At 47.0% G+C, this 288,358-nt stretch overlaps 2 protein-coding genes across 2 annotated transcripts; one reads left to right on the forward strand and one right to left on the reverse strand.

Moving 5' to 3' along the window:
* The first annotated feature begins 7,844 nt into the window (after positions 1-7,844).
* Positions 7,845-10,096, forward strand: LOC125760177 (uncharacterized). The gene is made up of 3 exons (XM_049419937.1): positions 7,845-8,225; positions 8,857-9,043; positions 9,343-10,096. The coding sequence occupies exons 1-3, from the start codon at positions 7,880-7,882 to the stop codon at positions 10,094-10,096; spliced, it is 1,287 nt and encodes a 428-aa protein (XP_049275894.1). The 5' UTR covers positions 7,845-7,879.
* Positions 10,097-66,227: 56,131 nt separating this feature from the next.
* LOC119406685 (uncharacterized) lies at positions 66,228-189,343 on the reverse strand. Its single transcript, XM_037673416.2, has 11 exons — positions 188,224-189,343; positions 131,935-132,426; positions 93,288-93,398; positions 92,264-92,470; positions 85,855-86,307; positions 84,865-85,170; positions 83,467-83,808; positions 80,012-80,359; positions 79,371-79,563; positions 68,958-69,189; positions 66,228-66,557 (listed from the first exon to the last, which is right to left on the reverse strand). The coding sequence occupies exons 1-11, from the start codon at positions 189,341-189,343 to the stop codon at positions 66,228-66,230; spliced, it is 4,134 nt and encodes a 1,377-aa protein (XP_037529344.2).
* Positions 189,344-288,358: the final 99,015 nt, after the last annotated feature.

Consider the following 288,358-nt stretch of genomic DNA (forward strand, 5'->3'; position numbering starts at 1 on the left):
TTGAACTAATGTACTTTGAGCAAGACAGACAAAACGTTTAAGATACTAAAGACATTTCATTCAAATGAAACAAAATCGTTCAGAGTTAGGAACTTCAAGCACATTTTTGTGCACTGGCGTTTGCTACTGCGTCATATGAATATATGTTAACTAACTTGCGAATGTATCGAAGTATCTTAAGATACAATTGGCAAGTATCGTATCGGAAACAATTATCGCGGTAGTATCTTGTATCTGTATCTAAAATACTTCTTGCCTGAGTACCTTGTATCGTATCGCGATACAATTTCAAAATCTCTTTGCCCAGCCCTGACCAAGACTTTCATGACGGATTTCCGTCACGAAAATACGTCAGCAAAATGAACGCCATGAGATGACAAAGAAAAACAACTATAACAAAACGTTCCGTTGACATGAGTCGAACCCATGACCTCTCGCTCCGCGACAATGGCTGGCGGGCGTTAAGCCCACTGAGAGAAAGAAAAAAAAAACTACCGCCAAACACATACCGGAGGCTACATAAACGCCCCTTTTATCTTTCACAGCTTCCTCTGACAGTGCTCTTGGATGGATGGATGGATGGATGGATGGATGGATGGATGGATGGATGGATGGATGGATGGATGCTATGAGCGTCCCCTTGATAACGGGGCGGTGACATGTGTGCCACCAGGCTAAAAAAAATTCGTTGCCGCCACAATTATCTCCTGCAACGCGCCGGTGCTTCGCATTCAGCGCGCTTCCAATAGGAGAGGTGTAATTTTGTCAACGCTTTCACACACCGCGAGGTGGCGGCTTTAGCCCAAGCCTTGTAAAGCCTCGCTCATAGCATCCATCCATATAGAAAAATAGTTCTCCCATACTCACCGGGCCCTGGCTGTCGCACAGCATTCCGCGCTCGCACTGTGTGAACTAACGGCCCGGCTAGAGGGAAAACACGACGCTCATCAGGTTTCTCTTCGCGCTTAAGGACGCTTTGAAGGAGTGCATGTCGAGTACCAGTGTATACTATGTGCTTGTTGATGCCATCTTTGCGTGGGATTCACTATATGCGGTGTCCAGGTATATCTTGACAACTTCCGCTACCGCAAGGGTTAAATGAGGATTATTGGTGTTAGTCTTCGGTACGGAGATGTGCCATTAGGCGTTAACGTTGGTGCGTCCACATCAAGCGGTGCTATATCGGCCAAACAACAATAGACATTACACAAGCTCTCATATGCCAATGCACTATAAACAATCAACTACTTCTGTGACGACGCATTTAACTTTCGTGTTACACCGATTTCTATGACAGAGGGATCAGCCATCTTTTACACGTACTTGCCTAAAAAAGCAGGCAGAATACGTGCGTCTTTCGCATTGCAACTAAACGTATGAAGATTGACTATTGACCTAAGGAGACGAAGGTGAACCTTCACCGATTGACGAACAGGTAGTCTCACGCACAGGTGCTTCGTTGAGAAGTGTGTTGTGCCAAGAAGCTCAGTCGAACATGGTGGTGACCCATGGTGTGCAGTGTCTCGGGCAATTGCATTCAGCAGTACGATGAAACCTGTATCTTTCTTTCTTCTTTTTTTTGATGATACCCATCAACTAAATAATTGCGATAATTATTATTCAAAAGATTGGAGAGTTATAATTCACTTCCACAAAGCACTGCTGCATAAAAATAATTAACTCCAGTGCTTGTCAAATGGGTGCCGCAGTGGTACAGATGCTTCAGAATGGGGCATAGCGCTAACACACATGGACGAGGAAGAGACAACAGGACAGGCGCTCACATTCAACTGATTGTTTATTTTCGAAAGCAACGGTGTAAATAGATCCGTACGCAAAGCACCACTCATCGCCCATGAAAACCTGCAGCGTCAAGAAAGGCCAATTCATTAGCAGTCAGCGCCACCGACGGGCAGCTGACACAGCTATCACCGGCCCTCGCGATCATGGCGGCTTCCACAATCTCTCTGGTAGTCTTATCTGCATTCCTATATACGACTGACACCGACAATCATTACAATGCACAGGCACGTGCCCATCACGATAACGGCCCAACTTGTGCTTATGTTCCCTTAGCCTATCATTCAGGCATCTCCCCGACTGCCCAAAGTAGACCTTGCCGCAAGAAAACGGGAACCGATACGCTACATTATATTTACACATGGCACAAATGGATTCTGATGTTTCTTCACACATTCTGCACGCCTCTTGGCTAATGGGTCCGTGGCCTTGCAAATGCTCATTAGTTTCTGTGGGGCAGAAAAAGGCACATCTACCTTAACCTTCTGGCCAATTTTCTTCAGGGCGTGTGACACGTTGTGAATATACGTGTTGCTAGTGCAGCACCGAACAGTGACGAGGACAGTCTCGTGAATGAATGTGTCAGCGTGGTGTCCCGAAAGAGGCCTGCATCGAACCACCAGCCAGTTCGTCGAGTGCAGCAATTTCTGCGGGACAATTCCCTGTGCGTTCTGCCAGCGGATAAAGATGGTGGATTTCTTGTCCTCACAGAAGGTGAGTTTGAAACAAAAGCCCATGAAGCGGTGAACACTGTAATGAAGAGATGCGTTAATGTTTCGTTGAAAAAAGTGAAAGCGGAGGGGAAAAAGATATGCTCTGACCTCAAATTAGGCAAGCTAACAAAGCGCATAGCCAAAAGTGATGACCTTCATTTGAAGGTAATGTTCTCAATGAAAGCTCACAAACAGGGATGGCCTTTTAGGGTGATAGTTTCGGAGATAGGCACATGGCAGATGGAGCTGAGCGGGTTTCTTCAGGATGCACTCCGCATGTTGCGCGTTGAGGATCCGTTCGTTGCTAAAAGCTCGAATGATGTGGTACAGTTCCTAAGAACGAACACTGACAAAGGTATTCCGCCTGCTCCATTGACGTTAAAGACTTATATTACTCCATGCCACAGAAACCGCTGTTGTCGTGTGTTGAAGATTGTATTGACCGTTTTGGCGTAATCACGTTTCAAACAAAGACGGGCAGGTTCTTAGAACTTCTTACGATTTATTTAAGGTCAACCTATGTTGAATATGACGGACAGGTATATCTTCAAAAAGAAGGGGTTTGTATTGGGTCGTGTCTGGCGCCCATTTTAAGTGATATTCTTTTGGCCCATTATGACAGACGGATTGAAGCATGCATGTCAGCGGTGAAGATCACCAGTGTTCAGATACGTAGACGATTACCTTGTTTTGTTTGACTCCACTCAACATGTTAGTGATGTAGTTAACATTTTCACCCATCATCTTGACAGTCTGGTGATAACACATGAGCTAACCGTTAAGGATGCCATTCAGTTTTTAGACCTAAGAAATTTTCTGTTTGAACATCATGTGTTGGCATTATCACCCTCGCGACAACAAGATGCTGCTTCCATATCAATCATCCCATTCTAAGCTGGTGAAGCCAGCAATTGCCAATCTTTGTTTTGACAACGCGCTTCGCAAATCATGCCCCCATAAGAGATCTAGTAGTTTTGTTAATCAGAAGAAGCGCCTTTTAATGGCAGGTTACCCCGACCATGTACTTATCTCAGTAGCAGAAAGTGGGCTAAGAAAATTAAATAGACAGATTCATACCTGTGTAAACAGTTCTCAAGGAATGAAAAAGGTTGTCGTGCCGTATATTCACAACGTGTCACACGCCCTGAAGAAAACTTGGCCAGAAGGTTAAGGTAGATGTGCCTTTTTCTGCTCCACAGAAACTAATGAGCATTTGCAAGGCCACGGACCCATTAGCCAAGAGGCGTGCAGAATGTGTGAAGAAACATCAGAATCCATTTGTGCCATGTGTAAATATAATGTAGTGTATCGGTTCCCGTTTTCTTGCGGCAAGGTCTACTTTGGGCAGTCGGGGAGATGCCTGAATGATAGGCTAAGGGAACATAAGCACAAATTGGGCCGTTATCGTGATGGGCACGTGTCTGTGCATTGTAATGATTGTCGGTGTCAGTCGTATATAGGAATGCAGATAAGACTACCAGAGAGATTGTGGAAGCCGCCATGATCGCGAGGGCCTGTGATAGCTGTGTCAGCTGCCCGTCGGGGGCGCTGACTGCTAATGAATTGGCCTTTCTTGACGCTGCAGGTTTTCATGGGCGATGAGTGGTGCTTTGCGCACGGGTCTATTTATACCGTTGCTTTCGAAAATAAACAATCAGTTGAAAGTTAGCGCCTGTCCTATTGTCTCTTCCTCGTCCGTGTGTGTTAGCGCTATGCCCCATTCTGAAGCATATAACCAACTAGCCCAAAAATCCACGTTGGTACAGATGACTTGCCGAGGGGTGAACCGAGCCCCTCCTAGAAAATTGGAGTGGGGGCCGGGCCCCCCAGGCCCCTCCTGACATTAAGCCCTGGGCACTACATTGCAGGTCAAGATTCAGTGCCTGTATACTTGTATACGGGGTGGCCGGTGAACGGCTGTGCAGCGCGAGCAGTCGTTTTTTTAAAGACGATAGTCTTTCTTGGGGAACTTAAACGCAGAAATTTTGGGCTGTCTGTCTTTCTGTTTGTCTGTCTGTCACCCGTTTCAGCCACCCGGCAAAAGTTGAACCACTTGCCCGAGGGCCAGCCATCTTGAACCGGTTTGTAGGTTCACACTTGTCTACATTGTCAATCAAAAAGCAAACATTACGCATAATTGAGGCGCAAGATCACTACGTAAGTATTAGGTAGTGTGTTCCTTTACCAGAAAATACCTAGATACGTAATTCTAAAGACCCTAGTTTCTTAAGCTGCGCTTGAAATGGCGGCTACACTGAAATGCGGCTGCGTTGAAAATGCAAGACGGCGACGAACGCCCTCTGCCACGGAAGAAGAAAACCCTCTGTGCAAGCTCATGTTTCCCGACGTATGCCAGATGGCGCTGATATCTCACGTAGCACTCGTCTATCATCTTTCGGCGTGATTTGCAGCGTTTTTTTTTCAATCAAGAAACTGGCAAGTAGACGCTGCCTGTGTCGGCGTTGTCTCTCGCGGGCGAGTGCGCATTCTCGTTCCTTGCGAGCTGGTACTTCATCGCACGTTCATCGCAAAACAGCGCTTCCATTATCAATGCGCGCCGTTTGCTCTCTCTCGGCACACGGCGAGCACTGAGGCGCTGGCGCCCTCTCTTGCGCTCAAGCAAACGGACAGGACACAACGATGCACACAAGCAATTGGACAGGACACGACGATGCACGCCGACACGCCGAGACCCTAAGGTGCTTCACCCCTAAAAGCTGCTATGAGATGGTTCTTGCCCACTATATTGGACAGCTGAAGGAACATGCATTGCAGAAGTAAAACATCTTTAAGTACGCGTATGGGGTATTTTGATATAAATAAAAAAAAGCAAAAAGAAAGCATTATAATAGTCCGTAATTGTAAAGAAGTACATTAGCATTACTATACGGCAATTATGTGATATGCCATCTCATTTTGTTCTGTGGTATTGCCTCGTTTAAAGATGTGAATCATTGTATGAATTTTGCACACACACAAAAAAAACATAAATGCTTTCCCTCTCTCTTTACGCCGGTTATGAGTATCTTGCGTTGCATGACGTGTCCAGGTAAACTTCTTATTTTTACATTTTAGGCATGATTGACGGCAGCGGTTGTGTACTTTGTGCGTGTCGTAGGCTGGAAAAAGTTGAGGAGTCCTTCCCTTATCGGGAAAAGGGGACGATCGAAGCTTTGCGTGGGCGTGCCTTACGTACTACTTTTCTTTCTTTCTTTCTTTCTTTCTTTCTTTCTTTCTTCTTTCTTTCTTTCTTTCTTTCTTTCTTTCTCATTGCGCAATGCCACCTCCCAACTGTTTCCTTCGGGATGTTAGAGACAGAGCGTGCAAACACGGGCACAACGGCGAAGTAAAGGCACCATCACCACAGCGTTTGTGGTGTCATGACTACTCCTTTGTGTCTGTGCTTGCACGCCCTGTCTCTTTAACGTGAATAGCTTCGAAATAGCTCAGCTCTCTGTAATTCTAAGTTTCCTTCCTCCATGCCGGGAATTGGACCTTTATCCATGTGCTTAGCAGCGCAACACTTCTGTTGCTACCGGCAACAACGACGGTCACGCGTTCGTATCCAGGCAACAGTCAAGTGTAGCAACGTGAAATGAAACGTGACCTCGATAACCGATCGTATTAGCACATCCGAAACGGCAGATCGCTAACCAGTCTGTAGCACGGCTGGGTGTGCAGCCGTCACCTAACACCTGTAATCACGTGACATGTTACGTCATTACAGGTGTTAGGTGACGGCTGCACACACAGCCGTGCTTCTTCACCCGACTGCCGGCCTCGCTACATGGTGGCAGCGAAACCCAGCGGATGCGTCGATGGCGTCCGCACTACTACCGCCCCCGAAGCCCATGGAGATGTCACAGGACCCTTGGGTTGCCTGGAAAACTTGGAAAAGTGAGTTTCTGCTCTTTTCCACCGCTACAAGATTGAACGATCAGCCATAGGATGTTCAAGCAGCCACGTTGCTAGTCACCATAGGCGAAGAAGCTCGAAAGGCATACAGTACCTTCAAGTTCGAGGAGGCGGAAGACAGAAATGATGTTGAAGTTCTAATTAAGAAATTTGAGGAGCACTACAGGCCCGCAACCAACTTAACATTTCAAGAATTTCTATTTGGTTCAAGAAACCAAACGGCAGGCGAAACGTTTAACGAGTGGCTAACAGAACTGCGTGTGTTAGCGAAGAACTGTGAATTTGGGAATCTTGAAGACCGCATGTTGCGCAGCCGAATCATTTTGGGCCCAACGGATAAGAGCCTGCAGCAAAGGCTGATAGCCGAAAACCCGACGTACGAAAAGACTGTCGACATATGCCGTGCGCATGAACAAGGCAAAGAGCATTTTCGAGAGATAAGTGGAGCAACAGGATCCAGTGAAGGCACCTTTGTAAACGCAGTCGCAAGAGAAAAAAATGTTTGCTACAAATGTGGGGCTCAAATGCATCGCAGTGACATGTGTCCAGCAAGAGGAAAAACCTGCCGAAAGTGCGGACGGCTGAACCATTTCGCTAGAGTATGCAGGTCACCGCGGAACGTCAGCCAACAAATGCGAGAGCTACGAGCAGAAGACACAGATTTTTTTTTACAAACGTTGACTGTCGGTGCAATAGCTACTGATGACTGGAGCGCAACTGTGTACATTGAGGGCCATCCCATCACATGCAAGCTAGATACTGGCGCCAACTGTTGTGTCATTTCAAGAAGCGATGTTGCAAAACTGCCAGATAAACGTCAGCAAGCTTGCAATGTTAAGCTCACAGCATTTTTTGGGCACACAACAGCCGCGCATGCGCAAGTTCACTTGACACTTTCGGCCAATGCCAGAACCAAAGAACAAATGTTTTTTATTGTCGAAGAAGACGTCCCTGCCACTTTGAGTGGTGCAGCAGCTGAAAGTCTTGGCTTCATCTACCGTATGCGAGACATACAGCAAGAACTGTACCCGCCAGTGCAACCTTTTGCAGACGTCTTCGAAGGACTCGGGCAGCTAAAAGACTTCGAGTACGACATGAAGCTCAAGCCAGGCGCAGTGGGCGTCGTCGTTCCAGCGAGGAGAGTCACCGTGGCTCTTCAGGACAAGGTCAAGGCCGAGCTGCAGCGCATGGAAACCCAAGGCGTCATAACCAAGGTAACGTAGCCAACCGAGTGGTCTAGCCATATGGTTACAGTCGTTAAGAAGGACAAGGTTAGAATTTGCCTGGATCCTACGGCGCTAAACAAAGTGTTGCTGCGGGAACATTACCCAATGCCGACCCTAGAAGACGCAGCCTCACAGATATCTGGTGCCAGGTACTTCTCAACACTCGACGCAGCGTCAGGTCTCTGGCAAATTAAGCTAACAGAATCAAGCTCAAAACTCTGCACGATGAGCACGCCGTATGGGCGCTATCGGTTTCTTCGAATGCCCTTCGGCATCGCGTCAGCTCCAGAAATCTTTCAAGCAGCTATGCATCGCATTCTGGAAGGCTTGCCGTGCGTAGTCGTGATAATGGACGACATACTGCTTTGGGGCCGCACAAAAGAGGAGCACGACCACAACCTGTCACTTTTGTTATTACGCTGTCGCGAAAACAACCTCAAGCTTAATCTAAAGAAATGCACTTTTTTGCAGCCTGAAGTCCGCTACCTCGGGCACATTCTTAGCACTGAAGGCCTCCGCCTGGACCCAGGTCGAGTGAAGGACATACTGGAAATGGAAGAGCCAAAGAATTGTAAGGAACTCCAAGTCTTTTTAGGCATGATGAATTATGTACAACGTTTCATTCCTAACATGTCCGACGTGACTGCCCCCCTAAGAACATTGTTGCACAAAGACATTGCGTGGGTTTGGACTGACGCTCAGCAACGGGGTTATGAAACGTTGCGTGAAAGCTTAGCAAATGCACCAGTTCTTGCTTTCTTCGACGCAAATAAGCCAGTCGTCCTATCAGTTGATGCCAGCCAAATGGGCGTTGGCGCTGTGCTTATTCAAGACGGCCGTCCCGTCGCATTCTCGTCACATTCACTAACAGAGGCACAACAGCAGCTACGCTCAAATTGAAAAGGAAACATTAGCCATTGTGCATGGTTGCGTCAAGTTTCATGATTATATCTTCGGCCAAGAAACTGTGCTTGTTGAGACCGATCACCGCCCGTTGGTGCCGATATTCAGCAAACTACTTCATCAATGTCCACTTCGCCTGCAGCGCATGCGTTTGACTTTGCAGCAATATCCCATTAACTTGATCTACAAGCCAGGGAAAGAGCTTTTTCTAGCTGACGCCTTATCTAGGTTTCCCAGCAAACAGCTCATGCAAGAAGAAACGGAGCAATTTCACGTGAATGTGCTTCAATACATTTCAGCTTCGCAGCAGCGTCTGAGGGACCTTCGTGCGGCAACGAATGACGATCCTGCCCTGGTCAAGCTTCGAGGTTACGCCGAAACAAGCTGGCCTGAAAAGAGCGAGGTGCCCGAAAGTGTTCGTCAGTACTGGTCCTACAAAGAGGAACTGCACACACAGGATGGTCTTGTTTTTCGCAGCAACAAGGTAGTTATACCAACTTCACAGAAACACGGAATTATGTTGCTGCTACATGCTGCGCACCCGGGAGTTGAAAAGATGAAGGCGCGGGCTAGAGACATCATGTACTGGCCAAATATGTCGCGCGAGATAGAGCAATTTTGCAAAACCTGCAGGGTCTGTCAGAAGTATCAACCGCGGAATGCCAAAATGCCTCTTCATAGCCACGACATCCAAAGCTTCCCTGGGAATTTGTTGGCATGGACCTGTTTTTCCATGAGGGCCGGGAATTTGCCATCATAGTAGACTACTATTCTTTCTTTTTTGAAATCCGTGAACTCCGGCAGAGCACTGCTAGTGCTCTGACATTATGGTGCACAGAATTGTTCGCCACACATGGCTTACCGTTGCAGCTCTGCAGTGATAACGGCCCGCAATTCAATAGCCAGCTTTTCAAAGAGTTCCTGCAACAACTAGGCGTTACCCATATTACGACAAGCCCTTATCATCCCCGCTCCAATGGTATGTCTGAAAGAGCCGTACAAGAGGCAAAAAAGCTTCTAAAGAAATGTTCACGCAGCAGGGTTGATTTTTATATGGCGTTGCTAGAATGGCGCAACATCCCCAGAGATGATGTTCTGAGGTCCCCTGTGCAGAGACTCATGGGACGGCAGACCAGGACCCTATTGCCTGTACCAACCAGCCACCTGGAACCAGAGGCAGTTCCAAGCAAAGCCGTTCACAGCAGGCTCCAGGAGATCCGTCAAAGCCAGAAGGTGTATTACAACCGTGGAACAAACGATCTACCGCCCCTTTCTCCAGGCCAGCCAGTGTCCACATACGACACCCTCCAGCGAACGTGGTCGCCTGCGGTACTTCTAAGGCCAGCAAACACGCCCCGGTCAGCAATCATAAGAACAGAAGATGGTCGAGAATTCAGGCGCACAAGAGAACACCTGAGGGAGAGGACGACGCACAGCGACGATGGCCCCAGAGAAGACCACTTTCCTCAAGAGCTACGCCGAAGCACCAGAACTCGCCACCAGCCCTGTCGATACCCGCAGCCGGAAAGGCATAATTAATTTGTTCCCAATTGAAGGAAGATGTAGCACGGCTGGGTGTGCAACCGTCACCTAACACCTGTAATCACGTGACATGTTACGTCACGCTTCTCTTTATATAGCTCTAACCAAACGGCAATAAAGTTGTTCTTCACCCGACTGCCGGCCTCGCTACACAGTCCACGATCCAGAGAGCGAAAGTTATTTAGAAAAAGGCGCATACAGATATACGTGCGACCGGCTTTCCTTCAAAGGTAATTTCTGTTCAGTAGTAATCCTTTTTTTAAAGAGCGAAGCTGTTCTAGCTCGGCGTAAAGTGTGTGACCATGCCCGAAAACTGTCCTCATCATGAACGGGTATGTGGCACAGAATTTGGCCTAATTCCACTACTGACCGCTACGACGTGGCCTGTATTAAGGCTGACGGGTGAGAGAACGAGTACAAAGAGAAAGAAAGAAAGAAAGAAAGAAAGAAAGAAAGAAAGAAAGAAAGAAAGAAAGAAAGAAAGAAAGAAAGAAAGAAAGAAAGAAAGAAAGAAAGAAAGAAAGAAAGAAAGAAAGAAAGAAAGAAAGAAAGAAAGAAATAAAGAAAGAAATGGTCTTTGTGTGCTGTAAAGCCATTCAACCCCACGTAGTCTTAGGTGCATGCTATCGTCCACCTGATTCCGACAGCACCTTTATACATATGTTTCATGACGCGCTACAATCACTAAAAACTCGGTTTCCTAATGCCCCAGTTGTCTTATTCGGTGACTTCAATTTTCCGAACATAGATTGGTCTGACCTCGTCCTCCTCACATCGAAACAAAACATTGAAAGCAACTTCGTCGATACGTGTTTAACATTTGCTTTAACTCAAATTGTTAATGCAGCAACGAGGCAATCTAAACATACCGCCAATATACTTGATCTAGTATTAACAACCCATCCCGATAGAATTACCCCGCTTTCATACCTCGGCGAAATCAGCGACCATAAGGTCATTCATGGCACCTTCCAATGTAGGCTGAACCGCGCAGAAAAAACACGCAAAAAACTTACCCTATACGATAAGGGCGATTACAATAACTTCAATAAAGAACTAACGAAATTTTGGCAGTTTCTAGTTAAAGATTTTAACAAGCGATCTATCACAGAAAATTGGTTAATGTTTAAATCTAAAATGAATGAGCTAATCAGTATTTACATTCCAACAATTACAATTAGTGAACGTAGCACCTCCCGCTGGTTTAGCCCTGAACTCAAGAGGCTGAAAAACAAAAAGAAACGGCAATTTCGCTTCGCAAAAAACCCTAACAATCCTGTGGCGTGGCAAAAATACCAGGCCACCGCGAAACTATTCTGCTCTGCCGTCGATAAAGCGAAGCGGCTGTTTAATAATACCACCTTGCCCAACTTACTCCGCACTAACCCAAAACAATTCTGGAGAATGATTAACCCACAGAACGAAAACAGATGCATATCAATAATGGATCATACCGGACAACCTATCCCGAACAACGCAGTAGCAGAAGCACTAAACCTTACCTTTTCTTCAGTTTTTACCAGAGAGCGCATTGGAAACCTCCCTGATGTCTCCCCCCACAACTACCCCACCATGCCAGACCTAATTTTTTTACCTCAGGGCATCCAGAAAATCATGGAATCGTTAAAACTTACATCATCCTGCGGCATCGATGGTATTAATGCTAAGGTGTTGAAAAACACCAAAGAAATTACCAGTGTTATTCTTTCTCATATTTTTCAACAATCACTCTCATCCGGCATCGTTCCTCACGACTGGAAAGTGGGTAAGATCGTTCCGGTTCCAAAGCCAGGTTCATCTAGTTACAGGCCCATATCCCTAACCAGCATCTGTTCAAAAATAATGGAACATATAATTCATTCGCAAATTGCTAAGTTCCTAACCTCAGTTAAATTTTTTCATCCTAACCAACATGGATTCCAAAAGGGACTTTCATGCGATACTCAGCTTGCACTATTCATCCATGACCTAAGCGCTAGCGTAGACATTAAGATACCAGTTGACGCCCTTTTTATTGACTTTGAGAAAGCCTTTGACAAAGTTCCCCACAACCGCCTACTACTAAAGCTCTCTCAATTAAACCTTAACCAACTTGTCTACAATTGGATCCAAGACTTCCTCACTAACCGTCAGCAATTTGTAGAAGCTAACGACACGCCCTCATCCCTTTCTAACGTAATCTCCGGTGTGCCTCAAGGTACAGTTCTAGGCCCCCTCCTCTTTTTAATTTACATCAATGACTTACCCGATAATATTTCGTCTAACATCCGCCTCTTTGCTGACGACTGTGTAATCTACCGACCTATTACTAACGTTTCAGATACAATTACTCTCCAGCATGACCTACTAAAACTCGACGAGTGGTGTCGCAGATGGCTCATGGTCCTAAATACTAATAAAACTGCACTCGTTTCATTTCACAGACGCCATAACTTACCTGCCGCTAACTATAATATTAATGGCTCCATAGTTTCTTCCCTAAGTTCCATTAAATATCTTGGTGTTAACATCTCACAGAATCTAAACTGGTCTTCTCACGTAAGTAAAATAGTTAACAATGCTAACAGAGCTCTCGGTTACTTTCGTCGTAACTTACACCTTGCGCCTCCATCAGTCAAATTACTAGCCTACAAAACACTCATTCGCCCAAAACTAGAGTACGCATCCGCCATTTGGGACCCACCTCAAATTAACCTATGTAAGTCCATCGAAGTAATTCAAAACCGCGCAGTTAGGTTCATCTACTCAGATTACTCATATCATACCAGTGTTACTAACCTTAAAAGAAAAGCAGGTCTACCTAACCTTGAACTACGCCGTAAGATTTCTAGGCTATCATTGTATCACAAAATGTATCATGCGTTTCATTATAACTCTCCCATTCAATCAGCCCATCGCACTTCAGCCCGCACAAGTCACCTCAAGGCCGTCTACCCACCCCCTGCTTGCACCACAGCCCACCATCACTCCTTTTTCGCCCAAGCAGCCAGGGACTGGAACGATCTTCACCCAAGTGTCATCCATCATTCCAACACGGATAACTTTCAAAATGCCATAGAATCATTGTTTTAATAACCCTACATTGTTTCCCACACCCTCATGTAAAGCCCTCTGTTGGGGGGCTTTTGAGGTATATTAAAAAAAAAGAAAGAAAGAAAGAAAGAAAGAAAGAAAGAACAGACAGATGGAGGGAAAGATATAAGGAAAGGGAAAGGGTAAAATTTTAGTCGAGAAAAAATTATTCACGAGGCAGGATTCCATAGTATAGCATAGTCTTGTATAGTGTAGTGTAGCAAGGGAGTGGGAAAGGAAAGTGAGCATGAGCACGAGGAAATGGAGGAGGGGAGAGAGTAAAGCGTAGCACGGAAATAATGAGAAAGATAGAATTAGAGGGAAAGAAATGCAGATTGAAAAAGAGAGACAGGGAGAACATTAACGAAAGAGAAAGAAGTAGAGAAAGTAAAAAAAATCCCCACCATATCCACGAAGGGAATGATGTTAGAGGAGCTTGCTCGGAGACAATCGGGTAAACGGTGAATGCTCCGTACATTTCCTCTACTGTCATATTAAGACGTGACAGGTTGTTATAGTAGCGACTGTGGTCAGGTTGTTGTCAAACCACAAGCGGTCGCAGACCTTGCAGCTGTGGGCGAACATGTGGTCGAGGAAATCGTGCTTGAAGCGCACGTCGGCGCCACCAACTTCAGGCAGCAACCGCTTTCGGCGCTCTGCCGCTGCATCCCACGCCCGTACTTCTTCAGGTCTGGACTTCGGCAGTCACACGTCCTCAGATACGTGCGCGGCTTCAAAGAGCAGCAACTTTGACAGCTAGGTACTTGTGTAAACAAGGTCTCAGCATATCACCAGAAAAATGCGCACTGGTGGCATTCACTCGGAAAATAATGAAACCTTATGTCATCTCAATCAACGGGCGGCCCATTCCTTATGCCAGAACTCACAGGTTTCTTGGCGTCATCATTGACAGGGACCTCTGTTGGAGCCCGCACGTGGCCTACCTGAAGCAGCGCCTGACAGCAATTTCCCAGTTATTCAAGTTCTTGGCAGGAAAGACGTGGGGGATGTCAGTAGACGCAATGCTGGAACTCTACAGAGCGCTCTTTCTCGGTTTTCTTAGATATAGCCTGCCCGTGCTGAGCAATACTTGTAAGACTAATATTCGTGTTCTGCAGGCAGTACAAGCTCAAGCGCTCAGAGCGTGCCTTGGTTTGCCCAGATGTACGTCAACAGAGGCAACTATTGCGATTGCTCGTGACCATCCAATGCAAACTCACATTACGGTGGAAGTCCTGAGAACGCACATCAGACATTTTGCACGTGCTCCCTGTCATCACCTTGCAACACTGCCTTCAGAGAGGCGCCACGCATCATTTTCTAAAACTATCGTCAAGTACAACGACAAACTTCCCTCGGGCTTCACCACTGCATCTAAACCACCGATGCCCCCTTGGTGTTTTATTCGACCCACAGTTCAACTCAGTGTACCAGGGATCCGGAAAAAATCTGAGCTGTCGTCACCTGTGTTGAAACAACTGTCTCTGCTTCTTTTGTACGAGAAGTATGCGGACAGTGTACATATATATACAGATGGTTCCACAAACATCCAGTGTTCGTCCGGTGCGGTGGTTGTCCCAGCAAGAGCTATTACCATCAGCTTTAGGACCGACCACTCCACGACGTCGACAGCTGAGGAACTAGCTGCTCTGCGCGCTGCACTTTGTTTGGTTAATCGGGAACCACCTCAACATTGGTCTATCTTCAGCGACTCAAAGGCAGCCCTACAATCTGTGCTATCTGCTCTGCGTCGCGGGCCATATGAACAGCTCGTTTTTGAAATTCGAGGTCTTCTCCACACTTCATATGAGAAAGGGCACCACGTGACGTTTCAATGGCTGCCAAGTCACTGCGGCGTCATAGGGAACGAACAGGCCGATAATGCCGCTCGGACAGCTCATGAAAGCACACAGGAAGATACCATCCCACTTTCAAGGTCTGACGCTGCCAGCAGTCTTCGAGGCCTTGCACAGGAGATCACGCTCGCTCTATGGTGCCCACCAAGCAGCCAAACCAACCGGACTAATCGTCAACGCCACCTGTCCTCTTGATGCATATCTGTATGCCAACTGGACTCCGCCGAAGAGAGGCCACACTGCTTTATCGCTTGTGGCTAGGGGTGGCATTTACGAAATCCTATTCCTTTCGAATTGGAATGGCCGACAACGCTCTCTGCGATGCCTGTCGTTGCGAGGAGACGCTACACCACGTCCTGTGCGACTGTCCGGCATATAATGCTCAGAGACAGTCATTGGCGTCCGTTCTAGCGCGCCTTGATAGTAGACTAATGTCTGTTCAAACAATACTTGCATGTTGTCAACAGAAGACATCACAACTGAAGGCGACGAAGGCACTGCTGAGGTTTTTGAGAGCGACGAACTTGGCCAAGCGCCTGTGACAGAAATGTCGCGTACCACGCAGGAGTGACCAACTACCACGCAAGAGTGACCGACTGTTTCTGTGTGTGCTATGCTACCACGCAAGAGTGACCGACTGATTCTATGTGTGCTGTGTCGTGCTATCTTTTTATCTTTCTCTCTCTCTCTCTCTTTCCTCTCCATCTTTAAATCTCCCCCACCCTGTCCCCATGTGTAGGGTAGCAAACCGGTTGTCCTATACTGGTTAACCTCCCTGCCTTTCCTTCTCTACTATTTCTTCTCTTGCCGCCGCTTCCGCTCTGCTTTGGCTTCGCGGGCTTGTATCTCGGTGTCCGCACGACGCTGAGCTCTCTCTTCGGCCTCGCGAGCTCTCACCACAGGGTCTTGGCGGCGAACCCGCACTGCTGCTGCCTTGCGAGCTCTCACCGCCGCTGCCTTGGCTTCTTCTTCATGCTGAGTAGCGGTAGCGAAGTGCACTGAGTGAGCTTCCGGTGAAAAGAAAGGAAGCGCACCAAAAGCGAGTGTTTTATATAGTCGCCATCTACTGGGTACTCTCGAAATCAGAGTCACAGCTGCGCCCCTAGCGGGAGCAATGAGACCTAGCGGCTACGGCGACGGACAAGCCCCGAGCATAAGGAGCAAGCCCCTAAAAGAGAAAGAAAGAGGAAGCAAGCACCGCGTCGTCTGGCGACCAGATACCGCGCCACCTGGCCAAGCCGCACGTGTGCAGTAGCTAAGCCACGTCCACCGACAGGGATATCGCGAGCAACGACCGCTCTATAGTGAATAGCCTGGCGGCTGCCGATTGTGTCCGAGAGTCATGGGACGTTCTAAGAAAAAATCTCTCAGACAGCGCAGAAACGGGACACCAATAATATGCCACACAGCAGAGGCGTTGACTTCCATCAGGGGTTTATTGCGCGAACGCGAAATATATAGTCAGAAAAAAGACAAGAGAAGATAAAAGATAAAAAGAATGACAAAAGATAAAAGAATGATAGAAGATAAAAAGAATGACTAGGCGTTACAGGCTTTTGAAGGTGCTAATCTTGCAGATATGCGATTTCCTTGAGAAGTAACTGGATGGACGGTGAACTAACGCATGACGGGCCTCGCATGATAATGGTAAATGCTTCAACGATCTCGCGCGTGCGCTGGTACGAATGCTTTCTGATGTACGGTGACTTGAATACAATTCGGTATGCAATTGCATGACCTGCAATGCAGCGCCAACTTGCAATGAACGTCTCTGGGAGGACGCCAACTATGTCAAGCAAACGCAAGGCAGCAAGGTGCAAACTGCCCGCAATTTTTTTTAGGAAACTACGATACCTTATATCGAACATGACCAAGTTCGTACGTTAACGAGATGAACGCTAGCATTCAACGCGGGGTGCCAGCAGTACAGGATCTCTATTGGTGGTAATGGCCAGGGGGGCAGAGTTCGCTATGACGCAACAAAAGGCGTAAGAGATGCCAGTCGGCACGCAAGACATGAAAAGCACAAACGTGCGGAAAGGAGAACAATCGTCAAGCCTGGTTGTGAACAAGAATTGAACACCTAAAAGAAAGGACCCGTGCCTGAGGGCTTCGCTTTAAGGTTAGGTCAGCAGAGGTCAAAGAAAGCGTGTAAATATCTGCAGTCACTAAGTGCCTTGAGGAAGCTATCATTGCCAGCTATATATACATCCAAGAAGAATGATTGACGCCATTGTCTTGCCACGGGCTTGTGCCCGGAGGGTCAGGAAACGTAGTAACTAGTGACTGCCCCACAGTATAGTACGGCGAATTTCCGTCAAGCAGGCAAAGACAAAGAAGACAAGCGTCAAGACATTCCATAGGAAAAGCGCAGTGTGGATCTCCGGCTGTATGTTTAAGGGGTTATAGTGGCGCTCGAATCTCACGTGTTTTGTGCTCTCCGTTGCCGGCTGTTTTCACGTCGAAGTTATCTGCAACTGGTTTGAATTCTTTATTACCTCGTCTAAGATATTGGCACGCAACAGTAATTATTATGTATATTGACCGAAGGCACTTCACTCATGACGGAGAGGACGAGGAGAACGGTGTGAGAAGCTGGTAAGAGCTCATAGTTTTATATGCATCCCTGTATAGTCGTTCCAGTGTCTATGTTTACGTAACGCTCTGAAATGCCGTTTCTTTTGCGGTACATCTGGCAGACGTATAGCATTCAGCTGACTCTACAGCTGAGACTATGCTGCTTAAGATTAACATATTTTTACCATATTTAGTTTATATTATTCATCTCCCATCTTCCACGTAAGCTCACGCTTCGGTATTCGAGAACCCGATCATTTTGCCTCAACATCCAGCAAAAAGAATAACCGCTGATATTTTTTTTCCTAGACACACTGTAGCTACGAATACCTAAGCAACCAGAAAAGTGACAGCTTTGCTGTCACATTGTAACATTCGCTCTCTTTTTGAATGGGCACGTGTATTATATCTCAATGCACGTGCCGCTTTGGCCACACGATAAACCATTACCCTGCCAGCGTATGCATTTTGTCTTCCCTTCGTTGTTCTGAATAAAAATAAATAAATCCTATCGGCATAACGGAAGCTCTGTATACAAGGAGTCACACGTCTCACAAACACGAAAATGCTCTATGGTCAGACCGCGTTATTCTAGCTTCGACGAAGCGTAAAGAGGGGCTCGCAACCCACTGTTGTGTATGCGGAAGCCGTTCATTTCCGTGATGTATAAGCGACGAAATAAAGGAAACTCAGTTGCATTGTCTCGGATCGCTTTTTTGCTATCGATCACCCGTATCCCGTCGTATACCCCGCTGGCAGTACGGCGTACGGCGGCACAACCACAACCCTTTCAAGCCCAGTGGCTTCGATCCGCTGTCTCGTTCGGCGCCTATAGCAAAGCTTCGCGATGTATTCAATTCCAGCTGGATCTCTTCCGACAGATTGAATATGGCGTCCGCCGCACGTGCTCTTCTCAAGCAATCAATATTATCTCTTCTGGTTCACTCTTAGACTGAACACAACGCGGCCAAAAATACAGTGTCCCGTACACATTCGCCTAAGAAGACTGGAAGGCGAAAGCCATCATCTTCTTTTTCGTGTATGTCGATGTGTTGATCCTACCCAGCCACTCTGCGAAAGTTTTCTGCACCTAACGTGCTTTTGCACTGCCTCCAGGGTCGGAGTCATTACAAGCTTTCTGCACGTTACCTGATTTTGCACTGCCTCCGTGATCGGCCCACTTTTGACCAAGCAACTATGTCATGCGATGACGTCATTGTGTGACTTCATGGTGATCTCATCGTGGAGGCAAAAAGAGAAAACTCCAACCAGAAGGTTTATTTTAAATAACCCGACGTTTCGAAGCCTGACCGGCTTCTTCTTCAGGGGTGAGATGGCCCGAGGTGCACGGCGCTTATATGCGCTTTCTTGCCGACAGTTGCCGCAAGCCTTGACAATAGAGGGGGGGCAAGGTTCCCGTGGTGCGGTTGATGTTTTCCGCTGTATTCTGTATATGCCACGACTCGAGGAGAAGCCGCCGGCGCCAACAGCTTTCCTGTTCCAGGATCACCGCATCGTCAGGACTAATGCGGTGGTCACATTTTTCGCAGTGTTCCGCTACTGCACTCCTTTCGCTGTTCAGCTGACGCAGATCGTTCTTATGCTGCCGCATCCTTTCGCGGAAGTTCTTTGTTTCCCCGACGTACGCGGCGGGGCAGTCTGAACACGAGATCCTATACACGACGCCCTGCGCTTTCTCCGCGGGCGCGCGGTTTTGGGAAGGGGGAAAAACGGCCGATGGTGGTGGTTGGCTTGTGTGCCACGCCGACCCCGCCTTTCCCAGAATGCGCGCTAATGTTTCGCTGGTTCCCGCGATGTAGGGAATCGGCACACGGCGTCGCTGAGGCGGCGCCGCTGGCTCTCTACCCCCACCGCCCTTATTCCTGCGCAGGGCCTTGCGAATGAACGCCTTTGTGTAGCCGTTGTCGCCGAGGTCCCGGATTATTTTTCCTTTTTCTTCCTTCTGCCGTCGTGGAGACGAGCAGATTCTTTCGGCCCTTTTCACGAGGCTTCGTACAACGGAGAACTTGTGGCAGGCGGGGTGATTTGAGCTGAAGTGGAGGTAGCGTCCTGTGTGTGTTGGCTTCCTGAAGACAGAGAAAGAGAGGCTCTGACGTTGTCTTCTCACCAACACATCCAGGAACGGGAGGGTTGAATGGATCTCCATTTCCGCTGTGAACTGAATGTGGGGATCCACGGAGTTCAAACGGGCGAGCAGGTTGTTGGCCTCGCCGGAATTCACCACGCAGAAGCAATCATCTACGTAGCGAACAAACAGCTTGGGCTTGGGGTCACACACGGCAAGCGCTCGCTTTTCGATGTCCTCCATTACGAGAGCTGCCACTGTTGCCGATATCGAGGCCCCCATGGCTGTCCCACTGGTCTGTCTGTAAACAGGCTGTAAAACACCTCGGGCCATCTCACCCCTGAAGAAGAAGCCGGTCAGGCTTCGAAACGTCGGGTTATTTAAAATAAACCTTCTGGTTGGAATTTTCTCTTTTTGCCTTCAGTCTTTCACCCAACCAGGCAGACTTCTGCCGAATGTTTACCTTTAATTCATTACGTCGAGATTTTGGCCAAGAGACCATGCAGCTTGCCAAGCGATTCACCAGGATCGTCGAAAGGATAGCGGTGTTCAAGTCCCACTTGGATTTCAACCGTACGTGCAAAGAGAACGGCGTCATCCCGCACAGCCTACGTCTGAAACGCCCAGTTTCTTCATCTGAAGGCATCCAGATCATCAGGAAAACTGAACAACGTCTGCTCACCGCACGCATACGTGAGTGCAACGCGACCATCAAGAAGAAAGAATTGGACCTTTTCTTCGCCCGACGCCAGCTGGAACACCGCATCCCCGATGTAATGCCATCTCTGGAGGATTTTGCGAAGAAATCAGCTGCCACCGAGGCCAAGAAACACAAGGTAGCCCAAGACAAGAAGCTGGGCAGCATACTTCGGGACCGGGAATCGGCGACTATTCCCCCAAGCACCTTCGTGACAAACCTCTCATCCCGACATCTCTCAACCCCAGAGTTAGCCGCACTAGCCAAGGGACATGGTTTCAACATCTCGGCCATTCCCCCTATCTCGAAGATAGTCGCTGCAGTCGAGGACGGGATTCAACACCTTGAAGCCGGCGCCCGTCAAGAGACCCGTCTCAAGGTAATAGGAGTTCTTTCCAAGATACCGGCACGGCTAAGCAGCAACCTTCCTGACGAAGAGAGGAAGGCTCTCATAGATTTGAAGAAGGACAAGACCATCGTAGTCCTACCGGCCGACAAAGGTAACAGCACGGTCGTCATGGATCGCGCTGACTATGAGAAGAGGGCAGGAGAACTTCTGAACGGGGAGGCTTACTCCAAGATCAAGAAAGATCCGACTCCTCAAACCCAAACCAATCTGAACAGACTTTTATCGCAAATCTTCACCAATCATCCCGATTTCAAAAACCTCTACCTGAAGTTGATTTGCAGAAACGGATCCGCCCCGAGTTTCTACGGCCTCCCAAAGGTCCATAAATCGGGAATTCCTCTCCGACCCATCGTTGACTTCACCCGCTCCCCCCTACGGGCTCTGTCATCCTATCTTCACAGGGTAATCGTGCCTCTGACCGGGAAGACGGACACATACATCCGCCACTCGGGGCATTTCGTAGAACTGGCGTCCAACGTTGTGCTTGAGGAAACCGATCGCATGGTGTCTTTCGACGTGGTCTCCCTTTTCACCAGCGTGCCCGTGCCCCTCGCACTGACTGTGACGCGCCGGGCCCTCGAAGACGACCCCACCCTGATCGACCGAACTCCACTTTCGGTAGACCAGATATGCCAGCTGTTGGAATTTTGCCTCTCAAGCACTTATTTCTCTTTCAACAACGTGTTTTACAGACAGACCAGTGGGACAGCCATGGGGGCCTCGATATCGGCAACAGTGGCAGCTCTCGTAATGGAGGACATCGAAAAGCGAGCGCTTGCCGTGTGTGACCCCAAGCCCAAGCTGTTTGTTCGCTACGTAGATGATTGCTTCTGCGTGGTGAATTCCGGCGAGGCCAACAACGTGCTCGCCCGTTTGAACTCCGTGGATCCCCACATTCAGTTCACAGCGGAAATGGAGATCCATTCAACCCTCCCGTTCCTGGATGTGTTGGTGAGAAGACAACGTCAGAGCCTCTCTTTCTCTGTCTTCAGGAAGCCAACACACACAGGACGCTACCTCCACTTCAGCTCAAATCACCCCGCCTGCCACAAGTTCTCCGTTGTACGAAGCCTCGTGAAAAGGGCCGAAAGAATCTGCTCGTCTCCACGACGGCAGAAGGAAGAAAAAGGAAAAATAATCCGGGACCTCGGCGACAACGGCTACACAAAGGCGTTCATTCGCAAGGCCCTGCGCAGGAATAAGGGCGGTGGGGGTAGAGAGCCAGCGGCGCCGCCTCAGCGACGCCGTGTGCCGATTCCCTACATCGCGGGAACCAGCGAAACATTAGCGCGCATTCTGGGAAAGGCGGGGTCGGCGTGGCACACAAGCCAACCACCACCATCGGCCGTTTTTCCCCCTTCCCAAAACCGCGCGCCCGCGGAGAAAGCGCAGGGCGTCGTGTATAGGATCTCGTGTTCAGACTGCCCCGCCGCGTACGTCGGGGAAACAAAGAACTTCCGCGAAAGGATGCGGCAGCATAAGAACGATCTGCGTCAGCTGAACAGCGAAAGGAGTGCAGTAGCGGAACACTGCGAAAAATGTGACCACCGCATTAGTCCTGACGATGCGGTGATCCTGGAACAGGAAAGCTGTTGGCGCCGGCGGCTTCTCCTCGAGTCGTGGCATATACAGAATACAGCGGAAAACATCAACCGCACCACGGGAACCTTGCCCCCCCTCTATTGTCAAGGCTTGCGGCAACTGTCGGCAAGAAAGCGCATATAAGCGCCGTGCACCTCGGGCCATCTCACCCCTGAAGAAGAAGCCGGTCAGGCTTCGAAACGTCGGGTTATTTAAAATAAACCTTCTGGTTGGAATTTTCTCTTTTTGCCTTCAGTCTTTCACCCAACCAGGCAGACTTCTGCCGAATGTTTACCTTTGATCTCATCGTGACGTCATCATTACGCCACGATGATGATGTCATCGTGAATTCACATATGTTGGAGAGCTGGACGTCATATGTTGACGTCATCATGAGATGATGATTTTTTGCATCACTCATGTTGACGCCGACGCTGCGGGAAGTTCGTCCTCGATGAGGCATCTAAGGCTTTCGGCTTAAAAGAGAGCGGCGCACATCGTCTTGAGAAGAAATGACGCTGGTCGCCGGTGCCCATAGGAGGTATTGGAGGGCATGCAACGGGTTGCTTTCATAATTGATTACTCGGATTATATCCATCGATTAAAACGAATACAAACATTTCGCTCACTGCAAGTCACGACAAGAAAGTTGTAGTTCGCGTCCTTGGCAGCGACTGACTGGAGTTTTACAGCGTAAGCTGTTATGAGCTCAGAGCCGCAGGCAATTTGGGTGGCCTAGTTGTCCGTCGCTTCTATCACGCTCATGGAGAACCATGGCGCACGCATATGACTTATGTTACGGAACAGAGCGCACTGTCATGTTTCGTTAACAGTGACACTAAATGAAGTGTGCGAAACTTGCGTATACTAGCTGTGATGACTAAATCTCTTAACTCGTTAGCGGCATAAGGGAATTATAGGACGACGTTGTTAGTGTTAATGAAACTTTAGTAAATTTAGTAAAGATATAACGAAACAAGCTCAATATACAATTACGAGGCAGATAATATGTTTGCTTATGTGTCTTGTTTTGCCGCAAGCACAATTGTTATTTACTAATTGCTGAGTTAATTAGCGAAAACAAGTAAAAGCGTACACAAACAACAGCTTGGTTAACGTTAGCTGGCACACCCTTTGTAGCGGGCACCTGTTTTCCGCACTGTCTAATCATAGTCTGCTTACTACAAAATGAGGAGCTATTGCTGGGCTAGGTTAGGTTACGGACGTAACTCATGGGCCACGAAGACGCCATAATAAGTAAAGTACGCGTATAGTCAAAGTTAATGTGCTCTCAAATGGCGTCAAATGAGGGTTCCTCTTCGTAAAATCTTTCTTAGCCTTGGTATAATCACTACGTACGGTGTTTAGCTTTTCTGTACTGTACACACAGAGAGCTACTTATATTTATAAAGCTCGGGCTGGGGTTTCAGTTATGTACTTACACTGCCGCTAATGTTGATAAGGGCCCGTGTACATTGTTTCCTTCTTTGCACGCAGGTATCCACAATTCTCTTTGTCAAGTCAACTGCTTCGCTGTCGTTCTCTCGACTTGAGTTTTAAAGGGAAGACAGAGGAAGATTTCTCATCTCGGCTGAAGCTTCTCTCTCGCAGTATACAGGCGACGTTATTGCTTTAGTTCGCAGTTCACCCAAGCACCTGCATGTTCTAAATGCTGCATATTTCATGCCATATACTTCAAATATTTCAAACACGTTTAGTCTTAGCCAAGAGTGTTTTCTTATTGTATTTACTGAGCAGGCCCTCGAGGCACGCGGGCTAAATTAGTGGCGCAGTGATTCTGGAAGCAAATGTGGCATTTTTTGTCTGTCATTCTCCTACATGGACTCCGTTGTTTTGCCGCGTCAGTGCTTTTTCATTTATTCTAGAACGACCCGGGGCCAATCCTATTGCTGTTTCCGGCCGTCGTCTTCAGGGGCGACGCCAGGGGGTGGGGGAGGGCACGGATATGGGTTGTCGCCCTCCCCCCCCCCCTATCATTATCGTTTGCCCCCACTTGACGGGACTCTCTTGTGGTGGGTGTCCCTGTCTTTCCCCCAAATTAAAATATTCGGACGCCGTCCCTGATGTTGTCGGCATAATGACGCGCCCTCTGTTTCAGCGGAGATGATTCGATAAAGCTTTCCCCACGACGGCTTGACAAACAACACTGTGCTGCACGTAGCCACGAAGATTATGTCCACGTCAAGTACATATGGATCGCTCAATACGAAGAACAAAAGCTTGACCTAGGCTTAATGGGGTGCGGGTCACTGACCTACCGCGAGCATCTCGAGCTTTAGTGAGATGCAAGCACTGAGCCGACGTACGGAATTACTCGCGTTACCGACTATACCAGCCACCGTTACAATAAGCTGCTCTCCTTCTTAAACTCGCTATATTGAATCCTGCCAGGCTAGTTTTCGACCAGGTTTGACCTGCGTTGTCAACGACCGGCGCACAAATACACAGTTAGCAAAGAATCAACGTTAAATGATGCAGTTTCCTTCGTGTTGCTGTCCTTCTATTGCTTCCAACATATAGCTTTCGCTCCGAAGAAACACTGGAATCTTAGTGTTTATTTATTTATTTACAAATATCTCACAGGCCTCACAGATGCATTGTTTAAGGGGAGTCAGATACAAAAGTAAGAACAAAGTGGGTTAACATCGAAAGCAACGCCAAGTGCAGCAAAATAGGGGCAAACACAAAGCTAGTGAAATTAGCCCTAACCCTAAGCAGTAAGATCGATTGGTCTAAGTGAGGTGACGCTAGTTTGGTTATCTAGAAGCACTAGTTAGTTCCAGCGTTGTTCAGCATTGCTAAGTGTCCAATCGCCGATATGCTTCGGCTTTCCTGTGTTAACGTTGGCTTTTATGCGTCTTTCTTTGATGGCACTGCGACGTTCCGTTCTGTGATTGTGGGAGTTCTTGTTCTTGTTCTTGTTCACCTGCAACTTTGGCTCACACCCACTGTGGCGGATTGGCCAAGAGTGGGTGTGAGCCTCTGCGTTGCAACTTCTTCTTCCTCGAAAAGAAAGCCGCGTCCTCCGCGTCTTAGCGTGGGTGAAAGACCAAAATCTGAAAGAGCTTCGCCGTCTGTAAAACCAAAGCAGGTCGCTTTTGATCTGCTGTCAATTTTCGTGTTTTCGATAAAGAGTGCGCATATGTACGCAGTTGTATTTCTTAACGTCCAACAGAGCCGAAACTATTCCTATGAATACACGTTTCAATTTCGTGTCATGATCGATGTGCATCAAAAAGAGTTCAACCTTTGTTTTTTTTGTTTTCTTTTACGCTCAATGGCCATACCACATTTTATTGCTCCTAACGTTATGCCTATCATTGTGTTTTACACCCCTTTTCCCTTTTACGAATAGAGGGCAGCCAACCGGATATTTTTATGGTTGGCTTGCCTGTCTTTCTTAGATATCTCTCTCTCTACACCTACTATTCAAAGAACGCGGACTTGCATCAAACTTCGCGTTTTGCTGGCAATACTAAATAGATCAGGTTTACCGCTTGAACAGACTAACTTGAGAATGCTTATAGAAAAACGAGGCAAAGATGCAGAAAGCATATGCTCCGAAGCACGCGAACGGCCAGTTTTGCAAGTAGGAGAATCCCGAGAATTTCGCGTGCTCTTCTAGAGGTTCTTTGAACCAGAATCCTCTTTCAGACACAACGACGCCAGAATTTCGTGTGTGCTATCTCTTGCGTTACACTTCAGTCAAGCAAATCAACGTTAAAATTTATTTCTATCGGGGAATAAGTGCATGACACATAAAATGTGATGTTCGAAAGCTTTCTACGTGGAATTCCGCGCTGCATGCAAAGTCCTTCAAGAATGTTTGAAGGGATCAACTTCTTCCACCTGTCGTGTGCAGTGCTCACGCATTGAAACCCGAGATCGTTTTTGAGCGCAGCTCTTAGGCGCCCGTTCCTGCGTTGAGCGGTCTCGCCTTCGCCGTTGCCGTCGGTGGCGTAACCGATAGACCATAAGAAAATAAAATGAGAAAAAATACCGAGGATCGAATGGGACTTGAACCCGGGCCCTCTGCCTCATTAACACGCTGTTTTTTTACGTGGTATTTATTACAAATGATCTTAATGTATATACATATTAGACAAAATATTCAAAGCCTCCTCTGTACGGCCACCATAAGTGTTACACAGGTAGAAGTTTCAAAATAACACTCTGTTAAAAGGGTATCTTAGCAATGCATTTCATACCAGTACGCCTGATACTGTAATTTTATTGCGATAGCAATTATATGGAATGCCTCGGCTGGATTTTGCCATCGCCGTCGCCGCCGTCATGCACCGTATATGTATAAGTATGTACATATATATAAAAGCCCCAAAGAAAAATAATTCAGAAAAATGCTTCCGAAGCGCGGAATCGAACCAGGGACCTCTTGCTCCGCACCGAGTGGCGCTAACCACTACGCCACGAAACACAGATCCTCCACGTAGCTAACGGCGAGCGTTATATACACTCCCTTTACCGCTGGACGGACTGCTGTCGCTTGTAAGCGTTTCTTCATTACCAGCGAGATGGCGCTAGGAGCGCGACGGGCGCATTTAAATGTCGTCGGCGAGCTCGCTCGCTTCGTCTTATATTTGCGCAGGGAAACCTTGCCCTTCCGCTATCTGCTCACGCGGTTTTCTCGTGGTGAGGGGAAGAGGAATGTTTCAAGCTTTCACCGTGATGTCCGCGCTCATGTTACGGAGCGTACGAAAGTAACTCGAGCTAAGGGACGCCGCTAAACGAACAAACAGAAGATGAGCGCGTACTATCAAGTGTCACAGCTCGACACTTGAAGCACGCTAGTTTCCTTCGCTGTTTCGGCCGCCTTTGCAACAGGAGCGCTGTTCCAACTGAGAGTATCCATTGGCGACCCTCACTTCGTATAGCATTAGTTTCTTGCTATCGCATTCATTGCTTCGACCTTGCGGCGAAACTGTGACTTTTTTCATAAGTATTTTAGCTGTAGAGACATTTGCATGAAATGTGCCCGCGTACTTTATGACGTGCTCTTATTAATGGGTATAGACAGTCTATGGAAAACTCGAATCTTAGACAGGCATGCGGATACAATGATATCATCGAGAGCCACGCTGGTGCTTGGAACTCATTAGCAAAAAGACCCTACACCGGCGTCATGCCAGGCAAGGAATCGCGTTAGCCTATTTAGGTAATATAGCCTGGTAAAACAGTAAAAAAACTAGTCATCACACAATGCTAATTGCGCAACGAGTGTGTTTTTAATGCTTCCCACCCAATGCAAAGTGCTCAGAGATAATTCTTCATGACCAGCAGCCACATGGAGCATCGACAAAGTGCACGTAATAACTTACAGCTGTGTAACGGGTACCTCGCTTATCCGCAGAAAGACGAATAATGTCGTAGTGGGTTCTGGCCTACTTCACAAAAATTATGATTTATGGCGTAATCGATACCTTGCGGAAAGGCAAAACTTCAAACACAGTTGGCCTTGCCCCAACACGACGCTGTGCTCAGAATTCGTATTAGGCAGTATCGTAATCGTCGGTGAAATTTTAGTACAACGACTGCTGTGAGCAATTGCTCGTCATAAGCGCGTCATGTCGCTCCAAATCTGGCCGCTGAAGTTAATGTTGGCGCTGACGCAAGTGTTCGAGTCAGAAGTTACGCCGATATGACATGAACTTTAGGCGCTGGAAACGATAGTGGGTGCCTTACTTTGCCCTAAATTATGGCGTTTAAGTCCGAGAGTATTGGAAGTGGCCGCACCAGCAGGAGCCGTGACCGTGGTGTGGCTCTAACAGCTCACTGGGGCGGAAGAAAACGATTTCGAAGTGATTTGCCCCGGCTCAAAAATACCGAACACACCAAATACGTACTGTTGTAACCGGCAATACAAGGAACCGGCCTGCAAGGGACGCTCATCAGCGTACCTGCCATACGCTGTCCGCGTTCCACAGGAACGCGGGAAATCACCTGGTGCGCTGCGAGGAACGCGATAAAAGGAGCGCGTTGGGTGTGCACTGGGGGACTCACTGGCCTTCGCTCGCCCTTTCGTCTCGCTCTGGGCCCTTATGATGTAAAGGCGCGTCTCTACGCCTTGGTTGTTAAACCTCCTGTAAATATGTAAATAAACAGGTTTTCTTGTACGTGTGAAGCGTAGCAAGAGTCCTTCTTCGCTGGAGCCTGGGTGGCAGCCTTAACCCCTCCTCGGTCACATCAACTGGTTGGCAGCGGCGGGATCGGTTCGCGTTCTTTCCTGGTACCGATGCTGGTGAGTGCTCACTTTCCGTAGAGATTCTACCAGGTGTTTTGGATAGATGGTGATGTTTATCCAAAAGGGTAGATTAGTTGCTGCTTTGTGAAGGATTGGGTTTATTAGAGGTACCTTCACGGCAGTTTGAGCAACGGAAGTCTGCACGGGGTGACCATGGATTTGAACAAATTGAGGAAACCGGATTTAGTGCTGTTGTGCGAGGAGCTGGGGATTGAGGTGGCGACTATACATAGAAAGCCACATTTAATACAGGCAGTTAAGGATTCTGGCGCGGATGAAGAGGAGCTTGCCGAGTGCTGGGAGCTAATTGAGGAGAGGATAAAAAGGGCACAAGAAGACGAAGAGCGAGAGACCATCAGGCGTAAAGCAGAAGCTGCAAGTCAAGAAAGGGAGCTGGAAAGACTGCGACTTGAGCTTCAGATCGTAAAAGCGAAACGTGCCAGTAGTCAGGATGCAGAAAATGTAGGGATTCAGGATAGACCGTGCGAGAGTAACATTAAATGCGCGGCTGAGCTAGGTGATGAGTACAGCGTCCGTCGCCATTCAGAGAAAGCACGCGTTCGTCCACATAGCAAACTGCCTCACAAAGATGGCCCTGAAGGTCAAAACGATTCCTACAAGGAAGAGGTAGAATTGGCCCTGTATAGCTGCACTGAAGGAGCACAGAAAGGTTTTTTGGCTACTGGTGGCCACATTCGTAAAGAAAGCTTTGAGCTGGTGGCCGCCGATTCTGGTATACCGCCAATTGCGGTAACAGGCGTCACAATCAGGGCCGAAGACCAGGTGAATGACTCGCTGGTAAAGAACGACAAATTGACTTCTCGGTTTAGTGCAGTTGCCATTTTTTCGAGTGAGCTGGAAAAAAGTGCGCAATCACTCGTCAATGGAGAAAGTATACAGTCGGATGTGCTGTCGTCACTATACAGAGATGTTGATGGGCAGGACGGCCAAAATGGAACAGTCAGTTGTAGGGAGCACAATGATAAAGCCGGAGCAAGCGACATAGGAGAGGATACCAGATTGCCAGTGCACAACTTCTTTAGTGGCGAGGAAGGTGATGCATTTTCTGTGGGGTCTGGGGCTTCAGAGGGCACTTCCTCAAAGATATTTTGTCTGTTAGATCTTGAGCCAGAGGAAGGCGTTCGCATGCAGGTAGAGGGCGTTCGGACGCTCCTGTCTCCATGCGACCGGCGACAAATCCTGCGGTTTGGATCCCCTCTTTCCTGCACCGAGGATAGAAATTGTGTGAAGCGTCCGGCTCTTTTCATGCGGATTTGGAGACACGCGTCTCAAAGAGCACACTTCAAAGCGTCTTTCTGTCTCCGGTCTGGTCATCATGCGAAAAGTTCCCCCCCGTCTGGTTTGGGACGCTATCACCTAAGCGTCAGGTTCAGCTGGTCACCACCATGCAGGCTTCTGCTGTGCAACAAATTAAGATAGGAGCCTCGCAGTAACGTAAACCTGGTAGATCTCGGGAGACCTGAGTGTTCTCAGCGTTGGTGTTGGGTTTGAACGTGTCTCTTCCCGCTTAAGCCAGGCAGAAGAGAAGTCCAGCTACGACTACTGGTCCCACAGCGGAACATGGAGGACACGCTGAACTAGGCACTGCGGACTGTGGCCTTTCAACAGCGCTTCCTGCCTTGATCAGTGGATAACCGGGCAGCGGCGACCGGGCCTCTGCAGCTGTGCACAGTCCCATGCTGGGACCAAGCGTGTGTTTGCTGTGGTTCGTTGCGACGTCCAGGTGTGCCTTCCGTTACACGGGCTGTGTGGTGCGCGTCTCTGTGTTGTGGTGGACAATCAGTGTGACGCCTATGGAGATGTGCAACGGCCACTTCAGGGAGCAGTGCCACTGCAGCCCTTACGTGACCTCTTCGGGCGGCGGACGAGCTGTTGTAACCGGCAATACAAGGAACCGGCCTGCAAGGGACGCTCATCAGCGTACCTGCCATACGCTGTCCGCATTCCACAGGAACGCGGGAAATCACCTGGTGCGCTGCGAGGAACGCGATAAAAGGAGCGCGTTGGGTGTGCACTGGGGGACTCACTGGCCTTCGCTCGCCCTTTCGTCTCGCTCTGGGCCCTTATGATGTAAAGGCGCGTCTCTACGCCTTGGTTGTTAAACCTCCTGTAAATATGTAAATAAACAGGTTTTCTTGTACGTGTGAAGCGTAGCAAGAGTCCTTCTTCGCTGGAGCCTGGGTGGCAGCCTTAACCCCTCCTCGGTCACATCAGTACTGAGTACGTCTTGGGTCTCGTAGTAACTCTGCGGAAGTTCGAAGCCTACAGGTGGCTACAGACTGTGGGGAATCGAACTCAGCTTGCTAAAAAAAATCACGTAAAAGGGTGGTGAAGCAAACCGTGAGCTCGTCGCAAATTGCAGCCATAGATTTGATGTCGAAAGCATCGGCCAATCACACACGGAGTCCGATTAATCACGCATCTCTGGTTCTCCGTTTTCGCAACAACCCTGCTACTGTAGACTAAGGAAGAAGGAAAAGAACTCACAGGGTCCCATATGCATTCGCCTACGAAGGCCGGAAGACGAAAGCCATAATTGAATATACGAACAGCGCAACTGACAAGGACAGAGGAAGGTAACAACACACAGTGCTGACTTTCAACAATGATTTAATAGCGGAGCGAAGTACATATATAGTGAATAAATGGGCATGCGTAAAAGGGTGCAGTTAACAGCCACTGCAATACAATGCCAGCAAAACTCTTGTCACTTGCTGATTGAGCTGGAAACCAGTACACATCTCAAAAATGATCGAGATACGTAATCTCTTTTTGCAATAGCGCAACTGATGGTGAACTTACACATGTACCGTCAAGTTTACTTATGTGATAGGCCTCAATTATCTCACGCGTGGCCTGCGAGTGGTGCTTGCCTATTACCGAAAGCCATGTTCTTTTATTAGCAGATCTGTTTAAGCCGGGCGTAAAGTGTATGCTGAATCCGGAAAATATCATCATCATGAAGCGGCACGCGCTCTTTTCGGCCTCTTCTTCATCTTTTGCTTCGCTCCTAGAGAAGTGCGCCCATTTGTTCGGCGGGAAATGCAATAACTCCGAGGGGGCGACAGAACCAGCACAGAGAGAGAGTGAGAGAGAAATAGGAAGAAAGAATAAAAAACATAGCTAAAGATAGAAAGACAGAGAAAGAAATAGACACAGATAAGAAGAGATAGAGAGAAACACACACAGAAAAGATAGAAAGAAAGAGACAGCAATCGTAGCCATACAATAATAACAATTGTTGGGGTTTAACGTCCCAAAACCACGATATGATTATGAGAGACGCCATGGTGCAGGGCTCCGGAAATTTCGACCACCTGGGGTTCTTTAACGTGCATCTAAATCTATGTACACGGGCCTCTAGCATTTTCGCCTCAATCGAAAATGTGGCCGCCGCGGCCCGAATTCGATCCCGCGAAACGCAGGTCAGTAGTCGAGCACCTTAACCCCCGGACCACCGTGGCGGATCAATCGTAGCCCTGTATAGTATAGTATAGCAAGGGCTGGGATAGGGAAGTGAATGTCAGGAGGAGAGAAAAAGGAGGTGAGATGGTAACGTATAGCACAGTCTCGTATACTGTAGTACAGCGGAGGGTGGGACAGGGAAATGAGGGAAGGAAGGAGGGCAACGCAACCACCTCGGCCGCTTCCTCAGTGATCGCACCACCAGTGCGCAGCTGGCCCAATTTCCTTCTTCACAGTCGATGCACTGATCCTCCCCCAACCCTCTCGGTAAGCTTTCTGCACCTAACGTGGTTTTGCACTGCCTCCAGAATGACAGCCTACAGAAATTCGGCCCTCGAAGGCGCGTCGGTCACATCCTGGTTTGTACGCGCCGTTTCCCAACAAGTGACACACTCTCGATCGTGGGCTTGTCGACGACCAGCCGTTCCTGCTATGGCAGTCTGACCTTTTGTCGAGGCCACATTTCATCGATGCCTGGATATGAACGCATGGCCGTGGTTGTTGCCTTTAGCGACTGAACTCTTCCGCTGCTAAGCATATGGATGAATGCCCGATTTCCGGCATGGAGGAAGGAAACAGTTAGGAGTGAAGATTGCGCAATGCGATAGAAAGAAACAAAGAAAGAAAGAAACAAGGAAAGAACGATAGAAAGAAGAAAAGAACGAAATAAGGAAGGAAAGAACGAAAGAAAGAAAGAAAGAAAAAGAAAGGAAAAGAAAGAAAGAAAGACAGAAAGAAAGAAAGAAGGAAGGAAAGAAAGAAACAAAGAAAAAAGAAATGTAGTAGTGCAGGCACGCACACGCCAAGCTCTCGTTTACCCCCATTTTCCCGAAAGGGAAGGGCTTCTGATTTTTTGCCCATTTCTCTTTCTTGACTCGACTTTTCCACCGCGAGAAGCACGTGGGGTTAGAGCCAAGTTCGAGCTTTTCGAGCTGCGAAACGGTTTGTTCCGCGTTAGTACTTATTTTAATATCCCTGTTTCGCAAACAATAAAGGACGAGCGCGAATGTTGGTCTTGATTTTCACTGCAAGTATTGTTCAATGTAAGTCGAAGACAACCTCGCTATGCCTTTGTCTCACCAAATAAAGGGAACCTAGCCAAGATATCGCATCGACGTTCGCGTTTCTCTACATTCTCTCGCAAAGAACTAAAAGTTTTGAAAAATTCTGCAGCTTGGTTTCTTCGCGACAAAGTTAAATATTTAACTCTGAGGTAGCGTATAAGAGTCGCCGCAGGCGAGGTGATATGGACTGTTGGAGAGGAAGAAAGGCAAACTGAACTACGCGAAGTTCTTCCGCAATACGAAGAGGAAAACCACACCTGGAACGTGAGCGAAACAGTTGTTTTTTTCTCGAGCATGGAGAAAAGATTCCCCCTTTTCGATTTGAACACTTTCAAATTTGCCTCTCAATTCTTCGAGGTAGTCGGTTATCGGAACCTGAGAAGAAATATCTACTTTTCTCTGCCGGCTGTCAAAAAATTACAAGTTGCGCATAGAACAACGATTTCGTGATGCTATCGAAAGCGCACCAAACTAGCTTACTGCAAAGGCGTGGCTGTTTTTCTTTTAACTTAAAGTGACTAAGGACATTGTGGACACTTCAGTTCCTTCTCATATTTGCTCCATACATATGTCCGGAACTCCAGCCTTTCTTTTTTTCACTAACAGCGCGTTTACGGTCCTGCTAGCTATAGGTAGCCACAATGCCGCAATAGACGAAATGCATGGGCCCCAGGATTGGGTGGAATCTGTATTACCTAGGCTGCATATCTCATGGCCTTGCGCTGCTGTAGGGCTGGATCTAAACGGCCTTTCAGGGTCTCAGTGTAACTGAGTGGTAGAGCGGAGAAATCCGAGATTTAAACAAAATTTGACTTTTTTTTTTTCAATGCTCATTTACTGAATGATGCTATTAGAATTCTTGCACTCCACCATCAACCGAAGGAATCGAAGCAACAACTTCACGCAGAGCATCTGCGGAACACTGCTGAAACGGAAGCAGCCGTGGCGTGCGAACCCCATGTTTCGAAGCATATTAAATATTTTAAAATGTTCGACACTCATAGAGACATTAAGGATCTCCACTATAAAACGCGACGTGCCAGTGTATGGTGTATATTACTGTAAAAACGGGCTCTGCACAAAAAAAAAGAAGAGAGAGAGGGAGAAAGAATTCCGCCGGCGCCGCTGTTGCCTCTGAGTGACATCCCGTAAGTGATGCTGTATTTTCCTTTTTACTTCCGGTTTCTCATCACAGGTTCCGCTCAGCGTCACGTGTTCTTGAAAGGGTGCCTTGCGCCAACGTTTCGGAAGAATTCCTGCGTAGCTGGGTTATGCGGCACCAGCTTTCCCAAAATATGTGTGAATATTAAGAGGTGACAAGACGTGTGCCAGTAAGCCCTTATTGCTTTCTCCTCTGGCTATGACGTGCGAGTGTGCTTTCAGTCTCAAGAGTTATTCAGCAGAAGTGCGTGTACGCATTGGCGCGTGGGAAGACGGGTAGTCGGGCGGGGCATATTGTTTTGCGAAGACGCCAGCTCTCCCTAAATTTTCGCCTAACATCTGCCGTCATTGTAGTTCGGTCACCTTGCGTCATTGCTGAAAGCGTCTTTCTTGAAGCACTTCAGTGAAGGCTTTATCCTTCTTTTTCGAATCACAGGCAGCCGTCAAGCAACATGGATTTTAGAATGTCGTCCTGGAGAGTGATCGCGCATTTAGGCGGCGAAGGCACCGATATCTATCTATCTATCTATCTATCTATCTATCTATCTATCTATCTATCTATCTATCTATCTATCTATCTATCTATCTATCTATCTATCTATCTATCTATCTATCTATCTGTCTGTCTGTCTGTCTGTCTGTCTATCTATCTATCTATCTATCTATCTATCTATCTATCTATCTATCTATCTATCTATCTATCTATCTATCTATCTATCTATCTATCTATCTGTCTGTCTGTCTGTCTGTCTGTCTGTCTGTCTGTCTGTCTGTCTGTCTCTCTATCTATCTATCTATCTATCTATCTATCTATCTATCTATCTATCTATCTATCTATCTATCTATCTATCTATCTATCTATCTATCTGTCTGTCTGTCATCCATCTGTTGGTCTGTCTGTATATATATATATATATATATATATATATATATATATATATATATATATATATATATATATATATATATATAAAGAGAGAGAGAGGGGGGGTGAGGATCATAGATCCCACATCAAGTGCACACAAAATTCACGACATGGCAATTCATAAACACCTCCTGGAGAAGCATTGAATCATTCCAGTGTTCAATTGTTGAAATAAGTGAAGTGTATTTGAACACGTCTGTTCTTGTTTGAAATGCTACAAGATTTAGTTTGTGAGAGCGACGAGCACGGGGAGGGTCAGTGAACTTAACACATCTCTCTAAAGAATTAAGGCGTGGCGAGTTAATTAGCGAGGGCAGTAACTTTCAACATTCAGTGTGTCGACGTGTTGACAAAGGGGTAAGGTTAGGACTAGAAAGGTTTGAGGAAGGTAAACAATAACTGTCGTATCTACGGCATATAAAACGAACGCCTCTTGACTTTACAAACTCAGTTTTGAGAATATAGTTTCTATGAAAAGGGTTCCATACTACAGACGCGTATTCAAGAATTGGCCGGATTAGTGTTTGATAAGCAAGTAAGTAGTGTATTATCGTGGGGAGTCACGCGAAGAGTCCGTTGAAATTAGCCGAGCTTGTTTAATGATTTATTGCATACTGTTTTAATATCTTCGGATAGTGGTATAGAACAAAACACAGTTCCATCAATCCATTCCCGCTTTTATGGTTCATTTTGACAAATCTTGCAAGTTTCGAAAACTTTCGCGATCCTCAGATTGGTTATTCGTGTGTGATACGCCAAATACACACCCTCATCATTTACTGCGTGTTGAACCCTATAAAATCCGCTCTTCACTCAACAGTCTGCAAAACTAAGCCCACCTGCAACTGATAGCACGACACTTCTTTTTTCACCGAAGTATTCGACGAACGCATTGATGCGTGTGCCACAGTTTTCAAGGCCGGTGCTTCTCTTAATTAAAACGCACGCGGTGCCTTTGAAGAACGCACCGTCACTGGATTAATTCCGCAACGATGTAAACAACCTTTTTTTGTTTATTTCCCTTTACATCGTCACGCTGTGCTTCTAGAGCCCATAGGCAAGTGTGTAAAGTCACCGGAAGCTGTTCGCACACTTACAGTCAAAACCAGACGGCTTCTCGGTTGGCAAGCAAGTGCGCTAGCCAGCTGGGTTTATCTTCAGAAACATCGATCAAACTGAATGCTCCGGATATCGGCATCGCTGCACTTCTTAATGATTTGTTCGTTTCCTTGTTTTTCATTTTCATTTGTTTAGGTTTTTTGCTTCCTTTGACGTTGAACATCATAGAGCATTGCACATCACATGCCTTCACAAAATGAGGATGTAAATGGCCAAACGAGACATAGTTTGCATAAAGAAGAAAGAAGAGAGCCTTTTATTGCGATAGAAATTATATAAACACTCTCAACGGGTTTGCGGCGTCGCCGTCATGTTCCGTATAAAATGCAAATCAATAACATTCCCCCGCGCATCGTATTTTCTACGATCGGGTAAAAGCGCGCGAGCGGGGGCGACGAACGCTTATAATCTATTGAGAAGAAAAAGAAGAAGATGGCTTTCGCTTTCGAGTTGGGACCATGTGACGTTTTCATACGGACCTTGATTAGCTACTATCCGACTCACTTTCACGTAGCCTAAAACCAAAACTTGCATTTTCATACTACAAGGACGCTGCGAATGCCAACGCGCAATGACAGTTATGTGGGGCTTAGTACACCCCAAGCGTCGCACCATTCTTTTGAAGCATACCGCTCTCGCGATGAGTGAGGCAACGTGAATTGAGGGGCTGGAGTGCAATATCAAAGTAGTTGCGGATGCCTTCTCCACACGTCTCCGTGGCACATCTGTGGAACGATGGAACGCTGCTCGGATCTCATCTTCCTCTAATTAAGAGCTCGACGACCAACTCCGAGTAGGCGCAGGATGTAGGCCACTTGCGAAGAACGGGACGGGCTTATTAGTTACGGCTGCGCTCGGGCGCCTTGTTTGCAGCAGGTGTGCCAGTGTTTCCAGCTGGAGGCGGTGCTCCCTGTTGTATAGTCCTTCTCGTCGCTTCGTGTCGCTCTCTTCTTGCCTTGGCTGAACACAAAAAAGCGAGATGCTGCAGGAGTTCATACAAACCTGTGGCCCGTGCAGAGTTAGAGGGTCCAACTCTCCTTCCTAAGTACAGTCAGTGGCTGGTAGAGACGCCACAGCCTTTCGATAGCCACAGAAAAGCAAGAGGAGGTTATCCAGTCGGTGGCTAAAATCAACGCAGGAGTGAAAGTTTAGCCCATCACTACACAGAGTTAGTATTGCATTACACTTTAAAAAAATCGAGTAATACCATTAAACAGTGTATGAGGAGAAGCGTGGTTCTGAAACTTTCTCTAAGAGCGCTGCGAAGTTCGCTATCGTAGCATCGGTGAATGTTTAGATGGACAAGAGAATAAATAAACAAGTTACGTCAATTGTATTCGAGGGAGAAGAGTATGAACGAAAACTTGGATGACGCTTGAGCTTCGCCATCAAGACTAGAACGTGATAGCGTAATCGGGCCCCGTGCGCATCGCCTTCTCGATTGCCAGTCTGGCTTCGGTTCTCGGTGCATGGCTCAATCGTGCCGTAAGGAAACGAACGTCTGTGCGCGTAACATTGCCCGTTTCAAAGCCTCCTAGAATGCCTACTGCAAGTACAGTTGCTGTGTGCCCACTACGGCGTAATTACTCCTTTTGCGAATCAGCGAAGGGCCCACTACGTGTCCGTAAGCCAACGCGCGAACCTACCGAGCTGTTCACTTTGTTGATGCCTTTGCTGCTGATGATGATTACCAAATATGTCTAAGCGCTTTGTAATGGGTGGGCCTTTAAAGCACCCACTCGTTGCGGAATTCATATCTTTTGAGGCCTGGCGCGATTCTTCTCTTCTAACACGCAATAGTGTACATGCGTTAAGGAGACTCCTTCCACTACATGACATTCTTATATAGTGTTTTTTGCCGAAGCAGTTTCAAGACACATTGGCTTCGGTTCAAGAGACATTTCTGTATCGTCTGTTGATTGTCCTCTGTGTAATGTGCCAGAAACAATTGAGCATTGTTTTGTAAGCTGCAGAGGTGCAATCAGTGGGAATGGTAGCACTACAGCCGTCAACATGTTTCAAACACCGTTCCGTTTTTGGGTGCAGATTTTCATCGGATTCGCCGCGTGGGACAGCCTCACTGGTTCTGCGCAAGCGCAAGTGCTGGCAATCTCGGCAGCAAATGACGGAGGCATCAACTCGCCCAACCGGCTGAACAATCACCCGTTCCGCTGTGAGTTTACCGACACATTTCGTGCAAGCTGGCCGCGTCTTACCGCAGCGCTGTCATCCCCGGCTACCAAATCGACCGACGCATCAACATCAGCAGGCCTTAAAAGCAGCTGGAATAGCTTGCGCCACTTCAGTGGGAATGGTAGCCCTACAGCCGTCAACATGTTTCAAACACCGTTCCGTTTTTAGGTGCAGGTGAGTACAGCACCTCAACTTCACTGTAAAAAGTCAAACAATGTTTGGCTGCTAGTGCTTCGAGACCCACAAACATTGTTTCAATTAACATGTGAATGTGTGTTTATCGCTAAGTTGTTATTCATGTCTGGCGACGTAGAGCTAAACCCTGGTCCCCCCAGAGACGATCCTAACAAAGAATTGCTACAGCTCGTTAAATCACTGCACGATAAATTTGATTCTAAACATGAAGAAGTGATGTCTGCCTTGAGTGAAGTCAAAGAGGCTCAGTATTCAACGGAGCAACAAATCGCCGATATCGACAATAGGCTCTCGGCAGTTGAACAAAGCATTCGATCGTCAGATGGGCAACAGGGGGAAAGCCTCGTGCCTCAAATGGCCGTACTGAACCAACGGCTCAATGAATTTGAAGACCGTTCACGTCGAGAAAATTTAATATTTCACGGCATAGTAGATGCCGCTGCTGAAACTTGGGCACAGTCAGAAGAAAAAGTTTGCTCGATATTAAATTCAGCTTTAAGCCCGAACCTCAATAGCAGCGATGATCGCATTTCCCGGGCGCACAGGCTTGGCCGTTTTGTCCCTAATAAGTCCAGACCTATTATTGTCCGGTTTTCATCATGTAAACTAAGAGAATCAATTCTGTCTTCCAAAAACAAGTTAAAAGCAAGTAGTGTCTCCGTGAGTGAAGACTTTTGTAAGGCAACCAGAACTGTCAGAACAAAATTGTACGATTTTGGCAAGAAAAGCGGCGAACTTTTCACTGTGAGGTACAACAAGCTGTATATCAACAAAAATGTTACATTTACTCCCCTGATACCGACAGTGTCTGTGAACTGCAATTGGGCAATGCTGCCAGTACTGTTGAACTGTCGTCTGCCGCTACACACCACCGTCCTGATTCGTCTTTTTCCTAACAGAAGTTAGGCATCAGCAACGCAGCCAGTCTTCTCAAGGCTTATCATTTTTATTGTCAAATGTGCGCAGTTTAATCAACAAACGCGACGCTCTAACACCTATTATTGATTCATGCGCCGCTGACGTGATTGCATTGACGGAGACCTGGTTGACTGATAAAATTTATAGTGAAGAACTGTTTCACTGTGACCAGAATTATGTTGTGTACCGTCGTGACCGCGATATAAAACCAGGTGGTGGTGTTCTAATTGCTGTTGCCGACAAAATAGTGTCTGATAGGATTGCACTTACAACGTCCTTAGAGTTGGTTTGTGTGCGTGCCCTCATAAACCACCAAAACACATTGATCTGTGCTTGTTATCGGCCGCCAAATGCACCAACTACTTTCTGCGATGAGCTGCATGACGTTCTTAATTTTCTCGTCTCAGAATTTCCTCACTCTCCGTTGCTTCTTCTGGGAGATTTTAATTTTCCTAGAATAAGTTGGGCTTCGCAATTTCCCTCCGTTGTTGGTTCGTCCGCCGAAAGTGAATCTTTTATTAACTTGTGCTTAAATTTCAATCTTGCGCAACTTGTTTCTGGGCCTACTAGAACTGGCACTACTTCATCAAACACACTTGACCTAGTCCTTGTCAATAACCCTAATCTAGTGCATTCATTAACTTGTTTACCCGGAATAAGCGATCATTGTTTCTTACATTTTTTTTTGTAAAGGGCCGCGTTACTCGTCAAAAAACCAATCAACAATTTATCAGAGATTATGCGAGAGGCGATTACACAGCAATTAATAATCAGCTTGCATTATTCATAGACGAGTTCATGCCAGAATTTTTTAGCCGTACCGTAGAAGATAATTGGAACCTATTTAAAAACAAAGCCACATCGCTTGCTGCTAAATATATTCCACTGCGCAGGCTTTCCGGCAAGAAACGCTCCCCTTGGTTTTCGACGACACTAAAAGATTATCCAACAAGAAAAAACGCACTTTTCGTCTTGCGAAACGCTGTCAAGCACCTACACGTTGGAATGATTACTCAAACGCACTGCATGCATATCGAATCGCGTTGAGAGAAGCGAAGGTCACCTTCTTTAATACGTATCTACCTTCCCTTCTTTCAACTAATCCATCGAAATTTTGGAGCACTATTCAAATAAAAAAGATAAATAACATATCTCTTACAGATACTGGTGGTTGCACAACGAGCGATGAAGAATGTTGCAGGGTTCTAAATGACACCTTTGCCAAATTATTTTCTGACTGCTGTACTGACACAGTCCCGTACATGTGCAAAAATGATTTTTTTCCCATGGATCCACTTGTTGTCGATTTTGTGGGGATTTTAAAGTTAATTCATAATTTAAAACTATCCTCTTCCTGTGGCGCGGACGAAATTAATTCCAAATTTCTAATAAATACTGCTGTGTACTCCTCTGTGATTTTTATGTACCTTTTCGCCCAGTCTATTGAGTGCTCGACTTTGCCCGCAGATTGGAAGGTGGGGAAGGTGGTGCCTCTGTTGAAATCAGGTAACCCGCATTCTCCTCTCAATTACAGACCCATTTCACTTACCAGCATACCTTGCAAAATCCTTGAACATGTCATATTTTCTAATCTCGTTTCATTTCTTGAATCAAACTCTTTCTTCACTTCATTTCAGCATGGGTTTCGCAAGAACTACTCCTGCGAAACACAACTAATATCGTTTATACATAGCATTTCTTCCTCTTTAGACAAAGGCCAAGTAATTGATTGCATTTTCTTAGATTTTGCTAAAGCTTTTGACAAGGTGTCTCATCGCTTACTACTTCTTAAACACACTACTCTTAATATTGACCCTAACATTTTCAATTGGATAGAATGCTTTCTAACTAACCGTACTCAATTTGTAACTGCTAATAATGCTGCATCCCAGCGCTGTGACGTCAGGTGTTCCCCAAGGCTTCGTCTTGGGCCCATTGCTATTTTTAATTTATATTAATGACTTACCTACTGTTATTAATAGTTCTATAAAACTATTTGCCGACGATTGTGTTCTATACCGTGAAATAACTAATCAGCATGATAACTTTATTCTTCAATCAGACCTAGATAACATATCTAAGTGGTGCTCACAATGGCTTATGTTCCTAAATTCCATTAAATGCAAAATCATGTCTTTTTCGCGTCGCACTGACTCATCCACTTCTTTCGGCTATGCTATCAATAACATCAACCTTGATTACGTAACTTTATATAAATATCTTGGAATACAGCTAACCAATAAACTTTCATGGCATGCGCACATCGAATACATCACTAACAATGCCAACAGATCCCTCGGCTACATACACGGAAATTTTTCTAAAGCCCCCTGCCATTTGAAGTTAATGCTGTACAAAACACTAATTAGACCTAAGCTTGAGTATGCGTCATCTGTGTGGGACCCCGGTCAAAAAACATTATCAGCTATCATCGAGTCAGTTCAAAATCGGTCAGCACGTTTCATTAATTCAAACTATACCCGCACATCTAGCGTTTCACTAATGAAATCAAACCTTGGACTAATTGATTTGCAAACTAGAAGAAAAATTTCTCGCCTATGTCTTTTTCATAAACTCATTTACCAAAATAGTTCACTTAAACAGGAACTCATCTCCGAGCCTTCATACATATCGTCACGTCTTGACCATCAGCATAAAGTTTCTATTCCTTTCTGCCGTACTAACGTTTTTTCAGACTCCTTTCTGCCAAAAACCAGTGCCGAGTGGAACCACCTTCCCCCCTCCATCGCCTCCATTGAGGACGTGTCATCCTTCAAGACTGCACTAACTGATCACATCTTAAGCCTCGAATAACTGAGTATTGTTTGAACATGTATTCTAATTAATTTGTTGTATTATTGTGTTCTGTTTTTTACTACATTTTGTTATATTACCCACCCCCTCTGTAACGCCTTTATGTGCCCTGAGGGTAATGTAAATAAATAAATAATTAAATAAAAAATTGGCCGCGTATCTGCGTGCTTCGCTGCAAATGTCGTGTAAAGACGATAGAAGAGGCGCTGTGTGATATAAGGACGCCATCTGGCAATACGTCGGGAAACATGAGTGCTGTGTTGCGTGCTGGTAGTCCCGGCGCAGCAGCAGGCGAAGACCGGCGGTGACCAACGCAACCGGCGGGGACGCCAGCCAGCCCGAAAACGCGGTTTGGCGCGAAGCGCTGAAGCAGAGAAACGTCCGCACTCAACGAGTACTCTCCACACACTCTTTTATTTACACGTCGCCTGGGTAAAACAGGAACGCCAGAGCGGCGCCCACAACCGGCAGCCTGAAGGCCGCTCACAACGCTGCTTTTTCATTTCTTAAATATTTTTTTTCACCTTCTTGGCCTTCTCAAAACTAAAGTTTTTCAACACCAACCCATGACATTCGTACAGTGCAATACAGAACTGAAACCGAAACACAACAATGAGCTCGTGCGAAGGGCACGGAGGAAGGCAAATTTCAGCGCAGTCACATTTTCAGCTTTGTCGAAACAGCGCTCACTAGACGACGACGAAGTAAAAGAAGGCACAGGACAGGCAGCGCCTGTCCTGTGCCTTCTTTTACTTCGTCGTCGTCTAGTGAGCGCTGTTTCAACAAAGATGAACGCATACCAACTCGCTCAAGCTTCCATTCTTATGCATTTTCAGCGCAGCTTAAGAAACTAGGGTCCTTAAAATTACGTATGTATGCATTTTCTATTAAAGGAACACGCCACCTAATACTTACCTAGTGATGTTGCACCTCAGATATGCATGATATTTACTTTTTGATCGACAACTTTCACAAGTATGAACAGCCGTACCAGTTCAAGACGGCTGGCCCTTGGGCAAGTGGTTCAACTTTGGCCGAGTGGCTGAATCGAGGGACGTGCCGACAAACAGAAAGACATCGGCTGCGAGACATCGACTACATCACTTCAAGCATCGTGGTGGGCCCCTGGATACTACCCCCGGCTGTGTCCAGGCTTTCATCGAGACCCAGCGCCCGGGCACCACAGCGTAAGCCGTGGGAGCCAGGGCCAGGACGGAAAGTGTGATGGCTTTCGCAGCGCCACCGCCCAAGGCGCACTGCTTTACCTTCAGTGCTCCAGAGGGGAGCACCGTCGACGATGTTATCGACGCCCTTGAAGTAGTAACCGGCCCAGCCGGTATCAAGTCCCTCCAACACATGGGAGGCGTAAAGTTCGGCGCCGCTGCCGCAAACGTCCATGCAGCCGCCAAGCTGAAGAGCCGGGGTGCCATTCTTTTGAACGGCGTATCAGTTCCACTCGTCAGCGTCGGTCCTGAAATAGTTCATGTCACAGTCTTCCGGGTACCACTGTGGGTAGGTGACGCAGCCCTAGCGACTGCTCTCTCCGCCTATGGTAACGTCCAACATGTCCATCAACCAGTCTTCAAAGGCCGTCCTGGGGTCGGCACAGGCGTGCGTGTAGCACGAGTTGAAATGAAAAAACCAATCCCGAATTTTCTGACAGTCCAAGGCTACAACGTCATGTGCGACTACCGAGGAGTCCAGAAAGTGTGTTCTAAATGCCGGAACGCTGGTCACATTGCCAAAGATTGTTCCACACCCCGTTGTGCACGATGCAATGTCTTTGGGCACGCTACAGAGGGATGCACAGAACCGTGTCGCAAGTGCTCCGGCAGTCATGCGACAGCGGACTGCATTCGTCCGAAATCTTTCGCAGCGGCTGCAGCAGCGGCGGCCGACGAACAAGAGGGCAACGACCTCACGCCCCCAGCGCCCGCACCGCAAGAAAAATTTCCGGCGCTCGAAACTGAGAGCGATACTGACACACCAGGCACTGAATCCCATGCTGAATCACAAGACACAGGAGACCTGCCTCCTCCGTCTGAGAAAGTGTCGTCAACCCCCGGCGCCCCAGCCGAGACCAGCGACTCCTCGCCGGACGCCTATGAGGACCACAGTGCGTCCAAAGCCGAAGCGCCAGTGTCCGTACCCAGCAGAGACCACGAGAGCTGCAGCTCCGACACAGGTGGTACTACCAGCAGCTCCGAGGCGCCGAGAACTTCGATGGGACGCGGCACTCGAGCAACGGGACGTGCAGAAGCCCCGATCACCTGCCCAGACAAGACCACGACCATGATTATGCCTCCGACGGCGACGAGCACCCGAGCCAGCAAATACTCTGCTCAGACGCGCAAGCTGAGCCTGTCCAACCCACTTCACAAGATCACAGGTTCGGCCGCCGTGATGAGTGACGGTGCCAGTGCCATGGAAATAGAGCGTCAAGCCACCAAACGTGCCCACCCACCGACCACGGACTCTGAGGGCTCGACGGACAGTAGTAAGCCCCAAAAACTTGCTAATGCTCTGACGACGTCAGAGCATCTCTCTTCTTAGTCATGTCAGCTCGTTGAGCGCTCTCCCCACCCTCTCCAAGGGTTTTTCCTGAAATTTCTGCGCATGCTCCCTTTTTAACAATGGCTACGGTGCATTTTCTCTCCTTAAACGTCAGAGGTTTCAGACGCCTAGATAAGCAGAGAGAAGTTATGCACCTTGCAAAGTCACGTCATGTCGACATCCTTTTCCTGCAAGAATGTAACTTTAGAACGCCTTTTGATGTCCAATCCTTTTGTTCACTCTTTGGAGTGGAAGCCTTTTTTTCGTTGACCGACTCAAATATGTGCGGAGTTGGAGTTGTGTTTATGACGCCAGCGTTACGTCAAGGAGCTCACTGTGTTTTTGGCGGTCGCACGTTATCAGTGGATTTTAACCTTCACGGCAGACGAGTAAGGGCGCTTGTAGTATATGCCCCAGCTCAACGTGCAGGCTCTGCCGAATTTTTTTATTCACTCGACACCTTTATGTTCGACAGCTACCCCACTTTCTTAGTAGGTGACTAACTGTGTTGAGGATATCGACAGAGACACGCGCGGACGCAGACAGAGCAGGCAATATAACGGAGCTCGCGCACTGCGACAACTAATTCGCAATTTCAAGCTGAGAGACGCGTGGGTTGACACTCACGGGAATGATTTTGCTGCAACCTGGCAACGGGGTTCCAACATGAGCCGGCCATATCGCTACTATTTTCCTGAAGCGCTAGCCACACATGTCCTTAGTTGCGAAGTCCTAAATTTTCCACCGGACGTACCACGCATCACAGACCACTTTCCAGTGTCTCTGAAACTTTTCTTTCAGCAATCCACTACCTTTAGAAACCATTGGAAAATGGATACAACACTCATTCACGACCCTGAAAGCGTAGCATTACTCCGCATTGCGCTAGAGCAAGTGTGCGATTGCCCGCCTGAACCCCGGAACTGGGATGCATTGAAAAACAGATGGCGCACCGAACTTATCAAAGCAGGGGCGCGAAAGGAAAGCGCGTCTGACGACGGAGATAAACGACACGCTGCGAAAAGCGCGTATTGTACGAAGAGGCGAGACGCTGACGTTCGCAATGCATGACTATCTCGATCAGTTAAAGGCGCGGTACGAACTTTTGCTACGTCTTAGCTCGCGCACGGCTGCGCAGTCTTTCATTAATGGACGACCGGTTTCAGATCCAGCTGTTCTTAGAAGCGTTCGAAACGGTTCCTTGGGCGAACAAATGCATGTTCCTTTCGTCGAGTTGCCGAACGGTGAACAGTCTAAACGAGCAGAAGATATAATGAGGGTCTTTGAAACACATTTTTTTTAATCTTTTCACGGCGGAGTACGCGAGCGACGTGAACCATACCACCACAGTCAACGAGTTTTGCGCGGGAATTTCCCGCATACCGGAGGAGCTTCGCGATGGTCTGTGCGGCCCAGTGACGTTCGAAGAATTACGCTTCGTGCTTCAGCACATGAACACTACCGCCGCAGCTGGCCCTGACGGGTTACCTCTAAGTTTCTACAAAACCTTCTTTGATAAAATACACGTCCATCTTTTGATAATGCTAAATGGGCTTCTTGCCGAAGGGATCAGACCGGATACGTTTCGAGAGAGCCGAGTTATACTCTTGCTTAAAAGCGAGGGAGAGCCGTCCGATCCAAAGGCGTGGAGGCCCATTTCCCTACTTAACTCAGATTATAAGATATTGGCAGCCATCCTTGCACACCGCATAACTACCGTTCTTCCGGAAATAATAAGCGACATACAAACATGTTGTGTTCCAGGCCGTACGATTTATTCTTCGCTTGCGTTGACTCGTGATTTATTGACGTACGCTACAAGAACACAAATATCTGGCATTTTTGTTTCCTTAGACCAGGAAAAAGCTTTTGATCGTGTCGAATGGAACTATCTCTTCGCTGTGCTGGAGTGTTACGGCTTCCCAGCACGTTTAACCGAAGTTCTCCGCTTGCTCTACACTGACTTAGAAGCGTCCTTAGTAGTCAATGGATATACATCTGAACCTATTGCAGTAAGCAGAGGTATTCGACAAGGCTGCCCCTCTCCGCAATACTCTTTGTACTGTGTATAGAGCCATTATTGCAACAAATCCAGAGATGCACATCGATACGCGGTTTTCCTCTCTCAGACCTGGGCGAAGTGAAAGTGGCGGCCTACGCCGATGATATCTCGTTGTTTATTGGGAACCTAGATAGTTATAGAGCCTTCTTGCGAATATTTCACACCTATAGCTACCTGTCGGGGGCACGTCTTAATCCCGGAAAAAGCAAGGCATTGTGCTTTGGAGTGCACATTGAAGAATTCCCTGATGGCGTCCAAATCGTCCAAGGAGTTAAAGTCCTAGGTGTAACCTTCCTTGCGACTGGTGAAGTAGCTCGCACCACATGGAAAGAGATTCAACGTAAAGTAGACAGACGCATTGAAATCGCCAGAACTTTTCACTTACCTTTCACTGAAAGAGCCTATCTTATCAAATCAAGCATAACAGCGCCACTGCTTTATGTAGCCAGAATTGCTCGACCGCCTCGTCGGGTTTTGCTGAGAGTGGCCACTGCGTGTGGCTCCTTTTTTTGGGATGGCCACGCTGAAGCTGTTTCCAGAGCCTTGGTCCGCCTACCAGTAAGATGGGGTGGGCTCAGTATTCCAAACCTTGATGTAATGTGCCGCATGTTGGCTCTAAAAAACACATGGGCACTTTTAGAAAACTCATCGTATCGAGGCAGGCAACTCGTAGTATATCTGCTAGGCACCTCTAGAAGGTTTTTCGGTTTAACAAACGAAACGGGACCAGCTGCTGAACAGCCACCGGCGTATTATACGCATGTGATAAAATCTTTGCAACAATGGCGAAATGATTTTCCAGTTCAAGAACTGATGGAAATGTCTCCCACTGACTTGAGTGAACAAATAGCATTCAAATGTCTAACTGACGAACAGCGCCGGAAATGCCGCGCGAGAAGACGTTGGGCTTTTAGAAACACGTCCCTCCCCGCCGAAGTCCGTGATTTCAACTGGCTTAGGGAATGGGAGGCTCTACCGACGGCCGACCGCCTTGCGGCGTGGGGCGTGGCGCCCTCCGCCACATGTCCACAATGCGGCCGTGTCGAAACGTTGCACCATGTCTTTCATGAATGCATTGTAGCGCGCACTTTTTGGCGCATGGTGACCAGTATGTTTCAAATAAGTATGCAGTGGAAGTCTCGCCACAGGGATATTTTTGTCGAACTTTTAATGGCTATTGGAGCCTTCGTTCTATGGAAGCGGAGGGGATCGGCTCATCTGAGGGGACGCCCTCAGAGAGCCATGTTTCCTCTGCTACATCGGTTAAGAAACGTAATGCTTATGCATCTCAATGAAGAACTAGTTATTTTGGGAGAGGAGGCTTTCCTCCGACGCTGGTCTACGCGATTCATTATTGTTAAAAACAACAGAGTGTCCATGCCTTTCCTCCCCTACTGAGGAGGTGGGCTAGAGTTTATACCACTGTGAAACTACAGTGTGAATACTCCTTTTCTTTACCAGAAACATATCCTTTTTTGTGAAATATTGTTCTTGAGCACGAGAGCAAATTGTCCTCATAGGTGGATGCAAAAACATCACCTTATATTGTGAAAGACTCCTTTGTTTGTACACAGAGCCTTTACTGTTTATATAAGTTTCATCATCTCGAACATTATGAATGTGCCGTTTTTGTTGTACAAATTTTTGCATTGTACATATGAACATCACTGCATACACAAATAAGTTATTTTCGCTGTACATAACAGCTTGCATTGTACATACGCATGAACAACATTGTATACCTTTTGTGTACACAATAAGGTATGTAAGATAGATCTGGAAATAAAATTCTCTTAAAAGATAGACAGAAAGACAGACCAAAATTTCTGCGTTTAAGTTCCTCAAGAAAGACTATCGTCTTTAATAAATCTTATTTCGGGATATGCTCCAGCTAACCCTTCGAAAAGACTTTGCGCTAAATTCACATTCCGTGCGATATCTCTTGCCAGCGAGTTGTAATGACGTACCATTCGACATGCTTCCTCTCATTGGAATGCATAGCCTGTGGGAGACGCGCAAGCTACAGAGAAATACAGAGCCGATAATTTCCTCAACAGCCCACTTCAATAGGATGGTCGCTCAGCTTAGAGATGTATACGAGCAAATGGAAAGTCAGCCAGAATGGTATACGGCATTGGTGAGGTGCTTATCCTTACCACTCTTCTAGCATAAATTGGAAAAGGCCGTTACTTGATGTATTCGCTATAGAGGTGATTGCGAATTCTATAGTGCCGTCTGTTCGTCATTGTGTCGAGATAAGATCATAATAAACATATTAGTTCTTTATCTGTACTGAATTGCGTTCAAGTGCCATATCTATGTTGAATAAATACCATGAGAGAAAAAAAAATGGCGTAGCTCTGTGGTAGAACACCTCCTTGCCACGCAGATGGCCTAAGTTAGATTCTCACTCGCACCCGAAGATTTTCATTATTCATTTTATTTGCATCTTTCACGATTTTTTGGTCGCGGTCAAGATGATGATTTTTCGCTCCCAACCAATGACGCCGACACCGGCGCCGACACTGACGCTGACACCGGAATTTCTGCGCAGTGAGCTCTTTAACACTATCGCGTTGAAAGGGCAACCGCCACGATGGTCCAGTGGTTACGGTGCTCGACTGCTGACAAGAAGGTCGCGGGATCGAATACCGGCCGCGGCGGCCACATTTCAATAGAGGCAAACGCTAGAGGCCCGTGTATCTAGATTTAGGTGCACGTTAAAGAACACCAGGTGGTCGAAATTTTCGAAGGCCTCACCTACGAAGTCCCGCATAAGCATAACGTAGTTTCGGGACGCAAAATCCCAACAATTATATTATTCTGATGAACATCAACATGCTTTCTTTTTTTTATTAGTGAAATGAATTCATATGGCGAATGTGACGTGGCTGCATATTGACCTAAAAGCAGTCGCTGTGGACCGCGTGAACTGCATACATCTTTAACTGACGTCCATGTAGAGTGAGTGCTGTGATCTAAAAGTTCAACGATAAACGATTAGGTCCTATAACCAATTACTAACCAAGAATAAATATAAACTACGCCTTCAGACACCTCCGTTTCATGCAGGAAAATTTGCACAGCTGCCCCATCCAATTGCGTTAGCTCTCTTTCGTGACGTCAGGCACTTCTGGTAGCTTAAGATTGTCGAGTTTTGCCGTGCACGTACACGTATGTATCGCTTGCTTTGCGTAGGAAAATTCAGCATGCCCACAATATTTTATCAGAGATTTTACCACCGGCACTAAAGCAAAAGTAACATTTTATTCACTAAGGCCCGACGTTTCTTTTCTGATACGTCTAGTATTTACATTAGCACAGAGAAAGTACTTGCATTTCAATGAAAAACCAGTTGTTACCGCTCTCTTGCAAGTGAGGGACGGGCACACCATGTCTTTGTTGGTGTAGTTATATTTATTATTATAATGTAACCGACTGTAGGTACAAACTAAGTCGAAGCGGCGAACATTGTCAGGGTGCGATTGCTTGGATGACCTGGTTCAAACCATGGAGATATTTAAGAAAAAAAATGTGACGTTCCAACAAGTTTCCCGCCTTGCCGTTCGATAATCTGGTCTCTGGCGAACATCACCGCCGGAAGCGGCGTACGAGGGTTCAGTCAGGAGCCTCCATTTCCGGCCGACATGTGTCCAGCGCGGTGATTCAATCGCTACTGACAGAGAGGCTTCGCTACCGCTGCAGTATTGCATTGTTCACACCGTGTCCAGGTAATCAGGTTTCATAGCGCCATGCTTCGGCTGCAAGGCTGTAAACAAAGAACTGTCATTTGCAAGTTAGTTTGTTACTACGCAAGCAACACGTGTTTCAGCCGATGAGTGCAACGCGCATGCGTGGAAGAAGCGCCTAACAACAATGAACCATCGCACAACCAGTGAGAGCTCTGCTGCGGGTGTTTTGTTTTGCACTTTTTCCTCTCTCTAGCCATCCCAGGGCCAACACCATACATCCCACGCCAGAAACCGCTTCCTCTCGAACCTTGTAGTCTCACCGGTTGGGTCTTCTCTCGTTCCCATTCAATGCTACCTCGTCATCATCACAGCCTCTTTCTCCAGGTCTAAATACATATGTTACTTCCACCTCACTTAATCTCATCAGCCTCGGCCGCAATCTAAGCCTGGCGGTGGGCACACTAATTCCTCACATATGCGCTTAACGCGAAATCCTTAGATGACTCATCAAACGTGAAACTTGACCGTCGTCGTCAACGCGAGGGATGTAAAAAATCATCATCACGTGATGACGTCACCATATCACGCCATCATGACATTACAGATCACCAAATTTTAAGGCCATGATGTCACATGACGACCTCATCACGTGACATCGTCTCTTGGTCACAGGTGGCACGATCACGCAGGCAGTGCAAAAAAATGTGTGGTGCGGAAAAGCTTGCAACTCTTCCGATCCTGGAGGCAGTGCAAAATTCCCCTATAATAAACCCCGATATTCAAGGCTGTCTCAGTTCTGCCTACTAATTGAGGTATCATCTAAGCCCAGTTTGCCCTTCTTCTGAGAGCTCCCAGTGCGTGCGTTCCGGCCACTTTGCTTCCAAAAGGAAATCGCATCGTTTTGTTGACAAATGAAACCAAGTACGCTGGAGTTTCGTGTTTTTTATTTCTCCTTTTTGATGCTCCATCTTCAAGACTGGCGTATAAATAATGGCTGTTGAGAAAGTTGACGGTGATACTGAACACCGCACGGCGGGTAACTACTACACTGTCTTGTCTTGCTGACGCCTCCGCCGCGTGGTATAGAGTAATCGTGGCTCTCAAAGCAAAATTTATCGCCATGGTTTCGACCGGAGTTCTGAGAAAGGCATAAGCATGGCGCGGCTTTTGGCAGTTAAATGTGACGTACAAAAAGGAGGTGCGCGTCACAAAGGGTGTCAGTTTACAGCTGGAGGCCAAAGTGGGAGTTTCCGAGGTACATTTAGAGGTCTGCAGAAGTGTGGTTCGCTAAGCTAGTTGGCCACAGATATGTAAAAAGGAAAAACAGCGAAAAGGTATACGACGCGCAAGCGAAGGAACACTCGGGACGAGCGCTGGTTAACGGCTCACAGCTGTTTGTCAGCACTCGCCCTGTGTGTTCCTTCGTTTGTGATTTGTCTTCCTTTGCTCTGTACTCCCTTTTACTTTTAGAGGTGTATAGCCGGAGCCAGAAATCTTATCCCAGGGGGGGGGGGGGCGGTTATGACCGCTTTCTATGCACGTTCTTGCATGTGTTAGTACGTGCGCGTGCTGATGCACGCACCAATAAAACAATTAAGAATGACCTGCCCATGTACAAGTCCTCCGCAGTTGCTGTTTTCGATTCTTCGAAAATAATCGGAAATGTTCGCTAATGTTCGCTGTTCGCTAACATGCACGATAATCGAAAAGGTTCGTTTCGAATAAAGCTATTAGTTGAAAGTCAGCGCGTCGTCCTGTCTTGTCTATTTTCCCTGTAATATTTCCATGTGTTGGAATTTCATTATTGATCTGCAACAACGCGCCCAATCGCATACCCTAATAATTTCTTCACCGGAATAAAAATGAAGCAGCTGCACGAAAGCGCATCTGACTGTTCCGCCAAAGAACACCTATCGATTCTGTCGTCCGCGAGGCACAACCTGCCGTCTGCTTCACTAGCCATGATGTATTATCGCAAGGAAACAGAGTGAACCATCGTATGCTGGCCCCGACGCACGTGATATCTCGAAACATCAAATTAGCGAACGACCACCCCTGAAGAGAACACATTTTTGGCCGCGTTTACCGCTATCTATCGAAACGCGAGTGGCTCAGCTAAACACTCGGCTGCAACCGAGGAGTGGTTGCGTATCGCTGATAGCGTTGCGCGTGCACCGTAAAGTGTTCAATATGCGTGGTTGGACGGTATCACCCTTTAAGCAACCGAAGTTATAGGAACACCGTAAAGCCACAAACACTGAAGCAAGTGTGTAATCTAGTCGTCGAGCGGCCGAGATTCGCCGCTTCCGCTCATCCGGTAGATGGCAATGTATCACTGTGTATCTCAAGCGAAACACGCACACCACTTAGCCAGGCGCGGAGCAAGGAATTTTTTTTCAGGGAGGGGGGGGGGGTCACTTGCTGAAAACCTTGACTGTTTGAGAAAAACACATATTTTCATTATTTATTTGTGGTAAAAACTCCTACTTCACCAAAATTTCTGGGGGAGGGGGGGGCCCTAGGGCCCTCCCCCCGGGCTACGGGCCTGCAGTTAGTTATTCTAGTACCAGCTCTAGCATTGCTGTAGGTCTAGTAGCTCGCATTGCGTCTGCATTCGTACGTGTAATGTGAGACTGGACGGTTCTAAATCCGTCGATCAGTTCTCGACGATCGCCCATCCGTTCCTATCTCCTCGGCCAGTTGTGCGTTTCCTGGACGTGTCAAGACCGGCGTTGTGACTTGTCGCTGGGTTGTGCCGAGGTTGTACCGTTGCTACGACCTCTCTCTTTCGCGGTAAGACTGGAGTTCTGCATTATCTCGCCAAACTTGTTCTCCTCATGGGTAATCTTTTATTTCGAAAGCCTGCCCTTGCACTGTGTCTGAATCCCCCTGGTCTAGAGCGGTCAGTGAGCCGCTGTTTTCTTTCTTTCTTTTTTTTTCAAAAATAGGCAGAGAACAATGCTGTAAACACACCAAGGAGGAGGAAAAGAAAAAAAGGGAAGGACAGGCAGCTTAGCCAGTTCTCAGACCGGCTGGCTACCCTGTGCTGGGGAAATGGGTAAGGGAAGTAAAGTAGGATAGAAAAGAGATGTTACAAAAGGAAATACAAAAAAAAGAACATGCGATAAATGACACTGCTTAAAATCTTTCTCTGGATCTATTTGTCCTCAAGAAAGGCAGCAACGCTCTCAAAGCCTTCCGTGCCAAAGACGGTCTCGGCCAGTGTCCTAAGACTTTCCTCCGACAAGGGGCGATTGTCAAGTCTAACACTTATGAAAGTACTTTTCTTGGCGCATCGGAATGGCCAGCAGCCCGACATGTGACAACCGTAGCTGCGAGGAGGCAATCGCCGATCTTCTGTGTGAGTAATCATACCAAACGTAGTCATACAGCCTGTTAAGTCCTTGTTCTATCATTCAAGAATGAAGAAAAACTTGTAACCAATGTGAGATAGCAGTTGTGGACAGCGACAGCGCCGAAAGCCTCGCGCTCGACTTCTGTGTCGACAGTTGTGATTCAGACTGGCTACGCCGTGTCATAAGTACACATACCAATTAGCTTCCCCTGCCGCGACAATCTAGTCGTTATGGTGCTCGACTGCTGACACGGAAGTCGCGGCTTCGAATCCCGGCCGCGGTGGCCGCCATTCGATGGAGGCGAAATGGTAGTCGCACGGATGCATATATTTAGGTGCACCTTAAAGAACCCCAGCTGGTCGAAATTTCCGGAGCCCTCCTCTACGGCGTGCCTCATAATCGTATAGTGGTTAGAGCACGCACGTAAAACCGCGTGGATTATTACTTAACATTTTTATTTTCCCGCCGAAGACGCAATGACAAAGTGAACGTGCGGTCTCGTGACATCCATCGCTTCGTTTCGCTCACGCAGGCTTATTGTTGAAAGTTAGGTTCGCATGAGAAATATAACGTTTTTGCCTTAATGGGCAGCTTTGCCTTAGGGCACGCAAACCCTTGCGTTAGCGTTCGTCGCCACTGCGGACGCGTCATACGGTATCCTCTCGCATACCGCCGTTAAATGACGGAAACAGCGTAGGTATTCAACACGTACCCTATTTTAAAACTGCCTAATAAGAACAACACCATTCCCCTGTGGTCGGCTGTAGGTGTCGCACCGCTTGTGAGCCCGGAGTCAGTTTAGAACGAGCTCACGTGATCCGCAAACTTCTGCGTCAGTATCTACTGACAGCCGTCAAAGGCCTATGACAGCCAATTTACTGCACACGTATGCAGCCCGCATATTCCAAATTACCGTAGGTCTCCTGCTGCTGCTGCTTTTGTGTGCGCAATGGGAGTGCTCGCATATGAAGGGCTACTAATGACTCGAAAGTAATAATTTTCACCATTATCGGCGTACTTGTTATGAACATTTGTTTTGCGCAGGACATCTGTACAACGCATAGACAATCACATTCGTTGAGCAAGGTTTTGGTTTAGTTACAGTAATTTTGATTTTGGTCTTGCGCAAGGGAAAATCCAGAACATCATTACTGCAAAATAATAAGTCAGCGAAGTACACTCATGCATGTTGTTGGTGGTCATTATACTTGAAACCACTCAGAAACCTATTTTGTAGGGCCGTCAGACGGAACTGTATGTTTTGCTGTTCCTAAGTGAAATTCGTCGTCGCATCAGGAATAATGTGCTGTTTTTTTTTTTCAAAAATAAAATTTCTTTTAACAACGGGCCATTTTCTTTTACAAATACTGGAACGCAGATCTGATAAAGGTATAAAAAATAGTCTGAATGCCATTTCTATTCCTTCGAATAGCTGGGCCTTTCATTCTGCGGAATCTTCTCTCTAACGGTGTTGACAATGGAGGCGAAAATGCTTGAGGCCCGTGTACTTAGATTTAGGTGCCCCAGGTGGTCGAAATTTTCGGAGCCCTCCACTACGGCGTCTGTCATAAACATATCATGATTTTGGAACGAGAAAGCCCAGATATTATATTATTATATTATATCTAACGGTATTGAAGTTACATCTGTTCGTGTGCGTACATACTAATATTGGAAGTAAGCTATAAATAATGGTAAACAATCCATGTAGCCTTACGTATAACAGAGGTTAACGTAGCCGAGTGCACTAATGAACATATTTTACAAATAATAATGTTTCTATCCGGGGATCTTTTGAAAAAGAGCCAGACATGATCAAAACAGCGCATTGGTGTCGAAGTCATTAAAGAATGCTAAAAAAATTCAGGAGCCTTCCCTGCCACCTGCTAGAGATACGCGAGTAAAGAGTCAAGCTGTATCAAAAAAGCGCTTTGCGCATGACTTCGGCTAAATGCGATGACTGGGAAGAAAAATATTGCTTTTGCCTCCGAGTCGTCTTAGGCGAATGCATAAGGGACCATTTGTGTTTTCTTATCTCTATTCAGTTGCGACTACATGATTGAACAAGAAGGGAAATCGGGGCTAGTTGGTTATAGTTCATTTTCGATCAGCTTACAGCCCAAAAAAAGACGAGGACGCAGACCAAGGATGTGATGACACGAGCGCTGACTGTCAACTGAGGTTTATTGGAAGGAAAGGCACGAATAAATACATACAGAGGTCAACCGGCTATCAACCGTGCAACTGCGCGTGCGCATCAGAGTCATCCCGGTGATAACCAAATTACTCAGGGCACGTGGAACACCTACGTGCGTCAAAAAATATACATAAACAAGACCCACTTACAAACGAATGTGTGGCGTCACCTAATCCGGCGCCAGTGAGTACAAGTTTCGATTAAGAAATTGCACTTCCACTTATACACCTTTCACCTTCTTTGGCGATGAACGCTCGTGTCGTCACATCCTTGGTCTGCGTCCTCGTCTTTCTTGCTCTGTAAGCTGATGGAAAATGGACTACATGATTGACTAATCTTTGCAACTAAAAACAGTGAGTTGTTGGGCTAGTTGGTTCAGTATCTTGCGTTGGGGAACGCAGAAGCGGTTCGGAAGAAAGTGCGCAGGACAGCGTCTGAGCGTTTTCCTGCCATGCGCCTCTGCGCTCTTTTACCGCCTCGGCGCTCCTTTACGCAACAACTTTGCAACTACTCCGCGGCAGTAGTACAGTGGTTGCAGTGCTCGTCTGCTGATCGAGGGTGCCTGGTTCGATCCCAGCCGTGGCGGTCGCATTTCGATGGGGACAAAATGCTAGAGGCCCGCGTACTTCGATTTAGGTGCACGCTAAGGAATCCCACATGGTCGAAATCTCCGGAGCCCTCCACTACGGCGAGCTTCATAATCACATCGTGGTTTTCACACGTAAATTTGCTGGAACTGGTTCCCTCAATTTTCTTCATGTCTGTATTAGTTTATTACGCATTGTTTTGACAAAGAGCGGGGCCCTCCCCATACAAAAAAAAGTACAATTACGTTCGCAATAAAGCAAGTTAACTGAAGAAGACTGCTAGGGCTCGTTCAGTTTCGTTTATTGTACTCATTCCGTACGTGGCGTTCAGTGCTCGTGTGTTAGTTTTCTTTTCCTTCGCACTGATGACCCCAGCCATATTCGTTTATTAAAAAAATATCAAGCAGGTTTTTAGAGAAAGAAATAGAAAAAGTTTGAGGCGATTACGCTGCTTCCGAATGCGAATTCTGAGCGCAGCTTCGTGTTCGGGCAGGGCCAACTGTGTTTGAAGTTCTGGCTTTCCGCCAGTTACGAACTACGCCTTAAATCATAATTTTTGTGAAGTAGGACGGTACCCACTATGTCATTATTCGTCTTTCTGCGGATAAGCGAGGTACCCGCTACACATCTCTAAGGAGAGAGAGAGAAACAACATTTATTGAAAAAAATAATAATGTGGATCATTGCGGGTGGGGCCCTTCTTCCAAGGCTCCACTGGCTATAGCGGCTCGGCGGGCCTGATTTAGGGTTGCCAGTTGGCTTCTCAGAGTCCGTTCAGCGAGTCGCGCCTCCCACGACCACGTGTGTATCGGGTGTGTATGTCCTGTGTCGACTGTAGCCGGTCGCTCGGCACAGCGGTAGGTTATGTGTGTGAGTGTTGGAACATCTCCGCACCACGGGCATGCGTTGGGATATCTCTCTGGGTGAATGACGTGAAGCCTATGCAGATTCGGAAAGGTATTGGTCTGCAGGCGGCGCCAGTCCCGCGCTTGGTGTCTGTCGAGGTCCTTGTGAGGAGGTGCCCCGATGCGCCGATCTAATCTTTGTTTGTCTAGAATGCCACGCCGTGTCACCACATCATCCGTGTCCTCTTCAGTGGCGTGTGGTCCTGGGGCTGGGCCGCTGAGTACTCGAGCTTGGCAATGAACTAGTTCATTGCCATCCTGGCCCGTATGGGCCGGACACCAGACCGTGATCTAAGAGGAGTTCGCTTCCCAGTAGCTGAATGGCCTTTGTTGGTAATATGCCCTTGAGGTACATTCGACAAGCTGCCTGCGAGTCTGAGACCACGTAGGCAGAGATACCTTGTTGGTCTGCCATTCGAATGGCGAGAGCGATAGCAGTTGCCTCGGCTGCCGCGGAGGATGAAGTAAGTAAGGTCGCGGAGTTGGCAAGTTTGCCCCGGTTGGCTACAGCGAGAGCGTAGGCGGGAGCTTGCCCTTGCTGCTTTGGGTAGGGACAAACGTCTGTATAGTAAACGTCAGGGTGGTCCTTTAGTCGTTGGAGCTTCTGTACTCGAGCTTTGCGGCGTCCTTTATGGTGATATGGATGCATATTGCGGGGGATAGTCTGCGTCACGATGCGTTGTCTGAGATTTTGTGAGAGTAGGCCGGTGACTTCTGACCAATATTGCGGTGAGATTGGAAATCCGAGTCTTTGTAAGAGAAATTTCCCCTGTGCTGTGCCGCAGAACCTTTCTCGCTGGGAGGAGGAATTATGTTCACCTTGTTGATGCTGCATGTGGCTGATGAGGATGAAGAATTATGGCTGAGCCCTTTGCAATGGGTGGGAAACATTAAACCACACATTTGGCGCGCTATTGGCATTGTGCGATGACTGGTTATTATTTTACTCTTCTGCCACGCTATATTGAATAGCGTTGCGACAGAGGTTTAGATCCGTCCTACCGCTGCAACCAGTTGTTGCGACGTTAGGGTTGCGTCGTACCCGGACTCCATTTGGCAGCGTGACAGAGTCTCCGGATTGAGGAACTGATGCTAGCAAGTTGGCAAAAAGAAACGAAAGAGGTTTACTGGTACATTTTTGTACACTTAATTACATAGTGAAAAGGTAAGAGTTAAGCGACGAGCGAACTGGATGAGCCTTTAACTCAGGGCTCAGAGCCCTTTTTCTCACTCAGCACCATCGTTATAACCCCCCAGGCTGGCTACTCCTTCTTGATTGCAACCAACCACACACACCACACCACCATGGCACCAGCAAATAGCACTGTCGCTGAGGGTGTCACTGCAACAGCAAAGTTTTTACGGTCCACAACACGCTTGTGGGGTTAGCCGGGAGAACAGGATACTCGGGCAAGTTCGTCGGCCTCTCCCCAGAAGGGCAGGAAAGGGTTTACGGCGACTGAAGGCTCTCGTCAAAACATACAGGACCGGTCGGCCCCGCAGCATACCAAACCATGTCAAAGTAGCCCATTGTGAAGACGTGGCCAACTTTGACGTCGCTCAGCTAGGTCATTGCATCTCTGCTACCCAACGGAGCTCGTACGAGGCTTTTCCCACTGTGAGGGCGCTTCCCGTCGCGGGGAGTCCGTTTCTGGGATAGATGCAGGTGCCCCAGTAGTGTGAGAACGCATCGTCCGTTCATTCTCATAGTCACTGCGTCTCCAACCACGGTCAGTCGTAACAATAGGTTAACGCGATGCTTTGCCCGACATAACGCCTGTATAGGGTCTGTTTTCAAACTAATTTGAAGCACCAGCGTGACTCTTTTTTTTGTGGTTTTTTCTGTGGTAGAATACTCCACTGCCACTCAGAGGGCCCGAGCCCAAATCAAATCCCATTCGATCCTGGGTATTTTTTGCTCATTTTATTTTTTCATGTCTAACCGGTAATTTTTTGTCTATCGGTTACGCCACCGATAGTGACGGCGCTCTAAAAGCTCAATGTGATAGAATGGAAAGGCGGGGATGGAAGCAGGGGTGACTAAGGAATAGACAGGAAGGCAGGGAGGGGTACCAGGTTTCTGACCTGCTGGCTACACTGTGCGGGACTCCGATATAAATGCCGCAATTTACGCTCGTCTCTGGTGCGCCACTCTACGTTAAGGTCAAGCTTGATCCACGTCAATGGTCCATGCAAGAACGCTGGATTATTTCGACGCCAAAACGTTGTATTGGTCGCGTTAGTCGGTTCGCCGAAAATTAATGTTCTACGCGTCTTATGTTAGCGGACGCGATCCGCCAGAACCTAGGCACACACAGCTACGAAGTAAAAGAAGCTCATTAATAAATGTCTACGTCATTGTAGTATAGCGCAAGTACAAGCCTGTGTTCGTACTCTCACCGGACCTAGTGCTTGAGTGCTTTTTTCAGCTTTATCAGAAGGAAAAAATGCTTTGTTGTAGCCGAATTTGAACGGCACATCCACGCTTCATTTCTTTCTTTTAGAATCCGGGATGTCTTGGAGTGCGGGTGCTATTAAAATTGCATTTTCTGAACTCCGGAACAAAAAATGCCCTCACCTCCCCGAAGGGAATCGTGAGGAAATGCGAATGCATTTCTTGCGCCGAGAGTACACGGCGTAGTAATTTTAATGGCGTAAAGCTGGACACATCGACGCGCTCAAGTGTCTCCCTTTTGGGTGCCTCTTTCAACGAACGCTTCCTACGTGCGTTCGTAATCACCTCAGGGATGTTGCCACCGCCTTCAATGCAGCGCAAACCCGTTTAGAACGCGCTGTTTTCAGGCTGTGCCAAGGCAGCACAAACGCTACAAACGCGTTTCAAACGCACTGCATTGAGGCGGTGGCGCAGGGAGGAGAGAGAGCGAACGGCGAGAGAAGGAGCGGCGAAGCACTGCACCTACCCCCTCCTACACCATCTCCACACACGCGGGAGCTCCGCCGAGCTCCCGCGATGCGAGCGCCCTCACACGCCAGAGCGCGCTCCTCCTCTCCACTCACTCTCCGCTACTCCGCCTGCACCACCTGCTGCGGTTGCTAGGGGCGAGGATAAGCGCGCGCGCCCGCAGCTGTTGCTATGGGACAGGGAGTGAGAGCGGAGAGGCGCGCGGACAATGCCGGATGCCTTACATAGCCCGACTAAGAAATGCATTCGCATTTAAAAAAAGAATGAAATCTCGCTCAGAATGGGTTCAGACATTTGTTCCTCAAAGCATAATTTATGATCCTACAAAACCTTCCGACGTCACCGGCCCCCTTTTGATAACTTTCGAAAAACACTAATCGCCAGGAGCGCCATGCTTGTTACCGAGTCAGTACGCTGAATTTAAAGTGAGTCCTCTTTTATTCTCGACCAAGCTGGCGGCCAGCGCCCGTCTGAAGGGTTCTATCAATTTCACGGCTGAGCGCCAGCAAAGAATTCTGCACACGCTGTTTGAAGAAAGTAGAACACTACGCACACACACGCTTATTATACAGAAATAACATGAAAAGAAAGAAAATCCCGCAGGTAATTATACTTACTATGAAGGAGCGGATCTTTCGCAATCACCGTGAACTTGCGAGGGATGAGTGCATCGCATTAAAAGAAAAACCTTCTCAACTCTATTGCAAGTCCTTTGCCGGTTGGTCTTCTTCTGTAGTGACTTAAAATTCACTGCAAACTCCTAGTGAAGACATCTGAAGCCTGATTGTGCCCGCTATGTCGTACTTCGTCCATAAACTGTGCCCAAACTACACCCTCGTCTTTATTAGAGCCACAAAGCCAGCGTTAAGGCTTTTGAAAGACACGCATCTCAAGAAGGTATAACTTATTAAGAAATAGGATTGGGGTAGTTGGCGCGGTTCGGCTATTGGCTACACTTTTGCAAGAAGGCTGTACAGTCGTAATCATTATGAGAGGGCACACTGAAATTACTTTTGTAATCGTAATAGCGGCTAAACGCAGTTGGCAAGAGCAAATATGTTGATTACACGAAATGTTCAAGCGGCAAGGCATCTGTTTCCACTCAATACATGACATTCATGTTGGTTTTGTACCAGTAAGAATTGATTACATCTGAATTCCGTGATTTCTCTCATATTTCTCATGACGGTACTTTATCGTTATTAATCCTCTCAGACGCCATCTATGAAGAACTATCCGTATTCACGTCATATCAATGCAACGTTATTTGAAGGCACTGGATATTCTATTGCAACAAAGATAATGTCATATTACACTAATTTATTCCTGTTAGAGCAATTAATTCTAATTAAACTATAATCAAATCTATTTATACCGAAGTCGTTAAGATCTGTTTTGCATAAATGGAATGAAATCTAAGGCTAGAAATATAGTGCAAATGCATTTTCGGTTATGTACACTTTGAGCAACGAAAAATTATACTTTTGACGTGGCTTGCGAGAAGCGGCACGTTGAACGACTCGTTTAACGCGGTAGTGCCTTAGGCAAAAGGACCATATGTAACACTACACTGAAAAATGGATTTAAGTGAAGACAAATTTATTATGCAGGAGGTTCAATTCATCCAAAGCTTAATGTATCTTGCTCTATCGTAGCCCCTAGTTGACGCAACTAGCAAAAACAAGTGGTGTACACAACTATGTGCATAGCGTCTCAAAAGGGCTAAGAGGTGCACACGAGACAGATAACAGAGGCTGCCGAAATCAAGGATTACCTTAGATCGCCAATTGCTACGTCCACTTCGCTATTAAACAATCAGCTGAGTTTTTAGAATTCTGTAATAATTATTTCATCACAATCTCGTGCCGTGTCGTCATAATCATCTCTCAATATCAAGAGGTGACTTTCTCTCTGACATATGACCACTGTTGCTCCAAGATAATATGGAGCTCAATACATAACCACTTCGGGAGAAGCACACGTCACAATAAAAAATGACACCTAAATGCTTTTACTTCATGCTCCTCTTAATATTCCAAAACAGAAAAAGTCAGACAGAGAATTCTAAGATTGCGTCGATGCCCTCGCCTCAATGAGATTTGCTTACTGCACATATTGTTTGAAAAGATTGTCAGCCACGAGGTCTAAACACACACACACACACACACACACACACACACACACACACACACACACACACACACACACACACACACACACACACACACACACACACACACACACACACACACACACACACACACACACATACACACACAAGGTGAACGTGATGCCGAACCATGTTATATACGAATAGGATGTTAATATGGGGAAAACGATGTTCGTTTCCAACTCAGGCTATCGATAGAGACGTATAAAAAATTTAAATTGCTCTTATCAGACTACAACAACCAGGCCCACCTTTGAAGCTTTCTTCCCACAATAAAAATCCGCAAATTTCTCCGTCTCAATTTACATTAGACTCTTGAAGTCTCCTTCTAGAAAACAGTATCTTATGAGCGCCTCGAGGACTATGGCGTTTAGCTGCCCCTTCCTTTTTGTTTTTTACGGAACACGAAGTAAGCATGCTTATCAGTGGCGGGGGTACTTCTCGTTCTAATGGACTCATTTGTGCTTCTTAACTGCACCCGCTCTTCAATGTCGCTTCTGTTGTCAGTATTACACTCCTCCATAACGCTGCGCAAGAAATTCTCTGAAACGATGCCTGTCCCTTGGACTTTGTTACAGTTAACGAAAACCGAAATGCCGCCCAAAAGGTTCCGCCTTCCTGCCTATCAGTGTTCACTTTGCTTCCAGCTATCTATAATTCGTGTCAATTTTTTTCTTTAAACGCCCACAGCCCCGTTAAGGCAAGCGAAGCCAGCCGCAGTGCACGTACCAGCCCTGCATGTGCACGAGCTCCGACCGAGGGGCCAGTGCGCGTGACGGAGGAAGTCAGCGAGGTTAGAGGCTCGTGATATCGACAGACTCCACGTTCGCCGTCATTCGTCCTCGCTTGCTCTCTTGTACTGGTTCGCTCTATCGGTTACGCCGACGCCAGCAACGCCAACAGTGACGCCGCTCAAAGCAGGAACGGGCGCCTAAGAGCTGCGCTCTAAAACATGACGTAGGCCTTTTCGCAGGCCTAGGGCGCCTTACACAGGATAACTGAGTTGAAGGCCACAGCACCATAGAGACGAGCGCAAGCATGTAAGCAGCGATGCTGTAACAATAAAAAAAAAGAAAGATGATGTGGTGAACAGCGGCACCCACTCATTATTTTTTACCCAGTTAAAGGGCGACGTCTGCCGTCTCAAACGGATCGAACCGGATGTGTGGGAAAGCGCTTTTTAAAGACGATAGTCTTTCTTGTGGAACTTAAACGCAGAAATTTTGGTCTGTCTTTCTGTCTGTCTTTCTGTTTGTCGGCACGTCCCTCGATTCAGCCACTCGGCCAAAGTTGAACCACTTGCCCAAGGGCCAGCCATCGTGAACGGCTGACTAGGTTCATACTTGTGTACATTGTTGATCAAAAAGCAAACATTACGCATATCTGAGGCGCAACATCACTAGGTAAGTATTAGGCGATGTGTTCCTTTAACAGGAAATACATAGATACGCAATTTTAAAGACCTTGATGGTATGCGTTTAACGTTGAGACAATAACGCGTTTATTAAAAGATTGCCACAGGTGAAGTGATCAGCGGTCCAAGCCGAGCAAGCACGAGCGCCAACAACAACCGTCTTCGTCTTCTTCTTTCGCAGGCGTTCTTGTCTGCGTCCTACCATGTTACAAATCACTCCCCCGCGAAAAAGGAGCCATCCTGGCGACCTATGGAACAGGTACAACTGGTGGGTCATAATGCGGCTTCAGTCGATCGACGTGAACACTCTCGCGGCCGCGACGACGGCGGTCCGTAGATGATTGAACAGGCTCAATCATATAGTTAACTGGGGATGCTTGACGTAGGACGCGGTAGGGGCCTTCGTACTTAGGCAGTAGCTTTGTGGAAAGGCCAGGAGCGGAGGAGGGAACGCGAAACCACACCAACGTTCCAGGCGAATACGACTGAGGAGGCAGGTTTTCGTCGTGACGGTCCTTCTGGCCCTACTCGCCCTACAATGTTACAACCCTAGTTTCTTAAGCTGCGCTGAAAATGCCACTGCGCTGAAACTTGTCTTCCTCCGTGCCCTCTGCACAAGCTCATGTTGTGTTTCGGTTTCGGTTCAGTATTGCATTGTACGAATGACAGGGGGCGCCGCTCTGGCATTCGTTTTACCCAGGCGACGTGGAAGTAAGAGAGTTTGTGGAGAGTACTCGGTGAGTGCGGACGTTTCATCTCCTTCGGCGCATCGCGCCAAACAGCGTGTTCGGGCTGGCCGGTGTCCCCACCGGTCGCGTTGGTCACCGCCGGTCTTCGCCTGCCGCTGCGCCGGGACTACCAGCCCGCAACACAGCACTCGTGTTTCCCGACATATTGCCAGATGGCGTCCATATCTCACGCAGCGCCTCTTCTATCGTCTTTAGACGACATTTGCAGCGAAGCACGCAGATACGCGGCCAATTTTTTTTAGAACTTTGGACAATTTATTTGTACCGACTCGCACCGTTCGTTGCTTTGCTAAATGTTATTTGCCTGTAACCTTTGTCAGGATGGTTCTTTCTGTTGAGGGAGCGACAACGTTCTCGGTCGTTCTTTTCCTCCTTTTCGCGAAAGCTGCGTGTGCTTTTCTCTGTATTCATGGGAAACACTTCACGGCTCCCTAAGCGGGCGATACGGTACTTCATTCCTCAGACACTTCTTATCTAGAAAGAAAAAAAATCGCAGGATGTCTTATGCCTTCGCCTTAGATGACTCGAAGGCGGAAGCCGTAAGGCGGAGATATTTTACTGTGTACTTTATATCGACGTCCAATGTTCGCTAGTTCACACTCGCAAATTAACTGTCGCTAATCAACCTTCACTAATTAACTCAGCACTCACTAAATTTGCTTTAATTATCATCATATATATGCCAGTGTAACGAGCTGTCTATGGCGAGACAGAGCTCTAAACGACGTGCTCGTGTTTGTGGGAAAAGAACCACGATGACTTAACCGTCATCGGGACAATAACGAGGCCGTTTATGCATAAAGAAAAATAATCTATTTACAGAGGATGATGGAACTCTAATGATAGTAAAGAAATAGAACAAGCGCTAAGAGTGCGAACGAAAAGTCAACGATTGAATGAAGCAAAGAGTGAGTTTACCGGGGCATAGCGGAGGTCAAGTCCCGGGAGAGGGCTGACGGCTCAACGACGTAGAGTGAAGGCACTCGATGCCTGGGTAGCGTGGTACTTGCGCTGCCAGCTGCGGTCGGCAACGCTGCTCACCACCGGGGTCGTTGACCTTGAACGCGCATGGCTCCTGCCACGCTGCTCACGAATGCTGGCCGAGGCTCTCATTGGTAGACGCGTGGCTCGCCTGGTGGGAACGTCCTGGCAACGTTTCAACCACGCCAGGCCCGAGGTGGTCCCGGTTCGGCCCCAGGTACGAGGATGGCTGGTTTGGCCACAGGTGTTTGGACGGCTGGTTTGGCCACAGGTGCTTGGACGGCTGGTTTGGCCCCAGGTGGGAACCTGCTGCTACCTCGAGTCCGGAACCCGACAGGTCTCTGTTGCCGCGCCCTGGTCCTTCGATCGCCAGCCACGTCTGCCTATATTCTTCCCCTTCTTTTTCGATCTCGTCCCACCGCGGGCCCGGTTCCACCTGTCGTCTTCCTCGATGGTCTCAGAGGCGCGCAGTTCAAACGCGTTTCCCGCGCTTCACTGTTCACTTGGCCCTTCACACACGGCCACTTATCACATCACACATGCCCCTCCTTCGGGAAAAAAGTTTCTTTTTTCTAAAAAAAAAAACTTGGAAAGTATGTTTTAGCCGCATTGACCACTTGTCCGCGCAAGAACACTGTACTGTCATGGTGAACACACGTCCGCAAGAGGTCCACAAGAAATGCTCGAATACACACAGGAAAAAAAACGTTGTAGCACTTCCGTGCAAGCTTATGTTACAGCCTACTCATGAAGTCGGCTCCTACATTCTCTGAGCCTCTAATATGTTGAATGACAAAAGAATACTCCTGTATAGCCAAACTCCACCTTAGTACTCTGCTGTTCAGGTGTTTCGCCTTAGCTAGATATTGCAACGGTTGATGATCCGTTTGTACGACAAACTGCGTTCCGTACAAGAAGATGTGAAATTTTTCTATTGCCCAGACTAGTGCTAGACATTCTCGTTCAATGGTGGAGTAATTGCGTTCTCGGGGCAAGAGCTGTCGGCTGGCGTATGACACTGGATGTAGTACGCCATCGTGTTCCTGCATGAGAACTGCCCCGATACAAGTATCAGACGCATCCGAACGCAGTACGAAGATGCGTTTCGGATCAGGAGCTCGTACTATTGGTCCCGACGCAAGGGCTTGCTTCAGTGTCTTGAAAGCCGCTTCTCTTTCTGGGGTCCACAAAATCTTGTTGTTCTCTCTTTTCTTGGTCAACTCTGTTAAAGGCTGGGCCTTCTCTGCATATCTGGGCATTAAATCACGGTAATATCCAGCTAATCCTAGGAAGGACCACAACTGCTTCTTTGTCTCAGGTCGAGTTGCGTTCGCTATCTTCGCCACTGTACTTTCCACTGGCCGAATAGTTCCGCCTCCTAATTGATGACCCAAGAATACGATAGATTCCACGGCTATTTCACATTTTTGAGGCTTAATGGTCAGTCCGGCTTCGCGGACGCGCTGCAAAAAGCGCCGCAAACTGTCGACGTGCTCCTCCCAGGTCTCTGTAGCTACAAGAACGTCAGCGATGCAGTGGACTACATTTGCAATGCCCTGAAGAAGGGTCCTCATTAACCTCGTGAACACGGCGGACGCTGTCTTGATGCCGAAAGGCATGTATATGAATTGATAATGTCCAGATTGTGTCGAGAAGGCGGTTATCGGTCTAGAAGCCCGATGGAGTGGGACTTGCCAATATCCTTTGGTCAGATCAAACTTCGAAAAGTATTTCTTGGTGCCGACCTCCGTGAACATGATGTCCATTCGTGGTATACGCTCGGCATCAGATATTAAGATCTCATTTATACGTCGAAAGTCCACACACGTACGATAAGTATTGTCTGGCTTCTTGACAAGAACTAGTGGTGAATTGTAAGGAGAATTAGAGCGCTCGATGACGCCAAGCTTCATCATGTCTTTTGGCCAATCTTGACCGGTAGCAATATTCTCAAATCTCTTGAGGTACGCGTCTAAGTCATCCCGGTTCTCATTGAACCTTGGCATAAAATTGTGAGGATTGACGTTAGACGATGCTCGAACCTGTCGGCCTTCGTCAGCTACCACTGACTCTCTAACGCCTTAAGCCTGAGCAAGTTGCAGACGCAGCTGTAAAGACCTCTGAGCTTCAGCTTCAAGTTTCCGCTCGAGCTCCGTCTGCTCCATATTCTCCTTAATTACTTCGCGTTCTGCCGCCCTATCGTCTCCAGCTTGAGCCTCCCGTTCTTCTACCCAAGCCTTGAGCTCAGCTCCTTCTAGCCCCATGCGCAATGCCAGTTTCACTAGATCCGAACTCATCTTTGATCGGTCTTCTATACTCTTAGCGAAATGCACTAACTCCTGCGAGTAATAATGCAATGAACGGCTTCGTCCTGTCGTCTTGGACGCCAATGTAACGAGCTGTCTATGGCGAGACAGATCTCTAAACGACGTGCTCGTGTTTGTGCGAAAAGAACCACGATGGCTTAACCATCATCGGGACAGTAACGAGGCCGTTTATGCATGAAGAAAAATAATGTATTTACAGAGGATGATGGAACACTAATGATAGTAAAGAATTAGAACAAGCGCTAAGAGTGCGAATGAAAAGTCAACGATTGAATGAAGCAAAGAGTGAGTTCACCGGGGCATAGCGGAGGTCAAGTCCCGGGAGAGGGCTGACGGCTCAACGACGTAGAGTGAAGGCACTCGATGCCTGGGTAGCGTGGTAGTTGCGCTGCCAGCTGCGGTCGGCAACGCTGCTCACCACCGGGGTCGTTGACCTTGAACGCGCATGGCTCCTGCCACGCTGCTCACGAATGCTGGCCGAGGCTCTCATTGGTAGACGCGTGGCTCACCTGGCGGGAACGTCCTGGCGACATCTCAACCGCGCCAGGCCCGAGGTGGTCCCGGTTCGGCCCCAGGTACGAGGACGGCTGCTTTGGCCACAGGTGTTTGGATGGCTGGTTTGGCCAGAGGTGCTTGGACGGCTGGTTTGGCCCCAGGTGGGAACCTGCTGCTACCTCGAGTCCGGAACCCGACAGGTCTCTGTTCCCGCGCCCTGGTCCTTCGATCGCCAGCCACGTCTGCCTATGATGATGATGATGATGATGATCCTCTACACATGGCTCTTACCCACTCTGGGGGATTGGCCAAGAATTGTAGATATGAAGATTTAAAACTACTAAGTTAACACAAAAGACAAGCACACATAAAAAGAACTAGTGCAATAATTATTTCTACATTCAGCACAGACTTCTCATCCTAACTAGAAATTAGAATAATGAAATTACTGTGGTACCGAACGTCTTCTTTTTTATTGATTTTTTTTTCTTATTGATTCATTGCTATTATCGGAACAGGTTTGCATTTAAGAACTTAAAAACACATTCGTTTTGTTTCCTGAAGGAAAGCAATTACGGCATCAAAAACATTCCTGTGGCTGACGCCCAAATCCGAAGCACCGAAGGTGAGAATAGCGTCTATTGTTAAAATTATCCCCAGCTTAGCACAATGAGTTTCAAGAAGTCTTTTTCTTTGTAATATATAGCGGCGACACGATATTCTTCCCCTTCTTTTTCGATATCGTCCCACCGCGTGCCCCGATTCCACCTGTCGTCTTCCTCGATTGTCTCAGAGGCGCGCAGTTCAAACGCGTTTCCCGCGCTTCACTGTTCACTTGGCCCTTCACACACGGTCACTTATCACATCAAAGCCAGTGATTCTTTCGCTCGCGCTTGTATAGCTTTCGCTCCCCTAGATGTCTGTAGGCCGGGTAATGCGAACGCCACTTTTTTAAGTACTCTCCGAGACGCTCTGACGAAGCTTTCTGTGAAGTCTGCTAAGCCAGGGCATCGCCTTCCTTATCGTCTTGGTTTCACGCTTTCGCAAAAACGAAGTGAGAGTGACGCGAACGCTGGCTTTTTATTATTTCTGTCTTTATTCACTTGACTCTTCTCATGAGGCAAGTATGGCTTTCGCCCTAATATCTGCCTCTTACAGCGGCTCTGAAACGTTTTATGGCAAAAGCCCTGGATGCCTCATCAAACGCGAAAAGTGACAGTCGGTGTCAACACAATTGATTAAAAAATCATGTGGTGACGTCAACATATGACGTCATCATTACGTCACAATATTGTGACATCATAGTGACGTCGCAACAAGGTGACGCACCCCGACCTCACTTGATGACGTCATGACATCACAACGCTTGGTGTAAGGTGGAATGATCCCGGATGTACCGCCAAACCACGGGAGGCGCACAAAGCTTTTGGGCGGGGGGGGGGGGGCGGATGAGATTAATACAATTGACTGAGAAGAAAAAAGATAGCTCGCGCCTTCCATTTGCCTTAGGCAAATGCTTAAGGGACCATGTTTAACTCTCGCTTCACTTTCCGAATGCCCCTTAAAAGCGTGCTCTTCCAATAGATGAGTTTATGCGAGGAGAAGCCAACTTGAAAACAGCAGGAGCTTCCCTGAGATCAAGCTCGCACATTTTGAATGCGTAGGAATAGATGGAGTATTCGGAGAAACATGTGTATGTATACGTATGTATACGTTGGTGTTTGTTCTATCTTTGTGGGTTGCTCCGCAGAAATTCAGTCAAGGCACATCTGAACTCAGTTTCTTTTAGTAAAGAACTTGGTTAACTGTGACTGTAAACTGAATCTCGAGTACCAGGCTATCGTGTCCCTTGGCGAGCTTCCCTACCCTAGAAAGCGCAGTAGCGGAACATCCACAGTCACGGGACTTCAGCAGAAAGGTAACGTGTGAAGCCACTGGTACAGCGGCCCGTCATTGGCGACTCTGGCTCTGGAAGTAGACTTGCCGGCAATACATTCGGAGCCGCGTAGCGGCACGACGTAGATTAACCCCTCCCACTCACCTCCCCCCCCCCCCACCCCAGACACGGGCCAACCAATGACACTGGCAAAATAACTATGCCTATGCGGCGCCAGGCCGCACCTTTCCCTTTCATTAACGTTTTGGCGGTGATATGACGTCACACGTAAGGTTTCTGGTCACGTGACGGCGAACGGAATGGCGCTACTGCGCTTTTCAGGGTATGGAAACAAGCAGTCCCGTGATCCGCCGCTGTGGCCTATTGGTTATGGTGATTGACTGCTGACCCGAAGGTTGCGGGATCGAATCCCAGCCGCGGCAGCCGCATTTCTATAGAAGTAAAATGTCAGAGGCCCGTGGGCTTACGCTTAGGTGCACGTTAGAGAACCCCAGGTGGTCGAAATTACGGAGCCCTCCACTACGGCGTCTCTGACATCGTGGATTTTGAACGTAAAATCCATCAATTATTATACCGGCTGTCCCGTGAGCAGTCGATCCCAGACTCCGGGGGGAACGGGATGAGCAGCTGCGCTCAACTTTACAGGCTAGACTATAGTTAAACAATATGTCAGAAAGAAAAGGCGAAGGCTCCTGAATGAATGCGAAAATGTTAGAGTAGGTACCGATTTCAGCACGAGCGGACGTTTGAGTTAAAAATGAGACTTGCAGTAATAATTTGCGTGTACGCACTTTGTGGTGAAGCACTAATACGGCGAAGCACAAGAAAAGTGTGCGGGCAGTGCGGTCCCAGCAAAGCCCACTTTCTCCCCCCGCCCCCTTACACACATAAAGATAGCTTGTTTTGTAACTGCCGAAGAGCGGAAAAATGTGCCCGTTGACGGAAAAAAATTTCCGTCAACGGGCATCGAACCCACGACCGCTCGGTCCGCAATAACAGATGCCGGGCGCGCTATCCACTGCGCCACGGTCACAGACTCTAGAAGCTTTACAAACGCGCCTTTTATATCTACCACTCTCCCGGTCGGCGGGGTGGTGTTGCTCTCTGGGAGCGGCAAAGTAAAGTAATTCATCACTACTGTGGCCTCCGCGATTAGTACCTGCAACGCGTTACACATTAGTCCCATTCGGCTCGTTTTCAATAGAAGTGCAATTTTGTCAGTGCCTTAACACACCGCGATGTGGCGACCTTAACGCAAGCGTCGTAAAAGCGTCCGCCTCGCTCATAGCATCATGCTAATCAAACCAAAAATAGCTCTGCGACGCGCGCCTGCCTCGCCTGGCTGTAACACCGCGTTTCCCCCCCCCCCCCCCTACGCGCTCGCCCAATGCCACCTAGAGGGCGCTGGCTCGCCCCGAGAAAAATTGCGGCCGGGCTAACGGGGCGGCACGACGCGCTTTGCGTTTTCCTCTAGTGCAGCCGTGGTGTTCAATCACATTTTAACATGCCGCAGGATGGCGACCAAGTTCTGCGTCCTATATGCCACGCTATTCTGGCTATCACAAGTCGTTCTCTGATTACGCTTTCACCGTTAACTACTACAGCTACCACAAGGGTTGCTTTATTCGTTGAACATGGACGTTAGTCGTCGGCATGGAGATGTACCACCAAGCATCAAAGTGGGTGCATTCACGTTAAACGGTGCTGTAGCTGCCAGACATCAATATACATTGTGCAAACTCTCTTTTATAAATGTACAGTAAACATTCAGTTACATCAATAAGGGCACGTTTTACTTTCGTGTTATTCCGATTCCTATGACGGAGGGGTCAACCATGCTTTTTTGTCAATATTATGGGTCTTTTGTGCGCCGCTTCATGAAAAACCAGCTCATCAGTACATATTAAGTACGTTGTTTGATAAAGTGCAAGCGCGCAAATGAATGTCAAGATGCGCACCCTCATATTATTTTTTTTAATGTCGCGCGGGCCTTGACGTGATGACATGGCAGCACATAATATAGACGTGAAACTACATGATCTACTTTATGATGCGCAAACGCGCTCATGTGCGAGCGCCATCTGCTGCGGTGTTTACCTAAACGTACACACACTCATCCAGCGCCGTCCACGCGATCGTGTGTTCATAAAACCGGTTCGCAGATGATCGTTGTGTCGCCACATTTCGACGATATTGAACAATACCGTATCCTGATGTCTATGCGTGCGCGTGATATTATAATACGTTGAAAAGTGTGCAGCTCTACGAAAGCTTCGGAAAAAATATTTTGACGTAAGGCCTCATCCTGTATAGCGACCGGTGCCACCTATTCCTGATGATACTGTATTAATCGACTTGTTTTATTTCTGTTTTCACAGGGAAAGCTGTTATCACGTCGCAATGGCAGTGGGGTAGTTGTCCGCCGCCGCTGCCGGTGTCCGTATCCACTATCGCGCGAAAAAAAAAAAAAAACAAATGAAAAAATTCGGTCTCTCTTACTATCATCATCAACCAAGCAATAGCACCTTTAACAGCTGGTAAGGTTCCGTGCCTTCAACCTCGCTTTTCAAGATGAAGCGATGGCCTTAAAGGGCCCCTGACAGCAAAATTTTTGTTGGTGACTTTTTTACTGAAATTTGTAGCTTTGTGTCTGGCAATCCCTAAGTTAAATCGTAAATGCTCTAGCGTATCGTATAACTAATTCTAGCGTAGTTAATTGTGACCATTTTAGCGTCACTTCAAAACGCCCGCCTAAAAACCACAAGAAACTAGCACCCCATGCGGGGGAGCGTCAGAGACCACGGGCACTCAAGCTGTGGTGACGCTGAAAGCGCGGTTTTCAAATCGGGGCCCCGCGCGCGGTAGAGATTTAAAGTATGTGGGTGCCTCGGTATGGGTTAAACCTGTTAAGCGCGTGTCCCCTCACGAAAACTACCTAGAGAGCAGCCCGATAACAAAGCGAGAGGGCTGCGGAACAATAGGCCTCGCCGGGTGCCAGTCGTCGTATTGTGCACGTGCACCCCGCAAACCTTCCGTGACGTCCACAATACTTGCTTTACTCGTGGAACGTTACACGGGGCCTCTATCTACGTCATACCAGGATGTCGCGAGGTGCAGCCAACTCAAATGAGCACTCACGCTTACTTTTAAAACCAAATTAAGATATCTTAAAGGCAACGTTCGTCCTAATAATCAGTCAGATGTGTCCCCGTATACAGGAAAGTCAAACAACAAAAACATCTCGAGGTTTCAATTTTGGTGTCAGGGGTCCTTTAACCTGGGCGACAGATACCACCGGTGGTGTCTGTTATTCTTTGCTTCCACACACCACCTACCTAGCCATTGGTAAGCAGCCACTTTGTGCTCTCGGCCATGGCTCTGGTGACAATGATGGTGTTTGAGGCCCTTGTATATTACAGCGAAAGCTGTTATGAGATCACAAGAGCCGATTTTCACGCGGTCGTTATACGCCGCCGTCGCCACTGGTATCCGTAACCGCTGTCGCGAGAAATAATGAAAAATGAAATCAGAAAATATTTCTAGGAACGGATGAGATTTGAATGTGGGCCCTCTGCGTCGCAGTCGAGTATTCTACCACAGTCACGCTGGTTCTAGAAATTCATTTGCAAAAATACCCTACAGAGGTGCCATGTCGGTCAAGGACTCGTGGTAACATATGTGATATAGCGTTGTAGAAGAGTAAAAGAATAACCAGGCGTCACGCAATTGTAATTGCGCAATGAGTGGGTCGTTGGATGCTTCCAACCCATTATAAAAAGGCTCAGCCATACTTCTTCATCGTCATCAGCCGTAGCACAAACAAAGTACACATAATGCCTTACATATCTGTAGTGATACGTCGCTTATCCGCAGAATGACGAATAATGTCATAGTGGATTCACTGCTTCATGAAAGTTACGGTGCTTTATGGCGTAGTGTGTACCTTGCATATGTACAGTACGGTCCACTGTTAAAGGGAACACTCCAATGAGCACCTTTGAATTGAATTGAATTGAATTGAAGTTTATTTGTCCTGAATTCTTACAGGATCGGGAGCAGAGGCTAAAGGCTATGTAGCCTGACATGGGGCCTCTGCTCCTAAATACAGTTTGGCACGCAGGCCGCTGAACATCTCACTCTGTCGCAGACATTTTCAGAAATAAAACAATAACACAACAATATTTAACATGTTCTTGTTACACAATTTCAGAGAAAACATAACAAAAGAACATCACAAAAGCTTCATCAAAAGAGACTTCATCAATACACAATGTTAAAGAAAGCATAAGAAAAACTACAACACAACTCAAATTGATAGATAGGATGTAACAAATCAAGCATAGGAACTCTAATAAGCATACTCAATATCATGGTTCATTAGGATGGACTTGATAATGGTGTTCGAGGGTATGGAATTGAAATCTATGAGACCGTGTAAACGATTTGACATTGTGGGTATTTGATACTGAACGTGTTGCTTGCCATAATTTGTCCTTAATGCTGGGATTTTCCGGCGTTGCTGACGCATGGTATAATGCGTATTGTCAGGCGGGTTCTGAAGACACTGTGGCTTGTTTTGTTTCACCCATTGCAGAAGTTTGAAATGATACAGTTTTGTTGCCGTTAGTACTACGTATTTTTCAAAGAGTGGCTTAGTTTTCAAGTCCTTGATAATACCATGGTACTGCTCGAATGCTCGCAAAACTCTTTTTTGAAGAACTAGTAATTTTTGATAGTTTTTTTGTGTAGTAGTACCCCATACCAAGATACCGTATGTCATTTTAGAGTAGAAAAGAGCATAATATAATTCTAGTTGTAACCACTTTGGTAAGACTGGGCTGAGCTTATATAAACATCCAACGGTTTTACTGAGTTCTACCGCTAGTTTTTTTATATGTGTGTTCCATGTCAAGCCTTCGGTAAACCATACACCTAGAAACTTCTGGCTGGTGACTTGCTCTATCTCTTTGCCCTCAAATAAAACAGTCGAACTATAGTTACGCGGCTTATTAGGTGGGGCAAACACAATGTATTTCGTTTTACTAACATTTAGTTGCAGTTTATTCAAACTAAGATAAGAGGACAACTTTTGTAGGTAGTTATTAACCTGGTGTTCAAGCTCTAGAATGGATGTGCCGCTGAAGAATATGTTAGTGTCATCAGCATACATTATTAACTTGGGAGAACATGGGATATCACACAGGTCGTTTATATAAATTATGAACAATAGAGGGCCAAGAATTGACCCTTGCGGTACTCCTCTTGTAATGTTTAAGTAAGTGGATGCACTGTTGTTTATACAAACATATTGATGGCGGTTTGTCAGATAGTCTTTCATTAACTCAAGAACCACACCACGTACGCCATATTTGCTAAGTTTACCCGTTAGTACTTCGTGACATACCGAATCAAACGCCTTCCTAAAGTCTATGAACAAACCGAGTGAGTACAGTCTGTGTTCGATGTTTGTGATTAGTTCATGTTTAATATTAAGCAGAGCTGCTTCACAAGATTTATTTTTTTGAAAACCATACTGAGCCTCACTGATCACATTATACTTGTCAAAGAATTTGTACAAGCGTACGTTTATTGCATTCTCGAATACCTTAGATAAAACATGAAGAACGGATATTGGCCTGTAGTTTGTGAATTGCCTTTTATCACCACCCTTGAACACGGGGCATACTCTCGCTATTTTTAGGCGGTCTGGAAAAATGCCAGTTTCAAACATTCTATTTATTATATAAACAATCACTGGAGCTATAATATCAGCTACGTATTTTAGCGGAGTTGCCTTGATCTCATCAAAGCCAGCGGCTACGTTATTCTTAATCTGGTTTATTAATTGTATCACTTCCTCTGATGTCACTGGAGATAGTGACACGGAGTTTTTAAGCCCGTACTCTTTTAATGTAACACAGGGAGCTGTACTGCTATCATTTTTGTATTCTGCACTGGTCACAAAGTAATCATTCATCTTATTCGCTGCGTCACTATCAGATAAGGTGCCTGCACTGGTTCATTTTGCTGGCCCTCTAACAGGAAGCGGAGTGGGAAACATTGTTCATACACTGCACGAGTCTGCCAAAAACAGGCAGAAGTGTCAACCACGAGTAGTTTTATGCAAATCTAAGCCACTATGTTTTCGCAAGAGAGCTAAAATCCAAACTTGCCCTGCACGCAAGTGTTCCCTTTAACAGTGGAGCCGTCTGTACATGTATTAGTTGCCCCAAGCGAGAGTACAACGGCCTCTGCAAAGGCCGCTCTTCCAGCTTTCGCTGTGACTGTAGTGCGTGCTCCGCGCAGACCTGGCGATATTTTTAGTTTGTTGTTTTTTCATTTCGCCCCCATGAAACGTGGTCGCCGTGGCCGGAAATTGAAGCTCGCATCCTTCACCTTAACAGAACAAAACATGACCCACTATGCTACCATGACAGGTAACATAGTGAGGCCTTACTGCTTGACACCATGTTAGTTTTTCCCGAAACGCATGGCACTCGGCTGAACAGCATGTCCCGAGCTTCAATGTTGTAGATGGACCAACTTTATTGTGGTCCCTCGGACTTTATCGTGGTCCGTTATTGTGGTCCCACGTTTGTCGGCCGCTCCCACGTCGGAACAGAAAGTCCGAGTCTCTGTGAAGCGTCGCGGGCCCGTCAGACTGTCCAAAGCTGTTCTTCGAGTCCCGAGCTGGTACTAGCAGTCTCCCGTTTGGACGGCGTTATGACATATATTTTCGCTTCAGAAGTTTACAGTGCTTACAGGAGAGTCACTGCAGATTACAGGAACATACAAATCGCCGACTCCGTGCTGCCAAGCATTCCGACAACGGTTGTTCCGCAATTCAAACAAAATTCAACGCCGAGAAATTCAAAACCACTCAATTAACATCTGTAGCAACGCAACATGTTCGCGCGGTCATGACGACGAGGATATGCATAATCTGTTGTTCGACTGTGCCAAGCACATGACACATCGACAGCGAGTCGAACAGCAACTCCACTTGCTGGACTCGGAGCGAACTTTATCATTAGCGAAAATACTAGGCCTATGGCCATGAGGGATAAATCACAAAGCAGTCGAAGTGCTTCAACGATTTTTTGAAGACACTAATATTTTTGATGAAAGTTGAGTGAACTACATCGAAAGTGTGCACCGTGCTTGTGTCTGTGCTCGTAAAGCGAGAACTTTTGAACTCACCAAATGCATGACTGTATATATTCATATATATACTTCTTGTTTCTTAAGTTTGATTTTTATTCTAGCAACCAAGTGAAAAGGAGCAGCCGTCGTCAAGGAATGCCGAAAATCCGTTCATTTATTTTTATTTCAGTAAAACAAAACCGGACCACAGGAAACAAGGCATTATCGTTTAATGAAACTAGTTTACTCTCGAACTAGCATGTGGAAGCCGAACTTGTTGGTAAATGTGAGCTAATCGAGGTCTCAAAAGTACTACTCGGTCTATGGCGACGGAGTGGAGCTTGTTGCTTGGCTAGTTGATTGAGACTGTACCAACATAACTAAAATTATGGCGATTTAGCGAAAAAAAATTAAACCAATACAGGGATGATGAAGTGGAGTGGAATGAGTTAAAACTCTCCCTGTTGACCACAGCAGGGTTGAAATTTGGGATTGTTGGTGCATTATCATCGACGAAAATAGCGCTGGTTCAGCAAGGACACACGAACACACAGGACACAGACGCTTGTGGCTAGTGTCGAGAAGCTTTTGGCGAGTGTCAGGTCATGTGCCTTCGTGTTCAACCAGCGCTATTTTCTTCAACGATATTGCTCCCTTCACTCGTTATTCTTCGTCTTTTTTTTCCTTACGCGCAAGATGGCAATGGCGTCTGTAAATTTATTTTTCTGATGTCGTCATTTCCTAACACAACAATACACATTTAGCGCACTTCTTACCCTCCTATCTAACATCCTCTTGAATGTCAAACTATAGTTTCAGGCACCGTTAATTTGCAGATATCAACCGTGCAACAGGTGGAACGCAATTCAACCCGAAGGCAACGGATTCACCTGAAACCATCGATAGAAACGAAAACGCCCTGATACTATAACACATAGTAGCAACTGATATTAACGCGAGGGAGTAAGTATTGTGGTAGAGGACGATAGGCGTGCAAATACGGACGCAAGACAGAAGTGAAGACACCGCGAACGCCGTGACGACTTTTGTCCGCGTTTGCACGATAACTGCCAACTAGCTCTGCTTCCTGTCATTCTAAGTATTATCGCCTCTGGCGTGCTCACGGGGAAAACGTTAGGCAGGCACACAGGTGGATTTACTATTGCTCTAGCGATGACGCGAAAGGGCAAAGCCCTCTGCGCAACGCACTTATATGCAAACTGCGCAGAAGGTCTTGCTGTAGCGATGTTCGAACACGCAGAACACACTTGGCAAGGAACCGAAGGTGCGAATACGGCGAAGGCGGCACATCGACGAGGTAGCTAATCGCAACGCGCACTGCACGAGTTCTCGGCGTCAGCTGCACGAAGCGTCCGAAGCGAGGTACCCCTTGTGTTCGGCATGCTTGAGAGCGGCGGCGGCGTGGAGAAGCCGCGATCTCCTCCGATGGTACTTGAACCACAGCGCCATTCCGGTGGCAGCCGCTACGCATAACGCTGCCGCCGCAGCAACGCAGACGATGATGAGGGTCGTGGCGTCCTTGGGTGGAAGCGTGGCGGTGTTCTCTGACGATGCTAGCTCTGCGAAAAGAAAAAGGAGACAAGTAAAGCAAAGTACGACGCGATCGTAAGTTAACGTAACCAAACGCAATGCTTGACGCACGCATCTCTTAAATGTGGTGATAGAAAAATGAAAAGCTACAACAGAATGAACTTCGATAGATCCCAGCTCGTGATACACATCAGGGCCGCATAGGGGAGAGGGTAAAGTATTGCATAGGCATGCATATTATGACTTCGGAAGGGGTGGGAAAGGGAAGTGAGGGTGAGAAGGGAAAGGAGGAGGTTAGAGAGTAAAGCATAGCATAGCCTTGTATAGTTTAGCATAGCAAAGAGGTGGGAAGGAAACGGAGGATGAAGAGGAGGGAAAGAAGCAGCGGTACGCCACCTGCTCCGCTGTTTTCACAGTTTTCGCATCCCTGTAGTGCGCAGCTGCCAATTTTTTTCCTTGCTGAATCAAATCATGTACCTCCGCGTTCCCTGAGGGTCTGTGCCGGCGCCAGGGTCCTGACGTAAGCGGCGAACGCGTTCGCTTCCGTCTCCAGCCTCGCCAGCACCAGGTAGTCCGTAGCCGGTCTGAGACCGGTCAGGGAGAGCGGGTCCCTGCCGGTCACGGTGGCGGTGACCCAGAATCCTCGCACCGACCGGTTTCCCGCCGTCGCGTCGAACAGGTCTAAGCGTAGTCGGGTGTTGGACGCTTTCGCTCCGCTGTCCTCACCCCTCCAGGCGCGACCATGTCGACGCGAAGAACACGTGATCGAGAAAGAAGTGTCCGTGTAGTTCCCGACAACGCAGTCTAGGCTGGATGCTCGCTCACCTGCAACACAGACGGAGCATCTTAAAGGGCGCAGGCGTGCGCATGGGAGGGCGGGCACTGATGCAACACACCCTAATCATCTTAAGGGGCCGCTTATTTGCCTCAAACCTTAACTCAGTGACGCCTTTCGCGCTAAATATATGACAGCAGCGCAACACGGGACAAAGACGTAAACGAGCAAGCATGTACAAAAGCATTTATACAAGTGGTCTTGTACATGTTCTCTCGTCTACGTCATTGCCCCGTGTTTCGTCGTTGTCCTCTAGTTATCTATGGACCAACTAGCCCAGCAACGAAATTTATTAGGCCTTCCACGTCATTTCTTAATGCTGAGCACGTTTTTGAAGCACGTCTTTGAAGACAATGGCGATACAGGACCCTTGTTGTTGCATTGAAAGAGCAGTGTGCAGCATCTACCACATCTAAGGCGAAAACCTCATTTGTATTCAAGCCGGTAAAGCCAGAAAGTTAATTCTACTTCACAAAGGAAATGTCTCTTATAAGGCGTCTAATCATGGTGTCCAGAAAAAAATAGTTTTCCAGAATATGAATTAAACATTAGGGTATTAGGTCTTCATTACAAATGAGGGGTTCACATTACATGCGGACGAACCTGTACTTGCCATCGCTGCGATCAAACTTAGTTCCTCTTAAAGAAGCACACTGCGCGCGCCTATGTTAAAGGGGTCATTAAAACACCCCTCGGGCTTAGTGAGACAACACATCCTGCGGAAAGCCGAGACTGTTGTGAACAGGTCAGCAAAATGCTGCAGTCGTGCGTGGCAAGGAGAGTAAGAAGCAGAGCGTGAAGCTGCCATTTTTTTCACGTGACCTCCTGTTCATACAGATAGATGCTTGCGTTAACTCTCTTCGGAGTTATCGGGGCCTGCTGTTTGACGTCACACAAATGATAGCATGCTATTGGCGAATAGCCGACGTAAATCAACGGCGCCGCTTCATCTGACGCGCTTCCTGCTACGGGATGCCACGAATTACCGGCGTCGTGCTCCATAGTCTGCTAATATTACACAGTAGCTGCACTAGCGCGCGCAGGAATCACCAACGGAAAGAGCGATCGCGTTTCATCACGTGCTCTCAAGGTCATGATGCATTGACGTAACTTCCTTTCCCGCGCCATTCTTCCCTTTGTAGGAAACAGCGTTGGACTAGAAAAGCGGGAAAGCGCCCTAAATCATGCGACCAATTCCTGTAACTCCGCTCGTTCTTGACTGATTTCCGAAGAATTTTTGCGGCAATGGATTCGTGAGGCAATCGACTGCGATACTGATGTCATTCGATGATTACTTGAAAAAAGTGGATCAGGACCCCTTTAACAATTTGGTCGTTGTTACGTTAACCTTCTGCGAGCTACTGTTCAAATATGTTGTCCCGTAATATCACCTAAAGAGCTTAATCGCTTGTTGCAACAAATGTGCAGCGTTGGTGTACAACACAACGATGTCGTTCTCTAAACGGCATGCTTACATTTAAATATTCGCTCTCGGCCGGTCCGCGTAACTCACACAGCCTTCGTTGAATGCTTGCAGGCACAGGCCTAGTCGGCTGGTTCCACCCCCCACACTCATACATTTTTTCAATTTTGCATCTATGTATATACACGCACACACATAAACGCACGCACGAACACACGAGTCGTGACCTTCGTCAAGCCGGTCCTGCGGCCTATAGCTCGTCCCCTTCTTTTTTGACAAAGAAGAAGAATGAATGAATGAATGAATGAATGAATGAATGAATGAATGAATGAATGAATGAATGAATGAATGAATGAATGAATGTGTCACGGACGGCGATTTTTGCGTCCCGGCGTCACGGCGAATTAACGGGCGCCGCTCTTCCCCGCTGACGGGCGGGAGCCGCGTACTCTTGAAAAGAGCTGGGAAGTGCTGAATGGGGTGTCCTTCTTCGAACGTCGCCGCTGACGATTGATCCTTTGTACCTACGGCGGCGGCGGCAGGATCTTGCAAAGGCCGCGAGGTACTCCGAACAAGCTTTTGACTTCAAGACGCTCCGGCTGAGAGCCAAGCAAACTGACCGTTCCCACGGGAAAAACTTCTGGTGGACAAGCCGTATGGCAGCACCCCAACAGATTGTCACCCTCGCTCAGTTGAGGACCCTCTCCTAATTAAAAGGGGGTGTGGTCAGTGTATTTTTAGGGCGGAGTTTCGAACAATGAAAGGCGCATGATTGGACCCAGGTAGAGGTACCTTGTTCCCCCAGGAAAAGGATAAGGGGACACGAGGATGATTTAAGCGCAGGATTTGGCCCTGCTAAGCAGTCTAGTCGCTTACCAACATGGTGTAGAAGCAGATCAACAAGTATCCCTTCTGGAAGTTTTTAGTGTGGCTCTTTATCGGCTGGCCACCTAAACTTAGCCGTTCGTTTAGTTGTGACGAGAAATTAACGTCCGCATCGTAGACATCGGAGCTTCCTCTCGGGTTAGCTCAACCTGCCCGAGATCGCCTTCAAGCACTAGCCTCCCGGAAACACCAGCGTTGCAACACCACCGACATCGCAGTCGTGCCAGAACTCTCTGTGACTTCTCGCATCCGATCGTCGTGGACTCAACGCTGCCGGTCATCACACGTATGCCTTCCCCTGTTTATATCTTCGAACTTTCGCATCAGTAGTTTTAGTGTTTGTTAGTTTTGTGTAGTTTATAATCCTTCTCTCCTGTATCTGATTTATTGAGTTTGTATGTAGTTGTTAGTTTGTAGTAAGTGCTGTATTAGAGTTCTTGTGCCGCAATATCCTTAGAGTAAACTTGTTTTGTTTTGTTTTCCCACGTCTCTGATCTCTTCACTGTCTCTGCTTACGTATGGAACGAACTAACCTGCTGTCATCCCGTCGCCGACTTCGCGCTGGCGTCGCTGGTGGCAGCTTGTAACAGAATGAATGAATGAATGATGGTTATACCTTCACCCTCACCCCAACCGACAAACATTTCTAGCTACGTTTCTGCTTACAGGCATGCAGCGAATAGCCCTGTAGATAGTGTGTCTCCTTCCCGGAGACAGTTTTGCTTGACTGGGAGCGCATCTAGGTGGTCACAAAATGAGGAATCGACTTAAAAATTTGATATTTTTTACGTCTTATCTGAAACCGGTCTCTACAAGGCTCGCGCTGCGTGCCCACGGCGTTTCTCGCCCAGCAGAGCAGCGTTGCATGAAATAAGTGCGCATCGACCAAAACTTCGAGCTGGTTCGATCTCCGGAGTTCTGGAAGTCGTTCTCCTGACTGGGAGTCTCGGGTTCCGGTGGTGGTGCCCTCTGTTTGGGTCACGTGACGTCTCTTGCCGGTGTCATCCTCGACTATCCAAAAGAAGTGCAAGCCTTCGCCGGGATCCGCACTCACGTCGCAGGTCACGTTCAGTTGCTCGTTCGGCCTCACCGCCAGGACCTTGTCTCGACGAACGCCGCAACGTGGCGCGTCTGTAACAAGCGAGGTGGCGGGTTTGGGCTAGTTAGTACTTCGGTATACTTCAGTGTTCACCATGAAGACCATGCGAAAGGCGCGAGGACAGGCAGAGGCAAGCGATTACTTTGCACTAACGTTTATTCAGGCGAAAGCCTTAGATGCCTCATCAAACGCGAAACTTGTGGAAATCGCGCTCATCGCCACCTCATAACTACACGTGCTGCGCATAGGGGTGCGCGCGTCCCACACATGCCCTACAACAGCGCCCGCCAACACGATGCGCAGGGAGTTGGCGACAGACTGGCGGGGTGTGTGGGCGTGTGCGTTGGACGACCGGTGTAGTGAAGGATAATCTGTGAACGGCAAGTGTGGTGGCCGGGAGGACTATGTTGGTCTAATGAGCGTAACCGTTTATTGGTTCCTGTTACTAATAAATGTTTTTTTAGTTGTGAGGCAGCGAGACAACCCGTCGTTTGGTCAGGCGGTGAGAACGTCCCCCACAAACTTTAGCGCCGGCGTCAGCCCAAATGATGCGAAAAATCACCACCAGGTGAAGACGTCCCCGTGTGACATAATGCTTGATCTGTGACGTCTTCGTGACGTCACAGACCGCCAATGTTTCTGACGTCAACATGACGTAACATAAGGCGACGTGACATGATGACGTTGCCACATGACATTGTCGCTTGGTCAAAGGTGGACCGTTTTAAGCTGTGCAATACCACGTTAGGTGTAGAAAGCTTTATGAGTTAGACAGGAGAAGACGGGGAAGCTGTGACGTCATGATGACCTCCCATTGTGACGTCATCACGTCATTTTTTTCATCAGTCGTATGCCGACGCCACCGGAAGCCGACGCTCAATTTTCGAGTTTTATTAGGCGTCTAAGGCTTTCCCTTCAACATTCACAAACACGAAAACATTCTTCATGTGCCAGCATTGAGCCGCCTGTGTTTAACCTGAGCGATGACCACGTCCATTAGCAAACATAACGTGTTGGGCTGGTTACAAAAAATAGGTCCCGCACATACTGGCGCTCGAGATATTTGAAGCAGAACGCAGCGCACTCACGTCTGACTCGAAGTTCTAGCGGAACGCTCTCCACGCTCTCGCCGTCAGCGGTGTTGGCCGTGCAGGTGTAACGCCCGGACTGGTCGGCGGTCACCCCTCGGATGACCAGGTAGCGAGCCGTGACCAAAGCATCGGACGGACCATCATCGCCAGCGAGTCCCTTCATTTGCGTTCCCTCGTGACGCCAGATGACCTCGATGACTTTGGAAGCAGCAAGCACCGAGCACTCCATGTAGACGTCCGCACCTTCTACGATGTGGCTGGAGTTGAGGCCCAAGCCGAGGCGGATGCCAACCTCCGTTTTGTCTACGAGATGTTTTTGGGACAATTGGAATATGTAATAGAAGAAACGAAAAACCTGCTACGGACGCGTTCACAAGAAGAGAAGACAACAGACATACGCTAGACACACGCTTCCAGCGTGTGTCTGTCGTCTTTTCTTCTTGTGTACGCGTCCGTAAACTGGTTTTTCGTTTTTTCAAGTATGTACCAACAGGCCCAGCATAATAGAATAGAGTGTCAGCACGTAATAGTAAGTGCCTCACCAGAAAGGTTCTCATTACAAAAGTAAATGTGGATTTTAGCGTTCATGTATAATCTTCATAAACTGCACATTGGACTAAGAGTGATGCTGTAATTCGCGATCAGACTCTACAGTTATATTGCAAAGGTTGACATCCTGATGGAATCTAACCGCAGAATTCTGAAAGACACTAAAAACAAGAGCAATGCGCGTAGGAACAAAGCACACAAATGCAATGCACGCATGATCAACGCACACAGGTTCAATGCAAACAGGGTCAATGAAAACAGAAGTACGGAAACACAGGGCAGTAAGCTGTCTTAGAACGGAATCCATTATGGTTAAGTGCAAGCATATAACCAAGCATCCTTGTTTTCGGTCAAGCGCCTACGCAGAACGTACTGCGTTCCGGATATTGAGTTCACTACAGTATTTCAGGCCTCATCGACATCATGCCTTTCACTTACGCGACATGTCCACCTTGAGGAAGCGGCTCAGCACTCCTCTGCTCTCGGGTAGGTTTCCGTTGATTGCTCGGCACTCCAAGAGCCGTCCCGACTGCGCCGACGCCGGAAGCAGGAGCATGCTGGTGGTCACGTTGCCCGCGGACACGCTGCGACTGAAAGCCGGGTCTACCGTGACACCGTCCAGGAACCACGTGACGTTTGCCGCCGGTCGGCTTCCGGTGGCTTCGCACTCGAAGCTCTTGGTATTCGAGAATCCAGAGGGCGAACTAAATGATGTCGCAACCGCAATTTCGCGGTCGGACAGAGCAAGAACCGGGCCAAGCGTCGTAGCAATGGTGGCGGACCTGTTTCGTAGCGAATGTTGAGTAGCTGCACTGGACGATTCCACCGAGCCTGGAGGCGTGTCAGTCTGTTGAGCAGGCCAGCTCCAGATGGTTACAGCCGTTGGAGCCACTGGGAAAGAGGTGAAAGTCGACTGTATATTGGGTGAGTTGGTTCGGATTCCCACTTGAAAAAGTGCGGAAGGACAGCCACAAAAGAAAGGCGAAAAAAGAGAACACGTTTCTTCTGTGGCTGCCTTTCCGCGTCTTTTCAAATGTGAAAGTTAAAAGTGGCTGCGGCTATGAAGGTCTCTGAGAAAACTAGCTCATAAATCAAGCGTAAAATCAAGCGCAAAAAAAAAAACACGCCAGGCCTGCACTGAAACCGCAGCATAGTCACAGCGAAAGCTGGAAGAGCGGCGTTTCTATTGCCCGTTGTAAGCTCTCTTGGGGCTACTAATACAAGTAAACTAGCAAGGTACCCACTACACCATAAATCACAATTTTTGTGAAGTTGGGAAGCACCTACTCAGCCATTATTCGTCATTCTGCGGGGAATCGAGGCACCAGCTACACGTCTGTAAGGCATTATGTGCACTTTGTTGACGCGACGACTGATGACGATGAAGAATTATGGCTGAGCCCTTCGTAATGGGTTGGAAGCTTTAAACGGCCCACCAGTTATGTAATTTGCATTGGGTGACCGCTGGTCGCTATTTCCCTCTCCCGTCATGCTGTATTACATACATTGACGTGGGAGAGAGAGGGGGGGGAGGGGCGAAGAACTTTACTGAGACCCCGAGGAAAGGATCATGCGCTTATGGGCTTCCTTAGCAACCAATACAAGTGCACTTGCGAGGAACCCACTACTCTATAAATCATTGTAATTTTTGAGAAGTACGGAAGCAGACACTGTGCCATTTTTCGTCATTCTACGGAGACTCGTGGTACCTGCTAAACGCATGTAAGGCATTCTGCGCAGTTTGTTGATGCTGTGCCTGATGACGATGAAGAATTATGGCGGAGCCCTTTGTAATGGGTTGGAAGCATTCAACAACCTACTCGTTGCGCAATTCGCATTGTGTGACGCCTGGTTACAGAACTTGCGTTGTGCGGCGCTTGGTGCTTATTTTACTCTTCTACCACGCTACATTGCATATGCTAATGTGGTTGCTTCCCGACATGAAGCCTGTATAGGGTCTTTTTGCAAAGCAGTTTCAAGCACCGACGTGGCTCTGAGGTTATCTATTGGGAGAATCCTGATACCATATGGATCTAACGGGAATTTCTTCTTGATTGCCCTCTGTAGTATATCTGCCGTTAGACCTAATAATGTTAACCGGCCTCCACTGTCTATGGCGGGCCCGTATGGCGGGATTTCACCGCGATCTAGATGCAACGCACGCAAGAATGTACTTTCGAGAGTGCATGTCGAAATTTGTTGAATTGCAGAAAACGCTGGAGTTTGTACCTGAGTGGTTATCGAGGGTGGAACCCTTGTCAGTGCTCAAGGAATGTCTCTCCCGTAGGAAGGACACCATTTGTTGTTATTTATTCTATGTGCTTGTGATGTTTTCATGTCTGGAAACACGCAATAAAGCAAAAAAAAACATGGCTCAGAGGTTGAATACTGGGTTCCCACGCAGAGGGCCCAGGTTCGAACCTCGTTCCATCCTGGAAATTTTTTTTTCTGATTTCGTTTTTCTTTTCTTATTTCGAGCGATAGTGGTTACGGACACCGGCGGCGGCGGCTGACAAATACGGCGCCAAAAACGGCCGCTGAAATGATCTCATAAGAGCTTTCGCTGTAAAACTGGACGCTTACGAAACGCTTGTTCAACTAAAATGAGGACGATGCAGCGGGTCATCGAAAGAGAAAAGATAAGTGTAACTTTGAGGACAAGAAGAGAGCAGAGTGGGTCAGCAAACAAACTTGCGTTAAGGCAGTCTTCATCAAAATCTAGACAAAAAAAATGGCAAGGGCGGGGCATGTAATACGATGGCCGGACTGGAGAAGCGCCCGGGCGTTCCCGCCCGGGCGCCTCTCCAGTGCAGCCGCGGTAGTACGAAGGCAATGCAATCGCTGGCGTTAAGAGTAACAGACTAGACTCCAATAAAACGCAAGCGCGAGGGGGACGCAGAATGTTGAGCGGGTAGATGAGATTGCCGCTGGGATAACGTGGCCACAGCAAGCACAGGATCCGGTTAATTGGTGAAACATCGAAGAGGCCTTTTCACTGCAGTGGGTGTAGCCAGGCTGATGATGACGGTGAAATGAGGCGTTTTTCATTATCATCATCATCACTATTAATGTCATAATCATCCTTGTTGTACTGCAGTACGGACGGATCGCCCAATTATTTCCAATTTGCCCTGTAGGAAGGAGAATAGGAAATCGGCAACTGCGGCTTTACGGACTGCTTTTTCCTCCCTTTCTCTGCCTCGAAGCTCGCCTCTACCCTAACCGTTCAATGATACGGCATTGAGTCTACAAATCGTGTCCTTAGATGCATTGATTAAAATTACACAGAAGTAGGGGGGAAGCTTAAGGTATGAAGTGATGAAAAATGATCAAACGAAGATTGCCACTGTAGCCAATCATTCGACACGGCCTATTGTCGTCGTAGGCGTTGTCTCTTACAGAACGTCTCCTGACTGAAAATAAGTAGACAATCAAAGCAAATTGAACAACACAGATGTTGATATCTTTCTGACATTAATAACAAAGTGTCGCGTTCAAATAAACCGCTGACTGGTGCTGCGAACATAGCCGCGAATATCCGACAGCCGCAATCTTAGTAGAAAAGAAAAACAACAAGTAGAATTAGAAGCTGGCGCGATGATTAATCACTGGGGAATCGCCCATACAACATTTACAAAACCCACAAGGCTGCACGGGAGAGCATCATTTATTGATGTGCGAGGGATGCGAGCTTCTTGCAGTTTCTGGAAAAGGGTAAGTCATTCCTGAGATTGCGCCGTGTGGGCCTTCTTTGAGCTCTTCGTCAAATATTTAATTTCGTCAACAGCAACAGGTACATTGCATCCAAGCAGCATCCTGCAGCGTTCATGCCGTTCTTACGTATCACGTACCACGAAACCATGGAAATCGGTGCGTAGTCGGAGCAGCATGGGATACCTGGGAATATGAAAACGCAGGCACCGTACAGAGGTAATATATTCATTTAGCTCGGAAATCAAGAATAAAGCACGGTTTCCTGCGACATTCGCTATAGAAAATGCTGTGACGTTGCCATGATGCAGTGCCACATGCACTCCAAGAAAAAAATAAGTACGTGTTATTCTTTCCGGTGACTCCTCACTTGCCACGTATAAAACTCCTCTTAAAGGGACAAGTGTAGTACTCGACTATTTAAAGGGTCCCTGAAACGGTTTTTTTAACATTTCGTTTTTTGCTAACACCATTACTGGAGCAAATCACTGGCATCATAATTCAGTCGAAACACCCTTTATTAAGGAAGCTACATATAATAACTACCTTCCCTTCTCCTCCACTCCGCCTTTCACCCTCAATCTTTCCTTCGAGTGCTCGGGGCTAAGCTCCGCCTTCAAGAAGCTCTGCGTCACGATGTGACGGGCGATAACGCTTGCGTGCCGTCGCGTCGTCTACTTCCGGTAAGTCGAAGCCAGCGCAGTAGCCACCGGTGGGTCAGGCGCTGGGCCGCTGGCTCGGCTTATCGTCCGTCTCCTGCGAGTGCCATCCTAGCAGCGTGTGTTTTGTTTCACGGCAGTTCAGACAGTTGCTCAGAATGGACCCAGGCCTCGAAGAGCGGTTGCGCCGAAGGGCCCGAGAAATGGGCTTTCACCCATACAGTGACACGCCATTTCGCAATTCGGCGCTTCGTGCTGAGGGCCCGCCACCACCAGACTCGCCGGGCCGTATTATATCAACGTCGTCGCACACGGGTTGCACTATTGTGGGGTTTTATTTGAGCTCATTATATACGAAACCGCATACCGCACACTTGAACCGAGGATTTCCAGCTGGCCCTAAGACGTACACACTTGTGCAGAGGATTCAAATACATTGTTTTCGATTGACATGCACCCTGTCATTTTTTAATCAGCGCTGGAAATCGCATTCCGGCGAGGGGCATTCTGTGTATATATAATTATTGCGAAACTAGCCACATTACATTGAAGAGGCGGAGTCGTTATAGTTATAATTTCCGAGATTACGTGGAATTTTGTGAGTGCCCACGTGCGAACCGCGCACTATGCACACACAGCACATGATCTGGATCGATTGTGAACTTACCTTTCCACCGGTAAGGAACAAATCGGCAGTGCGTCGGCTTTGAGGGGATACCTCTTCAGAGCGAGGCCGAATCTCTGGATAAACACGGAACTGTGCTCGTAGCCTTCTTGCGGCTTGAAGTGGCGACCGCAAATGCGTATATCCTGCCGTCTATCCGATACAGAGAGTCCGATGCGCTGCAGCCACTCGGCGCGCCTGCTGCCTTCGAAAGGAACACGGTGTCGTATTGTCACTTGTCGCCAATCGCTGGACTTGCAGCCCACAACGCAGCAAGGGCGATTCATGATGTCAGACAAAAACCTCGCTATGCACACTGGTCGCGCAGCTCACGTCAACATGGAGCGCGTGGTATCACATGCAGTCGACGTTCGCTGTGCGCCTGAAGTCCTGAAGTCTAGTTGTAAATTGCGATTGTGTTCGCTTTATTAGTGACTCGTCTTAAACCAAAACAAATTATAAAGAGTTTCAAAGATCACAGGTCGGACTAAAGGATTCACAGGCCGGACTTAAGGGAAACGCAACGCGCGTCGTGTCTCCCCTGTTAGCCCGGCCGCGATTTTTCTAGGGGCGAGCGTAATGGAAGAACACGATGTTACAGCCAGGCGAGGCAGGCGCGCGTCGCAAAGCTATTTTTGGAATAGATGGATGCTTTGAGCGAAGCCGAGGTTGGGCTAAGGTCACCACTTTGGGGTGTGTTAAGGTGTTAACAAGATTGCACTTCTACTATTGGAAACGGGCAAATGGGACGGACGCGTAGCAAAGACGCGTTGCAGGAGCTAACCGCGGTGACCACGGTCATGCTGAAATAATTCACTTCACTTTACTGGTCCCGGAGGACGACACCACCTCGCCAACCAATAGCAGTGTGAGAGAAAAGTCTGAGTTATAAAAAGCGCGTTTGTAAAGCCTCCGGGGTGTGTGACCGTGGTGCAGTGGATAACATGCCCGGCATCAGTTGTCATAGGCTGAGAGGCCGTCGTTTCGACTCCCATTGACACAACGTTTTTTCCATATGATCGCGTGCAGTTTTTCGACGTCATTTCCGTGACGGAAATACGGCATGAAAGTCTTGGTGGACCCCGGCATAAAATACTTTCGTGCTAAAAGGAGACGTACTGTCACAGAAGCAGTGTTAGATCTATTTCAATGAAAGTTGTCGAATTTTATAAAGACTTGCACATTTGGGACATTGTAGCACACCGAATTTCGGTTTATGAGTTAAAATAGAATTTAGAAACCTTTAAAAAATATGGCTGCATTATTTAAGAATATTTAACTCGGCACAAATATAAGATATCGCAGTTATGTAAACTCCATCTCTCTCTCTGATAACTCAATCGGGAGAAAGCATCTAAGAAGACAGGATATATATATCTGAGAACAGCTTACGGGAATGCTCTCATGTTTACCGAAGGTTTCGCAAAAAGCCCCACGCTATAAGGAAAATTGCGAATGGTGTAGAACGCATGATTAGTTTTCGCTTCAGACGTCTTAATTAGCATGTTTGTCTCACAAAAATCGATACATAATCTTTGCATGCTGTCGAGTTAGTATGGCGACTTCAGCACTGGAATTTGTTTGATCCTTTGGTATATTGGAGACTGTGCTGACTATCAAAGACAAACGTCTTTGTTTATCAAAGACAAACATATTGCACTTGTAAACGTGCACACTATAGTTGAATTTCTGGTGAAAGGTGGATCTCGCTTTATATGGAGAGTGAGAGAGAGATGTAGACAATTGCGACGAAGGTGGGAGGTTATCTAGAAGAGAACCTTCTGGTTTTCTGCCCTACATTTGGCATACTCACGGTATAAGTCGAGGAGCACTGTAGCGACTCCCGGCAGCGAGACGTTGCTTATCGTCAGACAGGTTACGTTAGAGTGCAGATCACGACGAGTTAATGGACCGAGAGTGACGAGGTTCTTCCAGCCGCCGTCGGAGGTCGCCACTGTTCCGCGCGCCGACCTCAGTTGCGTGCCGTTGTGGAACCACGTGAGCGCCACGTCATGGTCGCCTGAAAAAAAAATCCCCTGATATCGTGATCACACTCGACTATTTTGCTAGACGCCAACAATATCCGTAATTTTTACGACGTGAAGGAGGGTGCGTCTTGAATACATTTTCATAAACAGAACATTACGACAACGGCGGCGTAATGGCTGAACCTGAAGAGCATTTCCCGTAAGTTTTCGATGGAATGAACTTCAGTCAGGGGCTTCGCGAATTTGTATTACAAGTGATCGTTGTAAACTTCTTGACTAGCGTTGAAAACACCCAATGCGCTCCTTGTAGCTTCTCTCCTGGAGTTGTTCATCCATGTGCTGCTGTCGGAATCAATTACCTTCAAAGATATTTTGTCTACGGAATAAAGCGCTATGAAGTAGGCTGCTCTTGTTTCCAAAACTTTCTACGGGCAGCAACGCACACATGACACGATGAATCGCGATAGGGCGAGTCGCCATTATTTAGTGAAGGGGACCAAGGAAGCAGAAGAATGACAATAAACCAGCGCATAGTACTTCAGTATAACTTCTTCGTAGGTGAGTTGGTGATTAGTAAAGATATTTCAGCAGCGCAAAGTTCGTAAAAGAAACTAGACAGAAGAAGGACAGAAAAAAGGCGCTGCACTCACGACTGCAGCTCCTCTCTGCAGCTCCTGCCTTTCTTCCTCTCCCGTTTCTGCTTCCTTTCTTTTACGAAGTTCACGCTAATACAAAATGTTCACCACAGTCCATAGCAGGCGAAGTATAATGGACTCTATATTGCGCCGGTGAATAATTCAAACATGGCAGTTCGTGGTATGAAAATTAGCATTCGTTATGGATACATACACCTTTCTATTTCGCAGGTCAGCCGCACTGTGTCGCCCTCAGCGTAAGGGCCTGCCGTGTCCTTTACTGTGGCGCCCCTGATGTCCTTGATGGTTGGAGGGCATGCCTGCGCTGTTGAGAAGTACAAAGCGCAAAGTCTATGGTAGTTCGGCAACACTCACATTACAAGAACTTCTTGGACCGTGGTCTCAAATGGTACTACAGCAAAAGGTGACCATCTTAGTAAAGGACTTCTTAGTGGACACTGTACTAGAAGAGCGTTTGTGATGAACAGCCAGGTTTAGTTTTCACGAAGGAATGTCTTATTCCGTATACTGTGGGTAGAACTTTTACTTAATTTTGTGCGTGCGAACGTTTTATTGAAAAGTCAGCTCCTCCAAGTAAACTGTTCATTACTATGTTATCCTTTTGGTGTCAGTTTGCTGTAGTGTTTTATCTACTTGAACACTTTTTTTTATGGGGCGGGTTAACCACTTCTTTATTTGCTGCTATGCTTATTGAAATGCAGTAGCCGAAGTGATATTGCCACGCCCGCTTCTTCTTTTATTTTGATGTGTTCGAGTTTGACCAGCAAGGACGGTTATCAACGCTCGACGCTGGCCCCGAAGCAGTGTTCGAGAAGCTTCACGATTTTGGTAGATCGTTTTGTTAAGATTGCGCGCCGCACGCGAATGTTCTAGCTTTGTCGAGAGATAACGCCGCCACCAGCGATATTGCTGGAAAGTTCCATAGCGCCTGTATAAAAGCCGACGCGCTTGACCGCTTGTCAGTTGATCGACGGACGACGCCCTGTTCGCCGCTATCATTGTACAGCGTGTATTGCTGTAGTTCTGGTTCTCATTTTCCCGGCCACAAGTTCGGCCAAATAAACAGTTTCATTCTGCAAACGCCGACTGCTGTCTTCGTCGACGTCACGACCACGTGACATCTGGTGGAGGTGCTGCTTCTTCCATGATCCGGACGCCCCCGCGAAGCGCTGACCCAAGCCCAAGCCGCGACGAGGACGACGGCAAGGAGAACCCGGATCGTCGAACAAGCCGCAGGCAGAAGGGACTGCCGCCAGAGCACGGGCTCCTTCCCGAAAAAGACAGACAGCCGCAGATCCCAACATCGACCGCAGCGACAATGACCGACCCCGTGCAGCCTGCGCCGATCCTTCTTCGGCATCCCAAGGAGCCGCCAACCTTCCGCGGATCGTCGTTTGAAGACCCGGAAACCTGGCTTGAAACATACGACCGTGTCGCCGCCTTTAACAACTGGACCAGTGAAGACAAGCTGCGTCACGTGTACTTCTACCTCGAAGACGCGGCCAGAACCTGGTTTGAGAATCGGGAGTCCTCACTGCAGACCTGGGATCTTTTCCGCAGCGCATTCCTGCACACGTTCACAAGCGTCGTGCGCAGGGAAAGAGCCGCTTCTTTGCTGGAGACTCGGGTGCAGCTGCCAAACGAAAACGTCACCATCTTCACGGAAGAGATGACTCGACTTTTCCGTCAGGCCGACGCTGCGATGGCGGAAGACAAAAAAGTTCGCCTGCTCATGCGGGGTGTCAAACAAGAACTTTTCGCGGGACTTGTCCGCAACCCGCCCACGACGGTCGCCGAATTCCTCACCGAGGCTACGACTATTGAGAAGACACTGGACATGCGGACGAAACAGTACAACCGCTCGCCGCTGTGTGCAACCTATTCCGACGTGCACTCACTAGCCACCGACGACTTGCGCGAAACCATCCGAGCGATCGTGCGGGAGGAGTTGCGCAAGCTGTTACCTTCGCCGCAGCCTCAAGTGGATTCAATCGCAGACATTGTCCGCGAGGAAATCAAAGAGTCACTGGGTGTTTCTCAGCCGGCACCGCCGCATCTTCAAGCAATGAGTTATGCTGCTGCAGCCCGACGCAACGCCCCCCCCTCCTCGCCCATGTCAAGACGCCGCGCCGCCCCAGCAGTTCCGCCGCCAGGCACCACCGCCGCCACCACCGACGTCATACCGCCCGCCAGCCGGTCAGCGATACACGCCGAGGAAGACCGACGTTTGGCGCGCCCCCGACCATCGTCCACTCTGCTACCACTGCGGAGAAGCCGGCCACACCTACCGCCGCTGCCATTATCGACAGATGGGACTGCGTGGGTTCGCCGTCGACGCGCCGCGTCCACAGCAGGGGGAACGACCACGTGACATCGCCGACTACCTGGCAGGAGCGCAGTGGACCCCCCGAGGACCTTCCCGATCGCCGTCGCCAGGCCGCTACGCCTCTCCCCAACGCCGACCATACACTGGCCCAACCCGGGGCCGGTCACCTAGCCCGCATCCGGAAAACTAAGGGCAGCAACCGATGGAGGTGCGGTTGCTGTACGACGAAATACCGAAGACCCTCCGCCGCCGACGCCGCCGCCACGACGAAAGCTTCAGGGCACGACGCGAACCCCTGACGACGAAACCTCGCGGACCGAAGTAGACCTGACGACGCAACGTGGAAGCAGCGGAACAGACCGACGTAGCCGTGACCCGACGCCACGACCTAACTGCAACGCAAGACGACGAACTAGCGACCTCGACGTTCTTATTGACGGCCACAGCGTCACAGCCCTCGTCGACACAGGAGCCGACTATTCTGTCATCAGTGGACCGTTCGCCACGAAGCTGAAGAAAGTTAGGACAGCCTGGGAAGGCCCCGAAATGCGGACAGCTGGAGGTCACCTCGTAACCCCGGAGGGAATGTGCACAGCGAGACTAACCATTAACAACCGGATTTATCCCGCGAACTTCGTAATCCTGCCGCGTTGCTCGAGAGATGTCATCCTTGGTATGGACTTCTTAGGCCCTCATGGTGCAATCATCGACCTGAGGTCTAAGTCAATAACACTGTCCACGGAAAAGGCACTACCGCCGCTCACTTCGCCAAGAAAGCATGCCTTGAATGTGCTGGAAGACCAGGTCACCATTCCCCCTCGCTCCAGCGTCATCATTTCCGTCGGCACTCAGAAATCAGCAGACCTGGAAGGCGTTGTTGAAGGCGACCAGCACCACTTGATTAACCGCAAGATTTGCGTCGCAAGAGGAGTAGCAGAGCTGCGGGCAGGGAAAGCAACAGTTATGCTCACGAATTTCAGCAACGAGTACAAGCACGTGAGCAAAGGCACAACGATCGCTTACATCGAAGAAATCGTAGAAGCCAGCAATGCTTTCGGCCTCACCGATTCTCCCGAGCCTACTCCGACGAATAAAGCACCGCAACCAGCTTTCGACATCAATCCCAGCCTTCAGAAGCACAAACAAGAACAGCTCAAAACCCTGCTCTTGCAATACAACGACTGCTTTTCGTCGTCGTCAAGAATTCGGCAGACTCCCGTGGCAAAACATCGCATCATAACAGAGGAAAGCGCCAGACCACTCCGTCAGAGCCCGTACAGAGTTTCGACGCGAGAACGCGAGGCCGTGAAGAAACAGGTCGACGAAATGCTACGCGACGACATCATCCAGCCGTCGAAGAGTCCGTGGGCATCCCCGGTGGTGCTAGTGAAGAAGAAGGATGGGACTCTACGTTTTTGCGTCGATTATCGTCGCCTGAACAAAGTCACAAAGAAGGACGTGTATCCCCTTCCCCGGATAGACGACACCCTGGATCGATTACACAACGCAAAGTACTTTTCGTCGATGGACCTCAAGACCGGTTACTGGCAAATAGAGGTTGACGAGAGAGACCGAGAAAAGACTGCTTTTATAACACCAGACGGCCTGTTCGAGTTCAAGGTCATGCCCTTTGGTCTTTGCTCGGCACCTGCGACTTTTCAACGGGTTATGGATACAGTACTGGCCGGCTTGAAGTGGCAGACGTGTCTCGTGTACTTGGACGACGTCGTTGTGTTTTCCTCAAACTTCGACGAACACCTTCGGCGCCTTGAAGTTGTACTTCAAGCAATCAAGGCCTCCGGACTCACCTTGAAGCCTGAAAAGTGCCGCTTTGCGTACGAGGAGCTCTTGTTCTTGGGTCACGTGATCAGCGAGGATGGTGTTCGCCCGGACCCGCGGAAAACAGCTGCCATCGCTGACTTCCCGACGCCCACCGACAAGAAGGCCGTACGCCGTTTTCTCGGCTTGTGCGCCTATTACAGACGTTTCGTCAAGGAAGTTTCACGGATCGCCGAGCCGCTGACGCAACTCACGAAGGCCGACGTCGAATTCAGGTGGGAAACGTCGCAAGTTCAAGCATTTCAAGAACTGAAACGACGCCTGCAGACGCCTCCCATACTTGCGCATTTCGACGAATACGCCGATACGGAAATCCACACCGACGCAAGCAGCGTAGGACTCGGCGCCGTCCTTGTGCAAAAGACCGACGGATTCGAAAGGGTCATCAGTTATGCTAGCCGGTCGCTATCAAAGGCAGAAATCAACTACTCCACAACAGAAAAGGAGTGCCTGGCCATCATCTGGGCTACATCGAAGTTTCGCCCCTACCTCTACGGCCGGCCCTTCAAGGGTTGTGAGCGACCACCACGCCTTGTGTTAGCTAGCTAACTTGAAGGACCCTTCAGGTCGCCTCGCACGGTGGAGCCTACGACTTCAAGAATTTGACATAACCGTCGTTTACAAGTCCGGAAGAAAACACTCCGACGCTGACTGCCTGTCCCGCGCCCCCGTCGACCCACCGCCGCAGGACGACATGGAGGATGACTGCTTCTTGGGAACCATAAGTGCCGAAGACTTCGCCGAACGACAGCGAGCGGACCCAGAACTCAGGGGCCTTGTGGAATACCTCGAGGGCAGGACCACCGTTGTTCCCAAGGTATTCACGAGAGGACTGACGTCGGTTTCTTGCGCAACGGTGTTCTCCTTAAGAAGAACTTCTCGCCGCTTCGAGCCGATTCCCTTCTCGTAGTGCCCTCGACATTGCGACCAGAGGTCCTCCAGGCTCTGCATGACGACCCGACGTCTGGACACCTGGGTGTTTCTCGCACGCTCGCAAGAATACAGGAAAAGTACTACTGGCCGCGCCATGTCGCCGACGTAACTCGCTACGTCAAGACCTGCCGGGACTGTCAGCGACGCAAGACACCGCCGACTAGGCCAGTCGGACTTCTGCAGCCTATCGAGCCACCTCGACGGCCGTTCCAGCAAATTGGGATGGACTTACTGGGGCCGTTCCCGACGTCCCATACCGGAAACAAATGGATCGTCGTAGCTACCGACTACCTCACCCGCTACGCCGAGACAAGGGCCCTACCCAGAGGCAGTGCCGCCGAGGTAGCGAAGTTCTTCGTTGAGAACATCCTCCTGCGTCATGGCGCCCCAGAGGTCCTCATCACCGACAGAGGTACGGCGTTTACTGCTGACCTAACTCAGGCAATACTGAGATACAGCCAAACAAGCCACCGCCGGACCACAGCGTACCACCCACAGACCAATGGCCTCACCGAGCGGCTAAACAAGACCATCGCCGACATGCTGGCCATGTATGTCGACGTCGAACACAAGACGTGGGATGCCATCCTTCCGTATGTGACCTTCGCATACAACACGGCCATGCAAGAAACAACCTAAATGACGCCGTACAAGCTGGTCTACGGAAGGAGCCCGGCAACGACGCTCGACGCAATGCTACCAACCGCCACCGACGAAGACGACCTCGACGTTGCCGCCTATTTGCAACGCGCTGAAGAAGCTCGACAGCTCGCCCGCCTGCGCATCAAGAACCAGCAGAGGGTCGACAGCCGTCACTATAATCTTCGACGACGCCACATGGAGTACCAACCCGGTGACCGTGTGTGGGTCTGGACGCCGATACGCCGACGTGGGCTCAGTGAAAAACTTCTTCGGCGATACTTCGGGCCATACAAGGTGCTTCGACGTCACGGCGCTCTTGACTACGAGGTCGTCCCGGACGGCATTACGATCTCCCAGCGACGCCGCGCACGACCTGAAGTCGTCCATGTCGTGCGCCTTAAGCCGTTTTTTGCGCGTTAGCGAACCTGGGGACTCTACTTTTTCCTTTGTTATTGTAATTTGTTTGTGTATGCACTTGTTTTTTTCCTTTCCATGTTCTGTTGCAAGCATCGGGACGATGCTTTTTCAGAGGGGGGCAATGCCACGCCCGCTTCTTCTTTTATTTTGATGTGTTCGAGTTTGACCAGCAAGGACGGTTATCAACGCTCGACGCTGGCCCCGAAGCAGTGTTCGAGAAGCTTCACGATTTTGGTAGATCGTTTTGTTAAGATTGCGCGCCGCACGCGAATGTTCTAGCTTTGTCGAGAGATAACGCCGCCACCAGCGATATTGCTGGAAAGTTCCATAGCGCCTGTATAAAAGCCGACGCGCTTGACCGCTTGTCAGTTGATCGACGGACGACGCCCTGTTCGCCGCTATCATTGTACAGCGTGTATTGCTGTAGTTCTGGTTCTCATTTTCCCGGCCACAAGTTCGGCCAAATAAACAGTTTCATTCTGCAAACGCCGACTGCTGTCTTCGTCGACGTCACGACCACGTGATAATATAAACTTCAGCCTCTCCACAGCAAGCCACTTAGAACCAGAGTAAACTAAACCATGCTATATCTGCTGTTATTGGCAATATTATGTCGTGTGGAGCACATAGCCGTGACTATTCTGCACCTGTCCAAAGACACTACTGTAACGTAGCAGGAAACTTGTGGATGAGGTGGGGGAAAAAGGCCCGGAAAGTGGGCAAGAGAGAGAATACACACGCACGCACGCACGCACGCACGCACGCACACACACACACACACACACACACACACACACACACACACACACACACACACACACGCACGCACGCACGCACACACACGCGCGCACACACACAAGCGAAGGGCGTTCAGAAAGTCCGGTGGATAGCAATAATCGCCGTATTGCTTGCAAGCTCTTCTTCTGCGACGTTGTGTCATGTCGATGGCGTAGAATGCTCTCTTCCTACGAAGTCGGTCGTCTACCTTGTTGACCGCGTTGCAAAGGACACAGCTAGATTTCGATGGCGGCGAAAATGCGACAGGCCCGTGTACGTAAACTCGGGTGCACATTAAAGAACCACAGGTGGTCGAAATTTCCTTAGCCCTACACTGCAGCGTGCCTCGTAATCATGTCGTGGTTTTGGAACGTAAAACTCTAGCAGTCATTAGCACCTAACTCATAAAGACTTCGGCAGGCGGGCCAGGCCCGCCATTCATGCTGTGTTTATTTTAATGCAAGAACCATTATTATTAGTAGTAGTCGTAGTAGTAGTAATAGTAGTCGGATTTGTAATGAAGCGGATCTTTTTGCACTACTCTTTCAATAAGGAAAACAATACGCGACCAATATTTGTATCTTTACGGTTGCAATCGTCTACATTGTAACACGTTTGGGACGGTGAAAAAAGCGATTGCAGCCGATGCGGATCGAACCCTTTATTAGGTGAACTTGTGCCCAGGAAAAGGATTACACTCAAAGTGCAATGATACAGGCGCACAGAGTCGTTGCTTAGCGAATAATCTAATCTGCGGTAAAGCTCGTCAGCATTTATGCATGGGGCGTCGAAGATTCCAGCGTTATCGCTCGTGGCCATGCTAGTTGCCGAATAAGCTCTATTGTTCGCGTTGTGGGCGCAGTCGTACCGGTAGATCCTAAATAATTGGGAAATTTCCTACATTCCGGCGCAAGTAAGTGTGGTTACACGTGTAACGTACCGGTTAAATAGAACTGGAATATGGGGCGCGTGTGGCATTATGTAACGCGCACGCACGCCCACGGGCCACCATCTTTCACCGCCAAGCATGCTGTATATGATGGAAAGCATTAATTCAGGATAATTAGTAGTACACAACACGCCCCCATTCTCGTTATGGGCAGATTAGGAATTAGGAACCGCTGTTGTGCTTTCGGAACAGATTAGCTATATAGCTTGCTAAAAATACCTTTATCTTGGACAATGACATAGTTTATATACTTGCAAATAATAGTTCTAATACACTTTTATTTGTCTATTGGATGGCCAAAGTATGACGCCTCGTCTAAAAAAGAAAAGGACGTCCAACTTTAATCAAATTACGTGCAGAAAGACTGTGCCACTGACGTCAGTGTGACATCACATATTTGGCTGTGTTTTCGAGCTTTCAAAGACAAAATATACAAGTGAATGAACACATAACGTGCATCATAAGAAATGTAATCGTAGCCAATCGCGATGAATTCGCACGTTCACAGGACAGCGCCATGTGCGGCGCAACACGCTCTAATCAATGTTCATTCCGATCTGTAGGGTGCTCTCCTAGCGGTGCTCTCCTTCTTTCATAGACACCGTGGTGGTCTAGTGGTTATAGCGCTCGACTTCTGACCCGAAGGTCATGGGAACGAATCCCGTTCGCTGCGGCTGCATATCAATGGAGACAAAGTGCTAGAGGCCCGTGTACTTAGATTCAGATGCAAGTTAAAGCACCTCAGGTGGTCAACATTTTCGGAGCACTCCACTACAGCGTCTCTCATAATCATATTCTACTTTTGGGACGTAGAACTCCAACAATTATTATTCCTCACTACAATCCGGGTCGAGGGCACGAGAGGTTGGCATACAAAAGTTCTTTGTTCCGATAATGGTCAGGGCTCAATGGACGATAGGACTGTAAAAAGCTAATGTCTCAACACACTGTGTCGATAAGAGGCCAAGTGCGCATGTTCAAAATTGAATGACATTCTATGGACGTTCCTAATGAGAGCCGAGATACTGCCAAACTCAACTTAACTGTGTGGCGGACGTTTGATTACGGACGTTTCGACCCTATTTCTAGTATACGTGGTCCGTATTCGCGAAATGATGTTGAGATACAATTCTTGGTAAGAAAAAAATCCCGCCCGTTCCTAACACTGAACATGCAATTAATGAAGGCGGTCGACCAATGGGAAGCAGCACGTATTAACGGAACGGTTTCTGGATTCGGCCGCTGTGCCTATGCAGTAGGCGAGACCCTGTGGTGTTATTTTCGGAATGGAAGCTTGTTTTTTTTTTTTTTTTTTCTGGAAATGGACTGTTGATGAGCTCATTTTGTTCATTCATTCATTTGGATTTCGCGCGTCGCCAATAAAATACTATTGCGGCGAGGTCATATTCAAGGTGAAATCCAAACATACCAATAAGTACACAATAGCGAGTTCAATAACTAATAAATTTCTGCGGTTATGACGAACAAAGCGACAACTAGACATTAAATGAATGCATCATAGAGGGAAGCGGACAACTAAACAACATACGAAACATAATAAAAAATAACAGCAAGAATTTACACTTTTCAGGACATATAATCAAGAGTGGATAAAAAATGAGAGACGTCAGTCATTTCTTTCAGTGGGCCACTCCATTTTTCAAATGAGCAATGGAAAATGAAAAGAAATTCTGTTATCGCGAGATACTTTACGAACAGCTTAACTCTGTATGCTCAATGCCTTCAAGAGCTAAGAAGTAGCTGGTGCCTTCTTTGTGCGTCGCCTCCTTATATCATATCAATAAATAAAAAGTTGTTCAAGATGGAATAAATGAAACCATGAAGAAACAATGGATGACCGAAAAGATTGCAATATCATCATGCGAACAACTTCTGTTACACAACGGAAATGATGATTGCTATTGAAAAATGCACCATTCTCGAAACGTCAACAAGTGGCCCACTTTGACTCGGGAAATAGGTTCGTTCTCTTGCTTCAATGTGCGACCAGCTTCCTGCATCTCTGTGTTCTGCTGCTGCCATAGCGAACTGGCGCACTACTACCGTGTTGTGCGTTTTATAGAACCGCAGCCGAAGCCACGACGATAAATAACGCTTTGACAGCTTCGATTACTCTGCCGCACAGCGGGCGTTTTCAGCGAACCAACCCGCGACTGTATATACTGGGTGGTTGTAATTGCCTGTCGCCCGCTGTCGATTCTCCCATTATTTGTCGCTGGGAGCTGTCGCTAGCTGTGCTGTCTGAAGGTTCAGCATTTAAAAAAAAAGAGCGATAAGAAAAAGTTTGTGCATAGAGAGGGACTTCATTTGTCATGGTAACGGTGCTATCTTCTTGCTGTGTGAGGAACCTTGCCGGAAGGCTATGTTGGCGGTTATTAACACACACCTATTTGCTTATGCACGTCTCAATAAACGTGCGGTTTTTTGAGACCTGCAGCCTTTCGAAAAATAAAGGATTTTGCATTTATATTGAGCTTATGTTGTCTTCATACTCTTTATATAAACATATATCTGTATTTTACGTTTATTTTTGAGATGACTCACGAATACGATGCGGACCTACATGATCTAATATTCATGTGTATTGTAGTTAAAGCTTTGAATACTCGCCTGAGGTGTATACTGCTCTGTTGTGTGCAGTACAGATGCGAAGTGCTGAACAGAAAGAGCTATAAAAAACGTGCGCGGGGAACATGGTTGCATTTTTTTTCATCGAAGAAGCTTGGTTCAGCGACGTAGTCGGTTACATTAAAAAAGGTAGTACTCAGCACTAAGAGTGTCTTGTTTAGGATCGAAGTGACTGCAACAGACGTATACGTAGCATGAAGTTTTCCGGTGTGTTTCAGCGAAGGCTTCACGTTCGCGCTGAGGTATATGCTGAGAAACTCTGTAGTACCATGCAGTAAACTCGCATTGTGCGTCAGTGAGAGCTACAACGGCGTAGACTTGCTTAGGCTTGCACTTTTTAGTTTTATCTTGTAGGATGCGTTAGGTTCCCGCAGAGGTTCTTCAATTGGGTACTGCAATGACTCGCTTTCAACATTTCTTCATAGTCACTTTAAGCTGCAGTCTTTCAAAAGTAATTTATGGCTGTACTACCATAGATCGCAAAGAATGGCGCCCATTTCAGGCAATAAACTGTATGTGTGTGCTTACTTGCAGAGTGTCGACCTTTGTAAGCGTGCTCATTACTGCGGGAGCCACTCGCTTGTTTACTTCCTCCGAGTACCGGATGACCGCAGTCGAATCAGCTGCCAGAGGATTCGCACCTCTTCGTTAAATCCCTATTGGTCTGTTTGTTTCGTGAGGCTCACTAAGGAGGCAGCTTTGGCAAACGAGAACGGAAGCGGAACTCCTTCAAATAGGGAGGCGCACGTCATTTGAAGTCAGTCGTCGGCATCGTGGAGTGTCTATTGCAGCTTTTCTTGCAGGGCCTATTTTTTAGGACTGTGGCAACGTCGAAATAGATTGCGTCAGCCAAACATACAGAAGTGCTGGGCGTACATTGCTCGCATTTACTTGGTGAGCTCCTAGCGGAGTTATGAAAAAGAAATAACAGGCCGAGGAGTCAGGAAATGGAAGTGAAAAGCAACGTTATAGTTCTTCAGTGTGAAAGGTAAGACCTAATGAAAAAGCCGCGAGCAGCACGGTGAAGACTTCTTTACGAATCACTAGCTCAGAAGAAGTAAACTGTTTCCACCTTGTAATCCTAAACATCTCAAAAGAACTGGATTAAGCAGTTGAACATCATAGTGGATTATCTTCAACATACTTCCGACCCTGGTGAAGGTAAAAACCTCGAGGCACTGCGCCGACCAAAATGAAAGTTAAAACACACAGCAAAGACGTTTCGGCTCCCACACGGGAGCCTTGTTCACAAGTGAAATGAAACATGCGTCAAGCAGTTCGCCTTATGTACGCTTGAATACGTCACGCAGGCAGCGCGCATAAACTGGCGGCAGATTACCATCGCTCCTGTTGAGAGTGCGCGGTGTGGTCTGTGTCACTAGCGACTCAAGATGAAGACGCCGTGACAGTCCTTTTTCGCTAGCGAGAACACGTGCCCTCCCCCAGTCGATTGTGTGTCCACCTGACGCATGCTCAGCCAAAGCACTGGATTTCACATTTCCCTTCTTCACGTCATAATTGTGCTGCTTGAGACGCCGTTCAAAGTCACCAGTCTGACCAATATACACGTCGTCACAATCCGCGCACGGGACCAGCGTACACCACACCGGGGAACTTCACTTTGGGTAGTCTGTCCTTCACATTCACGAGTGATTGTCGCAGTTTCTGGTCTGGAACGTGTGCCACCTGGACGTTGTATGAACGCAGAATACGGCTTAGGGCTTCGCTTATGGAAGGAATATACGGTATCCCCGCGCGCTTTTTACCAGAGGCAGCACAGGGCAATTGTGGACGTGCCATTTGTCGTTCGACAGCGTTCAAGAAGGAATTTGGATAGCCACAGGCTGACAATTCCCGCCGCACCAAGCGTACGTCCGCTGCGTAGTCTTCTTGTCTTGTGCAGATTTTCTGCGCGTGACGTAGAAGCGTAGAAACCACTGCCCTTTTGTGAGCAGCAGGTTGCGTGCTATCAAAATGCAAGTAGCGCCCTGTGTGGGTCGTCTTCCTGAACACGCCAAACGTCACGTGTTCTCGCTAGCGAAAAAGGACTGTCACGGCGTCTTCATCTTGAGTCGCTCGTGACACAGACCACACCGCGCACTCTCAACAGGAGCGATGGTAATCTGCCGCCAGTTTATGCGCGCTGCCTGCGTGACGTATTCAAGCGTACATAAGGCGAACTGCTTGACGCATGTTTCATTTCACTTGTGAACAAGGCTCCCGTGTGGGAGCCGAAACGTCTTTGCTGTGTGTTTTAACTTTCATTTTGGTCGGCGCAGTGCCTCGAGGTTTTACCTTCACCATGTATCATCCCGACCAGACGGGCTTCCGTCAAACATTAAACTTCACTTCCGACCCTTTTTAGACGCTTTGTGCACAATCTTGTACACCACTTGTTTTTGCTAGCTGCGTCGACTAGTGACTGAGACAGAACATTATACACGGAGGTTTGGTTGAATTGAACCAAATTGAAGTATGGAGTGCCTCGAAATAATGTGCTGCTAATTTGACGCATTCACATACACTTCCTGATAGGTGGCGTCTGGAAGGGTTAAGAACGCCACTAGCTTATGTTTTTTGCAGATATTCAAGAGGGTAAGGGAGAAATTGTTTCCCAGGATAAATTGGCCTACATGGGATAAAAAGGCCACCAGTTTTCGTCTATAAGCATATTGTTTTTCCATGACCACCGCACAGTCACCTGGAGATAAGGGTGTCGCGACGACTATAAGCGTTGACGCGTATATAAGTGGTACGCGGGAAAAGTCTTACCACAGTTACCCGCGCTCGCGAAAAGGCGAAGCTCAGCAGTGAACTGCAGCGGTATCAGCGCTCGGTGTGCCTAATGCAAAAAAAGAAAGAGAAAAAGTAAGATTAAGGAGGGGGGAAAGCTACTGCAGCGCCATTCCCTCAAGTTCAACGCATGCGCATACCACGAGCGAGAAAGCGTCGGGACGCTGCGTAATTAGGACGCACGCGCTGATTCTTGCATCTTTAATACGCGCGCACACGAGTAAGTCTAAGCCTAGACTGAAGTGCGACTTGGTGGTGTTCTAATTAAAGAAAAGAAAACCTCCGGACTACGGCTCCTCCTTTTTTTTACCTTTACCTGAAGGGTAAAGGGCACATGCGACGCAGATAGCGGGCTCTTTCATATTACGTGCCCGCGTCTCATTTCGTCTGTGTTTGCCCATTATTTAGGCAGTCGTTCTCTTTAGAACGATGCAACGGCTAGGAAAACGTTAACAGTACAGCAGCCATTGAAGGTTGTCTGTACTTACGGAGCTTTAATTACGCAAAGCGAGTCTTTCTTCTCCATCGACTCGAAGCCAATGGGATAGCATCTATTCACGGTCCGTACCCCTAAAAGTCTCTCTGATGCGTAAGGATATAGTTCTGCTGCGTTTGACAGCGGCCTCGTTAGCTCGGAGCCATGAAAAGACTCTAGCACAAACAAACATATATGTGTTGGAGTAGTTCTGCATAGGCTAGCATAAACGATGCGTTAACGTTTGTATCCGGAAAGCTTCCGTGATGAAGGGTGGGTTCAGGATTGGCTGCCAGCGACGGAAGTCGTGGTGAAGGAGTGAGGTGCACTCCACAAAACGAGTATAGGCAACTCCTTTTTTTAGTGGAACGAGTGCCGATTGACACTCCCGTTTATCTTCCAAGCGCTTCCGGTCGACCGCTCACTTCTCGCCTTCCGTGTATTCATAACGAGTCTTCTAAAAAATAGAAATCGATGGTTAAGTTTCAAGTTGTATTGGGCTCATACAATATCGGAGGATAACATTACTTAAGTTAAAGGCCAGGTACTTAAGCTAAAGGCCAATTACTTAAGGTAATGGCGCGCAATCTCAAATCTGATAAGGTAGATTTTTAGTGATTAAAACATCTACAAGCTTGTTCTACGCTCGCCGTCATAGAAATAGTGGCGCTGACTATATACCCAATAAAGTGGACGGGAGAATGACCACCGCCGTAGCTCAGTGGTGGGGTATCGGACGCGTTATTTGAAGGTCGCAAGTTCGGTCCCTGCCGTCGGCAAGTCATCGTTTCGTCCACTTTACTTTTTTTCACATTTACATCATAATTACTGCAAATAACATCCCCTATATTTTCCTTAGTTTCTTGTGTGTTCGTTCAAATTAACACACAAAAAAAGATAGCACAAAGACAGCTAAGGATAACGACTCACCGTGGACAGTGCATGTAGCTTTCTCCCACTGCGTACAAAGTCACGGGTCCGATTCTCGCCCTTGAAGGCTTTTACTGCGATGCGTATAAAATTAGAGAGCGTCTATGTATGTACCTTTATTTTTTCGCAACCTGCGTTTAACCCCAGGTGGTCTGACATCTATTGCGAGCACCTTGCTTGTGGCGACTATCATTACCCCAGTATCGCTTTGGGGGGTCAAGCAACAAAAATCAATAAATCAATTATGTTATATCAGCAGCGAACCAACCGTTAATATATGAATGATTTACCTCAGCCGGCGCTGCCATTTTTCTGATGGTTCGCGGTTGATAACCGCGGGTTGGCAAATTCGCTTTGCTGTGTTTATGAAGGGAAACCCACTGGCATGTCGGATCAATGGCTCAGGTTGTATATTTTTCACGGATGGCCTGTCGGTTGTGTATCTGGTCGAATGTCATCGTTTCTTACCAGGTAATAAATAGTAGGAGCGCCCGCAACCACGTGCACGGCTACAGAGCTATGCTGGTTCAGTGTCCTATTGTGCAGTGCCTGCAACGCTGCGTAAATATTAGAACATGTGCCCAACCCAAGGAGTCGTCGCCACCGGATGTCGGTGAAGGTAGTTTAGGGGCGATGCACCTTAGTGTCGAGCCTTGTATCCGCCGCGCCTAGCGTAGCTCTGGTTTTCACGGACTTCGCTAGGGGCACTGCGACAGCAGCGCTCGTCCCCGGCGCGTGCTCTAGTTTGAACAGAGACCGCTAGGGGCGCGTTATGCTCTCAGATACATTTCATATGATCATTAACATGCAACAACAATCAGGACTTGTGTAGACGTCGTCTTCGCTAACTTCAGATTACATCTCGTTCAAGAACCGCTGGCTCTTCATTCCCCGATCACAAGGTGGTGCTAATGTAAATGAAATGAAGTCCGCTCCTCAACACCATATACACCTTATGACACAATTGTATATACTGTATACACATGTTTGTCACGAATCTGTATGCTAGAGGGGGCAATGTACGGGGGATTCACGGTTACCCGAATGATCCGCGGTGCTTCGCCCACTCATCATCATTCAGTTCGTGGACATGCGTGAATTTTTTTACATTACTCTCAATGTGCCAGTTTCCTATCGCAGGCACCTCAATCGTCTCGCTCCTCGCATCAATATTTTTGTAGGCCGGCTTTCTGTCTCGGCTGTCCTTAATCTTTTCACTTGATCAGGGTCAAGTGAAAAATCATGTATCAATGCCTGTCAACATCCGTAATATCTGCCTCATTCGCGTTTATCTGTCACTATCGCGAGAAAGACGTACAGTGCTTTAATTGCCAGAGGCTAGGTGGTGATTGAGAGGCACATACCATGCCAGCGCTTGTACACCCGTATTCAGCGGAAGACTTTTGACGGCGGAGCTGTTTAACCCGAGTGAAATGTGTCTGCTGAATGCGAAAACTATCACCATCATGAACTGGCACGCACTCTCTTCGTCCTCTTCTTCACCTTCCTCGCTCTCAGAACACGTGCGCCAATTTGTCCGGCGTGAAGGTAGAAGGCGAGAGAACGAGTACAGCGACAGAGACAGGAAGAAAGAAATAGAAAGAAAAAGAGAGATAGAGAGAAAGAAAAGGAAAAAAGAGAGAAAATATAGGAAGGGAGAAAAAGAAGGCCAAGGAAGAGAGAAAAAGATAGAAGGCGAGAAAGCGAGTACAAAGAGATAAAGAAAGAGTAATAGTGAAATAGAGAGAAAGGAAAGGACAAAATACATAAAAAGATAGAAGGGCAGAGAAAGAAACAGACACAGAGAGAAAGAAATACAAGGAGACATACACAAAAAAGAGATATGAAAAAGAGAGACAGCAAGCACAGCGATGTATTATATTACACTATAGCAAGGGTTGGGAAAGGAAAGTGAGTTTCAGGAGGAGGTGAGAGGGTAAGGTATAGCACAGTATAGTATAGTATAGAAAGGAGTGGGAAAGAGAAGCGAAGGTGAGGAGGACGGAAAGGACGAGGGCAAAGCCACCGGCTCTGCCGCTTCCCGAGTCTCGACACCACTCGTGCGTGGATGCTCAAGTTTTTAAAGACGATAGTCTTTCTTGGGGAACTTAAACGCAGAAATTTTGGTCTGTCTTTCTGTTTGTCGGCACGTCCCTCGATTCAACCACTCGGCCACAGTTGAACCACTTGCCCAAGGACCAGCCATCGTGAACGGCTGACTAGGTTCATACTTGTGTACATTGTTGATCAAAAAGCAAACATTACGCATATCTGAGGCGCAACATCACTAGGTAAGTATTAGGCGGTGTGTTCCTTTAACAGAAAATACATAGATACGCATTTTTAAAGACCTTGATGGTATGCGTTTAACGTTGAGACAGTAACGCGTTTATTAAAAGATTGCCACAGCTCAAGCGATCAGCGGTCCAAGCCGAGCAAGCGCGAGCGCTAACAACAACCGTCTTCGTCTTCTTCTTTCGCAGGCGTTCTTGTCTGCGCCCTACCATGTTACAAATCACTCCCCCGCGGAAAAGGAGCCATCCTGGCGACCTAAGAAACAGGTACAACTGGTGGGTCATAATGCGGCTTCAGTCGATCGACGTGAACAGTCTCGCGGCCGCGACGACGGCAGTCCGTAGATGATTGAGCAGGCTCAATCATATAGTTAACTGGGGATGCTTGACGTAGGACGCGGTAGGGGCCTTCGTACTTAGGCAGTAGCTTTGTGGAAAGGCCAGGAGCGGAGGAGGGAACGCGAAGCCACACGAACGTTCCAGGCGAATACGACTGAGGAGACTGGTTTACGTCGTGACGGTCCTTCTGGCCCTACTCGCCCTACAATGTTACAACCCTAGTTTCTTCAGGTGCGCTGAAAATGCGACTGCGCTGAAACTTGTCTTCCTCCGTGCCCTCTGCACAAGCTCATGTTGTGTTTCGGTTTCGGTTCAGTATTGCATTGTACGAATGACAGGGGGCGCCGCTCTGGCATTCCTGTTTTACCCAGGCGACGTGTAAGTAAGAGAGTTTGTGGAGAGTACTCGTTGAGTGCGGGCGTTTCTTCTCCTTCGACGCATCGCGCCAAACAGCGTGTTCGGGCTGGCCGGCGTCCCCACCGGTCGCGTTGGTCACCGCCGGTCTTCGCCTGCCGCTGCGCCGGGACTACCAGCCCGCAACACAGCACTCGTGTTTCCCGACGCATTGCCAGATGGCGTCCATATCTCACGCAGCGCCTCTTCTATCGTCTTTAGACGACATTTGCAGCGAAGCACGCAGATACGCGGCCAATTTTTCGTTCAGGCATTGTGCGAGAAGACTAGAAAGCTGGGTGACTTGGTACTGATTCACGGCAAATGTGCGACAGCGCAATGAGGACGACGGTTGAAGGGAAAATATTCAAGGGCTCGTTTTCTTTGTTAGACACAACCTAATGTAAATAGTAGAACTCGTTCTTGGGCTAGTTGGTGCATTGCATCAAGGAAATATTGCATTGCATCAAGGAAGCGAAAAGTGTTGGTACTCTAGCCACTTTCCTGTCTCCTTCACCGTTTCTTGTGTTCGTCCGTTTTTGGTTGGATATACTTCCTTGAAACTAATGAAAGTAACATACAATGAAGCCAAGGAAGGTATAGGGGTCTTTATTTGTAGTCTTTTACCTGTAGTGTAGTAACCATGATATGAACATAAAGCGAATAAAATGAACGAAACGACAACTTGCGGCCTCTAGGACACCGAACATACAACCTACAGATAACGCCTCCGATGCTCCATCAATCGAGGAACGGCGACGGTCGTCCTCCCATCCACTTCATTGACTTTCTACGTATGTAAACTTGTATGTGCTGGCAAGCACTGTTCGTAGCCATGACAGCGAGCATGAAACGCTTTTTTTGCCTACAGGCGTCACGTAGCAGAAGCTTCGTCCTCGCTTTCAGTGCGCTGTGGCTTATTTGCCCCGAATAGGTCGTTATAACATGCATTCCATCCAAACGTTATCTGCAACGGGTTGTTTGCGAAGACGACCAGCAGACGGCAGTGATAATTGGTGACAGAAATACCCTTCGCAAACTCAGCTTCTACTTTCCCAACAGGGCGAGCATCTGCTTATAACTGAAAGCACGCGAAGAGCTTCCAGTGGAATTGACAAATTTATTGTTATATAAGCCGAGGAGCGCGTGTGAGGATGAGGATTGAAGGAAAGAAAATGATCACTACGCGAGATGAGGGCTGTCAAATGAAAATAGCTGGGATTTGGGAGGCGCATAGTTTTGAAGATTCCGGCGTGGTTTTCAATTACCGAAATCACTGCGGCGATAAAACTACGTGAAACGCAGCTCAAGAAGTATGCTCGCCGAATATTTGAGAAAACGATACACCGTTGTTTGCGCTAGCGACAGCGGAGAACGCCAAGAGCAGAGTAGAAGTGATGACTTTTCAACGGACAGCGGTGGTGCTGTTGTCCGATGTGTCAACGCGTGATGAATAATCGTGTCTACGTGATGTTCCTGATCACATTCATTCGGCCACTAGCGCCGAGGCGAGGGCCCTGGCAAAGGTAGAAGTTTGGGAAGCTTTGAAGGCGTATGAAGGGAATGAGAGGCTAACGCGCATTATGGTTCAGTTGATGCCGGCAGCTTTCGAAGAAAATTACATGTGTGAATACACGCACGAGGCGCAAGACGAGACGGAAAGGAAGGCGGAAGCGGTGGATGAGGAAAGCAATTATCCTTAATAAAGAATTGTTACACGATCCTGTATGCATTTACCTAAAGATGACTCGAAGGTGAAAGGAGTCTTCTTTTTCTGCTAAGTCGATATATTGTTCTCCCCCCCCCCCCCAACTCCCCGTAAGCGCACTGCACCTTACGTGGTTTTGTAGTGCCTCTGGGGTCGGCTCAGCTCTGAACAAGCTGCGGTCATATGATGACGTCTTCATGTTACGTCAGGGTATGCAACATCATGATGAAGTCACCAATTTCGGTGACCTTTGATGTCATGATGACGTCATAGAGTGACGCCATCGCACGATGATTTTTCGCATCATTCGTGTTGAGGCCGACTTAACTTTTGATCATGATTATGATGATGATGATGATTGCGATTTTTCCTTAGTAAACAAAGAGGGCATTCACAGTCCGATGAACACATAAAACGATTTTAATTGCTGTGACAATGAGAAAGCCAGATGAAGGAAGACAAAAGAAAACAGACAAAGCGCTAGAATGAATCCGCAAGTTAATCAACTTTGAACGATCGTGCATGTGGGCATGCGCAGCAGTCTTTGAGCGCTGACACGGATATTGGATAAAGGTAACTGAACATCTGCCTCGCGATAGCACCGAGCACCTGCCAGTGTTTCACTACACGGATGCGCAAACAAGGAAAGTTTTTCCTGGTTACGCGAAGCAGCCTAGCCTCAGTGTTGGCTTCCTCGCTGAGGAAATGAAGACACTGAACTTAACAGAGGGCAAAGTTGCGTTACTCCTCCCCTCCACGCCATCTTCATCCGGGGCCTCATAGCTTGGCAGCTTCGATTACCCTCTGTATTTTGTTCTAGGAATATAACACACTGCTCGTATGCGCCTTACGTAAGTAACCTTCAACTTGTAATAACAACAGTGTCATTGCCTCTTGTGTCTCAGTTAATGCACCTTTACTTGTACTTTCGAAGCTGCCCGCTCTCTCTCCACACCGGGAAAATGGAAAACGTATGCCTGTGCATTTCAGGTTTCCTGCAGAACTTCGAGGAAAGTGAGGCGTGTTTACGAAACAACACTCCTTTCCAGTGTCCCCTTCTTCCTCTGCCTGCGTCCATCCCGCGGCCCGAAATTATTCAAACGTCACTCACCACGTGAAGAAAACAATGAGCTGTAAAAGTTAGGCTATTCCCAGCTTGCAATATGGTCGCCGTTCGTACGGCAACCTTGCGCATGTGTCACCACAAGGTGCCTCGTCGAGAGCTAGTGGCACGGAATGAAGACCTTTGACGGGTTGCCGGAAGTGAGCAAGCGTGGCTTCACTTCCGGACCGTCGCTTCCGGTTTTCAAAGGCGTCGTGCAGGTGGTGGAAGAATTCAGGAGTCCTTCCCCTATAGGGAAAACGGGGCAAAGCGAAGCTCTGCATCTGCGTGCCTGACGTACTTTCTTTCTTTCTTTCTTTTATTGCGAGAGCAATATATGGACACTTTCGCCTGATTTTTGCCGTCGCCGTCATTCCCCGGATATGTATACGTATGTATATATATAAAAGGCACAAAGAAAAATAAAGCACAAGAAAGAAATTCCGATGCACCCGACCGGGGATTCGAACCATCGACCCCTCGCTCCCCAGCCTGCTGCATTAGACAATTCAACCATGCCCCACGCATGCGCCGATGAAATAACGCCGAGCTATTTATATGCACCATTTACCGCTGGTGGTAAGCAAATCTTGGAGGAGCCTGAGCGTGTTTTCTATCACGCAACGCTCCTAATTATCTTTCAATTTGAAAACTGCGCTTGAGATGCGCACGACAAAGTGACCCTTTTCTGTATCCACTTGTGATGTGGAAGAATAAAAAAAAAGAACACCTGGCACACCCTGCATAAGAGGCCCCCGTGTGGCAAGAAACGTAGGGGGCCACTTCACGCACCGCAGTTTAAAAAAAAAAAGAAATTTTTAAGAGCATCTGATTCTCCATTGTCGACACTTGCAGCGCGTTGCTCAAGCACAAAGACTTAACAACTGTGAGAGACGCTGCAAATATCGAGCTTCTTCTCGTTCTTCGTTTGACATTCCAATTTCTTGCTATCGCAATGAATGCGATAGCTCCCTTCCTTTCGTTTTCTCTTTCTTTCTCTCTTTCATTCTTCTTTCTCTCTCTCTTTCTTTCTTTCCTTCCTTCATTTCTTCTTTCTTTCTCTCTGTGTTTCTTTCCTTCATTTCTTCTTACTTTGTATATCTCTTTCTTTCTATTTCTTTTCTTCTTCCTTTCTCTTTTTCGTTCCTTCCTTCCTTTTTTCTCTTTCACATTTTTTTCTTCTCTTTTTCTCGCTTCCTGTCTTTCTTTCTGTCTATCACCTTGCGCAATGCTCCCTCTTGTCTCATTCCTCCGTGCGAGGAATGGGACCTTCTACAATGTGCTTAACCGCACAACACTTCAGTTGCTAGCGGTAGTAACGATGGTCATGCGTTCATATCCAGGCAACAATGAAATGTGGGAACGTGAAATGGCAAGTCACCTCGATAAAAGATCAGACTGCTGTATCAGAAACGGCTTACGGCCAACAAGCCTACCATCGAGAGAACGTCATTGATTGGAAAACAGTGCATACATATCTGTATGCGACCGCCATACCTTCGAGGGCTGCATTTATGCCTTCTTTCCGTCGCAGGCGCCGGGTTATTCGCGTAGGACGCCGAAATATGCGAGTAAATAATAATAACCGCTGCTGTTTTACGTTCCAGAACCACGATATTGTCAGGTGGTCATGACTGTGAACAAGACTGCGCTCCTGCTATTAAAGACTCAACATTTTATTGGGCGAAGTTGTGCCCAAGAAACAAAAAGTCAAAGTAGTACAAGCAATGCATTCTGGACACTTATAGCGGCAATCATAGAGTCGGCCGTCGGCAATCTGCTCTGCGGTAAAGCGCATCGGTATCTATACATGTGGCATCGAAGATTTCAGCCTTATCCCTGGTGGCCGCGTTAGTTCCAGAACAAACTCCACTGCTCGCGTTGCGTGCTCAAGCCTATCAGAAGCGTCTAAAATAACCTGGAAGGTTCTCATACCTTCGGGCGTGTCTAGTGCAAGGCAGTGGTCACACGTGTAGCGGACCGGTTATATAAGAATAGGAAAAGTAGCGCGAGTGTCAATATTCGAAGGTCGCAGGTTCGGTCCCTGCCGGCGGCAAGTTATCTTTTCGTCCACGTTACTTTTGTCACACTTTATCCTAATTACAACGAATAACATTCCCTGTACTTTCTTTGGCATTATTGTCTGTTGGTTCTCATTAATATTGTGTCTAACAAGAAAACCGGCAGATCCCACGCAATGTGGGAATCGTTGTTATGCGAAGCAGCCAGCAAAGAGCTGCATACATCGTCTTGTTTGTCATTGAGGCAAATGAGGACATTCATGTCGTGACAACTAGTTCGCTATATATCGCAAGTTTGTCATGCATGCATGCATGTACAATCTGGTATATGCCATGCTAATGAAACGTATATTCTGGTATGTATATACGATGCGTGCTCTGCTATTTATATTCGCCACGCACTCCTGTCACGCCATACCAATTTTGGTATATATACAGTTAAAAAAAAAGGCCAAGAGCGCACCATGAGCATGGCGTCTCAGTCATGCCCCACATGACATCCATGTCATAATTTGCATGTTACCACCTGTTATTTATGTTCGTCACACAGTCACGCCGCGCAATACCAATTTTGGTGCATATCAAGCTAGCGAAACGGCCGCGAGCGCACCATGAGTGGCACGTAAGTCATGCTGTACATGACATGCGTGTCACGATTTTCATATTAACTCCTGTCATTTATGTTCGTCACACAGTCACGCGGTGCAATACCAATTTTGGTGTATATCAAGCTAGCCAAACGTCCGCTAGGGCACCATGAGCGTGGCACATAAGTCATGCTGTACATGACATGCGAGTCATGAATTTCATATTATCTCCTGTCATTTATGTTCGTCACACAGTCGCGTCATGCAATACCAATTTCGATGTATATCAAGCTAGCCAAACGTCCGCCAGGGCACCATGAGCGTGGCACATAAGTCATGCTGTACATGACATGTGTGTCATGATTTTCATATTAACTCCTGTCATATATGTTCGTCACACAGTCACGCCGCGCAATACCAATTTTGGTGCATATCAAGCTAGCGAAACGGCCGCCAGCGCACCATGAGCGTGGAACGTAGGTCATGCTGTACATGACATGCGTGTCATGACTTTCATGTTAACTTGTGTTTTTATGTTCGTCAGACAGTCACGTCACAACCTACCAATTTTGGTGAATATCAAGCTAGCGAACCGGCCGCCAGCGCACCATGAGCGTGGCATGTAAATCATGCTGTACATGACATGCGTGTCATGATTTTCATGTTCTGACTTCTGATTTATGTTCGCCATACAGTCATGTTACGCCATTCCAATTTTGGTGTACATTCGATTAACCAAGCGACCAGGATAGCACAAAGTCGTAGGCGGCTAGATAGATAGATAGATAGATAGATAGATAGATAGATAGATAGATAGATAGATAGATAGATAGATAGATAGATAGATAGATAGATAGATAGATAGATAGATAGATAGATAGATAGATAGATAGATAGATAGATAGATAGATAGATAGATAGATAGATAGATAGATAGATAGATACGCTCAAAGTCGGAGAAGTTCGCTAAGAAATGCTTCGCATTTAAAAGAGTGTTCCACACTCGCCGCCTTGGCTGCGATCGGCGCTGACTAACACTCCCAGGTTTAAATGCACATATAATACCCCATAAAGTGGACGGGAGGATGACCGCCACAGTAGCTCAGTGGTAGAGCATCGGGCGCGTTAATCGAAGGTCGCAGGTTCGGTCCCTGCCGGCGGCAAGTTATCTTTTCGTCCACTTTACTTTCTACACACTTTCTCCTAATTACAACGAATAACATCCCCTGTACTTTCTTTGGCATTATTGTCTGTTGGTTTTCATTAATATTGTGTCTAACTAAGAAACGAGCCTTTAAAAGTCATCGCCGTTCGTTCAATATGAATTAGAGTGGATGTAGTGGAAGGTTCTGAAGATTTCGACCACCTGGGATTCTTTAACGTGCAGCTAAAGCTACAGACATGGGTCTGTAGCACTTTGCTTCCATCTACATTTCATTCCACAACCTTAGGGTCAGCAGTCGAGCACCACAACCACTAGACCACCGCGGTGGGTCATATTCAAGTTACAAAAGCTTCACTTAAACAATGTATGTGCAGTGAACGCTGAAATCCATGTATACCCAGACATTCTTTTGTGGGGTTCTTGGTTTTGCAGATTACCGACGTAAATCCAAGACAAGATGAAGCAGGGCGGCAAAGAAACGAGCCACTAGCGGATGAGAATAAGGATAATAGAAAAGCCTAAACTGAAACCCCTTCGCCATCGACAATATCTTGGTACCGTGGCACTGCACATCACAGTTGCGAAGAGCAGCGAAAACACTACTGCAATGTTTGATGAAGGCTACCGGCCTTATTTGACCGCCTGTGACGCCAAGCACGAAACTGTTACTACGTCGACGGCAACGACAAGAAACCGAGAACACCAGGGGTGGACGGGCAACAGAAGGTGAGCTCCAATTCGAAGCCATACCGTTTCGATAATGAGACCTGTGTGCGTGAGGCTAGTTTACTCGGTTTCTGGAAACGTTGACTCAATGGTATTTGCATTTATTTTTCTGTGGTTAATCAGTCTTGCCTTCTGAGATAACATTTTTGTTGAAGCATTAACATAACGCTTGGACGAGCTCGCTTGCTGAAACATTCATTCTTGACTCAGGAAAGCATGTCGTTTGTCCAGTCGGTTCGTAGATTCAGCAAAATTTTTAAACTGCGCTAAGAAGACTGGATAAAAACAGGACCACTGACGGACACATGAAGCGCATCGTGCCTGCGTCTCTGTTCCTGTTTTCGGCCTTTATTGATAAAATTTAGGAGTATAAAAATGTGGCTCGTTTTTTTTTCTTGTTACTTCACTCTTGATCGATATCGAAACTAGATTCTTGATAGAAGCAAACGAACAATTAAGTTATTGTTTGCAAGAGTTCTCAGTCGGTCTAGTTAGTTTGACATTAGTTACGGTGAAACATGCAGTCGGAAGGGTGAACGAGACATGGCGATACCCTGACTAACGAACTGATACTTTATTGGGAATCCTACAGTATACAGCAGCGGAGGCGCTGTTTGTGTTGCACTACTACTATTTCATGTCAGCCAGTTGAGGCACTTGCGAACAATGTTCTTTGTTGTTTTGTCTTCTACGTATACATTCTGTTGCTTCCAACAACAGCAGAAAAATTGGTTGATCGTTGATATTATTATCTTGTCTGTTTGAATCGTCCCTTAATGTGTACTCTTTAGTGACAATGTACACAGTTCATATATCCCACAGAGCTTTGGCTCTCCGAAGTTGCTCTTCAAACATTTCTTCAGGAAAAGCCCCTTTCTGTAATACAGCTTTACCCGGCTCTAGATTATTTCGCTTTTTGTTTTCATCAAAGAACCAGGAAACATCACCAATGGGTTGTAAGAGGGGCGAGTGTAAAACGGTGCAAAAGTTAACTGATTTCATCGAAGAGAAGATATAAGATAAAATGCGCTCGTTGCTGAATGAACTGCGGTTTGAACAAGTTCAGACGTATATGCTGGACAGCGTTAGCGTGTGTTACAGCTGAGCATTTAGCATCACTGCTACTGTTTGGCTAACATAGTTGGCACGTAATGCTAAATAAGCAAAGCATTTCGTATTAAGGGACCTTGATTTCGCCGTACACATCAGCGTATATCAAAACGATAGATGTATTGGTGATATGCTTACAAGGAACTGGCCACGGCTACAACGCTGAAAAAATATGCTTTTAACCAATAGCCTTAAAGAACTCGTTTCGCAGAAATTCCGGCGTCCACGTCATTGGTTGTGAGCAAAAAATCAGCATTGTCTATGAGCGAAAATTCGAAGTAGATGCAAATAAATAAGTAATAAAATCTTCTGTTCGAGTGGAAATCCAACCCAGGGCTACTGCGTGGCAAGTAGGCGTTCTATCACAGTGCCATGCCAGTGATTGGAACTGTTTTGAAAAAAAAGGAAAAAGAAACCTATACGAATGTCACGTATTGGGAGGAGTCTCCTTAACACATGGGATACTGCGTGGCAGAAGCCTAGAATCGCACCTCACATCAGAACATGCCAATAGTGCTACGATAGTTTGGTTGAAAGGCCCACCAATTACAAGGTGCCCGGGCATAATTACCCACATTATCAGCAACAGCATCATCCAAGTGTGCAGCTGCGCGGGTTGCCTTACAAACGAGTAGTGGGTATTTCGCAAATTTGCAATTCAAGCGTTCTAAGAAATGGGGATTCTGGGATATTTTGAAACGGTCAATGTGACGCGCACAGACGTTCCGTGCCTTGCGGCACGCTGTTCACCGAAAAGTGAAGCCGGACTAGCGAGTGATAAGGCGTTGCGGACGGGGCCCGATTAGGCTATTGCGTTCTACTCGTGAAGACGAAGCTTAAGCCTTCTGCAAGTTTTAACAGCAAAGCTGCTCTTGGTCGAGACTTTTATCTCGGGAATCCGTGGTAACGCTTTCGGGCATAATAAACGGGTATGCGCCACAGACATTGCGTAAATTCCACTGCACACAACTTTCACTAAAAAGGAAGAAGGGAAGGGAAACTATCACCACCATAAGCGCGTATGTGCCACAGAAATTGGCTAAATCCCAAAATACAGACAACTTCAACTAAAAAGAAAGGAAGCAACAGTTGGCCCAACGAATGGCGGGCGCGTTACCACAGTGACACCCCTGTCACGTGATACTTGGTGGTTATAAACGGTGGTGTCTATACTACCACCTGAAAGCTTAACAAACAGCGTTTAATAAATAGCAGAGATACAACAAATTTGAAGGCCCTGCAAAACATAAAAATGTGTTAGCCCGACGAAGGGAACGCGGCCAGCCTCGCTGTTTCGTCGTTGTCCGCGAAGCGGAGCTGGCTGAATTTTTTTCGTAAGCATGCTTTTTAAATCGTGTGCGTATAAACGTGTGTGTTTGTGGGTGCGTTTGTAGGCGGCCTGTGCTTTCAACGTCTCGTATTGGGATGGATCATTCGTGACTGAGTGTCCAGAAGCTTTCCAAAACCTTCAATATTCTCGCTTGCCACTTTGCTGCCAGCCGTTGCTTGCGCACAGTGTTTACAAAAACGATTATAGCTTCTGTGTTCATTCGGTATAAGGGCTTACCTTCCGGTGAGGAAAACGTTTCAACATTGTTTCCTTCAGCTCTTTCAAAAGCCTAAACCACATGCGCTGTCATTATTGCCACTGCTTGCAAATATACGCTACTCATGCATGCCTTCGTCTTTGGATTTCATTCGTTCAAAAGCATATGGCGGCTTTACGAGTCGTACGCTCTTTCGCCGCGGAGAATTTGAGCGCCGGGGTTTTTTATCGTTTACATATTTGGCTGGAGCAGTGGCGTAGCGAGGGGGTGGCACACCGGGCCCGTGCCCAACAATGAAGTTTTTTTTTTCTCCCATGCGACACAGAGCACAGCACGACACTCGATCACACCTCCTTGCCCAGACCACACTTCCTTGCCTATGTCGAATCAAGGGCGTACCCCACCCCACCCCCCACACCGAAAAAATTTCTGCGCACGCCACTGGGCTGTAGTACGTGGAACGCAGTTTTCACAACTACGAGAAATAAGATAAAAAACATCACCGCCGAAGCACTCGTACAGATGGTAAATCAGTGAAGCTCAAGCGTACAGCCCTGCTGCTTATGATGAGCTGGGATCTATCAAAGTGCATTGTGTTGTAGGTTCTCAATTCTCTATCACCACATTTGAGATGCGTGCTTTAACCTTTGCGTTTGATTACGTCAGCTTAAAGGATACTAAGAACACCTAATGGAATTCCAGACATCTCATTTGGCACCATCGATGACTGCAGACCTCGCCACCATCCGTGCTGCTCTAGAGTTCGCAGTTGAAGAACCGTCACAGGCATGGCCAATCCTCTCCGACTCCAAGGCAGCCCTCCGGTGCATTATTTCGCCATGTCGTCGTGGACCGAATGCACAATTAGTCGCTGACATAAGACTGTTTCATCACCGTGACATAGAGAACAACCACGACATAGTGCATCAATGGGTACCGGGCAATTGCTGTATCTACGGAAATGACCGTGCAGATGAAGCCGCCTGATCTCCTCATGATGCTGTCCATTGTGTAGCTATACCGTTCTCCACAACGGACGCTGTTACAAGGCTTCGTTCATTAGCACCTGAAGTGACACTCGCACAGTGGAACTTGACGGAATTTACCAACGCTCCTCCCCTCAACATGAACCCCGATCTACAGCTTCGTCTTCCGTCGGGAAGCACTAGAGCTGAGGAGACGCTCCTGTGCCGCCGGTCTCTTGGGGTGGGCTTCACGAATGCTTACTCATTTGGAATCGGCATGGCTAGCAGCCTGACACGTGGTAGCTGTAGCTGCGAGCAGACATTCGTACACCTGCTCTGTTAGTGTCCTCGCTTCAGTGGCCCGAGAAAAAAAAAACCTTTCAAATGTGTTAGATAGACTCGACAATCGCCCATTGTCGGAGGAAGGGGTCTTAGGGCACTGATCGCGGCCGTCCTCGGCACAGAAGGCTTTGAGAGCGTTGTTCCGTTTCTTGGGGACAACTGGCCATAGAGACAGACTTTAAGCAGTGTCGGTTATAGTATTGTTCTCTTTTTCTGTTTCTAGTTTTTCTTTTTTTTTGTAGCATCTCTTTCTTTTCTATCATATTTTGTTAACCTTACTCCCTTCCCCAGCACAGGGTAACCAGCCGGTCTGAGAACTGGCTAACCTCCCTGTCCTTTCGCCTTTCTCTTGCTCCTCCTCCTCCTCCCAATGAATTTTGATTCGTGCTGTGGCGCGTGTCATCCCTGGCTATATGTTCTGACAATTACCTGAAGAGAAAATTGCGCAAGCGCGGAGACCCTTCGAGGTAGCGTACGCTAGCATTGCTTCTTCTCTATAGTTACCACACACTCACGGACCGCCACATTTTTTCAGCTCCTAGACATATACACCTTGGCTGAAGAAATCCACGCTGGTGGTTCGATATTTGGACGGGAATACTGCCCTAGAGGCTGAAAAAAAATGTCCGAAAAAGCATGCGAATACGAGATGGCATTACCGTGTTATAATAATTAGTATTTTTTTGAAATAATTCTTTTAACAATACGCAAGTAATTTTCAGGTAGCAGCTTTCATGGACGAACGTGATGCCTCTTTATTGTTGTCAGAAATCTTAATCCAGTCGCTTAGTCCCCGCCAAGCGTAAAGTGGATTTATCCTCTTTATGCGACTTTACCTTTAATCGGCCTGACTGTGCCCAGTGCAGAGCAAAGGCCTCTCCCATGTTTCGCCAATCATCCCGGTCCCGTGCTTGCTGCAGCCACGTTATACCTGCGAACTTCTTGATCTCATCTGCCCACTAACTCTCTGTCTCCCCCTCGCGCGACTGCCTTCGCTCGAAATACAGTCTGGTCTGTTACTCCTAATGACTACCGATTATCTTCCCATTTCTTCTTCTTGACTTCAACTAAGATGACCTTAACACGTGTTTGCTCCCTGACCCACTCTACTCTCTTCTTGTCCGTTAAGGTTACACCTATCGTTTTCTTTTCCATTGCTCGTTGCGTTGTCCTTTCGCTTCAATAATTCCGGTTTATCACTTGTAAGCCTCAGAACGCACAGCCTACTGCATCTCCATTCAGTGCAACTTTAACACCCCTGAATTGGCGGCCGGTAATGAAACGCGACAGCGAGTCGAGCCTCGTACCGGGATCCATCCCGGTGGTCTGCAACGTAAGCCATGGAAGTGGGATTCTGTATATAAGCGCCACCGGGGCTCGCACACAATTGATCGAACCCTGCTATACTGGCACGCTTAATCGAATCCCAGCAGGCACGTCAGGGATCACAACTTCGTGTGTCTGCTGCGACGAGACTAGCGATTTGCAAATCGCTGCAATGCGTACGCTAGCTGCGTGGCCTGTAACGGTTCAGGAAAGGAGGTACGCATTGTCTGAGCTGCCAAATAGGTGAATGCAAACAGGAAAACGTTCATCCTCTAACGGGCAATGCAGGAATGGCAAACACTCCGGTTGTCCTCTGTGTGTGTGTGTGTGTGTGTGTGTGTGTGTGTGTGTGTGTGTGTGTGTGTGTGTGTGTGTGTGTGTGTGTGTGTGTGTGTGTGTGTGTGCGCGCGTGTGCGTGTGTGTGTGTGTGAAGTTGGCAAACAAATCGGTTCTTTGTCAGCCCACCACGCATGTGTGAAATCAACATTGCTTTAATTATTTATGCCTTTGAACCAGCCTTGTCGATATGTTGTCTTGCTTTTTTCACAACTGCGTGATTGTGGCACGTATACATGGGCAGGTGACAACAATAAAGGCCAGTTGTTAGTCAGCGCCCGTGGCGTCTACTGTGTTTGTTGTCCTCGTCTCTTTGCGCTGCCATTTCCTAACAAGTTTTACTAATCTCTCTATGTGCGGTTTGCGCGTAGAACGTTGACATCTTTTCCTCCTGCGTGTGCTGCGCAGCGTCGGCCCGAGAAACAGACGGGGCGTGGGTTCATCGCGTGCAGAAGCCTCACGCAGCGGCTTCCATATTCAGTCGAGTCGTAGGAGAGCTCAGCGAGAGCTGGGATCCTAGACAAGGCTGGGAGTGTTCCGAACGAAGAGGGCGGGTCGAAGTTGCGGCTCAAACGTGTTATGTTGTAGTTACGCCGGCCTGCCGCAGCAAGGAGGTAGGCGATCAATGCTGAGGAGAGCAAGTCCCAAACAAATAATCGAATGTTCCGTTCCTTTGGTCGCGTACGCGTTGTGGTAACGGCAGCGAGGAGGCTACACCGAACATTGAATAATCTCTCTGTTTACTGCAGCGAAGAAAGTCACTGCCACGCCTTTCCATAGAGCCTTTCGGTGTTTGGAGCCGTGTTTCTTTTCACGGGGTTCGACTATGCACGTAAACCTTTTTCTTTACTTAGAGACGAACACGTCAGAGACAAACACGTCAGTACATTGTGCGATGGCGGCTGTTTGTGCACTCAGTAAAGGAGAATGCACCTTCGTATGATGTCTTCTGCATTTCGGGAGGGATGATGGTATACACAGTTGGAGCTTAGCTGATGCCCCTACTGATGTGCAGGTGGCCTGCACGTTCGTACGATGAAGTGGAGACTAAATATGGAATGACAGAATACCGCTCTAATGGCGAAGATGATGTAGATGGTGGTGATGATAGAAGAAGAAAAAAAATGGAGTGATGATACTAGATGATGCACTTCATTCAGTATTGATTGACAAAATCAGTCAAAGGCTATATGTGGCATACCTGGCGGTGTTCTCCGACGAATTTTTTCCAGCAGCCACCTGTCGCCGTAGGTGCCTATTCAAGTAAAACACCCAGCAATCGATTCGTTTTTTTTTTCTTTGGTGACTCGGAAAAATAATAACACTTCCGTGTTAAATTTGGGAACGTAACGTACGAAAAGTAAGCACGTTGTTAGCTCGACGTTTACTAGATACGCCGATTGCTTGAGTCTACATTTGAGTACGAGAGCTAATGTTGAACACATAAGTTAAAAAGAGGCTGGAACGAATAACTTCATTTTACATTGGGGGAGGTTTTTTTTAGTTCATCGAGTCATGCGCCTGCTCTGATGGTGACTTAGACCTCAGCGAAAGGCTTCTGTCACAGCACAGTAAAGACGCGATCAGCAAACAAATTAATTGCAGTCATTCTTAGAGGGGAAGAGACATGAATCGTAATTAAGCGCATGACGTTACCTCCTAGTAATACTTGTACAAAGGAGAAACAAAGACTAGTCATTAATTCATTTATTCATTCAACCAGCACATGTTTCTAGGTTTCTTTTGTTGCCACACATACTATTGCGTAAACACAAATCAATCCTGTTCCGATATGGCGAAATATCATGGCTGAGTCTTACCATAATGTTTTTTTAGTAAAGCAGGGCAGCTAAATTTAAACGTAACGTTTTCATAGATTGAGTGAAGTGATCGCCCTTAATATGGATTATTGTACTCCCGCGTTAATAAACGTAATGTCACCTGCGACTATCTCGAACCACATAAGTAAATCACACAGACTGTTGAAAAACAGTTTAGTACCTCAATATAGTAATACTGAACCTTAAACTACCTTTAAAGTCTTAATCCTAAGCATTTGGCGATCTTATATGCAGAGCTCCTTCACTTCTGCTGTTTCCATATTGCATCTTACTACGCTTCGAGTGCCACACGGCATATTAATTGCATCGCCTTCAGCCATTGAACAACAGCAATTCAGCATTCCTCCCTTTCGCAGAAGCACAAAGCCAAGAGAACGTGTGAATACCATGCCAAAATCAGAAGCACGTAGATGGAAGAAACTAAAAAGAAAAGTAGTAAGCTCAACCAATTTATGAACACCTGGAATACGATCGCCGGCTGAGGTCTGAAACGCTCTTGAATCATTCTAGACTAAATGTGAGGCTATACAGGTGAGCATGATCGGATTAAGAAGAATGCGCCGTTTAATTATAAAGCGGGTTCTTAGATACAGCTGTCTTGTCCATTAGTATCTCTCCTGCGAAACTCTTCATAACCTGCAGCTTCCTTAGCGACATCAAACGAGGCGTTAACTTAGAAAGTGGAGTGTAATTTCTTCGGTTTTGTCATGGTTGAATTAATTCTTCTTTTTGCGGTTGGAACGCGAAAAGAAAAGCAAACCACGAGAGAACGAAGCTTTTGACGTAGCTGAGAATAACTACGCTTTGAGATAATGAATGTATATCTTGAACTACTCAGCACTGTCCAGCTCATCTGAAAGCGGACCATCGAAAACGTCGTCCAAACAGCTCAATTGCCTAAATCGGTCAGTTTTGTATGCTAGGCAGTCCCGATGGGTAGGAACTAAGTCTAAAATAATAGGATATTAAAACTTAAAATTTGGCTAGAATGTTCATTCGTATGATAGTACTTGATGTGTCTCCCTTCGTTCCTGTGTTCTTGTTTAGCGGAGTACTTAATCAAATGCTATTGGCGGACTACGATTCCTCCTTCTGAGTGAATTAGTTTTCAATTAATTTTAGTTTGATTACCTGCAAATTGTAAGTTTTACCGCACGAAGTGCTGATGACACACTGAATTCTAGGAGATTAAAACAACAAATTAAAGTCAGTTCGTGAAATCAGGCTTCTCGCAAAGTGAAGTGGCGCTTCATTCTCTTCACTCTACAAGGTTCGAACGAGCATATGTAAGCAAATTTATCCACCTAGCCCGTCCGTCCATCCGTCCCGTGAGCCTTCGTGGCAAAAGCAGTGCAAAAGAAAACGGCAACACGAGACGAAGGATGACACAGGACAGGCGCTGATGACACAGAACAAGCACAGATCGACGCCTGTCCTGTGTCATTCTTCTTCTCGTGCTGCCGTATTTTTGAGTTGCTCTTACTACGATCAACTAACTAGCACAGTTTCGGCCGTTGTTGCAGTCTCATGCGTAGGTGTGCGCACGGGGAAGGGCGTTGGGGGGCAAATGGGCGACTGCCCTCCCCTAGTCACTTTGGAGTAGAGGTGTGCGCCGCAACGCTGCGCCGCCGCCGCCGCCTGTTTTTGGTCACGCCGCTCGCGCCACCGCCGCCGCCGCGCAATAATTGCGGCGCGCCGACGTTAGTCGCCTCTTTTAATGGGGAATGGGGAATCTGGAAATAAAATACAGCACTTCGCCGGAGGAGCTCTTCTCGATGTGTTCATGTAATGAACTGTCCATTTCGGCGGCCGCTGAATAGCGGGAGCTCGGCGAGAAGCGCGCCCCCTGTTTCCGGTTCTTGTTCTGCAGCTCCATCATGACATCACGAAGCTTTCAAACACTCTCAATACAAATGATAGGGACGGAATGCGCTTCAATGCTACGAACGCAGCCCTCAGAGATTCGATTTTCTGTGCACATGTCTTTTGATCGTGTTAGCCATCGATTGAGTTTTAATGCGGCCGCTCGTCTAACGCAGCTGTAAGGTCGGTACGCATTCCTTTCATCGTTCTCAAACATCTGGGACACATTCATATGCAAATTCGGACTTGAAAAGTTCCTGTTTCTGTGCATTTTGTCCACTCTCTTCTTACGCTAGGAATGTGCTGGCGGGTTCGGTGCGGCGACGTGGTCAAGAGCGAGGTGACATCACGGCTCACCGCTTTTTCGAATCACTGAATGCGCTCTGCCGAAATAGACTGTGGACATCTCCTTTGGATGAACGCATCGAGAATAGCTCCCCAGAAGTTGTAGCATCTTCTTCTTCTCCAGAAACATCACGAGTATTGCCTGACCTTTACGCTGTCGCGTCCTCCAGCCTTAAAGGGCGACAACCCAACTCGCTGGATAGCATTTTCTTGGAGTCTTGGACCTAGTACACTATGCATAAATAAATAAAATAGATAAGTAATATATATATATATGTATATATATATATATATATATATATATATATATATATATATATATATATATATATATATATATATATATATATATATATATATATCGGTGCGCTAGTACACTTTTTTTTTCATTCTTACTCGAGTAAATCGATAAATAAATACAGAAGTAAAGAGAATGGCAAACTTAGAATATAGCTGAGTTAGTTGGTAGGTATAATTGTTAAGAAGACATGACGTGGAAACACGGACATAAGAGAGAGTGAACAGCTATCTCTCACGTAGACCGCTACTCGCACTTGATTGATGGGTATGGCCTCTTACGTGGGAATGCGCAATTCATTTGTGTCTACCTTCGGTTCCGCCGTTATGTGATTTTTGAGTTGTTAGCGGCGTTTCTGGTTTCTCCTATGCCCGTGTCTGCACGCCCTGTTTTTATAAAGGGCCCCTAACAGCCTCTGAAAATACAACAACAAAAAAAGAAAACAAAAACAACGAGCGCGTTATTCTCTCTTGGCGTTTCTTGTCTTTTGGTGCACTTCGTGATGTAAGAACAGTGATTCACGTGACATCATCAGGGTACATACTCTCGACGGGTCCATATACGAGAAATGACAGTTGTGAATCGTTTCCCATACTGCTTTGCTATGCAGCCGCCCACCCGCTCTTGCTTCTCTCGCACAACTATTCTGCACGATTAACTGATTTCGCTTCATTTAGTGAGTTTGCGAGCGCGCATGCAGAGATAACAGACTGTAGCCGACAAGCGCGAAATCATGTTAGGTTCAACGGTTAGTGCTGACATTGTAGGCGTGCTTTGTGAAGAAATAAGTAGCGAGGAGATGTCCGTTGTAAGATGGGTATTGAAGGCGAGAACGAAACCAATGGAAAAGGCGCCGGTTTATATGATTCCTCCAACGGACGCACTTTTTACAGCGGAGACGATGCAGCTCTCCAGGAAAAAGGCGAGCCCGTTTCGACGGTTTTTTGTATATTTTTTATTGCGTTAGCAATTGTATGGGCACTCAGGACAGGTTTTCACCATCGCCGTCATGTTCCGTATAAACTCCAAATCGATAACATTGCTCCGCCCATTGTGTTCTACCCGCGAGTAAAAGCCCGCGAGCGTTGGCAAGGAACATGACTAGAGCACAGATGAAACAAGCTGGCCATCTCCGTCACACGGAATAACATCAACCGGCGTGCGAGGCCTGCCGTCGATTGCTCCTCAAGCAGAAGGAAACGCCCCGCCTGTCATTTGCTGGGCGAAGGAGCAGGAAGGGATGTCTGGGGAGAGGGACTGCGTAACTCGAGCAGCAACTGTGAACTTTGACTATAAGGGGGCGGTCGAGAGCGCTGGCACGTGCGCTATTTCGGCAGACATCCCCCAGCGAACGGCTCGTGTACCTTCTACGCGCTGTGAGCGATGTGATATCACTGCTTCGCGCTCGGACCACTGATACGACAACCTAACCGACAACGCTTCTCTCCCGGGAGCGGCCGTATTGCCATACACCAGCGTTTTGTAGAGTTAAGTGAGATCGGAGCACAAAGAGGTAGCTGCTAGCCCCCGTTCATGTAACATTACGGCATGTACTTATCGTATTCATTGCTCCGCCCTTGCCTCCCCCCCCCCCCCCCCCCCCCCCGCCGCGCCGGCGCCGGTCGTCCGACGAACCCCGCGGCGTTCACGCGCCGCCGCCGCTGGTGGAAACACCGGCGAGGCGCCGCCGGTGATTTTGGGTCCGGCGCACATGTCTACTTAGGCCCCATACATTGACTTAGTAAGGAGGGGTGCGCTGCGATGAACCTTGGCCCCTCCCCCTTCCAATGAGGAACGCTGCGCGCGCCTATGGTCTCATGGATTGACTGAATAGAACGAACTAGAATGGCATGGGATGGGATGGAATGGAGCGGATGGGAACAAATACAATAAAATGGAAGGTACGTCAGTCCGACCGGATAAATTGCAAAAGAATGCATGGCGACAAGCGGATGAGCGCCTGCCTTAACATTCACAGTAAACACTAACAATTCTGTGGGCAAAAATAATACGCAGGATACTCTATACGGTCACCCTTAGTAAAAGTTCCACATAATGGCCAGCTTATGTACCTGCTAAGTGCAGCTGTCATGTACCAGGATTCCAAAGGCAAGGTCATTCAAAGTTCGCACGGTATTCAGAAACCTCTTCACAAGTTCCGCCTTAGCGACACGTTCATGAAATAAGCAGAGTAGAGAATATCTCCCAGCATGCGGCTACGGCAAGTGTAGGTGCGTCTTGATACCATGTCACTGAAGCCTTTTCTTCTTTTTTTTTAATCTTTAGCACATTTCGAGCACTTACGCCTCCTCGGCAAGAAGGACTGTGCTGTCAACCGAAATTCTGTAAAGTGTCAGCGTTTCGGTCTGTGCGAAGGATTTAAGAGAACCACAGTAAATTGAATCGAGAACAAAGAGATGATTTAAGAGTGTCATGAGTGCTCTAGCTATTCGTGAGTGTCATGAGTGCTCATGAGAGTGTCATGAGTGCTCAGCTGCTCGTAAAGTGGTGCGCCTTAGAGCAAGCACTTGTTCTGGCACATCCTGTTTGCTGCAAAGTAAGCTTTCAAAACTTGACACTCTTGACGGATTCAGCGGAGTTGACTGTAGAGGGGAAAAGAAAAACTACACCATTTCCCGCTAAAGGGGACCATGAGGCGATGCGAAGCCGGAGCACTTGCACGATCGCGTTCCGTTGGCGTTCTTTGGGCATGCTACCGACCTCGCGTCCTGGAACGCGAAGAGGAACGCTACGCGCGTCTTGTCTTCCCTCTATCCTGGCCGTTAATTCTCACAGGGCGAGCGGGGAACGCAGTCGGCAGGCGTGCGAGAGGGGGGCAGCGTAGGAGAGGAGAGAGAGGGGGAGGTGGCGCGCATGCGCTGGTGCTCATCGCGGCGTTGCGCAGGAGAGAATTTCGGCATGTCTAGCCCGCGTTTCAGAGGAAGCGTGGAAAAGGGGAGGGGAGAGAAGTGGAGAGGGAAAGTGGAGAGGGAAATGGGCGAGGGGATGTGGGGAGGGGAAGTGGGGAGGGGAGAGGGGGAGGGAAGAGGGTATGCGCATGCGCAGTAAGGGTGGTCACGCCGCACTCCACCACCACCGGATTGAACTCCGCCATAAGATGCTTCGCATCTAAACTGCGAAGTTTGTGATGTAAAGCGTTGGTGAACATCGACTATTACAGCGCGTTATAGCGTCGCCAAACTGCTGTTCACGCCTATACGTTGACGCGAGAAAACATTTCTTAGGAACTCTTTGCGGACTAATTCAATAAGCGTGTCTTTAATTGTGCAGAGCTTGTAATATGTAAGCTTGGCAATTGAATTCTTGTTGCTGATGTCTGGAACATTGTAGGTCAAAATTCTATTCCCTGCGGTGCCTTTATCAGTTTCGTTAACAGGTGCGTCTACAAAATTGCTTTGGTCGTATCACTCTAAAGCAACAAACTTTATCCTATCTAGATAATTGTCTTCAGAGACGATTTCTTCCTTTTACATCAATTCAAATTCTGAAATATTCGAAGTGGGCCCCTTGCACGAGCTTTATGTCCCACCTTGCAATCTCATATAGATATTGCCAGTATACACTTAGTTCTAGCTCAATCAATCAATCAATCAATCAATCAATCAATCAATCAATCAATCAATCATTCAATCAATCAATCAATCAATCAATCTGGAACGCGCGAAGCCGCTCCAGATTGACCAGTGAAATACGAATTCAAGACTGCGGGGCAAGAAATACTGCTCTAGATCGACCAGTGAAAAACGCCATCTACGGTGGTCTACTCCGAACGAGCACTCACCTGCTACGAAGAGGTCCACGCGAGACTCCGTCACCACTGTGGCGGCGGAGGTGGCGTTGTCGCGGTAAGTGACGTTGCACACGTAGCTTCCGCTCTCGGGGCGCTCCAAGTGGTTCAGCCGCAAAGCGGGTGGGTCGCTTAGTAATGAGAAGAACGCCCTTCCCGACCAAGATGGCTGCTTCCAGTGCGTTCCGTCCACCAGGCCTGTAGTTCCCCCCGCCGCCGCCGTTGGGGACGACCAATCTGGTGCTTCGATCGCGTATACCCTTTTTGCCTGTAGGTGACCGCTGGTGTAGTAAGGGGAGCCGCCATATTCTTGGTGGGCGTGGGTGGCGACGTGGAACCAGACGGCCGTGATTGGTTCGCGGGTCGCCGTGTCGATGGGACACGGAAGTGACGTCGGTTCCCCTTCCAGGACGCTCAAGCGAATTGGCGCGTTCGGGCCGCTCTCGTCTGCAAGACAAAAGAAATGTAGCGGAATGTAAGATGTGCCTCGAATAATGTGCGTCAAAGCTTATTATATGAGTTTTCTGCTTTGCGAGGAGAGCGAATAAATATAAAATGCAAAAGTGAGCGTCTTTTGAATGCTTCCTACAGAACACAAATTCACAGTATTAGTACAACAGTAAGCTATTTGACCTATAGTGATCCCAAGAGAAAGTTATCACGAAACTACGATCGTAATTTTAAAATTTACTACTTCAGAAGAACCAAACAGTGTTGAAAAATGTGAGTGATACTGGTCATATCGGTGTAGATAAAGAAGCGAAAGAGAAGTCCGTAGTTTACATCAAACACTACTGAGCGAATGCTTCCAGTCACATTGAAACGCAGGGGAGTCGAGATATTATTTTGGGAATGTGAACTTTTGAAACCTCCAATTTTCGACAACATACGTCAACATTTCACTCCTGAACGCGCGTATTTACCATCAATTACGCGCGTAGAAAACCGAAGCAAAGGTGCCTGTGTTTTTAGCGCAGGCACTGGAGCTGGAGATTTTTGAAACCGCAAGACCACCTGTTCAGACTCATTTTTTTACATAACTAGGTGCTCCCAAGGCTCCCTAGCGTTGTGTGAGTACAGTTGCTATTGATTGCTTCCTCGGGCGCACATTTAAAATGGTCCCTCGAAAGCAGCGAAATAGAGGGGAGGTCGGCATTTCCATCGCCACTCACTGTGGGGAGAACTGTGTGAAATTATAACAGCTGGCGCCGTTAAAAAAAGTAGAAACGGTGCGGTATGCAGAAACGGGACGCAGCTGTCTCCAGTCATGTCGCAACATCCATCAATTTCTGACAACGAGACCACGCAGCGGCTCCTCCCTAATCTTGCCAAATACACGCGACAAGATTGCTGAGTCATAGCGGTGAAACGTCTTTTGCTCGCAGTGCGGGGCGGCTTCCGCGTGTCCGATGACATGTTGACGACGTGGCGAAAAGAAAAGCAAAATGGAAGAAGAGGGCAGGACTCAGCGAAGCATTTCCGCTGACACGGAACACTTCCACCGCATCCAAATTGGGCATTACATTACGCCAGACAAGGTGGCGTGCGTATATTTGATTTTTCTCTGTGGTGCTCTCGCGAAATCTCGCATTACCTCGTCAAGGTGCGTAATGGCTCCCTCGAGGCAGCCCCCATTTCCGGACCTCGTTGTATTTCCTTTTTTTCCTCTCTTTATTTCTTCACGCGCAAGGTTTTCTGTGGCTGCCATGTTTTTCTAATCTGTTTCCAGAGCTATAACCGGCCGCAGCTGCTCGTAGTAAGTCATACTTACTACGAGCTGCTGCGGTTTGTTGTGATAACACAGGTCGTCTGGATTGTTGTGTAGGACACCATTCATTCCGACTTCCTGACACTATAACCCCCGTATTCAGAAACGCTCCTAGACTTGAATTTGACTTGCCCACGCCTCAAGGCAGCGCGTTTGAATCGCGTGTGTGCTGCCTTGGCACCGCCTAAAGGCAGCGCGTTCCAAACGCGTTGAAGGCGGTGGCAAGTCAAGTTCAAGTCAAGGAGCGTTTCTGAATACGGGGTAAGGCTTGATTATCACGTGGGCTTACGTGGAAAAGTGAGCGCCTAGTATGGGGTAGGGGTGCTGCAGTTATTCTTTTTTTCTTTTGATCAAACTATGACAGCTTGTAGACGAAGTTACGGGGTCTCCCCGCGAAGTACGGTAAAAGGCGTACCCAGATAATCCTGACACTGAGACCTTCATATCGCTGAAGCATGAAAAGTAGAAATTTACGAGTATCGATACTAATAGAACAGAAGTAATAAAACTCATACAAGAGAGAACATATCAAAACATTGCACTAATTTTCTTTTTCAATACGCTGGAAAGTATTTATCCAGAGAGGAAGAGACATGAAAACGAAGAGCAGGGAGTTCAGACCCGTACTAATTTATCGAAACGTAACCGCTAGCTAACAGGTTAGCAATTATTCTCGACGCATTTCGCTTCTAGTAAATGAATAAGTTGAATAACAAAACTACGCATAATCAAATTATTAGCAATTACAAGGCTTAATTTTATTACCCGGCTATCTTGCATCGCCATGCATGGTAGCAACATTATGCAGATGCTTAGCTTGTGTGTTCACACTACTAGAGCATTGAACGATAAAAAGATGCTTGGAACACGGGATGCCAATGGAGCCGACGTTTCGGCACGTGGTCTCATCTTCTTCAAGGCTGCAACTGAAGAAGGCAAGGTCGCTTGTCGAAACGCTGGCTCCAGCGACACCCTCTGTTCAAGGATTTTTCATCGATTCAAGCTTCCACCTTCCATTGAACTTTGACCTTATTCGAACACTGAATGTTTTGCGAAAAACACTAGTAGTAGATCCATTGAGGCGCGCCCCTTCAGTAGGCTAGTTTCCTATTCTAGCTTCGTCCCTACGAAAAGCTACGTTATTCGTTTGGCAAAGAAGGATAACTCCATATAAGATATATTGGTACATATGATGACGTTCAGAACTGCCCATTTAGCTAACTCGGAGTATAGTCACGAAATTGACATTTCATGGACCACTGCATTTATTAAGTTTTCCGAAGAAACGAGACGAGGGGAAATGGTGTTTACTCGCAATTTCGTTCTGTCTGTCTCATGGCGCAATGCTCCCTCCTATGTTCTTCCTCCATGCTGGGCATCGGGCCTTCATCCACGTGCTTAGCAGCGCAGCACTTCAGTTGCCTCAGGCAACAACGACGGCTATGCATTCATATCCAGGCAGCAATGAAATGTGGCAACGCGAAATGAAAAATGACCTTTATAAAAGATCAGATTGCCTTATAAAAATTGGTTGAACGCCGGGAGACCCACGATCGAGAGAGCATCTGTTATTGGAAAGCGGCCCATGTAAATACGGATGTGACAGGGGCCCCATCGAGTAAAGTGTGTCATTGGGCTAGTTGGTATTCCGTTATTAAACTGCTCAGCGCAAAAATTTAAACGCAGTACACATCTGGTCCTCGTCTTTTCTATGTGTACTGTGCCCCATCGAGGCCGCATTTGGGTACACTCGCCGGCACAAGGTTTTTGGCATACGACGCTATTGCCGCCACCACCAAGTTTATATTTCATAACAAGCTACGCCTGAAATTTAAAGTATGAAACATCTGACGGTTAAAGAGCAATAAAACAAAATGTGTCGAACGAATAACGGTATAATCGCTTTGGGTTAAGTTACCAGAGTTAACGCGAAGTCACTTTCTTAGTAAAACCTCGTGCACAACTGAATCTCTACAGCTCAAAGGCGTAGCGAATTAGCAAAACCAAAATAAATGTACGGCTAAAAGCTTTCGTATTAGTGTAATGAAGCGTTAACTAAAGTCTTTTAATAAAAATAAAAAAATAAAATTTGATCCCATCAAAGTGGTTTGGCCGCTCCTCTGAAGACATTTCGCTTGCGCATATTGAGCGAATTGCCACAAGCTAAGCGCGTGAGCGAGGAATAGTGCTGATAACCATGCAACCATATAAAAAGCCAAACAAAAGCTTGAAATGAAAATGAAAAACTTTTACGACATCGTTTTCCATTTGCCTGGCGGTTTATGGCGCATAACATACGCAGAGTGCCCAATGTTACAAGTGGCAAACGTTCTTGAAACAGCACTCGTACACCGGCACCATTTGGAGGTAGTGTCGTACGAAAGACATCGCTTCGCATTGCGTGTTCCGAAACCATGCTCGCTTTTTTTAAAGAGATACAGTGCCGGAAATTGAATTATTCGCCACATTTGACATGCGATGTGATGCTGCGAGACGTTTAAAGTGCCGTTTCGCCCAAAGAACCCTTCATAAGAAGAGACAGGTTCAGCGGTTTTCTTTGTAACCTATTTGTATTTTTGCCGTCCGTAAAATGTATCGGGGGTAGGCAGGGATGTGTTTAAGAGCGAGTTGCGAGCAGAGCGCCATAGTTGCAGGCGTAGAAACTGCCGCCATTTCGTATCAAGAGTCTCGGTTCGTAGGGACACGCCGCTACCGAGGACTCGTTCTGTGAAAACAATAGTGTCAACGCTTTCGGGCTTCCGTGTTCGTGACCTGCTGCGGCTCTTTATAAACACCGGCCGCGATGAACGATTGCGCAGTACCTCTGTGCATGCATACCTGCGCATGCGCATTACTCTCCTTCTCTCCCTATCGTCATCTTTCTTGTAAACATTTCTCTACCGCAATAAAAAACCGAGCTACCAGGTGAACAACAGCGCAACTACCGAGACGAGGACGATGTCAAGGAGGAGGACACACAAGGTCTCGTCTCGGATACATATCGTCCTCGTCTAGGTAGTTGCGCTGTGGTTCACCATGCATCACCCCCCACTCGCCCAAATGTTCACGTGGCCGAGCTGCAAGGTACGGAAAGAGGGAGCTGCACTGCAGTGAAGGCGGATATAAAATGGAATCCCACACTCCGGCCGTCGTAATGAACCGCGATAAAAAATTTTATGGTCACTTTACTATCAGAAAGTTGCAATTAACAAAGAAACTTACCTAAAGAGACCTCATTACATCTCAAAGCGTATTGATGATTGCAATATTCTGGAGTACGCTGCCAAGACAACATGTATGATAACGTATTTTTATCCGAGCAATTCACCAGCGGAACAGGCTGACAAAGAATTGGGCAGATCCCGCGCCTTGTGGGAATCGGTTTCATGTGAAGCGGTCAGCAAGTAGTCCAATGCTGCATTCTTTTGGCGTTGAGCCAAGCGTTAAGAGGTGGATCGACAACGTTTCCGTAAGTGTAGTAGTTGTGTGCACATTGTGCGATTACCAGGGACGTCGACAACATTGGCGTTTAGAGGGTAACTGTCTGACGTAACGTCAGCACTGACGTTAGACCTCATAGGTCAGTATTACCGAAACGAAGTGTACTTCACGGTGCGATGATGTGAATATCATAAGTAACTTTCGTTAGCGTATTCCTCCAAGGTCGAGAAATGCTTCAGTATAGCTTGCTGAATCATAGGAATACAATTGCCATGTTTATTAGACTGCTAAAGAGCGGAACCAACACTGGAACCACAGACGTTAAGCTAACATGACACCTATATCGTGGGAGTACATTTGAATAGTGTTTATTGCTTTGTTATATATTTAGATAGCCAATCCCACAACCACAATTTTAACCCTTTGAGGTACACGAGACACATGTGTCCCCATGACTAGCCATAACTAAGCCAGGTGCATCTAAAGAACTGCCTCGTGGAGGTACGCATACGTTGCACATTTCACTCGTTTAAGCTAGCTTTAGCAGAGCATTGTATTTTTGTCGGCATCACGGCCTTACAAACTTCACCAGAAGTGCCGTTTGTGACGCGGGTGGGACGTCTCTAGTTTTCTTGTGTATTGACGTTGCACCGGCATTACGCCTGCATAGGGTATTTCTCCAAAGAAATTTCAGACCTGGCTTGGCTTGGGCTCGATTCCTGCTGGGATGCTAATATTTATTCTTTTTATTCGTCGGGTCAACGTTGCCGATGTCGGTTTTTCTTAAGGATCTCTCCTATAAATTACCAGCGCCTCTTTTCGGCGTTCGTGGGTATATATACGCAGTCAATCACCTGTCGCGCGTACCCATACACCGCGGTGCGTGGTAAACGAGTATGTGCCCCACATCTCTGGAGGAGAGGGTTTGTTTGACGATGTGCGCGACAGGATTTTCACGTTATTCATGTCATGACCTGACTGTCATATTCGTCAAGTCCTCTTACTCTACCATGCCAATATCGGTCCACACCAAGTTAAAGGGGCACTAAAGGCAAACACTAAGTCGACGTTGATTGTTTAAATAGCGGTCCAGAAACCTCGTAGTGCTATTTTTCTGCCAAGGAAGTGCTTATTTTGAAATAAAATCACGTTTTAGTGGTCCGCATCGCGTTAGCGCACTTCAGATCACCCGCCTGAAATCAGTCTTTCACACGCCACTGCTGCCGTGCCCAACCTTGCCCGCCTTTACTGCGCGGCGGCGTGCACTGGCGGCGTGCACCGTTTGGGCATCCGGCAACATCACATGCATGCAGCATTTTGTCGAACTTTCTGTCACAGCTACTTCACGACTGCGCAAAACACACGCGGCAGTACGCGCTACCGAAACTGCCACTGAGACGTGACAGCGTGAGCGAAGCAGGGCGCCGGGCGAAGCGCAGTTCGGCGAAAACGCAACCTTTGAACCACGCGCGCCGTTGCCCATGGCAACGCCAAAGCGGTTCTTTTTTCCATGAATCAAACAGAAACGAACAAACAGCATTTTATTACGTCTCTTGATGCACCGAAGGTTCTTTTTTTAGTGCTGCTAGTTTGATTACTAGTGATTAATCGTAGGCAGACTCTCATACGTCATCAGGATCATTTTGAAAATGTGCCGCTCGTGGCGCTCATCGTGCGATACATTTAGCTTAATTTTTCGGTAAGTAGGGCACTGCTGTTGATAATATTGCCGTTTTAGACGTTGTCATACAATGAGCTTTTACTCTGAGATCAATTGTTATTTGCCTTTCATCATCATCATCATCATCATCATCAGCCTGTCTACGTCCACTGCAGGGCAAAGGCCTCTCCCATGTTCAGCCAATAAACCCGGTTCTGTGCTTTCTGCTGCCACGTTATACCTACAAACTTCTTAATCTCATCTACCCACCTAATTTTCTGTCTCCCCTCACGTGTTTGCCATCTCTTGGAATCCAGTCAGTTACCCTTAATGACCACCGGTTATCCTGCCGACGTGCTACGTGCCCGGCCCATATCCATTTCTTCTTCTTGATTTCAACTATGATGTCCTTAACCCCTGTTTGTTCCCTGACCCACTCTGCTCTCTTCCTGTCTCTTAAGGTTACACCTATCATTTTCCTTTCCATCGCTCGCTGCGTCGTCCTCAATTTAAGTTGAACCCTCTTTGTAAGTCTCCAGCTTTCTGCTCCGTAGGTAAGTACCGGTAAGATGCAGCTGTTATATACCTTCCTCTTGAGGGATAGTGGTAGATTACCATTGATGATTTGAGAATGCTTGCCGAATGAGCCCCATCCCATCCTTATTCTTCTAGTTATTTCACTCTCATGGTTCGGCTCCGCGGTTACTACCTGTCCTAAGTAGATGTACTCCTGTACAACTTCCAGTGTCTCGCCACCTATCGCAAAGCGCTGTTCTCTGCCAAGATTGTTCCACATTACTTTAGTTTTATGCATATTAATTTTCAGACGTACTCCTCTACTTTCCGTATCCAGTTCAGTAATCATGAGCTGTAATTTGTCTCCCGCGTTACTCATCAATGCAATGCCATCAGCGAATCGCAGGTTACTGAGATACTCTCCATTAACTCTTATCCCTAATTCTTCCCAACCTAGGGCCCTGAAAACCTCCTGTAAACACGCGGTGAATAACATTGGAGAGATCGTGTCTCCCTGCCGTACGCCCTTCTTTATTGGGATTCTCTCGCTTTTTTATGGAGGACTATAGTGGCCGTGGAGCCGCTGTAGATTTCTTCCATTATGTTTATGTAGGCTTCGTCGATGCCCTGATTGCGCAGTGCCTGCATGACTGCTGATGTCTCCATCGAGTGAAATGCCTTCTCGTAATCTATGAAGGCTATGTATAGGGGTTGGTTGTATTCCGCGCATTTCTGTATCACCTGATTGATAGTGTGAATATGGTCTATTGTTGAGAAGCCTGTACGAAATCCTGCCTGGTCCCTTGGTTGATTGAACTCGAATGTCGTATTAATTCTGTTAGCAATTACTTTTGTAAATAGCTGTCCCTTTAAGGAGTCGATCACGAGAGCACTCAGACGTAGGTTGCTAGACAGACAGACAGACAGACAGACAGACAGACAGACAGACAGACAGACAGACAGACAGACAGACAGACAGATAGATAGATAGATAGATAGATAGATAGATAGATAGATAGATAGATAGATAGATAGATAGATAGATAGATAGATAGATAGATAGATAGATAGATAGATAGATAGATAGATAGATAGATAGATAGATAGATAGATAGATAGATAGATAGATAGATAGATAGATAGATAGAAACACTCAAACTGTGTTGGTTTCTCTAAGAAATGCTTATCATTTAAAAACAAGTACACAGTGTGAACGACGACATATTTTATTACATGTCCTAACCCCCAATGTACCGCCGTGGGACGGTACAGCGTGGGTGAGAAGTCATGACGAGGTCACAAATTTAGTCAGTCTGAGAGTTCATGATGACGTAATCACGTGAATTGTTTGCATCACTCGTGTTGATGTCACCGACGCCGGCAATTGCCATTTTTCGCTTTTGGTGAGGCATGTAAGTCTCTCGCTTAATTAAAAAGAACAGCTAAACTAAATGCATAAGTTGGCTTCCGGTTTCGAATCGTTTCAGGGGAATGCATAAGACACCCTGAGAGTATTTTTTTGCAACTTTTGTACCTGTGAATACTGGCATGTGGTGTCCTTAATATTTACGTTTCTTGTGTCAAGATTTCCTTTCTGCTGAATTTGCGCCTTTATCTTAGGAAATTACCTAATCTCGGTGGCCGTAAAAATGTTAAAGAATAATTTTTGAACTTCACTCTACTACCTCCATGAAATGTCGTGTTTGCGACTCCTTTATAATGACTTTGATTGTATTGTCTGGTTATAGCAACCTTAACTCAGCAACACTAAAAAGACACAACAATTACATGCGAACTGATAATCTCGACGTTATCACCTTAACAACGAGTGGCAAAAGAAACGGTGCTAACTCACCACTATTAATGCTTATCAGAACGAGACCAAAAGAAAAGTGCCAAGACTAAATTAAGGCTCTGAATGCATGAGGGCACAGATACGTGGACACAAAACTATCTCACAAAAAAAAAAAAACGCGAGGCCTGCGCTGAAACCGCAGCACAGTCACAGCGAAAGCTGGAAGAGCGGCGTTTCTACAGTCCCTTGTATCCTCTCTTGGGGCTACTAATACTAGTACACAAGCATGGTACCCACCACGCCATAAATCACAATTTTTCTGAAGTTGGGAAGCAACTACTAAGCCATTATTCGTCATTCTGCGGAGAAGCGAGTAATGGGTTGGAAGCTTTAAACGGCCCACCAGTTATGTAATTTGCGTTGGGTGACGCCCGGTCGCTATTTCCCTCTCCCGCCATGCTGTATAATATACGTTGACGTGAGATAGGGGGGGCGCGAAGAACTTTATTGAGACCCCGAGGAAAGCCATGCTGTATAACATACGTTGACGTGGTAGAGAGGGGGGGGGGGCGAAGAACTTTATTGAGACCCCGAGGAGAGAGAGAGAAAGCGAGAAGAGGAAAGGCAGGGAGGTTAACCAGACGAAAGTCCGGTTTGCTACCCTGCGCTGGGGATAAGGGAATGGGGACTAGAAAGAGGAAGAGAGAGAGAAGGAGAGCACTGCACGTGCAAAGGAGTACAATCAGTCACTGAGGCTGGAGCTTCTCTGACCTACGTGACATCAGGATCATGCGCTTATGGGCTTCCTTGGCAACTAATACAAGTGCACTTGCGAGGAACCCACTACGCTATAAATCATTGCAATTTTTGAGAAGCAAGGAAGCAGGCACTATGCCATTTTTCGTCATTCTACGGAGAACCGTGGTACATGCTAAACGCATGTAAGGCATTACGCACACTTTGTTGATGCTGTGCCTGATGACGATGAAGAATAATGGCGGAGCTCTTTGTAATGGGTTGGAAGCATTGAACAACCTACTCGTTGCGCAATTCACATTGTGTGACGCCTGGTTACAGAATTCGCGTTGTACGACGCTTGGTGTTTATTTTACTCTTCTACCACGCTATATTGCATATGCTAATGTGGTTCGTTCCGGACATGAAGCATGTATAGGACCTTTTTGCAAAGCAGTCTCAAACACCAGCATGGCTCAGAGGTTGAATACTGGGTTCCCACGCAGAGGGCCCAGGTTCGAACCTCGTTCCATCCTGGAATTTTTTTCTTATTACGTTTTTTTTCTTATTTCGAGCGATACTGGTTACGGACACCGGCGGCGGCGGCGGCGGACAACTACGGCACCAAAAACGGCCGGTGAAATGATCTCATAACAGCTTTCGCTGTAAAAACTAAATATTCAATCGAGAACGCAGCTCTGTCAATATTAGCTTGAATTCATTAAACGTAGACGTCTTTCTGTTGCTAACCTGCTCAAGGATTACACGTGTTAACCGCGAGAACAGCAATTCTGCACAGATACGAAGTAACGCACGGCCAAAAATCTGTCACAGCTTCTTCCTTACTTATTCTTCGGACTTACTAACGAACTACGGAGAGTGCTAACGAAATAAGCGCTCTCACCGTAACTTCATTTGAAGGCCCAACCTCTGTGGACTATACGACGCGTGCGCCTTGCATTCATTTTGCCGGAAATTAAAACGTGCTAGCCGGCTTAGCGAAGTTACAGAACAGCAGCAACTTCAAAGCACGCAGACACCCGCACTGGAAAAAAAACGTACCTGAGGATCTCCCACGCGAAGAGCCTGCGAAACGAAATGCACGCGTACTTCCAATGCTTTCCAATAAACTGACCTTATTTTTTTGCGGATTTTTTAATTGTGGCAGGACGGTGCAATTTTAAACCAGCAGCTACCACTCATTAAATCACTACACTTTTGGAACTCAATCTCGCACATAACAGTTCGCCACAGAGAGAAAGAGAGCTCTTTATTGAAAAACAGAATTCTGCCGGCATATATAAAGGGGCGTACATGCTGCTCTGCTTAGGCGAAGGAAGTTGAGGACAGAAAGACCATAGGAGAAGGAGGGCAAGAAAGGATGTGCTGGTATGCAGCTTTTTTACTAGTCCAGCGTTACCCTTTTATTTCTGTTTTCCGATTTCCACACCTGACATTGTTCTGTGCAGAGCGACCGAAATGACACTGTTCTGACTTCCTAGGCCGCAGTAATGAAAGTCGTACATCTTGCAGTGTATCGGTAAAACGCACTTCGTCCTTCGTCGTTTTCCACGGCCATATGTGCTTCCTGCATAGAATTTATTTTACTGTCATGGCTTTCTAGTATCGCCTTTATTGCATTTCGTCCAGTCTTAGAGCGTTTAGTGCTGAACGGGATATTTTTTTCAAAGTCCATTACCGTTCTCGGAATGGAAATACGTGTCCGCTGAGTTTCACTTACGGACGATTTCTCGCCACGAAGTTTTGCCCACTGATATACGAGAACGCTGTTTTTTTTTTGTTCTGTATGTATCTTTTTCTTTCCACCAGTGTGTAGATTGCTTGTTGTTTTATTTCTTTCGTGACCATTTCTTACGGGTCCAGTTTCCAGCTGTTTCAAACAGAGTTCTGCCTCGGGAATGTGGGGTTCACCGATGCGTGAACCTTTACTGTCTCCTTTGATGGCTTTCTCTATATACATCACTAGTTTCGATAGACGTTCTGCATGCTAGACATTGTTGAAGTGCCGAGATCTTTTCACTGCAGGAATCCATCGGAAAGTACGATAATTTTGTGCCCCGGAAAAACGAACACTCCCCTGGCCATGGAGGCCACGCTGCCACACCTTCTCGGGTAACTGCAAATGCTTGCCGCGGCATGCACCTGCCTGCCGCACGGCCTGAATCCTATTTAAGGCGATCATTACTATCAGAGAGTTTTGGGATGGTTGATTAGCACAATTTATTTATATTGTTGCCTTGTTTTGACTATTATTTATGTATAGCAGTTTTATTTTACTCCTCCCGGTGAGAGGCCACATGCGTGCTTCCTTTGACGTTGCCTCTTTCCGCTGCCTGCAATTTCGCTATTTGTTCCTTTCCGGGTGAAGCGGCCATAGGTGAACAAACTCATCTCCAACTCAAATCATCTATCCCGCTGCACTTATAGCTCTCTGCACTGGATTCTCCTCGACTTTATTCCAAATTCAGGCTTACGCCCTATCATTTAAATTATGCCGTAGAGCATGCCGCGAAAATTAAAAAAAAAATCAGGTTATGCTTTGTGACAAAGTTGAGTGAACTGCTAAAAAGTCGGCTCGCATTTTCTAAACTTTGTGCGTGTATTGCGGAGTAACTGACGGTTCTGTACTTTATATTTCCTCTTGTTATTCGTCTCTTATTCTCCCTATTTTTCCTTTTCTTCAGCGCAGGGTAGCAAACCGAATATTGTGATCCGGTTAACGTCTGTGCCTTTCCCTTCTGTCTTCTGTCGGTGACCATTCTGGAGCGTTTTTTTTTTTTTTTTTTTGCCTCCATACGCCTGTATAATATGGGTGCCAGGACATGAGGGTCTACAGGGAAATGAAGCGGCCCATGCCGCTGCCCGCGAGCACGTCAGCCGGGCTGTCCTTGACCCACAGGATACCCGACCCATGGCTGAAGAGGTGGAGGCGGTACAGAACACCTATTCGTCGCTACTTCAACACTACAGACTGGAGCGACGGGTGTACCCTCCACCACATCCAAAACTGACTAAAGAAGAAAGCGTGATCATCAGACGCCTGCAAAGCAACACACACATACATGGAATATTAATGCACCGCCTCTACCCAACGAAACATAGCTACATGTGCCCGCTCTGCGGCGTACCGGACACCCTGGCACATTTGCTCCTGGAATGCCCGTGTCATGTAGACCTCAGTATGCAACCGGAGACGGACGTCAATCCAGCATTAAACACGAACGACGACCACCTAACCGAAACGTGGGAGGCCAAGCTCGCCCTCGAGGACCTGGAAGACCAGCGACAACTTGTCATCAGGGCCAAGAGGGCAGTTGAAGCCAGAGGGTTCCTGGACTAGGGAGCCCTCCCACCTTAGGGTGATACCGAGCATCGCTCGGAACACTGTTTCACAAATAAACGTTTATTTCTCTCTCTCTCTCTCTCATCGCTTTCTAAGAGGTGTACGATGGAGTTCAATACAATGTATAGGATTACTGGTTCTGCGAAAGCGATAAAAATTTTGTACCGATAAAATCACGTTAGAGTGACATTATTATTATTCCTCGACGATTTGCATAATTCATTCTCGCTGCCTCTGTCTCTTTTCAAATCTGAGAGAATTATCAATAATTAGTTGCCACCAATCAGAAGCCGGCCATTTTCATCGGGAACTCCTGTCGCCCACTTTCTGTAAAGCGAGTTTTTTAACATAAAGGGTCTTTGCGCTGTAAAGCCAACTTTAAAACGCCCAGGTAAGCGAATTTGACGCCGTTCTTGTTTGACGCCGTTCTTGTTTGACGCCGTTCCCGAATGCATTTAACGTGTTAATAGACGCATAATATGTATTTTGGGTATTTTAAGTCTCTCGCAAGTGTTTCTGACAGCTTATTAGACGGGGAACCCGTAATGCTTGCAACGTAACTTTTTTTTTCGGGAAGTATTCATGAGGTGACTCGAATGAAAGGTCAATATATGCGGGATCTTTTTCATTCGCTCGTTTATGTCAGAACATATGGATTAGTGACAGATGCCCTCCTCGGTTTAAACAAGAGATACCGCCTATTTTCCGATGACGCGAAGCGGCCGTTGATTAACTTGTGTGGTTTTGCGAACACGCGAAGTTAACCGACGAGCAAATCGAAATGCCCTTATGTGACGCGTCGATGTTGGTTAAAAAACGTTGCTTCTAAAAGCTGACTCCCCCTCAAGTGTGTCTGTGAGTACGTCGATGAAAGATTTTGTGCAGACGTGTGGCGACTAGCATTTTATGCCCCCCCCCCCCCCCCTAAGGTCCCGCGCACAAATGAGGCGTAGCAAACTGCAGGCTTAAGTTTATTTAAGAGTTTGCGAATGTCCGTCCGTGACAACAATAATCATTTCTTATGTAGGAGAGAGAACGGACACAAATCACAGAAAGGAAATAATATTAATATTTGGGGTTTTACATACCAAAACCAAAATATGATTATGGGGCGCGCAATAGTGGAGCGCTCCGGAAATATTGACCATCTGGTGTTCCTTAATGCGCACCTAAATCTAAGTACACGGGAATCCAGCGTTGCACGTCCGTCAAAATGTGACTGCCGCTGCCGGGTTCGAACCCCTCGACATTCGGGTCAGCAGCCGAGCACCGCAACCACTCTACCACCGTGGCGTCTAGAAAATAATAGGAGAAAAGGAGAACACAGCAGCATTTATTTTTCGAAAAGGAACAAAATGAACATTTGGGTAAGGCACTGTGCACTCTAAGCCAAAAGAGAGCAACGGGGGTATAGGGGTTCCTCCTTTGAAGAAGCAAGTGCATTGCCACTCCCATTACTCTCAAAAAAGGAGCAACGGCAAGGGGATGAACGGTTAGTCCCCCCACTTGCTCCTTGAGGACCAACTGTTACTCCTTCCTGATGCTCCTCAAGGGAGCAACGGATGCTCCTTCCTGTTACTCCTTACTTTCTTCTTGGGCCAAAAAAAATCGTTTTTGATTGACTTTTAGAGCATATTGAGGTTTATACAGATATTTGTTTGGATGTACAAACGATATACAGACATATCATTCAGAAAGAAATTTCAGAAAACTTGCAACAAACACACAGGATTCGAACTCGCGACAACTTAATCGCCATGCGCGCACGCTAACCACTACGCCACCAAACGCTACGGCGCCGTCTGAAAGGAAACGGGGTTATGTAGGTACAGACGGGTCGTTGCGCGTTCTGACACGTTAGTGAAATGAGCATAGGCGTGCAGAACCAGTGGGGATGTTCAAAAGAGAATAGAAAGTAACAATGTAAACATCTGAAAACATCAAGGTAATGAGTCTCTCGCGAAAACACAGGCTTTGCCGTGCTCCCTTTACGCTAGCTAAAAGGCCAGTAATTTGTTGTTTTTTTTTTTGCTTTTTTGCCCGGAGGTGTGTTTTCTCCTTCTTTATTATCATTGTTAATATTAATATCAATATTAATAATATTTTTTTTTTTTTGCAGAAGAGTCGCCTCCCCTTTGAAAAGACAACACCGCCCGAGCTGATAACGTCCATTTGCTCTGAGATTAAACAAAAAGTCAAACTACCGGGCCAGATTGCGATAACTGCCCTCCCGCCAAAATCAGCCAGTGACAAGGTAGAGATAAGGGGTGGGGGGGAGGTGGCGGCGTTAGCTCGCTGTCAGTCATTCTGCGCATAGCGATATAAGTGTGCGTTGCGCGATCTCTGCTGAAACCCTGCAGTCGGGGCTTTTGCTGCTTTGTACTGGAGACTCCCGTTCAGCATAAAACCGCAAATGTAAAGTCTATCAACTGTGTACTTCTCTCAACAGCTTGTTTGTGGTGAAGTATACACGGAGTCTCGTGAAGCTTCGCATTTTATTGCCACATTCTCAGGCTATATATTTATGCCAAATGTACGCAAACACGCCATTTAACTTGCGACGAAAGCAGCTTCAGGTGCTGGCGTTCTAGTGCAACCATGCCTTTTATTAGGCGCTTTTAGTTTGTATTAGGGGCTTTTAGCTTTACGTTACCGTGTTACGAGTTGCCGGAAGGAATCTGCGCATACGCGGGCCTTTACGGAAAGTGAACTACTCTCCGGATGGACTTTACGTTTATGGCCCTATCTCGAAATTCACCTTCGTTCGCGGCTACTCGCGATACCCGCTTTGCCGAGGCGCCAGCCGCCGAGTAAAAATAAGCCGTAGTGCGAGCGCCAATTGCGATTACTTTGTTTCAGCGGCTAGAGTCACTAGAGTGACCGAGAAATACAATACCGAAGCCGTAAAAACGTGAGAAGCCTTGACATAAGTACCCCGACAGGCTGGATAGGTGACGCCATCTAGCGGGAACAAGGTGAACCAGGCAAGCAAAAATTGTTACTGCAGAAACATCGTGCGTTCTACTTCTGGTGTAAATGCCTTGCCGCGGTATAATCATTTTCAATCATTTTTTTCCTCAAAAGCACCAGGCGAAAACAAACGTGTCCATGACTATGGTTGCACGAAGCGTCACAAGATGGCGACACCATCGTCGGATAACCCGGTATTCTACAGCCCTTTGCTTATACCGGGACACGCTTAAAACCCCTCGTAATTTTGCCGCAGCGGTGATACAATCTTATATAAATTAAAGATAATTTAAATGCCGTTATCATCAACATTTCATGGTTTATTCAAACGGAAATGTATCTCTTAACGTAAACGTTATCTCTCATACGTTATCTCTCATACGTAAACGTTTACGTATGGGGGGCTAAAACTTTTCTAAGACATGTGTTCCGGTAACACGGTAACATTAAAAAATATGCGTAACGGCTAAATGTCCCTATTAGCGTGCGTATCTCGCTGTTCAGTTTAGAAAAAGTAGTTTCCTTACGCCAGCCCGCAAGAAAATGTGGCCCATGCATCGACCGATACAGGGCACGTCCTGCAGGAGAGCAACGGTTGCGCGCCGAGACCAACTGTTGCTGTTCGTCCTTCTGTTGCTCCCTTCCAACCTAACATTAAACGGTTACTCCCCCAACTTGAGACATGTCAGCCACCTTGTTCCAGTTGGTCTTTTTGGGGAGTAACAATTGGTCTTTAGGACTAAAACCCGCAGTTATTCTCTTTTTTTCATTTTTGGCTTAGAGTGTGAGCCTTTGACACACAAAACAGCAAAGGGAAGGGTTGCGAGTCATCCTCAATGGCTAAGAACTTTCCTTAGAAATGAAAGACCATACATAAAAACGGTTTCCGAAACAGATTGGGGGATTGCTAAACACAAACAGCCGGACGTGGTCCAGCAGGAAAGAAATTAGATTACACTGCGACAATGACGGGTTTACAGGTCGTGCCACGTGAACAAGTGATGAACGGAAAATGGAAGTGGACAGCAGCGTGTAAAGACTGTAATTAGAAGTGATAGCCGTTGCGGCATTGATATTAGGACATTGTTCCGCGGTCTCGCAACTTGAACGAATTAGCAGCCGCAACCTCCTTCACGTTGTTACGCTTACCGCCCCGCCTAGGCTTCCTCCTGTTTTAGAGTCGGTTGTTTGATGTGATGCACGACGGGAACTGAATGTCTGTGTACACAGGAGTGAGCTTACAAAGGGCGGCGCTAAAAAGGTGCAGTGCTTCTGAGTATTCGATCTTGCGCTTCTGCAAACCCGAACGTCAGAACTGCTATCGAAGAGGCAGATTCATATGCATCATAAACTTAACTTTAGACGAATCCCTCATTTACTGTTGTCTCGTGGAAAGTACGTGATGTGACTTTTGAGGTATAGACAAAAATAGCAACATATGTGAAGGTATAATTGCTACGACCAACAACGAATCCACTTTGACTAGCCAGTGCGTGCTGATGTGCAAATGTAATATCCCGAGTAGTTTAGTAACACATGCCTGTTTACTTGTTTGCCCTTTAAATGTGTCAAGGCGGACAACGTTTGGCATATCTTTTAAATTTCCTTTACGCGCCCAATGATTCACGTAGGTTTCCTTAGAAGCTTCCAGGACACACTCTGCCACTACCAACGAGGCTTGGAAAACTGTAACCGCGCATGTACGGTGGCAAAACATTTGTTCATCGCTACCCGAGCGGTTAACGGCTGAATACTATGACAAACGAATCGCAGCCCAAAAAAATGGTCACATTCAGAAAGGCACCCATGGGCACCTCTGTCTCTGTATTTCACGCTGTGCTAGTTTTGTCACGTATTACCGACCTAATGAAGCCTGTACTCTCGAACAATTCGGCGTGACAATGTACAGGGCCCACAACTTGCGCAGCCTATTGTATCTTTGTGTGTTCCGAAGTTGGTTTCGATTTCAGAAGGTGATTACTGGAGTTCGAGCGTGAGAATAGACTATCTACTGCACGGTTTTGGTGGCGCGTACTGCAGACATGCGCCAATGGAGCCGCAAAGTTCGCGTCGTTCTCACTGAGACCCTAATCGGGTCCCGCAGACAACGGCGTCGCTCGCGCTGCTGAGAATACAGAATAGTCGGTGAACAGCTATTTCTTCATCCCACGTCTGTACTCTATGGAAGCTGGGAAGTTAGTTCGCGTACTCCGATAACTATGTGCTATAGAGAATCTTTCCTCTCTTCTATGGCATCTCTGTATATACCTCTCTCTATCTTTCTCTCCTTTTCTCTGTGTGTCTCATTGTTCGATGAGGCGACGATGACGTTGTTTGTTCTGAGGTGGCGTTGGGTACAAGTATGCGGACAATTCGCTAGTCGTTCGCCTCACTTGGTATGCAGAGACATGTCGCGAGGAAGTGCGAGAGCTGTTTCGGTCTCGGGCTCCAGCACCAATAAATTATGTCACAATAAAAACATGTGGCCCAATAGTTTATGTAATGCTATATAAAGACTCGGTATTGTTCAGTCAGTCAGTCAGTCAATGAACTTTATTTTGGTATTGTTCTACAGAAGATCTCCGTTCTTTGTGTGGCGTTAGTCGCTCTAGTATTTATACATTTGTGCATCTTGGAAGCGCGAAAGTTTGCGCAGCTTGCACTGAGTCGCGCAAGGCTGGGGCAGAGCAGAGCTGGTCGGCACTCGGGTGGTCCCGGCCTGAATAGGCACACTTGCATTCACACGCCGTTGCGCGAAGTGTTGACGTGATCACATCGTAAATCATGAGCGTTGGCTAGGTATCTATTGGGTTCGAGTGGGACTCGCTTGGCAATCACGGCACCAAGTAGCTTAGTTACCTTAATAACTTTAATTAGGTTAATTACGCGATAAAACTTATTCGGTCAAATTTGCATATTCGAGGATTGTTGTCGATTAGTTTCATTCTAAGTCAACCTAGTGTTGGTTATAACCTAATTAGCCCAATTAGCTACATTGCCTAATTTATATTTGATGTTCAGTCTGGATTAGCGTACATCCCAGAACAACGTAGGCTTAATTAGCTAATACGTCTAATTAACACCATCTATGCTCAGTCTTAGTTAGTCTTAATTATGCTGAACTCGGCTCATCTTGCCGAGCTCGGCATGACTATAGGCCCACCAGAATCTCAACTCGGCCTATTTAAGCATTGACTGAATTGGATTAATTATGCATAGTTAATTAGATATTACTATGCTCTACTAGGCTTAATTAGGATTGGATATGACCTCCTTGGTTTAACTAGGCACACCTATGCTTAACTTGGTAATTCCTGATAACATGATAATTTCTTGTCTACATCGCGAACCATACAAACGGCGGGCATAACAGCTCTGCTGTAAAAGAAGGGACACATGCAAACATAACAAATTGTCCTGTTAACGTGTATTCTGCTGTATGCGCCCCTTGTTTCTTTCAGGCTGCCATATTGCGCTAAGGTAATCCCGCGTCGCGGAACTGCAGTATTAGCTTCGGTTTTTCGAGCGAAGCTTGTTACGAGGTAGAGATTTCGGTGGCGGCGTTGATGGTGGCGAAAAACTCGGCGCCGGCAAGAGCACCAAAATGAGGTCCTTTATTGTGCGCCGGCGACATGGCGTATTTCCATGCGCCGTTTTCTAATAAGTGATGCTCTCTGGATTGTAGGCTCATCGCCTATCAGCCGTTTCTTATATGGTAGTCTAATTTTTTATCGAGTTTATTTATTTTCGTTTGACTTTGCCACATTTCATTGTTGCCTGGATATTGTCACGTGGTCGTGACGTCGACGAAGACAGCAGCCGGCGTGTTCAAGATGAAACTGTTTATTTGGCCGAACTTGTGGCCGGGAAATGAAAAGTCAAACTACAGCAACACACGCTGTACACTGATAGCGGCGAACAGGGCGTCGGCCTTCGATAAAATGCTCATGGCTGGGGCGCGCCGTATTTTATACATCACGCATCGAACTTTCCAGTCTTATCACTGGTGGTCGCGCAAACTCTGGAACAATCTAGACTATTCGCGCCCTGCGCGCAATCTTAACAAAGCGATCTATTACAATCGCGGAGCTTCTCGGACACTGCGCCGCGGTCAGCGTCGAGCGTTGATAAGCGTCCTTGCTGGTCAAACCCGAATACATCAAAATAAAACAAGAAGCGGGCGTTTCATTATGACCGCATGACCTAACGTTCAGGCGCCGGAACGTGAGTCGTTAGGCACGATCCCAGCTGCGTAGGTGCGCCCTCACGCCCCGCCCGCAACCTGTCAGAGCCGTTTCGATTCATAGATAGACAGAAAGAAAGAATGATAGAAATAAAGGAAGAAAAACAGTAGTTCAAGCAGACACACGCCAAGCTTCACTTGCCGCCATCTTCGCGTTAGGGAAAGCGCTCCTGAACTTTTACAGCAGAGCTCCCTTAGTCAACCCTGTGCCGCCGTCGTCGCTGTAGCAGCAGTAGTAGTAGTAGTCGTAGTAGTAGTAGTAGTAGTAGTAGTAGTAGTAGTAGTAGTAGTAGTAGTAGTAGTAGTAGTAGTAGTTAATAACAGTATTCGTCACCACGCAGGTCTCGTGACCGGGGGGTTGTGAATAAATAAATAAATAAAACGAGATGATGTTGCTTTTCTTCGAATAAATAAAACAAACTTAGAATGATGATGCTGATTATGATGATTATGACTTTTCTATCGACAGTCAACATCATCATGAATGCAGCTTTGCTGTCCGACGGCTTTCACGTCGTGGAACTGGCTGAATTCTTTCGAACACTTTTGTTCTTTTCGACAGCGAAGCAATAGGAAAGCGTGTTATATAACAACAGTTTTTTTTATGGAAGGAGCACCGCGCTCCAAGGACTGCAATGACACATGCTTCAGACATAGGAACGACGGTGGCATCCACCCCGTCATAGCATGGAAACGCAAACAAAATATTTGGACCCACAGATGTGGTTTCGTGTCTTTATCGAACTGGATGGCCAAGACCTATGCTAGGACATTGTAACGAGCTCACGTGCCGAGTGAGAAGGGCGTACGACTGGCGCGCAAGCTCTCTAATGGCTCTGGCCAAGTAAATGGTGCATGTCACCGCTGTTGTTCCCCGAAGGGCTATCTATGACTCGACAACAGAGTGCTCTGGAAGGGGCGGGGTCTTGTATGGCGAAGCCACATGGGTTGTTTATCGCTTGGTCAAACTGCGCTGCCGTACTACAGATTATAAACAGGATACAGGGATAATTTAAAAACCTTCACTGCCCCCCTCCCTAAAGAACAATGGCCAGCAATAGCGCGCACGATGACAAGAATTACGACGATGACGAGCTGCTAGTGACGATAACCGCTATAATTGCCATAACGACGATAAATGCATGGTCGTGCCTTCTCCGGTTTTTGGCGTTTGAGGTCGTGTACCTACTTACGCGGTATGCAGTCAGTGAAGGGAGCTTAGGGGTTCAGTAAATCAGAATTACTTAGTATAAATGAGTATATGCATGGCTAACTCAGCAAGAACCAATACGAAGATGACACAGCAGATTTTACCATTATTGAAAGATCATCACTTTACTTTGTCTCGTACCGCTGCGTTTTGTTCCTAGAGTGCAGCCGGTGCTTCGTGGTTGGTAAACGTACTTAGCAGGGTACCGCCGTTGCACTGGAAAGCTAAATGTCACGTTTTGATTCCGATCGCGCTGGCCACCTTTCTGTGAGTGCGAATCGCATGAACGCTCACATAAGCGCGCTGCATACGAAGTAACATTTGAGTTATCAAAGCACGACAAATGTCAGCCTTCATAGGCGCGTGCTACATAGGAGAGGGCACCCTGTCACGACGCCAAGACATCAGAGGCTGTCCAAACTTATGATGTCACTGTGACGTCACATAACATGGTGTCACATGATGACGTCATCACATCACATATCTCTTGGTCAATGGTGGGCCGATCTAGGAGACACTGCAAAATCACGCTAGGTGCAGGGAGCTTGCAATTCCTCTCATCCCGGGACCGATGCACAACCACCTATAAACCAGAACACAGCGAATTCCATGCGCATCACCATATTTGCATCGCGCGTCGCGCCATCTATCGCACACGCGACGAAACATGCGCGGGCTGCCACGCCAGCAGACGCTACACAGAGTAAACGTGAAGCTCCCGAAACACAGCCCCTCGGAGAGCGTGTTTCGCGTCTTTTCTAGCCTGGACATTTTCGCTGATTTTATTGGAATATCAAGAACATCTTGCTCATGCAAGTCCACAATGTATACAGTACGTGCTGAGTGGGCTGCAGAAGCAACCTCGTCAGATACGCACGCTGTTACTTTTGTAAAAAAATGCTCTCGCTGTAGTACGCGTGAATCATAATTGCAGTGCAGCTCGCGAAAGAGTGAAACGATGTTTTGTTGCCCCATATTACAAGTTGTGCACAAAGTTTTGTGAAAGCTCATCATTTCAGCATGCATCGCGTAATAATTAGAGTACGCTTTACGGGTAGTTTCACGGAACGTAATTTTTGTTGCACGAGCGCTCCTACAATAATGCGTCTTGCTCACAAAAGCGTGCTATCAGAGAGCATAACCTGCAGTATCGTTCAGCGATTCCTTTGGAAGCTACCTGCGCGATTTTATTCTTGTAACGATGGTGCTTTACAAGCAAAACTGTGCTACTCTTAGTTAAACCGGTTAGCTACGCCTACGACGTAAAGGACACTGGCGCGAGTACTGTTTACTTACGTGCCAATATATGTATTATGTGCAGCTGGATGCCTCGTGTCCAAATAAATTTGGGGACATGAAATACTGAAATGAAAGCACGAAATTTTGGCCAGCTGTTAAGGAGCACCGTGCCATTTATTACCTTTTGAAGGCGAAATCTCGAAGGCGTGAATGCTATCAAAAGCACTAAAGCTTAATACTACGTTGAAAGTGACAAAGCATGCTGATTGCTTGTGCTTGAAAGCACTACCTTGCACTAGATTTTCGTCAAAGGAAACGCTCAAAGGTATGAAGTGCACCCCCACACAAAGCTCGCGCCTGCCTTCAACCCAGCTGCGTGTCACGCAAATTAGGTTCGCAAAATGAAATAGTTGGGCATCACACTGCAGAATACACGCAGTTATTGTACTTACTCGCGCATTTTCACTCGGCTCCTAGTTTCTTTAGCTTGAATCACAGTTATCCACTCGCGGCGAAGCTGAAAACACCGCACCGGCACTATTTCCATAGCCCGTCGTAATCGTCGCAGACAACGCTAATATCCTCTTGTTGCGCAGCTTGTTTTGGCATCCAAAGACAACGCAGTAGTGCCCAGACGAGCTCTTATACGCTGAAGCGGCGTGAACGGGTACTTTTTTTGAACTTTAATGCCTCAGAACTGCAGCTTGTCCTGTTTACTTGGTGCAGCCTGCGCGCGCCTTGGCAGCCCGCGCAGCCCGGCGTCTGGGGGCGAGAGTATCCGCTCGGCTCGCCAGCAGCCTGGGTGCGAGACAGGCGTGCTCTGGTGTATAGGGTGCAGAAAGTCTTTGGGCAGATTGGGGCGGCGGGCGGGGGGGATCAATACAATCAATTGAAAATAAAAAGATGGCTTTGACCTTCCAGTCGTCTTAGGTAAATGAATAAGGGACCATCGCACGAGCACGCACTATGACTGCTCGTGCAATAAGACATTTGTAGTTTCCCGATCCGAATACTTCAGCTCAGGAAAAAAAATGGTATCTGTATGTAGCCACGAGGGGCATTTAGAAAAGAGCTTTCACTACGGCTACTCTGTAAAACATGTAGAGAAAACACGTTAGCGTAACGTTAACGTTTTGAGGAATTCTTCGGCTCAGGCAGCGACAGAAATTAGTGAAAAGATACTCCTTGTAATCCTGCGTCTCTGTGAACTTCAAGAGTTGTAGATACCCTACAGCTTTTGTCAGAGTACTCTGTGTGTCCTTAAAGTCGAGGCAATGCCTGCTCAAAGGAATGAACGCTCTAGTCTTCTCGTCTTCTTAGCAATGAACACGTCTCCCTAGGTTCGCTATAGACGCCGAGTGCACACGTGAGCGGCATCTTCACTGGACACTCAAAACGTCGTCTAGAAACCATCTCTTCTGACGCAACCAGCAATCTTCTGACGCAACCGCAACCAGCAAAGAAAACGCACACATAGCTACGCAACGGCTATTTGTAGTCGTAGCTCGAAGAATAGTCGCCTCAGTAGCGGTCTTGCCCACTTAAATAATGGTGCGCTGTTGCGATGTCGTGCTCGTTGAGATTAATGAGGCAGTGGTGGCCTTGGCCCACACATGGTCACTTCTATGCGACCCAAGAATGTGGAAGAAAGGACATCCTTCATAAAACTTATCATCTGGGGTTCTGATGGGCCAGTACCACGATATGATTATGAAGCACGTCGCAGTGGGGAACTCCGGATTAATTTTCACCAATTATTTTTTTTTCCTTCTATAGCTAAAGCTGTAATAAGATCACCACAGCCTAATTTGATGGCGTAGTTATCCGCCGCCGGTATCCGTAACCACTATCGTTCACAGACAAAAATATCCAGTATCGAGCTGGACTTGAACCCAGGCCCCTGCGTGGCAGTCGAGTGTTCTACCACAGAGCCACGCCCATGCTTCAAATTCTTTTGCAAAAAGGTCTTATACTGGCATCAGTCGCCACGTAATCAGGTTAACAGGTGTAATGTAGCGTGGTAGAAGAGGGAAATAACAACCAGGCGACACACAATGCGAACTGCTTAACGAGTAGGTGGTTTAAAGCTTGCCACCCATACGAAGGACCTTGTTTGCTTGTTTGTTTGTTTGTTTGTATGTTTGTTTGTTTGTTTGTTTGTTTGTTTGTTTTTCCTTCTGTTCTATGGCGCGTACCCACTCTGGGGGATGGGCCAAGAATGCGTGGTTGAAACTTAAAATCTTATTCGAAATTCGAAGAATGTTAAATGGTTAAAAATATGAAGAGAAGAAATGGCAATAATACGTAATACATCAAATTAAGACTTCAAAAATGATGCTATTGTGCTCGTATTCCAGACAGCCATATTAACCTGATCGGAACAGTTTTGATGAGATTAGACAGACTTAACCGCATTTTGATAACGAGTATTTTTGAAGGCAATATTAAAATGGTACGCGTTTAGTGGTTTGTATGAAATTACACACGGCATCGAAGGTATCCATATGGCAGTATGATAACCCTGAGGCTCCGAAGCTTAGTACAATTTCTTTAGTTAAGTTTAAGCCTATTTTGGAAAGCGGAGTAATGAGCAGTCGTGATCTAATAGTTGAATATCTGCGACATGACGAAAAGTAATGTGCAATATTTTCTAATTATCCGCAGAATTGACTTGGGGGCGATGTCGTCAGACGAGCTCTGTGTAAGTATAAGTTTAATGGAGGACACGGCATGGAAATCTGGTGATGGTAACTTCAGATTGCCTAGAATTACTCCAATAAGACTTCCATGGGAAGGTTAGGTGTTTGTATTCCGTCCACGTTGTTATTTATTCCATCCTATGAGTGTGAATTGCCAATTTTTTGTATCTTATCGCGGTGAAATATTCTAGCTCTGGAAGTATGTGGATTATTGGGAGTTCTAGCGATGCGCGCGCTAAAGCATCGGTCATTTCATTTAAATTTAAGCGACAGTGACCTGACACCCACACTAATTTTAGGTGTTTCAGCTGAGACGGAACTAAAGATCGAACGTCTTGAGGGCTCAGTCATAATGCTTCATCGTCTTCAGCCCCAGCATCGACAAGGTGCACATAATGCATTGCAGATGTGTAGTGGGTACCCTGCTTCTCCGCAGAATGATGAATAATTGCATAGTGGGTACTTCCACTCTTCGCGAAATTATGACGATTTATGGCGTAGTTGGCACCTCGCAACTATACTTGTGTTAGTTTCCCCAAGAGAGTTTACAACAGGCTCTAGAAAGGACGCTACTCCGGCTTAGCTGTCGCTATGCTCGGTGTTCCGCACAGGCCTGGCGTTGTTATTATTATTATTATTATTATTATTATTATTATTATTATTATTATTATTATTATTATTATTATTATTATTATTATTATTATTATTATTATTTTATTATTATTATTATTATTATTATTATTATTATTATTATTAAGACTGTCTGTATTGTATAGTTTATTTTTATTGTTTTTTTTGCGTGCGCCTGCACAAAGACCTTACGGTTGTTCCTGGGCACGTTAAATAAATGATTGATTGATTGGTTGATTGATTGATTGATTATTATTATTGTTGTAACGTGCACCTAATATTAAACTAGCCGGAAACTTGAACGACAGCACTAATTAGCAATAATTGAAGTTGAAAACTGTCACGTGGCGCGCAACATTCAGAAAAGAACAACTGATATATAATGTTTGCCGAGGATGACCTTTCAGCAGTACGACTTTTCATAAGCTATAGCAATGTAATTGCTACCAAAATTGCTGATTAGAAGCACAAAGGTTGGCAGACTAAAGTAAATCAACAAAATTAGAAGTAATGCGTTTGTCAAAAAAAAAAAAAAAAAACACGACGAGCAAAGTGAGAGTAGGTTCAGGTTTAAAAAAGAAAATAAACAATTCAGCTACAGCACATGTGACTCACATTGGGAAGTTCCGCTTACTTATCAAATTTCACAGCGGCACGTGCAATTTCCTTTGACTAGGTTCAAAGAAGGCAAGATTTTATTAAGGGATAATAAAGCATGAATTTTCTCTTACAGTCAATGCGCAAGGAAATGTCCTGAGTCATGCTTCGCCCAACTGAGTCCACATAGTTAACTGCACCACTCTTAGAGACAGTCTAGTAAGAGCTACCAAAACGGGGCCGAGCCAATTAGCGTGGCGCAGTAGGAAAATGAATTCAAGCAGGCTAACTCCGCAACAGATAAATCAAGGAATCTTATAAGGAAACGTGGAAGCGTAGTGCATTAGCGCGTATACTTGATGGCAGCTTTTGCAGACCAGCAGATTCAAAAAGGCTTTTCGAAATATTCTTCGACTTCCTGAAAGCCTATGCACAAAATATGAAACTAAACGTCAGTGCAATGTTGCAGAGTTGCAAGCGCTGAAAAATATGCGCTTACCGCCTTCAAAATGTGATGTAATTTTTTAGGTTCTCAGTAGTCATGAATCATTTTGGCGGGTAGTCATCGAACTACCTCAGTGTTTATTGCTTCGCGACTGGATTGGCGCAAAAATCTCCTCAATCCGTCAAACATAGGCGGAGTTACGGGGGTTTGTTGCGCACTGCAAGCACTTTCTCTCATATTTCGTCTAAGCGAGCGCGCTAGAAGCTACGCAGGGAGCGAAGGCACAGGAGAGAGCAGTTAGGAAAGCAAGCTTCATGACCTTGAGCACGAGTAATGAAACCTGATTGCTATCGAGCTTTGTGGTTTGTGTGCGTAAGTGTGGCTCACTGTAACGTTAGCAGACTATGGAGCACGGCGCCGGGCGGCACCGCGTAGCAAGAAGCGCATCTGATCCAAACGCCGTTCTTGATTTATGCCGGCTATTGGCCAAATGCATGCCATCTGTTGTTATTATTGCCGCCAGCGACGTTCGCTGTTTAACGAATTCTCATCACTTCGAACATTCATCTTGCCCTGAACTTTTGCCTTGTTTAACTTTTCTCCTTGACAATACCACAACGGGTTCCCTATGGATTACAGCAGTAAACAAAGCCCACTACTTTAAAGAAGTTTAGAATGACAGACACTTAAGAGATAGTTTACGGCAAAGGGTACACGACGAGCTTTAATATCATCGCATTCTATACATCTCAATGTGCCCGCGTGGGCGCAACAAGTACTTTAATCTAGTGCTTTAAGAGCGCAGCGTCTTGTCGCCGCCGTGCGTGCTCATCGGCAGTAATTGCGAGCTGCATCTTGTATGAACTCGGAGGCTTGAGAGGCTGCAGTACTGGGAACGCGTTATAGACTTGGATTGTGGCGAAACTACTTCAAGTTGATTCTCTCCTAGCATCGCAACAACGCGGCTTAGTCGATTTCAACATTAAGAGCAAAGACGAAAAAAAGCGCCTGGAGGTATGAATTTGTTTTGTCGAGAAAAAAAAGTGACTCGATCCGGTTGCTCGGATTGCGAAGCAGCCTAATAGAATGATAACGACGCTCTCAAAGAACTTCGGAATTCGCGATCGTCTTGCTTTTATTTTTTTTTTCGAATCCCCGTGGGAAGCAATGTCGATGTTAGCAGATTTCGCTGGTTACCATGACACCCCGTGTATCCGCTCTCATAATTAAATTTTTGGCTTTTACATGCCGAAAAATGGACATAATTTCCAAGCACGCCGTATTGGGAGACGCCGAATTAATTTGGACCGCTCGGTGTTCTTCTACGTGACCTTAAATCTATGTTCACGGGCCTTTTGTGATATTCGCCCCCGTCTAAATGTGACAGCCATGGTCGGCAATCGAACCGGTGTCGTCTGCCTTGATGCAGTATTTTATCCGCCAAATTACTATGACGACTCCATATGCGGTGCATCGAACTGACTGAAGATGAAAATCAGCAAAAACCAAAGAAAAAAATGAACGTACACAGAAAAGAAAGGTGACGTGACAGAGCTGGACTAACAACGCATTAGTCACAGATCTGGAATTGTTAGTCCAGCTCTCTCATGTCGCCTTATTTTTCTGTGTCCGTGGGTTCTTTTTTTTCTTTGCTTATTTTAAGTACACTCACTGTTTTATTGTGACGAATCCCGATCTCAACTTGTATAAAGTTTAACCCATTCGGGGACCGCTGAAGCCGTACATCCTCTTAGCAGTTTTTGTGAGCGGAGGCTTTCCGAAAAAAATTCTAGTCAATGTCACAGTTACGTTGGTACTTATAGCGAGTGTGTCGTTTTCGTATCGTACGGATTTGTGCGTGTGTGTGTGTTTGTGTGTGCGTGTGTGTGTTGTGTGCGTGTGTGTGTGTGCGTGTGTGTGCAAAGCGTTCTGCCACTTTCGATGACACCAATTTTCATCTTCGCAGAATTCGATACACAGGCACCTTACCCCTCCCCCCCTTCCCCTTCTGTGGTGCTTCGGGACTCTAGCCAACTGCGCTACCAGCGATGGTAAAATAATCTACAATCTCTCCTACATAATTGGAGTAGCCGGTAGCGATTTTCAGTTCACCAAAACGGATCACACGAGCATGCGTGTCCTGACGCTGTCTCGAGGATCTGCTGCACTCTACCACGCCGACTCACTCTCCTTCAAATCCAGGTTATGTCGCAACAGATGCGCGAAGCAGCTACGAGGGCTACACAGCTGGCGGCAGTGGGTACGAAGCAGCCTTGTTGATGATGTAGGTTGGGATAAATTTATATTCATACCTGTAGTTGGGACTGCGGAGCGACATTTTTAAGCTCGTCGATTAGATGATTGCGGTTTAATCACGCATCGTTGTTAATAATCATTAGATATTTTGTTTAGCCTAGTCTGTGGTATACGAGCCTGTCGTATGTCCCATAAGCGCTGCACTGTTTTGAAGAAGACAGAGGTATGGTCAGCAGAATTACTCCTAGATCAGACTTGAGGTCACGGGTGCCACAAGAACGAAGGAAGAGTATATGTGCGCTATAACTGGAACCTGCATTGTTGCGTTATTGTGACCTGCGTCACTCGATTGAGGTTTCGCTTGATATGACATCTCTTGAAGTACAATGTTCTTTGTATAGTTCGAGCAGGTTTATTTTATTTTATTTTTTACAAAATTCGCACTTTGCGGTAAAGGTAGGGCCGTGTATGAGTTCAGCTCATGCGAGAAAAGTTGACAGCACTTGATTCCGGCTGCTTGCTGCTCTTTTGTTGCTTTCTTTACATGTGATCTTCATCGTCATCATCCACACATCACGCCATCAACACCAACAGCCTCTTCTTCTTCACCATGATCCATTATAATCAATCACACCATATGCTGTTCTTCATAAATCTCTTACAATAGTTCACATATAATTTGTTGCTTTGCGACATCTACTGCATAGCTTTTAGGGGCGAAGCTCCTTAAGGCGGCACCCGTTCGTCCCTCGTAGTCGTGGTCGTAGTCGTAGTGCGTAACCAGTCTTACGCTTTGACCTCCAAGGTGGTGCCGGTGGGAGATTTTTCCTGTGCGTTGTTGAACAATAAAAAATTCGCAGCGTTAGCTAAAAACCGACTACTTCTGTCTCTCATTCCCATTAGCAGCCATTCTTTACCTCCAAGGTAGTGCCTGGTGAGATTTCTCCTGTGCGTGATTAAACAAAAAAAATTTTGTTCAAAACGCCGTTGATTGATGAAATAAACCAACGAAAGACGCCAGATGTTTTGTAAAAGCAAAACAAAAGAACGCCAGATGTTTCTAAAGCAAAACAAAAAGACGCCAGCTTAACGAAAGACGCCAGATGTTTTCTAAAGCAATGGTTTTCTAAACAATGAAAATTTACAGCGTACATGTAAAATTAAAGTGAGCTGCAAGTCGTCATAACTCATCGAACCTTTAGTATAAACGCGCCCGATCTCACGTCGGTGATGATGTACTGGACAGAATTCACGGAAGATTCACGGTTTACCGATGAACCTCCGCAGCTTCGCCCACTCATCATCATTCACTCCGTGGATATGCTGTGATTTTTTTTTTCAGGCAGGCATTTATTTTTTATTTATTTACTCTCGTACCAACAGTGCCATTGAGGTATTGCAGTGGAGGGTTGTGCAGAGCAAAGCGAACAACCTATGGTACTCTAAAAAGCATAATGCAATGACAGCTGTGCAGGCTACACAATACATTACAGTGAACTGCATTACCGTATGAAGCATGATTAAGAACACAAGACAACAAACGTACTTGCACCTATGTTCCGCTGCTAGGGCTCAAACCAGCTACTGAGATTACGTGAACGGTCGAGCACTTTATGGATAGGCATTCCGGGTGTGGCGACAATTTAACCGCAAGAAGCACTATTCATTTTTTTTTCTTGTTGCTCAGGAGAAATTTCTTCTCATACTATTATTTTATTCTATCCTCTTTCAGGACGCCCGTACAACCCCGTACGGGCGTCCTGAAACGGCTTCGCCGCAACGGCTTCGTGGCCTGCCGATGTTCGTGTTTGCTTCCACATAATACCAATTAACCCTATAAATTACAGTGACGCGCACGTTTCCTCTCGGACGTCATTCACGAATACACGAGTGCTGGATAGGCAGCTCTGGAGTAGCCCTCTCAGTTCTTAATACCCGAATGCGAAAAACAAAGACGATCTCCCGTTTATTCAAACAATTTAGTGTTCTTAAAAGTTTCTTACGAGGAGCATCACATTTTTTACAGTATAGAACAAGGTGCTCTATGACTTTTTCAACTCCTTCACATGAGCACGTAGCATTGTCACTGTTTCACATTCTACTATGTTATGTGGGGACATTGCGTCTATGTGAATATTTGTGTTTTGTAAACATTTGTGTTGAATGGAAAGTTATTTGTATTGAAGAACTGGGACTCAACACGTCAGTGTTCCACCGTGTGCCTTCGCATAGTTTTATTTTTGTTCTCTTCTTTGCGACGGCATCTGTTGTTCAAGAGAAGAGGAGTAGCTGGCCCCATGCATTGGTCCCAACCTCTGCTTACTGCATTTAATGAAAAAAAAAAGCAGTGCATGCGATGGGTGTCCATCGTGATATACACTCTTATGTGCTTTCGGTGATCTGACCCGCACAGCGAGAAAGAGAGGGAAAGAGAAGCAAGGAAAAATAGGGAGGTTAACCCGACGCACGTCCGGTTTGCTACCCTGCACTGGGTGATGGGATAAAGAGGCGCAAGAACATTTACCGTAAGCTGACGTTTTTATCTCTGTATGGCGGTTTAGAATATATTCTTTTCTCATGCCTTTTGTGTATCTATTAAGAAGCGAATAGATGTTTATGGGACAGCTAGCCCTGAATTAGCTCCGTCACGTTTTAATACCCGAAATAAAAAAACATCTGCCGTCACACCCATCCTCCATAGTACAAATGGGACTTGCCGTCGCGCACTTGGCCAGCGGCTGGAGATAGGTCCCAAATCCAAATGAACGTGACAAGCGCGACGGCACGGGTACAAACACCGATACTGCAGCCATAATCCATGGCTGGCTCTTGCAAAATATTCGCAACACCGGCGTGTAGTGCGAAGCGTGTTCCGGACTACTATAGAGTTGTGCGCGATGCCCAGAAAAGTTCCTCCTGAAAGAGGCGAAACTCCGAAGTAGATTGTTTTTTTGATGAGTGGAGAACCAGCGAGGGGCCCTTTTTTTTTCGTGTTCGCGCGCGACGACGCTCTGAGGCGAAGTGGCAGCAGCCGTTGCCGCTGTTTTCGTTCGCAGCGTCGCGCCGCGCAGCGGTGAGAGAGGTTGGTAGGCGCGGGAGAAAATGAACTTAACACGTGGTTGAAGGGTGTGCAATAGCGTGCAAAACTGAACTGGTTGGATGATCTTCACGGTAAAAGCAGCGAAGAAATACGGCAAGAAGAGAAGAAGAACGACACAGGACAGGTGCTGGGTCCTTGTCGTTATTCTGTGTCTTCTTCTTCTGTGTCGAAGAACGACAGGACAGCGACTGTCCTGTGTCGTTCTCCTCCTTGTGTTGCCGTCTTTGTGCGCTAGCTTTACCATGAAAGGCGGCTTCGCTTCAGCAGGACTCTGCGCCAGTTGGTAATAGGTAAATATGCCTTGCCGACACGCATTATAATCGACTGTCCAAAAATCCCTGAAATCTATATAATTTGATGTCGAGGGTCTGAAGACCACACTCAAAGCAAGCGTGCGTGTTTGAATGAATCAGCGTATCTTAGAGTAATTAACTGTAATGACAACATAACCAATTGCCTAATTATTGTACAGTCAATCACAGCTATATTTCTTCGCGAACTGAATTGAACGACCCAATCAAATTACAAGCGATAGTTACCTGCTGGCAGCGAGCATTCCTAAAGAGTCAAATAAGTTATTTTGAAATTTCTGTCGAAACCTCGAAGTCCAACGTCTCGTTAAACACGGTACTCTATTAGCCAAAGCGAGCGTGCGTAGTAAAATATTTCAACCAGAAGCGACGTAAAAGTACTTTAGGCGATAAAAATGCTTAATTCACCATCGGCTCACAGTTCGCGGTCTCTTCCATGCGAATACTACAGAAAAATCACAAAAGATACTCCCGTCTCCGAATGAGGACGCCGTGTCCCAGAGGGATATGAAAATCAGGACATATTAGTCGAAATCAAGGAAGAGAAATGGGCGTGGGCGGGGCTTGTAGCGGGAAGGAAGATAACCGCTGGTCATTAATTAAGAGTACCAGACTGGGTTCCAAGAAAAGGCAAGCGCTTGAGGGGGAGGCAGAATGTTAGGTGGCTTGAGTTTCTCTGTGTACGTCGTCTTCTTCAATCGTGTCCGATGCGCATTCAAAATGTGGCAAATTTTCCGAATATTAGCTTAAATTATGCGTCCCACCTCGGCCAAACACCCGTGAGTTCTCACTCAAGCTTCGATCCTCGTGCAACCCACATCATTGTATTCGTCATAATAATCACCTTAGTTTTTATAATCATCCTTGGGTCGGACAGCCTACAATCGCCACGACTACGGGGTCCGTCGAACAACTTTCTTGGTTTGTACAGTTATCATGGATTGAACTGCGACATCGTTTTTTTTTTTTTTTTGTATAACGAATGCTATTAGCAATTGCCCGTGATAACCGCACCATGTCGCGGCACATCTCGCCGCTGAAGGTAATGTTGCCTACACCGATATGGCGTGAACTGCAGAAGCTGGAAACGAGCTAACGCGCATTACTTAGTTATAAATTTTTGCGTTTTAGTTCGTCAGCACTGTACATGTTAGCTTCAGTCGCAACAACAAAGTAAAGTTTAGAAATGGATGTGCATGCCGCTCGCTTATTGTCGGCGCCAGCTAAGCCTTTCACTTAAGGGCGTCCTCTCACGTCAGCACAGGATGCCCCATCAGTGGAGCGCACTAGACTGTTACGAGGTCTCGTGCAACAACACTGCATACCTTATCGTGCACCATGAAATGAACAGCGTCCCTCTGAGGCATTAAGATGGAGGGGGCGCCATAAGCGGGGTATGGATTAAAGGCCCGGCCTTATGTTTTTAAGCCATGCCGAGGTTGTATACTTGAGCTGTCTTATCTCATTATGCAAACACGCGCACCTACACGCCTCCGAAAGTGCATCGCTTTGCCTTCCCAGTCCACTCCGCTCCCTTTCCATGCCACTGTCTGCGATATCGCTCGCTTTACCTCGGCAAACTTTGTAGGTGCACATATTGGGACGTAATTAGAGGGGAACCACGTTGTGACCCGTGGCTAATAAGCTTTGGGTCGTCCTCTCTGGAAGGGACGATATTGCGTTGCCGGCAAACGACGGTCCATCTCAATTGATGCCTCGATGAGCGCCTTGGGGCAGAAGAAGGGATGCGGAGTGCAGCTTAGGTATTACCGGGTCCTTGGTGGAACTTGCAAGTTAAGGACATTGAGGGCATCCAGTGGCGCGTGCATGGAATCTTAAGCAAGCAAACAAATCTAAGTGGGTGCTGGTTTCAAGAGATCAGTTTATAGTGCCATGGTTAGATAAGGATACGAGATTCAGGCGGGAGTAGTTGACGTAGAAGCGTTTACAAGAAATTCAGACGGTCCCTTATGCATTTGCCTAAGACGACTCGAAGGCAAAAGCCATCTTGATTATCTTGTCAGTAGACTGTACTGAGCATCCTCCCCTCTCCTCTTCTCGGACAGCTTCTGCAGGGAAGGTGGTTTTGCAGGGCATCCAGTATATCGACCCAACTTTAACCAAGAGAAGATGTCATGTAATGACATCATAGCGACGTTATGATGACGTAACAAATTTTGGCGACCAGTGAAGTCATCACATGATGAGGATTTTTTCAGTAACTCATGTAGACTTCGACAGTCGCTTTTTAACTTTGATGGGACATTTAAGGCTTTCGCCTTAATATAGTCGACTGCGAACGAAAAAAGCTAACCGGTTCGCAAACTCAACGTGTTACTTATGCACTGCAGCAAAACAATGCAAGGAACAATCCCCGTTGCAATGCAACAGATAATCACCGCCGACTACAATTACTCCATCCAGTAATACCGGCTAAACAAAACGAGGTACACACTTAGCCGCAATATTCATGTCGCGCGTAAATTATAACTGGTCCGCCTCCGCAGTCACATTTCTTCGAAAGCAGCTTACGGTTTTGAATATCCGGCATTTCCGAAACTACAGCGGCACAGTCTTAACGAATGCCAACACCAAGGAGGCTCTCCGGCCTGTTTAATTTAGAGCATAAACGTTTCGACGAGCCTGACGTAATACTTCGAACCATGGAGACTCGTTTAAAGCCATCGCCGTCAGGCGGCAAGCGTCACTGAATAGCTCCAAGCTACGCTTACATGCCATTCGAGTATGTGTGTGTTTGTCTGCGTGCAACTCATAAGCGCACATCGTTCATTCGCTAAAAGCGAGGCTTAGCCATAAAGTGGTTAAGTATAGTTAACTCCTGAGGACGTCATACTCCGATTCGCAAGAGCCTCGCGTGGGCGTACAAGTGCGACAGTTCTCATTTAAAGCTCGGTTTTAGCGAGGCGCCGCTAGTGAGGCTAGCTGTCTTAACGGCGGTCGAGACAGTGAGACGCCAGCCCACTGTGTATGCAAATCACGCTCGCGTTACGTGGCTCTCGTTCCTTCATTAGTGTAGTTCTCCGCTTGCTCCGAGTTCTCACACCATGTCGAAGGAAAGTTGAGCCCGTTCCTTCCTCGTTGTACGAGTCTCAAACGCTACGAAGTTTTGCTCTCTGCAAACGACAACGCGTAAACTTTGACGACAGCTCCTTAGCTCAAAACTATTGCAGTTATCTAGGCAGTACACTTTGGAATTATATAAGTCCGAGTCAACGCACGTTCGATCGTTTAATGTAAGCTGGATAGTATAGCAAATGCCGTTCCGAGGGGATGGATCAAAGCCGAGAACTTGTTAAGTCGAAAGCCTTAGATGCCTTATCAACCGCTCATCTTTTACAATAAGCTAGATCATGCGTCGTTAATTCTTGCGTCTTGTTTAGAGATTTCGTGTAATACGACCAAGATTGTTGTTCTTTTCTGTTACTGCCTCTGGAAAGGTTGAACTTGTCGTAAACCGTACTTCGCAAAAGACGTTCACTGTGCAAGTAACCCATTAATACGCATGCGCAAGTCTTAGCACGTGACAGCGTTACGGGTGTACGGCAGCCGGGGCAAGTGAAGGCACACTAATACGAAACAATTAGTTTAATTCCTTGATGCTTCGTAAGCCATTTTGGGAAAGAGATAGCGGTTCCTTATGACATGCGCACGGGATAAACGGGATAAAGCGCATATGCAAATTAGAAATGAACCGGAAAGAACATGCTCAGGCAAATAAAGTCAAGGAACGCCTTCAGAGTCTCTTGCAAGGGTGGGCCCATATTGCCTTTTTTGTTCTTTTTCGATATTCTAGATCGAAAAGCAGCATCATTAATCAGCATTCGTGGCAGGCAACGCATAACGTGAGCAACAAAGTCGTTAGTGTAAATACCATCGCTTACCATCGCCCGAGGCGTTTCATTAAAGCTGGAGATGCGACGCCATTCCCTTGAAAGGGCTTACTCGCTGTTTCTGAAAGGATTTATCTGTCTGAGCAAATGCTAATGAAGCCGCAAGCTATTGTAACCGTATGTTTAAGCCACTCACAGCAACGGGAAACGACGACAACGTGTCTCTGATAATCTGGTATTATTTGTGATGTCTTAATTTAGCTTTCTTTTTCAGAATCTGTTTACATGTTTCTTCAACTTTCAACTTTTATTTTGTGACGATGCGATGGTGCAACCGTGGAGAATTGTTTGATTTAGATCCAGTGATGACCACCGATGAAATTTCTTCCGATTGTCTTCCGAATTTATGCAACGATCAACTGGAACTTACTTCCGGCGATCCCGTCTCGTCATAAACCGATGTCTTTCTTACTACAGGTTTTCCCGCTCAATTTAATCCAAGCGCCAGCCAAATTAATCTAGGCGCCAGTCAATTTAATCCAGCCGCCACTCAAATTAATCCAGGTGCCATTCATTTTAATCCAAGTGCCACTGAAATTAATCCAACCGCCAGCCGATTTAATCCAGACGCCAGCGAATTTAATCCTGACGACATCGTGACTTCAAAGCGACCCAGAATTTTCGGGAACGCGTGGAGTGAATAGCTTCGGAGTGAATTTAAGAGGAAATATTATCAAGATGCGTAGAATAAACAATGAATGAGTCACTAGTGACACAATGTGACTCGCGCGACTTCATCACGCCTATCACCCGCGTACGCACTATTCACACCTTCGACATGCATATCAAAGGAAAGGCCGTCCACACAGTAATAACTTGATACCTATTGCCGAGGCCAATGATCTGATCACTAGTGACTCAGGTGACGTCATCACGCATATCACCCACGCACGCGCTGTCTTAACCTTCCGTCATGCATATCAAACGAAACGTCTTTGAGAGGGTAATAACTTGAACGCCGTCACTAGGCCTAGTGACGTGATCACTAGTGACTCGCGTGATGTCATCACGCCTAACACCCACGCACGCGCTGTCCTAACCTGTCTTCATGCATATCAAACGAAACGTCGTTGAGAGGGTAATAACTTGAACGCCGTCACTCGGCCTAGTGACGTGAGCACTAGTGACTCGCGTGACGTCATCACGCCTGACACCCACGCAAGCACTCTCTAGCCTGCCTTCATGCATATCAAACGAAACGTCTTCGAGAGGGTAATAACTTGAACGCTGCCGCTCGGCCTAGTGATGTGATCACTAGTGACTCACGTGACGTCGTCACGCATTTGAGGTACGCACGCGCAGTACAAACTTGTCTTCATACATATCAAACGAAACGTCGTTGAGAGGGTAATAGCTTGAACGCTGTCACTCAGCCTAGTGACGTGATCACTAGTGACTCGCGGGACGTCATCACGCCTAACACCCACGCAGGCACTCTCTAACCTGCCTTCATGCATATCGAACGAAACGTCTTTGAGAGGGTAATAACTTGAACGCTGTCACTCGGCCTAGTGACGGGATCACTAGTGACTCGCGTGATGTCATCACGCCTAACACCCACGCACGCGCTGTTCTAACCTGTCTTCATGCATATCAAACGAAACGACTTTGAGAGGGTAATAACTTGAACGCTGTCACTCGGCCTAGTGACCTGATCGCTAGTGACTCGCGTGACGTCATCACGCCTGACACCCCCGCAAGCACTCTCTAACCTGCATTCATGCATGTCAAACGAAACGTCTTCGAGAGGGTAATAACTTGAACGCTGTCACTCGGCCTAGTGATGTGATCACTAGTGACTCGCGTGACGTCATCACGCATTTGAGCCACGCACGCGCAGTACAAACCTGTCTTCATACATATCAAACGAAACGTCTTTGAGAGGGTAATAACTTGAACGCCGTCACTAGGCCTAGTGACGTGATCACTAGTGACTCGCGTGACGTCATCACGCCTAACACCCACGCACGCGCTGTCCTAACCTGTCTTCATGCATATCAAACGAAACGTCTTCGAGAGGGTAATAACTTGAACGCTGCCGCTCGGCCTAGTGATGTGATCACTAGTGACTCACGTGACGTCATCACGCATTTCAGGTACGCACGCGCAGTACAAACTTGTCTTCATACATATCAAACGAAACGTCTTTGAGAGGGTAATAGCTTGAACGCTGTCACTCGGCCTAGTGACGTGATCACTAGTGACTCGCGGGACGTCATCACGCCTAACACCCACGCAGGCACTCTCTACTGCCTTCATGCATATCGAACGAAACGTCTTTGAGAGGGTAATAACTTGAACGCTGTCACTCGGCCTAGTGACGGGATCACTAGTGACTCGCGTGATGTCATCACGCCTAACACCCACGCACGCGCTGTCCTAACCTGTCTTCATGCATATCAAACGAAACGACTTTGAGAGGGTAATCACTTGAACGCTGTCACTCGGCCTAGTGACGTGATCACTAGTGACTCACGTGACGTCATCACGACTAACATCCACGCAGGCACTCTCTAACCTGCCTTCATGCATATCAAACTTCAAAATTCTTTTGTAGCATGTCCATGCACATCCATGTTTTGAAACAGGCAGGCCGTGCGTCTTACGCTTGATTATGTATATACAGTGTTATGACTTACCTGGCATGTTATCGCAATGTCCGGTCTGCCTGTTTCAAAACATGCTACAAAAGGATTTGTCAACCACTCCTTCGGCTCAAATAATATTTCATCTGGTTATCCTGTGAAACAAGTCCGTTGTAATAGAGGGCAGTCCTCGTACTTGAGATACATACTATTGCTAATTGCAGGTGACCATTTGCTGATGCGCCATTGAACGCTGTGCCTGACTCGTGCCTTTCTTTCTACCTCTACTCCACGCCGTTTCTTATAGGTTAGTGTGCTTTGAATAAGCGTGCCTGTTTGGTGGTGAACGCCTGTTCGTTCACTGTAGTGCGGCCTGGCTGCCCGCGTTTCCAAGGCATACTTCGAAATACGAGAAGCAACAAGAAAGCCGCCCACATCTTCCCACACGACGAGCTGGAGTAAATGCGTCGCATAGTGGTGACGGTATCGGGTGAATGTTGCGTAATTGAGTATGGTTTGGAAATGCTTAATTGTTATTTCGCCTTTATTATTCTTATTTATTGAATGAAGGAGAAGCGTTGCCTTCAACGAGTGGTGGGACGCTGATGTTGGGTTGTACCCCACTACTGGTTGAAGGTACTGTTGCTTCCATCGCATCGAGTCAAGAAAAGCGTCAAGTCAAGCGAAAGCCATGTAAAGACGCCCTTGACTGAATTCGAAACACGCGATCCGGTGCCTACATATACGGGTTGGCCGGTGAACGGCTGTGCAGCGCGAGCAGTCAGTTTTCTACTAGCAGACGCTGCCTGCGACGGCCTTCAAGTTATTACTCTCTCAACGACGTTTCGTTTGACATGCATGAAGGCAGGTTAGAGAGTGCTTGCGTGAGTGTCAGGCGTGATGACATCACGCGAGTCACTAGTGATCCCGTCACTAGGCCGAGTGACAGCGTTCAAGTTATTACCCGCTCGAAGCAGTTTCGTTTGATATGCATGAAGGCAGGTTAGAGAGTGCCTGCGTGGGTGTTAGTCGTGATGACGTCACGTGAGTCACTAGTGATCACGTCACTAGGCAGAGTGACAGCGTTCAAGTTATTACCCTCTCAAAGTCGTTTCGTTTGATATGCATGAAGACAGGTTAGAACAGCGCGTGCGTGGGTGTTAGGCGTGATGACATCACGCGAGTCACTAGTGATCCCGTCACTAGGCCGAGTGACAGCGTTCAAGTTATTACCCTCTCAAAGACGTTTCGTTCGATATGCATGAAGGCAGGTTAGAGAGTGCCTGCGTGGGTGTTAGGCGTGATGACGTCCCGCGAGTCACTAGTGATCACGTCACTAGGCTGAGTGACAGCGTTCAAGCTATTACCCTCTCAACGACGTTTCGTTTGATATGTATGAAGACAAGTTTGTACTGCGCGTGCGTACCTCAAATGCGTGATGACGTCACGTGAGTCACTAGTGATCACATCACTAGGCCGAGCGGCAGCGTTCAAGTTATTACCCTCTCGAAGACGTTTCGTTTGATATGCATGAAGGCAGGCTAGAGAGTGCTTCCGTGGGTGTCAGGCGTGATGACGTCACGCGAGTCACTAGTGCTCACGTCACTAGGCCGAGTGACGGCGTTCAAGTTATTACCCTCTCAACGACGTTTCGTTTGATATGCATGAAGACAGGTTAGGACAGCGCGTGCGTGGGTGTTAGGCGTGATGACATCACGCGAGTCACTAGTGATCACGTCACTAGGCCTAGTGACGGCGTTCAAGTTATTACCCTCTCAAAGACGTTTCGTTTGATATGTATGAAGACAGGTTTGTACTGCGCGTGCGTGGCTCAAATGCGTGATGACGTCACGCGAGTCACTAGTGATCACATCACTAGGCCGAGTGACAGCGTTCAAGTTATTACCCTCTCGAAGACGTTTCGTTTGACATGCATGAATGCAGGTTAGAGAGTGCTTGCGGGGGTGTCAGGCGAGATGACGTCACGCGAGTCACTAGTGATCAGGTCACTAGGCCGAGTGACGGCGTTCAAGTTATTACCCTCTCAACGACGTTTCGTTTGATATGCATGAAGGCAGGTTAGAGAGTGCTTGCGTGGGTGTTAGGCGTGATAACGTCACGCGAGTCATTAGTGATCAGGTCACTAAGCCGAGCAACAGCGTTCAAGTTATTACCTTCTCAAAGGCGTTTCGTTTGGTATGCATGAAGGCAGGTTAGAGAGTGCTTGCGTGGGTGTTAGGCGTGATGACGTCACGCGAGTCACTAGTGATCACATCACTAGGCCAAGTGACAGGGTTCAAGTCATTACTCTCTCAAAGACGTTTCGTTTGATATGCATGACGGAAGGTTAAGACAGCGCGTGCGCGGGTGTTATGCGTGATGACGTCACCTGAGTCACTAGTGATCAGATCATTGGCCTCGGCAATAGGTATCAAGTTATTACTGTGTGGACGGCCTTTCCTTTGATATGCATGTCGAAGGTGTGAATAGTGCGTACGCGGGTGATAGGCGTGATGAAGTCGCGCGAGTCACATTGTGTCACTAGTGACTCATTCATTGTTTATTCTACGCATCTTGATAATATTTCCTCTTAAATTCACTCCGAAGCTATTCACTCCACGCGTTCCCGAAAATTCTGGGTCGCTTTGAAGTCACGATGCCGTCAGGATTAAATTCGCTGGCGTCTGGATTAAATAGGCTGGCGGTTGGATTAATTTCAGTGGCACTTGGATTAAAATGAATGGCACCTGGATTAATTTGAGTGGCGGCTGGATTAAATTGACTGGCGCCTAGATTAATTTGGCTGGCGCTTGGATTAAATTGAGCGGGAAAACCTGTAGTTACCAGAGTCTTTTCTGTGGTGTTAACACGCACATGCATGCACGCACGCACGCATGTACACTCACGCACGTGCGCATGTACACTCACTCACTCACTCACTCACTCACTCACTCACTCACTCACTCACTCACTCACTCAATCACTCACTCACTCACTCACTCACTCACTCACTCACTCACTCACTCATTCTCACACTCACTCACTTGTACTCGAACATATTCGAAAAACAGCGCAAACACGACTCGGACACGACGCGTTGAGCTGTTTTTCGAATTATTTCAAGTACCATCCCCAACGGGCCCAACTTGCGAGTTTTACCCTCTCGCACTCACTCAATGTCACACTCGCACTCTCACTCACTCAATGTAGCACTCACTCTCACACTCACTCATTCTCTCTCACACTCACCCTCCCATCACTCTCACGATCTCACTCACTCTCACACTCTCTCTCACACATACACACTCTAGAGGGTGATTCCACGAGAGATCGAACATGCCTGTCCGGTCACAATTTTTGTTTTGCCTGGATTTTTTATATGTTATGTGGGCACATTCAAAGTGCACGGAACCGAAAATTTTATTTCCAAGAAACACTCCCAGCGCCCCCAAAAAATATTTGAAGGTGGCGGCGCGGGCCTCCTGTTTTTGCTCACTGCAATGTTTTCGGATTTCACGGCCGAATTTAGCGCGAACTATAAATGGTGTGTCGAAAATTTTTTTTGCTGGTTTTAATACGCATCACTGTGAATTACATCCATGCTTTTCTTATGCCGTCCTCAAAAAGAAGAAAATGTGAAAAAATGGCAAACACGGCCGAAATAAAAAAAGGGTCCTAAGTTTGAGGCGCCTTGGCGCCTTTGCTATAACAAGCACAAACTTGAAAACAATGTCAAATATAGAAAAGAGCCTTTGCAACTGTTATACGGAAGATCATTTTCTTACAGGCAGCGCAAAAGAAGAAAAAAATAGTTAAAATAGCAAGTTTTTTCAAAAAAGTACATTCTCAAAAAATAAAATAAAAAAAAACTCCGGTCTCAATTTTGACGACAATTTTTTATCGAAGAGCGCTTATGTCAGTGAACACACGGTTTTAATATCATATGTCCTCATTTGCTTTGTTTACGAGATATAACCGGCCAAAATGACCCTTGCAGTGTGTGCTCACTTCAGTGTGACTGATGGTTGTTATCAGCTTGCATTGTGCGTAAATCTCAGTTTTAATTATTCTGCTGCAGCAAAATCTTGCTCCGGTGGCTTTTCGTCAAGAAAGATGTGTTCTCAGATTTTATTTGCTTCTAGCGTGTGCGAAAGTGGGCTGCTGCCGCCCTCTAAATGGCTAACGTGTAAACAGTTTGCAGCCTACCACCTCGCCCACAATCATCAGGGGAAAGATGGGCGCGCCTGTTCAAGATATCAATCGCTTCTTCTTCCCGAAGAAATGCCTGGTCTACCTCATCGCGGTTAGATGTAGACAGGTTTTCCTTGAGTAGCGTAAAGCAATGCAAGCAGACTTCGCAGGTGTCGCGAAGATCCTCAGCCTATGACAGTCTTCTAGAGGTAGGCAACAACAAAAAGAGCAAAGAAAGAAAATTTGCGCAACGAAAATTTTCCTCAGCAATCTTGTTTTTGTGAACACGTAAATAATCAGCCCAGAATAATAGGACCTAGCCATGGGCCGCGGGCATCGCGTGTAGTGAACAGCTAGACCTAGAGCAAGTCGAAACGTTTATACTGAACGGCGCCGCACAAATTATCTCACATCTGCGCAGCTGTCATGAATGCGTTTCCAGAACTGCTCACAGTTTAACATTTTATGACTAAGGGTGTCTAAGCGCTCTGGGCTGTAATAATTATTTGTAGGCCACACTCATTGTCAAAACTAAGGGTAATGTCCGCCTGGCGCCACCAATGACCTCTACTGTCCTCGACGTGGGAAAACACTTTAGTAAAGTGGCAACAAAACATCATCAATTGGGCAGCTTCGGCTACTCATGGCTTAATCATGCCGCACCGCACGTTTTCTGGCTGTTCAAACGCTGAGGTAAAGGTCGAGATGATACAAGAAGACGTTATCTGCGACGCCGAAAACATGTGATAGCGGGAAGTGAAATAAACGGCTCGGAAATGATTGAGCTAACTTTTTACAAATGTTGTTTAGGCACAGGGTGCGTCGAATGGGGATGATGGTTGGAGCGTACAATGCACGTAATGGAAGGGAAGTAAGCAGGCAGTGAGAAAACAACTGCATAACAGCGCGCCTGCTGATTGTGGCATTTAGTTACAGATTAAGTTGGCCTTCGCTGCATACAGATGCTTTATGATGTGTGCAAGGAGAGTTTTGACAAAGTGACATAAACCATGTGTTCGCGGTGTCTCGCGTGCTTCTGATTAGCGAATACTGGCGTGGTAAGTTGAGGTAATAAGCTGCAAACTGCGTACGCGTTAGGCCTTTAGAGAGCGGCAGCAGCCCACCCCCGCACACGCTAGACACAATTAAAGTTTGAGAAAACATTTTTCTTGACGAGAGGACACCAGAGCAATGTTTTACTGCGGGAAAATAATTAAAACTAGATTTACGTGCGACGCAAGCTGATGACAACTATCAATCGCACTGAAGTGAGCGCACACAGCAAGGGTAATTTTGGCCCGTTAAATCTCATGAACAAAGCAAATGAGGACATACATATTAACATGGTGTTTTCACTGACATAAGCGCTCTTCGATAAAAAAATGTCGTCAAAATTGAGGCCTGAGTTTTTTTTATTTTTTGAAAATGTACTTTTTTGAAAAAGCTCGCCTCTTTAACTATTTTCTTCTTATTTTGCGCTACCTGTCGGAAAACGATCTTCGCGTAAATGTTGCAAAGGCTCCTTGAAATACTTGACACTGTTTTGAAGTTTCTGTGTGAAATAGGAAAGGCGCCAAGGTGCATCAAACTTAGCAAACTTTGTTGATTTGGACCGGATTTGCCACTTTTTTTCACATTTTTTTTCCTTTTGAGGGCGGCATAAAAAAGCATGGACACAGTAATGCGTATTAAAACCAGCAAAAAAATTTTGGACACATCATTTATAGTTCGCGTTAAATTCGGCCGCGAAATCCGAAAACATTGCAGTGAACAAAAACCGGAGGTCCGCGCCGCCACCTTCAAATATTTTTTTGGCGCGCTGGGAGCGTTTCTTGGAAATAAAATTTTCGGTTCCGTGCACTTTTAATGTGCCCACATAACATATGAAAACCCAAGCAAAACAAAAATATCGACCGGACAGGCATGTTCGATCTCTCGTGGAATCACCCTTTAGAAGGCGGCAGCAGCCCACTTTCGCACACGCTAGAAGCAAATAAAACCTGAGAACACATTTTTCTTGACGAAAAGCCACCAGAGCAAGATTTTGCGGCAGCAGAATAATTAAAACTGAGATTTACGCACAATGCAAGCTGATAACAACCATCAGTCGCACTGAAGTGAGCACACACTGCAATGGTCATTTTGGCCAGTTATATCTCGTAAACAAAGCAAATGAGGACATATGATATTAAAACCGTGTGTTCACTGACATAAGCGCTCTTCGATAAAAAAGTGTCGTCAAAATTGAGACCGGAGTTTTTTTTTATTTTATTTTTTGAATATGTACTTTTCTGAAAAAACTCGCCATTTTAACTATTGTTTTCTTTTTTTGCGCTGCCTGTAAGAAAATGATCTTCCGTATAATAGTTGCAAAGGCTCTTTTCTATATTTGACATTGTTTTCAAGTTTGTGCTTGTTATAGCAAAGGCGCCAAGGCGCCTCAAACTTAGGACCCTTTTTTTATTTCGGCCGTGTTTGCCATTTTTTCACATTTTCTTCTTTTTGAGGACAGCATAAGAAAAGCATGGATGTAATTCACAGTAATGCGTATTAAAACCAGCAACAAAAATTTTCGACACATCATTTATAGTTCGCGCTAAATTCGGCCGTGAAATCCGAAAACATTGCAGTGAGCAAGACATTGCCGCGCCGCCACCTTCAAATATTGTTTTGGCGCGCTGGGAGCGTTTCTTGGAAATAAAATTTTCGGTTCCGTGCACTTTGAATGTGCCCACATAACATATAAAAAATCCAGGCAAAACAAAAATTGTGACCGGACAGGGATGTTCGATCTCTCGTGGAATCACCCTAGAGCTCTCTCTCTGTCACACATACACACTCTCTAGCTCTCTCTCTGTCACACACACACAGTCTCAGACACACACTCTCCCACATACACACACACACGCTGTTCTCACACACACACAGATACACACACACACACAGACACGCTCACACAAACACGCACACTATTTCTCTCTCTCTCACACCACGCACACACGCAAAATTCAGCCTGTTCCACGCCGTGAAAACCGATGGGCAGCGAAGCTTTTAAAGGGACCGACAACTGATTTTTCTCGACCCAGTTTTTTACGGCGCGACAGGAAGCTCACCCTTCGTAGCGTTTGTAGTTGCAGTGGTTTATCCGAAAAGCACGTAGTTATTTCATAAGCAGTATTTTTCGATCGGAAAGGCTCCAAAATCGCATGTAGGCTTGCTCCAGCAACGCTGAAAATTGATAGCGATGCCGCTAGCCCTTGTGAAATCTGTCGTTGTTCTCCTTTCGCAGGAGTTACTGTAGCTATGCTTAAACACCTTTATTTTTAGCTTTCCAACCATTTTTGAAAATAGCAAGCTGTTACAATGAGATGTGTGGCTTTATACACCTTCCCGGTATTTGTACAGCGTTGTGTGCGCCTGCGCCCAAGGTTGCCTGCGCCTGTGTCATGGATGGCTTGTCCCGGCGTCGTTACTCTCTCGATACACGAGCCAAGCCAAGTAATCGAAAACGTAACTGTGCATATGCACGGCCGCACCGGGTAGCAGCGCGTCATTTCTGAGACGAAGTGTAGGTAGCAAAACTATGTCGCTCCAAAATCTTAGTGACCTGGAAACTGCGTGCACGGTTGCATGAGCACGCTGAAAAGTTGCTCAAGACGCGCTGACGAGCATGGGATCATTACGTCACGCGAAGGCAGCACCACTTTAATGCACACTACTAACGCAGGCCTATATGCACATTATTATGGAGTAATACCTTTTAATATAAAGAAACGAACAATATTTCAATACTAACAAAAAAATCGTCGACTGCGTACAGCAATCAACGGTCACGTGGCCGTCTTCACCGTATCATTCATATTTTTGCCGCGAGAGGCGCCACAGGTCATTTTTCGCGACTTTCAAATAAGAAATAAAAATATAAATCCATCTCTCACGAAAAAAAACAGGGTTGGTTTGAGTCAGTGCAACGGACATTCTATACTTCAGTGGAGTCACCTCATTTCATATTCTGGGCACTTGTCGGTCCCTTTAAGCGCGCGAGTGTACGCGATTGGCTAGCGAGATCACGTGACCTGCAGGTGGTGGCAGTAGTGGCGTAGCGAACGCCTACCGCCACGTGATTTGCCCCCGGCGCCGCCGGAATCCTGCTAAGTGTGCCCTCCCTGTTATCTTCGTGACCCTCTTATCTTCGCTGTAGAAAAAACAATTAAAGCAATAGTGCGAGTTCACTTCATGCGACGTCTATGTTGTGCTCGTTCGCTGCAGACCTGATCTCAGGTTAAGATCGGTTCCTTGCTAATGGCAACGGTTTGCCCGCGGCGTTAGCCTCGATCATTGCGGATGTTGACGCACACGCAGTCTTCAATGCACCACTCTAGGCAAATATCATTTACTCGAGGAAGCCATTTGAAGAATTCACTGGAGCATACAGACAGAATATCCTTAGACATGGTACATACATCTGCTAGTGTATGAGTACTTTCTTTACGCTATTCTGTTGCGTTTGCCTGGGATCACGTTCTGCTTCGCTATTCGCTTATTATTTCGTATATTTTTCCGGTATGTTTATTTAGTGGGATTTCTGGGAGCAATGCTTGTACTATGCAGTTGGGATACGCGCTGATGAGGTGCGTGTTCACACACGAATTCTCGAGGCGGACAATACGCGACATCATTCGTTTGCGCAGCCACTTATGAGTATCAACTGAGGGGCTCATTTTATGCGCGCTTAGCTGCGCAAATGTAGTTATGCAAACAAAATGTGTGTTCCCTACAAATAATTGAGATAGGCTTTTGTGAACCATCACAATTAACCGTGTGAAAAACACCAGTGCTGCACGTTTCAGCTTCGGTAGTTAACCATCTCTACGGAGGTCCCCGATGCCACCGTAAAGACGCTGCGGGCATACATACATTATGTATTTTGCATTCATTTACACACTCAATTCTGATTTCTACGTGGTTGTCATAACGGGATCTTTTCTTCTGCCCACACGTGCATTCTGTGCACAGTTCGACAGAGTTGGAAAATGAAATGCAAGAGTTCAACTTAACGCCATCTGAGATGTTGATGCCGGCAGTTTTTTCTTGCTTTCTTGAAAGTGCTTTAATTTTCTCTTTACATGATCATAGATATAAACATATCTGTACTGATAGCAGGGAAGGCGAATTTCCGGTCACGAGTTAAAAATAAAACAGACAGGTCAAGTCCAGAATTTAACACCGCGTATTGTAGTACATGTCATGATATCCGTCGCCCGTAAACTACTTCAATTGTCGTGGTTACAACCTGTACATTTTTCACAGAGTTGCGGGTTTAAACCATGGGCCACATGATCTCTTACGCCCGGAACATACAGTGTCCCAACTTACAGGACCACGCTGCGAATTCGCATACTACAGCGCCATGGTTTCAACACTGCGAGCCTTGTTCGCTAACATTAAGGTAAATGTTGCGAGGATAAATTCGCTCGCCTTGTACTGGAACGGAAGTCGTAGCAATTTTACCTGATCGTTACACCATCACCTACGACGACAGTTTTGTAGTTGCGAGGGCTAAGAATGGAACTGTTCATTAAAGAAGGATAAACCATGCAAGTTGAGCACCAATCTTTTTTGTCTAGTTTTTAACTGCGGAGCTGCTTAAGCCCAGCAGTGGTCTGCGACGCGTGAACACAAATGACCGTCGTCATGAACCGGCACGCGCTCTCTTCGTCCTCTTCTTCTACTATTTCACTCCCAGAATACGTTCGTCGATTTGTCCGGCGTGACACGCGATAACTCTGATGGGCTACAGAACGAATACAGAGATAGAGAGAAAGAAAGATATATGGCGAAAAAATTTCCTAGCGAGGCGGGATCTGAACCCGCGATCCGAAGGCGCGCGTCCTAATCATTCGGTTATCCAGGCATGCTAGCAGAGCATAGCATAGCCGTGTATAGTATAGTATAGCAAGGGGGTTTGAAAGGGAAGTGAATGTGAGGAGGAGAGATGTGAGGGTGAAAAGGAAGGAAAAGAGGAGAGAAGGGTGTCAAGCATAGCATATACAGATAGAGAAAGGGAGAAATAGAAAGAAAGGTAAAAAAGAGAAAGGAGGATCGAAAGAGCAAGAAAGAGAGATAAATAAATAGAAATAAACAGTCAAAGATACATAAAAATAAACAGAGACAAGAGAGGAAGCAACAAAAAGAAAACTAAAGACAAACAAAGCAGGCCTCCCAGCTCCGAGCTTCCGTGAGGCTTGGCGCCATTCGTGAGATGCTGCTTTAGTGTTTTTAGTTAAGTTTTCTAGCTCGCATGTTTTTTGTAGCCACAAAAACTTGGAGTAGTAAAAGAATAGACACTAGGCCTAATTACCGACAAGGACATATTCCAGGTAACCATTGTGACTCACACACAGAGAGCTGCAACACTTCATCAGTGCGCAGTAGCGTGAAAACGTAGAGGCACCAATCGTATATTCTACTCAATGATACAGATCTCGCACGAAATTAATAAAGCTCTAGGTACACATTAAAGTATTGTGGGAGGCATTGCTACCGAACTCCGACCTTCAGTGCTAGGACGCTTTATTGGGAGGGTCAGGCGGGCAGCCGAATCCAGTGGTGTCGGGGAGTGAGGACGCTCCCCACACAACTCCCTAGTTATCTTTACAGCGAAAGCTGTTATGAGATGACAACAGGCGATTTTGGGGGCGTAGTTGTCCGCCGCCGCCGGTGCCCGTAATAGCTATCGCGACCAGTGAAAAACAAGACAAAAAAAATTCGGCAGATCCCACGCGTTGTGGGAATCGGTTTCATGCGAAGCACTCGGCGAGCCAAACTCGCCTCACAGAACCTGGACCCACAACGACGTCTCGTTGCCAGGGCCAAGGAGGCGGCGAAGGCGAGAGGGCTCCTGGAATGAGGAGGCCTCCCGCCTTGGGTAGACGCGGGACTAGCACCGCGATGCCGTTTCGTGCAATAAACGTTTATTCCTCCTCCGCTTCCGCAATGTCATTTTGACTTCACGAAGCCTTCACAACTCCAGACACAAATTAGAGAGACGGAATGCGTTTCCACGCAACGCACGCAGCCCTCAGACATCCGCTTGTGGTAGCACATCTCTGAGGCCGTGAAATAGCTCTGATCGTGTTACGCATCGAATTAGGTTCAATCCTGCCGCCCGTCTAACGCACCTGCGAAGGTCGGTACGCACTCCGTGCATCGTTCTCAAACACCTGGGACACATTCATGTGAAAGTTCAGACTTGACAAGTTCCGGTTGTTGTATATTTCGTCCACTTTCTTCTTACGCTGGGAATGGGCTGGCGGGTTTGGTGCGTCGACGTGCTTAAGAGTGTGATGGCGTCACGGCTCGCCGTTTTAGGGGCGAAGCTCCTTAAAGCGGCACCCGTTCGTCCCTCGTAGTTGTCGTAGTCGTAGTGCGTAACCAGTCGTAACGCTAGTACCAGATCTTGACCTCCAAGGTGGTGCCGGTGGGAGATTTTTCCTGTGCTTTGTTGAACAATAAAAAATTCGCAGCGTGCGCGTTAACTAAAAGCCGAATTCTTCTGTCTCTCATTCCCCATTAGCAGCCATTGGCATGTTCCAGTAAGAAACGTTAGTAGAAGTAGAAGTGTAAGTGTTAGCTAAAAGCCGACTTCTTCTGTCTCTCATTCCCATTAGCAGCCAGTGTTTACCTCCAAGGTAGTGCCTGGTGAGATTTCTCCTGTGCGTGATTAAACAATAAAAATTTTGTTCAAAACGCCGTTGATTGATGAAATAAACCAACGAAAGACACCAGATGTTTTCTAAAAGCAAAACGAAAGAACGCCAGACGTTTCTAAAGCAAAACGAAAAGACGCGAGCTGCTTAACGAAAGACGCCAGATGTTTTCTAAAGCAATGGTTTTCTAAACAATGAAAATTCACAGCGTACATGTAAAATTAAAGTGAGCTGCAAGTCGTCATAACTCATCGAATCTTTAGTATAAACGCGCCCGATCTCACGTCGGTGATGATGTACTGGGCAGAATTCACGGAAGATTCACGGTTTACCGATGAACCTCCGCAGCTTCGCCCACTCATCATCATTCACTCGTGGATATGCTGTGATTTTTTCGAGTAACTGAATCCGCTCTGACGAAAGGATTACGGATATCTCCTTTAGACGGACACGTCGAGAATAGCTTCCCGGAAGTTATTTGCCCTATCTTTCTCTCCTCCAGAGGTCTCACGAGTATTGCCTGATGATAACGCTGCGGCTTCCTCCGGCCTTTGACATCGATGACCCAACTCGGTGGATAGCATATTCCTGGAATCTTGGACCAAGTGCACCCTGCATAGATAAATAAAATAGATAAGTAATATATAGCGATGCGTTAGTATGCTTTCTTCTTTCATTTATACTCGAGTAAATTGATAAACAAATATGAAAGTAATGGCAATGAAAAACTGAGAATAAGAGATAGCTGAGCTAGTTGGTAGGTATTCATGTTGAAATGACAGGACGTGCAAAAGCGAACACAGAAGAGAAGATAAGTAACAGTTATTTGTCACGTAGACCACCGCGCTCCTGATTGAAAGGTATTGCTTCTTGCCCGGGAATACGCATACAAGTATTTGTGTCCACCTTCTTTTCCGCCGCTGTATGATTTTTCACTTGTTAGCGGCGATTGTGGTGTCTTGACTACTTTCTTGGGTCCGTGTTTGCACGCCCGGCAAAAGGGCCCCAAAACGTCCTCTGAAAATACAAAAAACGAGCGCGTCATTCTTTCTTGGCGTTCTTGTCTTTTAACACGAAAGTGTTTTATGCCGGGGTCCACCAAGACTTTCATGACATATTTCCGTCACGGAAGTACGTCAGCAAAATGAATGCCATCAGATGGCAAAGAAAAGAACAATAAGAAAAAGTTCCGCTGACGGGAATCGAACCCATGACCTCTCGGTCCACGATGATAGCTGGCGAGCGTTTAGCCCGCTGAGCTACCGCCAATTTTTTTTTTGTCTTTATTGCAGGGCTTCAGTTTTCAACCGTGAGAAGAGAGTACATCCTGTCTACAATTGTTTCATGTGCAACAGCAATTCCATGCGAGGTACCCAATCGGGTACATCCTTTTGCATTTTTTGCAATTCAAGAAACGAAGTCAGCGTCTCACAAAAGTAATCTATGGCTCGCCGAGCGTCAACATCAGCGTTACGTACAGCCATTCGGGATCTCCAAATGCTGTAAAGCGCCAATAACATTGTGATATCATAAGGAAATCCATCATCATTTTCAATCATCAAATACCTTATGCCCTGTGCGTCCAATGGGAAATCTTTCTTTAGTGTCCTTTGCAGGACGTCCCAGAAGAACACCCCGTCCCAGCATTCCAGAAAGACATGCTCAATGGTTTCTGGTTTGCGACATAAAAAGCACTGGTCACCCCACGGAACGAACAACCCCTTTTCAGACAACCACGTCTTAACTGGCAAGACACCAGCATGAAGCTTAAAGAAGAAAGTTTTAACCCCCGGACGCACAGGCATGCATTTACGCGTTTTAGCACTTTGCTCCATTTTCCACCACAGTACTGAGAGCGGTACAAGGGAATGGGGAGAACAACATCACATAAGTCTTTATATAACTTTTTACGGGACACAGTGCCTAAATATTCAATAGAAAATCGTGCCTTGAGGAAGCGAAATGACTCGATAATCTCTTTAAAGTAACCTTGTGTTCGACCTTTCAACCTAACAGAAGATACTACAAACTCAGGCAAAGCATTGGCCAACCACACTTGGCAGACCGTGCGCAAAAACGGGTCTTGAACGTCACGAAGGTACAAGAAGCGATTTACAAGCTGTCGCAGAAACAAATGCGACAAACCCAAACCACCGTCACGCACACGTCGAAAAAGATTCCCAGGTGGAACCCCAAATAAAGACGGCAAGAATACGATGAAGTTTTTGAAGGTTGACTCGAGAGCAATGAAGTACTTGCAACACGTACCACAATTTTGTAATAAAGAACACGTTACAAATGGTAGCGCGTGCAAAAATGGATAAATCCTTGGCCTTCCATTTTTCTGCTTTTTTTCGGATTTGAGATGTCTGCCCATGCCAATAAGGTTCACTGTCGCTGTAATTTTCGAGAGGAATGCCTAAATACTTAACCGGTGTTGTGAGCCACTGGACGTTCATGAAATAATTTGGCGTGAGCTCCCAATCTCCATGCCAGAAACCAAGACATTTTCCCCAATTCACTGCGCTTCCACTAACCTCACAAAAGCGTTTTACGATGTTAACTGCTTCTGCAATACTTTCGAGGTTTGTACAAAAAATCGCTATGTCATCAGCATACGCCAGTAGCCGCACTTCACATGCATGAAGCCTGAATCCTTGAATTGCGTTACTGTTCAATATACTGAGACAAAAGCTTTCAATGAATATGCAGAAAAGGAGAGGAGAGAGCGGGCACCCTTGGCGTACAGAGCGCTGCAATTCCATAGACTTTCCTACCTCTTTGTTAACTATCAGGCGAGTAGTACATCGTGTATATGCCATCTTAACGGCTTCTGTTATCACTTTACCAACGTTCACGTGCTCTAAGACTGCTATGAGCAAGTCATGCGGAACGCGATCGAAGGCTTTCTCCAAATCAACCTGAAGCATCGCAACCGGAGAGTTCATGACATCGCTGCACTCTAGTACGCACCTCGCTTTATGAATATTCATGAAGATGCTCCTTCCCCTTATTCCACATGTTTGATGCGTACCTACAATTTCTTTTAATACGCCCTGTAACCTACGTGCAATTATTTTCATAAAGATTTTGTAATCTACATTGGTTAGACTGATTGGTCGATAAGCGGAAACCTGCCGCAATTTGATTGGATCATCTGTTTTAGGAATGAGAATAGTATGGGAGGACAGAAATGACGGAGGCAGAGATTTCACCTCAAATGCTTCGTTGAAAAGGTGCGCCAAAATTGGAGACAACTCGTGCTTGAACTTCTTGTAAAAAGCCGCACTTAGACCGTCCGGTCCAGGCGACTTGCCGCAGTTGAGGTGATCGATCGCTCTCTCTACCTCACCCACCGAGACAGAGAGTTCCAATCTATCTTTAGTTTCATCAGCAACCTGCGGCATGGACGACAAAAATTCTTTTGTGAAGTGGTCACGATCTACAGGACCTATTGCAAACAGCTTGCTGTAATACTCGTAAAAAGCCTGCGCAATGTCATCTCTGGCATTTGTTAGAACACCATTGTACACAATCTGTGTTATTAAATTACGCTGGGCATAACTCTTTTCCATACCCAGAGCGCGTTTCGTCGGACTCTGATCAGTTACCATTTTTACCGCGCGGGCCCTAATTATTGCTCCATGATATTTCTCGATGTCTAGAAGTTCCAATTTTTCTTTAACAGCACGAATGTCTTCCTTAAAGTTTCCCGGCATTCGGCTCTCTTCCTCTAAAAGTGTCTCCAAGTTTGAACGTAAAACGTGCTCATTTCTGCGTCCTTCGAACTTAAGAATAGTGGACTTTTCTATAGCTTTCATTTTTATTCTTTGCTTAAATGTTTCCCACTTTGGACCAGTTCTAGAGCTATTGTCGTCATTTAGCTCTTCTATGCTCTCTTGTATTAATGTTTGGAAAACGTCGTCATCAAGGAGTTTGTTATTCATTTTCCATAAATCCCAATTAAATTTTCCTTTCCTTTCTTTTCTGCTGCAAATGGTAAACTTAACCAAACAATGGTCAGTGAAAGATAGAGGAGTTACAGAGTAATCTGTACGCAAAGGTACAATATCAAGCGACACGTAGGCACGATCAAGGCGAGAGTGACTTAATCCCTGAAAATGCGTGAATTGGACGCGATGGCCACTCGAAATACTTTCACCTAGATCCTCAAGGGCGTAATCATTTATCATATCTGCTAACTCAATTGTACTCGCCTCGCGATATGGGGTAGAACTCGTTTTGTCCCGTGCCGAACAAACGCAAATAAAATCGCCGAGGAGGATAAGAATGCGGTCAGTGTTACAATAATCACATACACGGCAGAAAAAGTCTAGACGCTGAGCAACGTCATTTGGTGCATACAAACAAACAACTCGCCATTCATTGCCGGCGAAAACAAAGTCGCAAATAACAAGGCGACCCGATTTACAGCTTGTGACCGACTGTATTCCAATGCCCAAGCAGTTACTAATAAAGAGAAGGCATCCTCCGGACGAGCCAACAGCATGACTAACACACACATTGTAACGCGCCGAAAAAGGGCGTACCATGTCATCGGTCCGGTCTGCACGTTCAATTTTCGTTTCCTGAACTGCAATTATATCTAATTCCTGCTCCGTCGCAACACGATATAATTGGTTTTGTCTCATTTTAGCTGCCAATCCACGAATATTAATTGTTCCTACGCGCAGGGACCTTTCCAATGACACAGTTCTGCCGCCGTTCGAGGCCGACGGCAAGACGCCCTCGTCATGCATATCGACGCCTTGCACCCACGCCATTGTGGCGGCTAAAGATTTGCATATTTGTCGCCCCTTGATAGGGACGAAGCACGCATGCGAACAGCACCGCGCGCTTTCTTCTTTGCACCACTGACACCCACAGACGCTTCTATCTGCCTCATACGCTGATCCTGCGACGCGGCAACCACATCCTCATGGCGACGTTTTGCTGGTGCTGCCTCGGCGTCCATCTCCTCCGCTGCAGTTGCGATGACCGCCGGTTCTTTGACCGCTGCCTCTGGAACTTGAGAGACGCTGCATGCGTCCCGCTGTTCTCTGGCAGATTCCTCCGCCAGGTTTCCCACGTCGACGCCGTCCGCGTTCGCTTCCACCGGCTCTTGACGCTTACCGACGCCCGCGTTGTCCATCGCCGACGGTGGGCACCCGGAGACGCTATCGTCCTTGGCCGCTCCCTGGTCTTTTCCGTTCATAAAAATTGCTGCAGGTGCCGCAGCCTGTTCTGCCTCTTCCTCGTCCATGATGAGCTCGCTCTGGTCTGAAACAGCAGGCCGTCCTACCGCTCTGGCGTAGCTCCGCGTGCAAGCCTCCTGTGTGTGGCCAAATGCATGACATTCGTTGCATTTTGGAACTCTGCAGTCCCGCCGTATATGGCCCGTATGTTTGCAGCGAAGGCATAACGGTGCTCGCCCTGGCGCAACAATGAGCGCTGTACCGCTGCCTAGACGAATCTGATGCGGTATATCGTCAAGTGCAACACCTTCCTTCAAAATTAGTCTCACAAACTTCGTCAGGGAGTCAGCACATTCAAATCCTTCCACTTTCCACCTGTCGTTTGTCACCTCCTTTACTACACCATACTCGCTAAATGTCCTTCGAATGCTTTCGTTAGAAACATCTAAAGCCACCCAGTGCACCTTTAGACGCACCTCTTGCCTGTTAGGGTCAATGACGATGCACAGCCGGTCCTTGACTACCAAGCGACCTGCTTCCACAAGCTTCTTTTTGGCCTCATTTGTCCGCAGGTTGACAAGCCAGACGTGTGACATCTGGTAGGCACCGATAACCGCCACATCTTTGATGACACCGGCGTCTTGCAAGGGCTTTCGAAAATCTTCGATGCGATACGGCCTTCCTGAAATATCGCAGTGCAATACGACTGCACGCTTCATAGCATCACCTGATGAAACAGTGGGCAGTACAATCCTGTAGTCCTTTGGCACGGTAAAAGATGGGGTACCACGGCCGTAAGCGACCGCTGTCGCAGCTCTCTGGGAGCTAACCATCCTGCGTCCTCACGCGTCGGTGACCAGAAGCAGAATGAGCTACCGCCAAACACATTACGGAGGCGACATGAACGCACCTTTTATCTTTCACACTTGCCTCTCACAGTGACCTTGGATAGATGGATGCTATGAGCATCCCCTTTATAACGGGGCAGTGACATCTGTGCCACCAGGCTCGCAAAAAACAATAAAAAAAACACGGCGTTGCAACGACTGTCCCATTCAGCGCGTTTCCAATACAAGTTTAATTTCATCAACGCTTTAACACACCGTGAGGTGGCGGTTTTAGCGCAAGCCTCGCTCATAGCATCCATCCATATCGACAAATAGCTCTCCGACGCTCGCCTGACTGTCGCACCGCGTTCCCTGCTCTCCACATCCTCCTCACATGCCCCACCTTCCCTCATCCCCCATCACCGGCTGTGGCGGTGTCTTACTGGGAGTCCATCATGACCAGCACTTCTGCTTTCGATCAGCGCCGGATCATCTCCTGCGCCATGAAGAGGATTGCGCTTCAGGGACTTTCCTTCGCTTTGTAAGGGTGCCCCCTCACATTGAGGGAGCACCCACGTGCCATGTAGGGGGCTTGGCCCCCACGTTCACACACTGGCAATAAATGTTTCTACCACCACCTGTGAGAAGAAACGGCCAGGCTATAGAGGAAAGACACGACGCACGTAGCGTTTCTCTTCGCATTTCAAGACGCTTTGAAGGAGTGTATATCGAGAATTAGTGTTTATTATGTGCTTGTTGATGCCATCTTTGCGCGGGATTCACCCATATACGGAATCCACGTATATGTTAAGAACCTCAGCTACCGCAAGGGTTAAATCATGATCAAGGGCGTTTGTGCGATGAGTCCACATCAAGCAGTGCTATATCTGCCAAACAACAGTAGACATTGTACAAGCTCTCATATACCAATGCACAATAAACAATGAACTACTTCTGTGACGACACGCTTCATTTTCGTGTTATACCGATTCCTATGACGGAGGGATCAACCAAACATCTTTTTGGAGCACTTCGTGGCGCCAGAACGGTGATTCACGTGACATCATTAGGGTACATATTCTCGATTGCTTCATATACGAGCAATATCAGTTGTGAATTGTCTCCCAACTTGCTCTTACTGCTTTTGATTTGCGGCTTTTGAATACAACGTTTGCATTATGCACAAAATAAAAATCGCTTCAACTCTCAAGCGGAGGTCCGAGTGACACGATTACGAACACATCTTCTGGGACCTTTTTATGAAGCTTAATTACAAAATGCCACTTTCTTACAAACCCCAAGAGGGTCTCCCACTAAAATCACCACAAACAAATGATACTGAAAACATATAATACACATTAGAATCAGCGGTAAAATATGAAGAAATGCTACCGAAAAGTTGTGTAAGAAACAAGCATTATTAGGAATTATACAGCACGTGTTTTATTCAGCCCCCAAAGTTTAATCAGAAAACAAAATTCGTCGACACAATCACACTTAAAACTGAAATGATTTTACTAGTGCAGCATGTATTCAATCAAGAATGACGAATTGCAGTTTTTCTTCTTTATGTGATGCTATGACATGTTCTCTCTTACAGCCAGCGTTATTGGAATAAAAGACACAAACATGACATACACGAAGGGTGAAGCGCAACCCTAGGTACTCGAGCGTCGTGCCTAGCATGTTATTCAGGTGAGACCATGATTCCAAACTTGACGTTTTTGTCTAGTACGCATATCTGCATTGTCTCGTCAGTTTGTATTTCTGAGTCTGTGCACCGAGAAGTTGCCTCAGTGGTAGCATAGCACTCGCAATCACTTCCGTGCCAATAGGAATCAGGTGGAAACGTTCCGCTTAGATCGAGCTTGATGACAGGGGCCGGAAAGTTAGTTAGTTAAATTAGTTAGTTAAATTGGGTTTATTGGCGCAAAAGCAACTGAGGCTAAGCTGCGCCAGACACAGGGTGTTTTGTAGTAATCAGGACATTATATGTAATCCTAAAGCCTATGTAAGAAGCCGCTGTCTTTTAGGAAATCAATGACATTTGACAGGGGAACCAGTGCATCATCTCCTAGAATGAGACTCGGGTGCATAGGTATCTGATGTTTGTACAGTTCTCTGAAGTACTTTTTTCTTTCTGTTTCGCCATGTGGGCACGTGATAAGGATATGTACAACTGTCAATGGCTGCTGGCATTTTTCACATTGCGGCATGTTTTCCTTTCTAAGCAAAAAGTTGTGTGTGAGGTGGGTGTGCCCAATTCGAAGTCTGCATAGAACAACCTCAATGAACCGTTGTTGATGATAGCACGTCTTCCATTCGCCTATTGTGGGCTTCACCAGATGAAGCTTATTAGTTGTACAGGAGTCCCACTGTTGCTGTCATTTTGATAACACCGCTAAGCGGACAGCACGCTGGCTATCTTTGTAGGGAATATTTATGTTTTTAATGTTTTTTTGTGCTGCTAGAGATGCACATTCGTCTGCCTTTTCATTGCCTGGGATCCCTACGTGACTTGGGACCCAGCAAAAACGGATGGTCACCCCAATACTGTTGAAAACAATCATGTTTAAAATATCACCGATTAACGGTTCACACTCAGATTTTAGATTTAGCGCGTGTAGTGCACTTAATGAATCAGTGTATATGACTGCTTTTTTGTGTTTACCTGTGATGATTTTTTGCACTGCTTCCCGTAGGGCGTAGACTTCGGCGCTGAAAATGGACATGATATGAGGCACTCTAATGCTGATAGCACTTTCCTCCATCACAACTCCGACTCCGACGTGGTTTTTAGTTTTCGAGCCATCCGTGTATACCTCGGTATAATCTTTGTATTTATCCTGAAGTGCGCGGAATTCCTGAGTTAGGTGCTCTTGTGCGGTGTCTTTTTTCTTCAGACGAGCCAGTGAAAGATCACAAAGCTGCGTCAGATCCGACCACGGCGGCAGTCTCGGCGGTTTCTAGGCGATATTTATAGCATGATTAGAAATGTCATATGCCTGGCAGTGCTCTTCGAAACGTAGAATGACTGGTTTGATGGAGTGTGGTTTGTTAGAGTAGTGTAAGCGTGAGTAGCAATTCGTGGTAATGTCATGGCATATGTGTTGAGGTAGTGACCTGATTCTTAAAACATATGAGACGGTTAAAAATACTCGACGCTGGCTTAGCGGAGGTTCATTGCAGTCTACGTATAAACTCTGCACAGGGGATGTTCTATAGGCGCCATTGGATAGACGCAGACCGAGATTGTGTACGGGGTCCAGGCGCCGAATGTATGACTCTCTTGCCGAGCCGTAGACAACGCACCCGTAATCTAGAATACTGCGTACTACCGAACGATAAATCCTCAGTAGGCATATCCGATCGGAACCCCAGTGCTTATGCGATAAGACTTTTAATATATTAAGTGCTTTGTGTGCCTTGATTTTCAGTGCATTTATGTGAGCCACAAAATTCAGTTTTTTGTCGAATGTGACGCCTAGGAATTTGTGTTCATGTTTTATCGTAATTGCAATGCTGTTTAATGTCATGACTGGGTCAGGGTGTAATCCTCTTTTTAGCGTAAACAGAACAGCGACAGTTTTCTGTGATGAGAATCGGAAACCATTTTTGTCCGCCCAGAGCACCAGTTTATTTATGGTAACTTGAAGTTGCCTCTCGCAGGTTGATAGGCTCGACGCACGGGAAGCGATTTGGAGGTCGTCAACGTATAGAGAGTACATAACTGTGGGTGGTATGACCTCGTTAATAGTATTCATTTTAACTATAAATAGAGTTGTGCTAAGAATGCAGCCTTGAGGCACGCCGTTTTCCTGGACAAATGTGCGTGAAAGTACAGTGCCCAACCGCACCTGAAATGTTCTGTTAGTCATGAAATCGGATAGGCAGTTCAGCATTTTACCTCGAACGCCTAGGTTAGCGAGGTCTTGAAGAATGCCGAATCTCCACGTGGTATCGTAGGCCTTCTCCAGGTCGAAAAAAACCGCGAGACAGTGTTGCTTGTATCGAAATGCCTCTCGTATTTCATGCTCCAGTCTGACAAGATGATCAGTAGTTGAGCAACCTTTTCTATATCCACATTGATGTTTGTTTATCAGATCTCTTGAGTATAGGATGAAAGACAATCTGCAGTTTCTGATGCTCTCATATGTTTTTGCCAAGCAGCTGGTTAGGGCAATCGGCCTGTAGCTGCTCGGCGATGTAGGGGGTTTACCAGCTTTTAGAAAGGGAACTACTATTGCATTTTTCCATTGTTCTGGCATTTTTCCAGAGTGCCATATCATGTTGAAAAATGTCAGTAAAGCTTCTTTGGATATCTCGGAGAGATGTGCTAGCATGGAATAGTGTATGCGATCAGGTCCCACAGCCGTTTTTTTGCCATTTGAGAGCACGATCTTTAGTTCCTGTAATGTTAGGGGTTTATTGTAAGCTTCATGTGAAGTACCAGTGAGAGGCAGTTTCTGCTTCTCTGCAGACTGTTTGTATTTCAGGAATGTATCCGAGTAGTTGGCTGAGCTGGAGATGTTGTAAAAGTGTTGCCTAAGATGTCTGCCTGCTCTTGTATTGTTGTTTGGGTGTCTGGACTTGTAAGAATGGTTATGGTATAGGATGAATAGTCGCCTCCGAACTTTCTCAGCTGCTCCCATATTATTTTAGATGTAACTGTGCTATTGATAGAGGATATGTATTCCTGCCATGATGTTTTTTCGGCCTGCCTCCGGATATATCGGGCTTTCGCTTTAGCCTGCTTGAAGTTCACGAGGTTGCTGTAAGTGGGGTACCTCCTCAGGATGCCCCAGGCTTTATTTTGTAGTTTCTTTGACTCGCTACATTCCCTTGTCCACCAGGCATTTCGCTTTTTTCGGGCATTGCTTGATGATCGCGGTACTGCTATTTCTGCGGCTGCTATTATGATTTCTGTGATTTTATCGTTTGTGTCATCAATGCTCATTTCTGGCGAAAAGATATCTTCTAGTTTTGCCATCTCCTGAAATAGGGGCCAGTCTGCAAGATTGATCAGCCAACGGCGTGGTTTCGAGGTGAGGGTGGGGAGTGTCGATGGCAATTTTATGATTGCCGGTAAATGATCGCTACCGTATGAAGATTCCAGGACTTTCCATTTAAAATCGTTAAAAATTGATGGCGAGCAGAATGCTAAATCGAGGCAACTAAACTTGCGAGTACTCGATGAAAAGTATGTTGGTGTGCCAGAGTTTAAAAGACATATCCTGTTTGACAAAATAATATCTTCAATCATTTGTCCTTTTTGGTCTGTTTTCTCACTGCCCCATAGCGTACTGTGAGCGTTAAAATCCCCTGTTAAGACAAATGGTTCTGGTAGTTGCGCTGTTAGATCCTCGAGTTCTCGCACAGTTATATGCTCGTGCGGGGGAATATAAATAGAGCAGATGGACAAGGTTTTGTGTGCGATAATCCTAACTGCTACAGCCTCAAAAGAGGTGTTTAATGTGATGGCTAGGGTGGGAAAGCCGCTTTTTACTACGATGGCGACTCCTCCCGATAGTCGGTTGGCATGTTCGCGGTCTTTTCGAAATACGCTAAAACCTTTCAGGAAATTAGTGTTTTTTGGACCCAGATTTGTTTCCTGGAGACAGAATGCTACAGGTGAGTATGTGTTCATAATGTGCCTAATGTCACCTAAATTGTGGATGAGGCCTCTACAATTCCATTGTGTGATAAAAGCCATAGTGATGAAAATAGGAAGAAACTAAAGCGATAAGGCTTAGATGAGCAGTTGGTGTGAATATATAAAGGTGACCTGTGTTGGTGACAGATATTTATTGCTGGCGAGAGCGGTAACCATTCAGGTTACCGGTCCCTTTTTTTTTGTGTGTTCAGGATGATTTTTTCTTTTTTGGTGCGCTCCGAAGAACGCTGGTCTTTCGGCGTCGATGACGCCATGGTTTTTCCATCGACCTCGATAGCCTTCTCAGAGGCACTGGAGGATCGAGGGCTTGGCCCAGAGACGCGCGTCTCGGGCCTTGGTGTCCGGTTAAGTCGCGGGCCCTGTGCAGACAGCGTCTGTAGGCTCGCCTTTGATGATGATGGAGCAGCACTGGCTGCTACCACCACGGGGGCAGGTGGAGCTGCTACGGGCCCACGGGTGGTGACCGCTGCATGCTCCTGAAGCTGTTGTGGTGCTGCCCCCTGCCGCACCACGCTGGCAAAACTTCTCTGAGGCAAGACTCCAAGCCTCTTCCTTGCATCAAAAAATGAAATTTTTTCTTTCACAGTCAGGGCAATTACGTCTTTTTCTCTTTTCCAAAAAGGGCATGATCTAGAATAGGCTGGATGGTCGCCTTTGCAGTTCACGCAGCAGGGGGATTCCTGACACTTATCAGCTGAGTGGCCATTGGCGCTGCACTTGGCGCATGCCTCCTTGCCTCTACATGATTGTGATGCATGGCCGAACCTTTGGCACTTGAAGCAGCGCCTCGGGTTCGGTATGTATGGTCTGACATTGATCTTAAGGTATCCTGCGTCCAGAGAGCTGGGGAGAGTGCTTGTCCCAAATGTTAGGATGATGTGTTTAGTTGGGAGTTGTTCATTGTTTCGTCTCATTGTTATTCTTTGAACCTTTATGACATTTTGGTTTTGGAAACCCTCAAGGAGTTCCTCGTCACTGAGGTTCAGGAAGTCTTCTTCGGAGATAACGCCCCTACAGGTGTTCAGCGAACGATGGGCGGTGATTGTGATATCAGTGTTGCCGATGCTGACTAGATCATATAGCTTTCGTATTTGTTCTTTCTTTTTCAGTTCAATTAGAAGATCTCCGCTGCTCATTTTGGATGCTTTGTATTCGTTACCAATAGCTTCTCCAAGAGATTTCGCCACCAGGAATGGGGACAGTTTACGCAAGCTTGAAGTTCCTTCGCTGTGCAAGACGTGGAAACGAGGAAAGTCGTTATAGTCGGTACGTAGTTCAAAGTGGAAAGGTGCTTCGGTGCGACCTCTTTTTACAGGCCGATCTGGAAGATGAGGGAAAGCGTCTGCCATAGGATGGTTTCGAAATTCGGCGACGGTGGTAGCCACCCACCACCGAGCCCAACATGGGGGCGCTGCAGGTTTCGAGAACCTGCAGACGCCAGCTATACACCGTTGCTATAACCAAATATTCATACCCAAGACTGGATATGATACACAAGGTTAACCCTCGCCGCCTGGAAAATTGGAAGTGAATAGAAGTTGCGTAAGTTGTCAAGAACAACCTTGTGAACAGTGCAAAGCGCCCCTTCATCCTTGGTCTTGGCCAACAGCGCCGTGGCAGCGCGCACATGTAGATTTTGCTGGCTCCTTTTTGCACGCAATGTTCCTTGTAGTCGTGGACACGCACTCCAAGTGGCCAAAAGTGTTTGTTATGCGCTCGACTACGGCGGACGCTACAGTTGACAGATTGAGAGAACTGTTTGCGCGTTTTGGTTTCCCTGAAACCACTGTCACTGATAACGACCCGTAGTTCATCTCAGAAGAGTTCAAGATTTTTGTAAAAGAAATGCGCTGTCGTTACGCACTTACAGCACTTAATGCGCAGGTGCGCGAAACAAATAAAAAGCATGCGCCGCATCTTGCCGGCGCTTATCGGGACCGGGCCACGCAACGATGAACATGTGGCAATAAACGTCACTCGCTCTTAGGAAACTTGTCTGCTCCTTCTTTCGCATGAGCCGACGCTGACACAACACTCTTCATTTCTTACGAGGCTGGGCGATGACCTCATGCTGACCGAGGATGATGCCAGATTGATTGAAAGCCGCTTTGTAGACTTGGCTACGTAGGCCACATACGCCCAGGTGGTCTACGAATATAATATGCGCCATCCACTGATGTTGGTCTACGTAGAACTATCCAGGCCCACCAGCCTCGCCGGCCTACCTCACCAACGCGAAGGGTGACTTCAGATTCCGACATGTCGCCGGCTCTATCGACAGACAATTTGTCGATGAAATGATCGAGGCATCCACAATTTCCAACAGCTGTGCTATACCTCATACTTCACTACACATGGACCCCTCGTCACCGCGATCACGACCGGATCCGATAACAAGTCATTACCAGCTGCTAATGCTCACTGACCACGTTGATGATGACTTTACTCAAGAACTGTCAAGAACCTCTTGCACACATGCACACGGGTACGTGAAACGTGCTTGCGTTCTCCACAATAAGAGACAAGTACAAGCACTATATCAGCTTACCCCGTCTGGTGTTGGTAATACCCACGTTGCCGTCGACAGTGTTACCCCACTGTAAACAAATGCTTCTATAACACATATACGGCTCTTCAACATATATGTGTGCGTATAAATCTTTAGCGTCTTTTTGTGACGTTTCGCTCAGTGAAAAAAATTACACCACAGTCACCTTCCAGCGCACGCTTCGCATAACATCGACGCCCACGGTACGTGGGATCTGCCGAATTTTTTTTCGAACCAGTTCATAGATGTGGCGTCGCTCTGTGGTAGAATACCTGATTGCCACGCATAATGCTTGGGTTCGATTCCTGCTCGGATCCTAATTTTCGTTCTTTCGATTCGTCAGGTGAACGCCTCCGATGTCGGTTTTTCTTAACGCTCTCGCATTTAAATTACCCATGTTTGTTCTCGCCGTTCCTGGGTAGACATAAATTGTCAATAACCTTTGGCGCATACCCGTACACCGCGGGCCGTGTTAAACGGGTATGTGCCACACGTGTCTGGAGGAGAGGGTTTGACGACGTACACGACAGCATTTTCGCGTTATTCATGTCATGACCCGCCAGTCATATTCTTCATGGGTTCTAAACAGCGCGTAATGTACGAGGACACAGAAAGAAACAAACAGGAACATGTCTTCGTACTTTACGCGCTGTTTCGAACCCATGAAGTCTTACCAACAAGCTCAAGCCCATGCCCTTTTAAAGTTATATTCTTCTTATCCTCTTACCTTCCGATGCCAATTTTGGTCTACACAAAGTTAAGAAGGCGATCATGAGAGCACGCAGACGTAGGCGGCTAGATAGATAGATAGATAGATAGATAGATAGATAGATAGATAGATAGATAGATAGATAGATAGATAGATAGATAGATAGATAGATAGATAGATAGATAGATAGATAGATAGATAGATAGATAGATAGATAGATAGATAGATAGATAGATAGATAGATAGATAGATAGATAGATAGACACGCCCCAAGTGCAAAAGATTCGCTAAGAAATGCTTCGCATTTTAAACGACAATATATAGGAAGCGGAAAACCACATGTTCACCAAGAACAGAAAATAGGGCGTTTTCTCGCGCTATTCTCATGCATACCACCTCTCCAATTTAAATTCATTTTAATGTGTGGCACAGCGGCGATCAATAAAACAAACACGCCGACATAATATTAACGGTTCGGCTGTCCCAGCACTATTTCGACGAGTACCGACCAAAAAATCGCCCTGCCACTGGGAACGGAGCGAAAAATTTCCAAAATGTTGGTCCCTCGCCGCTGACTGCTTCAGCGAGAGGTAATGGTGCTTTTTTTGTGTGCTGCGAGTGAATTTGCACCCTGAAAATCGCTGCATTTTGTGTCACTGGAAAGGGCGGCCATTACCTCTTTTTCCTCAGTCTTCGCACCACCAGTGCGTCACTGTACCAAATATTGTTTCTTGAAAATGTCCTACCTGCGCCCGGCATTTTTTTTTTATTTGAGTGAAATAAATCTTTTTTTGTATCTTAAAAATTTCTTGCCAAGCTTATACTGACTGACCTATGAAGCTGCTGGCAGTCATGTCGCGAAAAAGCAACCGCAGCGGAAGACACGTGAAGCGCTCACCCGAAAACCTTCCTCACCCCAGTTGTAGCGCACCAAAGAAAAAGTAAATAAAAGTAAATAAGTTTTCTTTCCAGGTATGAAGTTTGCACACGCGTACCACCAGTTTTAAAGTCGGTGCTATGACCACTAGGCCAGCCGTCTATGCTTGCCCAATGTGAACTTCACTGAAGCATACGAATGCGTTCTGCTTTCAATTCGAAAAACAATTATGAAGCAGTACACTTCCTATGGTCGCTTCATTCAAATATATTTTGTGTTGGTGGAAAAATCGCAATCTGCTGGAAAACGCGCAAGGTCCGCGATATTAGGAATTGTACATTACAGGAAAATTCCGACTTCGAGAAAATAGAACTCCTAACCGGTGTATCCCCGATCGATTGATGGTCCTTTAATTCGGCCTTTCTACAGACTGACAAACGCTGGAAACAACAAACAGACGCCGCGCCGATACACCCGAAAACAGCTTTTCGGAGCCGGCCGCTACCTACAAAGAAAGAAAAAAAGAAAGAAGGAAAGAAAGAAGAAAAGAAAGAAAAAGAAAGAAACAAAAAAAGAAAGAAGGAAGGAAAGGAAGAAAGTAAATAAATAATAATCATAATTGCTGGGGTTTTCTTTTCTCAAACCACGGTGTCGTAACGAAACGAAGTGGAGAACTCCGGAAAGTTCGACCACCTGGGTTCAACCTTATCTTTCTGGCGCTGGCTGGAACTTTCCTCGTGAGAAGATGCGGCAACTAGGCCATTCCTATACTGACACCGTGGACTAGGGCTACCAAACTCCTCTCGGCTAGCAGACCAAAGTCCCGAAATGTAGTCGAACGATGCCCGGGACAGTATAAAGCAAGTCGAAGAGCAGGGGTGCTGGTGGCATTTGAACAAAATGCCGCCGTACGTTGGCATTTGAAGGAATGCCTTTCCCATATTTCATACATGGACCATATCCGGAGAGGATTGTACGTAGGTTTTGAGAAAGATATCGATACCGGACCTGCAGAATGACTACATTTCTGAAATGTTTGTTCTACGGTGATGTCTCGAAAGGTAGTGACCGCATGGGGTGCCTAAAAAAAGAAAATGCTTTAGATCAGTCCCGTCTCTGTATTTTCACCGAGCAAAAAATATACGAGAATATGATGCAAATACCATTTATCAAAGTCACAAAAGTTTATTATTTGCGAAGCCACGAGCCACTAGCGAATGATTCGTGGGCCGCGTGTTTGAGACCCCTGCCATAGACAAATTGGAGGGAGCAATTGAGTCTTACTTCGCGTATCCCATCAATTAGGGCCATAACCTACGCAAAGAAGAAATCTGATTGTCTGTCACGCAAAACAAATCGCAGTACAAGAAATATTAGGGTTTTTTTTTAGCAGTGCTGTTAATACTGTACACATTTACACTACCATATTACCACTCTGTGTGAGCGTACCGTAGTTTGCATACCGTTAATCCGTGTGTTTTTCGATGCGTGCGCTGCCGTGATGACATTATGAGAGTGGTTAATGAAAACATTTAGTTCGGCATACGTTGCGGGCTTTACGGAGTTAGGTAAGAACGAATCGTCCCGCATATTGCGCACGCGCAGAAGTACTTGCGTGCGCTCTAAGCGAAACGTGACGTCCTTAAGTACGAAACGTTTTAAAGCCCCATTTACACTGCCACGGTTTTTTCCTGGAGTCTCCCAAACTGCGTCTCACAAGACGTAAGCGTTGGAAGAGTTTTTCGAATATTGTCGACGACACGCCCTGCACCAGCTTGCATAAACGTACCATTTAGGCTTGCGACTTTTCGCGAAGGCTCAGGTTAGCTTGCAAAATTCTTATGGCACGATTTCATCAATGTTTTCGTTGTCTTATTCAATTCAACTTTTTCTTTTGCGAAGTTGGCGAATCATTCAGCAAAGCCAACCTCAAAACAAGATAGCAGTGAGTGTGTTGGAGGCTTACTCATTCACATAGCACAAATGCAAACAAGTTCAGTGCACTTCCGTTCCGGATTGTTTATGCGAATGGCACACGCCTCCAGCCGAAATGAATGTTAGATGCGAAGTATCTTATGGCGGAGTTCAATCCGGTGGTGGTGGTGGTGGTGTGCGGCGTGACCACCCTTAGTGCGCATGCGCATACCCTCTCCACTCCCCCTCTCCGCCTTCCCTCTCCCTCCCATTCTCCCATTTCACCCTCTCAACTTTACCTCTCGCCTCCCCCTCTCCACTTCCCCTCTCCCCTCCTCCTTTCCACTCTTCCTCTGAAACGCGGGCTAGACATGCCGAAATTCTCTCCTGCGCAACGCCGCGATGAGCACCAGCGCATGTGCGTCCCCTCCCCCTCTCTCTCCTGTCCTACGCTGCCCCCCTCTCGCACGCCTGCCAACCGCGTTCCCCACTCGCCCTGTGAGAATTAACGGCCAGGCTAGACGGAAGACAAGACGCGCGTAAAGAACGCCAACGGAACGCGATCGTGCAAGCGCTCCGGCTTCGCATCGCCTCACGATCCCCTTTAGCGGGAAATGGTGTAATTCTTTATTACATCTTGATTTGTAATTGTTGCTTTTTAGTGTTTTACGCGTGACCGTCGTTGTCGCGTAGAGCGCCAGCCTGTATGTATATATATATATATATATATATATATATATATATATATATATATATATATATATATATATATATATATATATATATATATAGAACGTGTGACGTCTTCATATGATGGTAGAGGACTTGTGCGCAAGATTCACGGGTTTTCCCGATCTTCTCCGAGCCAGCTCCTCAATCATCATTCACTTCGTGGATGTGGCGTGATTTTTCTTTCTTGTTTTTTTTTTTTGAGCCTGGTGGCGCACATGTCACGACGCCGTTATAAAGAGGACGCTCATAGCATCCATCCACCCATCCATCCATTTAAGAGCACTGTGAATGGAAAGCGTGAAAGAGAAATGTACTCTAAAAGAACTTGTTGTTGGGCTAGTTGGTAGATCATTTTTAAAACTTAATTAGAGCGCAACCACACGACACATTGCGAGCGCTGTGCGTGGTTGATGTCTGGGTGTGTGGGTGTGTGAATGTGTCGTGTGGTTGCGCTCTAATTAAGTTTAGAATGTGAAAGAGAAAGGCGCGTTCATGTAAATGCGGTAGCTCAGTGGGCTGTGCTAGCTTTTTTCTTAGGAACTTTTTCTTATAGTTTTTTTTCTTTGCCTTCTGATGGCGTTCGTTTTGCTGGCGTATTTCTGTGACGGAAATACGCCATGAAAGTCTTGGTAGACCCCGGCATAAAACACTTTCGTGTTAAAAGAAGCGCGCGTGGCAATATATGCTTTTTAGGTGAGGACACTACGCAGACGCCATCGACCAGGTAAATTAAAATACCACGCGGCCGTCGGTCCGTAGACGGCAGCGTATATCTATGGACAGGAGGACGCAACATGAAGACAAAAAACGCCAGGCCTGCGCTGACACCGCAGCACAGTCACAGCGAAAGCTGGAAGAGCGGCGCTTCTAGAGCCCGTTGTAAGCTCTCTTGGGGGTTGGGGCGTTTCGCGGGAGGTCTTAATTTCTTAGCCAGCGAACGCGGTAACGACCCGCTAGCGACTAATGCTAGAAACACGTGCCGCGTTTGCACAATGATATAACACGCAAAGACTTTGAAAAGACTTTGAAAAGGGGGGAGGGGGTAAAATTCGATGTCTTGACGGTTTTCGCGGAGTAGTTGAATACCCATTGTTCGAAATTGCCCCCATTTGTATAAACCCCTACATGCTGAGTCACAGAATTGCTTACCACAATCCAACAGTAATCCAATGGGCTACAGAGGTTCAACGAAGAGGAATGGATGCCTAAGAGAGGCTTGCCCATGTTTCTATCTGTCTTTCTCGGGGGCTCGTCGACATCCTTCGTGTTTTAGTTTTCAGGCAGGTTAGTTGCCGACGTCGTACCACTTTGTGTTGCTGTCAGTTCTTGTGTGAAAAACTGGAAAATGGAAAGGAGATGAGCCTGGCCATTTCCCACCTATCAGGCATGTAGTAGGGAGCTCACGAATCGTGGAGATATAGAACGACAATTAGTGTGAAGGGCTGCTGCAGAAACCCGAACTAAAAGTGACTATTGACGTGCTGTGCGCTAAAGCAGCAGTAATAAAAACGGCTAATGCATATACAAACCGAAGTATATTAATAAGGACAAAACCTTGGTGGCGGCGAGCGTGCAACCTATGCGATCCCATGTCTATAAACCGAGTCTCTTATGCACTGCGCTAATCCAACTCTAGCACCAACATCAGCTAGATTAACCAAGGCCTTCCCACGCATCCGTGATATAAAGCATGAGATATGGGCCTGGAAGTTGTCTCCATATAAGGTGTGCGTTGTCGCAAATTAAAACTATTGCGCTCGCTTATGCTACGCGTACAAACTAAACTAACTAACTTGCCACGTAAATAGTTATTCATGCAGTTAGGCGTGGAACATTGTCACAGTTTGTAGCCTAGTTAATGAGAACCAACAAATAATAAAGCCAAGGACGCTATGGGGGACCTTAATTGCACTGTTTTTAGTATAAAGTAGTAATTCGGATATAGATGTCAAGAAAGTAAAGTGGACAAAACGGCAACTTGCCGCCGGCAGCGACGGAACCTGCAACCTTCGGACAACGCGCCCGGTGTTCTACCAATAGGTGACCCGTAAAATAAGCAATCACAGGGATGCGGCGGCTTCTGGTTCGACACACCACGCGGGTGAGGAGCGGAGCGCACCGGTTTTTTTTGTTTTTTTTTTTTGCGCTCCGTCCGCCGCGATGGAGCAGTGGTTATGGTGCTCGGCTGCCGACCCGAAGGTCGTGGGCTCAATCCAAGCCACGGTGGTCGCATTTCGATGCAGACGAAATGCTACAGGTCCGCGTATTGTGCGATGTCAGTGCACGTTAAAGAGCACCAGATGGTCGAAATTTCTGGAGCCCTCAACTATGGCGCCTCTCAAAATCATATCGTGTTTTGGGGACGTAAAACACCACATATTATTTTTTTTCCGCTCCGTAAAAGAAGTCTACCTCTCAGTCTACGTTTCAGCGATGTCAGCGCTTAAGAAGATGATTTCGTAAGCCCAATTTTTTTAAACCTCTTTGCGTAAGCCATGAAAGGTAAGTATAATTTTTGTGCACTCAAACTATATGCAATATTTTTCTGCTGCTCGCGGGTACTGTAACCGTTTTGCTAGCGGATGACTCGATACAGAGAACAGTTTTTATTGCATAATACGCTGCTGCACGTGCGAGGCATCATTTTAAAGCAATTAACAATGTTGCTGGTTGGGCGAGTTGGAACACGTCATTCATAATGCTATTGAGCGCAAACACTAAACAAAAGACAAGCGATAGGACAAGGACGGGGCGCATTCATCCAACTAAAATTTGTTTGAAGAGCGCACACATATAGATACGCCGAGGAAAAGAAGCAAGTCAATAAAGAAAATAAATGAAGAAACCCGGGTTTGAACAACAAAAAAAAACGCAAAAAAGTGTCACGCTAGGGAAAGAAAAAAGATGGGCGTCTTTGCTAGGTGCGTCTGCGCGGGAATTCAGCACTGGACATAATGTTCGCATAAAATACATGCGTGAGCTTGCTACTAGCGCAGATTACGCAGTTACCAGTGATGAAGCCATCTCCGTACATTCTGGCTCCGCCACTCGGAATGTAAATGCTACCGATCACTGTGGCTCTATTCGCAGCCACGGCCCACTTCATTTTTCTTTCTTCGTTCCACGGGAACCTACGGTATGCATTGGAACCTACCGTATGCGACAGTTGTTAGTTTGCGCCTGTGCTCGTCTGGTCTTCTCTTGTGTTGTGTGGTATTGCGCTTTTAACGATGGTTCATTGTCTTTAAAAGAAATATATTTATTCTTAGGGGCGGTTTGCTTTTAAATGAATTGACGACCTCTGCAATGATTCACAAACGCCGAAAACCTGTACAGATAACATACTAGTTGTCCTAAGTCACGAGAAGAAGCTGGTGCAGAACAAAGCGCACACAAAGAAGCGAGGTAGACTTTGGTTACACGTTGTGTATGAGTAAATATTTGCACCGTGGTATCGGATAACAGCAATCGTATTTTAGTGTACGCTTATTGCTTTAGTTTAGCTTCTTAGTTCATCTTGTAGTCAGTTGAGCCTTTTGCACAATTCAAGTAGCAAGATTAAATCAAAGAAATTACCGCATAACGCACTAAATCAGGCCTACAGAGACGGTGTCAATATATTTATTTATGTATTTATTTATTTAAACTTACATCGTCTGAATTGAAAAGAAAACCAAGTTTATCTGTACATGGCACACATCACAAAATTACGGTCATACAAAAATGATATTCTTTGAAAATATCATCAACTATTACCAATCAGTATGACTGCCTTATAAATGCGTTCCCACAAGTACAGGCGTCACTTATTGCCTCAACAGAAGCTCTCAGTGTGCCGTCAAAATAACAGCCTGTTATTTCCCTAAGTGTAAGACCTGCAGACCTTTTAACAATGACATCAAAGATTTAAAGGTACTTCAAGCGAGTATGTGCATGAAATAAGTCCAGTTTTACCTGCACTAGTTAAAATGTCGCATAGATGTTGGAACATTCACTGAGCCCTAAAAAGCCCATCGCAGAAACAATACAGCATATTAATGAAAGTATTCATAAAACGCGCAAAAAGACGAAGACGAAAGGAACATCGTGCGATAGGGCTGGCGCTGTACTGGGAACTTCAGCGCCAGTTCTGTTGTATGTCCTCTCTCCGTCTTCGTCCTTCGCTCGTTTTATGAACGCTGTCATGATGAACAAACTTGCCCAAATCAAGGCATTGTAGCCTAATAATGACAGATTAAATGGTTATTGTGCGGATACGGCTAAGATAGTGTGCAAAGCAGTGGCCTAACACATTTACAAGCCAGGCCACAATTGCAATAAAACTAATCCAACAATTTCATCTACAAGCGTTTGCCATTTGCAAGCGTATGTGAAAAGGGTTTGTGTTTCAGCCCCACTAAACAATTACACCATCTCCCGCTCCTGGCCGACCAGCTTTGGGCTGTCCAACAGGCCCGCGAAGCGGCCGACAGGCTTGGCCTGACGGTCCCGACGTGGGAGTCCCCCACTACGCGCTAGGGCGCGTCCCGCAGGACCTCATTAAAGTTATCACAATCAATCAATCAATCTCCCGCTAAAGGGGACCATGAGGCGATGCGTAGCCGGAGCACTTGCACTATGGCGTTCCGTTCGTGTTCGTTGGGCATGCTGCCGACCTCACGTCGTGGAACGCGAAGAGGAACGCTACGCGCGTCGCGTCCTCCCTCTAGCCTGGCCGTTAATTCTCACATGGCGAGCAAGGAACGCGGTCGACAGGCGCGCGAGAGGGGGGCAGCGTAGGAGAGGAGAGAGAGGGGGAGGGGACGCGCATGCGCTGGCGCTCATCGCGGCGTTGCGCAGGAGAGAATTTCCGAACGCGCGCAGCGCTCTGCCCGCTTTTTATTCATACTTGAAGGAGAGGACACTAGAGGAGGAGAGTAGCGCATGCGCCGCGAGAGCAGAAGCGAGAACGCAGGATAAGCGCAAGCAGGTGGTAGGAGAGAAGTGGAGAGAGTAGCGCGCAGATGTTGGAGAGAAGGAAAGAGGAGAGTTGCGCCTGCGCAATGTGAGTACGGACGAAGACGACAACGCGGGACATGCTGCCGCTATAAGATGCTTAGCATTTAAAATCACGCCATGTCCACGTATTCTCGGTGGCAACTTTCTGTGGCAATGAAGGGAAAGCTACGGTAGTCCGGTTTGGCGCGCGTCTCGTAACGCCGTGAAAAGTGGTGGCTAGCGTTGCATTTCGACGCAAACGCTGCTTAGAGTCTAAGGTACGGGTAAAAGGCGCGACTTTTTCAAGCTGTAAAAACGCAAAGTGACAACGTATAAAGTAAAAGAAATACAAATATCTCGCTTGTGTGCGCTGCGTTCCGTCTCAAAAAGCTACATGTAGAAAATAAAGGAGTATTTTATACATCTCACGCAGAAAATACGGACGTAATGTGGGACTACATTAATTAGCTGTAGGATACGTGCATTGTGGCTCTGTAGCTTTCCCTTCATTGCCACAGATAGTTGTCTCCGAGTATAGTGAATGATGATTGAGAAGCTGGCTCGCAGATAATCGGATAAACCGTGAATGTTCCGTACAGTTCCTCTACTTTTTTTTAGGACCTGGCGAGCCAGGTCCTAAAAAGCGGGCTCACAGCCGGTACTAACCCCTCACCGCAATGACTTACGTAGCAAAAGGTATGCTGGCTGTATCTCGAGACGCGAGCAAAGCCAAGTAATGTTTCCAAGTAATATTTCACGGGTACTTCGATGCACAGTTCTCACGTTCACGCATACCGCAGCGATCAGAAGCCACAAGCATTGTAGGCAAATTAATTCGAGATTACTTATATTAAAACACAATAAAACAAGGTGATATCTTTATCATGCTCTGGTGGAGAAGAACATCTTCATTAGAAATGTTCTCGAACAATTCTTCCTTGATCTTGTACACATGCCTTGACGAGAAGGGTAGGAAATATATGAAACTCAATGAACGTTTTTTTTAAGCTCGTCATTTCTGACAGTGCATTTTATGGCCTTCGTAACGTACTAACCTCAGGAGTGCGTTGGCACAGTATAAAAATTTCTTGACGTAAATGGAATAGGTTGAAAAAGCACTTGCTAAAGTCCCTAGATTTTTCCCTGTTCTTTCTTAAGTACCGACAACCATTGAAGCGCCGGCGATGAATCTCATTGGCTAACGCTCGTTTTCGGTAGCCATGTTCTTCCTAACTCTTTTCCAGCACCTGGTGAAACGCGTCCCCCATTCACTAATGACAGGGGGTTGACGAGAGGAGAAAGGCGCGTCGCGGTGGCTTATTGTCCGCTGAAAGATGCGTGGCTAATGTACTTAAACGCACATGGTTTTGTAAATCTTCCAAGTTAGGAAGAAAATGGCGTCGGACGCCAGCTGCGCGTGACAGAGGGCCGTGAAAGGAGGCAGTTGTCGGTACTTAAGTAAAAAGGAATAATCTAGGGACTTTAGCACTTGCTATTTCAACATCCAAAGATCAAAAGGGGCACTAAGCCACTTCTGTTTATGCAGCACGTTTCAGTGCTGTCGCAAATGCGCTTCCATTTCATTCGTTCTTCATTCTTTGATTACTAACCTAACGTGCAGCGCCCTGCCCAGTTTTTGTCACTTTGTTGGAGTCAGGCCCGTAGCCAGGAATTTTTTTCGGGGGGGGGGGGGGGGGGGCACTTGCTGAAAGCCTTGATTATTAGAAAAATACGCCTATTTTCATGATTTATTTTCGATAAAACACCGTGTGTCATCAAACTTTCCGTGGGAGGGGGGGGGCGGGCCTCCAGCCCCCCCCCCCTCCCCCCTGACTACGCGCAGGTTAGAGTAGTGGCAGTTCCTTCTAGAAGTAATGCTTCTTCATTTTTTTCGAGACAAGACTTCTTTTTTGCTTCGCATCAACACTCCAAGGTACGTACACAACGCGTTCCTTCTGTTATTTCAGTTCTATTTGCGTTTAAACAACAAGTACTTTGATCCCTCATTATTCACGGACCAAACTACTCTCTCACCGACTCATAATCTAGCACGCGATCTATCTGCGCTGAAGTGGCCGCAGCTGCAGAGGTCCACAAACGTGTCTAGCACGCTGGAACGGCACGCTCCGGCGCCGTGTATAGACGTCAGACTCTGCCCAGGCGGCGCTGCGAAAAACACCGCCACCAGCGCCCTCATCGTAGCCCTGGCACTAACTGGGTAGTGCAACGAGAGCCGCCCGCAAGCGAACGTGCATAGGCCGCAATATAATCTTCCTCTTTCGTTGGTGTCGAGGCGCGGTTTCCTGAAAATCGAGGACCTGGAAAGCTTCTTCCGCCAATCCACGCTTCAGAAACAAAGGAAGCTGATCAAAGCGAACTGCGAGTACAATGCAAAATAAGTTTTAGTTATTCCCGCGCGCTACAACTCGCAAGTACAAGCGAGCATCACACGACACCGAGTTCGAGGCAAGCCCCCCGACATCCGTTGTCTAGAGCCTAAATGCGTTAAAATCGGGTATATACGTATGCCACAGCGATAAAGTACCTACATACACGATCAATTTACTTAGCTATGCATCTTACGATCAGTGGTACAAAACTCGGTTCATCAGGGGCGAATGGCTCCGGCGATTTTCGCCTTTTCAGTTTTATTCTCCCTTAATTCATCTCTCGCTTCCTGTGCATTGGAGTGTTTTATTACGCATCCTCAAATGGTCTCTTGATGGTCGTCTTCCGTTTGTATGTACTGCAAATGGGGATACGTGCGTGTCCACTTTCGCGGGGTACAACCAAAGGCAAAACCGTGGCCTCCGAGATAGCTACGGCAACCGCGGAGGACACGGGCGAAACAAAGCTGAAGGGGGTCACGACCAACATTCTGCGACTTACTTGTATGACGCACGCGGTGTTAGCTAGTTAGAACCAGAACTCTGAGCCTTCAAAACGTACATACGTCCGCGATGCTGTGTTGTGACGACCAACTCGTCGCGGTGTGCGTATCACGCGTCTCCAGTCTGCCTCTAGCTGCTCACTTCGTGATACACGACAAGCACCGCGGTCAGAGCCTCTGCTGAGCTTCATAGTCAAGGTTACCACGGTTTTGCATCAGGGCTACGCAAAACAACAGCAGAGCCACACATTCATGCCACCGGCTGTGGAGAACGCGGGTACTTCGCCTACCCAACACGCTTGCAACGGCCCGTATCCAGCGCTCTCGCCTTTCTCCTTCGTACGACAACTATGGAAATCGGTAAAACTGAACGTTGTTATTCAGTCTTTTACGTCCGTGGCAATTCACAACGCAACAGTGCGTCTTTTGCGGAGTTTCTTCGTAGCGTGCGGAGGGCTCTCGTCTGCTGCTGTTTTCGCCGTCGTTCAAGCGAGTGATCCAGCAAGCACTTCACGACGGCTCGGTGGCGCGTCCGACTAGCTGAGAGCAATTCACAGCTCTCGTTCTGAGTGCTAAATGCACAAACACGCGCGATATTAAGCTCAATCGTTGTTTCGCACTCGCTGGTTGCACCTGGTCCCATAGCAAACTGTGCGAGAGAGCCGGTCTATGCACTACTCAATACTTCTCCGACAGATGGCGCCACACATCTAGGAAACTCCAGAGTCTGACGTCTTTAGCCCATACTTGAGCATCCATACTAAGCGATCATCCATGTTGTCATTCGGGCTCATTAAAACTAGGTGTAATCGGCAAACGTCTTCACTGAAGTCCGGAGCGCACCATCCAGTGTTCTAGATAGTGTCTTGAACACTGCACGCTTGTCGCTCTCGCCAGCACATGCATAACTGGTCGCTTGCTATCCGCCTCGTGCATCGCTATATTGGCGCCACCGCTCGGCTCAGGCGGTTGCACCCTCTCCCAACCCCCATAGGATCCCATGCATTTTGAATGATGTTTGCGATTTCGTTGCGCAAAAAACAAACTAGCGCCATCTCTCGACAATACGCCACACCGACGACGCAACACTTCCTTTTGCTTCCACGGATATGCCATGCTCCAAGGTCACCCCTCTCTCCAGTCTCTTTTATTTCTTTCGGTGGCCGTGAGAGCGCGCCCTCTGCACTGTGCAGTAGCGCACCCGACAAGACCGGCTGGGCTCGTCGCTTTCGTCGCGTCTTCCTTGAACGCTGCAACGTTAATATTGTGTTCAGGCGGTGGCCACACGTCGGACGATGAGCCCTGATTTTGTTCAGCTGCCATCTCATCAACGGCAATGTTTCAGACGCCTCAGTTGTGGACTTTTGTCCGTTGGTTGCGGGACAAGATGACCTCCTGCAGGACCGTGTTTTTCCAAGTCAGCTGTGTGTGTAGTTCTCGGCGTCGTAGCAGTTTGATGACGCGACGACGCCAACTGGTGCTACATCGTGGGAACCGCTGAAGTGACTGCAAGCTTGACGACATTGTACCAGAATATTCTAGCGTACTGTACTAGCACCATTCTGCTACAATTAAAATACCGCGCTTGGACTCGCGCGTCCACTTGGTACGCCTGTGTGCAACAAGTTCGTTGTTATCGTTGTTGCGTCGGTTAATATTGAATTGCAATTGGAATACCGTTTTTGCACAGGCAAGTGAAGCTGTAAGTAGTTGCCCTTCTATGTGCTCGCTACTCCACGAACATTACTTCTAGAATCGCATTTTACGTTGAGCTGCACGTACCAAAGGAGAATCTAGCATACGAGATACATTACACGCGTGCGCATTTCCTATATAAATCTGAGCAATGCCACGCGTGCGCGTTTCCTATTCGCAATGCCCACGAACTATAGGTGGCGCACCGTGCTTTTCAAGATGGCGCCAGGAGGAGGGTCAAACCGTTTGTTAGCATAGGAACAGATAGTACGTGCGGACGTACGGCCCGTGCCGCTTTTACCGGAAGAAGTCATGAGCTGTGCTGAATTGGATATGAGACTAAACTACTTTCCCAAACCATGGAAAGTGCTAAGTACTCGCCACGTAATTATTTGCTCTGGTGTGAAATGTTATATTTCAGCTCCGTTACCGCGCATAACGATGCTTTGCGAAATGGTGTGCGTGCTACATAGAACTGCATGAACTAAAATTGACGTACGAGCAGAACGGCACTCCGAGGTAGTACGTACCGAGCCAACGTTTATAGATACGTTGTACCAAGCCTGCCTTACGGATTTGCCGCAGTAGTAGGCCGCTAGCGAGTCGCGCCATCGCTGCTGCACGGGACCGCACGTTTAACGTGGTGATGGTTTGCAAACATCATACGCCGTCGTCATTACTTGTGCAGTCGGGAACGCGGAGTTACGTCTTCAACGGAACACAAGCATTTAACTTCCCATTCAGTAGCACTTGTGCCACAGCCGTGCTGAAACTCTAGCCGTGTGCAATTCACTTCACTCGCATGTTGCAGGCTCGATCAGCACGATCGAAACACGAATATCGAAAAGAATGCACACGTATCCTTTTCGCAACGTCGAAGAAGTTAGCCGAGAGGCGTGGATTGTGGCTGTGACTGCACGTTCCAGCGCTCTAACCATTTCGCTTCGCTGGTCGAGCTCGAGCGTGTTGGCGGCATGCGGCGCTCCATAATATCCACAATAATTGATACATGCAATGCACAAGAGGAACTATGCTTTTATTTTGATCTCACTCAAGGATATTATACATTAAATACAATCAAAGTGACTTACAAGCGTGAAAGAACAATAACGCACGAGGGGACGTGAAGTGCAACTCGCTCCTCGTGAGTTAGCAACTGATCGTTCACCGTCGCTGTCACTCTCGGTGCCTTCACAGTCTTCTATGTCCAGTGGAAAATCCTCGTCGTCAGGATGGTTTATTTCAACATCACTGCTGAAAGCAATCTGAAAAATTTCCCAGAATTTCCTCCGCCGAACAACCTCGACCACTCCGCGTCACCACGTTTACGTCTGGGCCTGGGCGCGGAGAATATTTCGCTCTCAGATCGGTCAACGAGCAAATCGCTTGCAGTGTGCTGCCACCTATCAACGAACGTACAAAAACAAGCGGCGCAGCGCTGGCTACGAAACCAACACCAACACACTGGCGAAGGACGGTGTGGAAAGCGTTCGCTCCACGAAAGGCGTGGATATGGTGGCTGCAGACGTCGCTCGCCCGATTAGTAACAGCGCTTTGCTCACGAAGGATAGAGGCATATTTTAATGTATCGACAACTTGAGATCGCTCAGTGTTACAAGAGCACATCGCCAGCCGGCGCGACCTCCCGCGTACAGTGTTATGGGATTCATGCACTACAAGAAACACTGACCAATGCTATACACAAGTAAAACAGGGTGAGCTTCAACTGAATATGTCAGACGATAACATTTAACTAACCTACGTGGCTACAGAAAACCTCGCGAAGCTGATAGTATGCGTACGCTGCGGGCTAGCATTGAAAGCGCGAGTCGCCACGTATTTTCACGAAAACTTCGCGCCTCGCAAGAACGAATCAGATTTCTCGTGTCACGGAGGGCCCGGTTTGTTCACTGATGCAGGGAACATGCCGAGTCGTAGTGTTCCTTCCTTGCCAACGCGTTAACACTGAGGTTAGCACAGCCGAACAAGGGAGCGACTACGTAGTGCTGCCATTTTGTCGTCTACCAACCCTCCTCGAGAGGACGCTCCTGAATTCCGCTTGGCGGCGCGACAGTCTATGGGCATTGCGAATATACGTCTGAGTAATGCCATGCTCAATTTAAAGCGCATGTGTTAGAGGATTGTGGCTTCAATGGTGAAAGTGATAAGATATTCCGAAATATGTGATTGCAATGCAGTAGAACTTTCTCAAATGTTAACACGGTCTGTGAACAAAAAAAAACGCCGTGTGAATGTTTGTTGGTCATTTGCTAAAGTACTTTCACGCATTATTATGCAGCTGTGTGACGGCTGTTAAAACGTTCAGCAAGTTAGATTTCGGTTTTTTGGCCTAGTTGAGTGCTACGAGTGTTGGGCGAAGATAAAATCGTGTGTCTTTTGTGCGTTTCTTAAGCAGGCATACAGCCGTAATAGTCATTGTTATCGTACTGTTTGACGCGTTCAATGAAACAAGAATGCTGTTTTGTACTGCAACAGTTTTTATTTCATCTGTGTTAACAGATCACGCAAACAACTTGGACACATGCACGTAAGAAACGTACGCATTGCATCGCGCGCACGCATAAAAAGACGGGCCTGTCATTTTAAAACAAATAATATAGAACAATCGACGTAACAGACGGCATGGTTGTCTAGTGGAGCCGCGTCGGCAGTACAAATATCAAACCAGAATGAAAAATGAATACAAAAACGACGAGTAACGGGCGCTTTGCCCACGGCTTCTATGAGCCGCGCGCATCCACCTTTCGCCACCGTTCGCCGTTGGTGGCGCCACCAGTACAACTCAAAGCAGCAGCGCACGAGGCGGATAAGCATTCATTCATATATACTTGCTGGTAATGCTTCGTGATTGTTTTTACACGTGGCATCGCTTATATTTAGGCCTCCGTGTTTTCGGAGTTTATATTTCTTGAAATTCGGAGTGTGTTATCCGCAGTTTATTCTTTTAGAGGAAATTCGGCGTTTTTCGGAGTTTATTTCTCGCAAATCCCCGATTCTCCGAAATTCAGAGTTTAATTTTGCATTATAAGTTATAGCAACGTGTTCTTATTAATCTTATTTCTCATGAAAATGCGTTCCATTGTTGCTGATAATCCTGTTTCTCCATCCTTCCATTTTATTTTCACTTGCTGTTTATTTACCAGGTTCATAAGGCTGTTGATGTTCACTGCTGTAAGCTCGCCAAAGCGTACCTTTGGAGGGCAGGAGCTAGTCAAGCTGCTTGACAGCTTTTTCTCTCAGCCACGCTCATCTTCTTGATGAAAAATAAAGGACCTACTATATTTTAATATTCTCAGTACTCCGAGATTTCTACATCCAATTTTTGGTGCCCTAGAACCAAACCGTTCAAGGCCTAAACATTTCCTCTTAAATCACTGGCCACTGCAACCTAAAGCGATGCTTAAAGGGACCGACAACTGATTTTTCTCGACCCAGCTTTTTAAGGCACGACAGGAAGCTTACCCCTTCGTAGCGTTTGTAGCTGCAGTGGCTTATCCTAAAAGCACGTAGTTATTTTATAAGCAGTATTTTTCGATTAGAAAGGCTCCAAACAAGCATGAAGGCTTGCTCCAGCAACGCTGAGAATTGATAGCAATGCCGCTAGCCCTTGTGAAAGCTGTCGTTGTTCTGCTTTCGCAGGAGTTACTGTAGCTATGCTTAACCACCTTTATTTTGAGCTTTCCAGCCATTTTTAAATATAGCAAGCTGTTACAGTGAGATGATATGGCTTTATACACCTTCTCGGTATTTGTACAGCGTTGTGCGCGCCTGCGACCAAGGTTGCCTGCGCCTGTGTCATGGATGGCTTTTCGCGGCATGGGATCATTACACCAAGCGAAAGCAGCGCCACTTTGTTGCATACAACTAAAGCAGGCCTATAAGTACATTTTTATGGAGTAATATCTTTTAATATAAAGAAATCAACAATATTTCAGTACTAACAGAGAAGTCATCGAACGCATACACCAATCAATGGTCACGTGACCGGCTTCATCGGACCGTGTATGATTTTGCCGCCAGAGACGCCGAAGGTCATTTTTCGCGACTTTCAATGAAGAATTAAAAAATATAAATCCGCTTCTCACGAGATAAATAGGGTTGGTTTGAGCCAATGCGACGGACAATCTTTCCATCAGTGCAGTCATCTCATTTCATGTTCTTGGCAGTTGTCGGTCCCTTTAAGAGAAGGGAGCATCGATGGCGGGGTGCGGGCCTAAGGAGTCTCGCTCCTAAAAAACAAAACTGACGTGTCGGCCCCACTACGGGGGCTTTGTTCACCTGAGCAAGGACCCCGTAGTGGGGTCGAAACGTAAATTTTTGTCTTTGTTTTAACGATTGGTCGGCGCTTGCTACTTCCCGCCATGAATTTTGCCGACCAGACGTGTTTCCGTAGAACCCTGGATTTCAAGCTTGTTGTAAAAGACGCAAGCATAGTTTACGAAGTTGCTGCCGCTGATGGAGGTGCGCTCCGTGCGATTGATGATTCTCACCCTTGAAGATGCCCTTTGAACGCCGAAAATGCCCATTTGAAATCGAGGTTTGTCGGATACATCCGAATTGTCAAAGATGTTACCGGTGAGTGTTCATCGGATTTTTTTCAATTTATCCGAAAGCACGGAGCCCTACTTATGATGTGTCGTGTTGGTGGGGGGAAGCGAAATTTGTTCGCTAGCATTTATTCATGTATAGCAAGGAGTATAGCAACGATGCTTTACCGTTTCAGTATTTATGTTGCATGTAGATTATGCTGCACAGGCATGCAATCAACGTTGTAGGCTTTGAAATCCCGGTGAGCTCAGTCTGTACAACAGGCACTGGATGTTCTATGTCCAGTACTTGCAAGCCATCAGTAGGCACCATGATCGGACTAACACTGTCATTAGTAACGAGGCAAGACATACGACAATCGTGCGTCCAGTATCATCAATTAAGTTGTTAAGATACGAACAAACCAATATTTTTTCGACCGGCATGGAACGTAGTAGTGCTGTTGAACCTCGAGCGGATTTTTTGGGGCAAACTTCTATCTTTTGCTGCCTTAATTTCCTTTCCCCATGGTTCTTGGATGTGGGCGCGAAAAGACAAGGACGAAGGGAAGACACACACACTGGCGCTTCCCTTCGTCCTTGGCTTTTCGCGCCCACATCCAAGAACCATGACAGACCAACAAGCCCGCATCGCTACCCTCGTCAATTTCCTTTCCCCAGCGTAGAATAGCAAACTGAACGCGCCTCTGGTTGACCTTCCTGCCTTTCCTTCCTCAGAAAAGTTTTAAACTGCGCGACGAAGACGGGACGACAGCAGGAACACATACAAACACACGTGTGCGTTACACGTCTGTGTTTGTATGTGTTCCTGCTGTCGTCCCGTCTTCATCGCGCAGTTTAAATTTTTTTTGAAACAATGAACCGACTAGCCGAACAACATGCCTTGCTTTGCTTCCTTTTCCTCCTCCCAGCTGTCAGCATCTGCTCAAACGTATGGTATGAAATAGCAGCTGCCTACTCTACTTTCAAAGAGACAGCACATTAAACTTATGAGCTTGGCGATGAACACGCGAAAAATTTTGTTGTAGGAACGTTGACGCGAAGTGGGTCTAACAATGGTTGAAGCTCTGTGATCCATGGTATGTCTTGTTTAGACAGCTGCCTAGTCCGAGGTTCAGAGTTAAATGTTGCCGATGTGTACTGTGAATCTGCATGTATCTGCGACTTCGGCAACGAAAGCCAGACTGCGTCAGTTGTGCCCATGCCTGCTTTGGTGTTCTGGTTTGCACCGGCCGCCGCCGATCCGTGTATAGTTGTGGCTTCGGCAATGCAGGCCAAGGGAAAGCCACAGCAACCGTGCTTTTGAATGCATTCTGCTTCGTGCCGGCCGCCAAGGGTCTGGTTGACGAGGGAGGTGGGGAAGCAGGGCGTTCAAGGGGTTTTGCTGATTGAGAGACATTGTCTTTCTTTGATGAACCTCGGTGCCGATAGCACCGTTTGCTCAAGGTTTCGGCATCCTCGCGATGCGTTGAATCGTCTCTGGCCATTTGTTTGAAATACAGCTATTTTCCTTTTATTTTCTTGGACACTTTCTTGAGGAATCTTAGTGGCAGCCCTCCAGTACGGCGTCCCTTGTAATCATATCGTGGGTTTGATCGGAAAGCCCCAACTATTATTAATAATAATATCCGCGGTTTAATGTCCCAAAAACAAGACGTTATTATGAGAGACGCCGTAGTGGAGGGCTCCGGAAATTTCGACCACCTGGGGTTCTATAAAGGGGCCCTGCAACACCTTTCTTAGTTATATTGGAATAGTCTCATTATTGACGTATAACTCTTCACGAGTCATATGCCGCAAAAATTTTTCAAATCCGTCAGGTCTAAGTGGTGTTACCAAATTATAGAGATCACGTTACGCAGCTTTCTCCCTCAACTCAACGCCGCGAGCGCGCGGAAAGCCGAGCGGGGCGTGAAGGGAGGGAGGGCGGAGGTGCGAGGAGGCGCCGAAGAGTTACGTCAGCGCCGGCGGCATTTTTTTTCTTCATTTTTTTCTCTCTGGCGTCTCGGCGCAACCACATGGTCTGTGGCGCCACTTCCGGTCGGCTTGCGCGCTCGTCGTCGAGTGGAGGCCATCGCACCGTGTATCACGCGTGCATGAAAACTGCGAGTCGGTTTGGTAATCTTGGGTGTGCACCTCGAACTGCCGTAGTGTTTTCATCGCTCTGCCAACCATGGACGCAAACCTGCGTGCGCGTTTGGAATGAATGACAGCTGAGATGGGTTTCGACCCACTCTCCGATACACCGCCTCGTCGCACTGCTCGCGCTTGAATCGTATTCAACACGGCAAAGATGCGTGCACCCTTCTCCCAGTGGCGGTACTTCGATGCTATTTGCTCTTCGAATGCGGGCGCACAGCGAGTGCGTGCTGACAACAAGGAACTAAAGACTAGAAGAAAGGATCGTGGGGCATCGGGCCGGCGCGGACCCATCCCCCGGCTGTCTGCAGCTACCGTGAAAATGCGAGTCTGCTTGGTTGCTGTGTCGCGGTTTCTCGGGAACCTGAGACTACGGGGAGGATACGCCGAGGTACGGCTCGATGACATACTGAACAGACAGCGAACGGGACTCTCGCCATACAGCGAACACAGGTATCATAAGCTAGCCGGCGCCAGCATTGTTATCGGAGAAATGCTGCACCGCTGCCTCGGTCGGTCGTGAGAACATGCCGACGATGCAGTTTCCAGCTGACGATGCAACACTCGAACGGCTGCCACTTTCAACGGCAACCGGCGATGGTCAAAAGCACAGAAATATTCACGATTTCGGCACTGCGCATGAAGAAAACGCAACCACGCAACTACGAGCAGAGGAGCTGTCGGTGAGACCGGAAGTGCTAATATTAATGTTTTTCGGTGTTTTAACGGCAGACCACAATATAAACATACATATTATCTACTTATTGAACTCAAAATTAACAACGAAGGTAATAATGAGGGTGTTATCGTGATTATAACATCAGCCAATGCTGGAATTGCCGACAATCGCGTCATATTTTGCGGACTAATACATCATTTGTCGAGAGAAGAGGAAGCGATTTTCAGCTGACTTTGAGACTTTATTGTAAATTCCAAGCCGCTCGCTTCGCTATTATATTTGGCTCGCGTCTTCTCGGGAGACTCGACTACCGATCGGCAGCGCTTTTTGACCCTGCTCAAAAAGTGTTGTAGGGCCCCTTTAACGTGCACCTAAATCTAATTATTATTTTATTATTATTATTATTATTATTATTATTATTATTATTATTATTATTATTATTATTATTATTATTATTATTTGCAATAAAGCTAACAATTAATATCGATACTTCATTATATACCCTATATACATGTCATCCATAACAGACTTCCATTTCCAGCAGAATAAAACTTGGTGCCGCTGCTATTTCCCTAAGGGATGCGGAAAAATTTACGAATATTCGGACTACCGTCTCTACGTTAACCACAAACAAGGCAATAACAATATTAATTTGCTCAATTTACCAACGCACTCTAATTTGCCTACGCACCGCCCCTACAACAATGGCTCCTCTCCTTTGTCTTTTCCGTGTCACTATGCAGCGATACGTGAAATAAACTCATAGAGGTTGACATATGTGGCCTGAACTGTTTGTTTACTTTATTTATTTATTTATTTATTTATTTCCTCACCATCAACTGGCAATGCAGACAGATGAAAGAGTAACTTATTAGCGTGAAGGCTTGGACTAGCTGGTACGCCATTGCACAAGATATCGACAGCGCGGAACACGAACGAAGGACAAGAGAGGGCACACAGGCAAGCGCTTGTCTATATTTCCTCGCTTCTCCTTCGCTCATTTTTTCGCGCTGTAAATAACTTGTGAGATGGGAATGGCGCGAAAAAAAAAGTAATATTTTCAAGATATATCACAATGTTTCTACCTATGATATAATAGTTATGAATAGGCAGAATACAGCGAGATGTTACGAGAAAAATATACATATCACTATGAATACAAAACCTCAGTGAACGGTCCACCTCTCTGTCCTCAATTCTTCATCTACGCTTTCGCTACAATTGTGTATGGAAAAACGAAAACACGGGGCATAAAAACACGTCTAGAAAAAAGATTCGCTTTCCGCTTGACTTGTTTGATGGGCTGCATTGAATATGTAGTTCAAATGATGGCATTATCTCCACCAGCTGTACCGGAACACGTAAACAATCCAGGCAAGCTGCTGAGCAACAATGTCGCAATGATATGCCTCGCTGCACCATTGGGAGCGCATGTTTTGCCGAGAACGTAAAACCAGTTCTGCGTGACATTCGCGCTGGCTGATCTGGGGAGTTACTGTATTAATCAAACAGAGTAAGGCCTAATTTCTCGTGTTTATAATGTGCAACTTAATGTACTGCCTTCCTTAATCATATATTTAACAAAAAATAAACTAAAGCACATGTAAGAAGCTAACTTACATTTTTGCATATCCAAATGTGCCATATGTGACAGAAAGAGTGATAATTGAACAACGTGCTGCGCAATGCGCAATAGAAACGTGGACAAGAATAAAACGAGGTGCTGCGCCCGTCCTCGTTCTGTTCTTGTCCACGGTTCTATTGCGGAGCCCCTTGTTTAATTGTGCAAGACCGACTCGCCCAGCAACATGCATTATTAGATGACTGATAACTATCGTTCCGCTAAGGATCCAATGAATTCATTTCAGCTGCGTCTAAAGATGTTCCTTACTTTGATCGTTATATCACCAATAAGATCAAAACCACAAAATAATTGTAGATAATTGATGACAACCAGCAGTGAAGCCCATATTTGTCGATGTGCCCCACAGATGGCTACTATAGTGAAGAGCCCATTTGGTGATTGTGCACTTGATTTTCGCAAGAACTTCGGCGGCTACATCCTGGAGCACCTGCGCCTTAACCCTAATTCTACATTGGTGAGTAATATTCTTTATATAAGCTACACCGAATAATTAAAGCAAAAGGTAAATTTTAAATATTTCTAGCTCCTAGCTGTGTGCAAAAGCAAGTACTGTCACCCAAGGCCGCACCCGGGAATTTTTTTCGGGGTGTTTGTGTGTAGAACGGCTAACTTTGCCAACTACGGGTCGCTGTGAAGGCGTGAAAGGATTTTAGTGCCACCCTAAAAGTTAAAGCGTGAAAAAAATTCGGGGGGGGGGGTGCCAGAACCCCCTCAATACCCCCTTAGTTACGGCCCTCCTGACACCACAGCAAGTCGCTGCTTCGTCTCTGGAAACGATAAAATGCTCATACAAGAAAAAGTGCTGAAACCACCGACTTTAATGGTCAACACGGAATAGCTGGCTACTCTCAGAAAGCCATTGGCTTTATAACAGGTCGATGCGCTTGAAGGCGTATATTTGTTGCATTGAGGACAGAGAAGTATTATTTGCTGTCGCAGTGAGGGAACCCTTTCTCATCACTACAAAACCACAGCATCTAAACCTACGCTAACCACCAACCAACTAAGCGGTTTAAATAACAATGAAAGTAACCTATTTGCTTTAATAAGTGTGATGCAACGAGCTATTTTAACGCCACAAAAATGGCGAAGGTTGCACAAGGTCGCGCAAGGCTTCAAAAAGCAATGCTGCACGATTGGGAAGTCAATAGTCTGATTGCTTACTTAAAGCTTACGCATATTCATGCCTTTGTTCTAGCTTCACAAAACGAAATATTGACCCGCCGTGTTAGCTTTGCGGCTAATGTTTCGCGCCAGCAAGCTTGAGGACGCGGGTTCGGTTTCCGACCACAGCGGCCGAAATTCTACGAGAGCGAAATGCCAGATGCCCAGTATACTTAGCTTCAGGTGCACGTAAAAGAGCCTCCGGATGGTGGAAATTAACCCGAAGCCCCCCATTATGGCGCCTCTAGTAATCATATAGTGGTATTTGCCCTTAAAATTCCGGAATTTCTTGTTCCTAGGGGACGGTAAACTGTTTCTAATAATAACAATATATCGGGTTTAACGTCCCAAAACCACGATATGATTATCAGGGACGCCGAAGGGGAGGGCTCCGGAAATTTCGACCACCTGGGGTTCTTTAACATGCACCTAAATCTAAGTACACGGGGCTCAGACATTTTCGCCTCGATTGAAAGTGCAGCCGCCGCGGCCGGGATTCGATCCCGCGACCTTCCGGACAGCAGTCGAGCGCCATAACCACTATAGACCACCGTGGCGGGGCTAGGTTGTTGCTAGGTTGATTCTAGCTTGTTGCTAGGCTTTAGCTAGGTGATGCTAGGTTGCTTCCAGGTTGCTTCTCAGCTAAGAGAGGCTCGACTTAAACCACAGTCAGCCACAGCCACGGAACGGATGTCCAAACTCCAGAGACAGAAACTCGCGCGGAAACTGAGCATTCGCATCTCTCGTAGATCTACGGGCATGTCGTCTTTGGTTCTCGCAGCCGCTGTTGCCTTTCCCGTTCCCTAGTATGCTCTCGTTGTACGTACTCGGGGTTTTGGGCTGCCGCCGTCGCTTCGCAGCCACTCGTTGGGCTAACTGGTGCCTTCTTCATTTTTAGTAGACCAGTCGTGAGTAGTGGGATTTACCTAATTTCTGTGGCACAAACCCGTTTATGATGATGATAGTTTTCTCGTAGTGCGCACAATACGCGTTAAGATGACGACAGTTTTCTGTCGCAAGGGACGATTTGCTAAACAACTTCGCTGTTACAAAATACAGCTACCAGTGTTGTAACTGCTCAGCACATGTCGGGTGATCCGGTATTGCGAAAACGGTAATACGCTTACGGACAAGGTAACACTACGCAGCGGTATTTACGCAATCGCCTTGAGTCTTCTTATTCGACGTTCTTGTCAGTAGATGGCAACCCGCTAGCTGGTCGGCAAGTAGATCAGCGACGCCCATCAATTACAATAGTCTCGAGCAAAAAAAATTCACCACCATATTTACGAAGTGAATGATGCTAGAGGAGGTTGCTCGGAGGTGATCGGGTAACCCGCAAATGCTCCTACACATTCCTCTACCATCATATATAGACGTGACAACGTTGTTATATATGCATTACATACACAATGTTTATTAATGTACGGTTGGATGCACTATATACATTTTGATGAAGTATATATACATTTGGATTAACTGTAAACATCATACATACACAAGACGTGTTTTGCCAAGTTCAAACACATGCCTCTACCGTCATATAGACGTGAAACGTTGCTATATGCGCATTACATACACAATGTTTATGAATTTACGGTTGGAGGCACTATATACATTTTGATGAAGTATATGTACATTTGGATTAACTGTAAACATCATACATACACAAGACGTGTTTTGCCAAGTTCAAACACATGCCTCTACCGTCATATATAGACGTGACAACGTTGCTATATGCGCATTACATACACAATGTTTATGAATTTACGGTTGGAGGCACTATATACATTTTGATGAAGTATATATACATTTGGATGAACTATAAACATTATATATACACAAGAGATGTTCTTTTACAAAGTACAAGAAGGGCGTACCTCGATGAGCTTGGGAACTCGTTCCCCTTTAAAGATGATGGCTTTATGATCAGTGAAGTATGCTGCCAAGGGATCATCGATGATGGGACGCAATGGAAAGTTCGAGAAGGCAACATCGATACAGGTGCCCCTGATGGTGGTGGGACGTTTGCAGTTGTACGATACGCATCGGAGAGCGTAACGTGACATCATGTGTTGGACTAGCCAATCGCTTTGCATGATGTCAGCGTTCAGATCTGCGACGAGTACGAAAGGACCGCATTTGAACCCGGTGCTGTACCGATGTATTGCCTTCTCGATGAACATGGCGACGTCTCCTTGTGACAAGTTCGGTGCCAAGTACATGGCCATGACTACTATCCCTGATGAGAGCTTCACAGCGGCGTGCTCCCTGTTATGGCTCTGGCTGGTTACTGGCAACGCGAGATCTTCAGCCGCATCAGGTAGCTTGACGTAGATCCCGACCCCCGCCCGCAGGACGCTCCGCTTCTTTGGTGCAGACGACTGGAACGAATGCATTGATGTGCATGTTTCCAGCGTTCCACTTCGCGCCCGCACCTCCGGGTCCGCTTGACGGCGCGCCCGCCTCTCTTCTGCTTCGCTGGCCCGCAGCTCCGGGTTTGCTTGACGGCGAGCCCTCTTCGCTCCGGCTCCCGGGCTCTCACCGCAGGGTCTTGGCGTCGAGCCCATCGCGCTGCTGCCTTGGCTGGGATGTTCATGCCGCTGAGATGTATCCAAGCGGAGATGTATCCTCGAGCAGTCACCTAACTAAAGTGACCTAGAATAGGGGGAGTGTACAAAGCGCCAGCTCCCACGTGGGCCTTTTGCCGTGAACTCCCACGCCGCGCATCTGCTGCGCCGGACCCGTGGGCTTTCCGCGCTCGGGAAGCGCGCGGAAAGCGAGGGGCGTCTGTTACGCGCTGTAGTTTTTTGCGCCATGTTTCCACACAGGGCACTTGAAGTCTACTTAACTGTTATGATGCGGTGCGGAATGGAGCTTATCCATCTTTAAGCGTTGTGTTAGTGCTGGGGCAAGAACAGAATGCAAAAAATTATGTGTCAAGCGGCATCAGCGTGGCCTGGTTGCGGTCACAGAGTTCGAGAACGTTGGTGCGTGTGTAAAAACGCGCAAAACGGACACACACAAGCAAAGAACGAAAAAAAAAACCCTATTCGCACGAGTAATCGGGCAATAGCATCACGCGTGCACGAATTAAGAGTATTAAAACAAAAGTAAATTGCACGCGCAGTCAGCTGAAATACTTGCGCGCAGTGACCGCTTCACACTACGAGATTTTTATTCATGGTCGCCACTGGTTTGCTAGCCATATGTACACCGCTTCATTCGACAATTAATTAGCCTCCACTAGCACTTTATTATGGACAGAGCACACAGGGAAGACGCAAGGGAAACAAAAAAATCACAGCATATCCACGGAGTGAATGATGATGAGTGGGCGAAGCTGCGGAGGTTCATCGGTAAACCGTGAATCTTCCGTGAATTCTGCCCAGTACATCATCACCGACGTGAGATCGGGCGCGTTTATACTAAAGGTTCGATGAGTTATGACGACTTGCAGCGCACTTTAATTTTACATGTACGCTGTGAATTTTTATTGTTTAGAAAACCATTGCTTAGAAAACATCTGGCGTCTTTCGTTAAGCAGCTGGCGTCTTTTCGTTTTGCTTTAGAAACATCTGGCGTTCTTTCGTTTTGCTTTTACAAAACATCTGGCGTCTTTTGTTGGTTTATTTCATCAATCAACGGCGTTTTGAACAAAATTTTTGTTGTTTAATCACGCACAGGAGAAATCTCACCAGGCACTACCTTGGAGGTAAAGAATGGCTGCTAATGGGAATGAGAGACAGAAGAAGTCGACTTTTAGCTAACGCTGCGAATTTTTTATTGTTCAACAACGCACAGGAAAAATCTCCCACCGGCACCACCTTGCAGGTCAAAGCGTAAGACTGGTTACATACTACGCTACGAGGGACGAACGGGTGCCGCTATAAGGAGCTTCGCCCCTAAAAAAAAAAGGAATAAAGTAGTAGAGACGGCCATACGACTGCAATGCTGTTGGCTTATTTTTGCTTCTGAGGTAGCGTACAACAAGGCTCACCGTGAGCAAACATTTGAAAGAAAAGCAATGCCAGGTAAACTAACCTTATTCCGGAGAACTTGTGTTTGGCCTAGTTGGTGCTTATTGTTTGACATTTTGACCGCACAAAAAAGACGAGGACAGAGGGAGGTACGACGACACGGCCCGTGTCTTCGTACCTCCCTCTGTCCTCGTCTTTTTTGTGCGGTCAAAATGTCAAACAGTAACCTTATTCGACCAAGTTTTTGCATAAAAGGCGTAATGTAGAAAATCCTTTACAAATATCCAGATATCATGAAACAAAGTTACAAATGCCCCCATTCTTGCTCTACAAGCTGCCGAAACGAAAATACGGTAAGAAATTGACAAATCGAAGTGTTATTTCTCAATCACTTCAGAAAATTGTTCAAATGCAGAGACACCTTTTGTACCTAGCCGCATGTTGCAATGAATCGCTGAACGTCAGTATGAAACTTTCGCGCGAGATGAGTGCATTGCTTCAAGCCTTCACCATACGAAATGAAAACAGTTTCAGACAACTCATTCTCAACATCAGATGTTTTCACGGTTCTCGGAGGTTAGCCTTCGCCCGGTTCAGAGACTGCAAAAAGATGTGGGCGAGTAGTTACATAAAATACAACTGTTTCCGCGGCAGTTGAGTGCGCGTCAAAAGGGCACCCGACCGCAATTTCCCGCTTTTTCCTCATGACCTCAATATAGCGTCCACCACAATTTCGTGCAGAAGCTCCGGAGTACTTAAATAGCGAGTCTGCTCATCTCTTCAATAAATATAAAGAGATGACCAGACTGGTAACGGAAGCCTCTTTTGTCCCGCAGACGCGTGCAATCAGCTGCTCTGAACTGAAAATCACGTTTGTTTTCATGTTTTCAGGCGATCGCTCGTAACGTGTAGTGAGGCGTACACGATGTTGCACTTTTATCGTTTCATATTCTTTGGTTTGTCTTTTTTTAAGGCTAAAGCCTCAGATGCCTCATCAAACACGAAAATTGACCGTCGGCGTCCCGCGTAGTCAACACGAGTGACGCAGTCATCACGCGATGACGTCGACAGAACATGTGACGTCACTATGACGTCATTCAACGTGACGTCATATGATGACGCCATCACACGACATGGTCGCTTTGCATTACCTCCGTGATCGGGGGCCATCACGAAGGCAACGTAAAAGCAGGTGAGGTGCAGATAGCTTGCAATGCCTTCGATCCTGTCGGCAGTCCGAAACCACGTTATGTACAGAAAGCTTTCGGAGAGGGGCGAAAGAGGATCAATGCATCGACTGACGAAAAAGATGGTTTTCGTTTTCGAGTCACCTCAGGCGAATGCATAAGGGACCATGTTTTTTTTTCTTGTAATTTTTTCGCATACATTTTACCTATGCGATCAGTTCTTCAAAATGTATGGGTAAGTCTAACATGTTGACATCGATATTGGTGACCACCACGTTTTTTATAACATGACAGAATCAAATCGTCAGACCACACATCGTCAGAATTATTTCTGGCTACAGAGAGCGGGTTTGCGCGCCACACACCATATTGTAACGATGGTATGGATTTATTTACAAGCTGAGAATAATGAGAGATGTTGGGTGCAGCGCAAGGGACAGGACGGTCAGCCCCACAACGGCTCGCTCCTCGTGCGCCCTTCTCCTTCCTCTTCTTCTTGGCTCCAGCGAACTATGCAGCGTGACAATTTCCCCGGGTACAGACGAAGCTCTCCGAGCGAGTTACGTAGCCCGATGGTGGTAATGCTTTAGGCGGGCAACATGTACTGCTTGGGTTCTACGTGACCGCCGGTTGTCAGAGGACACTTTGAGGATGACGAACGTGACGTCACTCAAACGTCTCAATATGACGTATGGTCCGGTATACCTGGACAAAAATTTCGTGCACAATCCTTTTTACCGCACAGGCGTCCAGAGCAAAACAAAGTCTCCACGAGCAAATGTGACAGCCGTGTGTCGAGCGTCATAACGAGTTTTGGCTCGATCTTGTGACAAAATAGTCCTGAGGCGAGCCAGTCGACGAGCTTCTTCAGCACGACATAAAATCCGGGCTACTGAGAAGTCTTCATGTGGAGACCAGGGAAGTATCGTGTCGATAAAGCTTTGGGGATGGCGAGCGTAGAGCAAGAAGAAAGGCGCATACCCGGTGACTTCGTGCTTCGCCGTGTTGTATGCGTACGTAACAAATGGCAAAACAGAGCCCCAATTTTTGTGGTCATTGGACACATACATGGCAAGCATGTTGGTCAAGGTGCGATTCGTGCGCTCAGTCAGGCCGTTTGTTTGAGGGTGGTAAGGTGACGAATGCCGATAGTCAGATCCGCAAAGGCGTAATAGTTCTTCAACAACATCCGCTGTAAACTGTCGTCCTCGGTCACTAATCACAACACGTGGAGCACCGTGACGAAGAATGACAGAGTGCAGCAGGAAGAATGAGACGTCAGCTGCTGTAGAGGAAGTGAGCGCCGCCGTCTCAGTATATCGCGTCAGGTAGTCCACACACACTATAATCCATCGACACCCAGCAGACGACTTAGGGAAGGGGCCAAGCAAATCGACGCCGATCTTTTCAAAGGGAAGGGTTGGTGGCTTAACTGGCTGCAAGGCACCCGCCTGAGGCGTTGTTGGTTGTTTGTGACGTTGGCAAATAGCACAGCTGGCAACGTACTGTTTTGTTGTCTTCCAGAGCTTGGGCCAGTAGAAACGCTGACGCACACGGCGCAGAGTCCGAGCGAAGCCTAGGTGACCTGATGTAATGTCATCGTGCATGGCGCGAAGGATCTCGGGTCTAAGATTCTGGGGCACGACGAGGAGGAGTGGAGCACCTTCAGCGGAATAGTTCTTCTTGTACAATAAACCTGCGGATATGGTGAAAGGTGAACTCCGTGCTGCTGACCGAGCGGCATCAAGAAGAATCCTTACGGAAGGGTCTTGCTCCTGTTCACGCTTGAAGGCGGCGGCATCGGGAAACTCCGTGGATATTCCGAAAAGATATTCGTCCAAGTCATCCTCCCCATCTCGGGTGCTTGCTGACGGAAGTCGAGATAAACAGTCAGCATCGGTGTGACAGCGACCACTCTTGTATGTGACGGAAACGTCGTATTCTTGTAGCCGTAATGACCAGCGAGCTAACCGGCTGGTGGGGTCGCGTAGTCCAACCAACCAGCAAAGTGAATGGTGGTCGGTGACTATCCTGAAGGGACGGCCGTAAAGGTATGGTCGAAACTTCTGAATGGCGAACACTACCGCGAGGCATTCCATTTCGGTGACGGTATAGTTCCGTTCTGCCTTTGTGAGTGTACGGCTTGCACAGGCGATGACTTGTTGGCGTCCGCTATGTATCTGTACAAGTACCGCTCCAATGCCCACACCACTAGCATCGGTGTGAAGCTCCGTTGGTGCCTCAGGATCAAAATGGCGTAAAATTGGAGCAGAGGTAAGTAAAAACTTTAGCTCACTGAACGCAGACTCGCACTCAGCAGTCCATGCGAAGGGTGTGTCCTTGTGAAGCAGAGACGTGAGTGGATGAGCTAGACGTGCAAAGTCCTTGATGAAACGTCGGAAATACGAGCACAGCCCAAGGAAGCTGCGGAGGTCTTTCACTGTCTTCGGTTGCTCGAAGTCTCGGACGGCGGCAAGCTTCTGAGGATCGGGATGGATGCCTTCCTTGTCGACAAGAAAACCAAGGACAAGCGCTTGACGCTCACCAAAGTGACACTTTTTCGAGTTAAGGATCAGTCCCGCACGGCGGATGCAGTCGAGAATAATTTCAAGCCGTTGGTTGTGCTCGTAGAATGTCTTGCCGTAAATGACCACGTCGTCAAGGTAGCACATGCATATTTCCCATCGGAGGCCGCGAAGGATCGTGTCCATGAATCGCTCGAAGGTTGCCGGAGCATTACACAAGGCAAAGGGCATTACATTAAACTGAAAGAGGCCATCCGGCGTAATGAAAGCGGTCTTCTCTTTGTCTTGTGGGTTCATAGGTATTTACCAGTAGCCTGAGCGCAAGTCGACAGATGAAAAGTATGAAGCGGAATGTAGGCAGTCTATGGCATCGTCTATGCGTGGGAGCGGATAGACATTCTTTTTCGTTACTGCGTTTAGGCGTCTATAGTCGACGCAGAATCGCCACGAATCATCCTTTTTCTTGACCAGTATAACGGGAGCTGCCCAAGGACTACAGGACTCTTGGATGACACCTTTCTGTAGCATCTCCTTAACTTGGTCGTCGATCACCTTCCTCTCGGTGGGAGAGACGCGGTACGGCTTCTGTCGAATGGGGGCTGCGGCCCCAGTATTGATGCAGTGGTGCACGCGGGACGGCGGTGGTGAAGGCAGACGCTCAGGTTGTGCAAAGTCAAAGACTGAGGCATAGCGCACAAGAAGCTCGTGGAGCGCGCGTTGGTCGGACGAGGGGAGCGACTTGTTGATCATGCCGTTGAACTTTGACGAGTGGTCAGAGAGTGGAGAAGTTTTAGTTTTGTCGGTAGTGACAGCAACTGCACGAATACCCACAGCGGTATCTTCTTCAAAGTACGCTAACTTCAAACCAGCAGGTAAAATAACGGACTCGGAGGACACGTTCACCGTCCACACGTGAGTAGAACCGCCCACGAGTTGGACAAGTGAGCGAGGGACTATAAGGCTTTTCTTTAGCGTGTTAGAGTAGTCCGGCTCAATCAGTCCACAGGACAAACCTTCACGCGGGCGAGATGAAGTAACTGGAACAATCTTTGCTGTTCGCGCAGGCAAAAGCACATCACTGGACACGGAAAATACCTCAACTCGATCAGATGGCATTTCGTCACAAGCATGTGGTAGTAGATCAGTTCGCAGGGAAATTTCACCAGCTCTGCAGTCTAATGTCGCTCCACAGTCTCGCAAAAAGTCGATTCCAAGAATCACGTCATGAGTAGCGCGTGCTAGCACGGTGAATTCAGTTCGAAACTCCTGTTCACCCACGGTAACCAAAACTGAACATACTCCAACAGGTCGCAACAGTTTGCCGCCAACTCCACGAAATGTGGACTTCCCGTCCCAGGCAAACATCACTTTCTGTCCTAGGCGATTCTTGAAAGAAAGGGATATCACAGACACGGAAGCACCAGTATCTACTAAGGCAACAGTACAAAAACCCTCAATACAAACACACACTTTGTTCTTTGACATGACGACAGGCGGAGGAATTTGCGAAGATGACCGTCCTGCGACCTCACCTCCATCGGTCGCACCAGCTAGTTTCCCAGCTGGGGTGGTGTAGGCGGGCGGCGCGGTGATGGCGATCGACGCGTCCGGGTTGGTGGCGGAGTCAGGCTGCGGTCAGACACCGGAGACGAATTCCTGGGCATGTATTCCCGCGGTGGCAGACGAAAAGGGGTAGCTGGGGCAGATGGTTGCCAGGGTGCGGCGTCTTGCATGCGAAGCAGATACGCACGATCTCTTGCAGTGCGTTGCGGACGACGTCTGCAGTACCTCGAGATGTGTCCCTGAACACCGCAATTGAAGCAGACAGGTGGGTTGCGGTGGTTCTCGTTGTTGTAGGACACAGGTCTCCTGGGCATTACGTAGTCGGAAGACCCTCGCTGAGGCGGCACGTCCTGTCGACGAGTAAAAGTCGTCACTTGAGGCTGTGTCATGGCGCTCTCCATATTGCCACGCCCACTTCTTGTCTTGTTTTGATGTATTCGGGTTTGACCGGCAGGGACGGTTATCAACGCTCGACGCTGTCCGCGAAGTAGTGTTCTAGAAGCGTCGCGATTGTAGTAGATCGGTTTGTTAAGATTGCGCCCCGCACGCGAATGTTCCAGCTTTGTCTAGAGATTACGCCGCCACCAGCGATATTGCTGGAAAGTTCGATAGCGCCTGTATAAAAGCCGACGCGCGTGACCGTTTGTCAGTTGATCGACGGACGACGCCCTGTTCGCCGCTATCATTGTACAGCGTGGATTGCTGTAGTTCTAGTTCTCATTTTCCCGGCCACAAGTTCGGCCCAAATAAACAGTTTCATTCTGCAAACGCCGACTGCTGTCTTCGTCGACGTCACGACCACGTGACATCTGGTGGAGGTGCTGCTTCATGATCCGGACGCCACCGCGGAGCGCTGACCCAAGCCCAAGCCGCGAAGAAGACGACTCTAAGGTCAACCCGGATCCTTGAACCAGCCGCCGGCAGAAGGGACTACAACCAGAGTACGGGCTCCTTCCCGAAAACGCCAGGCAGCCGAAGACCGTCACATCTACCGCCGAGACGATGACAGACCAACTGCCACCTACAACGGTAGTGATGCAACAGCCACACAAGCCACCGCCGCACCACCGCGTACCACCCACAGACTAACGGCCTCACCGAGCGTCTAAATAAGACCATCGCCGACATGCTGGCTATGTACTACGTCGACGTCGAACACAAGACGTGGGACGCCATCCTTCCGTACGTGACCTTCGCGTACAACACGGCCGTACAGGAAACGACGCAGATGACGCCATACAAGTTGGTCTACGGACGGAGTCCGGCAACGACGCTCGACGCCATGCTACCAAACGTGAACGACGAGGAAAACGTCAACGTGACCACCTACCTACAGCGCGCCGAAGAAGCACGACAGCTCGCCCGCTTACGGATCAAGAACCAGCAGACGACTGACAGCCGCCGCTACAACCTTCGCCGACGCCACATGGAATACCAACCCGGTGACCGTGTATGGGTATGGACGCCAATACGCCGACGAGGACTAAGTGAGAAGCTTCTTCGACGATACTTCGGACCGTACAGGGTACTTCGACGCCTCGGCGCACTCGACTATGAGGTTGTCCCTGACGGCATTACGAACTCTCAGCGGCGCCGTGCGCGACCTGAATTCGTCCATGTCGTGCGCCTTAAGCCGTTTTTTGCGCGTTAGCGAGCCTGGGGACTCTATTTTTTTTCTTTCCTTTGTTATTGTAATTTATTTGTGTATGCACTTGTTTTTTTTTCTCTTCTATGTTCTTTCACAAGCATCGGGACGATGCTTTTCTGAGGGGGGCAATGCCACGCCCACTTCTTGTCTTGTTTTGATGTATTCGGGTTTGACCGGCAGGGACGGTTATCAACGCTCGACGCTGTCCGCGAAGTAGTGTTCTAGAAGCGTCGCGATTGTAGTAGATCGGTTTGTTAAGATTGCGCCCCGCACGCGAATGTTCCAGCTTTGTCTAGAGATTACGCCGCCACCAGCGATATTGCTGGAAAGTTCGATAGCGCCTGTATAAAAGCCGACGCGCGTGACCGTTTGTCAGTTGATCGACGGACGACGCCCTGTTCGCCGCTATCATTGTACAGCGTGGATTGCTGTAGTTCTAGTTTTCATTTTCCCGGCCACAAGTTCGGCCCAAATAAACAGTTCCATTCTGCAAACGCCGACTGCTGTCTTCGTCGACGTCACGACCACGTGACAATATGGACGTCATCGCGGTTGGTGTATGCAGGTCGTGACCAGGAGACCGGTATTTCCGGATAGCGCTCATCCAATGCACACTGGTGACACACGCGGTTGGCATCTCCACCTTGAAAGTGAGCCAGTTCGTCTCTGACAACACGCCGTATCATAGCGGCGAGGTCATCAGAGGAAGAGATGTCTACACTTGCTACATTCGTGACGTTGTCCAGTCGGCCGAACTTCGGAAGTACCCGCCGTGTTTTGAGAGCTTCAAAGGCACGGCAGTGACGCCTCAAGTCGGATGGCGTCGTGACATCTTCCTTAGAGATAAGAAAATTATAAACATCTTCGGCAATTCCCTTGAGCAAATGTCCCACCTTGTCCTCATCCGACATGTTTGGATTCACTATACCACATAGCTTCAGGATCTTTTCTATGTAGGCCGTGCACGTCTCTCCAGGTAGCTGTGCTCGCCGTGAAAGCGTCTGCTCGGCCTTTTTCTTTTTGGAGAGCGAATCACCGAAGCACTTCTTTATCTCGTCGACGAAGGTCTCCCAAGTTGTCAGCACATCCTCATTGTTGTCAAACCACAGAAGTGCAGTTCCGGCAAGGTACAGGACAACATGCGAGAGTTGTGCAGAGGCGCTCCATTCATTAAGGCGGCTCACCCTCTTATAGTGCCGCAACCAGTCGTCGACGTCCTCATCTTCTCTTCCCGAGAATGTGCGCGGCTCCCGATAAGGAGTGCAGCCCGCCTGTCTTGGGCGAGCAGTCTCTTGTGCGGTTCTTTCATGGCCATCGTCACGTCTGTCCGCGTCATTCATGGTAACGTCTCCCGGCGGTAGCCCGGCCAACCGTTTACTGCGTCGAGGGGGCGGTAGAGCTCGGTCGTCCAGTGTTACGTACGCAGCCCACGGGTCCGGCACGACAGCACCGCGGTGCGGGAGTTCACCGCAAAAGGCCCTCGCTCCTCCCATGTATTCGCGCGGCACTTTGGACACTCCCCCTATTCTAGGTCACTCTAACCTAACTAGCGCTTGCGCCGAGCATGGTGTGTGCCGCCTTGAGCGGCGGCGCGTCATTAAGTGAGCATTATTGAAATCACTGTAGAGAGCGCAGCTGCGCTCCTGGCGGGACCAATGAGAAGTACTGAGCCGCCGGCGGGCACACCGCGCATGGACAAGGCGCGAGCATCAGAAGCTTGGCGAGCAAGCTCCTAACAACACTGATCGCGCCGCGTATAAAGATCTGTCATGGTAAGCAACCAAACAAATCCCTATAAGTTGTTTCGGAATTAAATATACCTTGAGCAAGAAAGACACACCTCTTGGGATACGAAACAGATGTTTCGTTAAAATAAACAAAGTTGGTCGCAGTTAAAAAATTCTCGAGTAAACTTTTTTTTTACTTAGGCGTTTGCTGCTTCTTTATATTGATCTACAACAGCAAATTTGCAACTGTATCGAAGTATGTTAAGGGACAGCTGGGAAGTATCGTATCGGATACAATTATTCCGCAAGTATCTTGCATCTATAGGTCTCATCCTTCTTGTCCGAGTATCTTGTATCATACCGCGATAAAACTTCAAAATATCTTTGCCCAGCCTGCTGATTGCATAGGACAGCCCGGGTACCTAACGTGCTCTGCCCTTAAAATCTTTGAACAGATTAACGGGGGGGGGGAGGTCTCTGGAGCCGACGTTGGGGCAAGTGGACTGCATTTTTTTGCCCCCTTACTCACCCCTTATGACTGACCAACCTTTCTCCATATGTCCCCCTATTGTCATTTCTTTCGCTCGCCCCACTTTTCACTTTTTCTCTTCTCCTCCTTCACTTTGTGTTTGGCGGAGAGTGAGTTATGCGTACACATGCACGCCGCCAAAGAAGGCATTTGCTGCCTTCACGAAGACAAATCCACTTTTCGCAACGTTGGCTCCAGTGGCATCCACTGTTCAAGTATTTTTAACAGCGAAGTTGTTCAAGCTCGTCGTTCTGCCGTTTCGCCTAAACAAATACTATCACCATCATGAACGATGTAGCTGCGCCTAGCGCGTGCAACGCAATAACTCGGCCGGCGCGCGCTTTCTTCGTCCTCTTCTTCATCTTAGGATTGGCTGTAAGTAAAGACGATTTGCTCTTGGCGACGTACGTTCGAGAAATGGAGATAGTTATAGCACATTTTTTTTCTGTATCGCCTAGTAGTTTGGCGGATATTATGGCCTATGGCCAGCACACCCATTGAGGTCGGCAAGATGAATGTGAAATGTAGGCTTTGCTACAATGCGCGTGCCTTCTGAAGGAAACAAAACGGAACCACGGAACAGGTAAAGGGAAGAGAATGAGAAAGAAACGATAGAGAGAGAAGGAAATAGGAAGAAAGCAAAAAAGTAAGATAGAAAGAAACAGTGACAAAATATCGATAGGAAAAACAGAGAGAAAGAGAAAAATAAAGAAAAACAAGCAAGGCCGTCCAGTTCCACTGTTCCTTCAGGCTTGGCACTAGTAATGCGTAGCTGCCTGAAAATTTAAAGTTTTATTCGTTAATTATGGGTTTTACGTGCCAAAAGCACGACGTGATTATGAGGCACCGCCGTACGTAGTGGGTGACTGCGGAATAATTTTGAACACCTGCGATGTAATCTGTACCTAAATGTAAGTACGTGGATGTTCTTTCGTATCGCCCTTAACTAAATGCGGGCGCCGTGGGCGGAAATCGAAACCGCCTCTTTGAGTTTAGCAACACGACACCTTAGGTAAAACTGATGCTTGGGCGAGTTGGCAAATAGCTAAGATGATAAACAGCGCACGAAGGAGACAACACGAGGCTGTATGGACTGCGCTGTATCTGTGCGTTTTCATTCTTATGGTTCCCTTTCTTTCGTTCATTCATAGCGAGGGTCTCGTTCTGGCAGACTTGATGCCTTGTGTTAGTGTGCGAGGGATTATTGGTCAGCTGTTAGATCGTAAAAAGATCATGTATCACCCGCAGGCAAAAGAAGCGTCTTCCACACTCGCCGCCGTGGCTACGAGCGGCGCTGACTAACACACCCATTCTAAAATGGCAGGGCGTGCAAACACGGACACAAGAAAGAAGTCAGGACACCACAAACGCCGACTAACAACTGAAGAGACGCACAACGGCGGAAAAGAACGAAGGCACGAAAGCTTATCTGCGCATGCCCATGCAACAGGCGAAAATAGCTATCCGGCACGCGTGGGGGTATACGTGGAGGATAACTGTTAAAGGGACACTAAAGAGCAAAACGATTTTTCTCGCATTAGTAAAGTAGTCTTCCACGATAACAAAAACACCACGCTTTCTGCGCGAATACGATTAGTAAGCGAGAAAACGCGCAAAAAGAAAATACAGGTGGCGACGCCGCCTTGGCATTCCCGCACCGTTTGCCGTGACGTCACATATTTTTGACGGCGCATATGCTTGGGCCTACGTAGTTCCTAATCGGTTAAATCGAAGTACATGCGAAGTACATGCGGCTTTCCGCGTAAGCTGTTATACATGTGACTTAAATTTTAAATGTTCATCAAGTTCGACCCAGAGAAACATTGTACTAGAGGTAGAGTGAATTTGAGTATCGCTTACGTAGACAGAGGGGTTCCTAGGTATATTTCTATTAGGTGACGAAAATACAACGAAGTTTGACTTTTTAGCACTTATATTTAATTTATTCTTATTGAACCATTTAACGATATTTATCAGGTCGGTATTTAGTTTAAACAACATCGAGTCAACCTTTTTATCTGTAGTTATTATAGTGGTATCGTCCGCATAGAGTATGCAGGACGAATGTGCCAGACAATGAGGACGATCGTTAATGTAAATTAAAAATAAAAGCGGGCCCAAAATTGAACCCTGAGGAACACCGATGTTGATGAATTTAGGGTTAGAAAAGGTACCGGACACATATACCAACTGTTCTCGATCACGCAGATAGCTACGAATTAGTTCTAGTGAGATGCCAGATACACCAATTGACTCTAGTTTCAGAAATAAAATGACGTGTGAAATAGAATCAAATGCATTTGAAAGGTCAAGAAAAAGGCCTCCAACAACACAACCGCTGTCCATAGCAGATTTAATTTCGTCAGTTAGGGATATCATGGCTAGTTCAGTTGAGTAACCGGGCATGAAACCAAACTGCTTATAGAAAAAATATGAAACTTATCTAAATAACACCTTAAGCGTCCAACAAAAGGCTTTTAGATGCGAAGTATCTTAAGGCCGAGCTCAATCCGGTGGTGGTGATGTGCGGCGTGACCACCCTTACTGCGCATGCGCATACCCTATCCACACACCTCCTCTCCACTCACCCTCTCCCCTTTCCACTTTCCCTCTCTCCTTCCACTCTCCACTTTCCCTCTTTCCACTTTTCCTTTCCCCTCCCCCTCTCTCATACCCCTCTCCTCTCCCCCTTTCCACTTTTCCTCTGAAACGCGGGCTCCTGCGCAACGCGCGATGAGCTCGAGCGCATGCGTGTCCGCTCCCCTTCTCTCTCCTCTCCTACGCTGCCCCCCTCTCGCCCGCCTGTCGACCGCGTTCCCCGCTCGCCCTGTGAGAATTAACGGCCAGGCTAGATGGAAGATACGACGCGCGTAGCGTCCCTCTTCGCGTTCCACGACGCGAGGTCGGTAGCATGCCCAACGAACGCCAACGGAACGCGATCGTGCAAGTGCTCCGGCTTCGCATCGCCTCATGGTCCCCTTTAGTGGGAGATGGTGTAATTTTCTATGATTTTACTGAAGAATGAGATAATTGCTATAGGCCAGTAATTGGAGATTAAACGGTTGTCGCCTTTTTTAAAGACGGGAATAATTTTTGCTTGTTTCAGGGCTGTCGGGAAAAACCTAGTTTCAAATACAAGATATATAATGTAATATAATGCATCACAGATTAAATGAGCGAGAATATATTTCGTTTTCGTTTGTGTTATCGACTCTCGGCTCTGACTCGGTCTTTGGACCACAACCGGCGTTCGCTGGCGCACCAAAAAGACCAACTCTAAATTGTCCGCGCTTTCGTGGTGCGCTTTCGGAGGGCCGAGACGCCATCCCTTCGAATCCGCCCGGTGATTGCCATCCCCATTAACGGGATTAGTGACAGTATGATACGTCCGCATATAGTGCGCGACGTTACATGTGAGATTAGGCGATTATATAAATAAGTTATAGTTGTTAGGATAGTTAATGAGGTATGAGGTATTCAGTGCTAACCGAAATATTTATCAGTTTACGCAAGGCGGTGGCTAACACGCCGCAGTAGGCTCCATAGTAATGTCATTTTTCCCTCCTGTTTTTCTATGTTAGCTTAGCTCGAGTCCACTGAAACACCCTGTACGCTGTCATGCAGCATGGAAGAGCGAAAGATGGAGTTCGAAAGTGCGCGAGACCCGGACGCGGGCTGCTGCCCGCAGGACTTTGCTTACCACTTAGCTACGCCGACTACCCACCACCTTAACAATTAAATATATTGTATCGATTCCACTATCGCTTCAAGCCTACTTCGTGGAAAGATATTGTACACAAAAGAAATTGGGCCCGCTCGGTAATTGCTCGCGGATGTCCATTTTATATTTTTCAGTCTATGGAAAAACCGAGATCGTCTTCATATCGGGAGGTCTCCACGATTCACCGCCCAGGTTCACATCAGTTGGGCGTCTAGGAGCGGGCCTGGAAGCCATGGTACGTTAATTGCGCGCTCGATAATACGTGACGCCCACTTACACATTGCTTACGCTTAAGTTTGCACTTTGAACTTTTAACCGTAAACGAAATGAAAACAGTGATAGCGTATCGCACCCTGTTAACCCCCCCACACCCTAACTACCTCCAAAAAATAATATTTATTATGTAGCAACAATTTTGGCGACTAGTGAAAATACGCGCACACGCTATCATTTTGTCTAACGCGGACTATTCTAGCTGTTTGTCATTTCAGTATGAGTCAGGCACGTAGTCAAGGGGGGGAGGGCAGGGTGCCCCGCCCCCCCCCCCCCAAAATTCATCCAGCCTTCTATATTGCCTGACCTTTTTTTTATCTTCGCATGGAAAGACTTTCGAACAAGTAGGCCTTGGGCCCCCCCGAAAAAAAATCGTGGCTACGTGCCTGATGTGAGTTATTTCATCTTGGCTTCTGTGCACATTTCTGACCTTACCAGAACCTCATATTTCTTTGTAACTCTACTGATTCTTACACTTAAGTATTTATGATGCTTCTTTCTTGTGTGGAAGTATTAGTATTCCGTAGCTCCAACGAGAAAAGTATCTGGCACCAGCGTACAGGGGCTAAGCTCGTTCACTGTTTTACAACCAATAAAGAAATGCACGCGATACAATACAATTACACCGCAAAGCGACAACTGCATAGAACGCTCTTTCAGCGTATTTTCAGCAGTGGTCCGCGCCGTCTGTGTTCACTGCACGCGATGGTGGCGCTCAAATAATGGCTGAATGACCTTGCCCAAGTCGATAAGACAAGGTGTTGCAGAAGAAAACGCTGTCATTTTAGCGATGTTTTGCATTGTTGGCGCCTCACGAGTGAGACGGACGCGGAGGCTCAGAACCAGACACATTTACGCTTTTCATTCACTAACTAAAAACGCACCACAAATGCATATGCAAAACAGAACACGTTTTAAATGCTTGGTGTATAATTTGGTACTCAGAGGGGCCCGACACTGGATATTTTCTGGGAAACGATAGAAGCCCGTGCAATGACCGGTAACCAAGAAAATTATCCGCAGACAATTTTACGACATATTTTAAGTCACCTTGTATAATCTATTGTTTTTATATCTTTTCTTGTTTTGTACATTACGTCTAGCTTGTCTTGTTTCTAATCTGCGCCATTACAGAGATGAACATTTACTGTTATGTCAACCCCGTACAATAGATGCAGTGATTATGGATTTAAATTTCTGCTACACCTCGGAAGCCTTCACGTTTCAAGAAATCGTGAATCCTTTTACTGCTTATGACTCAATCTTACTATCCTCACGTTCAACGGTGCAGGTGATAGACACTGAAACGAAGAAACCACTCGGTCCAATGCAGCATGGTGAGCTCGTGATTCGAGGACCCGGTCTTATGCGAGGCTATTTGGGAATGGAAGACGAGGCATGCACGGATCCCGAAGGCTGGTACAGAACAGGTGAAGTATAGCGCCTTGGAAAGTAGCTGTTTTCCACGAAAAATGCAAACAGCAAGGGTAATTGCCATACACAAGGGGGGCGATAAAAATGATTTGGGAAATTTTAGACCAATTTCTATACTCCCAATCTTATCAAAAGGCCTGGAAAAGATTATTCACGCACGACTTGTTCGCTTCTTGAATAAACTCTCTCTCATTTCATTGGCCCAGTACGGGTTCTTGAAAGGAAAATCCACACAAAAAGCACTACTTGCTCAAAAGGAATGTATAATAGATGCCTTTGAAGACAAAAAATATAGTACTAGGTGTATACATCGACCTCTCAAAAGCTTTTGATTGTGTGCAAGATAACCTACTACTGTATAAGCTAGAACACTATGGCGTGCATGGGAGGTCCAATGACCTTCTGCGTTCATACCTTCGCCATAGAAGTCAATTTGTCAGAAATGACACTTTCAATTCAAAGACTAAACGCCTGAAGTCCGGGGTGCCCCAGGGCAGTATACTCGGCCCGCTCTTATTCATCGTCTACATAAACGACATTTTTTCCTCTTTTTTAATTGTAAGTGGGTAGGTTACGCTGATGATACAGCCCTTTTTTTTCAGCGGAGTAAAGCCGGATGGGTTGGTATCTTTAGCTAATGATGCGCTTGCAGAAGTATCAGCGTGGTCAAAAAGAAATTCCTTGAAAATTAACACAAAAAAAACGCAAGCCATAATTTTCCGCACTAGAAACAGAGTTATTGAACTGACAAAAAAGTTGTATATTGATAATGACGTAATTAGTGTTGTTAGACAGATCAAAGCTTTGGGTGTCACTTTCACAGAAACATTGTCGTGGAATAAGCATGTGCAAAATGTTTGCAAGAAGTTAAATTCCGTCACTGCGTTCATTAATAAAAACCGTCAAATATTACCAGAAAACGTCTGATATACAATGGATTATTTTTATCGACATTAAATTATTGTCATCTTGTATGGGGTACTACATCCTCTGACAACTTGAAAAAACTCGGTATATGCCAAAAGCGCGCAATTCGTGCAATAGCCAACGTTTCGTATGCTACTCATACTAGAGCTGTGCACGGGCCGTATTTCCGAGCCCGAGCCCGGCCCGGGCCGGGCCCGCTGACTTTGTCGAAGGCCCGCCCGAGCCCGACGGCAAAGGGCTGCGAGCCCGCCCGGCCCGGCCCGACGTACGAAAACACAATTTCGGGCCCGGCCCGGCCCGGCTTTTCGAAGTTTCGCTGCGAAAACAAAACATCGTTTTCCGGTAATTTGGCATTTTATTGAGCATATCAAATATGATCAAGCGACACACTACGAACAGTCTCTATTGCACAGATTACAAATTACAAGTAGACGGCCTCATGCCAGCAACAATGGAGTTCGCTCGCCAAAGCCGTCACGTGTATGGGATGTGCCCATGCAAGCGTCAGCTTGCACGAAGGCGATCTACGTCGGGTCGCTGTCGCGTGCATTTTCACTCATATCTAACGCGAACAGTCCCGTGGCGCCGTCACTAGCTCAGGTGGTGTTACTTCTCTGTCTGTCTGTCGGAGTGCAACAGAGGCAGTGCTTTACGTGCTTTACCTGCCCGAAGTGAAAATACGTCGGCACGCCCGAGCCCGGCCCGCGGGCCGGGTCGGGCTCGGGCTTTCGGGCTACCCGGAGCCCGTGCACACCTCTAACTCATACTGCCCCTTATTTTGAAGCATATATTATACTCAAAGTTAAATTCGTCTACGCATTCCGTCTTTCCTGTACATACCGTCTCGCCATGAGGACTAATAACACCGAATTCATCAGTTCGTTTCGCCTAGCAAGACGTCACTATAGATACGACACAAGAAGTCAGGATGATTGGATCCAGCCAATATGCCGCACAAACTATGGCAATCAGTCTGTATCGTATCAACTAGCTGTAATCTTAAACAAATATGCAAAACATGGCATAGCCGCTCAGTCGGCCTCAGCACGCACCTTTCGCTCATTCTTATCGGGTGAAGATTAGACTTCGTTTCACACTAACATCTAGTCGTATTCATCAGTCGCAGAATGAATGATACGTACGGTTCATCTGTTTTCAAATGGCGTTTTTTTTCTCTCTTTGACTGTGTGCATTTGGCTTGCTCATTCTCTTTCGGAAATTGTTTAGTATTTTTTTTGTTTTTTTTTTCATATGAATTTTTTTTGTACTGTGCGTTGAAATTGTAATCTTTTTTTTTTCACCAATAGGACTTATTATCATGGTCCACATAATAAACCGAGGCTATAACATTTCGCATACTAGAGAAATGTCCTCAGTGTTGGTAACTACTATGTGTTTTAGATTTCGTTCAAATGAATGTTACGTTCATGTCGTTTACCAATGACTACGGCATGTTTTTAACGTTTTTTATGTTCTCAATGTAATACTGATTTATTGCCTTTGCAGTTTTTTGTTGGAATATTTATCAACTTCTGTTGTACACGTAACATTACCTACAACTGTTCCTGTTTTTCTTTTTTGTCCTTTTTTTCATTAGTCTTATGAATGTGTATTACTATGTATAATGATGTATAAAGACCAGATCCTCTCATGTTTTTCCTAGTAATCGCTACATTTAAAATTATCTCAGGAATTAAATGTCTGCCATCCACAAATATTCCTACTAGAATGAACTTTTGTTCACATAGCAGGCTATCTGGGCCCTTATTGACAGGTATACCTCATAAATAGGGCTCCGTGTTTTCGCTTTTATTCGAAAAAATCCGTTAAACATTCGCCGGTAAATTTTTTGACAATTCGGATTTGTCCGATAAACTCCGATTTCAAGGGCGAATACGACCTGGTTCCATTCTTTATCGAAATGGCAAGTTCTAAGCGCTTATTGATACATCTTCTGGTTTGACCGATTTAAAGTTTACAGCGCGTAGCTGTATTAAGTGATATAGCTGCATTGTTCTCCGACTCAGCTTCCTACATGCAGAAGCTTCACAAGGATTTGCAACTCGCCAACCCCGAATTCAAGGCGCTTCACTTCAAGGATCAGTGCCACCTACGCAATAACTCTCTTGAGGATGGAATCAGGACGAGCTCGTTTAACGTAGTTCACGATATAGTTGTGCACTTTCCTGCTTTGTTGAAGTCGTCGCGGGAGCTGCGCCGTAAGTTTGGTCTTGCGTGCTTGGCCATGAACATGTCCTTGAAATCGCTGAAAACCCTATGTCCGTCGTGGTGGTTCTTTCTTTATGTAGCTTGAAGGTATTTTAGACAACTGGGGCGCAATTTTGTCTTTCTTGAAAAGCGACGAAGCTAAGGGACGAAGTGTGAGAAGCTCAAGTGTTTTATTTCATCACCTGAAGCTGTGCGCGACTTGCTCGTTAAGATGAGGTCTCTGAAGACCAATTCGTGTGCCGTGCTCTGAATCATCAAGGAACTTGAAGCAGAGAGTACCCTGGTACACCAAGTCTATCCCATGCTGGGGGTTCGTTTCTACGCACTCATCAGTCAATGACGTGACCCAACCGAGGTCTTCGCATCAGATGTCAAAAGTCTGTTGGACCTCCTTCATGATACTGACCCGTTAACGACTGTCGCAGACTTTCACGGATATTACTATGCTGTCGCCGTAAAGTGGAGGCAGACATCCGAGAGGAAGCTGTGCGATCAACTACAGTACACCAAGAATCGTTTTGGTACTGTGTTCAAATTCTGAATCCAAATGTGAAGCATGAGCAGCCCTGCGCGTTCAAAACCTATGCGCCCAGTTTTCAATTAATGCTTCTTGAAACTCATGGCATGAGCCAGCTCCTGAGTGATTTTGCGAACTATCAGTGCTATGAAATATCTAACATTGTTGAACCCCTGTCGTTTTCGAGACTTCGCAATTTCCAGTGGCCAGTGCTGAGCGCTGCGTCTTCTGGCGCTTCCTCTTTCTAGCGCTAACGTTGGAAGGGTATTTTGAAAGCTCAGAGTCGTCAATCGAAAGAAGCGCGCTTCGATCACTGACAGCAACCTCGCGAAATATTTTAAGCACACGGTTGTTACACGCACAAATACAGGTGTTATGTGTTAAAGTATTTCGCTTGTACGTATTTGTTTTTGTTCATTGAAACATTCTAGAAAAAAATGTCCGTGTGTTTTGATGTTTTAGTATTCAGATACAAATGGATCTTAGATTTTGGGGTTTCGAGAATAATGCAAAACTCCGAATTTCCGAGAATGGGGGATTTACGAGAAATAATCTCCGATAAACGCCAAATTTCCGCCAAAAATATACACTCCGATAAACACCCGCCGATTTTCAAGAAAAAAAAATCACAGCATATCCACGGGGTGAATGATGATGAGTGGGGCGAATCTCCGGAGGAAATCATGGGTAAGCCGTGAAACTTCCGTGAAATTCGCCCAGTGCATCATATAAAGAGTGTGAAACACCGTGTATATATTAAACATCAAACTTTTATTCTATTGTTGGTTTACGTGGTTCCTTCATTATCACCGCTTTGTGATCGGTGAAATGCAGAGAAAGTGGTTCTTGTATGGGTGTTGCCCACCTTGTATGGGTGATATGCTGCCGTGCCGCTTCGGCCTCCCGTTCTAGCACTGCGGGGTTTTCGCGGCGTCGCCGAGCAGCCTGACGACACGCTTCGGCCCCTCGTTCTCACACGGCCGGATTCTGTCTGCGAGCGCGCACTGACGCCGCCTTGCGCGCTCATCGCTCCGCCGCCTTGACTTCCATCCGGCGACTCCGAGCTAAAGAGAAAGCGCACCAAGAGCGAGCGCCTTTTCTTATTATAACAGCGCCATCGATCATCTTTAATCATCAACGTATACGAAACACCTATAACGCCACCTAGTGATATTATTTACAAGGATTGATGGATGGATGCTATGAGCGTCCTCTTTATAACGGGGCGGTGACATGTCTGCCACCAGGCTCGAAAAAAAAAACTTCCTTGTTTCAAGTTGGCTTAATACCGTATCTACATTGATTAAATCTATGTTATTATACGAAAAAAATATAAATTCACGTTAAAGCAGAATGTCCTTATTTTTCCCCAGTATTTATTTTTGTACTTTATCTCTACTTTTATGCCACCAATACTCTAACCGTCTCTTACTTATTTCTATCGCGGACGTGTTCAGCTTTTCATTGTTGTCCCTAAAACCCAAGGCTTCCTGTAGACTCGTGCCCACGCGTATACCTGGGTGAATATCGCCACATTTAATCAGTAAATGTTCCATCATTTCCTCATTTCCCCCGCAGCATGTACATTGTTCTTCTTCGTTGCTGAATCTCGCTTTATAACTACGCGTTTTAAGGCAGCCCGACCTTGCTTCAAACAGCAAAGCGCTTCCCCTTGAATTATCATAAAACCTTTTCCTCCTTATTTCGTTTTTTCCCTTGCGGTAGTTACTCAGAGCCGGCTTCTTTTCCATCGCTGCCATCCAATAAGCCCTCTCCGCCTCTCTGACCTTCCGCTTAATGCTCCTTGTTGCCATATCACCCGCACTGCTAGCCGTATATTTACTGGTGAGCCACCTAGTTCTCTTTCTCCACTGCGTGTCAACGCTTTTTCTATACAAATACCTGAAAACCTTCTCTACCCATCTACTCTCCTTCATTTTCCTCAGCCTCTCTTCGAATCTCATTTTGCTCTGAGCTTCCCTCACTTCAAAGCCTGTCCGTCCCATATCACCCTTTACAGCCTCATTTGTCGTCTTCCCGTGAGCGCCCAACGCGAGGCGGCCCACCGTCCTTTGATTTACATTCATTCCTGATTGTACCTCGGATTTCATGCACACCACTGAGTTCCCAAATGTAAGCCCCGGGACCATCACACCCTTTCACAGCGCTCGAAGCACCTCGTACCTATTGTATCCCCATAAATCTCTGTGCTTCATAACTGCAGCATTCCTCCTTCCCTTTGCTACCGATGCTTTCTCTTGTACTTCCATATATCTATCCCCCTCATTTACCCATACTCCGAGGTACTTGTACTCGCTTACCCTCGGTATTTTTTGGCCCTGTATAAAGACCGCATGGTCTTCGTGATCATTGAATACCATCAGTCCACATTTTGTTGCAGTAAATCCTAGTCCTAGAGCCCCACATTCCCTTCCGCATATATCTGCCAGTCGCTGTATATCATCTTGGCTGTCCGCAAATAAGACAATATCATCAGCATAAAATAGACCTGGAAGCTTCTACTCAACCATCGTATCGACCTGTTTGTGTGACAAATTAAATCCAATGTTGCTACTTTCTAGCGCTTTTTCCATCCTCACCATGTACAGCATGAATAACAGCGGGGACAAAGGACATCCCTGTCTTAGCCCCTTGCTAATTTCAACGCTGTCCTTGCTACTTATTCCTTCCCATTCTATACAAACTGTATTTTCTGGGTGTATTTCCCTCGAAAGCTGTATACAGTCGTCCCCTATGCCCACTTCTTTCAATATATCCCACAAAATTTCCTGATTAACGTTGTCATACGCCCCGGTGATATCTAGATAAGCTACGTATAAGGGCCTGTTTTCTATTTTCGATATTTCTATACACTGGGTAAGAACAAACAGATTATCGTCTAACCGCCTGTCGATTCCAAATCCATTCTGAAGTTCTCCCAAAATATCATTTTGTTCTACCCACGCTTCTATTTTTAATTTTACTGCCTGCATCGCCAACCTGTATAGCACCGATGTAATTGTTAGGGGTCTATACGAGCGAATGTTATCTTTTTCTCCCTTGCCTTTATAGATTAAGTTCATTCTACTTTTTCGCCAGCTGTCTGGTATTTCCCTCTCCTGTAAGCACTTTTCTACGGCTTTCAGCAGTGCTTCTTTAGTGTTATGTCCGAGTTCGTTAATGAGGCTGACGGGAACCTCATCTAAGCCCGGAACAGTGCGCTTAGGAATTTTCACTTCGGCCTTCTTCCAATAGAAATTCTCTAATACTACATCTCTGTCGGTTGCCCTCCTTTGCGTACTTTTACTCACCGGGGGAATCCCCTGGGCGACCTTTTTAAACGAATCGGCTGTTATCTTTCGGATGTAACCTAGCTCTTCATACCCTTCCAATTGATTTCCTCCTTCATCTACCAAACGTTGTTGCATTTAGACAGACTTCCTACCCAGCGCTTTCAGGTGGCTCCAAAACATACTAGGTGCGCCTTTACTCTTTTCGCGAAGCTCTGTCATCCAGCGTTCACTTTCACCTTTTAGATGCGAAGTATCTTAAGGCGGAGCTCCATCCGGTGGTGGCGTGCGGCGTGACCGCCCTTACTGCGCATGCGCATACCCTCTCCACACACCTCCTCTCCACTCACCATCTCCCCTACCCCTCTCCACATACTCTCTCCCTTCCCCCTCTACCATACCCCTCTCCATTTCCCATCTCCCCCCTTTCCGCTCTTCTTCTGAAACGCGGGCTAGACATGCCGAAATTCTCTCCTGCGCAACGCCGCGATGAGCTCGAGCGCATGCGCGTCCCCTCCCCTTCTCTCTCCTCTCCTACGATGCCCCCCTCTCGCCCGCCTGTCGACTGCGTTCCCCGCTCGCCCTGTGAGAATTAACGGCCAGGCTAGATGGAAGATACAACGCGCGTAGCGTCCCTCTTCGCGTTCCACGACGCGAGGTCGGTAGCATGCCCAATGAACGCCAACGGAACGTGATCGTGCAAGTGCTCCGGCTTCGCATCGCCTCATAGTCCCCTTTAGCGGGAGATGGTGTAATTTTTAATTTTTGCCTCCACTAATTTCTGCACAATGCATTTTTGCTCTAAATATATTTTTCATATTTGGTTGACTTCGTCCTGTGGCCGCTTCTCCTTTTTTGCCTGTCTGCCGTCGCTTCTCGATCGTTTCGCGGATTTCTTTGTTCCACCAACTCTTTGGCTTACTCTTCCCTTTCCAACGAATAGTTTTCTTCTCTTTTTCCATTACTTTCGTGATTACATGTAGCAGCTCACTATACTTCCAGTCTTTGCGTGGTAGTTCGCCTACTTTTTCCTCGACTATTGCGGCTATATTTGTTATTTGTTTGTCATTTAGATACGAGCTGCCAAACTTTGATTCTATGTTCTTATTTTCAGTTTTATATCACATTTGTAATATTATGCGTTTATGATCACTACCCAAGCTGTTAATGCCTTCCTCGTCTATTCTCATCTCTCTAAGTTTGTCATATATTCCTTCTGTCATGATACAACAATCAGTGCTCGATTGCCAGTTTCCGACTTCCCACGTGATCTGCCCCTCACACTTAGGCCCCACGTTAACTATCTCAAGACTATGTTGCTCGCAGAGATCTAGCAATAACTTGCCATTGATGTCTGAATATCCGTCAAGGTTATGAATGTGAGCGTTCATGTCCCCTAGAAGGGTTATTTCGGCATCATGACCAAATTCTTTAATATCGGTGCTTATGCATTTCACTATCTCCCGATTCTTTTCTCTGCAGTTATTCCCCGTCCACAAGTAAGCTACACCTAGCCACGTTTTCTTTCCACCTACTGTGCCCGAAATCCATGTGTGCTCTGAACACGTTTGTTTCACTCTATCCCATTTTGTTCTGCTATGAATTAGCATTCCAACACCCCCACCTCTCCTTTCTGATGTGATCCTGTTACATCCTTCCCAAATATAATTGCCAATATGTGGTGGCTCTTCCAAGTCTCTAAGGTGTGTTTCTGTAACCGTATAAACACCTATCTGTTCCTTGTTTAACTGTTCCTCAATCTCTAACCATTTTGCCTTGTTTCTGCCACTCTGCATGTTAATGTAACTAATTGCAACACGCGCCTTCTCCCTTCTTTTACCTTTTCTCTGGTTTTTCGCTATACCGCCTGTCAAAAAGTCCCCCTGGTTGATTTCCTCATTACAAGCTACCCTGGGCACCGAAGGGCCCGCGTGCCCCCCAAAAAAGCTACTGCGCGTCAGGGCAAGTCGCCAACCCACCTCATGACCAAGCCTCCTATCGAAGTGTATTCCGTCTCTTCGAAAACCACCGCACCTGTGCACCTCTGTGTTTATTTCCACTATTTCGATGCCTTTCTCTGGACTCATCTGCCATATCTCTTTGTTTGCAACCTGCAAAGAGCGGTTGTCGACGCAGTCACACACCGGTACCTCCATAGAGTTTCCTACAATACTTACTAGAGGGAACTCTGGCGCTAGTGTCTATGGGAGCTGCAACGCATGACGCTTCAGCCAGCATGGGAATCATGGGTAGTACACAAATTTGTCTAAACTTCGTACTTTCGGCTCCGTTTGGCTCTGCGTCGGCTGCATCCGCTTTGTCGCAAAACGAATTTCAGTAAAAGTCAGCAGTTTCACTTCGCCACTTTGTCTTCTTTAGGCTCAGCGATTCAAATCTGGTCACGAAGTTCACAACGATCCATTCTTTTATCCGAAGGAAAACCAAAACATAGCAATAAACAAAGCCACAAGTACGTTTGAAGCCGTAAGCACGAAGACTAGGCAAATTTGTGTACTACCCATCATTCCCATGGTAGCTGAACGATCGCAGCGCCAGAGTCCCCTCTAGTTAATTTTAGGAAACTCTATGGGTACCTCATACCATTATCTGCACCTGAGGGGAAATGGCGCGCATGTCATCGATCCCTTTCGCCAATGTGGTCGCTAGTTCGGCTGATTCTTCATTCAAGACGTCGTTTAGACCTCCCGCAATTATCACGAGGTTACGTCCATTAGCCTTAGTTGAGAGTTTTGCGCTAGCTTGTCTCATCACTGATCCCAGCCTATGTCCCGGGAACTTCCCTATTAAAACTCGTTTGTTGCCTCTCACCCTTTCCTTGACTGCTTCTGCGCATCTAAATTCGAGTCCCCGGCGATTATCACGTGCTCCTACTTTTCTGCTGGACTGTCCCGCACCTGGCCACTGCCTCGGTTACTAGCGCGTGCAACTGCTGCTTTGTCCCCTCCCCTTCCCAAAACTATTCTCGGAAGCTGGGTCCTGTGACCCTTGCACCTGTCTTTTCCGAACCTGTTTCCCCCTTCGCGTCTACCACTGTGGGGTTCGATGCCCAGCTGTTCCCGCTATCGCTTGCTTCCTTGTTCTCCATTACTACCTTTGCTAACTTCTCCTCGGCTGACTTAAGCCTTTCCCCCATAGCCATCGTTTTTTTCCCGCTCTGTCGCCAACGCATTCTCCAGCTCGGCGATTCTTACCATGAGCTCATTCTGGGCAGCCATCATTATTTCCATTTTCGCCTCTAACTCGCATTGCTTACACTTGGCGTCAGCTCCCTCTGTCTTCTCATCCGTACAAACCTCTATTTTCCATCCCATTCCGCACCCTGAACACTTTACGGTCTTTTTGACCATGGCTAGATCGTTCACACGGCGGATTAGATACACTTAAAGCCAAATGGTATCACAAAACTCCGCAAGTATGCTACACTTCAAAGCACATGTGTACCTTTCAGCCACGTGGTGGCCGAACAAACAAATAATAATAACAAAAAAAACCCAGGCGACTGTCACACTGGAAACAGTACAAAGTTGTAAGCCCTATTAAGCTTCAATCTAGTGGCTTATGTACTCATATAACTAAAAAACAAGCTCGAATCATGCAAAAAAAAACTTATCTGACGCTGTCATTCCGGAGCCCACGAAAAACTCGTCCCTCCTCTTCGATCACCGCCAGCGCCAGTCCGTCCTCTTCGATGACCGCCAGCGTCACGGCAGCGTCGCCAAGCACATATACACACAACGCCATCTATTGAGCAATTCATAAACTAGAGGTAGCAGCCTGACGACACGCTTCGGCATGTCTTTCACGTACGGACACACAACGCCATCTATTAAGCAATTCATAAACTAGAGGTGGATACATACTACTACTACTACTACAGAGGAGGGAACGACCCACACCCTAAGGAGCTTCGCCCCTAATAAACACCGAAAACACGGAGCCCTGCTCATACATTAGGATTCTTCCTGAAAGAAATTTCTAGGCAATCTCAATACTTGACGCATTACTAACGACGGCTACCGGTCGATGGCTGAAAGCACTTACGAACGAAAGCTTTGTGAATTGGACTTCCGAATCACGTTAAGCTGCAGAGTACTTTTCAGCGCACTAGAGCTTCTTGTTAATGAAAATGAAAATTGTCAACCAATCGTTTGTAGCACAAAGCTACAAGATTTCTCGAAAATGAAAGCTTCTTCATTGAGGAAACATTCGTCCTGGTCCGGGGATATTTCTCCAACTAAGACGCTTTCCTTTCTGGGAAATCCATATGAACTTTCTTGTCTCTTAGCTCTACAAAGAGGTTGTTTCCCATTTTAGATGCGAAGTATCTTAAGGCGGAGCTCTATCCGGTGGTGGTGGTGGTGGTGTGCGGCGTGACCACCCTTACTGCGCATGCGCATACCCTCTCCACACACCTCCTCTCCACTCACCCTCTCCCCTTCCCCTCTCCACATTCCATCTCCCCATCCACTTTCCACTTTCCCTCTCCACTTTCCCTCTCCCCTCCCTCCCCTCCCCTCTCCCCTTTCCCTTCCTCTCTCCACTTTCCCTCTCCACTTCCATCTCCACTTTCACTCTCCCCCCCTCTCCCATACTCCTCTCCCCTCCCCCTTTCCACTCTTCCACTGAAACGCGGGCTAGACATGCCGAAATTCTCTCCTGCGCAACGCCGCGATGAGCTCGAGCGCATGCGCGTCCCCTCCCCTTCCCCCTCCTCTCCTACGCTGCCCCCCTCTCGCCCGCCTGTCGAACGCGTTCCCCGCTCGCCCTGTGAGAATTAACGGCCGGGCTAGATGGAAGATACGACGCGCGTAGCGTCCCTCTTCGCGTTCCACGACGCGAGGTCGGTAGCATGCCCAACGAACGCCAACGAAACGCGATCGTGCAAGTGCTCCGGCTTCGCATCGCCTCATGGTCCCCTTTAGCGGGAGATGGTGTAATTTTTTCCTTTCATTGCACTTCCGCCACCTTACGGGATACCGCAGAACTTATTTGGAATTCTCAGCTGATTGCTTACTTGAGCAACAACATAACTGGGAAAGCGACCATATTGCTTACATACTGTACACGCAATAAAAAGATAGAAGTTCATCGGAACATAGAGCCTTCAAGCGATGAGAAGTGGTTCGACAGCAAATGTCGCTGGAGCCAATGTTTCTACAGAAGCACTTGTCTGTTTGCCCAGATGACAAGTCCGCTTCTCGAAGTGTTGTCCCCAGCAACACTCCCTATTCATTTATTTTTCAGCATCCGCATTCAATAATTCTCACGTGTCTTCTGCTTTCCTTTAGCCAATAATCGTATACTAGAGCGAATTTGGGCATGTTGGTGTAGCACAGTGAAACACACAGCGCGAAACTACGACGGGGACACAGGAAGGAAACACACACAGCGCTGACTTACAACAGTTGATTAGATTAATTTTCTTAGCATATATACAGAAAACAGCCACACCAATGCGCATGTCAAAACAGATACGCTCCCTATCATCTTGGAAAATCCGATCGAAGAAATGCTAACTCTTTATTTGATAATATGACTGACGATGAACTAACACATTTATCACCCCACCTATGAATCATCTCAGCTTCGATAATCTCACGCACAAGCTTCTTACTATGTTTGCTTACGACATCAGCTTCATTGAAAATTGGCGCACACGTGCAGTCCTTACAGTGCAAAGCAAGAGGACCCCCCTGGGTGATTCCACGAGAGTTCGAACATCCCTGCCCTGTCGCAATTTTTGTTTTGCCTGAGTTTTTTATGTTATGTGGGCACATTCGAAGTGCACGGAACCGAAACTTTTATTTCCAAAAAACGCTACCGGCGCGCCAAAAAAATATTTGAAGGTGGCGGCGCCGGCCTCCTGTTTTTGCTCACTGCAATGTTTTCGGATTTCACGGCCGAATTTAACGAGAACTATAAATGATGTGTCGAAATTTTTTTGCTGCTTTTAGTACGCATTACTGTGAATTACATCCATGCTTTTTTATGCGGTCCTCAAAAAGAAGAAAATACGAAAAAATGGCAAACACGACCCAAATCAAAAAAGGTCCAAAGTTTGAGGCGCCTTGGCGCCTTTGCTATTTCAAACAGAATTTTGAAAACAATGTCAAATATAGAAAAGAGCCTTTGCAACATTTATACGGAAGATCAATTTCCTACAGGCAGCGCAAAAAAAAGAAAAAATAGTTAAAGAAGGAAACTTTTTCAAAAAAGTACATTTTCAAAAAATAAAATGAAAAAAACACCGGTCTCAATTTTGACGACCACTTTTTATCGAAGAGCGCTTATGTCAATGAACACACGGTTTTAATATCATATGTCCTCATTTGCTTTGTTTACGAGATTTAACGGGCCAAAATTACCCTTGCTTTGTGTGCTCACTTCAGTGCGACTGATGGTTGTTATTAGCTTGCATTGTGCGTAAATTTCAGTTTTATTTATTCTGGTGCAGCAAGACTTTGCTCTGGTAGCTTTCCGCCAAGAAAAATGTGTTCTCAGATTTTGTGTCTAGCGTGCGCGGGGGTGGGCTGCTGCCGCTCTCTGAAGGCCTAACGCGTACGCAGTTTGCAGCTTACAACCTCAACTTACCCCGCCAGTATTCGCTAATCAGAAGCACACGAGACACCGCAAATACATGGTTTAGGTCACTTTGCCAAAACTCTCCTTGCACACGGAACAAAGCATCTGTATGCAGCGAAGGCCAACTTGATCTGTAACTAAATGCCACAATCAGCAGGCGCGCTGTTATGCAGTTGTTTTCTCACTGCCTGCTTGCTTCCCTTCCATTACGTGCATTGTACGCTCTAACCATCTTCCCCATTCGACGCATACTGTGCCTAAACAACATTTGTAAAAAGTTTGCTCAATCATTACCGAGCCGTTCGTTTCACTTACCGCTATCACATGTTTTCGGCGTCGCAGATAACGTCTTCCTGTATCATCTCGACCTTTACCTCAGCGTTTCAACAGCCAGAAACGGCATGATTAAGCCATGAGTGGCCGAAGATGCCCAATTGATGATGTTTTGTTGCCACTTTACTAAAGTGTTTTCCCACGTCGAGGACAGTAGAGGTCATTGGTTGCGCGAGACGGATATTACCCTTAGTTTCGACAATGAGTGTGGCCTACAAATAATTATTACCGCCCAAAGCGCTTAGACACCCTTAGTCATCAAATGTTAAGCCGTGAGCAGTTCTGGAAAGGCATTCATGACAGCTGCGCAGATGTGAGATAATTTGTGCGGCGCCGTTCAGTATAAACGTTTCGACTTGCCCTAAGTTTAGAGCTGTTCACTACACGCGGTGCGCGCGGCCCATGGCTACGTCCGTAATTCTGTGCCGATTTTTTACGCGTTCACAAAAAGAAGATTGCTGAGGAAAACATTTTCGTTGCGCAAATTTTTTTTCTTTGCTCTTTTTGTTGTTGCCTACCTGCGAAGTCTGCTTGCATGGCTTTACGCTCCTCAAGGAAAAGCTGTCTACATCTAACCGCGATGAGGTAGACCAGGAATTTCTTCAGGAAGAAGAAGCGATTGATATCTTGAACAGGCGCGCCCATCTTTCCTCTGATGATTGTAGGCGAGGTTGTAGGCTGCAAAACGTTTACACGTTAGCCATTTAGAGGGCGGCAGCAGCCCACTTTCGCACACTCTAGAACTAAATAAAACCTGAAACACATTTTTCTTGACGAAAAGCCACCAGAGCAAGGTTTTGCTGCAGCAGAATAATTAAAACTGAGATTTACGCACAATGCAAGCTGATAACCACCATCAGTCGCACTGAAGTGAGCACACACTGCAAGGGTCATTTTGGCCCGTTATATCTCGTAAACAAAGCAAATCAGGACATATGATAGTAAAACCGTGTGTTCACTGACATAAGCGCTCTTCGATAAAAAATTGTTGTCAAGATTGAGACTGGAGTTTTTTTATTTTATTTTTTGAAAATGGTACTTTTTTGAAAAAAACTGGCTTCTTTTAACTATTTTTTTCTTTTTCTTGCGCTGCTTGTAGGAAAATGATCTTCCGTATAAATGTTGCAAAGGCTCTTTTCTATATTTGAGATTGTTTTCATGTTTCTGTTTGAAATAGCAAAGACGCCAAGGCGCCTTAAACTTATGACCCTTTTTTGATTTCGGCCGTGTTTGCCATTTTTTTCACATTTTCTTGTTTTTGAGGACGGCATAAAAAAAGCATGGATGTAATTCACAGTAATGCGTATTAAATCCAGCAAAAAAATGTTCGACACATCATTTATAGTTCGCGCTAAATTCGGCCGTGAAATCCGAAAACATTGCAGTGAGCAAGAACAGGAGGCCCACGCCGCCACCTTCAAATATTTTTTTGGCGCGCTGGTAGCGTTTCTTGGAAATAAAAGTTTCGGTTCCGTGCACTTCGAATGTGCCCACATAACATATACAAAACTCAGGCAAAACAAAAATTGCGACAGGGCAGGCATGTTCGATCTCTCGTGGAATCACCCCCCCGACCTTTCGCTACATTGCTAGCATGCTCTCTGAGTCTCTCATTTATAGATCGACCAGTTTGGCCGATGTACTGCTTCCCACAACTTAGCGGAATAGAATATACTATACCAACTGCGCAATGTTGAAAAGGAGCACGGTGCTTCTTTGTGCAAAAATTTCCCTCTTCATCACTTCTGTTGGGCTGCGTTAGCCTACACAACAACGCTAAGCTTTAGCGGGGCGGAAAATACAGTTGACACCTGCGATTTGTCAGCGATTCGTTTAAGATTATGTGCCAATTTGTGAGTGTACGGAATGACCACTCTCCTATATTTATTGCTTGGTTGTGGCTGCAGTGGTCACACCAGTTTTTGAGTAGTCCTTCAGCTACAGAAACCTGCACATGCATGGGATAGCCCGCCTGAGATAAGCGTTGTGTCTGAAGCTACACTGCCTCCATCATTAGATAGGGACATGACTTAGACAAGGCATTTCTAAAACAAAAACAAGCAACACTTCTTTTCACCAATTTCGAATGTGCAGACTGAAAAAGCAGCACCGGTTTAGCAGCCCTAGGATCATACCTCCAGCACACGTGCTCAGCACTAAAATTTAGCAGCGAGTCAAGAAAACGTAATTTACCATCAACTGGAACTTCGTGAGTTACCGTTAAAGGATCGAAACAATCCCGAGTCATGTTAAGGATGCCATCAAGATCCGATTCAAGTGAGGCACTGTTAGACTAAAAGAAATTCAGGTAATCGTCAACAAACCTAAAAACTTTTTTAACAGAACTCTAATAATAATATGTGGGGTTTAACGTCCCAAAACCACGATTTGATTATGAGAGACGCCGTAGTGGAGGGCTCCGGAAATTTCGACACCTGGGGTTCTTTAACGTGCACCCAAATCTGAGTACACGGGCCTCAAACATTTTCGCCTCCATCGAAAATGCAGCCGCCGCGGCCGCCGGGATTTTAACAGAACTCTGTTCAGTCCTTTTAGACAGGTCATTGTCAACATTGGCTAAGAAAAGATTACTTAGCACAGGTGCTATAGCTGACCCGATACACACGCCTTGCGTTTGCAAGTGCGCTTGTCCATCCCAAATTATGTAGGTAGATTTTAAATATAAGGATAAAACTTCTAAAAATCCATTAACATGAATCCCAGTGTCATTTTGAAAATTTACACACCCGTACTCGTCAACTGCCGCCTCAACGCTACGCAGTATACCATCCTGTGAAAGTGAATAATATAAATATTTCACATCTCAAGTGCTAACGTTTGCTACTACTGATAACTTTAGCTAAATCAGTAAGGTTCATAGAACTGCACAACTTTTTCCCTTCCAACACAACGCTTATCTCAGGCGGGCTATCCCATGCATGTGCAGGTTCCAGTAGCTGAAGGACTACTCAAAAACTGGTGCGACCATTGCAGCCACAACCAAGCAATAAAAACAGGAGAGTGTTCATTCCGTACATTCACAAATTGGCACATAAACGAATCGCTGACAAATCGCAGGTGCCAAATGTATTTTCCGCCCCGCTAAAGCTAGCCTCGGTGTGTAGGCTAACGCAGCCCAACAGAAGTGGTGAAGAGGGAAATTCTTGCACAAAGAAGCACCGTGCTCCTTTTCAAGATTGCGCAGTTGGTATAGTTTATTCTATTCCGCTAAGCTGTGGAAAGCAGTACATCGGCCGAACTGGCCGATGTATAAATGAGAGATTCCGAGACCATGCTAGCAATGCAACGAAAGGTCAGGGGTGTCTTCTTGCTTTCCACTGTAAGGACTGCACGTGTGCGCCAATTTTCAATGAAGCTGATGTCGTAAGCAGACATAGTAAAAAGCTTGTGCGTGAGGTTATCGAAGCTGAGATGATTCATACGTTGGGTGATAAATGTGTTAGTTCATCGTCAGTCATGTTATCAAATAAAGAGTTAGCATTTCCTCGATCGGATTTTCCAAGATGATAGGGAGCGTATCTGTTTTGACATGCGCATTGGTGTGGCTGTTTTCTGTATATATGCTAAGAAAATTTATCTAATAAACTGTTGTGTCGTAGTTTCACTCTGTGTGTTTCACTAATCGTATACTATTCGACTTTTAACAGCATTTTCAGACACTTGACAACACAATCTCTTAAGTTTTTGCTGCATTGTTTTATAAGTGTATAAATGAAAGCTCGTGTTTGAAGCCTTTTACGCTTTTAGGTTCGTGTTCGTGGAGCTCGAAGGTGTTCTCATTGCACCCTAGTGTCCCGTCCCCTTTAAGTCTGACAGTATTTCGTTTACTGATAAAAAACGCAGTTTTTATCAATATCTTAAGTGGATCATTGACAGTACGTCCGCTCGTAGAGGTGACGACTGCATATTTCCTTCCCACAGAGTAGGGTAGCAAACCAGATGTGCGTCTGGTTAACCTCCATGCCTTTTCTTCCTTTCCTCCTCCTCCTCCTCATCCGAGCAGGTGACGAGTGTTACGTCGACCACGAAGGCTGGTTCTACCTCGTACAACGACTGAGTGAGTTTATTTACTGTCGGAACGCAAAGATGGCGCCTGCAGAATTTGAAGCAGTCCTACTAAAGTGCGCCCATGTGAAGGACTGCGCTGTCGTGGGCCTGCCGCACCTGCAGGCTGGACAGCTGCCTCACGCCGTGATCGTGCCAGAGTGACAGTAGACACCTTGGCCCAGAGCACTACGTCAGATTTGTTGCTGGTTGGTGCGAGAGCAATTTATGTGTTATTCCGAAGCGATGACCCATGTGCTTTCATTCGTGTTTGCCGCGCAGCTTGCGCGTGTATGAAAGACGCTTGCTGGTCCTCTGTACAAAATCGGTGACTGAGCACCTTGCGAAGTTGTATGCGCAGAGACCTTGGTCGGGTTGCGAATACAGTTTCGGAGCCGTTTGTACGGTACCTGCTTTCCTGCACACAACGTGACGGAGTATGAGTAGCGGCTCTCGCTTATCTAATTCAAAAATAAATTTGACATCCAAGCGTCTGTAACGCTTTTTCCCCATCTCAGCCTCACCTCCTCCACAAAGCTACGAGAAAATCTATACATATTTCTCAGAAACAAAAGCCTCCACGTTGACGAAGAACTTGTCCTAGTACGGGACTCTAACCCGGGACTAACGCCTTTCAGTGGCATTCACTTTACCAGGGTAGAGCAGCTGCCCCGGAAAGGCGTTGGTCCCGAGAAAGCGCGTGACGAAGAGCACTGCGCCTAGTCTCGTTGTTTATCTACCTGCCCTGTATACATTGTATGAATCATCAATGCCCCTTCCGTCACCTTGTTGTTTGTTTATGACTTATACTATATTGGAATCCTTACGTTTATGTGCGCGCTTACACAGGCAGGACTAATCCTGCAAGGATGCACAACTACCAATTGAATTTGGCGGAAGTTAATTTTCTTTGGTTTTTTAACACGAAAGTGTTTGATGCCGGGGTCCACCAAGTACTTCCGTTACCGGATATGACGTTCATAAAATGGACGCCAACGGGTGAGAAAGAAAAAGATCCGCCGCTAGGAATCGAACCCACGACGCTGCGGCCGCGACGGCAAGCGTCCGACGCTAAACCAGCTTGGCAAATACTGGACACCTCACGACGCGCCTTATATCTTTCACACATTCTCTCTCGCACGCTGCTCTCTGTTGGATGTGTAGATAGGCGGGGCGGAGCGGGGGATGGTGCCGCCGTCTGTGAGAGGTGAAAAGAAGTAATGCCTCACTATCGACACTTATTAGTGCTTACTCCGACATTGCGTGCGATATTGGAGGTCACGGTTAAAGCATCTCGATACCAGCGAGGGACACTGCCCGCGGTAGCGCCGCCGAGGCAATCTAGACGCAGTTACGTTCTTTGCCTTTCGCTTCGTGTGAGCGTGCCCCGGCCCATGGGAGTAGTGGAGCTTCCACATGTCGCAACGGGATTTCTCCACCGCCGACTACTTTGATTGCGAGAGCACAGGCTAACAAAACTGCTGCAATACGTGTTGCGGAAAGGACATTATTTCGACGGGGGCGAATGTCGTATCTTGGTGGAGCGAGACAGAGGCCAGCGGGACGCACGCGTTTTCGGCTCGAGCTAAGAACCTCTACGAACTAGGCGTCAACATGGGTGCATCCACGCCAATCGGTGCTATAGCTGCCAAACACGAATAGACATTGTACAAGCTCTCATATATCATTACAGAATAAGCACTACTTGTGTGTAGATACGTTTTACTTTCGTGTTCTACCGATTCCTATGACGGAGGGATCAGCCATGTTTTTTTAGATGCGAAGCATCTCTTGCTCGGGGGTGTCTCGCGGCATGGGCCTCGTCGTCCGCACTCACACTACGCATGCGCAACTCTCCTCCTTCCCTCTCTCCAACAGCTCTCGTTAACCTCTCCAATTCTTTCCCAGCACCTGCTTGCGCTTCTCCTGCGTTCGCGCTTCTGCTCTCGCGGCGCATGCGCTACTCACCTCCTCTAGTTTCCTATCCTTCAAGCGGGTAGAGCTCTGCGCGCGTTGTCCAGCGCTTGCTTCGGTTTACTCCTCTGAAATGCGGGCTCGACATGCCGCGGGCTCTGAATGCGGGCTCGACAACGCCGCGATGAGCGCCAGAGCATACGCGTCCCCTCGCCCTCTCTCTTCTCCTACGCTGGCCCCCCTCGCGCGCCTGTCGACCGCATTCCGCGCTTGCCCTGTGAGAATTATCGGCCAGGCTAGAGGGAAGACACGTTCCACGACGCGAGGTCGGTAGCATGCCCAACGAACGCCAACGGAACGCGATCGTGCAAATGCTCCGGCTTCGCATCGCCTCATGGTCCCCTTTCGCGGGAGATGGTGTAATTTGTTTTTTCATCCACTTCCGTTTCTCTTTTCCGTATCATTTTAATTTTGTAATTATTCATGCCAATTACTTCAACACTAATTGCGTTTTCTGGTTTTGTATGGTTGTGACTAAAAAACCATTTAGCCCTTTCATCCCCCCCTCACTTTCTTTCTGCGTTTAATTAAACCTTAGCCGCAAGTGCAATGATACACTGTCGTCATGTTTCTATCTGTCATTCGTCTTCCGTGCGCTGCTCAAGTGAACCAACCTAGAGCTGCAGCGCAAAGCTATTAGCCCTAGTCACCAATGAGCGCCGCAACAAAATAGCGAAATGCGGCACTTATGTTTTCAAACAAGGCGCTACCGAGTGTCGGGCCACTGACCCCCTGAATACAGCGTTTCGGATGCTAGTGGCCATTTCGCCGCTCCTGTAAGCAGCCATTTGTGTAGTCACTGTTGAACCTTCACTACACTCATTTTTTGATAGGTTTACATCATGTCCTCATGTCCAAAGTGTCTTCTTCGAAACCTTTTTTTTTCTGTTACAGAGAACGCGCCGAAAGAACTTCAGCTCGAAGGCGGTGTCACGCTCGTTGACTCGATACCGCGCAACACGCTTGGGAAGTTGGTGAGGCGCGAGCTGCTGAATTGGGTGCTCGAGATCCATCGCCAACGCAAACTTTAGCGATGCTCCGGATTACCACATGGCACATGCTAGGGTGCATACTACAGCGGTTACTCAAATTACCATAAGATTATAGAATGGGATTCACGAAGTATCATTGAAATAAATTGCACGCTCTAAAGCCACTGAAACGGTAGAATTGGTGCACATGTTAGCTTTCTTTCCTTCTTCAAATTAGGATGAAAACAAAGTGATGCTAGTTGAGTACTTGCTTACGATCCTGGATTTCAGAAGTTCCAACTAAAAAATAACAGGCTTCACATTTACATGTGTATAATAAAGGTTCTGATGCGGCACTATGCCAAGAGCGTCACTGAAGCGCCAATTTAAAGAAACCTTTAAAACGAGTTGGGCGGCCGCCTCAATAAACACCACACTTCTTATTTATTAAAACGGAAAGGCAAGTATACGAGGATCATGGAAACTGATACGCAGGAAAAAAAAAAAAGCTAACGGAAATGCTTGTGTTCGTCCTTTCATTCTCTTTTTCACGTATCCGTAGCGCTTACTGATCATGGACGCTATTTGCGCAAGATATAAGGAGAGTTAGTACGTAGACGTATTAAAATTTGCATAATATTCGCGGTTGCACAAATAAAACTGATTCCTGCGTAATATCCGACATGATGCTCGGTTTTCATTCAGAATATTGTCACGTGGTAGTGACGTCGAAGAAGACGGGAGTCAGCACGTCCGAGATGAAATTGTTTATTTGGCCGAACTTGTGGCCGGGAGACTGAGTCAAACTACAGCAATACGCTGATAGCGGCGAACAGAGCGTCGACCGTCGATCAAGTAACAAGCGGTCAAGCGCGTCGGCTTTTATACAGGCGCTATGGAACTTTCCAGCAATATCGCTGGTGGCGGTGTTATCTCTCGACAAAGCTGGAACATTTGCGTGCGGCGCGCAATCTTAACAAAACGATCTACTAAAATCGTGAAGCTTCTCGAACACTGCTTCGCGGCCAGCATCGAGCGTTGATAACCGTCCTTGCTGGTCAAACTCGAACACATCAAAATAAAAGAAGAAGCGGGCGTGGCATTGCCCCCCTCTGAAAAAGCGTCGTCCCGATGCTTGCAACAGAACATGGAAAGGAAAAAAACAAGTGCATACACAAATAAATTACAATAACAAAGAAAAAAGTACAGTCCCCAGGTTCGCTAACGCGCAAAAAACGGCTTAAGGCGCCCGACATGGACGACTTCAGGTCGTGCGCGGCGTCGCTGGGAGTTCGTAATGCCATCCGGGACGACCTCGCAGTCAAGAGCGCCGTGCCGTCGAAGCACCTTGTATGGGCCGAAGTATCGCCGAAGAAGTTTTTCACTGAGCCCACGTCGACGTATCGGCGTCCAGACCCACACACGGTCACCTGGTTGGTACTCCATGTGGCGTCGTCGAAGATTATAGTGACGGCTGTCGACCCTCTGCTGGTTCTTGATATGCAGGCGGGCGAGCTGTCGAGCTTCTTCGGCGCGTTGCAAATAGGCGGCAACGTCGAGATCGTCTTCGTCGGTGGCGGTTGGTAGCATTGCGTCGAGCGTCGTTGCCGGGCTCCTTCCGTAGACCAGCTTGTACGGCGTCATTTGCGTCGTTTCTTGCATGGCCGTGTTGTATGCGAAGGTCACATACGGAAGGATGGCATCCCACGTCTTGTGTTCGACGTCGACATACATGGCCAGCATGTCGGCGATGGTCTTGTTTAGCACTTCAGGTCGCACTTTAGGAAACACCACGCTATCGGCAGCAGCTGCACTGCCGTGTAATTATCAAGATTCACGAGCCTCGCAATTTCGAGCGAGCTGTTCCGCAGCGCCGTCAGCAGCACATTAATCGAACAAATCTCGTTGAAGACGTTCGCTATGTTCTCTCGTTGCGAGAAGGACGCCTCACCGATACACGTCATGACCTTGAATATGGCGTCGCAAGAAAAACCGCTGTAGTGTCAGTTCCCCAGTTGCTACCGTCGTCTGTGCACCGAGAACGGCGTATTTTACCGCCGCTGGAAGCTGCTCGTGGTACACCGGAAGTGCAAATACAAAAGGCGGGGGCACGACGTCTTGTCTCCTACTTCCTTGAGCGTGCACGTTCATGATGTCGATGACCGTCCTGCCAAGCCCGCGGTGTCTGTGAACTCCCCTGCACCGTCAGCCAGGTTTGAACAAACGATGATGATGATGATGATATGTGGTGTTTAATGGCGCAAGGGCCAATTGATGGCCAAAGAGCGCCAGTTCATGAGACAAAGGATGTGAACAATGGTTGCGGTAAGTAGCTGTATAGGGGCCTTAAAAGTCCTCGCGCTAAAGGCGGGTAAAACATATATATATATATATATATATATATATATATATATATATATATATATATATATATATATATATATATATATATATATATATATATGATATATGATTATATATATATATATTTTAAAATCATGAGAGTGACGTGAAATAAGTGTAGTGGAATGAATGACAAGTGGTCGCAAGAATAAAACTATGAAGATATGACATCAGCATCATTGCCTCGTCAATGCCCTTGAGTCCAAGGGCCGCGAGGCAAGTGCTGTCTTTAATGTATTCCCCGCAGCAGCGACCTCTGCTTAGAGGCCGTGCTACGGTTCACCTTGATATATGACATGAAAACTCTGTACATCGTTTAAAAAAGCAGACAGTGACTGATATGTAAAAAGCGGGTCCCTACCAATGAACATTGAAGGATGAAGTGGAAATTGCTGTCGGTAGGGTAATGAAAAGTGCTTTTTTCTGATAGCGTCGAGTTCCTTGCACTGGATAAGGATGTGAAGGACAGTGAGTGGCTGGCCACATCTATCACACAAAGGTGACTCGCCACCGGACAGAAGGTGTGTGTGTGTACTGTATGCGTGACCAATCCTAAGTCTGCAGAGTGTAACTTCTGTGTGGCGTGATTTCGATATTGGCGGCCAATCACCCATATGCTGTTTGACAACGTGTAGCTTATTTCGTGTATGCATATCCCATGTAGTCTGCCAAAAGGCTCTGAGCTTTCTTTTCAGGAAGTGTTTTAGGTCTAATGGGGGAATAGCTAAGGCTGTATTGTTGATGATGATTAGTGGGGTTTTGTGGCGCAAGGGCCATGGGTGGCCAAAGAGCGCCATGTCTATTATGTGGCGTTAGCGATGACCAATGATTACGATGACCGAGTGTATTGCGGCTGTATAGAGGCCTAAAATCACGTGCTTTAAAGAAGCGTAAAAGATGTGTATACAGTATAAAATTATGGCAGTGATAAATGGTGTGATCTATGGGTGTGGGATAAATGACGAGTGATCATGGTATTTACAAGTGAGAGGCGGGATAACAGCACGAGTGCTTCCTCAAGGCCTTTGCGCCCAAAGGCCGCGAGGCAGGTGCTTCCTTTGATAGAGTTACCGCAGCAGGAGCCTCAGTCATGAGGCCGCGCTACGGAGCGCCTGGAAAAATAACGTTGAAGTTATGGACATCTTTGATGATATGTGGTGTTTAATGGCGCAAGGGCCAATTGATGGCCAAAGAGCGCCAGTTCATGAGACAAAGGATATGAACAATGGTTGCGGTAAGTAGCTGTATAGGGGCCTTAAAATTCCTCGCGCTAAAGGCGGGTAAAACATATATATATATATATATTAAAATCATGAGGGTGACGTGAAATATGTGTAGTGGAATGAATGACAAGTGGTCACAAGAATAAAACTATGAAGATATGACATTAGCACGAATGCCTCGTCAATGCCCTTGAGTCCAAGGGCCGCGAGGCAAGTGCTGTCTTTAACGTATTCACCGCAGCAGCGACCTCTGTTTAGAGGCCGTGCTACGGATCACCTTGATATATGACATGAAAACTGGGTACATCGTTTAAAAAAGCAGACAGTGACTGATATGTAAAAAGCGGGTCCCTACCGATGAACATTGAAGGGTGAAGTGGAAATTGCTGTCTGTAGGGCAATGAGAAGTGCTTTTTTCTGATAGCATCGAGTTCCTTGCACTGGATGAGGACGTGAAGGACCGTGAGTGGCTGACCACATCTATCACACAAAGGTGGCTCGCCACCGGACAGAAGGTGTGTGTGTGTACTGTATGTGTGACCGATCCTAAGTCTGCAGAGTGTAACTTCTGTGTGGCGTGATTTAGATACTGGCGGCCAATTACCCAGATGCGGTTTGACAACGTGTAGCTTATTTCGTGTATGCATATCCCATGTGGTTTGCCAAAAGACTCTGAGCTTTCTTTTCAGGACGTGTTTTAGGTCTAGTGGGGGAATAGCTAAGGATGTATTGTGACTGTTTTCGTGGGCGGATGCTGCTAGCTGGTCCGCCAACACGTTGCCTTGTATCTCGCGGTGCCCTGGCACCCAGCACACTACGACATGTTGTTCGAGTGCGTAGATCGTGCTTAAAAGAGAATACAGCGAGACAAAGACGGGGTTTTTGTGTCTTTTCAGACTTTTTAAAGCTTTTACCACGCTTAGAGAATCTGTGTAAATCACTGCCTTTTGTAGTTTTAATTGTTGGATGTGTTTAACGGCCGCAAGTATCGCGTAAGCTTCTGCTGTGAAGATACTTGATTCTGGGTGTAGAATACCGGAATCTGTAAAGGATGGCCCAACGGCTGCGTAAGACACAGAAGTATTGGACTTTGAGGCGTCCGTAAAGAATTCTGCACAAGTGTATTTGTGTTGTAGTTCAAGGAAGTATGTACGGATATGTGCGATAGGCGCGTGTTTCGTTACTTCCATGAAAGAAAGGTCGCAGTCTATAAGGTGCCACCGCCACGGCGGTAGTTGTGCAGCGGGAGCCAATAGACAGTGTTCGAAAAGTGGCACACCCGTTTCCTCAGCCAAGCCCCTCACACGAAGTGAGTAGGGCTGTCGCACCGAAGGACGGTGGTCGAAAAGGGCAGAACTAGATAAATCATTTATTGTGGGGTGTGAGGGGTGTTCTTTGTCTGCGTTCACTTTGAGATAGTATACAAACGACATGTAGGATCGCTGCAGGTGGAGCGACCACTCGTTCGATTCGACGTAGAGGCTTTCCACGGGGCTGGTGCGAAAAGCACCCGCAGAAAGACGAATGCCCAAGTGGTGGACAGGGTCAAGCATCTTCAAGGCGCTTGGTGTCGCAGACTGATGTATTATCGCCCCATAATCTAGGCGCGTGCGTACAAGGCTTTTATAAAGGTTCATCAGGCACTTCCTGTCACTACCCCACGTGGTGCGTGACAACACTTTTAGAATATTCATGGTTTTAATGCACTTGTTTTTATGTACTTAATGTGCGGTATGAACGTAAGCTTTGTGTCTAGAATTAGCCCTAGGAACTTGTGCTCTGTTTTTACCAACAGACGCTGACCATGTAGGTCAATGTCTGGATCGGGATGAAAGCCTCTTTTTCTGGAGAATAGGACGCAAGTGCTCTTTTGTGCATTCAGCGTAAACCCATTCTCGTCTGCCCATTTAGAGACCTTGTTCAAGCCCAGCTGGACCTGCCGCTCACAGATTGAAAGGTTGCACGACTTATAACCGATCTGCACGTCGTCCACATATGTGCAATAAAACATGTTCCGTGGAATGTACAGACGTAGCGAATTCATTTTTATAATAAAAAGTGTGCAACTCAGGACACCACCTTGCGGCACTCCAGTTTCCTGGACAAATATTCTGGACAAGACGTTACCCACTCGAACACGGAATGTGCGATTGGACAAATAGCTTTCGATTATGGTCAGCATCTTTCCTCGGACACCTAAGTGTGAGAGGTCTCGCAGTATGCCAAAGCGCCATGTGGTGTCGTAAGCCTTTTCCATATCGAGGAACACCGAAAGAAAGAATTGCTTGTGGACAAAAGCGTCGCGAATTTGTGCCTCGATACGGATAAGGTGGTCAGAGGTAGATCTACCCTCTCGAAAACCGCACTGGTATGGGTCGAGTGATTTGTTTGCTTCGAGGAAATGTATAAGTCGGCGGTTTATCATCTTTTCAAAAAGTTTACACAGGCAGCTTGTTAGTGCAATGGGCCTGTAGCTCGTAACGGAGGATGGGTCCTTGCCCTGTTTTAAAATCGGAATAATAATGGCTTCCTTCCAGGCCGAGGGGATCTCGCCGGAAGACCAAACAGCATTATACAGTGAGAGGAGGGCTTTTTGAGTTTCAGATGGCAGGTGTTTCAACATTTCATATACAACACGGTCGGAGCCTGGGGCGGAATTATTGCAGCAGTTAAGCGATGCTTGTAGCTCAGCAATGCAGAAAGGTTCATTGTATGCTTCGTGTTTTGTGGACTTGCGCTCTAATTTCTGTTTTTCTATTCTTGTTTTGTATCTTTGGAAAGCTTCACTATAGTGCGACGAGCTCGACACCTGTTCGAAGTGTACACCTAGGAAGTTCGCCTGGTCTTCCAAGCTGTCGCCTTGTGTGTTTACTAGAGGAAGTGAATGTGCTTGTCGGCCTGCTACCCTGCTAACCATGTTCCAGACTTTGGCCTCCTGTGTATATGAATTAATGCCCGATAAAAACTTCTGCCAACTTTCCCTTCTGGCCTGTCGGCGCGTTCTCCTACCTTGGGACTTTATGTTCTTGAAACTGTCAAGATTCTCGGCTGTCGGAGAGTCCCTAAGCAACCTCCATGCTTTGTTTTGTTTTTTCCGTGCATTTCGACACTCAGTGTTCCACCACGGGACACGTCGTTTCCCGGGCAGTCCACTTGTTTGTGGGATGCACTTAGTTGCAGCATCCGTGAGAAAAGCTGTAAAGTACTCTACGGCTGCATCTATGCTTAAACCACACATATCAGTCCAATTTAAGCGAGTAACTTTACGAAACTCTTCCCAATCGGCTTTGTCAATATGCCATTTGGGATCCTGTGGGGGACAATCATACATTATTGGTGAGCTCAGAACTATTGGAAAGTGGTCGCTTCCATAAGGATTATTACCGACTTTCCATTTGAATAGAGGTAGAAGTGATGGAGATGTAATGGTAAGATCTATGGACGAGTAGGTATTGTTGGCGAGGTTATAATATGTTGGCTCTTTCTGATTCAACAGACACGCACCGGACGTGAAGAGGAACTGTTCAATCAGACGACCTCGCGCATCGCAGCGAGGGTCACCCCATAGACTATGTGCATTAAAGTCCCCAAGGACCAGGTAAGGTTCTGGGAGTTCATTTATTAAAGACTGAAATTCTTGTTTTTGTAGGTGGTATTGTGGCGGTATGTATAGAGAGCAAATGGTGATGAGTTTATCTAGAAGAACTGCTCGAACAGCCACTGCTTCCAGGGACGTCTGTAGTGATAGATGTGTACATGCTACTGATTGGTTGACTATAATGGCTACACCGCCGGATGATACCGTGGCATCATCTCGGTCCTTTCGAAAAATGAGGTAGTTTCGTAGAAAGTTTGTGTGTTGTGCTTTTAAATGTGTTTCTTGCACACACAGCACTTTTGGATTGAGTTCGTGAAGGAGTTCTTGAATGTCATCGAGGTTTCGAAGAAGGCCTCGGATGTTCCACTGTAATATTTGTGTGTACATATTAATCATACAACGGTGCTGTGTGCACAATAAGGAACTGTGGAGTGTTCAAGTGAAACACTGTTTCAGGAGGCAGGACGGTCGTCCGGCCCCGTAATTGGCTTTTTTGTTTTCTTGGCGCGGTCCAGAGAACTGCGCCAGTGTTTCGGCACCAATGGTGCCGATACCGTGTCCATTGCCTCCTCGGAGGCACTGGATGCCCGCACGGTCGGGCTAGTGGCTCGAGTTTCGGGCCTCGCCTGGTGAGACGAGGCCTTGAGACCCGACGGCCCTGGAGTCGCCGGTCCCTGTTCGCGAGTTGGCGGTGTAGACTTAACTACTGCCGCCTTAGGGGCAGGTGCCACAGCCGACCGGTCGCTCTGCGCAGACCGAAGGAGTGGCGGCGGCCGATGCGACGCGGCCCCCCGGCGCGCCGCATCAGCGTAAGGTGTGGTGTGAAAAGGTGAGCACCTCTTACGTGCTTCACGGAAAGAAATGTTTTCTTTTACCTTGAGGGTGATTATGTCTTTCTCTCTTTTCCAGTTTGGACAGGATCGCGAGTAGGCTGCATGATCGCCGTCACAATTGACGCAGTGGGGTGTGCTTGTACAGTTTTCAGAGGGATGGCCTTGGCCTCCACATCTTGCGCAAGTTTCTTGACCACGGCAGCTCTGCGAACCATGGCCGAATCGCTGGCATTTGAAGCATCGCCTCGGATTTGGGATGTACGGGCGGACGGCTAGTTTTATGTATCCTGTTTCAATGGTTTGTGGTAGATCGCTGGATTCGAAGGTTAGTATGAGATGCTTCGTCGCTATTTCTTTGTTGTCGCGTCTGATTATGATTCGTTTCACATCGGTGACATTTTGGTCTTTCCACCCTTCTAGAAGTTCTTGTTCCGATAATTGAAGGAGATCTACTTCTGAGACGACTCCGCGTGTGGTATTCATTGATCGGTGAGGTGAAACAGATATTGGGATGTTGCCAAAGGTTGCTAGACCACCAAGTTTGTCGTAGTGGTGCTTTTCAGGGAGCTCAAGCAGAAGGTCACCGCTAGCCATCTTAGTTACCTTGTAGCCTGGCCCAAAGACTTCGGTCAGAGACTTTGCCACAACAAATGGGGAAATCGATCTGGCTTGTTTGTCTGTAGCTTCACTATGGATTACGTGGAATTTCGGATAGGAGGTTCTCGGTCGGTTGAAACATGTTAGTTCTTCGGTGCGTACCCTCTTCTGACGGAGACGATCAAGTAGGCGGGGAAATGAGGGTGTTCCCATGATAGTTTTGTTTGTTTCGGCAGCAATGGCGGCCACCCACCATGGAGTCCAACTAGGGGACGCTGAAGCACTTTGATGTATAAGGCTACAGACGCCAGCCGTACAGTGCCGCTATAACCTAATATAACTACTCAAGCGAGAGTAACTACACAAGGTTAACCCTTGCCGCCAGGAAAAATCGGAAGTAACGAGAAGGGAGGAGTAGACAGGAAAGACTTAAAGTGAGAGAGAAAGACGAAGATGAGGGGAGAGAGACAGGAAAAGGCGACTGCCGATTTCACCTCGGTGGGTCAGCCCAGGGGTGCCGTCTACGTGAAGCCGGGGCCAAAGGGGTGTGTTGCCTCTGCCGGGGGGCCTTAAAGGTCCAATCACCCGGCGTCGGCTCAACCCCCAGGATCCCCTTTTCCCCGGACACGGCAAAGCCACGCACGGCGAGGCGTGGGAGGGATCGAAACCCCCCGTTAGCTCGGGTCCGTGGTGTCGCTACACACCAAACGCCTGCTTGCGCAGACGCCCCTGCGGGGTATGGACATCTTTGAGAAATTCGAAGAGAGACTGATATTTAAAAAGTGGTTCTCTGCCAATGAACATACCGGGATGAAGTGGTAGGGTGTGGAGTACAGTTAGTGGATCACCACAGTGATCACACAGAGGTGGATCGCCTCCGGACAAAAGATATGAATGTGTACTATGTGTGTGGCCTATCCTCAGTCTGCAAAGTGTAACTTCTGTGTAGCGTGACTTCGATACCGGCGGCCAATTGCCCAGATGCGGTTTGACAAGGTGTAGCTTATTTCTTGTCTGCGTATCCCATGTGATCTGCCAAAAGGCCCTGAGCTTTCTTTTGAGGAAGGGTTTTAAGTCTAGTGGGGGAATAGCTACGAGTGTATTGGGACTGTTTTCGTGGGCGGATACTGCTAGGTGATCCGCCAACACGTTGCCTGGAATCTCGCGGTGCCCTGGCACCCAGAACACTACAACATGTTGTTCGAGTGTGTATATAGTGCATAAAAGAGAGTATAGCGAGACAAGGACAGGGTTCTTGTGTTTTTTCAGTTTTTAAAGCTTTTACCATGCTTAGGGAATCCGTGTAAATAACTGCCTTTTGTAATAATAATAATAATATGTGTTGTTTAATGGCGCAAGGGCCATTGATGCCCAAAGAGCGCCAAGACATTATAGGGAAAATGAACAATGGTTATGTTAAGTGGCTGTATAGGAGCCTAAAATTCCACGCGCTAAAGGCGGGTCAAAACATAAGTAATAAAATCATGGGAGTGACGTGAAACATGTGCACAGAGAATGAATAACAAGAGGTCGTGATGATAAAATAATGAGGGTACGTCGTGAGCACGAATACCTCCTCAAGGCCTTTGAGGCCAAAGGCAGGGAGGCCAGTGCTTTTTTTGAAATAACTACCGCAGCAGCGGCCTCTGTGGAGAAGCCGTGCTGTGGTTGCCAGGGTAAATAACATTGAAACTATGTATATCTTTGAAATAATGAAAGAGCGAGTCTTGTTTAAAAATAGGTTCCCTGCCTAAGAACATTGAAGGGTGAAGTGGGAGATGTTGGCAGTATGATGGGAAATGTTTTTCTCTAATATCTTCTAGATGCGCGCATTGAAGCAGGATGTGCAGGACAGTAAGTGGCGCGCCGCATTTTTCACACATGGGTGGGTCACCACCGGACAGAAGGTGTGCGTGTGTACTGTGTGTATGTCCTATTCTAATTCTGCAAAGTCTGACTTCTGTGTGACGTGACTTTGATACCGGTGACCAAATGCCAAGACGCGGCTTGATGACGTGTAGCTTATTTTGTTTGTGCCTATCCCATGTATTCTGCCAAAAGGCCCTGAGCTTTCTTTTGAGGAGGGGTTTTAGATCTAGTGCAGGGACGGCTGTCGATGTATTAGGACTGTTTTCGTGGGCGGATGCAGCTAGCTGGTCCGCCAACACGTTGTCTTGGATCTCGCGGTGCCCTGGCACCCAGCACACTACGACACGCTGTTTGAGAGCGTAGACCGTGCATAGGAGTGTGTAGAGGGAGATGAGGACTGGGTTTTTGTGTTTTTTGAGTTTTGAGGGCTGTTACCACGCTTAGGGAATCGGTGTATATAACTGCCTTTTGTAGTTTTAATTGTTTAATGTGTTTAACGGCCGCAAGTATCGCGTAAGCTTCTGCCGTGAAGATACTTGAATCAGGGTGCAGAATACCGGTATCCGAAAAGGATGGACCAACGGCTGCATAAGACACAGAACTATTGGTCTTTGAGGCGTCTGTAAAAAATTCTGGACAAGTGTAGTTGTAGTTCGAGGAAGTATGCACGGATATGTGTAATAGGCGCGTGTTTTGTAACTTCCACGAAAGATATATCGCAGTCAATACGCTGCCACTACCACGGCGGGAGTTGTGCAGCGGGAGCCATTAGACAGTGTTCAAGAAGTGGCACACCCGTTTCCTGAGCTAGGCCCCTCACACGAAGTGAATAGGGCTGTCTCACTGACGGACGATTGTCAAAAAGTGTAGAGCTAGACAAATCATTGACAGTAGAGTGTGAGGGGTGTTCGTTGTTTGCGTGCGCCTTGAGAAAATATGTGAACGATATGTAGGATCTCTGCAGGTGGAGCGACCACTCATTGGATTCAACGTAGAGGCTCTCTACGGGGCTCGTTCGAAAAGCGCCCGTAGAGAGACGGATGCCCAAATGGTGGATAGGGTCAAGGATCTTCAAGGCGCTCTGTGTTGCAGACTGATAAACAACGGCCCCGTAGTCTAGGCGCGTTCGAATGAGGCTTTTATACAGGTTCATTAGGCATTTCCTGTCACTGCCCCATGAAGTGCGCGACAACACTTTTAGGATATTCATAGTCTTCATGCACTTATTTTTTATGTATTTGATGTGTGCTATAAAGGTGAGTTTAGAGTCCAGAATGACGCCTAGAAACTTATGCTCCACCTCTACAGGTAACCGCTGACCATGCAGGTCAATTTCGGGATTTGGGTGGAGGCCTCTCTTTCTAGAAAAGAGAACACAGGTGCTCTTTTGTGGATTTAAGCGGAACCCATTATTATCTGCCCATTGGGACACCTGGTTCAGGCCGAGCTGGACCTGCCGCTCACAAATGGCGAGACTGCAAGATTTAAACGCTATTTGGATGTCGTCAACATACGTGCAATAAAACATAGTTCGTGGGATACAAAGATGCAACGAGTTCATTTTTATGATGAAAAGTGTACAGCTGAGCACACCATCCTGTGGAACGCCGGTTTCCTGCACGAACGGTCGTGACAAAGCATTTCCAACCCGAACACGGAATGTGCGGTTTGACAGGTAACTTTCAATTATATTTAACATTCGGCCACGTATGCCTAAGTGTGAGAGGTCTCTCAGTATGCCAAACCGCCACGTCGTATCATAAGCCTTCTCCATATCAAGGAACACAGAGAGGAAGAATTGTCTGTGGACAAAAGCCTCGCGGATTTGTGCCTCAATACGTACGAGGTGGTCAGTGGTGGATCGACCTTCTCGGAAGCCGCACTGATATGGATCAAGCAGCTTGTTTGATTCTAGGAAATGTGTTAGGCGACAGTTAATCATCTTCTCAAATAATTTACAAAGGCAGCTTGTTAATGCTATGGGCCTGTAGCTGGAAACACTAGATTGATCCTTTCCCTGTTTCAGAACAGGGATTACAATGGCCTCTTTCCAGGCAGAGGGAATCTCGCCGGAAGTCCATACAGCGTTATAGAGGCAGAGGAGAGTTTTCTGTGTTTCGTAGGGTAAGTGTTTAAGCATTTGGTATATAACACGATCAGATCCTGGGGCAGATTCATTACAGCAGTTAAGCGCTGCTTGCAGTTCAGCTAAGTTGAATGGTTCGTTGAAGGATTCGTTTTTTGCACATTTTCTTTCTAACTTTTGCCTTTCTATAGTTGTTTTGTGTCGTTTGAACGTGTCGGAGTAGTGCGTAGAGCTGGACATACGTTCAAAATGTGCACCAAGAGAGTCTGCTTGGTCTTCCAGACTGTTGCCATCTGTGTTTACTAAAGGAAGTGAATGTGTTTGTTTGCCTCTTACCCTATTTACCCTGTTCCACGTCTTAGCCTCGTCTGTGTATGAGTTAATACCTGATAAATACTTCTGCCAGCTCTCTCTTCTTGCTTGTCGGCGTGTTCGCCTGCCTTGGGACTTGATCTGTTTAAAATTGATAAGATTCTCAGCAGTAGGGGAGTCGCGAAGTATCCCCCACGCTTTGTTTTGCTTTCTTCGAGCGTTCCGGCAATCGTCGTTCCACCATGGGACACGACGTTTGGAGACAATGCCACTTGATTGAGGAATGGATTTCGAAGCGGCGCCAATAATAAAAGCGGTAAAAAACTGAACAGCAGCACCAATTTCCAAGGGCGACATCTCAGCCCAGGAGACACGGGTAAGAGTTCCAAATTTCTCCCAATCTGCTGCATCAGCTTTCCACTGGGGAGCCTGTGGTGGAGATTCGTTTTCTTTTGGAGTGCTTAAGAGTATGGGAAAATGGTCGCTACCGTAGGGATTTTTAATGACGTCCCAGTTAAAATCAAGTAAAAGGGTGGGTGAAACAATACTAAGATCGATAGATGAGTAACTCCTGTTTGCAAGGCTAAAAAATGTAGGCTCCTTCTTATTGAGCAGGCATGCACCAGCGGAGAACAGAAACTGCTCAATGAGACGGCCTCGCGCATTGCTGCGAGAGTCCCCCCACAAGCTATTGTGTGCATTGAAATCGCCAACGACGAGGTATGGTTCTGGCAATTCATCAATAAAGGCCTGAAATTCGTGTTTGTGTAACTGGTAGTGTGGGGGTATATAGAGTGAGCAAATAGCTATGAGCTTGTTGAAAAGAACAGCGCGAACGGCCACTACCTCCAGGGGCGTTTTCAACTGCAATACCCGACATGCTACATTTCTATCTAATATTATAGCAACGCCGCCAGAGGATGTGAGAGCATACTGGCGATCTTTGCGGAAGATGATGTACTGTCTGAGAAAGTCAGTATGTATTGGTTTCAAGTGTGTTTCCTGTACACACAGCACTTTTGGTTTGTGTTTGTGGAGAAGTTCTTGAACATCGTCGAGGTTCCTGAGAAGCCCCCTCACGTTCCATTGGATTATTTGCGTGTTCATGATGAAACTAAGGTAGTGCTGTGTGTACGAAACGGGAGTTGTGGTTGTTTAGGTGGGGAGTTGGAACTCAAGTATCAGGGCCGTCCTCTGGCCCCGTTATCGGCTTCTTAGTTTTCTTAGCACGCTCCAGGGAGCTGCGCCGATCTTTCGGCACCAGGGGTGCCGAAGTAGTGTCCATTGCCTGCTGGGAGGCACTGGATGCCCGAACGTGCGAGCTGGTGGCTCGAGTTTCGGGCCTCGCCTGGCGAGACGAGGCCTTGAGACCCGATGACCCTGGAGTCGACGGGCTCTCTTTGCGAGTCGGCGGAGTAGATTGAACTACTGCCGCCTTGGGGGCAGGCGCCACAGCCGACGGTTCGCTCTGCGTGGACCGAGGGAGTGGCGGAGGCCGATGCGACGTTGCCCCCCGGCGCGCCGCATCAGCGTAGGGTGTGGTGTGAAATGGCGAGCACCTTTTACGGGCTTCGCGGAAAGAAATGTTCTCCTTGTACTTTAGTGTGATGATTTCTTTTTCTTTTTGCCAGTTTGGACATGCGCGTGAGTACGCCGGATGATCGCCGTTACAGTTGGCGCAGTGCGGTGCGCCATTACAGTTGTCGGATATGTGGCCTTGTACACCGCATTTAGCACAAGTTTGATGACCACGGCAGCTCAATGATCCGTGGCCGAATCTCTGGCATTGGAAACAACGTCTGGGATTAGGAATGTATGGTCTGACAGTTAATTTAATGTAACCTGTTTCGATGGTTTGAGGGAGAACACTGGATGCAAATGTAAGAATGAGATGTTTCGTGGGGATTTCCTTGCCTTCTCTCCTAATAACGATCCGTTTTACATGGGTCACGTTTTGGTTCTTCCATCCCTCTAGAAGTTCATCTTCAGACAGGTCGATGAGGTCGGTTTCCGAAACGACTCCGCGTGAGCTGCTCATGGACCTATGGGGTGACACTGAAATAGGTACGTTTCCAAGTGTTACGAGATTGCCGAGTTTCTGGTATTGTTGTTTAGCTGGGACCTCGAGAAGAAGGTCACCGCTTGCCATTTTGGTTACCTTGTAGCCCGGCCCAAAGGCTTCGGTCAAGGATTTTGCAACTATGAAAGGGGAAATAGTTCTTGCTAGTTTTTCGGGGTTCTGGCTGTGGAGTACATGAAATTTAGGGAACGTTTCTATTGGCCGGGTCAAAGAGTTGAGTATTTCGTCTGTGCGCACCCTCTTGTGAGGGTAACGATCAAGGAGGCGGGGGAATGGAACTGTTTCCATGATAAGTGCATGTGTTTCGGCAGCAGTGGCGGCCACCCACCATGGAGTCCAACAAGGGGACGCTGCAGCACTTAACATGTAAGGCTGCAAACGCCAGCCGTACAATGCCGCTATTACCTAATATACTATGTCCAAGAGAGGACACATATACACGGTTAACCCGAGCCGCCTACGAAAACGGGGAAGTAACTGAAGAAAAAGGAGACAGGACAGAAAGGAAAGAAGATAGGAAAGAAAAAGATAAGAGAGGGGGATAGGAAAAGGCGACCGCCGAATTCCCCTGGGTGGGTCAGCCCAGGGGTGCCGTCTACGTGAAGCTGGGGCCAAAGGGGTGTGTTGCCTCTGCCGGGGGGCCTTAAAGGTCCAATCACCCGGCGTCGGCTCAACTCCCAGGATCCCCTTTTCCCCGGACACGGCAATGCCACGCACGGCTAGGCGTGGGAGGGGGTCGAAACCCCCCCGTTAGCTCGGGTCCGTGGTGTCGCTACACACCAAACGCCTGCTTCGCAGACGCCCCTGCGGGGTAACTGCCTTTTGTAGTTTTGATTGTTTTATGTGCTTAACAGCCGCAAGTATCGCGTAGGCTTCCGCTGTGAAGATACTTGAGTTTGGGTCCAGAATACCGGAATCGGAAAAGGATGGACCAACCGCTGCGTACGACACAGAAGTATTGGACTTTGAGGCGTCTGTAAAGAATTCTGGACAAGTGTATTTGTGCTGGAGTTCGAGGAAGTGTGTACGGATGTGTGCAAGTGGCGCGTGCTTGGTAACTTCCACGAAGGAAACATCACAATCTATAAACTGCCACTGCCACGGCGGGAGATGTTGTTGAGTTGAGTTGGGTTTTATGGCGCAAGAGCGACTAAGGCTATGCTGCGCCAGACACATGGTGGGGAAAGGGAAAAGAACCTAAAATAAACAACACTATGGCCCTAACTATGAATGTGTGCTGGGCGATGATAGATGGGATTAATGAGTGGTGTAGCTTGGCTGTAGAGAGGCCTAAGGTAACTCGCTGCCTGAGCGCGTAAAATTTATGTATACTCTAAAATTATGGGCGTGATGCATGGGCTGGCCAATGTTTATGAATGGTGCACGAGGTTATCAAGGAATAAAGTGACGGCGTTCTTGTTGCACTACTGCTCTGCCCGTGTCCTTATAAGCAAGGGCCGGGATGCCAGTGCCTCATGTAAGGATAACTACCGCAGCAAAGGCCTCCTGGAGAGGCCGTGCTGCAGGTCGCATTAGTTAGGTTGTTCTATTACGGTAACAGTAGCACAGCCTGTCATAATTAAAGTGTATTTAATAATCCTGCTTCGTCTAAAAATCTAATCACATTATCTAAGGGGATTAAAGGCTCATCATCTAAGAGTAACATTGGGTGAAATGGAATGTTTGACTTGTAAAAGATATGAAAATGTTGTTTTCTTAGAGTTTCCAGATGTGGGCAAGCAATTAACATGTGGGCTACTGTTAGTTGCTCATAACATTTATCGCATGTTGGTGGTTTTTCATCTGCCAATAGATAGTTATGTGTGACATGTGTATGGCCTATTCGAAGTCGGCACATTACTACTTCAATAAAACGTTCTTGATGATTGCACGTCTTCCATTCACCAAGGATAGGTTTAATTAGGTGAAGTTTGTTATTTTGTTGCGAATTCCATCTAAGCTGCCAATGAGAGCTGATGGCCAGGCGAACTGCTTTAATCGCATCCGTAACAGGTACGTTTATCTTTGAAACACGCAGCTCTTTTGCGGTTGCTGCTAGTTGGTCCGCCCTTTCGTTACCTTGGATCCCAACATGACTCGGGACCCAACAAATTTTTATGATGTGATCTTCAGGTAGGTGTGATAGGATATTCAATATATCACCTGTGAATGGCTCATACTGATATTTGGAATTTAAGGCTCTAAGAGCACTTAAAGAATCAGTGAAAATAACTGCTTTTTTATGTTTTGTGCTTATAATATTTCGTACTGCCATCAACAAGGCATAGCACTCAGCGGTGTATACAGAGACGAAATGAGGCAGTCTGGTCACTTGTTCGTGTATTCCTCCTGCCACGCTGCTTCCAACATACGCAGACGTCTTCGAACCATCGGTGTAAAATGCTTTGTAAGTGTGGTACTTTTCTTGTAGCGTGCGGAATTCCAGCAGTATATGTTCACATGGGGTATGTTGTTTTTTTATGTGTTAGTGAGAAATCAAGGTGTTTGGAGAAGTCACTCCAGGGGGCCAATCTGTCTGGTCTTCTGGCGACGGAGAGTGCTTCATTAGGTACATTTAGGGCGTGAAATTTTTCTTCAAATCTCAGTATTAGTGGTCTAATGGCGTTTGGCTTGTTTGTGTAGTGTAGTCGTTGGTCACAGCGTGTGATAATGTTGTGGCATATATGGTTTGGCGACGAACACACTCTAAGGACATATGTAGACATCAATTGCGTTCTCCTGTATTCCAAGGACGGTTCGTTACTTTCGGAGTACAAGCTAGGAATGGGCGAGGTCCGGTAGGCACCGGTTGCTAGGCGTAGCCCTTTGTTATGGATAGGGTCTAGGCGCTTGAGGTACGAGCCTCTTGCAGAACCATAGATTACGCTACCGTAGTCTAGTTTACTACGTACCAACGAACGATAGATGTGTAGGAGGCATTTACGGTCGGAGCCCCAGCGCTTCCGGGACAAGACTTTCAGGACATTAAGAGCTTTATTGGCTTTGACCTTCAGATTATTAATATGTGAAAGAAAGTTAAGCTTTTTATCAAATACAACACCCAGAAACATTTGTTCCTGTTTTACTGGCAGTAATGTTTCGTTTAATTTAAGGACGGGGTCTGGTTGCAAGCCTCGCTTGTGAGAGAACGCCACAGCAACAGTCTTTTCGTCTGAAAAACGGAAGCCGTTTTTGTTGGCCCATTGGGTAAGCTTGTTTAATGCAATTTGAATCTGTCGTTCACATGTCGTAATGCTGGATGACCGGCACGCTATTTGGAGATCATCGACGTAAAGTGAATGCATAATAGTGGATGGTATCACCTGATTCAGCCAGTTCATTTTGACGACAAAGAGGGTTGTGCTTAAGACACAGCCCTGAGGCACACCGTTTTCCTGAGTAAATGGACGTGAAAGTGTTGAGCCTAAACGAACTTGGAACGTTCGGTCTGATAGAAAGTCGGACAAGCAGTTGAGCATCCTGCCGCGGATTCCTAGTTCCGCCAGGTCTTGTAAGATACCATATTTCCAAGTTGTGTCTTTTCAAGATCGAAAAATACAGCTAGGCAGTGCTGCTTGTACAAAAAGGCTTCTCTTACAATGTCTTCAAGGCGGACGAGGTGGTCGGTAGTCGAACATCCTTTCTTGTAACCACACTGATGGACATTTAATAAGCTATCGGTTTCGAGGACGTATGTTAGCCTAACGTTAATGATGCTCTCGTAGGATTTTGCTATGCAACTTGTGAGTGCTATGGGCCTGTAGCTGGTTGGTATTGTAGGATCTTTTCCAGCTTTCAGAAATGGAATGACGATAGCTTTTTTCCAATTTTTTGGCATTCTTCCAGTCTCCCAGATAGCGTTGAAGAAGTACAACAGTGTCTTCACCGCTTCCTGGGACAAATGAGCGAGCATTTGGTAATGTATTCTGTCTGGACCAGGTGCTGTTTTCTTGCCCTGAGAAAGTACACTGTTCGTTTCCACAAGGGTTAAGGGGGCGTTGTATGATTTTTCCTTAAAACCTGTTGTGGGAAGTTTTTGTTTTTCCATAGACTGTTTATGTTTTAGGAAGGCTGTCGAATAGTTGGCTGAGCTCGAAATAGTGCAAAAGTGCTGCGCCAATAGGTCTGCCTGTTCATCTAAAGTTGTCTGGATGCTCGGAGTTGAGAGAATGGGGATGGTATATGAACTATAGTTGCCGTTAAACTTGTGCACCTCATCCCACATTCTTTTAGATGTGATGGAGCTGTTTATAGATGAGACGTATTTTTTCCAGGATACTTTTTCAGCCTGCCTGCGGATAAATCTGGCCTTTGCTCTTGCCTTTTTAAATGATAGGAGGTTGTCTTGTGTAGGGTATCTACGAAAAATGCCCCAGGCCTTGATTTGCACTTTCTTAGCCTGTGTGCACTCCTTTGTCCACCAGGGTTTAGGTTTTTTATTTAAGACGCCGGAGGATTGTGGGATAGTTTGCTCGGCTGCCGCGAGTATGCAGGTAGTGATTGTCTCATTCATTTCATCTATGCTTAAACCGTCAAGTACCTCTTTTTCTAGGGCGGCTTTTTCAGTGAATAGCGCCCAGTCTGCCAGATGTAGTTTCCACCGAGGTGGTCTAGATGTGGTAGTAGGGAGAGTTTGCGTTAATTTTATGATAGCAGGCATGTGGTCACTGCCGTAAACGTTATCTATTACACTCCATTCGAAGTCACAAAACAGCGACGGCGAGCACAGTGCCAGATCTAAGCAACTCGTCGCTCCTGTGCTTGCGGAGCAGTAGGTGACGCTACCCGTATTTAAAAGGCATATGTCGTTACTCAGAATAAAATCTTCGAGGATTTGTCCTCTGACGTCTGTTGTACTGCTTCCCCAGAGCGTTCCATGCGCGTTAAAATCCCCTGCTATAACATAGGGTTCCGGCAGTTGGTCCAAAATTTTCTTCAAATCTAGAACAGTAAAATGTGTATGCGGAGGAATATAAACGGAACATATGGTGACAGTTTTGTGAGCTAAAATAGTGACGGCTGCTACCTCCATGTTACTGTTGACTATTATCTCTCTTGTTGCGATGCCGCTTTTGACAACGACAGCCACACCGCCAGACAGCCGGCTAGCGTGAACGCGGTCGCGCCGCACTACGGTGAAACCCTTAAGAAAATTTACATGTTTTTCTCCTAGGTTGGTTTCCTGTAAGCACATGGCCATTGGAGAGAAGGTACTTAGCATGTCTCTTACGTCACCTAGGTTATGAATGAGTCCTCTACAATTCCAATGTAGAATAAAAGCCATTTTGGAAACGAAAATTCAAAAGAAGAGGAGAACAGTTAGTTTTGTGGGGTCTTATGGCGCAAAAGCAGCAATGGCTATGATGCGCCAGACACTAGGTGGATTTTAATAGGTTTAAGTTAGGAGCATAAAACAAACTTTCGTTTACATTTTGTTTAAAAGACCTGTAGCCTCAAGAAACCCAAGAACGTCCTCTATGGGAATGATTGCATTTTCTGATAGCATTAACATTGGGTGGAGAGGTGTTCGTGTTTTGTAGATTTCATTAAAACAATCGTGTCTTCTTTTTTCGAAAAGTGGACATGTTATTAAGACATGATTTACGGTCAGAGGTTCCTTGCAATGCTGGCATTGTGGCTGGTCTTCTCCTCGCAGTAGAAAATTGTGGGTTAGGTGAGTATGACCTATCCGCAGGCGACATAGTACTACTTCGATGAAGCGCTTTTGGTGACAGCATGACTTCCATTCTTGTAAAATAGGCTTGATAGTTTGAAGCTTGTTATGCACTTGAGACCGCCACTCTTTTTGCCATTTCGCCCTGAAGGATGTCCGGCATCTGTTAAAACAGTCTCTGAATGGTATATTTATTTCTGCTACTCTATTGTGAACTGCCATTGCTGCTACTCTGTCTGCGTTTTCGTTTCCTTGGATGCCAACGTGGCTCGGCACCCATACTAGACGGATTGTCTTGCCATTTTTCTCAGCTGTTTCTAGCATCTGTAAAATGTCCCCGAGAAGCGGTTCGCTTTCTGATTTTGTATGTAGGGCCTTTAATGCGCTACGGGAGTCAGAGTATACTACTGCCTTTTTGTGGTTTCTAGCTAGAATTTCTTCTAGAGCAATAAAAAGAGCATATACTTCTGCTGTAAAGACAGACACAAACTGCGGCAGTCTGATGGAGGATTCTAAGTGTTTTGATACAACGGCACTTCCTGTGTGTTTGAACCATCAGTGTAATATTCAGAATGTTTGTCATATTTTTCTTGTACCGCTAGGAATTCCTGCATAATGTGCTCCCGTGGAGTTTCCTTTTTCCTTAAATGAGTCAAGGCAAAATCAGTGAAGTGTGAGAAGTCCAACCATGGAGCCCGTCGTTCCGGCGTTCGCGCTACGTTGAGCGCCTGATTTGGTACTTTATATTCGAGGCATATTTCTTCAAAGCGTAGGAGAAGTGGTCTTATCGTGTGCGGTCTGTTGTTGTACTGCATTCTGGTATTGATGTGAGAAACAATGGTGTGGCATAGGTGACTTGGTTTCGATCGAGTTTTTAACACGTACGTTACTGTCAGTAGCGCTCTTCGGTGTTCCAGGCAAGGCTCGTTGCTTTCAGCATACAAACTCTCGACGGGTGAGGTTCTGTACGCCCCTATCGCCAAGCGCAATCCGTGATTATGTATTGGATCAAGACGTTTGAGGTACGACTTCCTTGCCGACCCGTAAATAACACAGCCGTAGTCAAGTATGCTGCGCACGACTGAACGGTATATGCGTAAAAGGCAAATTCGATCTGCACCCCAGTGTTTCCACGATAGCATTTTTAGGATGTTAAGCGCCTTGTTTGCCTTCTTTTTTATGCTGTTCATATGAGCGATGAAGTTTGATTTGCTGTCAAAGACTAGGCCCAGAAACTGGTGTTCTTGTTTGAGCGGTAGTAAGCTACTGTTTAGTTTGAGAACAGGATCCGGATACAAGCCGCGTTTTTGCGAAAATAGAACGCTAACGGTTTTCTGAGTAGAAAACCGAAAGCCATTTTGATCTGCCCATTTAGTCAGTTTGTTGATGGTTAGCTGGAGCTGTCTTTCACATGAGGATATGCTTGAAGCGCGACATGCTATTTGAAGGTCGTCGACATATAGTGAGTGCATGATGGAGGGCGGGATTACTCTATTTACTGAATTCATTTTGACGATGAAAAGCGTGGTGCTCAATACGCAGCCCTGCGGCACACCGTTCTCTTGGACGAAAACACGTGATAACGTGCAGCCCAGCCGTACCTGAAAGTTGCGGTTTGATAGAAAATCCGACAGGCATTGGAGCATTCTGCCGCGGATTCCTAGATTCGCCAAGTCTCTCAGTATACCATACCGCCATGCGGTGTCGTAGGCTTTCTCCAGGTAAAAAAAGACTGCTAGGCAGTGTTGCCTATGTAAGAATGCTTCGCGTATTGTGTGTTCGAGGCGAACAAGATGGGCGTTTGTTGAGTGGCCTTTCCTGTACCCACACTGATGACAGTCTAGTAAATTCTCTATTTCGAGGGTATATGTTAGCCTGATGTTTATTATGCTCTCATATGATTTTGCTATGCAGCTTGTAAGTGCAATAGGTCTATAGCTGCCCGGTGCCGTCGGTGGTTTTCCAGTTTTTAGAAATGGGACAATGATTGCCATTTTCCATTTGGTGGGCATTATGCCAGTTTTCCAGATCAGATTGAAGAACTTTAGTAGTGTTTCTACAGCAGCTTGCGATAGGTGCGCGAGCATTGCGTAATGGATTCTGTCCGGACCGACCGCTGTCTTCTTCCCCGCTGAGAGCACAGTGTTTAGCTCTTGGAGTGTTAGAGGTGCGTTATACGGCTTATCTAAACCTCCTGTTAACGGTAGCTTCTGCTTTTCGGCTGCCTGTTTGTACGTAAGGAAAGACTGCGTGTAGTTAGCTGAGCTGGATATGGTGTAAAAATGTTCGCCTAGAATGTCTGCTTGCTCCTCTAGGGATGTCTGTGCACCTGGGTCTGTAAGTATGGGTATTGTGTATGGGGAGTAGTCGCCGTTGAACTTTCGAACCTGGTCCCACATGTTTTTTGATGTGGTTGAGCTGTTGATTGTAGATATGTATTTCTGCCAGGATGATTTTTCGGCCTGCCTCCGGACATAACGCGCTCTCGCCTTGGTTTGTTTGAAGTTTATCAAGTTAGTGTAGGTGGGGTATCTTTTCAAGATACCCCATGCCTTATTTTGCTGTTTCTTTGCCTGTGTACATTCTGGTGTCCACCAGCAGTTTAGCTTCTTTCGCACAGTGTTCGATGATTGCGGTATTGCTTTTTCTGCTGCAGCGATTAGTACTGATGTGAGTTTTTCATTCATTTCGTCTATGCTCATTTCGGGTGTAAGTGCGTCTTCGAGTTTCGCGGTCTTCTTAAACAGAGGCCAATCCGCCTGTTGTAGCTTCCAGCGGCGCGGTTTAGAGCTTATGGTAGGAAACTTGGATGTCATTTGCACGATGGCAGGAATGTGATCACTTCCATATGAGGCATCGAGAACCTCCCATTTAAAATCATTAAAAATGCATGGTGAGCAAAAGGCTAAATCAATACAACTAAACTTTCGTGAGCTTGGTGAGAAATACGTAGGTGAACCAGAGTTTAAAAGACATGTCTTGGTTGACAGAATGAAATCTTCTATCACTTGCCCTCTGTTGTCAGTTTTCTCACTGCCCCAGAGTGTACAGTGTGCATTAAAATCACCAACTAAAAGGAATGGTTCTGGTAGCTGCGCTGTTAAGTCATCGAGTTGTTGAAGGGTTACATGTTCATGGGGCGGTATATAAACTGAACAGATGGAGATGACTTTGTGGGATAAAGCCGTTACAGCTACGGCTTCAAGGGAGGTATTTAGCTTGATTTCGCGGGTAGGAATGCCACCTTGTACGATTATGGCAACTCCTCGTGACAGTCGGCTGGCGTTCTGGCGGTCTTTTCGTACAATTGTAAAACCTTTTAAAAAATTGATGTTCTTCGGGCCTAAATTTGTCTCTTGTAGACAAATTGCTACAGGTGAAAAGTGCTCTATAATATCTTTAATGTCCCCCAAGTTGTGTATGAGGCCCCTACAATTCCAGTGTACTATGAACGCCATGATAGAATTAAAAAAAGAAAAAAACAAGAGAAACGCTGTATTGTTGTCAGGGTAGTGTGACTAAAAACATAAACGTGGGTGACAAGAAGAAATCAAAAAGGGTCAAGATAGAATCACACATCGGTCATGTGCCCTTTCCCGGGGCACTGACTGGATGTCGGCTCCCTTTTCCCCTGCCAAGGGGGGTTGGGGGCACGACAGGTTGTTTTAGAGGCTTGCCGTTAGCAGCAGCCTCTCCGGACTCTTCTGTGTCTGCAGGGCATACTTCCATTGAGTCAGCACCACAAAGGTGCTCCTCGCTGGACGTGCTCTGCAAGGGTGTTGGCTTTTTTGTAGGGAGCCTTCCCTTCAGCACCGTTAGTGAGGCCTGTGTGGTCTCTGTGCTGCGCTGGCTGGTACCAGCGGCAGCGCAGACTTCCAGGCCTCGAGTGGAAGATGCACGTTGTGCACCTCCCGACTCTCTGCGTGAGGGCTGCAGTGCCGACACTAGGTCCTGCAGTTGGACCTGAGTGCTGACTGACACCATTTGCGGTACCCGCCCTCTCTGTACCGCTTGGCTGTACGAGCCCTTCTGGGCAAACTCTACTCGTTTTCTCGCTTCGTTGTATGATATGTTCTCTTGTACCTTAAGTGTGTTGACTTGCTTTTCTCTTTTCCATACAGGACACGTTCGGGAATATGCGGCATGCGGGCCCTCGCAGTTGATGCAACGCAAATCATTCGTACATGCCTCATCGCTGTGGTCGCTAAGACCGCACTTCACGCACGTCGCTTTTCCTCGGCATGACTGCGACCCATGCCCGTACCTTTGACACCGGAAGCACCTTCGTGGGTTAGGGATGTAGGGTCTTACTTTCAGGTGTAGGTATGCCGCGTGTACCGCAGATGGAAGGGTTGTACTCACGAAGGTTAGCACTACATGTCTCGTTCTGATTTCTTTTCCTTCCCTTCTGATGGTTATGTTGTGGGCGGAAATAACTCCTTGATCGGCTAAGGCTTCGGTTATTTCTTCATCGGTGCATTTTATGAGATCATTGTCAGAGATCACGCCCTTGGCATAGTTTAATGTTCGGTGTGGTGTAACAGAGACTTCATGTTCACCTATCTTGTTTAGTTTCTTGATGTTGTGTTGTTGCTCTGCTGCTCACTGTGGACTTCAATCAACAGGTCACCGGAACTCATTTTCCTGGCGTCGTAGTCACCGTTAATGCATTCTTTGATTGCTTTGGCGATTGGGAAAGGTGATATGTCTTGCATCGGTGTTGCACTCTTCGAAGTTATTACAAAAAACTTCGTGAAGTTGTTGCATTTAGATGTGAATTCTTTAGTTGCTTCGGTGCGACCCCGCTTTCGGAGCCGATCATTTTGGGGTTAGGGGGGTTTTTATCCATAAAAAAAGGTAATGTTCGGTAGTCATGCTGGCCGCCCACCTTGGAGCCCAACCTGGGAGTGTATTTCAAGCACTAGCCATACATAACTACTATAACCATACGTGACCAGCCAAGGAAGACTGGCCACGCATGGTTAACCCTAGCCACCAGGAAAAAGGAAGTAAGCAGAAGGAAGAAGAGGACAGGAAAGATCAAAAGTGCGAGAGAAAGGCGAAGATAGTAGAGTAGGATAGGAAGAGGTGACTGCCGATTTCCCCCAAGGTGGGTCAGCCCGGGGGTGCCGTCTGCGTGAAGCACGGGCCAAAGGGGTGTGTTGCCTCTGCCGGGGGGCCTCAAAGGTCCAAGCACCCGGCGTCGGCTCAACCCCCAGGATCCCCTTTTCCCCGGACACGGCAAAGCCACGCACGGCTAGGCGTGGGAGGGGGTCGAAACCCCCCCGTTAGCTCGGGTCCGTGGTGTCGCTACACACCAAACGCCTGCTTCCACAGACGCCCCTGCGGGGAGAGGAGAACAAAAGAGGAGTTAGGAAGTAACGAATATGGGTGAAAGATTTGAGGTGACATGTCTGTAGATACACGGTAATGAAAACAAAAGGAGCCATAACCTTTGAGGTTATGGAAATGCAAGCTCGTTTATTTTACAGGGCCTTTCTGAGGCCCTGTAATTAGGGTTTTGTCTTTTCTGGAGCGGTCGAGCGAGGCTCGCTGCTCCTTAGACGCTGCCTGCAGCGACTGGCTAGCGGTAGTGTCCATAGCCTCCGAAGAAGCGTTGGACAGTCGCTCTAACGAGCGATCTGTGCGCCTTCTGGGCTTCGTCTCAGTGGACGATGCCTTCGACGCACCTGTACCCGAGGTCGACGGGATCACCACTGTCTGCCCCCTGCCCTGGCTCGTGCCAGTGCATGTCGAGGCCTCCTGTGTGGCCGTGTTGGGTGGGGGCAGGGCAGCCTTGGCTGCTCCCGCCTTGGGGGCGAGCGACGGTCGCTCCAGCACGCTGTGCGTAGCTTGAGCGGCCGCCTGATGCCGTCGTGGTGCTGCCCCCTGTTGCACCACTTCGGCAAATGATTTTCTTGGAAAGTACAGAGAAACACGTTGTCTTGCTTCGCGGAAACTGATGATGTGCTTGAATTTCATGGTGATAATTTCTTTTTCTTTTTTCCACGCCGGGCAGGATCTGGAATACGCCGCGTGGTCCCCGTCGCAGTTCGCGCAGTGGACTTCGGCGTTGCAGTCATCATCTGTGGAGTGTCCCGTGGTACCGCACCGTGCGCAGGTAAGCTGTCCACGGCAACTCTGCGAAGCATGGCCGAATCGTTGGCGCTTGAAGCAGCGCCGCGGATTTGGAATGTAGGGTCTGACAGGAAGTTTGAGATAGCCAGTTACTATTTCTTCTGGTAGTGTGCAAGAACTGAAGGTCAGTATTATGTGCTTGGTAGGGATTTCTTTGTTGTCTCTCCGCATTTTGATACGTTGTACTTGTATGACTTTCTCGTCTTTCCAGCCCGCCAAGAGGTCGCTATCGGTTAGGTCCATTAAGTCGTCGTCCGAGACGACACCTTTCACCGTGTTCATGGTTCGATGGGCGGTGACGGTGATGGGTTTGTCCCCAAACGCTACAAGTTTTGTCAGTTTCTGGAATTGCGACTTGTCCTTTACCTCGACTAGAAGGTCCCCACTTGCCATCTTAGTGGCCTTGTAACCACCTCCGATGGTCTCAGTGAGGCACTTCGACACTAAGAACGGTGAAATGTTTCGTGCTTTCTTCTCTGTGCTTTCATAGTGTATAACATG

Source organism: Rhipicephalus sanguineus, chromosome 10 (genome assembly GCF_013339695.2).
Source record: "Rhipicephalus sanguineus isolate Rsan-2018 chromosome 10, BIME_Rsan_1.4, whole genome shotgun sequence".
In the NCBI taxonomy this organism is placed as follows: Eukaryota; Metazoa; Arthropoda; class Arachnida; order Ixodida; family Ixodidae; genus Rhipicephalus; species Rhipicephalus sanguineus.

Excerpts from the sequence above, each read along its gene's own strand:
- LOC125760177 (XM_049419937.1), top strand. The coding sequence starts at position 7,880 with ATGAGCACGCCGTATGGGCGCTATCGGTTTCTTCGAATGCCCTTCGGC. Across the intron at positions 8,226-8,856 it reads AATGGAAGAGCCAAAGAATT|CTTCGCAGCAGCGTCTGAGG; the intron begins GTAAGGAACTCC and ends AATACATTTCAG. Across the intron at positions 9,044-9,342 it reads GTTTTTCGCAGCAACAAGGT|AATCCGTGAACTCCGGCAGA; the intron begins AGTTATACCAAC and ends TTTCTTTTTTGA.
- LOC119406685 (XM_037673416.2), bottom strand. The coding sequence starts at position 189,343 with ATGGTTAGCTCCCAGAGAGCTGCGACAGCGGTCGCTTACGGCCGTGGT. Across the intron at positions 132,427-188,223 it reads TGCCGCGTCGCAGGATCAGC|GCACATCTTACATTCCGCTA; the intron begins GTATGAGGCAGA and ends ACATTATTCGAG. Across the intron at positions 83,809-84,864 it reads GCTAGAACTTCGAGTCAGAC|ACGCGCCACGTTGCGGCGTT; the intron begins GTGAGTGCGCTG and ends CGCTTGTTACAG.